The sequence below is a fragment of the Bos javanicus genome, chromosome 8 (assembly GCF_032452875.1).
Source record: "Bos javanicus breed banteng chromosome 8, ARS-OSU_banteng_1.0, whole genome shotgun sequence".
Taxonomy (NCBI): domain Eukaryota; kingdom Metazoa; phylum Chordata; class Mammalia; order Artiodactyla; family Bovidae; genus Bos; species Bos javanicus.
Genome location: NC_083875.1, coordinates 51,145,327 through 51,433,684, shown reverse-complemented (window position 1 = coordinate 51,433,684; position 288,358 = coordinate 51,145,327). Strand labels below are relative to the sequence as shown.

The 288,358-nt window shown below is 38.9% G+C and overlaps 2 protein-coding genes and 1 non-coding gene across 4 annotated transcripts in view; 1 reads left to right on the top strand and 2 right to left on the bottom strand.

The window, feature by feature from the left end:
- The window catches only part of TRPM6 (transient receptor potential cation channel subfamily M member 6), a 166,564-nt gene extending 138,335 nt beyond the window's left edge, over positions 1–28,229 (top strand). For both annotated transcript variants that reach the window (XM_061425553.1, XM_061425552.1), the window contains exons 29-39: positions 1,787–1,878; positions 3,463–3,521; positions 5,055–5,080; positions 6,582–6,632; positions 8,094–8,159; positions 10,230–10,516; positions 10,907–10,989; positions 11,739–11,944; positions 18,864–18,915; positions 23,785–23,891; positions 26,375–28,229. In XM_061425553.1, the coding sequence (XP_061281537.1) occupies positions 1,787–1,878; positions 3,463–3,521; positions 5,055–5,080; positions 6,582–6,632; positions 8,094–8,159; positions 10,230–10,516; positions 10,907–10,989; positions 11,739–11,944; positions 18,864–18,915; positions 23,785–23,891; positions 26,375–26,508 (1,163 nt within the window). In that variant the 3' untranslated portion in view covers positions 26,509–28,229. The remainder of the gene's footprint in view (positions 1–1,786; positions 1,879–3,462; positions 3,522–5,054; positions 5,081–6,581; positions 6,633–8,093; positions 8,160–10,229; positions 10,517–10,906; positions 10,990–11,738; positions 11,945–18,863; positions 18,916–23,784; positions 23,892–26,374) is intronic.
- A 33,465-nt stretch (positions 28,230–61,694) lies between these two features.
- RORB (RAR related orphan receptor B) lies at positions 61,695–272,735 on the bottom strand. The gene is made up of 10 exons (XM_061425551.1): positions 271,455–272,735; positions 117,086–117,171; positions 111,862–112,003; positions 104,374–104,775; positions 87,935–88,056; positions 86,444–86,576; positions 83,755–83,862; positions 81,880–81,990; positions 78,838–78,950; positions 61,695–68,155 (listed from the first exon to the last, which is right to left on the bottom strand). The coding sequence occupies exons 1-10, from the start codon at positions 271,459–271,461 to the stop codon at positions 68,000–68,002; spliced, it is 1,380 nt and encodes a 459-aa protein (XP_061281535.1). The 5' UTR covers positions 271,462–272,735; the 3' UTR covers positions 61,695–67,999.
- On the bottom strand, positions 163,343–163,412 carry LOC133253545 (small nucleolar RNA U2-30). Its single transcript, XR_009738334.1, has one exon. It is a non-coding gene; the product is annotated as a small nucleolar RNA U2-30 (small nucleolar RNA).
- Positions 272,736–288,358: the final 15,623 nt, after the last annotated feature.

Here is a 288,358-nt window from a genome sequence, read left to right as displayed (position 1 = left end):
CCAATGTTATAAATTAATCTTTAAAGTTCAGGCGACGTTGATATGGGCCCTTACACAGAACTCAGCGGATTGAGTTGTAGTTGGTCATTTACAACTGCTCCCATATAGTGTTTATTCCATCGGCAAGATTCCCTTAAACTTAATAGTAATGATGTTTGTAGAGGATAGAAGACAGATGAGTGAGCTAGGAATGAAGACTGTGAGCTAAGCGTAGACTGTGAAATAAGCCTGGACAGATGCGTTGAGGACATATTAGGAAGAGAATAGGTAGCAATGAACTGAACATTGAACCTCTTCCATTTGATACTAAGAGACCCTTACTAATTTTTAAACAGAACGGACTATGTGGTTAGCAAGTCATAAATATTTAAAATTATTTGAAGTACTAAATTTAAGGTACATGTATTAGTTTTAGATATACAACATAATGATTTGATGTATGTCTGTGTTGCAAAATTAGTAGCACAGTAAGTTAATGTCCATCACCACCTATAGTTAACAATTATTTTTTCTTGTGATGAGAACTTTTAAGATCTATTATCTTAGCCACTATATAGTATTGTTAAACTATAACCACCATGCTGTATATTACCTCCCCAGGTATTTATTTATCTTATAGCTGGAGTTTGTACATTTTGACCATCTTCTCTTATTTCAAAAAAATTCAAACTGAGAAAGATGGGAGTGGCAGGAGGGTTCTGGCAAAGAATCTCATTTAAATGTGATGATCAGGAAGAAAGAGAAGACCTAGAGAATTAGGCTAATTCCAGGTGTTTGGCTAATCTGAAGACTTCAGGAGGCCTAGTGTCTTGATCCACATTCTGGGTTGAGAACTTTGTTTTTTTAAAAACTTGTCTGAGTTAAGAATTGAAAAAGAATTAAAAAACATTTTTGAGGGTGCCCTGTCAGGTAGCTCCTTCTAAACACAAAAGGTAAAGTTTTGAGGAAATTAATTATGAAAGGAAAAGCATAGTTTTAGATTTTCATAGAGGTATTTTATTTTAATTGTAGTACTGTACTCTCATTGAGATCATATTTATCATAATTTTATTATGTTATGAGAAGTATCATATATACAATTTTGTGATTTTTTTCAGTAGCTTTTTTTGCATTACCTGTATACTTTTTTCCAGCACCAAATAGTAGGAAAAAATAACAACTACTTTTAGCCAGGGACTTTTAATAAGTATTTTTCTCAGAATTTATCCAACCAAATATTTATTAAACTATTATTGATTACCTACTATATGCCAGTGACTCTGTAAATACCAGGTATAAAAAATATTAACAATAATGATCCTTGTTAAGTTTTTTAAAGAAAAGGCTAAAAATTAAAACTATTTGCTGGCATTCTTTTCTTTCTTTTGTCTCAGTTTGATTTTGTCTTCTTTTTTAAATAGCCTACAGTAATGCTATTAAGGAAGAATTACTAACAATTTGGATCTCAAATTTCATGTATTTTGAATAAAGCATGGATGACAAGGTTCAGGGGAAAGTGAAAATTACTAAAGGTATTTTATAGGAAGATAGGGTATGGATAATTCTTTGATAGAGAAGTATTAATTGTAAACATAAGGGTAACTATGGAAGAATAGAAATGGGGTAAATAGCTTTCAACCGCTTGAGTAAAAAAGACAAAAGAATCTTGGTAAAATTTGCTTAACAGAGAAAAGAAAAGTATATTCCAATTTAGATAAATGCAGTGTTGAGATCTTTTATTTGTAACTGTGATTCACATATAACACATTTTCATGTATTCTCTAATTTTTTCCTTCCTTTTAACAAGGTCTAGAATCTTACATATATCAGAAAATGAAAACGAAAGGAGCTGAACGACATCCTGTACAAGTCAGTGATTATGGAAGGCAGTCTCAAGAGGTGAAAGCATTTTATTTGAAATTTTAAAAGCTCAGTTTTCACCCCCTCTCCTCCCACTTTATTATTTCTTTGTTGTTCTCTTTTTTTGCTATTTATCCATCCAATAACTTATCCTGAGCATTTTAGCATAAATGAGAAAAAGTTTAGGAATTTTTGACACTGTTTTCAAATATATAAAAGTTGCCACATGGAAGAAAAATACCTCTAATATACTTTTCAGAGGTAGAGCTAAAAAACAACATATACAAACTACTGGGAGACAGGTTTCAGCCTGATTTGAGAAGGAATTTTTACCTTTTGCAGCTTTCTGGGGATGGAATGGTTTATCTCACAGTAGTTAATGTCTCACTCAGTGTGGTTAGTTAAACAGGCCAAGCCAACTTCTTTGTAGATGTGTTGGAGGGGATTGGACATTTCAGAGTAAAGGACCTTTAGTGTTTCTTCAATACTGATTTTTCAGTCTGTTTTTCTTTCTGTCTGCAAATATGTGCTTGTTTTATTGCCACCCACCATGGGGGAAGCATGATCTAATTAGACTAGCCACCACCTAATGCCCCCCCCCCAATATAATTTTGACCTTTGTTTGAATATTACCTCTGTGACCTTGGAAAGTGTGTACAAATCACCTATGTGGACATATACTACAACCTCAGATGTTCTTATAGGAAGGTAATCTGTGAAACAGAATACTACTTGAAGGTAGTCAGGGAACCTGTCTGCCCTGTCAAATCCTGGCTCTTCCACTTCCTAGGTTTCAAAGTTATACATATCAATTAACCTTATGAGCTTCATTAGCTTCATCTCTAAAATGGGGTTAATGCCATCCTTACCAGTTTAATAGTGGATAACAAAAATAACAGTAGTGAAAATGCCTGTAATAATGCTTGGAGTGGCTCCCCTGGTGGTTCAGAAGGTAAAGAATCCACCTGCAACGCAGGGTTCGATTCCTAGGCTGGGAAGATTCCCAGGAGAAGGGAATGACTACCCATTCCAGTATTCTTGACTGGAGAATTCCATGGACAGAGGAACCTGGCGGGCTCCAGTCCATGGGGTGGTAAAGAGTCTGACATGACTGAGCAGCTGAGTATGCACGCACACAGTGCTGGGAGTATACTGGATTTTAAGAAATAATTTGAATCTAAAGAGAAATAGAATGAGATATCTCAAAGGTAACATTCTGAATAATAATTAACTGAAATAATGATCTGGTGATTGGGTATAACAGTGTAATGATCAATGTTTCCTGTCAACTTTGACTTCATGCCTTCTTTCACATCCTTAACAGATGTTATATGTTCACTCTCAATTTTGTAAAAACCATTATATATTACAGTTTCTCTTTGATGTTCCCATAAAATTCTTTCTGTTAAAGCTGGTCACTGCATTGAATTACTCATATATTGTGCTAACATTATTCATCTTTCCAGCTTGAGTTTTGATACTTAATAAAAGAAATATTGAGCTAGAGGAAGGGAAAAGAAAACAACCATATCCTCCAAGGAGTGTGTTTTGCAAATGTGTTGTTGGAAGCTTGAGGTGGGAGAAAGTTGGGTGAGCATGTAATGATCTTTCGCTTTTCCTCAGGATCTTAGCAAAAGCTCTTTGTGGGATTCCAGGAACACCACAGTCAACAGGAAGTCTCAGTGAGTATTTCTGAATGTCTGTCTTTAAGCATCTTTGGCTTCTGTTCTTTTTTTAACTGGACTGGGAACCAAGGTTTAATTGGGTCAGAAAAGGAGAAAAAAGAGAAGTATGTCCAACAACAATATTTTTCTTTTGTTAGAAAGAATGATGATTATTTATTCTCCTAGCTTTCCTGTTTTTGGCAACAAGATCTCACCTTAGTGCCTTTTAAGAATATAATGAAACATGTGCTATTGCATCAAATTAACCATTTTGTCTTTTTTAGTGTCAAAAAAGCACACATGAAATAATAAGTATCATATCTTTTCTGATGTGAAATTTGCATTAAAAATTAAGTATAAGTCTGTCTTGACTGAAAAAAAGACTTAGAGTGAAGACTAGATAGTTCTTTCCCTTAGTATTTTTTTCCCCAAATGTTTCTGTTTAGTTTCTAAGATGGATCTTTCTGGTTTCTCCTTAACGTCCTAAGTGTTCATCAAAACAGTAACAATTTGAGAAGGTGTGAGACAGGAGGACAGGGCTAGAGAGAGCAGATAGAGAACTCACATTTTTGTAGACTTGAGACTCCTGGATTTTTATTACTCGGAGAATATTTGAACACCAACCAGGCAGATTATTCTATTTTGTTTGTAGGTTTTATGGACCTTTCCAGTTACATCATCAAATTGACTATTCTTACAGCTAAAGGAGCAGAATTCAAAAGCATGTGTACTCTACAAAGGGGCCATTGATGTCAGGCAGGTGGAATATGATGGTCAGTTGGCAGTCAGCTGTGTTTGAGATGGCCTTTTCTCTGAAGCTCCCATCAAGGTCTCTCTGTGCAAGCCTGCCTCTAGAATTAATGTGCACATGTCTTTCTTCTCCCAAAGGTTCAGTAGTTTGTGCTCATGCAGAGTGGTGGGTTATTGCAGCATGAAATTAAACAATAATTGTAATTGTACTTTCTTCCCCAAGGACCTTACGTTCTGGAGATATTCTTTGAATGCACTTATTTTGACTTGCCCATGGCCACTTGTGCACTTGAGCAGGGCACGTAACCATTTAAAGAGAGCTAATTTCAGCCTTGAACATTTAGGGATCACGTGGGCTAATGAAACTGATTTGTAGGCTTGTCCAGAGACATTCATAGACTCATTTGTAGGCATCTACTTTGCATAGTTCAGGAACCCTTTAGTTTAATTGATCAAGAAGAATACAAATACAGTTAAATCTTATATATGTTGTGTGATCACACAGCTAATTAAAAACAAAAACCAACAACTGCTTTTCAGTTAGCTTAGGGCATACACAGTAAATGACTTACGTGCATATCTGGTGCTCGTTTTTCTATGAAAATAATTGTAGGGCTGTAAACTGTTTCTCTAAAAGTAGGGGTCAGATGTAACTGATACTCTTCCTTTAAAGTAGTATATACACATGTGTATACATATATGCTTATAGACTCTGTATTATTTAGTGTTTCGTGCACTTTTTCTATCTTTGATCATTGAAAAATTTAAGCATTATCTAAACAACTTTAATTTTTCAAACAGGTTGAGAAGTTCAAATGGAGTTAACAGTAAGTTTTTATATTTTTTCATATTATTATTGGTGAGGTTTACACTCCTGCTGAGATTTTTAGTTCTTGAAATCCTGTTTGTGGTTTTGTCTACTATACAGAGTAGCAAATGCAGTAGAAAAGGAGAAAGTTTTTGAATGTCTTTCCCCAGATAAATCAGGACTGATATCTGGTTTAAAATTTTTTGGAGTAACCAATTTTCAACCATGATTTTCCAGTGAGTAAGAGTATACTCACTCAGCTCATTTAGACTGCTTGACAACTCCTACTGTGATGTTTTAACACATTGCCCAGTAAGAACTCATGAGATTGTATGTAGATCTTTCTTTTGTGGCTTCAGTGGGACTCTGTGCCCCAAGTGGCTAAGTAGGACCAAGCCTGCGTTGGTGAGACACCTCCCTCACCGAAACCACTCTCTATAGCCACTTTCAGATTTACCCCTTTTTGTCTTCTTGACCCCTTGAACAGATCAGAAACCTTCCTCTTCTGTGGTCTTGCTCCATCGCAATTTCTTGTATTTTCAGTACATCCTTTGCAGTTGATTCCTTCTCATCAGCTCAAAAAATTTGTCGTGTACAAAAGAAAAAAATAATCCTTTTCTTGATTTTACCTGGCTTTCAGACTGCCACTCCCGTTCCTTACCTCCAAATTAACTGAAACAGTGTTATTCCAGAAAGGAACAGTCTTTTCTGATGATCTTACCTTTTACCCAGCACCCCCAAAGGGAGGGAGTTTTGCTCCTTTGCTTATGCAGCAGCAAAAAGCCAGAGACATCTGTGAAATTGGGCTCATTACGCTGCTTATTCTACAAAGTATAAAGCCGTTACCACCATGAGACCAAAGTTCTCCACTTTAATTCTGACTTTATGAAATGGCAAAACTGTTGGAAAGGATTTCTCTTGAGCCTTGTAATTTAAGACATGAGCAGATAGAAGAGAACCAGTTGAACTTGCAAGAGGTATTCCCAATACGCAGTCCTTCTGTAACCACACAAATCCCTTGCTGTCACCTTCCCTTCCACCTCCTTTGTTTCTGATATATACCTCTTAATATGTTTTCATCATTTTGTTGTCATTTTTAAGTCAGTGAAGTAGTCTGCTAATAACTTGATATTAATAATGTCTTTATGTGGGCACTGCATCTTGGCAGGGAGCTCAGAGAATTGTGCTTCTGGGATGTCGTGAAATGTGATGGGCAGCTGCGTGCCTTCTGCAACCCAGAGGTGTAATTGGTTCAGAGGAAATACATCTTTGAGGCTAATATTACCTGTCTTTCTTCAATTCCCTATATAAATATATTTGGAGATATTGCATTGATGATTGGAAGCTGTCAGGATACCATGCACGATAATGTGGTTAAAGGATATTAGACAATCTTTTTCGAAAACCGAGAAGCCGTTCTGATTAACCTGTTCAATAATAACTTTGAAGGCAATATATTCATAAGTATGTATTTATCTCCAGCCAAGTAATTAAAATGTCAATCTTCTCTGTAATTTCAGAAATCTCAGACTCCTTAAAAAGCCCTCAAGAGCCTCACCATCATTATTCAGGTAGGATGCATGTACACATGGATGTATCAATGGAACTAGATGTGTGTGAGACTGCATTTGGAAACAAAAGCATTAATGAATTTGTGGTGTTGATATGGCTCCAACTTGAAAAGTTGTTTACTCTGATGAGAACATATTCAGGTTTATTGGGAAAGCAAGTTGTTAGGATTTAAGAAGTTTTGAATTAAAAAAAAAATGTTTGTATTGGTAAGTTCCAAATTGTAAAAGGGAAAGATGACCTTGAGATCTGAAAATTCCTTACAAGGTCAAAACCAGAGATCTTTGTGTTTTGGGCTGGAGAGGAGACAGGCCTGGGGCTGGTTCTCTAAGGCAGGGTTTTGTACCCTTACTGGGCCCTCAGTGAACAGAACCACTGAATGAATGCCAGCCCCACAGGGGGTGTTCAACAAAGACACCTTAAGGGATGTTATTAAACAAGACGTCAAGGGTCTTGACTCTCTTAAGCAACATCGTTTCACAGTGATTCAGTAGTCTTTCTTTCAAAGTGGGAATAATTGTACTTGCCCTTCCTGAGGAGCAATCTGCCAAAGGGCTAGTTGAGAATAAAGGAAACCCTTTGAAATGCAAAGTAATGTAACAACCAACTGGACTCATGCCATTTGGTGGTCTTTTGGGTATCATTGCTTTCAGCATTGGATTAGATACTACACGAGTGAACTTTTTATACACTCTTAAAGCTGAGTACAAGAGTACAAGTGTATTGGTGTGATAATTACCATTATTATTATATCAAGGTCATGGGTTCAGGGTTCGGCAATAGGCTACCTTATCCTGAATTTTCCTCTGTAGCGAATAGTGTTTCAGTGGATTTCAGACTCCACATTCCAGGCTCTCATAACTGGGTGTTTCAGCTCAGCAGTAATCTGTTATTTTGACTCCAGCTGTCAGCTGAAGAAAGTCTCTGGTGAGGAACACTGTAACTGACATTGATTCTGATCTGTTAGGATACAACTCTTAACAGGAAAATTCAGATCACTTGCTTCTAATTAAAATTAGTCTTCAGCTCTCTCCGGGAAAAGAAAATGAACTCTGAAAAATCAACAGTAGATGTCCCCACAGCCCACTGTGCACTAGTTTGATCTGGAAAAGAAAAACCAGAGAATGAAGACCACAGATTAAAATGCTCTTTAAAAGCAAGTTCCACATATGTATGGATTAGTGTGGTATTTGCTATTCAGGAGGGTGTAGGTGACAACCCTAGCTCAGGATTTACTAGATAATCTTATATAATCTGTTACTAAAACTGGGATATCCTTCCTGTTTAAGGCATAGTTTATTTTAAATACTGTAGTATAGATACTGTTTTTGATAAAGGAACAACTAAAGGGTCTTCAAAGTAAAATATTGTAGCATTATATGAGTATATTGATGTGGGAAATCCTTCTATAAATTCAGTCTACTGATGCGTACTTAAAATAGTAAATCTGCTTTTGTTTGCAGCCATTGAAAGGAACAATTTAATGAGGCTTTCTCAGACCATACCGTTTACACCAATCCAACTGTTTGGTGAGTGCTGTTTCTACCTTCTTGAGGTTGTGCCAGGGCAAAGGCAGAACATCTGAGTGAATCATAGGAGAAAACATTTTGCATAATTTTAGTTGAAGATATTCTTTTACCCATGGTTGCAGTTTAGCAATATTAATTTCCTAAAATGGAAACTCTTATTAACTGCCTGGCTGGTATCTAGGCTCAAAACCTAATATACTATGGGGACAGGACTATAATGAGCAGCAGTTGGGGGAAAAAGCAATACTGTTGCACCGGGCATTCACTGATTTAAGGCTGGAAAAAGTAGAATAGAAAAGAACCAACCAGTCATACGTAATAAACAGAGGAGAAAGCATTCAATGTCAATACAGAAGAAGCTAACAGACATCTAAAGAGAAATGCTTGGTATATTGCTTTTAATTTGTTTGTTTTGTTTCATGTAAACTAATTGCTCTTAGCTCAGAGAACAAATGTGATTTTTAAAGGCAGGAGTAGTAGAGAAAAACAAACTCATGGTAGCCATGCTGCTGCTGCTGCTAAGTCACTTCAGTCGTGTCTGACTCTGTGCGACCCCAGAGATGGCAGCCCACCCGTCCCTGGGGTTCTCCAGGCAAGAACACTGGAGTGGGTTGCCATTTCCTTCTCCAATGCATGAAAGTGAAAAGTGAAAGTGAAGTCGCTCAGTCGTGTCCGACTCTTATGGACCCCATGGACTGCAGCCTTCCTCCGTCCATGGGATTTTCCAGGCAGGAGTACTGGAGTGGGGTGCCATGTTAGCCATGGCTACCGGCATTTCTCTGTCCTGCCACTTGACAACATAACAAGGGTACCTGCACTGTCCTTGATCTTGATTTTCTCGCATCCTTCACATAAGGACAGATCAGGTGGCTTCTGATTGTTGATGCTTTCTCCTTCCACTTGTCTCCACAACTGGTTGTATAACTCACTAGCTTTGTTCTAAATCCTCTAGGTATTTAGAACTCTAAAGAGATCTCCAGTGCCATTTATCTGGGCACCAAGAATAAATATTCAAAAGCATGTTACTAAGCATTACCTAGACATGTTCTTTGGTAAGCAATTAAATGCAAGAGTGAGCGAATAGATTATTTTCTTTGTAAAGTGTTTTATACAATATTTCATAAGAAAAGCCAGTACAGTGTTTTATAATAAAAGCCATTTGAAACTGAGGTGTAAGGAGAACACAGGCCAGACAGAAGTTTTCTGTAGTATGTTACCTCTGTCAGGAAGCGTTGCACACTATATTAGGTGGAGCCTAGGCCCCATAAGAATGGCTCCCTGTTCAACAGCCTAAAATTGGAAGCTGCAGAGCAGTTAGAGAACACGTGGGTGTAAAATCTTTAAAGTGGGATTGGGTTTGTAACTGCGAGTCTGCTTCACATTAGCCGTGTTACCATATTTAATCTTTATAACCACCTAATGAAGTGGCTCTTTTAATAACACTTCCATTGTACTGATGAGCAAAGTGAGGCTTTACATAACTTGTGCAAAGGCACAAAGAAAGGAGGGAAAGGTTCTGGGGTATGACTTTGCTTCTAACTTTAACCCATCTCAGTGGGGTAATATCACCCCCAAGGGAGCAAAAACATCTTTTTATTTTCGTGTGTAAAGCACAGATACACACACACTCAGAGTTTATAAACAGATATACAGTATATCCTTGGTATTAAAATGTCAGGGAAGGGACAGTTAGGAAAAAAAAAACAGTCTAAAACAACTCCTAAGGGGGATGATAGTAAACACGGGGTTTGAACTGTCTCTTTAAGAGTACTGTCTTTAACAAAAGAAGCATAGCCTTGATACTCTGATTTTATTTTCATCTAGCTATAATCTATAATAAGAACAACTTAATTCTTATGTGACACCTAACACCTGGTTCATTTTTCCTCTCCCTCTTTACTGGACTCTGACACAGCCAGATGTCTGTACCTGACCCTGAACAGATGCAATTCCCATTACCCTCTGATCCTTTGGGAAACTGAATCGATTCTTCTGAGTTGATATTTAGGAGGCCGTTCATGTCACAGACATGAGTCTCATTGAACCCCTCCCCTGCATGTCTCTTTGCAGCAGGAGAAGAAGTAACGGTCTACAGGCTGGAGGAGAGTTCTCCCTTAAATCTGGATAAAAGCATGTCTTCTTGGTCCCAGCGGGGGAGATCTGCTATGATCCAGGTGTTGTCCCAAGAGGAGATGGATGGTGGCCTTCGCAAAGCCATGAGAGTCATTAGCACCTGGTCTGAGGATGACATCCTCAAGCCAGGGCAGGTTTTCATTGTGAAGTCCTTTCTTCCTGAGGTTGTGCAGACATGGCACGAAATCTTCCAGGAGAGTACTGTGCTTCATCTTTGCCTTAGGGTGAGTCAGAGACCCAGAGCCCAGATGGACAGGTCGAAGAAAGGAAATCTGGCTCTGTCCTGGTTGAAGGCCATTACTTCAACCCAAGAGATCTTGAAATTGGGGCTTCCCTGATAGCTCAGTTGGTAAAGAATCTGCCTGCAATGCAGAAAACCCTGGTTCGATTCCTGAGTTGGGAATATCCTCTGGAGAAGGGAAAAAGCTACCCACTCCAATATTTGGAGGTGGTGGTATTTTATTATTTTTAGCTTTTACTTTTGGAGTGGGTAGTGATGGAAGCTGAGTAAGGCTAAAAATCATACCTGGGAGTCTTCTAGTAATTCTGTGATCATTCATTAGTAGGCATGTGGTAGTAAACCAATATTTTTGTCAATGCTCCTTATTTTGCAGGAAATTCAACAACAAAGAGCTGCTCAAAAACTGATCTATACCTTCAACCAAGTAAAACCACAAACCATTCCCTACACTCCAAGGTGAGGAAATACTGGCACGTGGCACTTCATCTTAAGTAGGGATTTCTGTCAATTTCGTTGTTCCACTGTTGGTCACAAGAAATACCAGACTCATGGGGAAGTTCCCCATGACCTTAATTTTGTTTTCTTCTTTAGATCATCCTTGGAGACAGTAAAAAGAGAAGTAGACATCCCAGGGATGTTTGGCTTAAATCACTGAATTTATGTGAGTGGAAAAGAGCAGATCAAGCAGAGGCCATAACTAACCTCTCGATTACGAAAGCAGGCAGATCTTGGGTGTTGTTAACTAATATCCAGAAACATTATGGCAGGAAAACACTTCTATTGTAAGCATAGTTTCCTCTCCTAGTTATCTTATAAAAATTAGGAACTTTAAAGGAATGAACTCTTATACTTTCACCTGAGTGTTTCCATGTTCTTGGATTCATTTAGCAATACAGATCATAGTTCAGTGCTGAGGACTTACAGTAAAGTTTTATTGTTCCATTTACAAGGAACTTCATACAGCAAGGCAAGGAAAGTTGAATCCAGTACTCATGAGAGTTCCTGGAAGAGCAGGGAGGTGGGTGAGCGTGGGGAAAGCTCCAAATCTTTGCATCGCATTTTTTTCAATAGAAAGGCAGGGGCGTGTGCGCTGCGGCTACTCAGTCAGGCTAGGACATCTCCTCTGTTGTTCTCTGTTCGGTAATATATAACTCCTACCTTTGCTGCCTGGTGGGAAAACCGTGACCTCTTTTCCCTCCTCATAGGTTCCTGGAAGTTTTCTTAATTTACTGCCATTCAGCCCAGCAGTGGTTGACCATCGAGAAGTATATGACGGGGGAGTTCCGGAAGTACAACAACAACAACGGTGATGAAATTGCCCCCAGCAACACCTTGGAGGAGCTGATGCTGGCTTTCTCTCACTGGACCTATGAGTATACTCGGGGAGAGCTGCTGGTTTTAGATTTGCAAGGTGATTGATAGCTGAGGATTTGATAGAATAAGCATGAGGCAAAGTTCAGGAAACACAGACCAAGGATTGCTTTCTCCTTGTCATTGTCACCTACATTTGCCCCTAGCTCTTTCTTAAAGTCACAGTTAAGATCTGTCAGTGGGGACATTCCTTGGCAGTACGTACTTTTTTTTTTTTTTTTTAATTTGAAAACAGAAGATGGTATCAGTTTTCTGAATTTATTTACTGTTTGTGGAACTGTCCTAAGTGGGTAGAATCAGGCAGGTATCCTGAGAGATCATGTGAGAACCAGGATAGGTCATGTATGGAGTTGCTCTGTCTAGCTTTGATATGTGGTAGGGCCATTTATGTCAGAGACATTGTACAGTGATGATCAGGAGCAGATGATATAGGCAGATGATTATTGGCCTAGAACATAAAGTTATCAAAAATGTTAATCTAAACAGGAGAATGATTTTTGTACCAGATTTCTAGTTTTCTGGCTTTTCTTTGGACTTAAGTGCACAATAACACTTAGGCATGCATTAATATGTGTAGGAAAGTTGCAATTCTGGTCACTTTTCATGATTTTGAGCTCCGTACTTCAGCAGTTTATAATTTAGCTTGCTCTCTTTGCTGTGTACCTTGATACAGCAAAGTACAGACTCGGTCTGAAAGTACAGACTCGGTCTGGGAGAGGCAACGCAGTGCGCTGTTATTTAATGGAAGGCTTTGATCAGTGCATCTCTCTACTAGCAACACCTCACATGTGACTTATAATCCTGCGGCACGAAACAAAGTATCTCTAGTAGGCTTTCCTTGAGGGACAGAAGGAGATATGTATTAAGGTCAAAGTTTAGTCCCCGGGCTCGCTGACTGGGGCTTTGGTTTCAAATAAGGGATTTAGCCCAGGAACTTTCATAGAAGTTATCTCATTTAATCCCAGAAGCAGCACCTCGAGGTAGATATTACGGGGAATTTATGTCCTGAAAGTTTAAATAACTTGCCCAAGGTTGCACAGTTACCTAAGAGGGAGCCAGGACGCAGGCTTAAGCTGGTTTGATCACCCATGCTCTTTCTTTGTAACTGTTCTTTTATTTCTTTGTAAGTTTCAGATCCATAAGAATATTACCATGTTCTGATTCCTTTTATTTATTAATTAAAAAAAAAAAATCTGGTCTCTTCCTTGTCCTCTCTGACTTTTCCATTTCTCCAGACCTGGGATTCTATGCCGAAACCAGGCTTGAAGGCTGGAGACAGATGAGATGAGCAGGCAATCCTGGGGCATCGTGAGCAATGTCCGCTGAGACTGCAAACCCATTTTGATTGAAATTTGTGCCATGTGCTCAAGGATGTGTCTTTGTGTATATATATATATATATATATATATATATATATATATACACACACATATATATATATACACACACACACACACATATATGTGTCATTTGGACTTATGTGTCATTTGAAAAGTGTATATATATACACATATATACATACATATATACATATATATGTATATATATATATACACTTTTCAAATGACACATAAGTCCTTCTGTCCTTTCATATCTGTGCTGCTCACAAGGTTGAGTTATATTTCTAACCCTCAAACACAATATTTTAAGAAGCAATATAAACAAAGTTAAAACAGTCAAGATGATTCCGTTTTAAGCCAGCAAGTACATGATCCATGTAAACCCAGCACACTGATGCCCTAGGCATCTGCTTTTGTAGCTCATGTTGGGGAAAGGTTGATTGTTTTCATCTGTACTTGAGTGTCTGTGCTTTGAGGTTTGGGTGGAGATGTTTAAAAAGTAAAAAACAAACCAAAAAACAACCAAAGAAAAACTTTAAGGAATTAATGATGACTCTTCAGTGTGTTTTGTATTCCACTTGAATAGGTTTTTGTTTAATGATGTTTATGTTTGGGGATTTTTATGTCTCTTAGTAATCCAAAGTGACATTAAACAGAACAAATACTGCGTTGATAGTCTTGGGGGGAAAAAGGAATTAACTTTATTTTTTCGCTGGGCAATTATGTGAACTGCAGAAATAGGCCACTCCAAATAAACTATGTCAAAACACTGACCTTCAAAGAAGGGAAGAATGGACATCATAGAATGAGCATGAAGAAATTGAGATACTTATTGGAGTGTTTTGCCAATTGTTTAGCCCTGAATTTATGGAAGAATGTGAATCCTATAATAGTAATTATAAGCAGTTATAATACTACTGCTACTAGCTAACATTTCCTAGTTATTTTGTGTCAAGTACTTGGCTAAAGGCTTATGTGCATTAATATATTTAACTCAAACCAGGTTGGAAAGGAAAAATGGGAGAATAGAATGTAGTCTTAAAATATGATAACAAGTTTTCAGTTCAGTTATGTTTTATATTTAATTGCGTAGTATTTCTAGTCTTTGGACAGACAATGTGCGTTGTCTGGGTGGCAGGGAGTGGAGACTGAAAGGCCAGTCAGCTGCAGTTAGGAGAAGTTCTGAAGTCATGGTGCTGGGGGCTCCACCCCCAGCTAATTCATGGTGGAGCCATGAATTAGCTGCGTGACGAGAGGGCGACCACTTTGAGTTCCACTTCCTCATTTGTAATTGGGATAAATCATGTTATGCACTTAACTCACAGGGTTGTTCAGGGGCCGAAATGAGGCAAGTTCCCGACACACTAAATGTAGCTGTTGTTCTCAGGGTTAATCTCTGGGTGGCTTGTTAACATGGCAGTTACTCTGTTGTGGGCAGTCTCCTCTTAGCTGTGTAGTCCTGGTGGTAACTTAAAGGACATCCCAGCTTTGGCCTTTGTAGAATGAAGCCCTGATCAGCTTGCTGTGGCTCCCTCTTGCTTTGAGGGAAAGAAGGAATGAGGAATACTCTGCCCATTTATTCATTCGGTTTCTTCTGTTCTTCTCTTTATTTTATTCCAGAGAGTGCCAGTCATAACTCAGCCTCCACATCAGGCCAGGAAGCTGAATTTAGGGAGAGGCTAGACTAATTTCTTTTTTTTTTTTCTTTTTGTTATAATTAAATTTATTTATTTTTAATTGAAGGATAATTGCTCTACAATATAGTTTTGGTTTCTGCCAAACATCAACATGAAACGGCCATAGGTTCATCTATGGAGGCTTGACTAATTTCTGATCACTTGTAGTGATACTGTACTATTCCAGTCTCATTCTCTTTAAAAACCCTACATGTGAGAGCCTGAATCATCATTATTACATGTGAAATCTAATATTTTATTCCCAGCAATAGGAATGAAAAACAATTATATTTGAAATTACAGTGGTCTGTGGCTTTTTTTTTTTTTTTTTTTTTTTGTTAAGGCTTGACACAAAGAACTTTTGGGGCTATTAATTTTTTATTCAACAAAGCAGTTTTCAGTATAAGTCAGCCTTAGCAGCAGCATCATCATGGTACAATTCTGCTGCTACCAGGGAAGTAACTTCTTTCCGTAGATATGGAAGTTCACTGATGTATTCCAAAGCGCTTGGGATCAGAATGTAAGTCTCTGAGTTTCTCATAAGGCCGTGCTGTGTGTTGCCTGTACATCGGCATATACTCTGTTAATGCCAGTAAAGAGATACCACTGGAATTTTTAGATGTTAAAATGTCTTATTTTCTTTCACATTTTCCAGATATCTAGGTGTGTGGGTGGGCTTCCCTGGTAGCTCAGACAGTAAAGAATCTGCCTGCCATGCAGGAGACCTGGGTTTGATCCCTGGGTTGGGAAGATCCCCTGGAGGAGGGAATGGCAACCCTCTCTAGTATTCTTGACTGGAGAATCCCATGGATATAGGAGCTTGGCAGGCTGCAGTCCATGGGGTCCCACAGAGGTGGACATGACTGATCGACTGACACACACACACAGGTGTGTGGATAGGATAGGCACCTGTGTTAGAGTTTGCCTATTGAGTGACTCCTATGTAGCTGGGAGAGGCCGGGGTGGGCGTGAGGGTACAGCATAGTTGGTTCTCTGAACTGTTTTCTGTTTTTCACTCACTGCAATCCCCCTTCTGCCATTCACGGGTCTTGATAGATGTGTTTAGCAGTTAAGCTTTGAGCTGTCAGATTGGGTTTAGGGATGTAGAGGTTTGTGGATACTCTTCACCCTCAGTCTTAGAGGAGGTTCTGTTCATTAGGAAACATTAGATCATTAGAGCCTGGTTTTATCAGTGGTAAGAAAACAGAACTTTACTTCACAAGAGCTTTTGATAGAATTGTTGTTTAGTTGCTCAGTTGTGTCTGACTCCTTTTGCAACCCCATGGACTGTAGCCCGCCAGGCTCTTCTGTCCATGGGATTCCCCAGGCAAGAATACTGGAGTGGGTAGCCATTTCCTCCTCCACAGGGTCTTCCTGTATCTCCTGCATTGGCCGGCAGATTCTCTACCACTGAGCCACCAGGGAAGTCCCTTGATAGAATAAAGACAATAAAAAGAGCAGTTGACATGTTTCACCTTCTTCTGTTTTGCTAAGCAGTTTATATGCTGGTTCATGTAATCTTCTCAGTAACCTATAGGATAAGGCCCATGATTATTCACACTTTCAGATGATACAACTGAAACACAGAGAGATTAAAGAAGGTGTCCAGATTACATAGCTAGAGACTGATGAGGCTGTGGGTGAGACCTGGACCCTTTGACTTCTTCCTATTTAACAGGCTACAAGACTGAAAAGAAATGGAAGCTGGTATGATTTTGATAGACTTTTTCCCCACTGTATAGTCCCCCTTTCCCCAATTCTTTCAGTACTGTGCGTATCTCCAACTTAAATTTAAAATTTACTCAGACATCAGCCTAAAGCTTTCATCATTGCTGGAAGCTGTAGGCATAAAATCAGGTCTGAGCTTAGATGTGTGAAGGATTTGTGGCCTTCACTCTCTATTGGTCATACATGGGATGTCTTGTTTTTTTACTTACTACATAGTGCTATTTATTTACTAAAATAGTTAAACAAAGTTGTTCTTTTTATTTACTGCATGTTTACTATATAGTTAGTGTCCTGCTACACTGTTTCTTCTTATATCTATAATGAGAAAACTATAAAAGGCCCAGCTTCTTCCTATGACATTTTCTTTAAAAAAGAAAGCACATTTGCATACTTCCACGTGAGTCTATGTTTCAGACTTATTTTCCCTTTCCTATTTAGAATCAGTGCCCAAAGAGATTCTAAGCTAGGGGTTCTTAAAGGGTCCCTGGGTAGAAGTCTGAGGTTCTGTGAACTTTGATGAAAAAACAGTTATACCTTTATACTAACCTATAGCTGAAAGTTATCATTTCCTTCAATTATAATGGAGACAGCAAACCACAGTGGTATTGGCAGTACCCATGACTGTTTGCAATAGCAATTACAGATGTTAACATGGCAAATGTTTTTCTCAAAATACAGATTGTATTTTTATTACTTGAATATTATAGTGTTATTAGACTTGTGCTTGATCCTGTTAGCTAATGTGCTGAAAAAGAAGCACATGTATTACAAAATATTTTAAAAATATTTTAATCACTGTATTTCAATATCGTGGTTTCCTTTGTAATTGTACGTATTCAAATTATACATTTTAAAACATTTATTCTGAGAAGGGGTTCCCTTAACTTCATCAGGCTAACAAAGTGTCATGATACAAAAAAAGTTGGAACCCCTACCTTCCCCCTATCCCCAACTTAAAACAGGTTATTTTCCTAACCTGTTTTAGGAAAGTCAGTTTCTCAGGGGAATGGTCTATAAATTATAAGGATTACATTTTCCTGTGAAAGGTATCAGCATATGGAAAAAGTACAGAACGTGGTAAAAACCTTTCTTTTTTAAAGTAGTTGTTAGAAACATGTTGTTTTGTTTTTTTTTCTTAACCAAATAGAAACACATAATAATGTTTTACATTTTATGTGATTTTAAGTGGATTTCCCATGAGGTTGGTCTCTTCCAAGCCAAGAGAACCAGTGCTGATTAGAGTATGGTCTCAGAAATTGCTGGCTTATGCCCACGTGGTGTACTCAACCCGTCTGACTGGCTCACTTGTGAAAATGCTCCCATTGGAAGTCAGTCTCACCACCACTTGCATTTAATAACAGAGAGTCACTTTGATGTTGATCCCTGTTTTAATAAACGTTCATTTTAAATTACACTTACATTGTCTTTTTATGCTTTGGTGCCATTTTTTAAAGAAGTAAAATTTACTGAAGGATCACATTCATTCAAGAAAGTGAACACAGCATATGTGTACATCTCAAAGAATTTCCACAACTGAACACATGTGTGTAACCAGCACCCAGATCAAGAATGTAGGCTGTTTGTATTCTTCGGTTTGTAAACGTTGTAAAAATAGCATTTGTTGTGTGTCTTTGATGGACCACAGGTGGATATCTGCAGAACCACACAGTACCTTGCACCTTGCTGAGCACTGATGGACTCCATCTGAAGAGACCATGGGCTAGGGGGAGGGACACAGGCTTTGGCTCAGCTTGAATCCTGTTATGACCTCTTGTGGTCTGTGCAACCTCTGACAGATTGCTTAATATCTTTGAACATCAGTGTACTCATTGGTAAAATAAGGCTATCAGCATACTAATAGTTTTCTTTCATGATTGCCAAGAGTTAGAAAAAATAAAACTAGTCTGGTGTATACAAGTGATAAATGAATGATGGATGCCATTATCAGTAACTGTGAACACATCAAAATACACTCATTTGTAGCCTAGAGGTTTATTATAGCGTAATAGACGGGGTTGCAGGAGATAGTGCATTAACTGAAGTTTTCAAACTTGCTTGGACAATTTTTATGGTATAGTAAATTCACATGATGTTGAATTTACCACAGTGTGGATGTAGGTTTAAAGAAAGGAAATAAAACTTGGTTATTATTTTCTTGAATTTCTGAAAAAGTGAAACTCCCCATTTACTAAATGAATTTTCTTTTTCTTTGGAGGTGTTGGAGAAAATTTGACAGATCCATCTGTAATAAAACCTGAAGACAAACAGTAAGTTAATTTATCATCTGGAAAATTGCACTTGACACATTGTACATGATTTCTTAAACATAATTTTTAAGCACTTATATATCTTGCCTAGATCCTAGGAAGATTTTGAGGCAGGTTTTATCAATGTCTGTATCTATATCCCCAAATATTTGTATCCACATATGATAAAATACAGTAAGACTTAAAATACAGTTTTAAAGAATGTATGGCTTAGGAAATAGGGGCCAAAAAATAAGCAGAATATGATTAAATCTGGAGTTGTTAGTACACAGAAATGGAAATTGTATAAAGACCAATGTTGTAGCCAGAACTGTGTTGCAAATTTGACTCTGAGTTTTCTAGTATCCCAGACAAAGGAGAAATATGGGTAAGTTCAGCCTCCATAGGCTTTGACATGAAGGCAGTGTTGTAGGAGAGACAGTTTCCTTTGTTGTCTTCACAATGGAGTCATTGTATTCCTGTCATGGGTAGTATCTTCCATCACATGCCTATAAAATTAAAGCTGGGGGCAGAAAGTGTGCTATTTAGTAACAGCAAATCTGTGAGAGGCCCAAACAGTGGGGGTTAGATATGGAGTCATCAGGTTGTCTATTAATTCAGGACGGTAAATTCTACAGAAAGATGTGTCATCTGCCTGTCCTTTGAATTCCCATGGACATTTTATCCCATGAGCAGGCTTTTGGGAGCTCTTGGAAGTAAAGGATCTGAGGTGGTATTAACGGTGGAGTAAAAAGAAGTGATGATTAAGGAAAAAAGTAGTGATTAAGGATGGATCAATATAGAAAAATGACAGTGGTTTTCAAACATAAACTTGCATCATAATTACCCGGAGAGCTTGTTAAAACATAGTTTGCTGCCCTTTACCTCCAGCTCTTGTCCCTGGTTTCTAATTCAGTGGGTTTGGGATGGGTTCACATAATGTCGCAAGTTCCCAGATGATTCTAATTCTGCTGGCCTAAAGCCCACACTTTTGAGAACTGCTAACATATGACATTTTAATTTCTTAGTTGTCCTAAGTGTCTAAACTTGGTCTGTGGGTTGTGTGTATGAGTGTCTGTATATATACATATATTTATAAAAATGGGTGATTTCTATATGATGAACTCTAAAGCTTTTATTTCCCTCCCATGGACTCATATTGTAGTTATTCACTACTTTAATGCTATATTCTTTTACTGAATGATTAATCTAAATATGGTGCCATCTGTAGGTGTCTCTACAAGGAAGTACGTCTAAAAGTGTATTAGCTGTTTCTTTGCATCAGGTGAGCTAGAGAAGATAAAAGTGAGCTATATTGCTCCTCTGCATCCAAACCCCATGATATTTGACCCTGGAGTTCATGTTGTAACCCTTAGTGTACAGATAAAGACTTTGCTATTTTTTTTAGCTAAAAATATGTAGTATTTCTTCAGTGGTCCTGTATGCCCAAGAGTTTGTAGTAGAAACTTTGTATAATTTTGCAGTGAAAATTTTTGCATATATAATGAATCGAGTTTATGTATACTTTATGTATATCATTTATTAAATTTTGACCTTGGTATGTATATTTAATATGACCTGAATATTTCCAACTTTTCGAATTCTAAGAAGATTATATTATTCCTCTTGACAGCTGAGTATTTAATTGCATTCTATAAGCCAGTGTGTCTCAATTTCTATTAGGGTCACATAGGGAACTTTAAAAAAAAAGCTGCTCAGAATTATCCTCAAGTCAGAATCTCAGGATGGGACCCTGATGTCTGTATTTTTCAAAAGTTTCCCATGTGGTTCTAATGGGCAGTCAGGGTTGGGAGCCTCTGGCTGATAGCAGACGTTTTTTAATGGCTTGAGGCCGGGAACACTGGAAGCTGATAGGTTGGTATCACTATAGCCTGTCTGCTTTTGTGGGGATCACCTAGTTTTGGTGCAGTTGTTCTGCATCTTTATGGTGAAGATAGTAAGTACTATTTTTTCACAATGTGGAGGATTACATCTGATTAGTTCAATGAGGCTCACATTTCTGGATGCCTCTTATATATTACATTTTTGCTACACAAAGCATGGGCCAGGACCAATAGCATCAGCAGCACCGGAAGATGTTAGAAATGCAGCCTCTTGAGACCCTCCCTTTGTTGTTGTTGTTCAGTCATTCAGTCGTGTCTGACTCTTTGTGACTGCATGGACTGCAGCATGCCTGGCTTCCCTGTCCTTCACCATCTCCCGGAGCTTGATCAAATGTATGTCCATTGTGTGGGTGATGCCATCCAACCATCTCATCCTGTCGTTCCCTTCTCCTCCTGCCTTCAATCTTCCCCAGCATCAGGGTCTTTTGTAATGAAAAGACCCTCCCTAGACTTCCCTAATCACAAACCTGAATTTTCAGAAGATCTTCAGGTGATTTGGTGTAAATAAAAGTTTGAGAGGGACTTCCCTGGAGATTCAGTGGTTAAAACTCCATGCTTCCACTACAGGGGGGGGGATGTGGGTTCCATCCCTGGTCAGTGGAACTAAAATCCTGCATGCTTTGCAGTACAGCCTACAGCCCCCCGCCCCACCAAAAAAAAAAAAAAAAAGTTTGAGGAGCAAGTGCTGTCACATGTTGTTTATTTTACTCTTATCGATAACCTTAGAAGGAAATGTCTTCAATCCCTGCTCACAAATGAGAAAACTGAAGCCCAATGGAGATGGTAACTTGCCTATGAGGAGAAGAGGGTCAAATGAAAAGGAATGATCCTCTACAAGAGGGAAGATATTGCGTGGTGCAAATTCTGATATTGTCTCTAATGCCTGTTGTCTCATAACTTTCCCTAACATGTGAACTTTGCCCTTGCATGCGAAGACCAAATCATTACACCTTCTCTCCCAAATTCTCTCTGGCCACTCACCTTGGTTCCTCACTCAGTGGAGGTTGCCTCAAGTGCTTTGGTAGTTTGGGATTGCATCTTTTTTTTTTTTTTCTTACTGCATTGATGGTTTCAGGCATTTGACAAGTATGAAATGATAATGATGAGATGTTCTTTACTAAATCTCTATGTACATGGTACTAATTAGCATTTCCTCGAATGTGAAACCAAGTTACCACCTGCTTTCCTGTGCTGTGAAAAATCTGGAAAACAGTTGTATATTTTTTCAAACATGGTTGTCTGAGACTGCAAGGCTGTAGGCATGGTGTATTAGTTAGTGTCCCTACAACCTTCCTTCACTCTCCACTGCTCAGGGAGTGGTTGAACCCCTGATACATACATATTATAGTAATTTTGATTCTTTTGTCTTAACTTTAATGAAGCTCATAGAGGGAAATGATTTAGTTTACAGCTTTTATCTGAGAATCAGTGTTACATTTCTAAGTTGGAAACTTTCATGCTTTACTGGGGGGAAAGAAATGGCAGTGTGGAATGTAAAAAGTGATATATTTCAATAGGGTCATGCCAGAGAGACTATAAAAGGAATCCTGCAACTTTAATGACTCAAAAACCACCTTTGTTTTTCACATTATCAGCATCATAGAATTCTGGTACTAAATACTATGTGATTCTACTTTGCTACATTTGGTTTCACCTTAAAGAAGTGATTCCTTACCATGTGGACTGAAAGAGGAATAGTTAACAAAAGGCAGCTCTTGCAGCCTGGTAAACACCACGAGAGCCGTATTGTGTAAGGGCGATTGAGTGACCAGGAAAGTTAATCCTGGGTGTCTGCTCATGTCATCTTCCCAAGAGGTTTCCTCCACCTACCCGCCTCAGAGCAAAGAGGCAATCTGAGATCAAACTGACATCAGCCCTCGTTCTGAGCTTGGCACATCTTCAGAGCAGCTACTGTTATTCTGCCAAAAGGAAGTGGAAATTGAGATAAATGTTTCAATACTCAGATGGAAAAAAAAAGTCCATTTTTATACCACGTCCCTTTTGAAAAACCACATTCCTTAGAAGCAAAGTTTATTGTTTCCTTTTGTGATAGTTTGCTTTTCTTTTTTCTTAAGACGTGGTATTTAAGAGCAGTAATTGAGTTCAGATTTTAAAATGTGCTGTTTTCCACTCAGCATGTCATTAAAATAAAATATTAGCTTTCATAAAGTTTCTTTGGAGGTATTTCTGGTGTGCTGTGTTCCATGGTGTGTAGCATGTCAGTCGAAGAATGATAGTTGTATATGATCTAATAATGGGTAAACTTTGACCCTGGAATCTATTATAATTTTATAATGTGAGAATCTATAATAGATCACTTATAGAGTGTCCAAAATGTGCCTAATATATATGATTCTGTTTGTAATTTTGTCACCTAAGTTTACTTCCACAAAATCATTGTCTCCTAGTTGTCATGTCTTTTCACTGAGAGCCCAGAAAACTGCCATAGCAGTTTGCAGAGTAGAAGGAGCTATCAAAGGAGCCATGAATCCTGGGTGCCGGGTTTTGTTGGGCTTTTGTGTTTGAGGACATTGATTATGTTCAGAACAGTATTTGGGTTTGAAACAATGCACATCAGTCTTTTCAGAAGGGGTGTGCCAATAGCAAATTTATTTTATTGCATACTTACCTTTTGGGTTTTCTAGTAGAACAGTTGGTAGTGAATGTCATTCTCTCACCCCATATGCATGAAAAAGGGTCTCACTGTATTTTGTTTTACTGTGGTACATAGGAAATTCACTTTTCTATCAGATTAGTGTGGAAATGAGTTTCACAGTAGGTCTTGGAGTTGGGTACAAAGATTGAAGTGCATTTGAATTGTAAATGTGCAGACCTAACACTGTTGCTTCCCCAAAGTGCTCTGTTCTTTGTTGGCTCCTTCAAGTTTACTGGGTTACTATGGGATACTGTTCGGTATCTGAGAGAATCCTAGTTGAGCTCGTTTTTCTTAGCTGTGATCTAATTGATATTCTGATATTTCCTCTAGATCAAGAGGAATGGTGTTTGGACCAGCCAATTTAGGGGAAGATGCAATTAGAAACTTCATTGCAAAACATCGTTGCAACTCCTGCTGCCGGAAGCTCAAACTCCCGGGTATGCCCCAAACAATTCTATTTTTCTCTAAGTAAATCTCTCATTGAGCAACAGCCATTGTAACCTGGGATGGAGTAGAAAATCTTAATCACTTTTTTATCTCATTCGCAATCGAGGCCTGACTTTCTGACTGCAAATTTTTTAAGTCTCTAAAGGGATTAAAAGGACAGAGATTTACTTCAGGTTCTGCCAAAATGTGATAAAACAACATCAGGCCCAATGCTTGTCACAGTCTCTCTAAGGGAAAAGTTCCACCTACTTAATTGGGGGTAAAATTGGATGGAGGCAGATTCCCCCCGCCGTGCCCCCACCCCTTGGATCTTGTGTGATGCCCACAGTATTTCTATTCTGTTCTTATTTATTCATTGGTCATTTGGGAGGCTGGGGCATGGAGGGAAGCAACAGCTATCAATTAAAGTAGTGCTTTTTATGATAAAAACCTACTCCTGTAAACATATATTACAAGATATGTTTTTAAAATCTGATTTGATAGTGTGACATGCTTTCTCTAAGACTAACAGACTCAGCACAGAAAAATATTCTTAACATAAAAGGCAATAGCCAGAGGTCTGTGGGCCCCAAGTTGGTGGCCCCAGCTCTGTTGCATTCTTTCCTCTTATCTCAGAAGGGACGCTTTATGTCTGTCTCAGTTCACTCCCTGTTTCTCTAAGGTTGTACCACATTTGTCCTTAAAATGGAATTTCACATCTTTTAAGCTGAGTAGCCCTTCCAGCCTTATCATAAGTGATTGAACCCCAAATTGGAAATCAGTATGAGATCAACATCCACTGTAACTTGGGATGGAGTAGGTGAAAATTTACAGCAAAGAAAGGCCATTTCTAATCTTGTTGGAGTTGAAGGTAGGAGTTGCTCCTGTGGACACGATGCCGCAGGAGACTGGGATGGGTAACAGCTTCCAGTTCCAGCAGGGAGTAGCTTGTTGGCCGGGGAGGTTGTGGTGAGGATGTCAGACTCGAGTGGTACCGAGAGTGGGGTCTCGCTGTCATCTGGTGGCTGCCCAGGACTCCTTCTCACAAACCACACAGTGGAAATGGGCAAAGAGAACAGTCCTCGGCACATTGGCTGAGCTGCCTGTTGACCTCCTCTCTGACTACAAGGAGCCCAGGAGGGAGCGGGGCCTGGACTAAGCCACATCCAGGCCTCCAGGTAAGGGTCCTCTGGGAGGCAGGAGCTGATCTCCCAGCCTATGATCGCAGGCCAGAATCCAGCTCATTAACTCAGCGTCCTCAGGTGCTGACCTCTTCCCAGCTCTGATTCATTGTTTCCTGGGCAGGACCACTTCTTGTTCTTGAGGACACAGGGACTATATCTGATCAGCCAGGATTAAGGGAAACTTGAGGCGTAACTCACTGCTTCCGTCCAGTCACTTCTTCTGTAGGATTAAAATTCCTCCATCCCCTTCCTTCTTGCCTTTCCCTACCATGGTGGCTTTTGAGACATTCAAGAATTCCTCCATTTCTAGACCTAATCCTTATTTCCTTTTAAAACCTTAGTTAACAAATTTAAATGGAAATAAGAAATATCCTCATTTACTCGAACATTTGGTAATTTGAATTTAAAAAAGCTTAGCTCAGAAAACAGGAGTAGGGGTGATTTTTCTTTTTGTTTATGTTTTACTGTTTTTTTTTTTTTAAAAAGAGAAGTCATCTCAGAAAGTGTATAAGAGCATGGGGTCCATAGGTTGAGCTCACATCCCAGGAGTACTTTGTACTAATTTTGTGACCTTGGCCTCATTCTCATCCGTTAGCTGGGAATGATAGCACCTACCTCATAAAGGTGGTGTAAGGATTGAAGCAACGTAAAAAGTGTTGGCTATTATCAAACTATAGTATGTATTAGTTTTATGTCCAGATAGTCCCCATTTAATATTAAAAAATTATAAAGGAATGTATGTTTAAGCTTAACAAATTTAATCAACATGGTATACCATGATAATCCAAACATTTAAAGCTCACTGTCCTCCTTAAGTTCTCCCCAAGGGTTGAGCTTGTTAATGATTTCTTTAGGTAATTTCCCTGTTGAACTAAAGAAGGAGGCTTCAGGAAGCAGAGGATTTGATCACTGGACAATGCTTTTAGAGGTTCAGTCAAACCTGAGGTACATTTTTGTTGCAGAAAACTGACCACTGATGTCTCAAGCCCACCATTCTGACGGACAGTCTGACTCTGCCGTCATTCAACAGTGAACACGCCCTGTTCTGTGGCGTCACTTAGGTTCGGCCAGGTCACGTCTCAAGGGTGCTATGTATTGAGCCAAGCAACTGAGTCTTGCCACAGTGAGCACAGCCTTGGGGAGTTAGATACATGTGTGCCTGCTGGGGTATGCCTTGGACAGGGTTGAGGGTCTGAGTTTCACACATCAGAGGGAGCAGTCTTCTCTGAGCACTTGGCCTAAAGTCCAATCTATCTGAACATCATGTTCTTAAGGTTTCCCTATCACTGTCTTAACTGTCTTCCTTGCAGACTTAAAAAGAAATGACTACTCTCCTGGAAGGATAAATTCTGCCTTTGGACTTGAAATCAAAATAGAACCAGCTGAGGAGACTCCAGCGGGGGAAGAGGGTAGTAATTCTCCAGAAGACCTCACACGATTGTAAAAAAAAAACAAAACACCAAAAAACAGAAGTAAGAAGATGACAGCCTTTGCCCTGCCTTCCATGAACTCTATGGTAACATAGACTGGTGATATAACATTGATGATGTCAGAGCCTCTGCCAGAATGGCCTTACCCCAAGGGTCTTCTGGGACGTGCCTTCTGAGTCTCAGGTCTCTCTTGCCCAAGGACTTCCCTGTTGTTTGATGAATGGGTTTTCCTAGATATTGACCCCTGCAGGGTGCTTTGCATGTGCAGGGTTCATCATGCTCAAGTTGCACAGGAAGACATTTGGATGAATCAGCTGGGAAAGCGGCTCCTTCATACCTCATTCCTTGGTGCAGAATGCTGGGCACTTAAAGAACCAGGCAGATTAATTTATTTTCCCACTCTGTGTGCAGACTCTAACCTCCACTGCTATTCATCACCTAACCCCCATATTGTATTGATGTATATAGTTGTACATAAAAAAGTCACGTCACTTCCTCCTCTCTCCTTTCCAGCAGCATAGGGCTTTATATGGTGACAGAAAGGAAAACAATGGAGAGAAGGTGTATTTGCACAGACTGGAGGACACTCCTGCATAAACTAGTCAGCGAAAAGGTAGCATCCTAGTGACATCTGCTGGGTTTGAGTATCATCAGTGGATCATATGATCACTGGGCATTTCAGGTTTCTCTAGAAGAGAGGAAAGGGAAACCTAAGACAAATGCCCTGGCATTTCTTTTTTTAAGGGAACAAGGTTATATAACACTAGCAATTATTAAGAAATGTTTTCCCTTCCCTTAAGCTCAGGGACACTATTGGTTAGAGAGTTGAGTAACCCAACCTCTTAAGAATTACTCCCTTTTTCAAAGCTGGGTATATAATATTACAAGCTGAATTACTCTATGTCAGGTCATATAAGTAAAGATGGGGTTTCTGAATGAAAACATGCTTTGAAAATTTTGATTCATTGCAGTGCAGAGTTCTGATGGCTTCAAGAGTGCTGGAGTGTATAGTTTAAGTATGGCCTGAGCACATGTGATCAGTTTCAGAAGCCTGAAGAAAGGGTCCCTGGGAGCCACACTGTACAACATGTTTGGGGGATCAGTCATCCCTCTTTCACACTTATCAAGGGTCACCCTACCTCAGAACAAGCACAAACTGTTCACCCAAGGAGGACTTGAAGGGCTGGGTACCTTCCCCCCACTCTCCCCTCATCTCCTTTCCTCATTAAAAAGCATTCCAATCTATCAGCAACAAGCCTCCTGGGGCTTGAAATTTTCACCTTATCTTTACCATTAGCCCTTGCATTAGCTGGCTTCCTTCCAAATCAGTGCCCCTGTATTCTTAGGTTATACTCTGGGGATATGTTGCCCAAAGGTAGGGGAATGGAAAGCCAAGGATTTGGTTTGCCAAGGATAGTGCATGATTTTTGTGAGATGCATGATGACTGATTTACAGCCCTTTTACTTTGGTCTTGCGGGTGGTGGGAGGTGGGAAATCTGGGTGATTTCTTGATTGGCAATGAGGATAAATTGTTAATGCTTTTTCAGAGCTTAACTGCCTTATCCTGTTCTGCAAATCGGTAAGAGATCTGTTGGTACTCACTTCAGAGACATGTTCAACTATGGAAAGAGGCAATTTTCCTATCCAAGGCCACACTAGAAAGCATTAATTCATTGGTCAAATATTTGTTACCTGGAATGGAACTTGAAAAAATACATTTTGATTTTTCTTTTCTGTGTTGTGGTTTTGTGTCTCTCTTTTTAAGAAAATATCACCAGAATAACATTTTAAAAAGATGAAACACTGGACAAAGGTCACTGTGGGATAGCTGACAGGAAAATACCAATGTGATAATCATGACTTGATTCATGACCACAAATGAATGAATTCATTCATTTGGTTAATTTTATTCAACAGGTATTTATTAAGTGCCTTCTCTGTAATGTGTAAGAGATGAGGGTGTGGTGCACGTAACATTTCTTTGCCCTTAAAAAGCGGCATGTCTTATATTTCCTTTTTGGTTGTTGTTCCAGGTTTGGATTTCTGGTGAGTGCTGAAAAATTTGACTTTTGGGGGAATGTTGAACACAGAGATGTGTCCCATATTCTGTCTGCCAGTGAGCAGTAGGTTTAGACTGGGATATGAGAATTAGGGCAAATGAAAAGACATAACTGGGATGGTTTTAGGAGCCACTGAGGAAAAATGGACTGCATCATCCTTATAGGAGCCCTAAGCCCATCTCACTGGAGAAGGCAGTGGCATCCCACTCCAGTACTCTTGCCTGGAAAATCCCATGGACGGAGGAGCCTGGAGGGCTGCAGTCCATCGGGTCGCTAAGGGTCAGACACAACTGAGCAACTTCACTTTCACTTTTCACTTTCCTGCATTGGAGAAGGAAATGGCAACCCACTCCAGTGATCTTGCCTGGACAATCCCAGGGACGGGGGAGCCTGGTGGGCTGCCGTCTATGGGGTCGCACAGAGTCGGACACGACTGAAGCAATTTAGCAGCAGCAGCAGCAAGCCCATCTCACAGATGGCATCTGAATCTGGGGACCAGAGAAACAGCTAAGTTCCTGGGAGTCCTTCCTGAAGGCATCCTGAGCATGGGCATTCCTTTTTTGGGGCTGTGTGTTCCTGGGGTAACTTCGCCCCATGACATCTTAAAGCTTCTAGTAACAACTCTGGGGGAATGAGATCAGATATAGTTTTGGGTCTTTCTCACCAGGCTATTTTCTGTGACTCTGCAAAACAAGTTCTGGGTGACTAAAACTTCCCTAACAACCATTTAATGAAAAGTTGAAAAAAAAATTTTGTTGTTGCTGTTGTTTGTTATTGTTTTAGATGAAGATGGGTCGCTCACACTCTAGAAGTCATGTCATAGATGCTCCCGTCATGGCTTGCAGCCTTTCTCCATCAGCCACGGGCATCTACCACAAAGCTTGGCATGTAATAAGTGTTGAACTTTATTTGTTGAAAGAAATAATAAAACCTTCCCATGATAATGGATTTCATTTACTAGTTAACAAATCAGATTTGCATTTTTAATCTAGAAGGGAATGATTACCAATTCTTTAAGTCCCAACACAATTCTTTTGATCTCTCTCTTTTAATTTTCCAGGAAATAGCTTTTAACAACCTACACCTTGTCTATTGAATTCTCAACCAGTTCTTGCCCTTATCGTCATGGCAATAATACCAGAGTACCATCCTTCTTACTGGTGACTATTGAAATGAGATGATAACTTCCCAGAAACTGCCTAGAAATAATCATCACTTTATTACCCTTTGAAAAGAAGATTGATAGAAAAGTCATTTGAAAGATGGTTCATTACCATGCCCTAGTACGATTTCTTTACTCACATCTCTCCAAAGCATGAGAAAGGAAGGATTATTCTCTGAGGTCGGAATTTGAAGGCTGTGTGTTTGCCTCTTTGAAGTCTTGGTATTTAATTTTCTGTAGTCATTTCTTGGGCAATTTTCTAAGAAACTAGTTGAAGCTAATTTATCATAAGTTAAAGTCAAATGACAGAAAAGATTTTTTTTCCCCCTTAACAGCATTTTATTCCACAGAGGTTAGCTTCTGAAGGAAAATGAGACTTAAATAGCATTTCAAATCTCCAGCCACATGGGTGGGTACACAGAATAGAAAGGGTTCTGGAAGCCACACTGATTTTTTTATTTAGCACAGTTATTATTTTGTGAGTTTTCTTCTTAGACCTTGATGTACAGATAAAGTATATTTTAGTGAAATGCCCTCCTGAAAATAATTAGTGAAGTTGCTTAATTTTTCAAAAGGAACTTTAAGTCCTCAAGGGATAACAACCCTTGATCTCTAGCATTGGCAGATTTGGTTTAATTTTATATATTTCTTTTAACCTTTCTTTTAGTCCCTAACTCTGAAATGAGGATGAGATACTTACCTTTTCAAACAAAGGTGAACAATAATGAGAGAGCATTTATAAAGTCCTTTGAGAATCTCATTTAAAAGCCTTCTTGTGAGCATGGGATCCAGTTCAATAAATAATAAGGGGCTTTTATTTTTGATATTATGTGATCATTATTTAATGTTTACAGAGGATGCTCAGTGGACTTGTTCTAGTATAAACACAAAAGTGGTTTCTGCTGTTTCTCTTTCCAAGGGGAAAAAGCTCATTGCTCCCTTTTTATTTTCAAGCTTAATTAAGTGGTTCAAAATTTTGATGTTCACCATTTCACAGTGTCTCCTACTTATTTTCTTTTTTGATGGATTTGGGTTTTACACAGCCAAAGTCTCTGCCCAAAGAAAGCCTTCCAGGATAAGTAAAGCCCAAATCTGGAACCATTGTTGATGATATTTTTAGGAATGAAAAAAAAGCAGGTTTAGAATCTTGGTATTTGTAAGGCCTGATGTTTTATAAACAATTTAATTAATGCTGATTTAGATTTTGTCAGTATAGGGCTGTTTAGTAATAGGAAAATTCTGGCCTATGGCTTGTACATCTTTTAGTAACTAACTCTCTTCAGCATTCTCATCTTCCCCTAGTGGTTTTGTTCATTTGTTTGTTTCACTTTGAACCTTTAAAAATTCCATCTGCTACTAATAGTCAGAAAGTTCATGCAATTGTTATGGTAGAAAACCTTTGGCTAATGACTGTCCAAATGTGAACATAATAATAACTGCATTTCATTGGAGGAATTTGGTGGGAATCATCATTGGTGTCATGTGATTGCACTTTGGCTTGTAATGAATCTCTTTCTCTGTTCCATATTGGTCACCAATAAGAGGTCACAGAACCTCAGGATGCTTTCGTAACCCAAAGAAATCCTTGGTATGTATTCTGGGTTGAATCGTGTCTCCCCAAAGTTCACATGTGGAAATCCTAACCCCAAGTACCTTGGAATATAACTGTATTTGGAAATAAGGTATTTACAGAGGTAATAAAGTTTAAGTGGGATCATTAGGGTGGACTCTGACTCAATATTACTGTTGTCCTTATAAGAAGAGGAGATTAAGACATAGACACACTGAAAGTGAAGACCATGTGAAGACAGAGAGAATGCATCATCTGCAAACCAACCAAGGTGAGAGTCCTCAGAGGAAATCAGTCACACTGACATCTTGGACTCAGAGCTTCCAGAACAGGAGGGAAGAAATTTCTCTTGTTTAAGTCACCCAGTCCTTCTGCTTTGTCCTGGCAGCCCTAGGAAACTGTTACATTGTTGCCATGCTTTGGAATTGCCTATGTGACCCTGGAATTTTGTAGAAAGGGACTTGGGGAGAAGAGATGAGGGCAATAGCAATGGAGAGGAGGAGATGACCACTGACCATCTTCTGCGGCAGAGGATAGAGAGTATCACAGATGGCAGGACTGGTGAGTGATTTTATTGAGAGAGTAGAGACTGATGTGTTCTGGAGATCATCTGAGTGTTACAGATGAAAACAAACATTGGCTGGGCTTCATGAGATGAGATGTTTGTCTACTGCTAAAAGGCTTCTGGAGACATCTTGCTGTTGCTGCTGCAGAGTCACTTCAGTCGTGTCCAACTCTGTGCAACCCCACAGATGGCATCCCACCAGGCTCCCCCGTCCCTGGGATTTTCCAGGCAAGAACACTGGAGTGGGTTGCCATTTGAGAAGGAGACGTCTTAGGGGACTGGAAAAGAAGTGTGGACGACAATGTAGACTTTAGTTTTCTACAACTGGTCAGTACATGTCCTATTTAAGAAATACTTACTGAGCCTTACCATGTGTTATGTCCTGATCCTAACTTTAGACTTGTTAAATAAGATCCATTTCTGTCTTTGAGGGTCTCCAAGACAATTAAGGGGTTTACAGTATACTGATTTGTCATTGCCCACAATAATAATGGTTATAATGATAACTTTTTTAATATCATTATAAGGCAGTGGGTGTTGAACACTCATTATGTTCTAGGCATTGTGCTAAATGCCCATTACAAAGATTTGAAAAAGCTGCTTATAAGTTAGGCAGCTTAGTTAAGTCAGCTACCCAAGGGGGAGCCAGAATTTAAAGCTCCATCCAATCCATGGCATAGATGCTAGGCAGTACTAACCAGCACACTCAGAATTACTAGCACCTGAATCCCTATGATGGTTTGAAACACAGATTTGAAAGTCAGGACTTAACTTAGGCCACTGGATGAGAAGCTCCAAACTGTCACCTGTGGAATGTTACCTTGTGTCCTCTCCATATATGTTGTTGTCAAGGAAATCTTCCACACACAGTTAATGGCCATTTATAATCTGTGAGTCCATGTGAAAGCCATTCCCTCGTGACATCATCACAAGGTAAGTGCAGGCTGGTGAGTGGGTTCTTTTCTGAATCTGGCATTGTGTCTGCCAATGAATTTTTCTGTTTCCACTGCATTTCTGTCCTCTTTTTATGTCTTCCTAGAAAATCAGATATTTGTTTGGTCACAACAAATAACTATTTGTTATTAACAATAATACAACAGCTAACTATTTGATAGCATCTTGTGACCTTCCAGTTTATCAATTTATAGTGAAAAATAGAATCTATGCAAACTACAAAACCTTTATCAGCCTGACCATCACAGTGTGTCCCTGGAGGCCTTGGAAGCTGGATTATAATCAAAGGTTTACATGAAGTGCATGGAATCAGAACAAAGAGAGTTAGAAATCACACATTTAATGGTGTCAGGCTAAGACCTCCTGTTTCATCCCATCTTCTCCAGAGAAATGGGTCTGCTAAGTGGGAGTGGAATACCCAAAGTCTGCAATATTTCAGACTGACTCCAAAGTACTGAAAGTGACTCTTAGATCGGCCTTGGAAAGTATGGATGATAATGAGAATTTTTTTCTCAACCATTCTCTCTGCCCCCTTCCTCTTTCCTCCCCCTTATCCTCCCCTCTTCTCTCCCTCCCTCTACCTTCTTCCTTCATTTTTCTTTCTCTGACTCTGTATTTCTGTTACATGTTTTTATACTAAGCTGGCTGCAGATGTGGATCAAGAAATGTCTTTAATTTTATAAGTGCAGTACCAGTTTTTCCAGAAATACAGAATTAGAAAAAATGAGAACTAAAAGAGTACATAAAAGTAATGTAACTGGAAGAGGCTGTGTTTCACTCAAAGTTAATATAACTGTATTGTCAGAGGAGGGACGAGAACTCAGGTCTTCCAAGTCACTATCATTTGTCTTGATAACGACTGAATTTGGGTTAAGGGAAATAATGCTTGTCTTGTATTAAAATTTTCTCTGTTTTCTTGAAAAATATTCAGATGTTTCTGTGACTAAGTTTTTGGAAATCTTTACATGACTGTCATTCATGTGTGCGTGCTCAGTCATGTCTGACTCTTTGCAACCCCGTGGACTGTGGTCCGCCAGGCTCTTCTGTCCATAGGATTTTTCAGGAAGGAATACTGAGTTGCTATTTCCTCTTAGGGGATCTTCCCAACCCAGGGATCAAAACGGCATCTTCTGCATTGGCAGGCAGATTCTTTACCACTGAGCCACCTGGGAAGCCCCCAAGACTCATTAAGGATAATCAAATAAAATGTACTTGTCTATGCTTTTCAAAGAGGATAATACATTAGATTTCTGATTTCAGAATTCTAGTCACAAAATATTATTGCAAATTAATGATTGATGACTTTAATATTGCACTTTGCTTATTTGTATGTGTGTATGTATAAATAGAAGGTAGTTCTTTGAATACCAGGCTTGGATATCTGCTGAAGATTTCAAGTGAAAAGATTCAGATATTTTATTTTATTTAGGATGATTTATGATTATTTCCTATTGTCATCAAAGGCCACCTAGGCCTGTGGCATGCTTTGAATTTTCCCAGATGGGTCTACATGAAACAGTAGGAAAGTCTCTATACCCTGGGGCCAGATGGACTTAGGTTTGATCTGAAGCTTTGCCACTGAGTGGTTTGTAATGTTTGGGCAGCCGATTAACCTCTCTGAACGCAGTGTATCATCTGACTATGGCAGGTAATCTGTTAATATACTGACTTGTCTTTCTTCTCACTGTTCTCCATCGCAGAAGGTAGGTGGGTGCCTTTTCCTCAGGACATTAATGGCTTACTGCAGAAGTTACAAGGTCCCAGTATGACAGCTTCTCACCACGACATCTGGAAAATTGATGGGGATTGGAACTTGGAGTTGATAAAGCAGAAGAAGCCTAACTTGACAAGAGAAGAGAAACTCATTCCTGGAGGCAGGGAAGATGATGGTGTTTTGGGTAAGAGGCATAGGGCTTGTGAAGGGCCAGTTTGTGTTTATCGAGAAAACTGACTAAGAGCTGTCCTGGGAAGTCACAGGGAGCAATCTGTATCCATGCTAGTCAGGGATCGAATGGGAGCCACCTACCTGTGAACAGATCCTTTGGGCCCAGTGACCAAGTTAAGAAGCCCTTCTCTGTTTTCCAAACACTCAGTGACCTGCTTTTGTTCTTACCTGTTTTAGAATCCCCAAACATGACTGGCGAGACTAACTCTTTTATCATTGTAGAGAGAGCAGACCTCTCTCTAGATTTAGAAAAATAAGGTAATATGCCATTTTTTGCACCTCAGTGTTGTAGAGCAAATTCATCTCTGTAACCTAATGTCTACCAGGAAGGAGTACTCTTGAGAAAGAGAGACTGTACACAGAACACTTAGTACAGTGTGTGGCACACAATAAGTGTGCTGGGAAGTTATTAGTTATTATTTAAGATATGCTTATTTCATCACCAAAACAATTTCCCACCCAGGATTGGTGGAGCCGGAGATGCTTCTCTCTTACTTAAAAATAGACTTTTCTAAATGCCCAATTCTAGGTTCACAACAAAACTGAACAAAATGTACAAAGATTTCCCATATATTCTCTGCCCCCACATATGCTCATGAGCCTCCATCTGCTTCTCTTTTCAAACAAAAGAGTAATAGTGCGTGACATTGATCCTAGAATAGCACTGAGGTGGTTCTGTGTTAGGGGACACTGGACAACAGCAGTAAATAGACACAACCGTGTGATGACTTGACACCGTGGACACTTTTCACTTAACACTGCAGGGCAGACTGTGCTGAGTGGTTGTGCTCTCTTCTCCACATAGCCTTTCTGGGACCCAGGCTGACCAGGTTCTATCATCTTTAACAAATGGGCACCCAAAAGAAAACATGCAAGGAAAGAGAGCACATGGGAGGCTTTATGGGCCAGCCCTAGAAATGGCACACGTCCTCCTGTTCACATACTATTGGCTAGAATTCAGTCACGCTTACCTGCAAAAGAGGCTAAGAACTGTGGTCTAGAAGTGTACCCACATAAAAGAGAAAAAGGAGTCTGATGGACAGCTGACAAAAATCTGTCCAATTAGGGATTATTTAATCTGGTCCAAATACTCGTTTAATTGAAAGTGGTTCTGGAAAGTGGAATGTTCTTTGATATGGCTTTGGAGAATGGGTTTTTTCTTTCCATGGAAATGTTTACTACAAAGTCCTCCTTGTTTAGGACATGGCACAATTTTGACTAACACTGCATATCTTCTTGCACCAGGTGTCCTCAAATATCATCAGATATATTGCTGTTTGTTTCCCCATAATTTACTGGAATGAGAGCTGGCTTTCTTGAGCACTGTTAGTTTGATGACAGCTATAAAATATGTCCATTGTAGACTTTCACTGCTTGACCTCTACCCACTTCCCTCCTTACCATCCCTCTAAGTGACATTTCATGAAATCAAACATTTCTTGCCCTCATTTCTAAATTGCATGCCACCAGCTAGCAGGCATATAAGCAGTGAGGTAAGAGTAGAAATTTACATAAGGAGCCTATTAATATACTATACAAATGAGGGTCCTGTGGAGAATGTTAATTCATTTCCTACACTGAATGGTCATGATCACTGTAAATTTTCACCCAGCAAGAGCTAACATGGAGGTGGAAAACTTGGATATACATAAGAGATGGGAATTAACTAAATTTTCTGAAGAGACTTTATTATCATGTACTTTTCCCACAAAGCAGACTTTAAACTGTGCTCTGACTTTAAAGCTTGGATTCATAAACTTGAAAATAATTTTTAAGAGTCATCTTGGGCCATTTACTGAAGGGCAGTGGGTGGGGAACTGAAACATTTTCATGAAATATATCACTTTATCAAAATTTAAAATTGAAGACATTTTTAGAGTACTATTGTGAAAATTTATGATCTGTTCAAGAACCATCGCTGACAGAGCATAGGCAGACTAGATAGAACATGTGATTTTTTTTTTTTTTTGGTAACTCCTCAGTGGCTGCTCCATTACTTTGTTGGTTCAGTCATTGATTTATTGACTTAACAAGGATTTGTTAAGTGCCTACTGTTTGCCAAGATTAGTAAGGTAGGTACTCACAGGTTTGTGTGAAGGTAGATGTAGAAAGGAGAAGGCAATGGCACCCCACTCTAGTACTCTTGCCTGGAAAATCCCAGGGATGGAGGAGCCTGGTGGGCTGCAGTCCATGGGGTCGCTAGGAGTCGGACACAACTGTATAACTTTCAAGTAGACAACCTGAGCGACTTCACTTTCACTTTTCACTTTCATGCATTGGAGAAGGAAATGGCAAGCCACTCCAGTGTTCTTGCCTGGAGAATCCCAGGGACGGGGGAGCCTGGTGGGCTGCCGTCTCTGGGGTTGCACAGAGTTGGACACGACTGAAGCGACCTAGCAGCAGCAGCAGCAGATGTGGAAAACAACCTCGCTGCAACAGAAGCTGCAATTGAGGCATTTGCAAAATGCCTTTATTTCAAGTGAAAAAGGGACCCTCTAGCTCAGCTGGTAAAGAATCTGCTTGCAATGGAGGAGACCCCAGTTCTATTCCTGGGTCAGGAAGATTCACTGGAGAAGGGATAGGTGACCCACTCCAGTACTCTTGGGCTTCCCTGGTGGCTCAGATGGTAAAGAATCCCCCTGCAATGTGGTAGACCTGGGTTCAATCTCTGGGTTGGAAAGATCCCCTGTAGAAGGGAAAGGCTACCCACTCCAGTATTCTGGCCTAGACAGAGGAGCATGATGGGCTACAGTCTGTGGGAGCTGAAAGAGTATAACACTGCTGAGTGACTTTCACTCACTCCCATCTCAAGAGGGAAGAGAAGGCTTCACAGAGAATGACATAGAGTTTGCCTGGTGGAGGGAACAACAGCTGGGAGAGATGTTTGGAGAATGCTGAATAGTTGTCTAGCTAGTTCTTATATCATGTATTGGAATAAGGTAGCAGGTAGCATGAGATAAAGCTGAGAAGAATGGATAAACTGTTAAAAGCCTTTCATGCAATTTTAAGGAAGAAGTTTTATTATGAAGGCTAAGGAAATTAGAAAATGCTTTAAACATAATCAATTCTAGGTTAATTAATTCAGCAGATACATATCAATCATCCCCTGAGTATGACCTGCTTGGTCTTACAACACTATGACATAGACATTGCCCATAGGAGCTTGGAATTTGGTGAGTGATTACAACTGGTAGAGGTTTTTTTGGAAGGGCTTTTAATTGCTCATACCAGCAGCCCCATCCAAATTCACTTTATCCTATCATTAGCACTATCATTATCTTTGATGTGAGTGATGGAAGTTTCCTCAATCCAAAAGTTAAATCTTCTAACAGAGAAGTGGCATTTTGCTGATCAAATAGAGTTTCTCAGAATGTCATGGACTCTTGGTCCTCCTCTCTTTGGAGTTATCCAACACACGCTCTCTCCAGGAGCAAGAGGCATCTCCTCATGCTTACTGTCTAAGTTTTCTTCACCAAGGCAAGATAAGACCAAGAGTTTCTCTAAAGGAATGAAAAGAGATGCAATGAACTGTTCTTAATTTTAGCATCAACTTTCCTGACTGTGGACATTTCAGAATGTCCTGACACCATCTTCTAGTAGTTTCTCTTTTTCTTGCCAGTATTAACTGATTGACTATATTAAACATCTGTGGGTCATGTGCTCAATCCTTGCATCTCTGACTCCTGCCTCTGCCAGAAGCAATTCCTAAATCATGAGTAAAATGTTATTTGTTTCTGACTGATACACCTTTGACTCCAGCAGAGAAAATGTTTCACTGGGTTTTGGAGAATTAGCCAAAAACTCTGTTGCTATCTGGGCAAGGGAGTGCTCTTTCGGTCAGGGCTCCCCTCACAGCCATTGCTCACCTGGGAAGGCTGCCGTGGTCCTCTGTTCTGCAAGGAAGAAGGCCAAATAAGATCAGGCAGTACATGACACAGAAAGCTTCCATGCCGTCTCATCTTATTTTGGTCCTCACTCAGGTGCAGTAACCTCCCATTGGTCCAGCCAGATCAATACATTCCCTCCAGCCTCCATCCTGAGCCTCTTAGCCTCAGCTAGGCTCTGAACTCCTGGTCCCGAGAGCAGAATGGATTAGTGCTCAGGGCTCCCACGCTGACTCTATCAAAGCTTTCCTCCGCACATCTCCATTATGTGAACAGCTCTGTTAACCAAACCTATTATCTTTCCCCCTTGGTTTTCAAGTTGAGAAAGGGAAAGCAACTTCTTTAATGGCCCACAGATTGATGATTAACATTTTACATGTCCCTGCTGCTAAGTAAAAGAACTGCTTTGTGGACAGTGAAATGCCTAGGAGAAGGAAGCGGGAGTCAACTTGGTTTATTAAGTTGTGCTGCTTCATTAATCACAATCTTTTTTTATGGCAGTGCTTAAAGGCCCATCCATTGTGCTTCTCAGGAATGGGGTAGATAAAAAACAAGTGCTTTTAGTGCACCTTTGACATCTGGCATAGCAGCCGGCTATCTGCGATATTGCTCTCAAGCAGTGTGGGGAGCTGCATTTACTGTGACCATGCTGGCCCTTCTGATTTAAGCTACTGCAGAGGGCCATGAATTACCTTAAAGGAGCTCCAGTGCAGAACTCCAAGTTTTATGCCGGACCCCTGCCAGCTTCCCCACTTTATGAGTATGAACAATCAGACAATTGAACTGATTTGACTTTGCTGCTCCTGGAGTTTCATTGCCTCGAACCTAGGGATGTAATGATGGCAATGCCATGCTAAGTGCTGCTCTGACTAGCAGCAGTACCCGCTGCCCGTTCAAGTAGGGCACCCATTCTTGTTAGCTGAAAACTGCTCTGATTTGCAGCAAGGGGGAAAATAGATCCCATGCAATCAGATTAACTCAACTCTGAATGTTATTTTCATTTAACACCGTGGAACCAGGAAGTGTCCCATTTTTTTTTTTTTTTTACTGGTAAACTCATTAAAAGGCAGGGTTCTTTCACAAGGAGTCTTACAGAACGGGTGCAGAAGGCACCTGCCACATATTAATGTAGATTGCAGACACACACACGCTCATATAAGCTGACACATACACTACTCATATGTTCCCACTCCACAGACAGGCTCAAGCCCAACTAGGATCACCAGTATATAAAAGGGCATCTGGTCTAGTCAAAATGACCTGAAATCAAATTTTTTGTAATGTTTAGAACTTGTGTCCACACATACTCATTTTAGCTCTTTGTGTGAAACAGAAGACAAGTGCTCAGGTTTACTTATTGTATGCTTTCTGTGTCAGAGATCATATTCACTCTAGGAATTTGTTATATGTAAAATGAATTTCTTCTAACATCTATTGAAAATAGTGTTATTGTATTTTGGAAGAACAATCCAGTGCTCACTATAAAAAGTTAAAAAAATGCAGTTAAGAATCCAAAATACGAGCCACCCACTCTCTTACCACCTAGAGACCCCTATTATTAAAACTTTATCTTGTCATCTTTCTTTGTGAATGTACACTGATTGATTGCTTCATTCATTCATTTTATCAGATCAGATCAGATCAGTCGCTCAGTCATGCCTGACTCTGTGCGACCCCATGAATTGCAGCACGCTAGGCCTCCCTGTCCATCACCAACTCCCGGAGTTCACTCAGACTCACGTCCGTCGAGTCAGTGATGCCATCCAGCCATCTCATCCTCTGTCGTCCCCTTCTCCTCCTGCCCCCAATCCCTCCCAGCATCAGGGTCTTTTCCAATGAGTCAACTCTTCGCATGAGGTGGCCAAAGTACTGGAGTTTCAGCTTTAGCATCATTCCTTCCAAAGAAATCCCAGGGCTGATCTCCTTCAAAATGGACTGGTTGGATTTCCTTGCAGTCCAAGGGACTCTCAAGAGTCTTCTCCAACACCACAGTTCAAAAGCATCAATTCTTCAGCGCTCAGCTTTCTTCACAGTCCAACTCTCACATCCATACATGACCACAGGAAAAACAATAGCCTTGACTAGACAAACCTTTGTTGGCAAAGTAATGTCTCTGCTTTTGAATATGCTATCTAGGTTGGTCATAACTTTCCTTCCAAGGAATAAGCGTCTTTTAATTTCATGGCTGCAGTCACAATCTGTAGTGATTTTGGAGCCCAGAAAAATAAAGCCTGACACTGTTTCCACTGTTTCCCCATCTATTTCCCATGAAGTGATGGGACCAGATGCCATGATCTTCGTTTTCTGAATGTTGAGCTTTAAGCCCACTTTTTCACTCTCCACTTTCACTTTCATCAAGAGGCTTTTGGGGTCCTCTTCACTTTTTGCCATAAGGGTGGTGTCATCTGCATATCTGAGGTTATTGATATTTCTCCCGGCAATCTTGACTCCAGCTTGTGCTTCCTCCAGCCCAGCGTTTCTCATGATGTACTCCGCATAGACATTAAATAAGCAGGGTGACAATATACAGCCTTGACGTACTCCTTTTCCTATTGGGAACCAATCTGTTGTTCCATGTCCAGTTCTAACTGTTGCTTCCTGACCTGCATACAAATTTCTCAAGAGGCAGATCAGGTGGTCTGGTATTCCCATCTCTTTCAGAATTTTCCACAGTTTATTATGATCCACACAGTCAAAGGCTTTGGCATAGTCAATAAAGCAGAAATAGATGTTTTTCTGGAACTCTCTTCCTTTTTCGATGATCCAGCGGATGTTGGCAATTTGATCTCTGGTTCCTCTGCCTTTTCTAAAACCAGCTTGAACATCTGGAAGTTCACGGTTCATGTATTGCTGAAGCCTGGCTTGGAGAATTTTGAGCATTACTTTACTAGTGTGTGAGATGAGTGCAATTGTGCGGTAGTTTGAATATTCTTTGGCGTTGCCTTTCTTTGGGATTGGAATGAAAACTGACCTTTTCCAGTCCTGTGGCCACTGCTGAGTTTTCCAAATTTGCTGGCATATTGAGTGCAACACTTTCACAGCATCATCTTTCAGGATTTGGAATAGCTCCACTGGAATTCCATCACCTCCACTAGCTTTGTTCATAGTGATGCTTTCTAAGGCCCACTTGACTTCACATTCCAGGATGTCTGGCTCTAGGTCAGTGATCACACCATCGTGATCATCTGGGTCGTGAAGATCTTTTTTGTACAGTTCTTCTGTGTATTCTTGCCATCTCGTCTTAATATCTTCTGCTTCTGTTAGGTCCATACCATTTCTGTCCTTTATCGAGCCCATCTTTGCATGAAATGTTCCTTTGGTATCTCTGATTTTCTTGAAGAGATCCCTAGTCTTTCCCATTCTGTTGTTTTCCTCTATTTCTTTGCATTGATCGCTGAAGAAGGCTTTTTTATCTCTTCTTGCTATTCTTTGGAACTCTGCATTCAGATGCTTATATCTTTCCTTTTCTCCTTTGCTTTTTGCTTCTCTTCTTTTCACAGCTATTTGTAAGGCCTCCCCAGACAGCCATTTTGCTTTTTTGCATTTCTTTTCTATGGGAATGGTCTTGATCCCTGTCTCCTGTACAATGTCAGGAACCTCAGTCCATAGTTCATCAGGCGCTCTATCAGATCTAGGCCCTTAAATCTATTTCTCACTTCCACTGTATAATCATAAGGGATTTGATTTAGGTCATACCTGAATGGTCTAGTGGTTTTCCCTACTTTCTTCAATTTAAGTCTGAATTTGGCAATAAGGAGTTCATGGTCTGAGCCACAGTCAGCTCCTGGTCTTATTTTTGCTGACTGTATAGAGCTTCTCCATCTTTGGCTGCAAAGAATATAATCAATCTGATTTCGGTGTTGACCATCTGGTGATGTCCATGTATAGAGTCTTCTCTTGTGTTGTTGGAAGATGGTGTTTGTTATGATCAGTGCATTTTCTTGGCAAAACTCTATTAGTCTTTGCCCTGCTTTATTCCGTATTCCAAGGCCAAATTTGCCTGTTACTCCAGGTGTTTCTTGACTTCCTACTTTTGCATTCCAGTCCCCTATAATGAAAAGGACATCTTTTTTGGGTGTTAGTTCTAAAAGGTCTTGTAGGTCTTCATAGAACCGTTCAACTTTAGCTTCTTCAGCATTACTGGTTGGGGCATAGACTTGGATTACTGTGATATTGAATGGTTTGCCTTGGAAACGAACAGAGATCATTCTGTCATTTTTGAGATTGCATCCAAGTACAGCATTTCGGACTCTTTTGTTGACCATGATGGCCACTCCATCTTCTGAGGGATTCCTGCCCGCAGTAATAGATATAATGGTCATCTGAGTTAAATTCACCCATTCCAGTCCATTTCAGTTCGCTGATTCCTAGAATGTCGACATTCACTCTTGCCATCTCTTGTTTGACCACTTCCAATTTGCCTTGATTCATGGACCTGACATTCCAGGTTCCCATGCAGTATTGCTCTTTACTGCATCGGACCTTGCTTCTGTCACCAGTCACATCCACAGCTGGGTATCCTTTTTGCTTTGGCTCCATCCCTTCATTCTTTGTGGAGTTTTTTCTCCACTGATCTCCAGTAGCATATTGGGCACCTACTGACCTGGGGAGTTTCTCTTTCAGTATCCTATCATTTTGCCTTTTCATACTGTTCATGGGGTTCTCAAGGCAAGAATACTGAAGTGGCTTGCCATTCCCTTCTCCAGTGGACCACAATCTTTCAGATCTCTCCAACATGACCCGCCCGTCTTGGGTTGCCCCACGGGCATGGCTTAGTTTCATTGAGTTAGACAAGGGTGTGGTCCTAGTGTAATTAGATTGACTAGTTTTCTGTGAGTATGGTTTCATTGTGTTTGCCCTCTGATGCCCTCTTGCAACACCTACCATCTTACTTGGGTTTCTCTTACCTTGGGCATGGGGTATCTCTTCACGGCTGTTCAGCAAAGCGCAGCCATTGCTTCTTACCTTGGACGAGGGGTATCTCCTCACCGCCGCCCTTCCTGACCTTCAACATGGGATAGCTCCTCTAGGCCCTCCTGTGCCCGCACAGCCATGGCTCCTTGGACGTGGGGTTAGACCTCCCGGCTACTGCCTCTGGCCTCTGGCGTGGGGTAGCTCCTCCAGCCCGCCGCCCCTGGCCTTGGGCTTGGGGCATGGGGTGTCTCCTCTTGGCTGCGGCCCTGACCTCGGACGTGGGGTAACTCCTCTCGTCGCTGCCCCTGACCTCAGATGCTGGGTATCTCCTCTCGGCCGCCCCCTGACCTCGGACACGGGGTAGCTCCTCTCGGCCGTTCCTGCAAGCAAATCTAAATGTTGTTAAAACAATGTAGAAAATATGATCACATTTATGGATAACAAACACACACACATACACACACATTTAAACAAAACATTTTAAAAAGTATCAGTTTCTTATGTCCACACGCTTGCTTGGCATTGACTTGTAGACTTGGAGTCTACCAGACATCTCAGTTGATTTAATACCTAACCACCTGATGTTCCCCCAAATCTACTTCTTCAGTAACCTCTCCCATCTCAGTTAATGGAATGCAGCCTTTTGGTTAATAAGACCCTCAATTGTGGAGTCATCCTTGATTCCTATTGTTTGTTCTAGTTTATTCACACATCCTCTCAGCTCTCAGAGCAGGCTCACATCTCAGCATCTTTAGTACCATCCTTACTTGCCTGGATTATTGCAGTAAGCTTCATATTGGTCCTCCTGACTCCTGCATTCAGTCTGGATGAAACTATGTTTTAGGGTTGTCACATGTTTTTATGTTTTTCAAAAATATGGTGACAGATATTTTGGAAAGAGCAGATGTTTAATCTAGATAGAATTGTGTTTGTGTTGTAGCTGTGATGGTCACTAGCTGTGTGGCCTTAGGAAGTTCAGTCTTATTTTCTGAGTCTCTTAGTTTCTTCATCTGTAAAGTGGGTTAATGATAGCTATGCCCTAGGGCTCTCATGAAGGTGAAGGGAATTCACACTAGGTAACTAGCAACAGTCTGGCACATAGGATGTGCTCTGTAATTGCTTATTTTTGTGTTTCCTCTCGTTCATTCAACTGGGATCACGTCACACTCCTTGAAGTGGCATCGAGGTCTCCACACTTGTGATCCATCTTCTTTGAACTAGACACCTCTACCTCCTCACTCTGTGTCCCCGTGCTTCAGCTACAGTAAATAGCCAGTCTTTCCCAAAACCCATATATCACATATGCAGATCTGACAATGTTATGAGTGTCATTCTTTCACAGGAGGGTTTCCACGGCAAATATCATAGACAGATACCCAAGTGTGACATACAGTGTGGCCTCCATCTGTCCACTTGCAGGTCATGCTCTTCTTTACCTTATTCTTCCTCTTGTCTTTGCTCTGCTGCCACTTGGGCTTGAAGTCTTCTTTCCCCAATTTCTCTTTGATAGCTAAATCTTATTTAGCCTTTAAAAAAAGTGAATTTTTTTTATTGATGTATAATTTATATATAGTCAAATGCAAAATCTTAAGCATAGAGACTGATGAATCTGACAAATATATATATATATATATATATATATATTTGACATATATATAAGCATACAGACTGATGAATTTTGACATATATATGAGTATGACAAATATATATGATATATATGAGTATACATATATACACACTCATATAGATCATGATAGAAAACATTGGCATCACCCCAGAAAGTGTTCTCATGCTTCTTTCCAGGCAGTCTCCAGCCCCTACCATGATACTGATTTCTATAACTGTAGATTATTGTGTATCCAGGGGAGGCAGGGAGAACCATAGCCTCTTATCTCACCATCTTGAACCAGAACTCTAAGAAATTTATTTGTATGAGTCTTTTCTACCTCACAAGAGACCAAGGAAGGGGACAGGCAGGGCAGACTGGTGTTTCAGGCGTGCTGGGCCAAGGGGCTGCTTCTGTTGCCCTGGAGCTCCTGCCCTGCCAGCTTACTAGAATTTTTAGATGCCTTCCATGGAAGCTTGATTTGAATTAAAGCCAGACATTCTTTTAAATATTTTATTAGTGGTTACATTAAAGCTCTTTTAAAAGAACATTCTTAAGCCTTTATTTATCTAATCATCATATCAAAATCAAACAATTAATTTTTTAAAATTAATTCATTTATTTTAATTGGAGGCTAATTATTTTACAATATTGTAGTGGTTTTTGCCATACACTGACATGTATCAGCCATGGGTGTACATGTGTTCCCCATCCTGAACCCCCCTCCCACCTCCACCCCTCCATCCCATCCCTCAGGTTGTCTCAGTGCATTGGCTTTGCATGCCCTGTTTCATGCATTGAACTTGGACTGGTGATCTGTTTCACATATGGTAATATACATAAAGCAATTAATTTTGATTCTGCTTTATAGGAAGTGAATTTAGTATTTTTGTTTTAAAGATGCATTCTCTACTGTTTAATCATCATTGTTTTTTTCTCGGATTCTGCACTGTATCATTTGAAAGATAAACTCTTTTTTAGTGTTTCAGTTCAGTTCAGTTCAGTCGCTCAGTCGTGTCTGACTCTTTGCGACCCCATGAATCGCAGCACGCCAGGCCTCCCTGTCCATCACCAACTCCTGGAGTTCACCCAGACTCACGTGCATCAAGTCGGTGATGCCATCCAGCCGTCTCATCCTCTGTCGTCCCCTTCTCCTCCTGCCCCCAATCCCTCCCAGCATCAGGGTCTTTTCCAATGAGTCAACTCTTCGCATGAGGTGGCCAAAGTACTGGAGTTTCAGCTTTAGCATCATTCCTTCCAAAGAAATCCCAGGGCTGATCTCCTTCACAATGGACTGGTTGGATCTCCTTGCAGTCCAAGGGACTCTCAAGAGTCTTCTCCAACACCACAGTTCAAAAGCATCAATTCTTTGGCGCTCAGCCTTCTTCACAGTCCAACTCTCACATCCATACATGACCACAGGAAAAACCATAGCCTTGAGTAGACGACCTTTGTTGGCAAAGTAATGTTTCTGCTTTTGAATATGCTATCTAGGTTGGTCATAACTTTCCTTCCAAGGAATAAGCATCTTTTAATTTCATGGCTGCAGTCACCATCTGCAGTGATTTTGGAGCCCCCCAAATAAAGCCTGACACTGTTTCCACTGTTTCCCCATCTATTTCCCATGAAGTGATGGGCCAGATTCCATGATCTTCATTTTCTGAATGTTGAGCTTTAAGCCAACTTTTTCACTCTCCTCTTTCACTTTCATCAAGAGGCTTTTTAGTTCCTCTTCACTTTCTGCCATTGAAATAAGTATTTAGCTTCATCAGTTAACTTTTGTAATTATGTTTAAAGGTTTATTAAAGTCAGTATTGTGTAAAGGCTAAGAGTGTGAAATTTGAAGCCAGATGCTAAGGTTCAAGTTCTGGTGCCATCTCTTGTTGGCTGTATGGTTTTGAGCAGGAAAGTGAACTTCTCTGTCTCATCATCCTCACTGGAAATGGGGAATAATAATAGTTGCTACTTCACTGATTTTCAGAAAAACATTTAAGTGAACTACTATAAGCACCCAGGAGAGTGGCTTGTATATAGTAAACTATCAACTATTACTATTTTCTTTGTGTTTGCTTCATCTTTCAGTTTTTGTAAATGTCTTAGAAAGTCCCTTCTTTATCCAGGAAGGGTATATACTTACTATTATTTTGAAAATTTGCATATTTGAATATGATTTTTTTTTTTTTTTTGCATCTTCATATAGGAATGAGAGGAGAAGGCAATGGCATCCCACTCCAGTGCTCTTGCCTGGAAAGTCCCATGGATGGAAGAGCCTGGTAGGCTGCAGTCCATGGGGTCGCTAAGAGTCGGACACGACTGACCGACTTCACTTTCACTTTTCACTTTCATGCATTGGAGAGGGAAATGGCAACCACTCTGGTGTTCTTGCCTGGAGAATCCCAGGGACGGGGGAGCCTGGTGGGCTGCCGTCTATGGGGTCACACAGAGTTGGACATGACTGAAGCGACTTAGCAGCAGCAGCAGCAGGGTTCCTGGGTAATAAATTTTCCCCTGAAAGCTGGTAAAGAACATTATATCATCTTTTAGCATTGATGGTTGCAAAAGACGATGCAATTTGTTTCCCTTGAAGGTGAATTGTTTTATCTTCTTAGATTAATTAGTTCAATAAATATTTATTGTACTGATTCTAGGAGGAGAGCCAAACCTTGTGAAGATGGCAGCCTGATTGGGATAGGGGTGGGGAGAAGACAGTAACCCAATTACCCAGAGTTAGCTAAACTGCAAGGCCTAAGGGAACAGTTCCCACAAGACTACCTTCAGATCTGATACAAATTGCAGGTTTGGGGTAGCTGCAAAACTGTCCTCAGATTTGATAATTTCCTATAACAACTCACAGGGCTTGCTATTCATTATACTTATGAATATGGTTTATTACAGGGACAGGATACAAACTAGAAACAGACAAAAGAAGAGACACATATGGTAGAGTCTTAGAAAAGTCCAAATATGAGGCTTCCAGTTGTCCGCACTCCATGGAGTCATGGTGATATGATCTACTCCTCACCACTATGTGTGCAAATCCATATGGAATATTGCCAACCAGGGATGCTCACCTTGCTTTTAGTGTCTGGCCTTTTTTTCTGGGCTTGATTGCATACTGTCTACCTAGCTGTCTTTAATCTCTTTTTTTTTTGGAGGTTGAGATTAACTCTTTAGCTTCTAGTTCTTCTGAAATTCAGAACTGATATAGTCCAAAGCCCCCATCATAAATCAGATTGTTAGTCTGTCCAGTGATCAAAGCCTCCAGACAAAGGACACTCCCATGAGACAGTACATTCCAAGGGCCTGGAGATCACCTCTCAGCAACCATGAACAAAATCCAGACCTCTTGTTGGGTGAGACCTCTCTTTCTTTTCTACTTACCAATAAATATACAACAAATGCAGTGAAAAATAATAAAGGACGGTAAGGGAGATGGGGCTTCCCTGATGGCTCAGTGGGAAAGAATCTGCTTGCCAATGCAAGGGACGTGGGTTGGATCCCTGAGTTGGGAAGATCCTGTGGAGGAGGAAATGGCCACCCACCCCAGTATTCTTGCCTGGGAAATCCTATGGGCAAAGGACCCTGTTGGGCTACAGTCCATGGGGTTGCAAAAGAGTCAGATATGACTTAATGACTAAATAACCAAAAGGGAGATAGAAAAGTGGAGGTGGTTTTTGTAGATAGGATGGTGAGGCCTCTCTTAGCCTGAAGGAGAAGGGGTCAGCCCTGGGAAAGTCTGGGGAAGAGCAGTGTAGGCAGAGGGAACTGCAAGATCAAAGGGACTGAGGTGGCACATAATTGGGAAGTAACAGAAAGGAGGTCATTTTAGTTAAAGACTAAAACATGGGCACTAAGGGAGGTGGTGAGTGGCAGGAGTGGAGGTCAAAAGAGGTTTGGGACGAGGCAGTCAGATCCTATAGAACCTTGTATGTTTTGTATTTTCTCTCGGGGAGATGATGGGAAACCACTAGAAAGATGTGAGCAGAGGAAAGACATACTATGATTTGAGCTGTAAAAGGCTTGCTTTGGGTCTTGGCTGGAGAGTAGTCTGTAGGGAGCTAGAGCGGAAGCAAAGAGCTCAGTTCCAAGCCTATATAGTTTGTAAACAAACCGATTGTCAGTTGCTCTTAAGCTATTATTTAGGTAGAAAAGAGTTTGAGGTGGTTGTCACTTTTTAAATCACATCTATAACAAGCTCAAAGAATTCTTGAATTCTAAGTTTGATTTAGTAATCACCTGAATCAATTTTCAGTTGAAATTCTGAACTGTATGAGTAAATGTTACTGTTTTTCCCCTCTTTTTTGAATATGTGTTGTATTTAAAGTTGAAATCTTGGGTACTTCATATATGACATGATAAAAATTATGTCACAATCAACATATATAAGTCTGTGTTTCCTAACTGTGTGGTTATGTTTACATGCAGAATATAAAGTAAAAGTCCTTCTAAGAAGGTATTATAAGTAAATTTAACCTTGAAAAATGAAAAAAGAAAGGACTGAAGCAATAGGGAAAGAGGTGAAAGTCTTTGAGCTGGGTTGGTGGTAACAAATAGAGAAAAATGGGTGGATCCTGGATATGTCATATTTTAAGTGAAAAACAATCAGGATTTAGTAACAGGTTGGAGCCTGGATTCTTTACTTTAAAATGTAAACATTTAGTGCATTTATTTAGGCACGGACCATCTCTTAGTAAATTGCCTGGAGCAGAGGGACCTCGCTCAGTCTAAAATATTTGGAGAGGTTTGTCCTTATTTATTCCTTATTCTGTTGTTCTGATTTCTGTCTTCATTGACCAGATCTTTCTGATTTATTTTTTTCTCAAATGATTTTTGAAAATTTCATCACTCCTTTCCTTGCATTTTCTAAACCCTACTCAGGTTTGTCTCTCTCTTTGTTTGCTTTGTTAACCAGGAATTTTCATTTTTTGCAGTCTCAAAAGGTGGCCCTAGGGGGCTAAACATTCAGGTAGGTGGTCAATTCTAAGTCAGGGCTGATCACAGCCTTGGGGTTGGGGACAGACAGGGAAACTGGCAAAAACAACCCTGGGCCCGACTTTTCAGTAGACTGATTTTCAGGCCTTGGGATCAGGGCTGGCCAACAGCTGGAGGTGTTGACCATTACTTGTCAAAGGTGATAATAACGGTCCTATAGGTGCTCCTTCAGAGAAGGCAATGGCACCCCACTCCAGTACTCTTGCCTGGAAAATCCCATGGATGGAGGAGCCTGGAAGGCTGCAGTCCATGGGGTCGCTGAGGGTCAGACACGACTGAGCAACTTCCCTTTCACTTTTTACTTTCATGCATTGGAGAAGGAAATGGCAACCCACTCCAGTGTTCTTGCCTGGAGAATCCCAGGGACGGGGGAGCCTGGTGGGCTGCCATCTATGGGGTTGCACAAAGTCGGACATGACTGAAGCGACTTAGCAGCAGCAGCAGCAGGTGCTCCTTGAGTTGGCAAAAAGGATTCAGACAGCCCTGCTGCTGGAAGCAAGATGTATGGAGATAGAAAAATATATATAAAATTCAGAAATTCTCCTACTAACTGATGATGTCTATTTGTAGCTCTTCCCATCCCACTGCCTCCCAGATTCTGACCTGTTAGAAATTTGTTTTACAGCTTTTTTTCAGAGTCAACTTTTTGACTTATTGAACAAATCTACTTAACTTTGATTAATTTCTGCTTTTGTCTAACATTCTTTCAATTTTATTTGTGTTTATTTCAGTTTCTTGGGCTGGAAGTTTAGTTTTGTTTCCTAGAACATATATATCTGTACATTTATATTATATATATATATATATATATATATATATATATATATATATATATTCCATATAGTTCTGCATGGTTGCAATCCATAAGTATTGGTATTAAGATCTCACATACCTTTTATTTCTAAATCATTTGTAATTTAAATCTTGATTTCTTCTTTAATCCAAGAATTAGACGTTTATTTTTAAGTTTTCATATGCTTTGATTTTTTGTGTATGTGGTGGGAGAGGGTCTTAATAATGTGGTTTTACTTCTAATTTTTCCATTGTGATGAGTATTTTTCTCTTTCTTGGTATTTACTGAGAGTTTTTGTGTGATTCATTACATTGTCAATTTTTATGAATGTTCCATGTGTTTGAAAATAAAGTGACTTCTTTGTTTATTGGTACACAACTAAATTTATCTGAGATCAAACTTGTTAACTGTTATTAAAATCTCTAAATTTTCTGTAAAAAAAATCTATTTAATCTTCTATGATCTGAGATCTCTGTGATTTTTGTCCACTGTGCTTTTTCAATTTCTCTTTGAAATTCAAATAAATTTTGCTTTATATATTTCAAAACCACATTGTTAGGTACATAAAAAAATACATGACTAGGGCTTCCCTGGTGACTCACCTGCTAAAGAATATGACTGCAATTTGGGAGACCTGGGTTCGACCCCTGAGTTGGGAAAATCCCCTGGAGAAAGGAATGGCCACCCACTCCAGTATTCTGGCCTGGAGAATTTCATGGACTGTATAGTCCATGGGGTCGCAAAGAGTCTGACACAACTGAACGACTTTCACTCACTCACTCATTGAATCTTCTAGGTAGATTTGTAACTTAAACGAAATACTTAATAGTCTTTACTATAATATTCTTAAATTCTATTTTGTTACTATTTCTACATCCCTTAAAATCTTTGTTAGTTTTTATCTAGATCACCTCTTTTCATGTCTTTATTTTCAGTTTTCCTGTGTCAATTTGTTTTCAGCTCTTTTAAAAATATTATACATTAAAATTTTTACCAAAAAATGATCTGTGCCTCAACTTTTATAATGGGGAAATAACATATTGGTTATAAATTGTTAATGTATATAAACTTTTTGGGGGGGCTTTTATTATATGTTTTATACATATTATGCTCTCTATTGTTTCTTTTCTCCTTTTTCCTCTACAAATGCAGTGTGTCGGGTCTTTTATATTCTGCCTTATAGTAAAAGTTTATAATTTTGTTCACATAGGTTCTGTACTTTTACTACTAAATTTGTCTACTGGAACTTTGTAGTATTATTATTGTAGTAATATTTTTTTCCCCTTAATTTCTTACTGATACAGTATTTTAAAAATTATATATTTTTATATTTATCATCCATATAGCTATCTAATGAAATTATCCTTTATGAATAGAGTTTTGAAAATAGTCTTTTGGATTTTCTAAATATACAACTATATTGTTTAAATATAAACATAACTTTATTTCTTTTTTCCTAATATTTTCACTGATAATCTACTTCTCTTTGATAGGTATGCATAGTTTCCTTCTATTCAAATATCCCATAGAGTTTTTATTAGAAATGTCTTTTTGGCAGCTATTAGTAAAACTCTAAACTTTTCTCCTTTAATCTAGTTTTATGTAACATTTATTTGAATCCAAACTTATTAGGTGTGAAGCTTAGTTTATAACTTTTAGGAAGCATTTTTCTTGGCAAAGAAAATTTTTACAGGTAAAAAGGTATAATATTACTATAGTAATAATGTAATGTGACATATAATTTACTTTAGTGGTATAATTTAATAACTTGATGAATGGCCTTAATTTTGAATCTCTAGTAATATTAAGATCTGAAAGTCTTTCTTATATTTCTCAGTTATATTTACTTGATTTTATGGTGGAAAAGTATATTCCATAGCTGAATTTTGGAAGTAGTGCTTACAAATATTGATCCATAATGCATGTTTTATCTTTAATGGGCTGTTGTGATGCTCAAATGAAGAATATACATGAGGCATATCGTAAGATGTAAAGAACTCTACAATTGTTAGTCACTATTATTAGAGTAGGTATCCAATTAATATGTTCATTTGATTTGATACTAACTTGGCCACCTTCACCACATATTTCCTTTTCAATTATCTATGTGCTTTTCAAAAGGGATGTGAGATTCTATACCCAGGGACAGTGGATATATGGGAATTATTTATTTAGAAATAAATTACAGCATACAGGTTTATTTGAAAGGCAGACATAGGGGTCTTTTTCATTTTTTGCTGCTGATTCTGACAACACATCTGCAGAATACATGTGTCCCAGTGGTCATTTTGGTCAAACATGAAGCTTGGCAGATGCTTGCCTGAGCCCCAACCACCTGGCAGCCCTTTGTTGTCTTGGCAAGGGTCTCCAGACTGAGAAATCTGAGGGACACATTTAATTTCAGCTGAAGGGAGGATTATGAGTTGATGATTTACTGTGAGACTCAAGCTTTACCATAGGCACCATTCAGAATGAGTAGCTTGGGGATTTGCATTCATCAGACACGAGAACCACAAGCCAGGAAGTGAATTAGAGGCCGAAGCTGTTTCACCAGCTGGTGAGACTTTGCTATTCAGTTCCATTGCAGGTAAAGAGTTGTGCTCACCAACAAAGTGCAAGCAAGCAAGCTGGCACAGACCTCTCTAGGGCCTTTGCCCACAAGGGCACTGTCTCCCCTACGAGGCAAGAGGAAGCTTAGAGGAAACATCCTCTGGTTTCTCCTAGGTTGAGTTCCATGAATCACTTCCCAAGAGCCTCAGAAAATCTCTTGCTTCCTGCTCATCAGATGTGTTTCAGGTGTCAGAGCTCCTGAGAGTCATGTGGCTCCTTACAGAAAATAATACATTATTATCAAATATTAAGATTAGTCATAAAATAAATTAATAAGCAATTTTTGTTTTACATAGTATTTCATCAGTGATTAAGTTCCAGTATAAACTTAATATTGAGTAGGGCTTTCTTGTTTTATGAGATCTAACTTAAGCACACAATTCTACCTTCTAGCTACTCTAACTAAAGAAATCTGAGCATCCTCTAAAGATTTCTGTGAGTTTCCTTGTACTTGAATCCTCATGGTTACATAAACCATTTTGAGATTGACTTTACTGAAAATCAGGAGCCTGGGGATGGTGGCTCTTGGTGGTGGTAGTGGTGCCATTGAGCACCAAACAATCTAAAATCATACATTACCATCCCTGATCTTAAAATCCTGCCTCTGAGAGTTTCTCATCAATTCTTTGGCCTATCTTTACCCAAGTTCCATGATCTCATTCGCTCCTTATTTGTGTCTTCTCCCCTTATTTCCTCATATACTTTCTCCTTCTTGAAGAGCCCTGAAAACTTTGAATTCTTCTCCAATACTATTAAGTCTATGAATAGAACGGAGCATTTTCTACTTAACAGAAACTGCCTTTCGGAGCGAGTAGTTGTGATTATAAATAACAGATTTTTTTCCCCCTAGTACATCAATGTAGATGAGTGGCAACCAGTCCTGATATTTAAAAAAAGACTTAAAAGGAAAGCCCAACTTGTGGATAACCAGTTCTGTGGGGGCATAGTCACAGTAACACTGAGTTAAAGGTCAGTTTTGCAGAAAGCTTTTCAGGCAGGATTCCAGACCCTTCATAATTAGCCTACTTTCACCCTTTCTCTATTGATCTTCCATCATTGTTCATATACCTAGTCATCTAAGGAGCCAGATGCGTATAACATGGGTAAAGAGCAAAACTTGAGAAAACATGTCCTAAAAGGAACAATTTTTCCATGTGAGAATGTGGGAATATTATTGCCAGATCGTCTGTTTTTTTATAAAAGAATCTGGAGAGTCTAATTTCACATGGAATTTCCTAATTAAGTATAAACCAAACAAAACATGTCTGAGGGTAATATTTGGAATGCAGCTGCCAGTTGCTCCATATTCTAGACATCTCTCTCTCTCTCTCTCTTTTTGTATATACTTCTTCCACTACTAGAAATACTCTTTCTCCAGAAAAACATCTCATCATCCTTCAAGGCTCAGTTCAGATGGCATTGTTTTCCATTTTGCTCCCACAGCTATTTCCAAATATTAGTTGATTTCATTTCTCCTCCTTTACAGTCACCAAAATCCTCTCTCTGAACACCTCTTTTGATGTGTGTCACTGCATTTGTTTGCTGGTCTGCCAGTCTTTCTACACTATAAGAACCTCAAGGATAGGGACCATGTTACTCATCTTTCTATACTTTAGATCTGATAAAATACTTAGCATATAATAAGCACTGAATGGGCTTCCCTGGTGGCTCAGATAGTAAGCACTCTGCCTGCACTGTACGAGACCCAGGTTCAATTCCTGGGTTGGAAAGATCCCCTGGAGAAGGGAATGGCAACCCACTCCAGTATTCTTGCCTGGAGAATCCCATGGATAGAGAAGCCTGGTGGGCTACATACAGTCCATGGGATCGCAAAGAGGTGGACATGAGTGAGCGACTAAGCATGATGACAACGACAAAGCACTTGATATTTGTTGAATGGATGAGGGAAAGGGACATGATTCTGGGATGTAGGGCCTGAGCTCACCTTTCCTTCTGCTTTGCCTCTCAGATTTTTCTTTTACATTTTATCGCAATGCCTTGCATTTGGAAATTGTTATCCCTGACTTTTGGGGACAAGCAGAAAAATAGTTAATACAATCTTTGTGAAAAACTATTGTGAAAAAGATTTACTGCTTGTTTTGAGCAAATGTCTGGGCTCTTTCTTTGAAGAGTCTATTTTTAAAGAGTGTTTTACTGCATAGTCCATTGAGGGCAATGAGATGGGCATTTATTCTTGTCAGGGTGAAGGGGAATGGATGTGTGAATGAAGTAAAAGCTGGAAGTTGGGTGAAAGTGTCTAGATAGCATCTGGAATGGGAATTAGCAAGTACAATCCTACTGCTACCTTGAACCTGTCCAGATAAGAGATTTAAATTCTGCTGTGAAGTATCAGAGTATTTTCCACAGAACAGTGCCATTTAGCTATCTGAGAGTTGAATCTCCACAAGTTCATAGAGAGTACTTTTAAGAATTTAATTCCTAATTTCAGGGAGGAACAGTGTATTGGAGAGGGGAATTTAGTGAGAGATCTTAGAGAGACCTCCCCTTTTTTTTATTATGCTGAAATAATTAATTTTAATGGAAAGAATCAGTAAAGATGAAGATATTATTTCATTTGGATGATATAGAATTAAGTAAAAGTGTAAGTGGTAGTCACTCAGTAGTGTTTGACTCTTTGTGATCCCATAGTCTGGACCCTGCCAGGCTCCTCTGTCCATGGAATTCTCCAGGCAAGAATACTGAAGTGCGTTGCCATTCTCTTCTCTAAGGGATCTTCCTGACCCAGGGATTGAACCCGGGTATCCTGCATTGTAGGCAGATGCTTTTATTGCAGGCAGTGGCTTTACTGAGCCACTAGGGAATCCCTATGTAGAATTTAGATATGTGCCAAAAGGTTATTTGAGGGGAGGAATTATTTTAATAGATAATATTATTATGACTTCAAAAACTAGAAACATCTAGGGCTCAATGGCTTTAAGTACAAGACCCCCCTTTCTTGTACTTAAGATCCTCCAAAAAAAAATCAAGTTTCTACACACATCATATTTTCATATAATCTGTCTAGTATGTACACAGGGGATTTCACTGTGTAATAAACAAAAGTTCCCTGACCAATGGTGTAGGTGTGTCATTTCAAATTTCTTTAGATTGAGGGTCATGAGAGTTACTATTTATTTGAGGAAAATCTTTCCTGACTTTGCTTTCCCCTCTAACCTACCCCAACCGTCAGTCAATTCCATCCCACCTTAAAAATGTTTTATCTTCCCAAAGGGAAAGTTCAAATGGCATTTTACCTGAGCATGTTAGAGAACTGCAGGGCTTCAGACTTGTGAAGTGTGGTAAGGATGGAACGTTCAGAGGAGGAAGTTGTTAACAAATACTTGATGATACTACATGATAGCTCAATAGGGAGCACGGCTCCAGGAAAACTTCCCTGCCATTTGGTAAATCCCTTCTGCTGCTACTTGGAGCTCTAAAGTGATGATTAATTCCATTCTCCATCCTCTTGGTTAAATATTTTTAGCTGCTTATGAGACAATGGTACAATTCGCTTCAGTTCAGTTCAGTCGCTCAGTCATGTCTGACTCTTTGCGACCCCATGAATTGCAGCACGCCAGGCCTCCCCGTCCATCACCAACTCCCGGAGTTCACCCAAACTTATGTCCATCGAGTCCGTGATGCCATCCAGCCATCTCATCCTCTGTCATCCCCTTCTCCTCCTGCCCCCAATCCCTCCCAGCATCAGGGTCTTTTCCAATGAGTCAACTCTTTGCATGAGGTGGCCAAAGTACTGGAGTTTCAGCTTTAGCATCAGTCATTCCAAAGAACACCCAGGACTGATCTCCTTTAGAATGGACTGGTTGGATCTCCTTGCAGTCCAAGGGACTCTCAAGAGTCTTCTCCAACACCATAGTTCAAAAGCATCAATTCTTTGGTGTTCAGCTTTCTTCACAGTCCAACTTTCACATCCATACATGACCATTGGAAAAACCATAGCCTTGACTAGATGGACTTTTGTTGGCAAAGTAATGTCTCTGCTTTTGAATATGCTATCTAGGTTGGTCATAACTTTCCTTCTCTTGGTTCATGTTTAATATACAAGTAAGGTATTGGCCCCTGTAGCTAGTATAACAGTTGTAATAAACTTTATCTTTTATAGTTATTTGTGTTATGTTTTTGCCCTCTTATATAAGTACCTTTCTTGGACCTAGAGCATAGATGTCATAGGGCAGAGTCTATATCTATCATACTTCACAATTATATTCCCAGTGCATAGTGCCTGGCATGTATTAGTGGAAATGAATATTTGTTGAATTAATGTTTGTTGCAGTATCTCATAGGAAATCAGGTTAGAGACTTCCGTGGATTCCTTTCACATTTGTGTCAGAACTGCCGAGGGTTTCTCAGTCCAGTTTCCCTTTACCCATGGGCACACAGGTAGACTGCATTTCTCTTAACCTTTACTGTGTGGTGCTGTAGGGTTAATTCTGATTCATGGAATGTGTGTAGGCCTGGCCCATCCAACTTCCTGTGTAAATCCCGCAAGCTCTGTCTTGCTCGCCTCATCTCTGGCCACATGCAAAGTATCCAGTGATTAAGATGACATCTAAGATGACATTTGGCCTATTGTTGTGACTGCTGCAACAGAAACACATGGTTATACAGCTATAATGGGTTCCATCTCTTAAAAAGCAGTATCTTCTCTAAAATTTCCTATTTGTACAGTGTCATAGCTCAAGAACTCATCAGTTCTCCAGATTCTGTTCTTATTGATGAGACTTTGTGATTTGATGAAACCAGACTGGGATTTGAGAGGAATATTCCTAGTCCAGGCTTTTATGTCTCCCTGGTCTCTCTGTTTGCTTCCTGCCTAGCTGAGTCTTCTGTGAAAAGTCTGGAAAATTAAGTCTAACCTCTGATATCCGCTCAGACTTCTTCCCTTATTGCTTTTGGTTAAATCTTTGTAGAAAGGAAGGGAAAGAGCTTTCCACTGCTCTTTGACAGTGGGCTACTGTTTCCCTCTTACTGCTTATGGTAAAAAGCATGTCTGTATCTTGTGCCTCTGCTGGATGATCCAGTGAGATGACAGGAGGATAGACCATTGGGAAGCTAAAATTACAAAAGGAGAATGAACCCCAATGCATAGTTGCCACATTTACTGAATTCTTACACTATGCCATGTTCTACTCCATGAACTCGGGAGACTTAGGATCTATGAGGCACAGCCATCAAGAATTCTGTAGTTTCTTAACTAGTTAAGCTTCAGATCAGATCAGATCAGATCAGTCGCTCAGTCGTGCCCGACTCTTTGCGACCCCAACCCCATGAATTGCAGCACACCAGGCCTCCCTGTCCATCACCAACTCCCGGAGTTCACTGAGACTCACATCCATCGAGTTGGTGATGCCATCCAGCCATCTCATCCTCTGTCGTCCCCTTCTCCTCTTGCCCTCAATCCCTCCCAGCATCAGAGTCTTTTCCAATGAGTCAACTCTTCGCATGAGGTGGCCAAAGTACTGGAGTTTCAGCTTTAGCGTCATTCCTTCCAAAGAAATCCCAGGGCTGATCTCCTTCAGAATGGACTGGTTGGATCTCCTTGCAGTCCAAGGGACTCTCAAGAGTTTTCTCCAACACCACAGTTCAAAAGCATCAATTCTTCAGCGCTCAGCCTTCTTCACAGTCCAACTCTCACATCCATACATGACCACTGGAAAAACCATAGCCTTGACTAGACGAACCTTTGTTGGCAAAGTAATGTCTCTGCTTTTGAATATGCTATCTAGGTTGGTCATAACTTTCCTTCCAAGGAGTAAGCGTCTTTTAATTTCATGGCTGCAGTCACCATCTGTAGTGATTTTGGAGCCCAGAAAAATAAAATCTGACACTGTTTCCTCTGTTTCCCCATCTATTTCCTATGAAGTGGTAGGACCGGATGCCATGATCTTCGGCTAGTTCAAATTTAGAAAACAGATAAAACTTTTATAGCACAGTTTGGTAATTTGAGACACCTCTCTACCAAGATGACAGTAAAGGGTTTGCTTCACTTCTGCCTCATCTTTATTTGGGTCAAGGAGCTGTTGCTACTTGGGAGTATGAGGCCAAACCCTGGCTACATCTTTGATACCTGAAATGCCTCATTCCTGGTGTGATTATGGAAACATGCTGCCAGTTCTTACTTTTAAATAAAAAAGAGGATCTATGAATGAAACAAAGCTTTGAGCACAAAAAGGGCTTAATTCATAATTTTAGTAATGCTATCAAAGGTTAATAATCATCATCTTATATGATCCAACCTCAATTTTAAAAATAGCAAATTTCATCTTGTATTTCAATCCTGCTTAAATCTAGGTTTCTAGCAAAACTCGAGATGATAGTTAAAATTCTATGATCTATTGTTGGTGACAATTGACATGAGCCTGGGATAGGTTGTGTTAATATATTTGATGTCTCTAATTAGTCACTTGAAGACTTGATTAGAAACCAAGGGACAACATCAGTGTATTTCTCTGTTTCAAGAGATCTGGGATGATCTTGAGTTAAGATTCCCACAGGGGATCTGGATGTGTTGAAACATACATATTTCAAGGGTTTCTGCTGATTTCAAAGACTGAAGTTGGGAGAGACTCTATAGAAGAAAGGCTTTCGGATGCTTATCCTATCATATGGGCCAGTGGTTCTAGTTTTAAAATCTATTAAATCTTGCCTTAAACTACATTTCTCAGAACATGCCAGCTCTAGGGATCTCAACCTGCAACAGCTTCCGAGCACCTGAAAAATCGCTGTCATCTCTTAGAACTGCTTTTTAAAAAACATTATTGTGAGTCTGGGATTAGCCTCAATCACTTCTTACTACAGTTTCAAATAAGAATCAGAGCATTCCTATGTTGGTGAGTGTTGATTTTGGTGATGCTTTGTTTAAAAAAAAATCAGATGAGAGGCTTAATTATTAATTATTATCTGGAAACTTCCATCTATTTCAAATGTACTATAACATTTCAACAGCAAAGGAGTTGCTTATGATCAGCTAGCTGGGGCTTTGTTTTATGAAAGTTCTAGAAAAGTAGGGCTATTAGCATTATTTTAGTTGCTATCTTTGAGAGGTGTTGTTCTTATCTTAATTGCAACTTGGTAAGCTGTTTGGCTAGAATGAGGCCTGGGTCTTTTCTCAATGAGCATTTCTAACTCAGATTAGGTCCATGAGGACACAAGCCTTTCCAGGAAAAAAAGTATTTACTGGAAAAAAGGGCAATTTTGTAAGTTGGAACCCATGGAATAATATTTTCAAAGCCAAATCTATCTATCTACTTTACAGCCTCCTTGTTTCCTGTGTGAGAAAAAGAAAATAATGAGGCCAGACTTTTTTCCTTTTTCTTCTTTTAATTTTGTTCAGCATTAAAGGAGGGAACTTCATAAACATTGATTGTCATTTACAGAAAACATTCAGAAATCATGTGTGCATTATCCAGGGAATGCTAACAGTATTCAACTAATAATTTACAGGACATAAAATAAGGACAAAAACCTATTACATTCTAAAGTAATATAAAACTCTTTTTTTTAATTGTTAGGGAATGCTGTTTTATTCTAGTATATTTATAATAAAAAAACTCAATGCTTACTTCCTAAATGACTCAGGCTGCAGTTTTACTCACGTACACAGAAATTAGGGCTTACATATTAAACAAGGAGAGAGAGACCAGAAAAGTGTAGATTTTAAAACTACGTATGTCACTGGGTTTATTTGTAGTTTGCCTTTTGCCCCTATCAGCCAATAATAATGCATGTAATAATGTAAGTTAAGCTCCAGAAAAATCAAAGCCTCTAGGAGGCATGATTTCTTTTAAAAAAGAATATAATTATTACGCTTTTTAGAGTGAATACTTTTATTTTACATAGTCTGGCAATGCAGGCTGTATGCGTTGCTAACAATGACACCCGTGCTGGTAAGAGATGCAGGCTGCACATCGCAGGTGCAGTGGCGGCTGGTAGGTACAGCCAAGCCCCACACCACATGGTTTCAACACTGGAGGACTCAGACCTCTGCTCTCTACTTGACACGTGTGGGCTGGAGCTCAGGTAAAAACATTAAATCTCTGAATGTTGGAAATACATGAAAATTATTTCTCTCAGTCCTAAAAGCAAGGAATTATTGTCAGGGATTTCAAAAATATTGGAAAGTCTCATTTAAATCTAAATATCTTTTTTATTATAAATCAATCATCATAAAATATTAGCCTTTTAAAGTTGTGTTTGGGATGCAGGAAAAGCATCAGACTCCTCAGACTTGCTCCTGCCTGTGTTGTTACAGCTCATGACACCTCCAACTTTCCTCCCTCTCAGTCTCCCCCCACCCTCCCCCAGGTTCTTGACAACATTTATTTGGTAAAGGTCAGTTATGGCTTCAGCGAATGAGTGATCTGACCTTAGGTTATTAATACGAAATAAATGTGTACAAAAATATTTTGTTCATCAGAAAGCAGAGTTTGTTTTCCTTAAGCTATTCCGTGCAGAAAGGATATGGACTAAGCCATTTGCTACAAGGAAAGAGGACTTACTCAGGCAGCATTTTTTTTTCTTTTTTAAAAAACTTTCCTTTTTCATGTCTGGTTCAGATAGAGTTTACAGGTCTTAGGGAAATCTTCAATACAGATTCTTTGGAGCAGATTTAATTGACAGCCCTGTCCCTTTCTCAGCTGTCTTACAAAAGGAAGCGTACACTTAACACCAATGACCCATCAAGATGCTTAAACCATTACAACCAGTTTCTGAGAAGTACGTAACACGCAGAAAGGAAGCAAGTACATATTTGCTCTTTGTTGGTTTTTCCCCCTCTAAAAAAATCATTACAAAGTCTTATGCTTAAACAGAGACATAGAAAAATCAGTGTATTCACTGTCTCCAGTTATTTACAGCAAAAATTACAGAGACAGCATACATCATATTAGACCTTCCACAAGCATATATTAAAAGTAATTACATCTGAAAAAATATTTTTATTTTCCTCTACATTTCTACAATACATACTCAATTTTCTATAGGTGTAGTTTTCATTCCCGTGTGTGTGTGTGTATGTGTGTGTTAATCAGATGAAGCAGACGGTACCGTGCTTGGGGGTGTGGTCCGGAGCTTCTCTGACATACCTAGTGTGTGTCTGTGTTCGGTCATGACCCAGGCAGGCATATGCCCTCCATCAGCCACTGCCTGAAGAGTATGGTTTAACAGAAGGATCACGCTGCCCAGGGGGGGTGCACATCCCCTGCGCTTCCCCCTCCTGGGTTTATTCAATCTCAGTAAACTTGTGCTTTATTTTTGGCCATAAGAACAATCACTGAGCTGCTCTGTCTGCTCCACTGGAGGTCGTGCTTACAGTCATGCAGGAGGCAAAGATTATATGGCCAATTCGCTTCGGAGGAATTTCAACAGCTAAGGAAAAAAGTGCACAAACAGACAACCCCTATCCACTGCAAAGAAATCCATGGGCCCTCACTTCAGAACAATGGAGGACTATGTGATTGTGACTGTGGAATAAACTCTTTAGACACAACCAAGGGAAAAATAAGAACTTGCAGATCACGAAACCGCATATTTAAAGAAACGCACCGAGACTCAAAAGCATAAAAATTGTGCATTGGACTTTTAGAACAAGAAAGTGGCAAGAAATCTAATCACCTGACTCTATGAAGCTGAAAGTTTGGGCAAAACAATGTCTTTTACAAGCCATCATGAAATTATTTTCATTTTCAGATTTGCCATTTTTAAAGCTGACCTCTTACTATATCCTCTAGTCAAATATGGAAACCAAATTAAGTGTCAGAAGAGCAAGACCTCTTGCCCCTGAACCCCTGACTCTAATGTCACCCAGAGTTGTATCTGCTCAGACTTGCTGCAGTCAGATAGGCCCCAACATTGGAGTTTCAGGGGTTGTGACCACCTTCTGCTCCGAGACATGTTTGGTCTGCACTAAGCCTTGAATCAACTGACATTTACGACTCAAGAGATTGCATAAGATTTAGAAACTTTAGCAATATTTCAGCTTTAGCTGACTCTTGGATGCCCCTTTTCATTGGGGCATTTCCTTGCTAGCTTCCCACCAGACTGCTTCACTCATTTGCACCAACTCCCTGGCCCTCTTAGACTGTTGAATTTTTAACCTTAGCTTTAAACAAACATGTTTCTCTGGTCCTGAGATACTCCTCTACCAACAACCCCAAAAGGATGCCAACTCTTGTGTAAAGACGCACGTGGCTGCCCATATCAGATTGCTGTTTGGATGAGCAGTTGGGAACAGAAAATCAAATACCACTTCATCTAAAGCAGATGGTGGGACTTCCGCTCTCGTTAGAGGGGACTCTGTGCAAAGCGTCACTACAGATGCACACTTTCCAGTTACTGCTGTTCTCTTAAACGGTGGTTCTGTCAGGGCACAGATGCCCTTGTCTGAACTTACTGCCAACTGTAGTAGCTTCAAGAGAGAAAGGAATCAGGAAAATGTTATTTCTTCTAATTTCCAATAGCAGTAGAATTTTTCCTTGCTTCTATGATAAATGGAAACAGAATATAGAACAAAACTGACATAATTTGCATCTGATTGATGGCTTTGAAAAAAGCTGTTAAGTTGTGTCCTTGGAACATAAGAATTGCTTTTGCAGTCAAGTCTGGTACACATGGGACTGTAGAGAGTGAGCGTGAATTGACTATCCATGTGCAAGGTTTTCTACAAGCAGTTTAGCTTGACTGCTGGGAAGTTGTGTGTGGAGCAGGCAGCTGTGATAGGACATGAACTAATGCCTCCTGGCACCTACTGTTAATATCCAGAGTCTCTTAGATTCTATCAAAGAAATCTGTTTACCTAAGAGACCTCTGTATTGTCTGTTTTTACCTACTCAGTGGTCCAGATTCCTGAAGACACTTTTAAAGCAAGGGAAATCCAGAAAGGGTTTGTTTGTTAAATACATCTCCACCCTCAGTTTTCAATCTTTGGGGGGTAAAAGAGCTGCAGAAAAAGGAATACAAAGAGGACCAGAGTCGCAGACAGTAGGGCTAGAGATGAGATGCTAGGCCAGATGTGGAATTCGTTATTCTCCTATGTTCCCTCCAAACTTTTCCTTTCTTTTCACAGACCACAAGTCACCTCCCTTGTCAGGTGGTGAATGCCACTGACTTGTATAGGACTTGTATAGGAAGCCAGGGTTCTCTGGGAGATACATATTCCTATAAATGGGGCAACTGGATCATTTGGCTCTTAGGAGATTTTAGAAAATGAAGCTAAGTTGTTCTTACTCATGAGCAATTTTTCAGCAAGTCCAAACAGAAGTAAATCCAGCTTACAGCATGAAGTTACCCCTCACTGGTCCGAAAGCCTTGTCAGAGTGGTTCTCTCACTGGCATATTTAATTTGTGTCATTTACATTTTATTGTCATTTTCCTGTTTTTTGTCCCCCCACTTCTTGGTGTACCTTTTTTAAAAACAAAACAAAACATCCCTGAGTGGATACAGTGCAACATCTGCATCAAGCAGTGATTGTCATTTACGAAGCATGAAGTGAAAAGTACAGATCCTGGGTCCTTTCTTCCAGTGCCCACCTTATTATGAATGTGTTGCAAACACTTGTGAGTCTTCATGGGGAAGGGACAAAGGTTGCATGTGGTCAAGAAAGTTGTTAACCAAAATTTCAAAATACCTCCAGAGGTAGTCACAGGAGACATTCAAAGGGCAGCTTTTAAAGGTACTTGGTTACCACTGAACACATGACTTGGCTGTCTTTCACGGGACAGATTTGGCAACTGTGGCAAAAGTTGGAAATCTCTTTTCTCAACTGCAAGGGGCTGAGTGCCTACTGGTTTCCACTGTTTTGTTCTGGTTCAGTTGTTAGCTGTTTCCTGTCCCCTCGCTTCAAAAGGTTCATGCCGTCCCAAAGAAATGATTGCACCAGTGGAAACAACACAAATTCAAATCCAGGACCTCCTGAGGCAGATGTGGGGAACAATCTTTTTCCTACCTCACCCATGGGACAAGGGAGGGAAAATTCTCAGCCACTTCATCAATTGAGTCAATTTAAATCCTCTAAGGTAAATTGGAGGAAACAAATGGTTCCCTTTGCAACTGAGCAGGAATTACAGGCTGACAATAGGAAACACTAGTCCAACTGAACAATGAAAGCAAAGTTTGACATAAGTTCAAAGCTCAAAGGGAAACGCCAAGTAGACACATTAAGCATTGCCTATCACAAGCCAATCATAAAACATACATTGCATTTGGAAACAGCTTGGTTTAATTGAGTGCCTTCCATTACCCTGTTTTCCTAGCAATCAGTAAAGTAATCTTTCCATTAGAAGGAAATATGACTCTTGGAATTAATTCTTTATACAAAGAGCTAACAGGAGTGACATTTACACCAAAAAGAATTGAGTCCCTGTAGCAGCATAATAAGCAGTCTACAGCTGTCTTCTTAGACACTGAAGGTAATTTGGTTCAGTGTAGTTAAATTAATTGAATATAACAGTAGTTGAGAAAGGGATTCATTATTTTAAAGCCTTTTTTCTCCATTGGTTTGGAATTCATCAATCATGAGGTGGGAAAAGGCTCTGTTTTCTAAAAGACAAGATGAACACTACTGTTTGATCATCAGTGAGCAGTGCTGTGGCATCATGGAGATGGCTGTCAAACCATCCAACTTCAGGAGAGCATAAGATTAAAAACAATGTTTCCACCGATGGAAACTTCACAAAGTAGGTGTGCATTTGTGTGTGTGTATATGCGTGTGTGTGTGAGTGTTAGATGAGATAAGGGCAGGTCTTCATGAGTTGATGGCCAGGCTACACTTACAGATCATAATTTTCCCTGTCTTATACACAAAGCTCCTCTCTAGATCCCTTTTAAAAACTCTTGTTTGGGATCAAATGAGACTAAAGGCACAAGGCCTCCAAAACACAGGCAGAACAAGCTTCTTGGAATTTATGTTTTTCTGGTGATCACTTTGATTGGAGAGCAAGTGGAAAAGTGAGATCTTGTACTAGGAAATCCAAGTTGTCTAATCCTGATCTCAACTCTGGCATTCTGTACTTTTAAAAGTTGCTAAAAGAATAACCCCAGGGTAGATGGATAATGCAATTTCAAACGGCACCAGAAATAGTTTTGGCTTTGGGGTGCATTTGTTCTGTAGAATAACACAGATCTTTTATTCTAATCTATCAAGGTTTTACTAAATTTTTATAATATAACATTTTGTAGTTGAAAAAAATTAGAGGTCCCAGACTAGAAGAACATAGAAAGTCCTGCCTCCCCCTTTATTTATTGCTGCTTTTTTTTTTTTTTAACAAACTTATTAAAGAGAATGAACATAAAGAACTACTTCTTTGCTTTGTATATTCTCTTTCTACTTCTTTGCAAAAGAGATAAAATGTTTACATGAAATGGTATTAGGACCCTGGGTTCTGATTTGCTCTTTTACTCCAATTTTTTTAGAAAAAACTGCTGGTGGTCGTAATCTACTGACTGTATTTCTCTGTTGATACAACAAGCACCAAAATCAAGTTCCTCTCACAACTTGAAATTCAAAGAAAAAAAGATGATTTTTGTGTCCTGGTGAAAAATAGGAACTATCTGTTTTTTGGTCAAAAGGCCCTGGACTCCATAATGTTTTCTGTGGCCTAATTCTTAAAACAGGAAAATGACTCCAAATAGTTAATTTTTTCCCCAATATGTACCATCTTGACAAGGCTTTGATGTCATTGATCAAAACAGAGTTTTTCTACAGAGGTCATGCGTTATATTTATTCCTTTGTCAACTTATTTCTGAATTGGTACCATTCTGCTATTAACTGCAGATGAAAACTCTGGCTGGAAAAACAAAATCCTGATTGTCTAACATAAAGGTAACATATAACACAGAAGGTAAATAACGTAAGAGCGCCTGACTGAACCTCCTTTGCTAGTATATTTGATATTTTAAGCCACAGTGCATGTGTGTGTATAAGTAATAGTCATATATAATATTCTCAGATATTATATACTTATCACATACCTGCACAGTGCTTTCCAAGACAGCTACAAATTTATACATGCATCACCTATCTAAAAACATAGAAATCAGTAAGCCTATTAAGTGGAATTTTCTTAAATTATATTTGAACAATCAACAGGAAAAGTAATCATGTAAAGTACTGCTCTGTTCTTGTATATATCTACAATAAAATTCTATAAACAGTTGTTTCCCCAAACATACCTGAATAAAATTAAAAAAAGATAACACCCAGTGTCCTATATTTGTATATTTATGGTCATTTCAAAAACAAACAAACAAATAAAAGAGCCCCACTCAGGTGCATATTTACATTCTTCAAACTGTAGCGGTGAAAAATAATTCTATTAAGTGCAGGACATTCCTAATGTTGCAGTAGTGACGTTTTCCTTAAGTCTTCATGAACACATTGCTTTTGTCTTAATGGTGATGCATTCCACGACTATGAGACAGTTCGCTCGTCGCCTTCATTTGCAGACGGTGGCACAGTCAGGATTAAAGAGCTCCTTGTATAACGGAGGAAAGAGTGTATTCACTATGTCTGGATGCGATTGCTTAAATACCTGCAGCTTCTCCCCGTGCAAGTTGCAAACTGCTGTGATGGTTGGTATCTTGGCTATTAGCTGCAGAGTGGAGAGACAGGGAAAGAGACAAAGAGGGAAGCTCATTAGTGCTCGGTCTCCTGAATCAGTGTCCTTCCTGGCCCCAGATGAAGGGAACCGACTTTGGAAAAAGATGTTCAAAAAGAAAGAAGGCTCACTTTCAGCTTCTCCTTTAGAACAAAACAAAACAAAACACCTTCCTCCCCCACTCTCTAAAGAGAAAATAAAGAGCAGGAAAGAAAGCAGGACCAAGCTTCCTAGTTCATTGTTCTTATAGAAAGTATGTATGGAAGGGAGTTTAGTCTAATCATTAGGAGGAGGTGTTGGCCGGGCAGGCTGACGAAGTTGGAATCCTGGTTCTAAAATAGCTAAATGGCTATATGTCTGTGACACCCTCTATGTCTCAGTTTTCTCATTTGTAAAATGGACTTATTCATAGCATCTATTTCATTGAGTTGTTGTATAGACCAAGTGATGAAATTAATATGAAAGTGCTAAGAATACTGTGGGCATGAAACACAATTAGCTAATATCCTTATCTACCATTTCCCATAGATTTTTATAACATGAATATCAGATTTTTAGATTTGGAAGATGACAGTGTTAGAAAGGTATAACATAAATCATATGAGGTGTAATTCACAATGATCTGGGCTGCTCTGCTGTCAAGGTCACTAGCCTGCCACTATCTCTCTAATCCTTTCCCACTTTAATGCATAAGATGAAACCTATATTTAATCAAGGGAGAATTTGGGAGGTCACTGGCACTCAGCTTCCTTGGGGAGGTGTTTTAAAAAGTCATGGGAGAACATCCACTTATTATTATTTTTTTTTGAGAACATCCACTTATAACTGTTAGGTTTTGATATGTTAGTATCATGTAAGATATAATTTTGTAAATTTAAATACCCAGAAGACGGTGTTTTAATAATTTAAAATACCCACAGTTTGTTAAACGCTATATATGTCATCAGGTTCTGGACAATTCTAGCTTTTAACACACTTATAATTCTGAAACACTTAGAATCCATCATTTAGTGTCAAAATTGCTTAAAACCATGTATCATTGTGATCAAATTACTGTGGGAATAAGAAATACTCTCATATAGGTAATACTTTTACAAAAGATAAGCTTGATGGTTCATATAGTTGACCAAAGATACACTTGAAAGCAATGATGAAATAAAATAAACCCATCTAATCACCAATTAGGCTCACCGCTCTCCCTACCCTATTCAATAATAAGAAACCATTTCAGCCTTTGAAGTAAAGGAGGAAATAGATAATTAGTTACTTTGTGACTTTTCAAAATCAGAAATTTCCACTCTTTCATTAACTTTCCTTTTAACAACTAATGACTATATAACCACACTATGAGCCATTTAAAAATAGCACCAGGATTAGAGCTGTTGACATATTCATTAAAGGGATCTAGAACACACAAAGAAGTTTGGCGTCCAGAATTTTCAGTTCCCTGCTATTTAATCATAGGGATAGAAATGAAAAGAAAAAAAAAAACAACTGTAGAATCTTTACAGAATGGATGTTAAATTTTAGACTGAGAATCAGGACTTTTCAACATTATGAGGTACTTAAACTGGTAGCAGACACTTCTACTAGACACCAGAGTTCACAAACAGTAGTGTTATTGCTTATAATCTATGTGAGAAGACAGATGAATATGACCACACAGTCAAAAGCAGACTGAAAAACTGTGGCGAGTGCCATGGAGGAACACTGCTAGGAGAAGTGGTAGATAATAGGATGCTCTGACTTCTGTAAGGTAGGCACTTCTGAGAAAGGACCATTTAAGCTGGGCTCTGAAGGGAGAGAGAGAGAGCTAACCAGATGCTGGGGCTGGGGGGTGTATAATATGTTCCAGGACCATATGTGGTATTAGAACTAAAAGAAGTTCAGTGTCCCTGGAGCAGTGGGTGAGCATGTTCAAGGATAAAGCTGGGGAGGCTGCATAGTCAGGTTATGCTAGGTCTCACGGTCTCTGTTAAGGTCTTTGGAAGAATTTTAAGAAAGATAATCAGAATCACATTCTGAAAGATTTGATTTGCATCCTGGTGGAAAGCAGTGTCTTTTCTATATTTTCATAGGTAAAGAGTGTACAAATGTCCACTAACTAGAGTCCCTTGGGAAATTATTCAAGCTTTCTTAACCAGCTGGTTCACACAGAAGGAGACTGTAACAATTTCGGAAAACTTCTTACACATTACAATTCTCCCTGAAATAGCTACTGAATGCATAGAGGCTTTGAAAGCTTTCTATAATCATCTGCAGTTGAACTGATGATGTGCAGAGTTCCTAAAACACCCAGATGCAACTCTGTAATGCTTGTCAATCTTTGGTGTGCACAAGCATCGCTCGGTGCTTCCTAAAAATGCAGATTACTGCAATCCACTTGTAGGGATTCTGTTTCATGAAACCTAGATGGGGAGCTCAGATTTCATGTTTGAAATACATATCCTGAGGATACTGGTGCACTGGGTCCATAGAATAGACTTTGAGAAGCACTGTTAAGAGATTCAAATCTTATAAATTTACAGCTGTTTTTAAAAATTGACAAATTCTTTATCATGTAAGAAATAGTCCTGGTAACTGAGTGTCAAGTTAGCTTCTTTTCTGGAGGCTGTTAAGAAATTATCATATCTAGAGAGGGAAGGTTTCATTTGCTTGGTTCTATTAGTTTGGTGAGAGACAAGTAATGAAATTTCCTGAGTTCCCTATAAAACACAAATACTATATAAAGAGGATTAGTCTAGTGATAAAAATATGGGCTTTCAATGAGCCAGACTGTCTGCATTTGAATCCCTGATTTGCTCTTTACAGTTGTATGATCTTGGACAAGTCACTTAACCTATTAGCTTCTTTATCTGTCAGATGACAATTATGACAATCCCTATCTCAGAGAGTTGTTGTGAGGGTTAAGTGAGTCAATACAAGCCATCTATGACTGTAATGCTTCCCTCAAGGAAAGAAATAGTCAAGGTCATGTTTGTTCAGCCAAGTAACATGGAGGACAAGAAACCAGCTTAGCCCCTAAACAAGCAACCAAAATTGATTCTCTATATATTGTATGTTTGCTTCCTAGATGGCTCAGCAGTAAAGAATCTATCTGCAATACAGGAGATGCAGATTTGATCCCTGGGTCAGGAAGATGCCCTGGAGGAGGAAATGGCAACTCACTCCAGTATTCTTGCCAGGATAATCCCACAGACAGAGGAGCCTGATGGGCTATAGTCCATGGGGTTGCAAAGAGTCATACATGACAAGTGACTGAGAATACACACACATATTGTGTGTTGGGGTTTCCCCAGGAGGCTCAGTAGTTAAGAATCCTCCTACCGACGCAGAAAACACAAGAGAAGTGGGTTCAAACTCTGGGTTGAGAAGATATTATGTACTGCAGCTGGGAAACCCAATGTCAAAAGGAGCTCAGAGAAGCCTCAGCAGTAGTTGAAGGCTCAACAACTTTTTAAATAGCTGGGGTGGTGATCTAAAAGCACTTGGAGATGGAAGGGGTAGTTGATTTCAAATCATCATGAGATTTCATCATGTTTAAATAATCCCCATGGCAGAAGTAGACAGAGGGTCAAGAAAAAGGCATTTTCACACTCATCTACTCATCTCACTCTCTTATGATAAACATTTCTTGTAAGAAGGAAGCTTTAGCTTATACCTACAGGGGTCTATAAGAAGAAAAATAGCTCTTTGAGAAGAGATAATAATCCTATGCTTCTTTCCAAAGGGTGGTTTTATGAGAAAACCCACAATTTTATAATTGGCACATTTGATGTTGAACAAATGGAACATACAAAGGTGAAAACTAGAGATTGTGTTCATGTGGGCTTTCAAGCCATCATGATGCCTTCCAACATGAAGCAGGAAGTCAATAATGGCTTGATTAAAGAAGAAGAAACTGCAGAAGCACTGATAAAGGCAGGAAATACCCAGTGAGGCTACACATCCATTCGTCTTCTCCATTCACTCTTTTTGGAGTTTTTGTTTAGCTAAATCTAGATATTTGGCCTAGACTTTTCCACCATCCTTACTCCACCTGACATCCATGCTGTATGGGATGTTTTCTCTACTCTGGGAATGGCTGACTAAAGTGGAAGCAGACACTTGGTTCAGCTGGGATTGGAATCTGGAATCAGATGGAGAGCCAGCAAATTACTTTCTAAATGTAACAACTTACTTTCTAAATGTACTTTCTAAATTACTTTGTAGTGACCTAAGGAGCTAAGAGCTAGCCATATTTCACCAAGACCAAGGAAGCAGAGAAAACTGGTATTCAGAGAGGGAGAAGAAGAAAGCAGGTACCTAAAGAGAGAGAAACTTGTGAGATGAAGAATTCTGAAGGCTTCCCAATTTCTTGTCCCAGCATTTCCTGAAAGGGGGCTGGATTTCTGACCATATGTTCCATCAGATTTCTCTCCATTAGTTTTATTATTTTCTTCTTGCTTTTCCTAGTGGGAGTTGGTTCTTGTTCCTTGTAACTCAAGAGTCCTAACCAATACATCAACTTGCAACTTCATGAGTGAGGAGTAACATCAAAACCTCTCTTCTGGAACTTCCCGGGTGGTCCAGTGGTTTAAGGCTCAGAGCTTCTGTGGCAGGGGGCACAGGTTCCATCCTTGGTCAGGGAACTAAGATACTGAATGTCTTGTGGAATAGCCAAAAAACAAACAAAGACCACCTCTCTCCTTCTTATAGACTATTAGTCTGACAGACAATCCCTAAAATTTCTGGGTGTGGGACCTATGGTGTATGCCAGTGAACTATAAATGACTAACATGAGTTGAAATAATCTGATCTCTCTCAGGGACTCCTCAAGGAAAGCACTCATGGGCCAAGACTGTGTATTATTTTTTGCTCCCTCCCCTGCATCTGGCACACAATACACACTCATTATACATGTAGGTTGAAGTAGAAAACTATTCCCTAAGAAAGCTGTTTCTTGAGAATTGATTTGGAATTAGAAATCTTGGATGATCTGTTGAACTGTTTTCTGTAATCTTGCCTCTTCTTACATTATTTTACAGGGTATATCCCACTTGGGGAAAGCTGAGCAGGGCTTCTGGGGTGCCTGGTCTTAACCTGGGCAGCGGTTACACTGGTATGTTAACTGCGTGATGATTCATTGAGCTAAACACTGATGAGTTAAGAACTTTCCACACGTATGTTGTAGTTTGATAAAGTACAAAAAGTTAAATATAAAACAAATTCCTAACTAAATATGCAGAGAAGGCAATGGCACCCCACTCCAGTATTCTTGCCTGGAAAATCTCATGGACGAAGGAGCCTAGTCACTTTCATGCATTGGAGAAGGAAATGGCAACCCACTCCAGTGTTCTTGCCTGGAGAATCCCAGGGACAGGGGAGCCTGGTGGGCTGCCGTCTAGGGGGTTGCACAGAGTCGGACATGACGGAAGCTACTTAGCAGCAGCAGTAACTAAATATGAAGGAGAACGGGGAGGCTCAGACCATGAGGCCACATCATCTGAGCAGGGACTCAAGCGGTGACTGGACAGACTGTGCTGTTCAAGATTAAACTGATGAATCCCAGGCCCACCTGCTAGGAATTCTAATGTGACATCTAGTGTTCTCCACAAAGAATAAGCAGGCTTCAGGAGTAAACATCCCATTATTAATCATGACATAGTCTCTCTTGATCTTACTGAGACAGCAATGAAACTCATTGTAAATGACCCTTGGCAGTTTTCAATGATCTCTCCATCAGTGTCTGCTTGCTCCGTAGACCCTATCTATGAGTCAGCACAGCTGTTTTTTTTTTTTCCTAAATCTGTATCCTAATAGTGCTTACTAAAGTGAGAGTGACTAGGAGTGATTTCTTTCAGATAAAAATCTCAATTATTAACACTGTAAAGTAGGGCTGTGTAAACCTTCCCTCATATAAGCTTTTCTTTAGAAACTTGCTACTGCTACATTAGAAAAATTCCGCTCTCTGTTGATGGCAGTTTTGTTGTTCTGCCAGAAACAGAAAGCCTGATAGGAATGCTGACCCCTGGATGTGGGGTTTATAAACAGTGTATGCTTTGGGACTAGAATATCACCTTAAATTCAGTACTGTAGTGCACAGAGTACTCATTTGAATCTGCAAGACCTGGAGAAATCTATTTATTCACTTATTGTAGTGGCAGAACATCTAAAGAGTCCTTAAAACTACTGCACAGGACTGAATACTGGGAGGCAAAAGATGTTAGAAGCAACCTTTGTTTTTCTCTTCTAGAGTCAAAGAATGTTATACTGAAGGGACCTTAACGACCATCCAGTCCAACCTCCTTATTTAGGAGACAAAAAAAAAGTGAAGCCCAGAGAACAGATGGGCTGCCTCCCCTAGTCATATGGGGCTTAAAAATATATGTGTATATATGCATATACATATATACATACATATACATATATATACATAGTAAGTGATAGTCACTCAGTCATGTCCAACTCTTTGTGACCCATGGACTGTGGCCCTCCAGGCTTCTCTGTCCATAGAATTCTCCAAGCAAGAATACTGGAGTGGGTAGCTATTCCTCTCTCTAGGGGATCTTCCTGAACCAGCAGTCAGATTCTTTACTATCTGAGCCACCAGAGAAGCCCATATATGTATATACATGTTTAGTTGCTCAGTGGTATCTGACTCTTTGTGACCCCATGGACTGTAGCCTGCCAGGCTCCTCTGTTTATGGGATTTTCCAGACAAGAATACTGGAGTGGGTTGACATGTCCTTCTCCAATATATATGTATTTCTTTTGTGAGCTTTAGTGAGAATGACTAGTGTTATCTCATTTCCTCATTTCTCCAATCCAGGATCCAGCCAAATCTAACTATTATTCAGGGTCTTCATACAGTGTATATTTTCTTATACATATAGCATTGCCCCCATCACTTGGAATGCCATACTTTACCTCCCTAAACCTCTAACTTCCATCCTTTGAAACAGCATTCATCAGCTATTAGTTCAAATATACCCATTTCTTGGATAAAACATTTCCCTACAGAAACAAAGTTTCTTCTGTCCACAGCAGCTACAACAACAGCACTTACATGTTGGTTATGAATCATGTACCATGCTTGTATTTGATCTCATTCAGTCCTCAAAATAACCATATGACATCAATACTATCTTTAATCACATTTTACAAATAAGAAAACCGAGACACAGAGGTCAAGTCACTTGTGCAGAATAACTAAGCTAGTCTGATGGTTCATTATATATATGGTACATATTATCATTATGATCATGAAAAGAAGAAACTAGATTATTTATTTTTACCCCAAACAAACCAAAAAATAAATAAACTGATTAATACACAGGGGTTGAGAACTTTTAGTTAATGGATTAAAATTCCTGATTTTAAAATCCTCTCCAGGTCCAAGTTTGGTCAAAAGTATAAGGCATTGCTACTTGAACTTTAATTTCAGGAACTGGGCATGCAGAAAGTGTTTTGGAGACAGTTTTTTCAAGATGAAATCTAATGATTATGTCTGAACCCTGCACCTCACTTGAAGCCAGCTACACCTGTTCAGAGTCAAACTGGCTGGCTATTAACAGTCTTTGTCATTTGCACAGAGGCAGATCCACCCCACTTACTGAGACTATAACCCAAACCCCTGGACTTGAATATAGCAGTTGCATATGTGCACATTTTTCTGGAGATAAGCTTCATACTGTGTACCTGATTGCCCAGAGGGGTCACTCTTTTAGGGGTGTCATGGAGGCAGAAGAGCTCCATGGCTATGAAGGTGAAAGAATAAATTTCTGAAAATAGGAAAAGTATCTGTGGTATGGCGGAATAGTTTTCCTTGGATTTAAATAAAGCTGTTTATTTCTTTTGGAGAGCATGGGTTTGATGAGTGGGTGTCCCTATATGTCAATGGCGCCATTGTCCTTAGAGTATGAAGGCAGTCAGGAACTCAAGAGACTTGCCTGTCCCTTCCCTTTCCCCAACACACTTGAACCTGAGACTTAGACAAATGGAGTGACTTATGCAAAACCACACGGTCCAGAGCAGGGAGAAATGAGAACCCAATTCTCATTCCATTTCATGGTCCCTCCACATTAGTTCACATAGTGTGAGTCGCTCAGTCATGTTCGACTCTTTGCGACCCCAGGGACTGTAGCCCAGCAGGCTTCCCTGTCCATGGAATTCTCCAGGCAGGAATACTGGAGTGGGTAGCCATTCCCTTCTCCAGGGAATCTTCCTGATCCAGGGAACAAACCTGGGTTTCCTGCATTGCAGGCAGACTCTTTACCCTCTGAGCCACCAGGGAAGCCCCTAGTTCACATAACTTCCTATCAAATGATGACCATTACAGTGAAAGGGCCACACAGAAACTCAATATCCACACATGACTAGTGGAAGCAATGCTTTGTCATTTGACTCCAGTGAATTTTATATAAGAAATTATCCTTTCTAACACTTTTTCTGATTCCCAGATTTACAACATTCTCTTTCCATAAGCAAAGAACTGAATGGATTTAACTAGACTTACTGTGGTGTTCGCTTCACAACATATCAGTTCAGTTCAGTTGCTCAGTCATGTCCGAGTCTTTGTAAGTTGGACGTGACCCTTCACAGCATATACAAATATTGAATCATTATGTTATATACCTAAGCCTAATATAATGTTATATGTTAATTATTCTTAAGAAATAAAATAATTGTATACTTTTCCCACTAAAGATGGGAAAAGGAGAGTTAAGCTGACTTTACTTGGTGTTTTAATTTTTTTTTTTTGCTATTACATATTTTTCATCTTCAATTTCTGTCTTCTTCCTACCCGCAAATACCTCAGATCACCATCAGGATACCAACCAAGTAGTAGCAAATGGTATAAGCACAAGGGTTACTGTCTTGGGGAAGTAATAATCACCATGTCGCAGTGTGTTAGAATTTATGCAGTGTATGTATCTCATTTGAACCTATACTTCTGTATAGGAGTAAGAAATTATAATCTTCACTTTACAGACGAAAGAACCATGGTTTTCTGATAAGAAGATGATCCCCTGAAGTGGAATAGTTTTTGTCTAACTCTGGATTTTAGGGTGGTAAATATGGGGAATAAAGTCTTTGGGGGATCCAAATGCAAGAAACATTCTTCCTGCCAACATTAACTAACCAGATGCATTTATGCATACATGCTGCACAGCAACAGAAAGGCAGATGCATATACCCACAGTATCACCATTTCTGCCTAGTATATCTGAAAGCATGTTGAAGTTTTGCTCTTATCTGGGAGAAAATTGAGGTATGAAGAGCATAGGATTTGTCCTTGCGCACGTGATAAGTGACAAGTTACATCAAAGAGACTATCACTCTACGGTGTAGAAATGTTCCTCCTAGTGATGTGTTAATTTTAGCAAAATGTTACTATAATGAAGCAGCATACTTAACTCATGGAGGTTTTTTATTGTAGTACTCTGTATGTGCAAAGTAAAATCTGATAGTATTCCTAGCAGAGTCCCCCTTCCCTCTCCACCCTTTAAAATAAAGAACTTCAAGAGCAGAGTGGGAGAGTTTTAATGATAAAAATATAGAGTCGGATAACTGTCATCTGTAACTGAGGATAAGCTCCACTTCTTCGTTGCTTAACCTCTAAAAAAAACTCCAATTCTTAAGAAATTTAAGATACTTTAGGATCTAAAATAATGCTAGGTATCATTAGAAAACTCCTTATTCCTCTTATGATCATTTTATGTTGGTACATAACTTTTTCCAGAATTCTTCTAAAGGATCACTATTTTTAATTAAGTTGAATTGTGAATGAAATGCAAAGCGCTGTGCATGCAGTCTGCCCTTGAGATACTTCATTTTGAAAGAATCCCAGATTAGAGGTGAGGAGATTAGAGTTGAAGGAAAATTTACAAGGCATCAGTCTAATCTTCTACTCTGGGTAGGACTGCCATTAACAACATATCTGAAAGGAAACAAGGCAGAATCTCTAAGAATCTGACCACAGACAGGGACCTCACTCCACTCAGTGGTCTACTCTCTGTTCAGCAGTTCTCATCCTTTTATAGTTCTTCCTTATTTTGAATAAAAATCTAACCATTCTTTTGTCCAGACCAGACTCCCAAGTGGCGCAAAGTCTCCTCTTTCTTCACATGTGATTTTTGAAGACTTGTTTCCTTGCTTTTGTTCTTCAGATAAGCACCCTCAGTTCCTATAATGTGTCTTCCTCTATCTGGAGTTCAGACCCATCAGTATCATCCTTGACTAAGAAGTTATTGTGTTCTCAGCTTATTATAGTTTCCTAGTGTCCCTTTTCTCTGGTACTATTGCCTGGAAAATCCCATGGACTGAGGAGCCTGGTAGGCTGCAGTCCATGGGGTCGCTAAGAGTTGGACACGACTGAGCAACTTCACTTTCACTTTTCACTTTCATGCATTGGAGAAGGAAATGGCAACCCACTCCAGTGTTCTTGCCTGGAGAATCCTGGGGACAGGGGAGCCTGGTGGGCTGCCGTCTCTGGGGTCGCACAGAGTCAGACACAACTTAAGTGACTTAGCAGCAGCAGTGTCCCTTTTAAAATGCACACTTGAAGTTTATGCCACCTTTGGTAACCTTCAGACCTTGTTGCTGATGAGAAATGTCCCTTGCCTTATGTGACTAGCCCTCCCCTGCTCACTGGGCTCTGTCAGTGACAGGGGGTCTGTGCTTCGAGAACCTACCTTTGCCAAGGTCTCATCATCCAGGTGATTCTTCTGAATCACATGTTGAAGTGCAAAATAAATTTTTTCCTGAAGCTTCTGGACCTTCCTTGGTTCTATCAGCCAGGCTCGGTCTAAGAAAGGAAAAGGTGGGTAGGAAGGGGACAGAAGGTAAGCTTCGTTGTATTTCACCTACCTATGTAAGTGCTGAGATTTAGACCTAATTCAAATTAGTCTAAATTGCTTCTGAAGACGTGTAATTATTTTTCTAAAACAAATAGTTTATAAGCAACGCCATGAGGACAGTAATGTACACAAAACACTGCCAGAAAGTCGGGGTGGAGGTAAGGACACAGTGATTCAAAGACGCTGCATGTGTCTTACTGTCTGTGACAGTTTACATCTCTAACTCATTCTCTGGACATATGCTTAGATTTTCTTTCGAAGTGTAAGTCAATGATTTGTGAAGAAATGAATTATAGAAGTGAAGAAAATCTATTGTAAAGGAGCATTTTTGGTATTCAGGATCTCTCTTCTTTTATATAAGCTGTTATAATTTATACACTATCAAAATGAATCAACATAACAATTAATCCCGTGTCCTCTTTTTCTATATTGAATATTTAAATAATGGCTGGGATAATCCCTCCTTTCCTTTAGCCTTTCCTACTTTCTTTTTTCTTTCCTCCCTCCCTCTCTTTGTTGTTTCATTTCGTTCTTCTTTCTTCCTAGATGCTTTATACCGTGGTGACAAAATTCTGTCCGGCATCAATGCCTTAGGTTGAAACTTCAGTGAAGAGACACCCGGAGTGTCCAAATGCTGAACAAATACTCATGGAAAAGAACTTCACATGATCCTTCTGAACACAGTTCAGGTCAGGTGAGAAACTCAATTCTGTAATCCTAGACAGGGCCAGGACAAGTCTAGCCAACAGTTAAGCAAACCCTTACGTAAGTGAGCACAAAAACCTTTAGTGACCATTGTCAATCAGAATACATTAAGTTTCCCTGCTTCTCCCTTCCCTAAACCATCCGGAGCTGAATAGACAGTAACTATTATGGCAAGAACCTGGGCGGAAGGGTGGGTCTGGCATGAGATGGAGCCTCCGCAGGCTGGAATACTGTCTTTCCCCTCTGAATATGACACTATGCCAAGGTGGCAAACATGGTATCTTGGAGTTGCTTCTAAAAGCCTCTGAGTGTGGGTCTGTGACCAGGGCTGGAACATTCCCCACCAGGTAGAATAAGCTAAACCTCATGCGTCACTTCCATACTCTGGAATTTGATGGCTTTAGCATGTTCTTCCTAGAAAAAGGCTCATAGTTCAGCTGATTTTTCACTCATAAGAAGCATGTTTGCCTTTCAAATGGGGCAATTATCTTCATGGATTGTTTAAATTTGATATATTGTGTCTTAAATATTTGCTGTTAGGAATTTACTGATTTGCCACACACATTCCTAAGAGGACAGTGAATTTTGTATTGCTTCCTTTGAGGAAGCAGGAATCAGAGTGAAACCACCTGCCTCATCACAGACTTGCAGGCTTAGTCTTCTACTGAACTATAATCGATAGGAAGAAGCAAATGCAATGAGAAAATGGCAGGAGGAAAATTATTTGGCATTTGGTTGCTACCAGAAATAAATCTTTCTTGTCACTTCTTCCATTTGTCTTTGTGCTGCCAATTCTGGAAAACCTTCTAGGGTTAAAAAAAAAAAAAAGGGAAAAGCTTGGAGGAACAACTTTATTTTAGAGCCACAAGAGAAACTGTTAGTAATAAGATACCAATTGATAACTAACTTCCATTTTTGATAAAGTAATAAAAAAACAGAATCAAATTTTTTAAATCATTAAAAAATTAAAAAATAAGTAAATAAAGTCTACCAGATACAAAGTGTAAAGGCTGTATTATGGGTACACATAGCTAGAGTGGTATGTCAACAAGTCTCATCACCAGGAAGATTAATTTCTTCCAGCCTTACTGAAAAATGTGCTAAGTGTAAGAAAAGAGAAAAGAGCAAGTCTGTAGAGATAAATGGTTTATAGAAGGAATGAGTCTCTTGACCATAAAAATGACCAGGAATGTGTCTTTCTTTCTATAGAGAAATGTTAATGACACTGCTATTCCTTGACCTCAAATCTAACCCAACAGATGACTGAATGAGCAGCTCTGACTTTTCATTCTGGTTGAGGAAGGAACCATGCATTTATGAGGATTCTATACAGTTTCAAACTGGCACATACTTTTAAAAAGAATTTCAATGACTATAGTGCCATTTGATCTACAAATGTCACACCTTAACCTGCTTTGAAAACTTTCTGCTGTTTATTGCATTTCAGAGCTAGACTGTGTCTTTATTATTATGAAACTCAACCCTCTTTGCAGGTGAGGAAACTGAGATTCTGAGGGGTGAAGTGTTTAAGGTCACCCAGATACCTGATGATAGAACCTGTTCTAGAGTGTCTACCACCACATCAGAGGTTCTTCCTTTTCCAGTCTTTAGTATGAGCCATTTTTTCTTCTGCTGTCCTTACCTCCTTTTAAAGCTTCTAATATTGCTTTAAACAACAACAAAACGGTGCCAGCATTTGCCTGAAGTAAGAACGCTAACAATAATTTGGATAGAGAGGCAAGTGAAACAGATATTTAAAGAAAAGAAAGTATGTGTTTTACTTTTTTTAATCCCTATGTTGGCTTGTTCATTCAAGTATATTTCTAAGTCTCACCTTATTGGACATTTTTTCTGTGTCCTTTATTCTTAAAATCAAAATAGATCTTAGTTATAACTCAGGCCACTATTTGTCTTCATTTATCCTTTAAGAAATGATGATGCTTTTCTGAATCTGGAGTCAACCTTACCACACACCCTATTCTTGCATTTGAGACAAAATGGATCATTCAAATTAACATGAGGGTACTTTTCTTTGAATTGTCCAAAAATACCACAAGCTTGCTAAAGAAAATATAGTTCTTTGAAAGTTTCACCAGCGAACCTTGGCTTGGGTAGGTGCAATTCATGTTAAAGATAGCAAAACAGGTTTTTTTTTTTTTTTTTTTTTTTTACCTGGAGATATCAGAACAGCAGAGGAGAACAAAGCAATCTCTTCCTCAGTCAGCTGCAAGGAACACAAATTCTTTGCAAAGTCAAATGCTTCATTCACTAAGTCATCAGAACCTAGAAAAGAAGGCAAATCAAGTAAAAATATTTGAATAGAATGGTATAACAGTAAGAAAAAGTCCCATAATTAAGAAATTGTTTAAGGTTTTGTGTACTAAGCACAAAGGAAAAATATTTCCAAGTTGCTGACCAGGAGAAATGATTTGTACTCTGCTGTGTGCTTAGTCATTCAGTTGTGTCTGACTCTTTGGGACCCTATGACCAGGCTCCTCTGTCCATGGGATTCTCCAGGCAAAAATACTGAAGTGGGTAGCCATTCCCTTCTCCAGGGAATCTTCCCAACCCAGGGATCAAACCCACATCTCCTGTGTCTCCTGCATTGCTGGTGGATTCTTCACCTGCTGAACCATCAGGAAAACCTGAGAAGTGATTTAGTGATCATTGTGAGTGAGAAAAGTGGGCACTGTCTTGACCAGGTAATGAAAGTAAAAATTACCAATGAAGGGCAGATAGAAACAGTATACACCCATTGTAATATCCAACTGGAACTATATAATCCCACTTTAATCTTGTAAATTTGAAATTAGTTCCAACTGAAAAATTTTAAATTAGTGATTTGAGGATCCTTTAGTACGGAGATAGCATTCACAGAAAACCTACAATATTATGTATAACGGGCCAAGGGCTGTCATTTTTAGTGGCACTTATAGGATGTCACTGGCGATGTAGGATGTCCATGGGCCTCAAACTAAGAGAATGGAGATAAAGTGCCTGTCAATAAAGTGCCTGTAATTTCCTGCAAATTTGATTGAGGAGCAAACATTCATTCCTTTTTACCTTCTAATGAATGACTCGCAGGTCAGGTGCTTAGCCGTTGTGGATCCTCACAAAACAATGCTTCATCCCTACACTGATCCTTGGTAAATGTTTATTTTATGAAGCTGGAAATATACCCAAGTTGCTTGCCAATGTTTTTCCTCCTTTCTTGAAAATCTAGCTTTGGAGATGACATGGATGTGTATCGGCTACAGGAGGGAAACACTGCCGGCCCTGGTGGACTTGCTGTTGGCTACCGTATCAGCTAACAGCACAAAAGGTGAAAGGAAGTGGCCTTCTTTGATGTCTGTGGGCAGGATATGGAACAAATGACACTGCCAATAGTTAAAACCTTTCCTGGCATCCGTCCATCTTTGCTAACATTCTTATCCACCCCATACACTGATGGCTGGAAGTGAATGACACACTTCCAGAGACTGACTCTATCCTGCCCTCCCACTAGAATGGTCTGGGGATCATTTAGGGCTAGTTGGTACCCATGCTGTTTGTGCTTTCAGAACTTCATGAATTAACAGGGAGAACCCGTGACTCTGGGCGCAAAACAAGTGAAAGACTTCCTCCTTTAAACACCTTAGTTCATGATTATAAACTTGCGTAAGAAACTAAGAGGTCACCCATGGACCACCACTGGTCTATATGTTATACTTTGTGAAGCAGTAAGCTAGAAAGGAAAAGAAAGCCTGATCCTATAGAGTGCTTAGAATGCATCCCAGTTCTTTAGAGTCAGTTTTCATTGACTTCTGAATGAAGCATGGCTGGTATCAAGAGAGTCCATGTTCCCTTCCTTCTTTTGATATTTGGAGGCACAGTTGTAAAATCAGAGGAGTTAGATGAAACATTGGAGGCTCACCTAGTACAACCCTTATCAAACAATGAGATACTAGTTCTCATTAGAGGATCAGGACATTTCTTTTACCAGTTATTATCTAAGTGGAGAAACTGATGGTAGTAATAAAACTGTGTCATCACCAAAGGTGAACTCACCTAAGGCCTTGAACATCTGCATTCCTCCATATTTTCCTTCAAACAGAACAGTGTTGTTTAATGGGTTGAAGGCACGACACATTCTCACTAAAACCACTTCCAAGCAACCTATGAGAAAAAAAGTTATGTATATATACACAATAATAAAGACCTTACTACTGCATGTAGCTCAAGAGACATCAAAAAACTTTAAAATACACACAGACTCATAGACATACACGTTCAGAAACATCTCAAGATTCCTTCCCAAGTAAAAAAGAACCATGTTACAAATAAAGCTCTTGATGCCTATGTGAGGAATGAAAGATAAAACATACTTTAAAGGTGACTAAAATGGAGGGCAACAATGTTTTCTTTGGAAGCATGCATTCTGCCCTCCCCCACCATTTTTGACTAATATTAAAGTTAGCTTCAAATTCACAGGTGATGATAAGTGGCCCAGAAAGAAGCTTTGTGGCAGGCAACTGCCGTCTGTTAACTTTTCGTAGAAGTTTGGTATTGGGAAAACTTGCACACTACTTCAGTTTTTAACACGGTCTGTTTATATTTCTGCATATGATGACCTAAGGACACCTTCAGGATGTTTCCTGAGGGTGCCGTTTATGTATTCATGTCTTTGACACAAGGGTTTCTTAAAGAGGTCAAACAAGTTTTGGCAAAATACTGAGCACTATCCACTCCAGGGAGTTATAATCAACATTCAAAGATCAAAGGTTTATTGAAAGCCCATCAAGAAGTAGTTTGTTCAGCCTTGATGGGCCTAACATTTCTGAATTTGCTGTTAGTTCAATAGTGGCAAGGGCCCTTGTCTGTAGCCACAGGCAATTGTGGCCTATTTTATTCATTGTTATATCTCCAGGACCTAGAAAAGTCCCTGGCACATAGTACATGCTTAATAAATCTTTATTAAATGAATTAGTTCACTACTTCCGCTTGTCCCTCTGAATACTTACTGACATCCTGAGGAACGACTGCATGGGGCTTTTGCCCCACAATGGGGAGGAAAGTGACATCCACAGTCAGAAGTCACACATTTGCATGAGAACGTCACACAGATGATTTGCTTACACATGTGGGGTACCCCGAGGTATCCCTGGTGTCTTTCTTAGTCTGGTGTAGTATTTCTTTGTTCTGCTGATTTCTCTGCTTTCCCTCATCTGTCACCTTAGCATAGGGGCTTACATATTGGGAATTCACAAATATTAATGGACACAATGCTTTTCTGACTAAAATAATAATAGGAACCACTTATTCAGTATCTACAATATGGAAGGCACTTTACCTGACCCCTTACATTCTGTGTCTCCTACCCTTAAACCAAGGTGGATTTCATCACTGCCTTGACTTATTAGTCAGTTGGAAATAACACTCTGAGACTTTGGAAGCTACATCAGAAAAACGCTATGCACTTCTGTCTTGTTCTCTTGAAATGCTAACTTTTGAAAGCCAGCAACCATGCTGTGAGAAAGTCCAAGCAGTCTGTGGAGGGGCTCACATGGATAGGAACTGAGGCCCTTCAGCCCAAAGCCTTGACTGAACTCTGAGCTGTCAACTGGCACAAACTGCTAGTCCTGTGCATGAGCCAACGTGAAAGGGGGTCCTCCTGCCCTCAGTCACGTTGCCTTGGTGAACACCACAGGACACAGAGACAAGCCATCCCTCACTGAGACCTGCTCAAATTAGCTTTGGGAGCAAAATGAATTATTATTGTCGTTTGAACTAAGTTTTAGGGTGATTTTTAACCCAGCAACAAATACATCAAGTTCACCTTTGAGTCAAGATTTGCACCTCCTTTTTAATCATTTGGTAAAGAAGCAGCAATAACTTAGAATAATCATTTTATCTGACTCAAGTTCAAAAGCCAGCTTTGCCAGGTACTGGCTAGGTGGTATCAAACACAGCCCTTCAGTTCTTCGAATCTTTGCTTCCTCATTTATAAGATGGAAACCATATTGAGCACATGAGATTAAAAAAAGATGTCATAGGTAAACTTAAACATGTATATGTGCACTATTACATATATAAAATTATATTATTATTATTTGCTGTCGCCCTTTATGTAAACACCAGAGTGGTTCTTATTTTTTATTTTCAAAGGGGGCCAAGAAAGACAAGTAAATAGTTTTCCTGCTTGGGTAATGGCAGCTGCAAAGTGAACCACGTGCAGTTTCTTGAGGTACTTCCTAAGTGACTGTGCATGTATCAGGGAGTATGTGTGAGAGAAGGGGGAGGAAAGATTAGAGCAGAGTGAGTTTTTCCCAGTGTATTCTTGCTGCAGGCTATCCTCATTAAAATGATTGGAAATGACCACAGAGGCAGAGCTCAGCTAGCCTGGATTCCAGCCCCCCAACAGCAGACAAGTAGTACATTTTAGAGCCAGCTCAGCAATTCAGCCACCTTGACACGCTAATTACTTGCACTGCCTGTCAAGCTGGGTATCTCAACCTCCGCAATTAATAGCTCCACTTTCAATAAGCAAAATTGTATTTGACTTCAAAGGCGAGCTGAATGAGTATCAGGGCATTTTTATTACTGAGTGTTTCCTTTGGGAGTTGGCTGACAGTGTGGGTGGTAAAAATGAGCTACATAGCAGATGGAGGATTTTCTAGAACCAACCTCAGCTAAGGGTGGACCACATCCTGGTCTAAAATAGACCCTCTTCCGCCCAGCAATGAATCTTCTTGCTTACCTGACTTAAGAAGTAGGATTTGATCATTTTGACAGAGTTCCATGAAGCCTGTTATTCGCTTTGCAAACTCTACCACATACTGGATGGCGTGGGTTATCTGGATGGCACATTGCTGCCACAGTGCTTCCCTGGACTTCAAGAGAGAAAACACAGAATGGACATGGAGCCAAGAACAACTTGGAGACTCAGTGAAATACTCAAGGTTGCTCTAACTGGCGCTTACCTGTCACTTGGGGGTTAATGGTGGGCTTTCACCCCCCTTTAGAAGAGAGGTGATATTTTCTAAGATGTTGTTTTGATTTATTTGGACCTCGATACACCACAATTATCAAAGTACTAAAGCTAAAATAATGGAAATATTGCAATAGTACATAAAGATCCATATTTACAGATTTTTTTTATCGTTTTTTTCTCCTCCTCTCCTCACCTAAGCAAACTCAAGCTCTTAGTCTGTTTTGTAAGATCAAACTCTTACACTCAGTAATAGCAATTTCATTCACAGACTTCCACAAAATTATTTTCAGTGTGTATCCGACTGTCACTAAGTTTTTTCTATGTTGTGTTCTTTTCCCAGAACTTATGGAGACTGCTTTTGGGTACAAAAAGAATTTCAATGGAAAAGACATCAGATCAAATCACTGTCTTAAGTAAAACAGAATCCAGAAATGTATTTTGATCCTTGGGTTATTTTCTTTGGAAATCCAAGTATGTTAATTCTGTTTTTTTATTGACCATAATAATACCTATGCTTTTGTCTCCTTATTCATGTAAAAGTGGTAACATTTAATTGTTCCACTGGAGAAAAATCAGTATGTTATAGTCATATATTTAGATATAGACACATTTATAAATTTTACTAAAAGTTAATTTACTGGTAGATTTTGTGATTGTGGATCTCAGTCTTGTAAATAATGTGAGTCAAAACAACAAAAACAAATTCCTTCTCTTAAAACCTTCTCTAATGTACACTAAATAATCAAAATCATAATAATTATAATAAAAACAACATCCCAATTATAATAACGTGGGATGAGTTCTCCCTTTTTCCTCTGGTCATTTTTTACCTTTTGGGGCAAGAAGAAAACATTCAGAATGTGTTGTTTAATATTTTTCTAGAGTAAGTTTGCAAATATTACTGCTATGATTTTCAACTGCTCTCGTTCCTTGCCTGGACCAAGGAAGCCACCAAGAGATGTCCTAACATATACAATGTGGGCCCAGTCTCCTCTGTCACTCGAGTAGGGCACTGGTTTTCAGTCAGAGCAGTTTTGCCTCCAGATTTGGCAATATCTGGACACATTCTGGCTGTCGCAGCTACGTGGGAGGGCATGCTCCTGGCATCTAGTAGGTACAGACCAAAGATGATGTTTGACATCCTACAATGTGCAGGCCAGTCCTTACAGCAAGGGATTGTCCAGTCTGAAATGTCAATAGGGCTGAGGCTGAGAAAGTCAGAGAAGTCACAGAAAACCCTTTCGTTTCCCAGAATACCTTGCTTTGATACGCTTTGATTTCCTCGTAGGTGTGGGTCTGCCATGCCAGCTGGTGCAGCTCCTCCATGGTATACTGACACGTCTCCAAATGGGACTTAATGATGTTCTGTGCAATTCGATCTGTGAGAAAGAAGACCACTTTGAGGGTTTGTGAATAAAATCCCACTCTGCTAAAGGACGGGGAAGGCCATGGCACCCCACTCCAGTACTCTTGCCTGGAAAATCCCATGGACGGAGGAGCCTGGGAGGCTGCAGTCCACGGGGTTGGGAAGAGTTGGACGCGACTGAAGTAGCAGCAACAGCAGGAGCTGCTGAAGGAAACCTGCTGTTAATGTGTTTCCTGAAGGAATGCATTTTGAAGATACTCCACTTGTATGAACGTATCTTTAACACTACTATCTATTTACACATCTCCAGACAAACTCTTTATTGCTTTTCCCCCCAAATATCATGCTTTTAATAAAAATTAACTGCCTTCTCCTCCTCTTTTTGGTCACAAAATTGGGGTCTTAAAGTTATAGTGTTCAAATAAATATTTATTTTTGAAATAGATACAAATTACCATGTTTCTTGCTTTTTGGCCTGAAAGTCTGCTAGCAGTCTTGTAACATTTGCTATACTGTAACAGTCGGCCTAAGCTCCAAATACTTTAAAATATTTTGAAAATCACTAGATCACCAGTGTTTATCTCAGAAAGGAGAAGTTGAAATATAAATGTTTTGCTTATGTTTTAATAAGGGAGGATTTAACAATAATCTAAAAACATAGTTTTCTATAGAGCAAAGAGAAGAAAATGGGGAGTGGGCAGGGATAGAAGTCAGACTTCTCCAATAGTATTAATTTTGTAGATTTGACTTTGGAACCATGTAGATATCTTCTATAAATAACAGGAGAGGGAGATGAAATAATATTGACTCATGAGGTGATAATTTTGAAGTTAGGTCATTAGTGTCTTTATATTCTTTCAAATTTTTCATAAGATAAAGTTTTTCTCTGAAAAAGTTAAAAAAAAGAAAATAGTTTTATTCATAGAAAAGTAGAAATAAACACAATCTTGGTGGGGCATTTAGTCCAAATGAGTTATATATGGCATTGTATCTTAAATATTGATCATTTTGAGTTTCAAGGTATGAAAGTTGAGTCATAGCACCAGACACAAGAATTCTATTTAACAAGCTGCTATGAGTTCCCGAAGTTGGATGGAGCTGGAGGAAGGTCCCCTCATAATCCCTTCTGCTATTTGAACACATGAAGGTGACATCTTGAGAAACCAAAGTATGTCAGTCACTCAGTTCTGTCTGACTCTTTGTGACCCCATGGATTGTAGCCCACTAGGCTCCTCTGTCCACAGAATTCTCCAGGCGAGAATACAGGAATGGATAGCCATTTCCTTCTCCAGGAGGTCTTCCTGACCCAGGAATCAAATCCAGTCTCTTACCTTGCAGGTGGATTCTGTATCATCTGAGCCACCAGGGAAGCCCTCGGGAAACCAAAGTACTTAGGAATTCTGTAAGTGGGATGTGAGTAAAACGAAGATGACCAACTTTTTTTCCTAGTAACTGTTCTTGGCTCATAGAGAAGTGGAGTTTCTCTTATGTTGCAGGTTGTGCCATTTTAAACGCAATTTCTGTCATTCTAAGTAGCTATATTTTATTTCTTCTGCAGGAGAAATCTCAAAGCAGTACTTAGGTACCTTTTTTTTTTTTTTCCTTGCTAAGCTTCTGATTTATATGTCATGAAATAAATTGAGTTTTAGTAATGTAGGGAATTAAAAAGGTAAGCTTAAGTTTCTAATGAACCTTCCAAATAAAAAATCTCATATAGCCATTGCCTGGCACATTATATACACTGAATAAATGGTAGCCACAATTGTCATTATTGGGACATTCTATATAGTTTTTCATCAGGGAAGCAATCTGACCACACAATGGAGACAAAACAGAGATATTTAATTTTGGAATCAGTGCTACTGAAGGAAGATATTTCAATATTTATTAGAGTTGTTCAATCAGAACCATAAGCTGATGGATATAGAAGAGGCTACAAAATTCTAACTTATGATTATTGTTATGCTCTATTGGATTCAGCATTGAGCATTTCTAGATTTTCATTGCTTATCATATTATAAAGATCCTTTCTTTAAAAAAATCCTATATTCAAAATTTTATTGAACATCCTCCTATGTTGTAAAACAGGGCAGGAAATATTCTATACATCATATTAAAATAGATTGGTATGTCATGGTTCATCATTTTTCAATTTCACTTGGGCAGTCTAATTACTAAGACTCTTAAAAAAACATATCTATTCCTCAGTAGGTATATAATGAAAACATAAGATTTTTATGGCTCTATAGTTTTCAAACCTTTATCTTCTCGGTGTAGTCTGTTTTCATTTTCAAAGATATACGATTTGTCAGTAATTTACAGGCTTCAGGGTTTATAAGCAAAATTACAATTGCACTCAAAATTGCACTATGAAAAACTTTTTATCTGTTCTTTTACAACATTTCCTGAGAATTGCTGGCCAAAGTTTAAGAATTCTCTAGCTCTCTGCCACCAAAATTTAGGGTTCTATGGGATATGAGAGAAGTGAACATAATAAACACATGGGCAGATTAAGCACAATGGAAAGGTAACTCCACGTGGATGCTTTAGGACTCAGCTCAAATAAGAATGGCTTGTGTCCTCAGGTAGAATAGCCAACTGCCTTTACATTTACTTCTCACTCAACCAGGCCTTACTTCCAGTCAGGCTCACATTATGCTTATTTGAGTGGATGTTTTTACACACTTCAAGATTGTGAATTTTTCAAGAACTGGACTGCAGAACCCAACATAATGCTTTCATATATTCATTCACATGCTCACACGTGTTTTTTGAGGCAGTATTACATGCCTAGCTAAGATACAGAGTTTTAAAAAAGACCCTTTTTTTTGTAAAGGATCTTATAATAATATCTTGTCATATCTTGATATAACAAATACCATGAGTTATTGTGGGAGCCCAAAGAAGAAAATGTCTAACTCAGTCTGGGGAAGGCAGAAAAACATCCATAGAGAAGATGCCTGTTGACCTGAGTCTGAACAGGAGTTTGTCACATAAAGAGGGAGACAGACCTCAGGTAGAGGGGATGATGGAAAGGCACAGAGAGAAAACTAGCTCTGAGCTGGATAACTGCTGACATTATACTTTACATCTTCACAATCTTTACCTTTTACAAACAACTTCTCTTTGACTGAGGAAAAAAGTGAGGTTCAGAAAGAGTGAGTGACTTTAGACCCATTTTCACAAAGGTAACAAATGCTGTTTTGAAATCAGCTCTCTTTCCCAGCAAAACGTCTATATTGTTGGCAATGTAGAGTGCATGGAAGAGATGAAAAGAGGGAAAAAAGAGACTAGAGATGGACGCTGTGACTGGAGATGGAGCAGCTGAGTAAGCCAGGCCAAAGAGTTAGAATTTTATCTTGTAGCAATTCAGAGTTAGCGGAAGCTGTGAGGCAGGAGAGTGAAGTGACATGGTTGGTCTTCTGTTTTTAAAGGGTTATCCTGGCCACGGCAAAGAAGATGAGATGGCACTAAGGAGTAAGTGAGATTAACCAGGCTGTTGTGAAAAATACAGGCAATGTGAGGGATTTCTGAACAAGGTGAGAATGACAGAGACAGAGTGGAGGGGCTAGATTTAAGACAGTTCTGAAGAAGGATGCACAGGATCAGCAAGTGGAGTATGAGTGTGTGTGTGTGTGCATGCACATGAGAGAGAGAACATTACAGTAGGTACTCAGCCAATGTTTAGTTAGTAAAGATAATGTTGAAAATATCCATCTATCCATTGATCCCCTCGTTTTCTGCTTTATTTGACAAAGGATTTTAGTAAGCTAACAATGACCCTTTGTTTGATGATCTTAAAGCATTAGCGCTCACGACAGCTTTGAAGACAAACAGTAAACATGAGCGTTTATTTCCCACACCCTCATGGTGAGAAATACAAGGCAGATCTCCTTCTGACATAAGACCTGTATCAATAAAGGCCAAGACACAGCAGCAGCAGGAGCAGTCCTTTTCCACTTCCTTCCTTGGGTCTGCAGATCAAAGGTGCTGCTGCTGCTGCTAAGTCGCTTCAGTTGTGTCCGACTCTGTGTGACCCCAGAAACGGCAGCCCACAAGCTCCCCCCACCCACTCCCTCCTCCCCGCCCTTTCCTGGGATTCTCCAGGCAAGGACACTGGAGTGGGTTGCCATTTCCTCCTCCAATGCATGAAAGTGAAAAGTGAAAGTGAAGTCGCTCAGTCGAAGGTGAGCCCTGTGCAAAAGCCAAATTGACCCGCTCAAGGCTCAGCAGGGGGTGGGTGCCGTCTGTATAAACCACACAGTAAAGCTAGAGTTGGTGCCTAGGGAGCAAGGCCAGAAGACTCATTCTGTCCATTAGAAAGATGCATGACCATCAGAGGAGATGGTTTGTTTGAACTGAGAGTCTGCAGTTGTGAAACGGGGAGAAGGATTTAAAAAGAGGGGACAAAGGGAGAGACAATGAATACAGTATGCGAAGTTCCTGCTGGGCGCCAAAGGAACTTTCAAGAGTCCTTGCCTGGAAAAACAGAAAAGGTAAGAGTAAACGGTATGATCTCAAGGGACCAACCACATGAGAAAGTCCAGACAAAGAGATTGAGGTAAAAGAGCAGGGGATGTGGAATCTTTCTGGGCAATCACACATCCTTCATCCATTTCCCTGACTTGGATTGCAGTTGCTTCTCAAAGCCCAGGTTTGGTCGGATCCTTTAACCAGCTTGGGTTGCAGACTGCACATGCTGAGGAAGGAGTCGGCTCACACTATGCTGGGATATTGGGTCCACAGATGTATGGCCCCGATGACTGAATAATAGGAAATTCTACCACCTTCAGAGATGATGCCCATGGACTATACTCTCCTATCCCTGAGACCAGGGATGAGGCTAGAGATTTCTTAAGTGGATCTGAAAATGCAACTCCATCTTCTCAGTAGTTAAGATTTGGTTTATGTCAGTGAGACACAGGTTTGTCCATTTCACTAAGAGTACGTGGGCTGCTTTGATAGTTAATAAAATGATATCAAGGAATGAGAAAAACAATTTCATATGCTCAGCCCAGGTCATTCCTTTTCAATCATGATGAGGAGAAAAGTAAATATTGATACTGGCAAGGGAAAACCGGGTATATAATTACAAATTAATAAGTAAGTCCACCCTTCTCATTTTTTATGTGCTAATTAAAAAAAAATCTTGCTCTCACTTTCTCTCTCATGTCTTTTTTTTTCCCCATAAAATTCCTGTTTTATTTTTAGACTTTTACTGTTACAGTTTCCTTGAAGGAAAGCTTATTAGAACCCAAGACTTAAAACCAATTAATAGAATTTGTAACTTCATGTGTTAAGTATCTTTACAAGATACAAAAGACAATATTTCAAATGAAAGAATAATCCTATAAATCTTTAAAATAATAGATATAGAGATATGTTTATGGCATAGATTGTGTTGATAGTTTCATGGGTGTATATTTACCTCCAAACTCATTAAATTGTATGCATTAAATATGAACAGATTTTTGTATGTCAATTATTACCTCAATAAAGAGATTTAAGAAATAACTGATGCAGGCAAATGTACTTTATAGTTTTTTGATGAAAAATACTGTTAAAATTGCTGCTACTGTTAAGTCACTTCAGTCGTGTCCGATGCTGTGCGACCCCACAGACGGCAGCCCATCAGGCTCCCCCGTCCCTGGGAGTCTCCAGGCAAGAGTACTGGAGTGGGGTGCCATTTCCTTCTGCAATGCATGAAAGTGAAAAGTGAAAGTGAAGTTGCTCAGTCGTGTCCAACCCTCAGCGACCCCATGGACTGCAGCCCACCAGGCTCCTCCATCCAGGGGATTTTCCAGGCAAGAGTACTGGAGTGGGGTGCCATTGCCTTCTCCGTTAAAATTGTTACACTTCCCTAGAAGCTTTAGAAGTGATCTTAGATCCACTTATGAGCAAAGAGAAGAGAGAAAGTAAATTTTTGAAAGGAAAACTGGAATAAAATTGATGGTAATTTCAATAGGGTGTGCAAAAATTGTAGAACACTGGGACTGGAACTAACTTCCTTCCTCTATTTCCAAAAGGACTGTATCTAAATAATTCCAGAGGTTAGTTGGGTCACCTGTTTCTCTCTCTCTGAAACTGTAAAGTTTCCCTCCCCTACCCCAACCCCAGTCAATCTTCATTGTGATCTGTGGAATAAATCAAAGAAGTATGAAAAAAGTCCCTCCTTAAGGTATTTACAAATGGTTGGGATGGACATGAGACACACAGGTCAATGGATTTAAAAGGTTAATCATATCAGACAGTATAAAAACAATATTTTGAAGTAATATTTAAAGAAATACATGAAAAATAACTTTTATTATGTATTAATCCATATAGTAAAGCAAAGTTTGGAAAGAAGTCATTTAAATTACCTAGTACTATGTAGAAAAAAGGCTACATCTGCTTATTTTGATGAGAAGTAAGTATACTGACAAGTAGGGTGACGATTTCTTGTTTATAACCGCAATATTATAAAATGAGGACCAGCTTGCAGCTACTAAAATAGCAAGTGACCTTCTGCATCTCTGATTTCAACCACTCAGCGGGTTTTTTCCACCAAAGGGGCTTATTTTAGCTCTCACTAGACATTTCAGCAAATGGCTGCTCCAAAGGCTACAGTGTCTCAGACACGGATTGCACGGGTGGTTTCATTAGAATCCCACATCCTGGGAGCAGGGAAAGTTGAGTATATCTTTAAAAACTGCTGCTTTCAGTGTTATTACCAAGAGCACCCGTGGCCCAACTGTATCAAGGCGAGAAAGCTGAGGCTCAAAGCTATATATAGTACTAGAGGGAGTTGCATCTGAACTTCCTAATTCTTTCTCTTCCTCCTTTTTTTCTCATGAGAAAGGATGGTTTCTTCTTTGTGAACTATAGCCCCTATTCATTTTTCTCCATAAGGAATTAAACAAACAAAAAAAACTTGGAAGTATTCTTCTTAAAATACTATATATCAGCCTCAATCGAAATGATTAATGAATTTTTAATTTATAACTTGCCTTAAGGATCTAGAGAACCGCTCAATTCCCTGTTTAGTTTATACTACTAGTGTGGAAGTGGAATTCTTAGGGGATTCGCTTTGAATTAATGCCAGGATATCTCTACGGACTTGCTCAAGGCAAGTTTTAAGTGCCTGCATTAGATTTTCAGAATATCAAGACTCCTCTGAACCCACACACTGAGGCAGTAACTCTAATACATTAGAACAATTGGTTTAAAGGTGGAACATTTAACCAAGTGTGCATTTTGTCATTTTGACAATAGACTCACGGTTTTATAAGCTTTCTGTCATTAAATAGAACAAGTCTACTGGTTAGGGTGTAACAGACGACAGTGTCAGAGAGGACAATGTTACTTTTAAGGCCTTTCTGATTTTTCTAATCTCTATTTAGAGATGAGTATTTTGGGGGCATAAGTAGAAATGTGCTACCAGCATAGAAACATCAATATTAAAGCTTAAAACAGCCATCTAGTAGTGATCCATAACCTCAATAGGAGGAAGGAAAGATTTTCAGCACATATTTCAAGTTCTTTAAATTTTTTAAAGAAGAATTTGGGGCCATAAATAACCCATAACTCATTTGTTTGTTCGGTTTCAAGGTCCAATCACTCATTACTCTCTTACCAGTGAATTAGGAAAGCTTCAGGTCTCCTTTTCAAACAAATTCTACAGCCAATTATTATATCAGAGAATGGCATAACTGATTTTTACTTCATGTAGGTCTTAAGCAAAATGCTTTTAAGGTTCTTTAGAAAGATATATTAAGAAAATATAAGATTATGTTATTACCTATAAAAATGATAAAAATGTTTTATCACATTTTTAAAACACAATTCAATAAAACATTAACACAGAGAAAAACAGTGAAAAAATTGGATTAATGCTACAAGTAATAATACCTGGGCAAAGACTGCATAAACAGATTAATAAATAAAATGGTTAAAATTTTATCAACTTTCAGAAAGTTCAGGTGAGAGCATTTTAAAATTAAGAAAACAGAAACTAAACCAGAAAGAAAAACTGAAAGAATCCATATGGCATTTATATTTGGAGTATATCCAAAGGGAAAAAAGACCATAAGCAGCAAAACAAATTAACTGTCTAAAAGGGTGAATTCTTAATAATTTAACAATGGAAAGCTGTTTTGGAACACAAGTGTTTTGTTTCATTGCAATAGTGCATGTCTAGTTTTAGAGAAATTACAGTTCCCTTTCTTCAAACTAGCTAAAAAAATTAAGAAAGAACTTATTATAAAATCATTATCATTCAAAATTAAGTTTCATAGTAAAAGACCTCATTCACAGAACAATCAGAAAAGATTGATTCAATGCCCTAGAAATGGGGAGTTCTAAGGAAGTGTCTTGTTAAGATGGAGGAAGCCAACATGAACCCCTTTAGGCTTGAAGTCACTTAACATCCTAAAGTCTTAGTTTCTTTGGGCTTGATTTTCCATCCACAGAAAGTTTTGGCAGCAGTGGTATTTTCTAAGGGCTGTGTAAAAGCATAGACTTGAGTCTGAGGGGCTAAATAGGAATTTCTCTTTGATTTGACTGGTGAAGGAGAAGTTTTGCAGAGTTATGGAAGATAGGAGTACAGCTCACAGTCTTAAAAGTAAAGAGACTTAGAACAAGCAAAAACAACATAATCTTGAGCCCATGAAAATCTTAACCACTCTCTTTTAGAAAGTGCACCTCCCTCTCTACATCACCCAAAGGACACTCAGCAGGTCACAGATGATGGAAGCCTAATTATGAAAATTGCCCAGGGCCATCATTAGGATTGACTTTTACTATTTGGATTTTGCTGACATATGGATTGACCGTTAATTTAGACAGAAGCAATCCCTCCCCAACTTTATCCCCCATTTAGAAATGTAGCCAATATAATTCTGACCTTTAGGAATAACTAAATCAGAAGACATCTTTGGAGGCAATTATTACACTTTCAAACATTTAATCTAAATATTTAAAAGTCACTTGATTGCTTAAATAATACATTTCCTTCATTGACTAATGTTTTAAAGTAAGTATTTTCTAAATAGTCTGGCACCAAATGTTCCTAGAACAAACATGTCTGAAAACCAAATAGCAGTTCCACAATAGTCTGCATAAACAGGGCTCAGATTTAAAAAGTAAATTTCTTTTTCTCAGTAGCGAGGGTATATTGTCACATATCCTTATCTATAGCTTACGTCTAAAATAAAAGTCTTTCCAGCTAGAAACATTTTCAACAGGCTTCCCCACATTTGTAAACATCACAGAAATAAATTCTGTACTGGTTGGGAGAGAGCCTGTTAAGTTGGTTGTGTACTATGGTAATGAAAATTGGAGAAGGAAATGGCAACCCACTCCAGTGTTCTTGCCTGGAGAATCCCAGGGGCAGGAGAGCCTGGTGGGCTGACGTCTATGGGGTCACACAGAGTTGGACACGACTGAAATGACTTAGCAGTAGCAGCAGTATGGTAATGAAAACCAAAATGTATCAAGCTCCAACAACTCCTACCCATCATTTGACTTTTGTTATGGAACAACATTTCTGTGTTCCATAGCTTATGTGGTATTTTAACTCTTGCCAGTTCTTCCCAAAATAGATATTTGAAAATGTGGCCAATGAAGGACCTATTCACCCCAATCAGTGGAAGAGCTATTCAGAGCTATTTCTGAGAGTCAGTGTCAAGCTTGCAATGCTGGGAAGTACTAGTGAACAGAGGGGCTGTTTCAGAGGCTGTCTGATAAGCATAAACACTCTATCCTTCAATAAGTCAGAAGCAGAACCTCATGAAATCTCCTTTCCTCTTCCTTATTGCAGAATATTTTATGTCTATTATGGCTTTTGAAACTGAGTGTAGAAAATGGAATTGGTTTTCCCATAGCTTCCCAATAGCACTTTTTTTTTGATTGGTGGATTTTAAAGTCTTCTTAGGATGTCCTGAGTCAAAAATTAATTCCAAACTGGTATCTCCAGGAGAAATCTACTGAGGAAGGTCAGTTTCACACAATTTCAACTCAAAACAGAAAAGGTGATTTACCTAAGGTAGTGAATGCTAGCATGCAAGGAAAGCTGTACTGACAGAGGTGTGAGGATGTCATGGCTAATGTGCATACATATGCTATGAGTAGATACACAGGTTTATAAGTACTTCAATTAAGCATAGAGGTATGTATTTCTTATGATGTAGATCATTTATATATATATATACACATATATAAATATACATATATATATATATATATATGAATCATTGCACTGAGCATGATAGGTGAGTGACTACAACACATTACTAGGTGACCTTGGAGATTTTTTACGTATTATTTAAGGATATCTAGAAAGATATGGATTTGAATAAAAACCTAGGAAAGAACTATGGGCTTCCCAAGTGGTTCAGTGGTAAAAACAATCCACCTGCCAAAGAAGGAGGAGGAAATGGCAACCCATTCCAGTGTTCTTGCTGGGATAATCCCGTGGGCAGAGGAACCATGTGGGTTATAGTCCATGAGGTCACAGAGTCGGACATGACTGAAGCGACAGAGCATGCACACAGGAAAGAATTATAGTGTCCTTTGTCCTGGGATGGTCTAAAATAATTCATGACCATTGACTAGTTAATATAGTTATGACCATGGTAGAGATCCCAGAAATGTGACAAATTGAGTTGCATAGCCCAGCCCCCACACTCATGCAATTTCTTTTTTTTTCTTTTTGAGATAGAAGATGGGATTCTGGAAATAAGCAGCCTCTTGGGATGTAGTGCATGGATAGTTCGCTACTCAGAGGTGTCAAGTAAATCCCTCTCAAGTAACCAAGGTCACCTGGGTAGGCCTGGGGCTCAACTAAGAACATATCTTAGTCTTTTGTCCATTTTTTTCTTTCAAGAGGGAGTCAGGGAGGTGATCAGAAGTGGGCCAGGGAGGACAGGTGGATTGACCCTGAAGCTGTATCCATACAAAAGCTTACTCTTTACTTTGATTGTACATAAACTTGGGATGGTTTGGGATTGGTCACCACCCTCTCCTTGGGTAGCTCCTGGTTGTCCTTGATTTTGATTTTTTTTTTTTTTTTCCCAAGAGCATGGGTGAAGAGAAGAGGCTGGTGCACACTTCTGATGTGACTGTGGTTATTAACTGTATAGTTGACAGGACCATTTCACCATGGAAACTTCCTATGGAAACTCCCACCACAGACAGTTATTTCAGCATCATTCAGGATTGCTTAGTTGCCTATAAGTCCTTTTCTCTCCACCACTGTACCCTTCTCCTTGGGAAGCGGCTGTAAAAAAGGGGATATTTGTGCATAGGCCCAGAGTGTCCACCAGGAGGTGGGAGAACCATAATCCTTCAAAATCATTTAGTCCAGCGGCCTTATTTTTCAAATGAAGAGACTGAGCCCCAGAGAGCTGAATAATTTTGAACAAGTTCACATGGCTAGCATGTGGACTAAGGATTTCCTAAACTGTGTTTGGGTGAGGGTGACAGGAATGTCCGATAACAATGGAAGTTCACAAGATGTCTTCCATCAAGGCAAAAAAGGAAGAACTAAAGACACTGGATTTTCATTTCCCTAACCTGCCTGGAAAATCCCATGGATGGAGGCGCCTGGAAGGCTGCAGTCCATGGGGTCGCTAAGAGTCGGACACGACTGAGCGACTTCACTTTCACTTTTCACTTTCATGCATTGGAGAAGGCAATGGCAACCCACTCCAGTGTTCTTGCCTGGAGAATCCCAGGGACGGGGGAGCCTGGTGGGCTGCCGTCTATGGGGCTGCACAGAGTCAGACACGACTGAAGAGACTTAGCAGCAGCAGCAACCTGCTTGAATGGTTTTCCTCACTGATTTAGTCTACTTTCATTCATTTTTAAAGACTTATTAGGCACTTGCTCCTAAATTGAATGCCTATGTGTGTTTGATACAGGTGCCACCAGAAGACATAGAAAATACATAGCTGGAGTTAAACTCTATTCTCTGTACCATTTCTGAATGAGCAGTTGAATATGCATAATAGATTTAAACAGTTATAAAATATTTACCTCAAAAAGCCTATGCCATTGAAAATGCTGCCTTATGACTATAGCACTTTCATGGTGTTCTTAGTAAAGAACAACTGAAACACGATCAAGTTTTATAGAATTTTCCCCAATAAAACAGCACTAGAAATATCTTCCATGTGTCTATTTAGCTTTGATTAAAAAAAAGTAGTACATCACAGGGATTAGAGCACCGTTAGGCCAATCCCTTTTTGTAAACTTCTGTATTAATACACAGCTTCTGAATAGAAGAATTTGCTAAAAAGAGGTTTATTTCTATTTTTTGATGTTTAAAATTCCAGGTTTCATAAATAGAACACAAAAGGAATAGGAAAGTAAATCTATAGTTAAGATTATATAGGAGGGATCAATGAATTCACATTTCATTGTCCATCTGGAGAGAAAATTACTGAACAGCAAACTCAGACGATATATGTAAAAGGCAGTCTATACCATTAGCATTGAAGCTAATTTGATGGATTCCCCTCCCCCCATTCTTAAAAGCACATTGATTGGCTGGGTGAATTGTCTTGTTGTCTGGTACCTCACAGATACACTGTCAATCATCTGTGAGCTTAAATGAGCTTTCATTAAGAGTATTAGTCCTGCAGAATCTTTCACCTCATCTGAAGGCTGTGGTGAGGGAGCTAATGCACAACTTTCCACTTTCTTCCTCAGCTTGTTTGCCAGTCTGCCTCTAGAAAGCTTCCTCTCCCTGCCACCAAGCGCTGCAAAATCTTATTTGTAAAGATAAACACATGCACCATGCCAGCTTGAGATGAAATTCTTGCTAAAATCAGGTAAACCTGATGCCTAATTATTAATTTGCAGCTTCCTTTTGCCTTTTTCTTAGCTAGTGAGGGGCTCCCTTTGATGGAAAGAAACATAGTTAAGAGAGGGTTTTGCTGTTATTCTGACCTGGGTTCACTGGCTTACTCTGCTTTTAATAAGTTTTGTAACTTTTGAGACTCAATGTTTTCACCTGCAAAATGGATATACAAATACTTATATAACAAGCATAAGAGGGTTGTTATAAGCATTAAATATTGCTTGGCACCATATAAGTGCTCAATAAAAGGTAATTACATAACCTGTAACGACTAGGAATGTTATTAGGTAATAAGGAGATGAATACCTATATGATATAAATTATATTGATAATAACAATGATGATGATAAGGCTCATGCAGGACAGATACTCTTCTAAGGATTGTCAAATATTAACTAATTTAATCCACATACACAGGTTGGGGTTATTCTTGTCTCAGGTTTAGGACTGAGACTCAGCTTAGGTAAACTGACTGAAGGGAAAGCCGCAGCCAGGTTTTGAACTCAGGCAGTCCGACTGTAGAATCAAAGTTCTTAACTACTGTGCATCACTGGTGCCCTCCTGCCCACAGAGACAGTTATGGTGCTTTAGTGAAATGAATGGCAGTCTTTTAGGTGGTGCAGGGAAGCACTGCGCATTGCCTTGGGCTTCCCTGGTGGCTCAGACGGGAAAGCGTCTGCCCGCAATGCGGAAGACCTGGGTTCGATTCCTGGCTCGGGAAGAGTCCCTGGAGAAGGAAATGGCAATCCACTCCAGCACTCTTTCCTGGAAAATTCCATAGACGGAGGAACCGGATAGGCTACAGTCCATGGGGTCGCAAAGAGTCAGACACATTGTCGTGGCTCCGGTTGGTATCTCCCTCCGACGCGCGGAGGAGTTTGTGTCCACTAGATGGCGTTGCCGTTTTAACGAAATGGGAACCAAGGCAATGCTTAGGCTTAGGAGCCAGCTAAATTTGAGAGCTCTCGGAGGACAATCTAATCACATCCGTAAAAGTCGGATGGAAGAAACCTCCAAAATTTACAGCAGATCTAGGGATCTCGAAAGACTAATAGTATCTTGAAATGAGAAAAATAAATGCTAGTTTATTTTGGGGTTAATGTCTGTGTAGAAAATCTATCTGGATAGATTTCGAGATTCTCTAGTTCAGGCCAGAAGGAAAATGACCAGGGTAGAGTTACCTGAACTTCATGTTTTTGGCTGCAGTTTTCTTCCTGTAATACCTCCTACTGATTCTAAATCGCAAAGAAACTGTGATTTAGAAATTAAATCATGAAGATTTTTGAATTCTTAGAAATCTTTCCTTTTTCTGTATGGAACAGAAGACTGCCCAACAATTGTCTCTGCTTCCGTATGTTTTAAACATGTGTTCCAGATCAGTAGCAAACTCAGGCACTCAGATATTAAGTAGGATAAAAGCCAAAAATGGTGCCTAGTTCTTTTCCTTTTAACATGTCCTCTTGGAAAGACTGAGTGACTCTACTTAAACAGATTGTCCTCTATTGACTGACAGTGCAGTTTGTGAACATTAAGCCCAGAGCAAATAGTAGGGTAATGGATAAGCACAAGAACTCCAGAATCAGATAGCCTGGGATGGAAGTTGGCTCTATCCTTTAGTAATCAAAGGATATGGGCAGGTCATAAGACATCTATGAGCCTATGTTTCCTCATCAGTAAAATGGGAATAACAGTTTTACTTATGTTTGTGAAAATTAAGTGTGTGAAGTGCCTGTGACATGGTCCCTGCTGAAGTAGAGAAATCTAATGAATATTTTTGTTATCAACGCTGATGGGCAGTTTTCTACGTCCCTCAGCTGTGGATGTTGTTATAAGGGCTTTGTCAACCACTTCTTTGCTCCCTGCCATAGGCTGAATTGCTGAGAGAGAGAAATAACGTTTCAGGTTTTGTAACTGTGTCACATCACGTCTTCCTCAGCCAGATGGGAGAAGTAGCCAAGATACATATGGCATGTCCTTCGTTATGTGTTCACATCAACTTTATTTAAAACACTCGTAGGCTTTGGGCTCCTACTCACTGTTTAGACAGAGAAGGTGACTGAACACGTGGTGGATAAGTGGAAACAGCTCAGAGCTACTGAGCGCTTACTGAGTGCCAAACGTGGCTCTGTTTTACATGTATGAACTCGTTGAATTCTTACAACAATGGTGAGATCTATGAGCTAGTACTTTTTGAGAAACAAATAGAATAAGCAAACTGGGATTGAGAAACTTGCTTTCCAGCTCAGATAATAGGCCACAGATCCAGGATTTGAATTCAAGTGGCCTAGTACCTTTTTTTTTTTTTTTGGCCATGCCAGGGGCGACCTTAGTTCCCCGACCAGGGATTGAACCTGCAGTGGAAGTTCCCCTGCAGTGGAAGAGCAGAGTCTTAATGACTAGATCACCAGGAAGTCCGCAAGTGGCCTGGTTCTTAACCACTCTTTTCTGCTACCTCTTAGGGAGAGATCTGAGGAGGCCTCAGACTTCTGAGCTCTACACCGCTTTCCCTGCACTGAATACTGCAAAGAAGCCTGCTAGAGCCACTGCCTGTGAGCTCCTCCAGGACACTGTTCACAGGCAGCTCTGTTACCCAGGAGGTAATGTGTTAAACTTACATCCATATTTTTATGGCAATTACTGAATAAAATCAACCAACTAGACATTTAACAGACTCTTAAGCTTAATAGGGTAAAAGAGTTGTGAGGAGAGAAGACAGAGCACATAGGCAGATGCACTCTTGAACACCACTCCTTTGCAAGGATGCTGCCAAAGCAAGAGGGTAGTGTTGCTCAGGCAGCTGTGCCTGGGACTTGCCCTGCTCAGTGGGGCTTATTTGTTGCTCTTCTGTAACTACAGTCTTTTTTTTTTTTTCACTGAACTCTAGATTTTATTTGGATTCCACCAAGTTTTTCAAGTCCTGTTTACATTCCAGATCCAAGGTGGACTATACTCTTTTTATTGCCAGTAATTCGGACTTTATTCCAAAGTAAAATTCTTGAATTGAGATTTACAAGAGCCTTAGAGGTCTTCTGGTCTATCCTTCTGCCTCTCTACAGAAGGAAACTGACATTTGTCCCCAGTTATCTTAGAGAGTTGGAGCCCTATTCATTCACTTTCTTCTACATACTGCTTCTATATCCCTTAGCTATTTCACTTTTAATAGCATCACTTTGAACACTTGCTGAAATTTTGTTTATACCAATAACATTTTTCCTTCAGTGATGAACCCAAATCCAACAGATAGCATCTGTTCTTTACACATAGCATCTATTTATAATTTCTTCTTTCTTCCTTTGCTTGAAATTAACTTTTATGGGCCTTGGGAACAATGACAGTTATCAGACTATATTTTAAAATCAATTAGTTTTCTCATTAGAAGTCATGAAAGCAAGTAATTCACCTTAGACCTAAGAAAATGATCTTATGAAATAGGACCAAGGCCACTTCAAAGTAGAATTTCCAAAAATGTTCTGGAAGATTTCTACTTACCGATTTCGCTCATTGTTATCCCTGGTGCTAACTGCCCGTTGTTGAAAGAGCTATAGGTAAACAGGTTGGGTACGGATGTGAGGTCATAGATAGGTTCTTGCTTTATCTGCTTGATTCCAGTCATGTCAAGTCCTGACTGATCGGGGGACGGCTGGCCGGAATCCACGTTGTAATAACCCTCGGACTTGGGCAGGTCTATGACGTGTCCATTGGCATATGTGCCACTGGCCTCATTGTTCAGGTTGCTGAGGCCATTGCTGATGCTGCTGCCATACACCCTGGCGAGGGCTTCTGCCTCCCCACTCTGCTGCTGCCGCTGCTCCTGCAGCCGCTGCTGGTGCTTCTGCACCTCAGCATACAGGCTGTCTCTTTGCTTCTTGGACATCCTCCCAAACTTCACAGCTGGCGGGAGACAAAAGTAGAAAACGGCACTTGTGGTTATCTCTCTCATTAACCACTGGGAGTTCAAGAGCTCACGATGACTGTCTCCTCAATATAAAATGCACAAAGTCCAAGTCCCAGAGCCCCTGAGTCCATTGGTTTGCACTCCACGTTTGCTAAAAGGTTATATTCAGGAGTGTCTGCCTTCTAACCTCATGGCAATGAGAAATACATCTATGAGTATTTAAATGTCTTCCTAGCTTAGACTTAGTTCTCACTATGCACATAAACCATTACACATTTCCTTGTTCTTTCTTACTTGTGGGGAAAATAAAATTCACAAAAATCTCAAACTACCACATAGTATCTATTCAAATGTCAACCAACACTCATCATTAACTTTCCTCCTAAGTGTTAGGATTTCTGGATTGTCAGCTAAGACCCTATTATTTCACTATTTTCTAAATAGCAGGTTGGGTAAGACCAAGGATGTAGAACAGGGTGAGAAACACAATTTTAAGTAAACCACATCATTTGCCTTCACTTCTCTACGTCTGAGTCTCTATTTCTGCTTTGCAAATAAGTACATCTGTATCATTTTTCTACATAGGAGCATTATTACACAATATTTGCTTTTTTTCTTTCTGACGACTTCACTCTGTATGACAGTCCCTAGGTCCATCCCTGTCTCTACAAATAGCACAATTTAGTTCCTTTTAATGGCTGAGTAATATTCCATCGTATATATATACCACATCATCTTTATCTATTCCTTTGTTGATGGAAATTTAGGTTGCTTCCATGTCCTGGCTATTGTAAATACTGCTGTAATTGTAGTATCTTTCAAATCTCTTTCCAAACCTCCTTGCTTTAGATTTCTATACACTCTAGGTGAAACGGGCTTCCCTGGTAGCTCAGCTGGTAAAGAATCTGCCTGCAATGCAGGAGACCCCAGTTTGATTCCTGGGTTGGGAAGATCCCTGGAGAAGGGATGCCTGCTCCAGTATTCTTGGGCTTCCCTGGTGGCTCAGATGGTAAAGAATCTGCCTGAAGTGCGGGAGACCTGGGTCTGATCCCTGAGTTGGGCAGATCTCCTTGAGGAGGGCATGGTAAACTACTCCAGTATTCTTGCCTGGAGAATCCCCAAGAACAGAGGAGCCTGAGCATCTAAGCACACTAGGTGAAACAGGTACTGTAATGGATTGCCTGCTTTAATGACCCTGATGCTTTTTGCCTATATGCCTTCTCTTTCTCATATAAATTTGCAATGCCCTTTCACTCTGTGCAGGCATCCTGCTCCACCCCTTTGACTCAGGGTCATGCTCTGGGCCCATGGGATATTGATGTATGTAAGGTTCCCTGGTGGCTCAGGTGGTAAAGAATCTGTCTGCAATGTGGGAAACCTGGGTTTGATCCCTGGGTTGGGAAGATCCCCTGGAGGAGGACCTGGCAACCCACTCCAGTATTCTTGCCTGGAGAATCCCCATGGACAAAGGAACCTGGCAGGCTACAGTCCATGGGGTCACAAAGAGTTGGACACAACTGAACAACTAAGCATACACACGCACAAACAGAGGGCTTCCCTGGTGGCTCAGTGGTAAAGAATCTGCCTACAATGCAGGAGTCACAGGGGACACAGGTTTGATCCCCGGGTCACGAAGATCCTGTGGAGGAGGGCATGGCAACCCACTCCACTATTCTTGCTGGGAGAATCCCCATAGACAGAGGAGCCTGGCAGGCTACAGTCCATGGGTCGCAGAGTCGAACACGACTGAAATGACTTAGCACGCACACAATGCAAGCAGAGACTTACACAGTGCCTGTGTGAGCGCCTGAACTAGACTGCTGGAGGATAAGAGATGTGAAACACAGCAGAGCCATCTCAGTCAAAGCCAGCTACAATTAGGAGGGTTGTAGAACTAACCTGCAGCTGATAAAAGATGTGGGAATGAACCCAGACAAGACCCTACATTTGTCAATTTTAGGTTCAGAATTCTGCTGTTAACCACGGACCTCACAATCAAAGCTAGCAGTGTCAAATAAGTATGCTGCCGAGTTCTTTGCCCTGGTAAATATCTGAAAACTCACTCAATGGTGACTAGTTATTCCTCTTCCAAAAAACTGACTTATCAAGCCACTGAACAACTTAAATATTTTCAAAGAAAAAACTTAAAGTTCCACTACATTTTGAAATTATCAGGCTTCATCCTAAATCAAGGATTTTGCTGACAATGACTTCAGTATCAGTTTAGAATAAATTTTCCATTCATTTCAGAAACACAGATGAGCCAAATTTTCAGTTTTATGTCCCTTTCTATAGTAAGTGGTGACATATTTGGGAAAAAAAAAATTACAGCACTTGGCAAAATAAACTTACTGAACTTTCCTGATAAATAAAAAATTCCTTCTCACTATTTGTAAATACATTTATTGTATTCATAGGCTTATTTTAGCAAAGGCTATATTACTATTATATTTTCAAGCAGCAGCATTCTTCTTTCCACTACCCATTAATCAGTACAACACGTGTTTTAAATGTTTGCCCCTCTCAAATTTGAATTATTCTATTAATGAGATTCACTTGAGTATGGAGGCAGCCTCTTGTTAAACTGCTAGCTCTCAAAGAAACTAGCACAGTTCTGTGTACATTGCAAGTGCTTCATAAATATTCAACAATGATAGTATTTGCTTGTGATGTGCTCTTAAGCCTGATTTTGATCCCACACTAGCAAAGAACAACTTTATGCAAATGTATCGGAAACTTTTTCAGGTCTACCTGAAATGGTAGGAGTCCAAATGAAATGTCAGTTTTTTGGAGTAATTATAAAACAAAGTTGCAAACTCTGGGAGATGGTGAAGGACAGGGAAGACTGGTGTGCTGCAGCCCATGGGGTTGCAAAGAGTCAGACAGGACTCAGCAACTGAACAACAATGATAAAACAAAGATGGTACTTCTTCAAAGATTGCTGCTTCCTACCACACAACTAGACACAAGCTTTTTTGTTTCAAGAGGAATTCAGTTGTTGAACTTATCATCTATGACTTTCCATAGTCATTTTTAAAATTATTTTATCTTTGGCTGTAAAGTTCTTTATGTTTATATCACACTACTTATCAAGGAAACCGGTCTTAATTTAACATTTAAATGTCAAGGATATGCCTTTTTTGTAGTGCTTTAAGATTTGTAGAAATAATCTGATTCTGTCTACCTAAAGCTAGTTATAATTTTGAAATATTCTTTCTCATCCTCCTCAGGTTCTACTTCGATAGAGCGTCCTGTGATGATGGAATGTTCCCTGTGCTTTTGAGTGTGGTAGTCACAAGCCGAATGTGGCTTTTGAGCACTTGAAATATAGCTAGTATGACTAAAGAACTAAATTGTGAATTTTATTTAATTTAAAAAAAATTCATTTGAAAAACTTTTAATTGGAGGATAATTGCTTTACAATGAATGTCGTGTTGGTTTCTGCCATATAACAATGTGAATCAGCCATGATTATGTACATGTTCCCTCTTTCTTGAACGTCACTCCCACCCCTCACCCCATTCCACCCCCTAGGTTGTCACAGAGCACTGAGTTGAGCTCCCTGTGTTATATGACAACCTCCCAGTAGCTCTCTGTTTTACATATGGTAATATATATGTTTCCATGCTACTCTCTCAGTTCGTCCCACTGCTCCTTCCCCTGCTGTGTCCACAAGTCTAAATTTTATTTAATTTTAACAAATCTAAAGTTAAATAGTGACATGCGGATACCATATTGGACAATGCCATGCTGGATAAGAAGAAGCCAAACCTGTGACACCTGCCCCTGTAGGCAGCTTTCATGTTTTCATGCCATTTGGAGGACACATACTTAATTATTGCAAGGTAATTACCATGTTTTCCCTTTGGGGTGCAGTTTCTTCCTACTGATACAAAAACTTTTTCTGTTTATTTTTTTTTTAAGTAGTACTAATACAACTGGAAATAGTTTACACTGAAGATTCCTACAGCTAACATTTGTGAAGGGTCCACTTTAAAAAAGAAATAAATACAATGGTGGAGAAGATTCAGTGGGTATACACATGCCGTCACTTCACACACACATGTACATGCAATACCTTCCCCCTTTAATACACATAAACACATCTGTGTTTGCCAAGTGGATTTGACTTTTGATTCTTTGCCAATGCTAAATTTGAGCAAATTTGTTACTGCTGAGTTTGTCTTCTACTCATAAACCTGCTGTGGCTAATCCACCACTATAAAAGCTGAAATTCAGGAGAGAGTGAAAGTCCAGTGGAGTCAACAGTTATATCCAGCTGTATACTAGTAGTCATGTTGCTTCAGTGACCAGCTATAGTGAAGTAAATATTCTTAGAGACAGGCATAACTTATAGAGAGTAAATGAAAAAACATAAAAATGAAGATGCCACTTTATGTCTGAGGGAAGCTGAATGGGGTGTTATGTAGAAAGAAGTTTGATGTGAGACAACTTACTGTGGCTGCTGGTACTACTTCTAAAGCACTTTGAAAATGCTTGCTTCATCTGCAGAAGGTAGCTATAATAAATTAGTGGCAGACGACATGCCACCTCTCATTCTTGAGCCCTTATAGACATGGCTAATCAACCATAACCTCAGGACTTTGTAATCCTTTGATACCACATACTAGGCATTATCAATCAATAGGAGATAAACCCTATTTAGCTTCCCAGGTACTGAACTTGACAGACGTGTGTGTGCTAAGTCATGTCTGACTCTTTGCGATCCCCTGAACTGTAGCCTTCCAGGCTCCTCTATCCATAGGCTTTTCCAGGCAAGAAATACTGAAATTTTTGCCATCTCCTACTCCAGGGGACCTTCCTGACCCAGGGATCAAACCCATGTCTCCTGTGTCTGCTGCACTGGCAGGCTGATTCTTTAACACTGTACCACCTGGGAAGTCCATTTCCAAGTATTAGTGTGACTTACTTAGTTTATAAAGTACCCTTTATATTCAAGGCTTATAACAAACTCCCTCTACACAAATGATAAAGAAGAATTTGTTTTCCCTTAGAGAGAATCATTTTTTCCTTCTGTTGTACTTCCTTCTCCTCATTCCCAACCACTTCATCACCCCTTAGTATTTCTTCTCATCATCAGTTTGACATAAGACATGTTTAGGAGGCAATTTGGATGATGTTCCTGGAAGCCTCAGGGTTGTTTCTAGACTTAAAATCAAGAAGAATCATTATTCTTAAACCTTAGCATCCTTAGGTACTGTATTGCTTTTACTTGCATAGAAGTTTATGCTGCAGTAAATTTCTTCCCCCTTGAGAAGGAATTGTGGCTCTATCCATAAGCAGTCCTTCCCCTACCAATATATTTCTTTTATGTTGTGAGATTCAGATAATCTCTTAGATTTTGTAGGCTGATGTCACTAAATCTGCCTTGGACCAAATACCCAATCCCTTGTGCATGATTCTGCTCACCAGCCCACACCAACGTGATCTCTCATTCCAAATACATACTTCCTTATATTGTGGGAAGAAGCACTGTTTCTCAGTGGGTTAGTCTCTCTGTATAATTGTTAATGGAGCTTTTCAGATGCTGTCAATTATTATGCCACTTTCAAATTATAAAAATGAAGTACAAAATCATCAACTCAAATTCCCACAGAATTTCACTAAATAAATTCTAAAAATCATTTAACCCCTACCTTATACTTTCTTCACTTTAGTAATGTATAAGTACACAGGGCTACAAATTTACCCTACAGAGTAAATGTATGTGATTAGCAAATTTAGAAAAACAGACAAAAAGATCGGCTAATGGAAAATTTTTGCAAACAATCTCTGTAGCTCTAGAATCTACCTATAAACTGAAGGACTCAATATCAGATTATTTTAATTTTTTGAGTCAAATATATCTTATTGGTGTACTTTTGTGCAAGGCAAATTTAGGTGAGCTAGAAATTAGAGAAATGGTAAGAAAAAATCAAGATGCAACTATCTGGAGAAGGCAAGCTAAGAAGTAAACAGTGTATATGTTTAGATATCTTGTAAGCAGAGCTAAATGTATCCAAATGACTAAAAGCCCTGAATTTATTTAATAGCTTATAAAATCCCATTATACTAAGAGACAGTGAAGGCAATTAGCTAAATTTCTTTAAAATCTAGAAATATTGCTTTTTCCTTTTTTGGTCCATACCACCTTGAACTTCATTAGAGGGAGTGTGACCAGAGACACAGAAATCACAATGATTCACATAAAGAGAATAAGTATCAGGGACTTTGTCTGGTCTCAGGCTCTACATAAAAAATAGTTTCATGATTCATTCAGCAAACACTTAGGTGCCTGCTTTTACCCAGATCCTGAGGATTCAGTGGGAACTAAACAGAAATGACCCCAGGACTCAGGGCTGTTCATAATCCAGTATAGGAGTGCTATGGCCAGTGTCAGTGAAAAGAATTTGTTTAGCTGAATACTTAAAAATGGAGGCAAAGCTAGATGAAATTCTTTGTGTGAGCTTATTTGTCCTCTTCATTAATCTAAGAAGGTGCCAAGCCACCCATTTGGGTTGGGTGTGATGGTAAAGTGCACACTTGAGTCTATTCTGAGAAGGACACCATCTACACAACCCTTCTAAGACATGGAGTTCTGCTACAGCCTCTGCTATCTTCATCTGAGTAGGCCACATTCATAATGGAGCTTTTGGGTTTCCTATAGAAGCAAGTTTTGTTCCTTAGCATCTCCACATAATAAGCAACTTGTGCACTAGTCAGATTTACCCAAGTGGGCCAGGTCTGCCTGGAACTTTCCAGTTTTAGCTCAGAAACTCTCACATCCCAGGAAATCCCTCATTCACAGAGAAACCTGGACAAGTGGTCACCTTTCACCTAATCTAGTTAGCACAGGTTGTTCGGTGAGATACAGGAAAGTCTTTCCTTTCTGCCTATCTCATAGGCAAAATTATATATTCATATGCTCTTACTTTTCCTCGTAATACACTGCCAGCATGTAGCTTTCTTTACTTTGGATCCCCAATTCTCTTTGTCTAGAATTCTTCCAACCCTTTAAACAGATTCCAGCAAAGCACCCATTTGAAAGCCTTTAAGTAAGAAACAGGAAGGCAACGCCTTACCATCTCTTGACATTCCTAGAGCAAGACACTTCTGCAGTCGGCAGTGTTGGCAACGGTTTCTGTTGGTTCTGTCAATTAAACAGTTTCTCTGCCTCGGGCAGGAGTAAGAGGCATTGTTCTGCTGGCTTCTCCTAAAGAATCCCTAGAGGGAGAGAGAGAATGGGAGGGAGGTAGATTTATGAGAAGGGACCATTAACATATACTACAGTGAAAGTAACTGACTTCAATTTTTAAAACTCTTTGGCTACCTCTCCTTGGACAGCTTCCAGACATTTCTGTTGGAGAAAACTTGGACTCTGCCAAGATATGAAGGTATCATTCATTCATTCATTCATTAATATTTACTAAAGACATCTTTGCTGTTCTGTGTGAAGTAAAACAGAACCGAGTTCCTGCTTCCAGAGAGCGGTGGGAAAAGAGTGGCAGAGGAGAGTGTCACATACAGCAAAACTTGTTGGGGATAATGCGTGCGTGCTCAGTTGTGTCTGACTCTATGATTCTACGGAACATAGCCCACCAGGCTCCTCTGTTCATGGGATTCTTCAAGGCAAGAATACTGGAGTGGGTTGCCATGCCCTCCTTCGGGGGATCTTCCTGACTCAGGAATTGAACACATGTCTCTTAGGCTCCTGCACTGGCAGGCAGGTTCTTTCCCACTAGCACCACCTGGGACAATAACACAGGCTTATGTCAAGGCTGTGTGAGTGAGGAACTTGGGGTACTGAGAGTGTGGGTTCAACAGATACCACTATCTTCTTAGTTTTTCAGATGCTTTTTCATTCATTTGGAAATGTTTGTGTTTGGCCAGAATGTATCTGGAAGGTTGTATTTCTAACCAATGATGTACCTTAGAGTCAACCACATCTTTTGAATAAAGGAAATACGGTTTATAAACTGCCAATTAAAAAAAATAAACAATAAGTAAAAGCTGAATGAATGCCCTCTGCTTGATCTAGTTACTGAGTCCAAGCTCTCTCTGCTTGCAGCAAGATAGGCCAATAAACCCAGGAGACGAGGTGTTGAGGCAAGGAATACAACTTTATTTGGAAAGCCAGCTAACAGAGAAGACGGTAGAGTAGCATCTTGAAATAACCATCCTGTTGGGCCTGGATGCCAGATTCTTTTATGGATCAGAGATGGGGGGAGGTGAGGAAACAAAGTAAGAAGGCAATTTAATTCTTGCAGCTCTTAGACTGGCAAGCCTCAGACAGGCAGATGTGTTAGTTTCACTTCCTTTCAGTCATTTCTTGGGTGGTGTAAAATGGAATATCTCCTGTCATACCAATAAACAAACATGCCACAGTTCTCTGTGATTCTGGTCCCCCAAATGTGAATTTCGGAGCCAAGCCATGTTGGTGGCCATTTCCCAAGCAAAGAACTCAAGACTGTCCCAGTCCTTCACAGGCAGGCAGGGTCAGGCTATCTTCCTGTGAGTCAAACAAAGGCACCCTGGCCCAAGGGTGGGGGGTGTTGGTGAGGAAGGTGTGTCTCCCTGAGGCAGGCCATTATGTATGCCTCTAATAACAAAGGGGCAAAATAAATACTAAAGCCACAGAAGTAGATCCAGTATGGAGTCAAAATTAACCCATTCCGGTTACTGTCTGAGACTATAGTGAAATAGGAGGTCCTCAAGCAAGTAAGTTTAGGTCTTTCTGGTACAAAATGAACTGCCTTGGACCATACATCACCCTTATAAATAAATCCACAGCCAGCTGAGTTTATTTATTTATTTATTTTGTCTAATTCTTTGGCTACAATCCACGTTAGTTATCTTAGCAAAAATCCTAAATAAACATTTTCTCCAGAGATATGAAAGTTTCCTTCACCCTTTCATTTACCTATTTAATGTTTTCCCCATCACTCCTTGCTCTTGAATTGCAAAACAGCAAAGGTGCAAAGTGCTACAAACAAATAGATTAACCAAGAGAAATGTCAGGAAAAGATAACCTATAGTATTGTCTCTTGGAAGCAGGAAGCCTAGAAAAGGTTCAGGAGGGCTGACCAATGCCCACGATGCCCATCTTGCTGAGAGGTCTGGAAGTGGACACCTGACTTCTTCTGTCAAACAGCTTCCATGTTTCCTCAACTATCAACGGGAGGATAGAGCAGGGCTGGGACTAGGGTGAGGGTGGTGAGGCAACCATCCTGATCACATATTTAAGGGTTGCCCAAAGATGTGGCACTCAGAATAAATATTTTAACACTGATTTTAAATGTTAAGAATCAACATTAATGCACACCCCTCAAAAATTTAAATAAAAGCAGAATTAAAATTATCGATTTTCCTTTTGTCTTGGGCTTCCATATGGCTTGGCAAAGCACTGCAACAGAGAGCTTGGCCAATCTTGTGAAAAACTCAGAAAATGAAGCATGGCCAAGTATCTCCTCTCTAAGGTTTTGTATTTATAAGCCCCAAGCCATTCAACAACAAGGACTAATTTTGCCCCCATAGTTCCAAGTGTATTATTTATTTAATGGACCAGTGGTGGCAAAATAAGATATCCAACTGTCCAGTTTGAAAGAATTCATGGAGCCCTTAAACAAGAGATCACATCCAAGCCCCCAGGGATTGAAATGATGTACTTCATCTACCGTGAAAGCTGTCAGAAAGCATAACCTCAGTCCATTGGTCCTGATTAAAGATGACTTGGAATTTACATTTTACAAAAAAAAGTGTGCGGTTTTTATCTGTGGATACTCTAAGTGCCACTTAGCAAAGGAGTTGACAGAAAAGACTTTTTTTTGAAGTCACAGCTACAGCCCTAATTTAAGGCCAATTTGACATTAATTGTAAGGCATTTCTTGCTTATCTGTTGCTCATTATTGCAAATGAGGTTTTTGGCATGAAAAGGAGATTTCGTTTTAAATTTTTATTGAATGAAAAGGAATCTGAACAAGTGCACATGCTGAAATGATGTTTTTTAATGTGGGTTGCTTATGTTGACCTGAAAACAGGATTATGAAAATTCAGAGACTGATACTAAATGTGCTGACATTGATATCTTATTCTGAGCAGAATTTCTTGAGTTTGCTATTTGGAGAAAAATGTAGCATATTTACAAATGTGGGTTTTTCCATGAAATAAAAAACTTTGTGTGATGTACAATGTCATTTTGACTAAAACCTCAGAATATGCTTCAAAATAACAATCTTTGAATCTGGGTTCCTTCTTTAAATAGAAAGGATGACAGGAACCTAAACACTCATTCTTGGCTATTAACCTGTTGGAATATATTTGTTAAGTAGTTCAATAGTTTAAAAATTACTGCCTAAAACTGTTTAGCTCCTTAGCATGACCACAGATTCATATTTTGAAATCAGACATTTTCTAAATCCAGCTGTAAACAATGAAACAAAACATTTCCACTTTGACAGTGGTCTAAAATCACCATCTCCATGATGATGGTGTTAGTCACTCAGTTCTGTCTGACTCTTTGTGACCCCATAGACTGGGTCCTGTCAGGCTCCTCTGTTTATGGAATTCTCCATGCAATAATACTGGAGTGGGTTGCCATTCTCTTCTCTAGGGCATCTTCCCAACCCAGGGATTGAACCTGGGTCTCTGGTATTGCAGGCAGATTCTTTACCATCTGAGTCACCAGGGAAGTCCTTTATTTTTTTTTCCATGGATAGTGTGTAAACTAGACCAGAGCTCTTAAAATTGTATAATAAACCAACACAGTGGGGTTGATTTCACTGGAGAGGGGTCTGATTCCCAAATTATTCCTTTCTATGAAGAAAATTGTCTATCTGCTTGCAGGAAGTAATAACTTATTCTAAGAGAGTAAAAAAATTGCTGATCTGTAATTTTGCTTTATTATTTCATGAGATAAGTTGAGGCACATTAAGGTGGATAGCATGCAATTCTGAATTATAGGCCTGCAGAAGAACAGAATAAAAGGCACATCTCATGATGTTCAAATATGGATTATTGTTTATCACCTCTAAAGCAGGTTGGTATGTTGCTGCGTTAGTACATTTGTGTTATTCTTCCCCCTCTGCATTCCCTCTCCTGACTTTATTTTCATTTATTCCTTTTTTCCCCTTTCCTCCCAGTTTCAATTCCAGAAATTATACTTCTTCGAGACTGTTATGAAGATACTGCCAATTTTTCACATAGCATGACTATCTGAGTTTCAGTACATTTTGTTTCATTTATATCTGAACGTCTTATAAGATTAAGGGTGGTTCTTAGAATCTGTGATTGTGCCACATCTCCTTCATTCTACTGACCTTAAATTAATGATTCATTCAGCTTGCATCTTTGATTGAAAATATAATTGCTTTTGCCAATAACTTTGCCAGTCTATCAATTTCCCTTCCTGGACTATAGCTTCATTTCATTTGTTCTGGTTACACAGTGCCCTTTTAAATTAGTTGTAGAACTGTTTTCATTTCCCCTTGATATTTAGTCTCTCATCTTTCCTACCTTCTAAGGATTGAATTTAAACATTTACTCTTAAATTTCAAATTTCTCTTATTTCGGATTAGTCTATATTAACTGCTATTCCTCCAGTTTTAAGATTTTAAAAATCACCTTGCTTATAGGAATTGGAAGAATTAGTTGGATTTGTCATGGAGGGGAACACTGGACTGAGAATGAAAAAGAAAAAGTTTGTTCATGTTCTCTCATGAACTAGATCAGTGATATTGGCCATATGACAGAATCTTGTTAATAACTCAGGACCTCTTTGATGAAATTGAGGCAGATTATTTTTAACTGACAAGAGGTTATCTGCTCCACTTTTAAGATTTCATACTTCTAGTTTTTTTTTTCTGAAATATGAGAATAAAGGATAGTCACAAGCATATTGCAAATGTTACTTTGACTGCTTTCTCAAGCAGATAAATAAATACAGGCCCATTAACTTATAATCTTTATTTTAAATTTTAATGTTGATATAAACGTGCTGGAGTTTACTGGACACAAAATGTTAATACAGCACATCAGTATTTATATTTTGGTACATGTGAATAACTGAGGCTTTTAAAGAGCAATCCGTTTCTAAGCAGCTCCTGATGAGTTAGACAATGACAAAAAGGTGAAAGGCCAAATAACAGAAAATCAACCCACCCACCACCAAGCAAGAATTCCTGAGTGTCAGCAGCAGGATAAGAATCCTTTAGCAGGCCTTTCAAGAGCTGTCACCTCTTGCATCGTGAAGCACACAGACGCCTGAGGCCAGCACAGACGCTGTCAGCTGTGCCTTGTTAGTGCCCGTACCTTGCAGCCTTCACACGTGATGACTCCGTAGTGGATCCCAGAGGACTTATCGCCACAAATTTTGCATGGTATCACTTCAATTTGTGCTGAAAGGGGAAAACAGACAGTTTTGAGCTTACAGAGTTGTCTTTCTTTCACCCTCCCATCTCCCTCCTCACTTCTCCCATGACTCAGTGTGGAAGACTCCGTGTTCGGGGTGGGCGGGCTGTAGGGTCATCTATTCTACCTGAATGGCTTCCCTAAGCTTCTTCTAAGTAACCTGGTGGTTGTCAGTCCCCCAGTCATGTCTGAGTCTGTGACCTCATAGACTGTAGCCTGCCAGGCTCTTCTGCCATGGGATTTTCCAGGTAAGAATACTTACGTGGGTTGCTATTTCCTCCTCCAGGGGATCTTCCCGACTCATGGATCTAACCTGTGTCTACTGCGTCTCCTATATTTGGCAGAGGGATTCTCTATCACTGAGGCACCTGGGAATCCCTTTCTAAATAAAGGGCATCGATTTACATTGTTTGTTTTGTTTTCCTTAACCTAGAAAATGTAACCGGGGACTAGAAGTTTTCTAAACTTTTGGTTTCATTGTTTTTTCCTTTTCAAACTTCATATAGTGTGACTTAAAAATCTCTTGAACCTGTGGTTTTGGTTTTCTTTTTGTATTTCAAACTTTAAGTCACTGAGAATGATCACATTACCTTTTTCAATGATATTTTAAATGAGCAAATAAAGCAAAACTGGAAGGGGTAGAGGTGATTTCATACACTAAATGGCTGGAGGTTTACTTGTGAAAATACCAATGAAGAATCTGTCCAATATTTATTGAGTATCTATCCACTAAAATAATAAAGGCTGTTGACATAAGATATACTAATGACACCAATTATCTAATCAATAAACCAAAATTAATACATGGAGATATCAAGGAAAAAATGATAAAGCATATGCGTACATGCTAAGTCACTTCAGTTGTCTCCATCTCTTTGTGACCACCAGGCTCCTTTGTCCATGGGATTCTCCAGGCAAGAATACTGGAGCAAGAATACAAGAATACTGCCATGCCCTCCTGCAGGGGATCTTCCTGACTCAGTGATCAAACCAGAGTCTCTCAGTCTCCTGCACTGGCAGGCAGGTTCTTTACCACTAGCGCCACCTGGGAAGCCCAAAGCCTGTGGGTACTATCACTTCAATAGGACTGAAACAATTTCACTGGAGATAAAGATATTTTGCTTTTGAAAACTGTGTAGGAAGTGTGAGGCAAAAGGTATTTCTGCAAGCAGGATGGAACTGAGATGGCCCCGAATGATTGTGGCTTATGATCACTGAGACAAGCAACTTGGCTTTAATGGAAACTTGGATCATAAAATCGGATAGAGGGAGTGATATCAGATTATGAAGTTCCTGGGGATCAGGCAGAAGAATTTTCACCTGACATCACTGGCTATAAGGAATCAAAGACATGAATGAAGAAATGGCAAAAGTGGTGGTTTGGTTACTTTAGAAGGGTAAGTTTGGCAGGCTGACCAGAAACAAATGGAAGACAATTAAAATTCCCAACCTGGGTGTCAGGAGCTGAAAGCGTGAATTACCTTACTAGCAGGATAAATGCAGAAGCAGCAGCAAATAGAAAGATAGACCAATGGAAGAAGTGAGAAGATAAATGAAAGAGGTGGAAACTGATGAAGAATCAAAGGTGACTTATAGCTTCCTAGCCTTCAGTGTAGGATTAAATAGAAGACTTGACATAAATGGGTGGTTGGTAGGGCAATTCCTTTGTGGAATATGGTAGGGCATAGGATTTACATTTTGCATGTGTGCAATTTAGTGTCATGTCTTACAGAACACGTATAGAACCTCTTAGAAAGATGATTTTAAGTCATCATCTTTGAGGTTATGGATGAATCCATGATATAAACTTTATTTAGAATGTAGTAGTTCCCATGTCTCTGATAGTATTCTCAGTGTTGTTAAAATTATACACACTAGGAAGATCTGCTATTCCCACTCCCAATTTAAAATAATTATGCAAAGTATGCTTCAAAATGCTTTATACATCAATCTGCCACTTGGATGCTTTCATGCAGTTTCTCACCCTTGAATATGCAAAACAAATATGCAATGACATAACCCTCTTTTTCTTACCATTCTACTTTAAAAAATAATGTAGCTTTAAGTATTAAAAAATACTTAGCTTTAGGGAAGTACAGTAAATTTTTTAAATTAAATATTTCAGAATAAGTTCAAATCATCTTTATAAGCAAAAAATTCAGTGTTATGTCTCTATTTTTCAGATGAGAATACTGAGGATTTAGGTCATTAATGATGCTCTTAAGGTGACTTGGGAAAAAAACATGGAAATTAGCTGCTTGTCCTGATAGTTCATTCAGTAACCCTTTCACTGCCTCCCACAAAGATAAAATACAAACACAATTTTGAATTCCTATATTATTCAAATATAGCAGTTAAAGAGATAAAAATAAAAATATCAGAAGAGGAGACAAATGCAAAGAAAAAAAACTTACTAGACTAAGTATTTCTATTTCCTTCTCTTCTTATATATGAACTAGTATTTGTTCTCAAAATTTTGTGACGTGAAAAAAATGTGAGATTTTATATCATTCTGTTCTGTTCTGTTCCCCTGGATTCCAGTCCCTAATCTGTTAATGATTGGACCAAGGGAAAAAAAAAAAAACAACTCTGATCTCGTTTTTTGGTTTAGAAAAGTTTAGCTGACAAACTTCATAGATTTGTGAGGATTAAATGAGTTATTTTCACCTTGTAAATAATAAAGAGCTACAAAATGTCAGTCTTCATCACAATCAAAAACATCATCCTTAGCTGGTATTTCTGATGCTTTTGAACAAAAAATATAAGACACATTCCTTTATTAAAAATCTTACCATTAAAAAGCCCAAATGAATGACACTATAAGTTATTTGTACTTTTTTTTTTTTTTTTGAGTAACATTTCCAACTGTGGATTTTTTTCAGTGATTGAAAAACTGACTAAAAATGCCAGGTATCCACTGTACAGTTGTTAGGCTTATATGATATTAAGTCAGAGGCACTCTTTGCATAAATTACTCCCCAGGGAGTAACTTACACGTGGGGAGAATCTGCTTCAATAAGTTCTTAATTATAAAATGATCTAACTCTAAAGGAAATGAAAATAGAGGTAATTTGCCCCCTGGGGTGAGAGAAGATGTTTTGGAAAGCCACAAAGGTTATCTTACACAACTTCGGAAATACAAATGGGATAAGGAATGATTCGATAGAGCATCTGCATATTTATACATATTTATAATTCTAGCTCAACATGTAATCCTGAAGAACCATAAACATTTCAACGGTATTTTTAAAGAGAAAGAAGTCCCTGCAAAGTGTATTTGTGTAAAGCTGTATGTGGGAAGGGAGTTACCAGTTTGGAAAACCTACGACCATTTTTATCTACTATGGTAGAATAGATCGTCTGAGGTTTTTATAGGTGAAGGTGAATTTCAATAATTTAAAGCATGAATCCTTCTCCTTTTCTCTCGTTTAAAATGCACTGCTTTGGAGCTACAGCTTCATAGTTCACACTATGTGTTTTATAAAGCACAGCTCCATGGCAGGGTATTTCAGACACTAGGACAACACATCAGATCATTGCTTCAGTGTTTGCCATTTCTAAGCATCTTGCTGCTATACTTGCCATCATTTCCTGTGTGACTCTCTTGCAGTGGCTGCAGATCTAATGACAAACTATTTATCATGGTTTCAAAGTGGATATCTAGGGAGGATTTGGTGGCCTGGACCTCACCAGCTGTGACAATGATGGTGATAGAGACTGAGGAGGAAGTTCACTTCCATACTTTTGCTGGATTTGTGGATTAATTCAACAGCAGCTTCTGAGAGACAAATTTAGAGGGGTTGAAATGCCCTGAGAGATGGCTTGAGACATGCACATTTATCAGGTTTTCAGTTTCTTATATTGTCCTTTCACTTACATTTTTCTATGGTAAAGCTTTGCGGAGATTAGAGTTAATTTTTATTTACCAATTAAACTTTTTTCTTTATAAAAGTGATCCTATATCTTTTCTTTGGAAATAATATTCTTATAGTGCAAAAGAATGCCAGGGGAGATGTTATATAATTTTATGTTTTACTTCATATTAGAATAATTTATGATGTACAACTAACTTAATATCCCCTGAGTTGGCAGGCAAACCCTATTCAACAATCGAGTAGTAATCCAGATTTGTCTCCCTTTTTGAAGACGGCAGTTCTCACCCTGGCATACTCCTGAGGGTCCTTCCTAGGGAGCCTTACCGCAACATCACTCAAAGTCACCATGCTTTTCATTCTTCCTGCTTCTCAAAATGTACATATCTTTAGTTCTTCTCCTTCAGAAGCCCCTGCTGTAATACCAGGTATTAAGGTTAAATAAACTAATCCAGGCTAATGAATTAACTAGAAAAATGAATCACTTTAATACATCAAAATACCTTACTGTTAAAAGCATCCATCAGGAATCATAGTGATAATGGGCCTTTTAGGTACTCTCTGTTTGGAGGCAACATTTTTTACTGTGTGTACTCCTGTGGCATTCCTTTCTACCATGCCAACTCTTATACCTCAACCCAGCCATTTTTATATTCTGGGCATTTAAAATCCATTGAGGACAGACTCCAGGTCATACTTCTTTTTAAATATTTTCTATGGACCCTGAAAGAGAATTTTTCTTACTCTTTAAAGCAGTTAGTCCTAATTTTTTTCTTTCAATACAACCAACAGATTTAACATGCCCTTTTATGAAAGAGGCTTTAAGTAATACTGATTTTCTGTATTTGGGATGAGGAGAAGAAATAAAAATCTCTCAAGATTGGAGTGGGTATGTATTTTGAAAAAGGCCCCCAGGTGATTCTGATATGATAAAAGACTCCCACTGAGAATTAAATGAATCAAATTATTAACAAGGTATTCTTTGTAGCACATAAACCATCGGCAAAGGAAGTAAAATCTTGGGATAAGGCCAGAAACTGAGAATACTAAGGAGTGACCCGTAATTCTCTCTGTATTTTCTGGCTTTCATTTGGGGGCTATACTTGCAGCATCTTTTGTTTTCTTAAGGGAAATAAGAATCATCTACCCAGGCTATGATAACTTGCAGTCCTGGACACTAGGTTTGCCTGTCAGATCCTGGTTCCCAGAATTTTACAGTTATGTTAAAATTGGACAGTGCAGGAAGAACTCTTAATGCCTGAGTGAAGCCCAATTTGCATATGTAAAAATTTCCAATAAAGATGACCATTTTGGTTAAAAATCTTTTTGCAGATGGTCTCAGTAGCCCAAGTTGTATCTCCTACTCAAATTATATCTCATCTATCATATGTGGCCAATCTGAATTAAAATCCCTGTTTGTACTTTTCTTCTCTCTCACTGGCAGATTAAGTATTTACCTCTAATAGGTACAAAACTTTCTGCTATCAGATAGCAACAATCCCCAAAGATGAAGCTGGTATTCCTGAAATCTGGTTCCACTGTAACTTTGATTTATCAGAAAACAGCCTGAAGATTGGGGTGGGATGAAAGTGTAGACAAATGACACCCTCAGGAAAAGAGTAAAAGCCTTTGAGCTTTTGTCTTTGCATCATGCTATGTGGTGATTTGAAGAGATTCCTGATAGTAGATCAGGTTTGTGTTCTCATTTATCTCATCAGGGCACACAGCATCTTAATCCCAGCATCCTGCTAAAATACCAAATATAGTGCGTGAAATTCAGTGTACTTTAGTTCCTACTGGAATGCCCTCACATCTATCAGCATCGGGGTTCCTCTTTCTTCTCAAGCTCTTCTCTGTATATTCTGCGTGGTGGTCTCTGTGAGCCCTCAGTTCCATTCAGTTGACAGACAGCTTTTGAATGATCTAAAGATGACATTTACTTTTATATCACTGTATTTCTCTAAACTGTGTATCACTGAAGCTAGAGTTACAAAAACCTTACTATCATATGATAATGGCAAAAAGTGATTTTTTTCAAAGGCATAATTTATAGGATTATCATGAAGGAAGTTGATTTATCTTTTGCATTTGAGCACTTATCCTTGAAGAGCTACTTGCCCTCAGACTCCCCAGAAGAGTGAAACAAGAGAGAACGAGACCAACAAAGAACGAAGAGAGAAATTAGTATTATTATTAGTAGCGTTATTGATAAAAAGTTAAATATCGCCTTGGAAGCAAAGCAAATCACTTTTATAAGTCATAGTGGTTTCAATTAATTTCCATTAAGTACATCTTGTCCTGTCAAAGTTTTAATTATAATGAGCTAATGTGTGTGTAGGACCTGACATCATTCAGATTGAAAGCAGCTAATTGTGTCCAGCTGTAAATATACAGCTAAAGTGTCCCATGCCCACTCACAGTGGGGTCTGTAGACCAGTGGAAGGACCTGGAGCATGTTAGAAATGCAGACTATCAAGACTTGCCCGGGCCAATTGCAACAGAATTTGCTTTGTAACAAGCTTCCAGAACAGCATTCAAGTTTGAGAACAAATGTTCTATGATGTCCAGGTAACTACAGTTGTAGGTACTATGAGAACTGATAGAATTTTTAATTTCCCTGACATTATGGGAAATTAAAAACTACACAGGATTCTGGGAAAGCAGATTCTGCTATTGTCTTTTAGGCATTTCTCTTTTGTTCAAAAGGCAGTAGGACAATTGAAGGATCAGTTACAAAAAACACTGGTCATTAATTGACAAGGCAGAAGAAAGAAAAGCCAGTGTATGTGTATTGCCAGAAACATCCCGCATTACTGTAATGCATACCCAGTGTTCATTTCTCAGGTTCTTTTGCAGATTTAACGACTGTCGGCTGTGCCTGCATCTTTTGCGTGTTGTAACACTGCGTGGTGGTGTGTTCTCCCTCTACTGTGGACTTGCTCTTAGTTGCTCTGGCTGCTAGTTTTACTCTCCCAATACTCAGTTCAAAAATGTCTCGCCTGAGAAGATGAAACAACAGTTTTTCTGTTTTAAAAATTGAATCACACCAAGTTTGCTTCTTTTGTGAAAGGTAAGACGGTCAAGTGACATTTGAAACAGAAACGAACTCATTTTAGCTACCCATGGTAATTCTGGGAATAAAACATTTGAAAAGCTGCCCCATCTCATGGAGGCAGATTAGTTAACACAGAATTCAACAGTCATGATGGATACTCATCACATTCCTCTCCTCTATCATAACGCTGTCTTGAGACCTGCTACTCAGAGTGCAGTCCCTGACGAACAGCGATGTGGCGTTGCCTGAGTGCTTGATAGAAATGTGGGCACTTAGGTCCTACTCTAGACCAATGTAATCAGAATCTGCACTGTTAAAGAATTACTGTGATGCATATGCACAGCACACTTTGAGAAATTCTGAAAGAGAGAAAGGAAAGATATTCTACAATTTAACTCTCATGGTGTCTGTCTCCTAAGCTCCAATTCTCTGTGAAGAGAACTTGATATAAGACAAAAAGGGCATGTTATCTGTTTTGATAGCTGTTCTCCATTTATAAAAAGAAGAAAACAGCATTTTGCTTCAGTGAAAAAACTTGTCTCTCTTCAGTTCCTTAATTTTTTTCTGAGCCCTTTTCTCTAGTTTTTGTTTAACTGAAAACTTCAATAGCAAGTTCAGGTTTATGTAGAACCAGCTTCACTGATGGCTGGCAAGACGGAGAAATTCCACACACCAGGTCACATGGATGATTCAGAGTGACCAGGCAGAGTTCACTCCCTGGAGAAAAATTCAAAAAATTCTCCATTCAGAAGATGAAAAAATATAACTTTTCTATGTTAAAAATCTAATTGCATTCAGAGAATGAAGAGAAGTCACAGACTGAGACAAAATACTGTAAAATACGTATGTGATAAAAGACTCGTACGCAAAATATTCAAAGAGCTCTTAAACCTCAAAAACTGGGCAAAAGGTCAAAACTGACATCTCACCAAAGAAAGATGCTCAATATTATATGTTGTGTATTAGTCACTCAGCTGTGTCCTACTTTTTACAACCTCATGGACTCTAGCCTGCTAGGCTTCTCTATCTATGAAATTCTCCAGGCAAGAAGACTGGGGTGGGTTTTCACTTTCCTACTCCTAGGGATCTTCCTGACCCAGGGATTGAACCTGGGTCTCAGGCAGATTCTTTACCATCTGAGCCACCAGGGAAGCCCATCATATATTATTAGGGAATTACAAATTAATATTTTAATATTAATTAGTTAATATTAACAGTGAGATGCCACTACACAGTTGTTAGAATGACTGAAATCTAAAAAAAAAAAAAGACAATACCAAATGCCGGTAAGGATGCAGAATAAAGGGAACTTGTTGCTGATGGGAAAGCAAAATGGTACAGCCACTTTGGAAGACAGGTTGGCAGTTTCTTACACAGCCACATGATGTTACCATATGACTCGGCAATTCCTCTGTTAGGTATTTACAAGTGAGTTGAAAACTTATATCTACATAAAAACCTGCAAATGGATGTTTATGGCAACTTTATTCATAATTACCCCAAACTGGAAACAAACAAGATATCCTTCAATAAGTGAGTGGATAAACCCACTATGGTACATCCAGACAATGAGCTATTATTCAGTGGCTAAAAAGAAATGGGCTATCAAGCCATGAAAAGATAAGGAGAAACCTTATATGCATATTGCTCAGTGAAAGAAAGTCTGAATAGGCTACTTACTGTATAACAGCCTGGAAAAGGCAGAACTCTAGAGACAGTAAAAAACAAACAAACAAAAACAACAGCAGTTATCCCAGCTTTGGAAGATAAATAGGTGAAACACAGAGAATTGTTAGGGTGGTGAAACTGTTCTATGGGATACTATAATGATGGATACATGTCTATGCATCTGTTGAAACTCATAGAAACCCACAGAACAGTACAATACTAAGAATGGACGTTAATCTAAACTACGGACATAGTTAATAACAAGTCAGTATTGGTTGACTAATTAATTGGTTCTTTATTATATCACACTAATGCAAGCTATTAATAATGGAGGAAATTGTATATGAGAGGGTGGGTAGACTTCCACTCAATTATTCTGTAAATCTAAAACTGCACTAAAAATTCTAGTAAATATTAAAAATAATTGAATTACTGAAAAGTGCTTCTTTTAATGGAGGTGGTGAGAATTGTCTGAGACAGCCCAGCAAAGGCAATTCAGCAAACATTTGTTTTAGGTCACAGATATATGCAAACCAACTTTCTATCTTCAAAGTGAGTACAATGATTGTACAGCCGCACACAGGTCTACATGACCTTAACACAGGGCAGACAGAAGAATGCTTAAATAAACCTGGAAGAAGAAATACATTGGTTTCAACCAGAGAAAACTGGCAAGACTTGGCGGATGAGGTGGCTTTTGAGCCAGGTCTTAGAGAGAGAGCAGGGTAGTTAATGGAGTTAAATGAAAAATAAATAGTAGCAGAATTCTTTTAGGATTATCAAATAATTACGCTTTTGTCTGTAGGCACATATGTCAGGTTGAGTCATAAATTTGCCACCCTTTTGTGCAAGGAGACAGGCAACACTGCCAGTTCCTTGTGATTCAACCCAGTTTTACTGTTCAGTATGCTCTAAGATGTGGTTCCTATATCATGTTCTTTTCAAGAATATTTGAAAAGGCCAATTAAAAGGGATATATATCAGAGAAATATAAAAATAAAGCCACTAAATTATATATCTGAAGGTAGGATTTTCCTGTCAGTCCAGTGGTTACGACTCTGAACTTCCCATGTAGGGGATGCAGGATCGACCCCTAGTCGGGGAACTAAAATCCCACATGCTGTATGACACAGCCAAAAATAAAATCAATAAGTAAAAATTAAAAAAATACACATATATATTTGAAGGTAAGGGATTCAAATTTTGAAAAAACAACACTAATTAAATACACACACACACATATACAGACACTCACACACACCCAAAAAACCCCAAGCAACTGAAAGTACACAGTGGGGTGGAAAGAACATGATATTAGTTTCTCACTCTTTCCATTGATAGAAACACTGAAGACTATTCCTGAAGTTCTCAGAACTTTTTCAGAGAATTCAAAAATAAGAAAAACATGTTTCTTTCTGCATAATGGTAAAGACTAAATCCCTTAAAGTGTTTTAAAAAAAAAGACAAGGCAGGACTACAGAGGAAAAGATGAAGACAAAGTCTAAAATACAGTGACCAAAATCCAATTCAATGCCTTTGTTCTTGAAAAGAGAAAACTTCGAAATAAATGTGGCATCTCATCTTGTCTCTCATGAGATACCTGGGGATTATTGTCCTACATGAGGACGATGTCCACGTAAGAGCAGAATGTTGGCATCATAGTAACATTCTCCTTACTAATGTAATAAAAGCTTGATTTAATTGGCACATAATGTCCTACAAGTTGCTTGGATAGTCAAAAACTGAACAGTAGTATAATTTATCCCTCTTTCATATTTACAAACATTTCTGTTTTTTTTAGATGGCTCAGTGGGTAAAGAATTTGCCTGCAATGCAGGAGACTAGAGAGCTTGATCTTTGGATCGGGAAGATCCTCTGGAGGAAGAAATGGCAACCCATTCCAGTATTCTTGCTTGAGAAATCCTGTGAACAGAGGAGTCTGGTGGGCTACAATCCATAGGGTCACAAAGATTCAGGCACACCCGAGCAACTAAACACACACACACAATGTGTTTTTCAAACATACCTTTAGCCATAGATACAGCAAATAATTACATAAAGTTTAGACCATAGTGTAAATGAGATATTTATACCAGTTTTGTGTGTGTTGGTGTGGAGGAGAAGAGGATGAAATGGATGAAGAACAATTACTATCAGTGGCCCCAAAGACTTCCTTTGTCATCACAGGATTGATGTAGGGGAAAATTTGTATGAATAGGCAGTCCAACATGTCATGAGGGATCTTTCACTTAAGGGAGGACACTTGGACATCAGTGATCATTAATCCTATAAGAGCTAAGATTTTAGGAACTCATTTTTTGGATTAACTTCAAGAGATTTGATTTTGTTTTTAACATAGTGCTACAAAAGTAAAATACATTATAAGTTTCTGCATTGAGATTACATAAACATCATTTATGTCCTAGCAAACTTGCAATTAAGCCTGTATTGTTTCTGAATTGAATCTTAAAAAACATTATAGAATTGAAAAGACAACCTTAATTTTTATTTCTAGAGATGAGAACAAGTTTGGAGGTTTTTGGAGAAAGAAATCTTTGGGTTTAGTTCATCTTTACATAGGCAGCCTGTTTCAAAAAGGGAGACACTTAGAATGTAAAGGAATGTATTCTCATTTGCATGTAGCACCAGGAATTATTTTAGAGGTAAAATGATAATTTAAGATGTTACTCCAGAAGCTCTCCCTTATGATTTCATCCTATTATAAATGTCATAAAGCCCCTACATCAAGGTAGGCAAAGGTTTAGCTACCCAACAAATGTAGAATTATTAGTACCCATTCCCTCGAAGACTGAAGTGCATTTCTGCTGATACCGCACACTTTCCCTAAAGAGATTACCAGCATAATCCTAAATATTATAGGACCCAAGCTATCTTATTTTTGAGCTCATCAGATCCAGCATGCTGCACGTAATCCCTAACAGCTTTATTCAGTGTTTACGTAAGCTGGTGAAGGAGTTCCATGAACAACGATGACCAAGTACTAAGAACAGACACGGTGATTTTCACATTCCATTTTCACAAGTTTCTTTTGAACTGTTTTTCTATAAGCAGCAAATTCATAATCATTGCTTGATAGCTTCTAACAGTATTTTCATGGAGATGTTTATGGTTGCTCCATTTGTTAGCTGTATTTCTTATACATTAATTTCTACCAAAGGCATTTTGATGCTACCAGGTGGTCTAAATTGGTAGGAAAAAGTGTTTTTTCTTTAGAGGCTTGAATTATTCAAGGCAGAAATATGTATTTTGGGGGGAAATAATAGAGGAAAAATACTGGTGAAAACCAGTTGCTAAGCACAGCACCAAAATTTTCTACTGTAGTAACCGGAAAAAAACCAAAACACCCTGCAGGTTTAATCTGGAATATTCCTTTTAATTCCACTAAAATTTAAGACAAAATTAAAATATCTGGTTCTCTTTGCAAAATGTAAGGCACATTTTTTTCATATAGTTCATTTAAAAAATGAAGTGTGTGTGTATATGTGTGTGTGTGTAAGTACCCATACACATATAAGCTCCAAAAATTAAATTCTGTGTTTGATGTAATTTTACAATAGAGGACAAGTTCATGTTGTTTTAAACACCAAATCAAGGGAGAAAGGGACACTTATGTTTACCTGTTAGCTTCTTCTAATTGTAATTCAGACCCAAAGAGGATTAAGTACATAGATGTTAATATGTCCAGTGTTATTAATTTCTAAACAACAATAGCAACAATATCCTGAGTAAATCTGTCAGTAGGAAGGATAAATATTTGTCTAAAGACTCCAATGATGTCAGAACTACAATCTGCTTGTAATGGCTTATGTCATGAATAAAGTCCTTAAATATATATTTTGACATCAGTGAATAACTGCCTTGAAACAATATCTATTCTTTTCTAAAAATACAGGCACTAAAAAGCTCTAGTATTTTGAAAAAATGTACTTCTGAGTTAATATAATATTTTAGGAGTTTTAATTTGCTTAGTAACTTTTTTGGAACAGTTGTTAGGTTATATTATTTGAAACAAATGATTATATCAACTTACATTTTTATATTTCCAACTGTAGTTCTAGTACTAGCAAAAAAAAAATGGCAACAAATTATGCATCATATTGCCCTGAAATATTTTTAAAATAAATGCACATAATCTATGTTATGAGATGATATGTGCTTAGGGAACTATGTATTAACTTATGAAAAACTTAGAAGAAAAACTCAAACATAATTCACCTGACTGCTAATAATCATTCAACCAAATAGAATTGTTTTGAAAACAGATTTCTTACATCTGAGAAAGTGCCTGCTATTATATATTGATAAACTGATTTTTTTTTTTTAATTAGAAAAGTAAAATGAACTTAACAACACGAATGGCAAAGGGACAAAATTCTGACATGGATGTTCACACTGTTAACCTCATGTTAGTGTAATGGGCCACACGAATTCAATCTCAAAACTTATGCATTTGGTTATTTGCTCTAGGATATGATAATATTTATATACAAAGATGTTCTCCAGTGTAAAATAAAGCTTGAGTCACTTGTTTATCATATGCATGCTCAAGTCAAAATATTTCACTGTTCCCACACTTAGCCATCACTTTATTTTGCCGAGAGCTTATACATGCTTACTGTCTTGGCTGAAGGATAGTTCGTACAGCTAAGCATCAGAAGAAAGAAGAAAATGCAAAACTCACCAGTGGCGTCAGCTTTGGTTTTGAGCTCGTTCTCACACATTTTGATGTTGCAGTTAAAAGTCTAACAGGAAAATATTGCACTTTTCACTAGAGGTCTAACGACTGTCCCTATGTTACCCCACAACGAGAATCCCAACAGACTGCATTAATGAGATTAAATGAAAGAGGAGTTAGAGGCATCAACTGTTCCGTTTCATTAAGAGAGGGTGAAGGGCTACCCAGGCCAGGAAGGCAGGAGGGGGAACACTGGTTTTTCTTTTTTGAGACAAAAGAATGCAGCACTTGCTAGATCACAATCAGAAGTTTAAGAACATCATTTTCTCCCGCCAGAAGTATATAGCTGCTTACAATTTCTGCATTTCAAAATTCTCCTTTGCTTTCCTCCCTTTGGAAACAGATCCAATAGGCAGATGCCACGTCACAGAAGTTATTTCTGATTATCAAAGTAGAATATAAGTTTCTGTCCGATTAATTTGCTCCAATTATTTTGGATCCTCTACTGAGTGAAGTCCGGGGAGGGAAGACTGCATAAAGGTAGTCAATATTCCTGTTTTCCCAAATATTGGGTTGTAATTGTCTATGCCGTGAGTATTGCACAGGCAGAGAAAAAATGCACACCATGCAGCAGAGGTAGCAACAAAGCCTGGGAACCAGTCGGGGACTTCATTTGCCAAGCATGTCTCAGGACTCCCACTTGCAAAATAAGAACAATAAAGATACAGAATTTCTGATCCTCAAGCCTTGTCATGAGGAAGGATAAATATATGAGAATGTAAAACTTGCTCTGACTCCCATAGAAAAGAGCATGATCTTTATTTGAGAGCAATATGCTCACATGAGTGCCAGCTTTATTTAACTTTTGCTTAGAGTTACTAAATTGTTTCCATGATGAGTCTCAAACGTTTCCCTTCACCCCTCACTTCCCCCGACCACCTTCAACAGTTCTCATTTTCTTTTCCCTAATCACTTGTCACAAATGATCTCTTGATCTCCTTCCTTTCTGTTCCTGTCTTCATGAAAATATTTCTGCTTTTTTTCCTGGCCCACATTGTATGGGAAGAAAGGCAAGGGGTGGAGAAGTGCTTAGAGGAGGCTGGGTAAACCCATTAAATATTATTGTCAGCACAGTAGAGCTGAGCCCAGTGGTTCTCAGCTTTGGATGCCCACTGGAATAATCTGAAGAGTTAAAAAATACTGATACCCTGGGATTTCTTTCTTATTTACCATTGATAAACAAATTGCTTCATTGAGGTGGGGCCAAGGCATCTGGAGTTTTAAACACTTCCACAGTGATTCTAATGGGCAGCCAGGACTAGAGATCCCTGAAATGTCTCTCAGAATTAAAAGAGCCATATGTTAACTGTATAGATTCCTGACCTTCACCAACTACTGAGTCAGAGTCTTCTGAGGAAGAGCCTGGAAGCTAGAATAATAAGCCCCTGGGATTGGGGCTTATTATTATTGGGGCTTCCCTGGTGGCTCAGCAGTAAAGAAACTGCCAGCAATGCAGGAGAGTTCTGTGGGGCAGGAACATACCCTGGAGAAGGAAATGACAACCCACTCCAGTACTCTTGCCTGGAAAATTTCATGGTGGGCTACAGTCCATGGGGTCACAAAGAGTCAGACACAACTTAGTGATTGAACAACAACAACAACAACAATTTACTATAATTAGATAAATTGGGGGAAAATTTGAGGAAAGAATCTTGGATTTTGAATCAGAATATCTGGTCTTGAATTCTTGGGTAAGTTATTAAACTTTTAGTAAGTTACTAAAACATTTTTGAATCAGAATATCTGGTTTTAAGTTTTTGGGTAAGTTAATAACTTTTTCCGTATATCAGATTACACATGTCCAACATAGGATCAGAACACCTGCCCATCTGAATTGTATGAGGAGGAAAAGCGAAAGGCTTAGCACAGTTGGACATTAACTATACTTGAAAATGAATCGGCTTGCCTTTGCTTATCTCCAAGACATGCATTTTGACCATTGACTCTAGTTATTATTTGTTCAGTCAATACATATTAATTCATTATTAATATTATTTGTACAAGGTTCTGGGAAATAAATATGATGGAATTCACACTCTCATGTGTATTTAAAACCTATGGATTTAGGGACTTCTCTGGCAGTCCAGTGATTAAGACTCCACTCTTTCAATGCAGGGGGCACAAGTTCAATGCCTTGTGAGGAGCTAAGATCCCGCATGCCACATAGTGTGGCCAAAAGTCAAACAAACAAAATAACCTATGGATTTAATCCTATTTAAATTCTTCCATTGTAATTATCTATATAGTAGTAGAAATAATATTTTAGAAGACTTGTTGGTAATAAGGATAGGTAAGAAAGCTATTTAAAACCACTTTTTAAGTCAGAAAGCAAACAGATTTGGGGGATACCAAATGTTTTGTGTGTTACCATTTAAATGCAGAGGCTGAATTCTCTGTGAACTACTCAAACATTAGTCAATACTACCTCGTGTGGAACAAAGAATATAGGCACCGTTCACAGGATGCTGGGAGCCAAATCTTGGGTTAGAAGCTGATACTCCTCATGCCTCCTGAGCCTTGAAAATAAATCCAGCTCCTGCTCTGGTGAGCCAGGAAATTGGTACCAAAGACCATTGAAACAGACTCAATGGCACCTTGATGCACAGAGCATGCATGTTCCCCACAAACAAAGGGCAGGATTGGAGATAAAAGCACATGCATGAAGAGTAAATTCAGCCCGAATAAGGGGCAAATGATCAGAAAAGAAAGAACGAAATGGTTGGGATTTCTCTAGAGTTATAGCGTTAACACACCACTTTCCTGATCAAAACTTTCCAGCCCTCTGCAAGACAAACCAAATTTCCTGTTTGGTTTGGATTTTTACAGCTTGGGCCAGCCCTGCCTTCAGGTACTTACTCTGTGATCACGGCCAGAGTCATCCATCTAACCTCAATGTCTGCCCCAAATTCGTCACTTTTCTGCCTTTTCCATGACACTTCTCTTTCTTCCTCAATCCTGCTGAGGGCCTCTCTCTACTGTGCTCTAGCTACGCATATGTGTCCTATTCTTGGAGACCCAGCTCAACTCCCATTATCTCTGCAAAGCATCCCCTGACCGCTCCATCCACAGTGATTACCCTGGGCTCCTATGTCTCTGCCACTTATTTGGTCCTGGTGTTCTACATTAATCCTGTTTATATGCTTACCTTTCACCTTGACTGTAAGCTCCTTAGGGATAAAACCTTCTCTTTGTGTGTCCCTCAACATCTAGCATAGAGATTCAATAAAACATATAGAGTCCATCAGTGGGTGGTGTATTCCTGCTGACTGACTGTAGTACGAGGGGGCCATGTATGTCTCACCACCTACTCCCACCATTTCCTGTAACCTGTGTTTCACTTTGAGCTCTCATCTTTGGTGTTTATTGGCTTATTTACTTGTTGCTACTCAGTGGAGATGAGAGAAGATTAAGGAAAAAAAATCTCTTCCCTCTTTTTGCTTTTTATTGAATCATAATTGGTTCTTAGGAACAAGGAAGTTGGACCAAAAAAACTTCTCTTGATTTCCTGTTTTCCTCTAATCTACTACCTTCCCCCTCATCCTCTTTGTCAGGCATTTAATTGCCACTTTGGAGATGTCCTATTGCGTTAGGTCTTTGCTTTGTCTTGTTTGGATTTCTTTTTCTCTTGGTTAGAAGTAATAACATTGGAGGGAAGAAGGAGTTGATCTTCCCCCTCTCCCCCTTGATGGCTCTCCCTTGACCCCACTCCACCATTGGTTCAGTTTAGTTCAGTCACTCAGTCATGTCTGACTCTTTGCGACCCCATGAACTGCAGCATGCCAGGCCTCCCTGTCCATCACCAGCTCCCGGAGTCTACCCAAACCCATGTTCATTGAGTTGGTGATGCCATCCAACCATCTCATCCTCTGTCATCCCCTTCTCCTCCTGCCCTCAATCTTTCCCAGCATCAGGGTCTTTTCAAATGAGTCAGCTCTTCGCATCAGGTGGCCAAAGTACTGGAGTTTCAGCTTTAACATCAGTCCTTCCAATGAACACCCAGGACTGATCTTTAGGATGGACTGATTGGATATCCTTGCAGTTCAAGGGACTCTCAAGAGTCTTCTCCAACACCACAATTCAAAAGCATCAATTCTTCGGCCCTCTGCTTTCTTTATAGTCCAACTCTCACATCCATTCATGACCACTGGAAAAACCATAGCCTTGAGTAGATGGACTTTTGTTGACAAAATAATGTCTCTGCTTTTTAATATGCTGTCTAGGTTGGTCATAACTTTCCTTCCAAGGAGTAAGCGTCTTTTAATTTCATGGCTTCAATCACCATCTGCAGTGATTCTGGAGCCCTAAAAAATAAAGTCAGCCACTGTTTCCCCATCTATTTGCCGTGAAGTGATGGGACCAGGTGCCATGATCTTAGTTTTCTGAATATTAAGCTTTAAGCCAACCTTTTCACTCTCCTCCTTCACTTTCATCAAGAGGCTCTTAGTTCCTCTTCACTTTCTGCCATAAGGGTGGTGTCATCTGCATATCTGAGGTTATTGATATTTCTCCCGGCAATCTTGATTCCAGCTTGTGCTTCCTTCAGCCCAGCATTTCTCATGATGTACCCTGCATAGAAGTTACATAAGCAGGGTGACAATATACAGCCTTGACGTACTCCTTTTCCTATTTGGAACCAGTCGGTTGTTCCCAGTTCTAACTGTTGCTTCCTGACCTGCATACAGGTTTCTCAAGAGGCAGGTCTGGTTGTCTGGTATTCCTATCTCTTTCAGAATTTTCCACAGTTTATTGTGATCCACACAGTCAAAGGTTTTGGCATAGTCAATAAAGCAGAAGCAGATGTTTTTCTGGAACTCTCTTGCTTTTTTGATGATCCAGTGGATGTTGACAATTTGATCTCTGGTTCCTCTGCCTTTTCTAAAACCAGATTGAACATCTGGAAGTTCATGGTTCATGTACTGCTGAAGCCTGGCTTGGAGAATTTTGAGCATTACTTTACTAGCATGTGAGATAAGTGCAATTTTGCGGTAGTTTGAGCATTCTTTGACATTGCCTGGAAGTAGCTATTATACACTTGTCATACCAATGTGGTATTTAGATCGTCCCTGGTGTTACAAGACATTTAGCTAGTGGGATTAAAAAGTTCCTTTAAAAATGTCTAATATTCAGGGATTAAATAGGAGCTGAAGCTTTTTAAATGAAAAACGTGTCATAAAAGAGAGGGAACTTGATTTTATTAAAAAAATAATAAAGGAAAACTGTTCCTTTTTGGGACTTCCCTGGTGGTCCATTGACTAAGACTCTGCACTTCCAATGCAGGGGCCCCAGGTTCAATCTTGGTTAGGGAACTAGATCCCATATGCTATAACTAAGAGTTTGCACACTGCAACTAAAGATTCCATATGCCACATACTAAAGATCATGCATGCTGCAAAGAAGACCCAAAGCAGCCAAATAAATAAATATAAACAAAAAAATGTCCCTCTTTATTACTGTGGTTCTCAAATTATAGTTACCCAGGGCAGCAGGATCAGTGGCATAACCTGGGAACTTGTGAGGAATTGTTTGAATTTCTCATTTCAATTCATGTAAATTCTCAGGCCCCTTCCAAGACCTATTGACTTAGAACCTCTGATGCGGGTGTGTGGGAGTGGGGGCAACCATCTGGGTCCTCATGACCTTCCAGATGGCCCTGGTTATGCTCCTTTCTCAGAGTCATTGGTTTACAGCATGGATTTTCCAAGAAGAAGGATCCAGAGTTAACTGGCAGCTCTGTCACATCCTGGTTGTGTGCTCTGAATAAGTTATTTAATCTTCTGATGCTTCAGTTTCATTACCTGTAAAAATGGCCGTAAGACCAGGTACCTGATATAAGTGTTGAGGAATTTTTTTGTTGTTTTTCAGTTGCTAAGTTGTGATTGACTCTTTGTGACCCAATGGACCGTGGCATGCCAGGCTCTCCTGTCCTCCATTATGACATCCCCCAGATGTCTTCCATCCCTCAGAGTTTGCTCACATTCATGTCCATTGAGTTGGTGATGCTATCTAACCATCTCATCCTGTGATGCCCCCTTCTCCTTTTGCCTTCAATCTTTCAGGGTCTTCTCCTGTGAGTCAAAATATGGTAATTCCTGTAAAGTATTCCCCTCTGTCATAGGAACAAGATAAGCACTCAATGACTGTGGGCCATCATTATCTTACTTTATGGAGAATAGAAAACATTTCATACTTTAAAAATCTCCACTCTTTTTAAGTTTCCCAAAACTTGGCTGCATGTTAAAAATCACATGAGATTGCTGGATCATAAGGCAGTTCTATTTCCAGTTTTGTAAGGAATCTCCACACTGTTCTCCATAGTGGCTGTACTAGTTTGCATTCCCACCAACAGTGTAAGAGGGTTCCCTTTTCTCCACACCCTCTCCAGCATTTATTACTTGTAGACTTTAGGATCGCAGCCATTCTAACTGGTGTGAAATGGTACCTCATAGTGATTTTGATTTGCATTTCTCTGATAATGAGTGATGTTGAGCATCTTTTCATGTGTTTGTTAGCCATCTGTATGTCTTCTTTGGAGAAATGTCTATTTAGTTCTTTGGCCCATTTTTTGATTGGGTCATTTATTTTTCTGGAGTTGAGCTGTAGGAGTTGCTTGTATATTTTTGATATTAGTTCCCACTGCTGGGCATACACACTGAGGAAACCAGAAGGGAAAGAGACACGTGTACCCCAATGTTCATCGCAGCACTGTTTATAATAGCCAGGACATGGAAGCAACCTAGATGTCCATCAGCAGATGAATGGATAAGAAAGCTATGGTACATATACACAATGGAGTATTACTCAGCCATTAAAAAGAATACATTTGAAGCAGTTCTAATGAGGTGGATGAAACTGGAGCCTATTATACAGAGTGAAGTAAGCCAGAAAGTAAAACACCAATACAGTATACTAACGCATATATATGGAATTTAGAAAGATGGTAACAATAAACCTGTGTACAAGACAGCAAAAGAGACACTGATGTATAGAACAATCTTATGGACTCTGTGGGAGAGGGAGAGGGTGGGAAGATTTGGGAGAATGGCATTGAAACATGTAAAATATCATGTATGAAATGAGTTGCCAGTCCAGGTCCGATGCACGATACTGGATGCTTGGGGACAACCCAGAGGGATGGTGTGGGGAGGGAGGAGGGAGGAGGGTTCAGGATGGGGAACACATGTATACCTGTGGCGGATTCATTTTGATATTTGGCAAAACTAATACAATTTTGTAAAGTTAAAAAAAAAAAAAGAATGTAAAAAAAAAAAAGAAATAGAAACTCCAAATAAACTGGTATGAACAAATGAATATTAAAAAAAAAGTATACAGAAAAAAAAATCACATGAGAAACTTAAAAAAACAAACAAACAAACAAACAAACATGTGATTTACAGGAGACTTAAGTGAAGTCGCTCAGTTGTGTCTGACTCTTTATGACGCCATGGACTGTAGCCTACCAGGCTCCTCCCTCCATGGGATTCTACTGGAGTGGGTTGCCATTTCCTTCTCCAGGGGATCTTCCCGACCCAGGGATCGAACCCGGGTCTCCTGAATTCCAGGCAGATGCTTTAACTTCTGAGCCACCAGGGAAGCCCTATAGGAGACTTACTGCAGACCAATTCAGTAAGAATTTTCAGATGTGAGACCAGACATTTTTATTTTACACAAGATGCCGAGATAATTTTGATGTATGGTATAATATACTGCTGTTATATATTAAAATCAACATTGCCTTGAGAAGTGGTGTAAGATTAAATATAGGTGAGAATTAATCATCAGTGATGTCAGATATCACATTCATTATTTCCATGATTTTGCCCCAACTCAACGGCAGAAAAGCACAGAGAAATGCTGAAATTGTAGGTTCTAGAGCAGAGTTCCCAACTTGCCATGACTGACATTTGGGCTGGATAATCCTTTTCTCTGGGAGCCATTCTGTGCACTGTAAACATCCTTGGCCTCTCCACTAGAAGCCAGGATCATCCTATGGTTGTGACAACCCAGAAAGATTTCCAAACATTGCCAAATATCTCCTGGGGAAAATAGCCCCCAGCTAACAACTGTGGTTGCTTTAGAGTTTCAATATCTGGATACATATCTAGGCTTTACTGTTTAACAGCTATATTAGAGCAAGGTCCTTAACCCCTCTGTGCCTTTGTCTGCACTCCTGTGGAGGTAATAGTAGTACTCAACTGTGAGTGAGTTGTGTTATGTGATTTGACAGATAAAAGAGGAAGTGCCTAGAAAGCACTGAGAACAGAATTTTAAGCACAGCAAATGCCAGGACTGAATGTTCATGTCTTCCCAAATTCATATGTTGAGATTCTAACTCCCAATAAGATGGTATTAATAGGTGGGGCCTTTGGGGTTGATTAAGTTATAAAGGTAGAAAGTGAAAGTGAAGTCGCTCAGTCCTGTTTGACTCTTTGCAACCCCGTGGACTGTAGCCTACCAGGCTCCTCCGTCCATGGGGTTCTCCAGGAAAGAATACTGGAGTGGGTGTCATTGCCTTCTCCAGGGGATCTTCCAGACCCAGGGATTGAACCTGGGTCTCCTGCATTGCAGGCAGATGCTCTAACCTCTGACCCGCCAGGGAAGCCCCATAAAAAGGTGGAGCCCCCATCAAAGGGATTAATGCCCTTATAAAAAAAAAAAAAATTCCCCATAGCTCAGCAGTAAAGAATCTGCCTGCAATGCAGGAGACACAGGTTTGATCCCTGAGTCAGGAAGATCCCTGGAGAAGGAAATGGCAACTCAGCTCAGTATTGAGAAATCTCATGGAGAGAGGAGCCTAGCGGGCTGCAGTCTGTGGGGTTGCCAAAGAGTCGGACACATCAACAATAAAAATCCCAGAGAGCTCTCTCCCTCTGTTTTCACTACAGAAGGATACTGTGAGAAGTTGGCAGTCTGAAACATGGAGGGTTCTCACCAGAACCCAACCATGCCAGCACCCCGATCTTGGGCTTCCAGCCTTCAGAACCGTGAGAAACAAATTTCTGTTGTTTATCATCCACCTGTTCTATCAGTCTGAGGTACTTTGGTATAGCAGCCTGAGTAGAGATCATGTCAGCTATCATGAATTTACATAGTCTTATCTTGGTTCCAAACCACTGAGAAAACTCCTTAAGTCTTTACACAAAATTTGTGTATCTGTTCAACAGTTTATCTTCTGAATAATGAATCAGAAAGACTAAATTCTCCTATATACCTTTTAGAGTCTACATCTGGTGTGGAGACAGAAGAGCAAGAGGGTGTCAGAATCATTGGAACAAGGTTCTATTTCCACCCTTTTTTAGTGATGCACTTTTAGGGAGTGGCTTAATCCTTCAGAACCATTGTTTCCTCAATTATAAAGTAGCAAAATTCATTTCTATTTCATGCATTTGTTATAAAACTTAGATAACATATGGGAAAGCATATAAGCCAGTATCTTTGTATACAGAAGGCACTTAATAAACATGTAATTTCCTTAAAATCATAGTCAATGAGAGCATAGTAGGAAGCAAGGTAGGCATAATCCCTATCACCATGGACGTGAATGACATCATTTGATCTACATTGACGAGTGGTGAAAAGGGTTTCTCCTGTCATGTTAACATTTTGTTCTGTCAAAAGTGCATTTGCTTCAGCTTTCTGAAGGGTATTTAGTTAAATCAAATATATATTTTAATTTAGTCAAAACTATACATTCTTCAGAAGGCTGCAGGAATGGGTTAATCTACTGATGATTTTGTAAATGCATCATGTATGCTATTACTCAACAGCAAAAATTGTAAACCTCCTTGGTCCCTATCCACTAGATGCCACCATCACCCCCCAGTTACGACAAGCAAAAAGGTTTTCAGATTTTCAAATATTTCCTGGGAGATACTTATCTTGTATAATCCATTTAAGAACATTTAGCCATTTAATTTTGGTACAGAGTAGAGTAGTGATTAGTGTCTTGACCAGTAGCTAAATTATTCTGGCAACTGAGCTTGCAAATGTTTTAACTTTGGTTCAAACCCATATTATAAATATTTCCAAGCATCTCCCCCCCAGTGCTCTTACTTACTTTCCATTCAAAGGAAGGTTATACAGACAATATCACCTTCAGATTTTCAATACTCTCACTGATGACATTAGTATTAATAGTAGAATCCAAAATTCAAGTGGCAGAAGTCTTGAACCCTGGTTGCTCATTCACTGACACATTCCTAAGCTTCCTTCCAACATATAAAGTTTCAAGCTTTAAGAAAGTTAACAACAAAAACTTCCCAATATCAAGTAAAATTAGATTCCTTTCATTATAAGTGTTATTAGATTGGTAAAATATATAAGGTAGATTTGGGGGAACAAGTAATTATTTTCATTTAAAAATGCTGAATTTTTAAAAAAAGACTTTATATTTTTAGAGAAGTTTAAAGTTTATAACAAAATAGAGAGGAAGATAGACATTTTCCCTATATCTCCTGCTCACACATATGCGTAGCCTCCTCCATTATCAACATTACTCACCAGAATGGTACATTTTTTTAAGACAAAGATAAACCTACATTGACACATCACAATCACCCAAAGTTTGTAGTTTACTTTAGACTTTACTCTTGGTGTTGCACATTCTATAGGTTTGGACAAGTGTATAGTGACATTTATGCAATCATTGTAATCTCATACAGAATATTTTCACAGCCTTAAAAATCCTCTGTGCTCTATTCATCTCCCCTGCTCCCACTTCAACCAGCAACAACTAATCTTTTTGTTATCTCCATTATCTCGCCTTCAATATTTTTTACATTGAGCAAACAATACCTAATTCAGTAGAAATCGAAGCTATTTAAGAGTTGAGGTCTGAACATTAGGAAAGACTGAAATCCAATTCCTTCTTGAATCTTGACATTCATTTATTCAGCAAAAAAAAACCCCAAAACAAACCAAATCATGTTTGTTGAGTGCATAAAATATTCTAGTAACTGAGTTAAATGCCTTCCCTTATGGAACTTACAGTATGTAAGCCTACTATGCAGGAAGAGTAAGAGATTTCCCTGGTTTTCATTTAGCATCTGTTTGGTTACATTCAATGATGGGAGGTTCAGCACTTTGCAAGACAATTGATTTCACTATTGCATTCTCCTCCTGAACAATCAATTATGATTTTCTCCTATCTATAGTATGCCCACAGCCTTGCTGAAATAAAAATATGATGTCTGCATTGTTCCACTGGAGTTTTCAGTGTATTAAACACTATCAAAAAGAGCTATGAGGTTAGTTTGTCATTGTTTATTACCTTGTGTATATAAGATGGACTGCCAGTAACACCACCTTACCTCCCTAGTCTTATGACTCTAGTCTATAATTTGTTCTAAGGTCTTGCTGTTGAATATCAATAGAGCATATATGTGTATATGCATATATATTTATACATATATATATAGATGTATATGTGTATTTATGTATCTGTTATAAATACTTGTCTATATACAGTTTATATTTCTCTGCTTGCTTTTCAATGTGGGATATTTTACTTATTTCTAATCTTCTGGAAGCTTTTCAGCTCACTAGAAATCTCAAATATAGCCATCATAGGAGAAACACATCTGTAATCCCTAACAGCATTCATCTAGAGATTTCAGCACTTCTTTAAAGTGGCAAACTTCACCTCGTACCCCCCATTCAGTGGTGAACTTCGGTTCTGCCTTGATGACTCTTTTTCTACCTTCTAATCTGAAAGTCATTCTCCTGAGTGGTGGAGACACCGGTCTTAAAAATATGCAAAGAAATCGATACCATAAGAATGTTTCCCAAGGTATCTTAACTTGGACGTTGACTTCCAATAAGTTCCTTTATAAGTCTGTATATGATGAAGACTACTATTACCTGGTGCCAAGGGAGACAGCAGTAATTTTGCACTGTAGTGCTGAATATGCAGCACCACATGATGAGCTTTGATTGTTTTAATCCAGGACACAAGGCTATAAGTTGCTGCACCAGAGACCCATATTATTCTATACTCTTGGATGAGCTTCCATCCATACTAGCTCAGAATCTTCTAGCAAAACCATTTCCACCACTCAAGAGTCTTGTTTTCCCCCATTATGTTCATCAAGTAAAAAGAATAACTTCTTCTTTCATAACCATCAGTGATTTTTAACCCTCAATCTCTAGGTTTTGTCATTCATTGCTATTGCTTACATTCTACTCTTTTTTTTTTTTTCCTTTCTGTACACAGGCATCAACAACATACCTTTATTTACATAAGAACCAGGTAATTCTGTCAGAAAGAATTCACAGACAGTCATTAATGCTATCCAACTCAGTTTTGTTTCCAAGTCAGCAAAGGAGTTGAGTTTCTCATCTTGTCTAAGGAACATCTTTACCAAGAGACAACTTAACTACCAGAGACAGTAAATTACTTAAAAATGTGAAAGTCCAGAAATGGTAGCATTATCTCTGCCTGCAGTCCAAGTGTGCATTAGTAGAAGGAAATTTGTCCCTGATGTATCTTACAAGTTAGAACCATGCACAGTTCTTTTCCCTCACTTATCCTGGGACATTTTATGGTATCTCACAGCCAACTGAAATCATGAATATTTTACTGAACAGAGTGAGAAACAAATGAAGAATGTAAAACCACATAAACAAATCACGTTGCCAAACTGAATGTGAATTTAGCATCCTTGAAGAACAAAATCTTTCATTTCTAACTCAAAATTGAAAACAGGAGTTTACTCTGATCTAAAGTTAAAAGCAGAAAATCCAGAAAATCAAAGCAATTATAACTAACCATTCATTGTTTTCATTTTTGGAATCCTCCAGGGTCCATAGAATTAAACAGTTATAACAGCTCACACAGATTGAGAATTTCATATGTGCCAGGCACTTCATTAAGAGGGTTCAACACATTACTTGATTTGGTTATCACAACTCGGGGAGGTGGGTGTTAATATTCTCAAGTAGCTGGTGAAGAAACTGAGGCACAGCAGGGATGAGGGATGGAAACTTAAAGCCGTGTTGTCAGTATGTGGTCCACGGATGAGCAGTAGCAACATCACTTCCCACTCCCCTGTCCTTCTTAGATATCCAAATTCTCTGGCCCACCTCAGATCTACTGAGATGTGGTCCAGAAACTCTATGAGTGAACACTATATCAGTCTGTGTCTTAAGCAGCCCTCTAGCTGATTCTGGACTTCCCAAGTGGCTTAGTGATAAAGAATCTGCCTGCCAGTGCAGGAGACATGGGTTTGATCCCTGGGTCAGGAAGATTCCCTGGAGAAGGAAATGGCAACCCACTCCAGTATTCTTGCCTGGAAAATCCCATGGACAGAGGAACCTGGCAGGATACACAGTCCATTAGGGTGCAAAGAGTTGGACATAGCAACTGAGCATGCACGCACGCTCTAGCTGATTCTAATGAATAATAAAGTCTGAGAACAATGGTTTAGATCACTCAATTAATGATGGATCCATGTCTGTTTTGGCCTTTAAGCCCAACCTCTAAATGACATACTTAGTATGTAGCTTGTTCACAAGATAAGTGTTATCTGGGAGCACTTCAAGAAAGCCATACTTTTTAACTCTTTATTAAATATTACATGTTTCATCTATTTGAAGAAGTCCCAAAAGCCCATGTTTCTGGACCTGGTAATTTCAGCACATGATCCCTGCAAACCAAGAAGAACTGCATGTTATGCAAGCGTTTCCCTCTCTAGTTCTAAGGAACAGACAGACAATGGGTTATCTCTTTGCTGGGGGCAATCTGGTGGACTGACTGTTTGTACTATAGAAAATACAGCATGTCACAGTTGTTGGGGTTAAATTGCCATAGAATGTGTTTTTTTTTCCAGGGACACTGCTGGTCCATGGGACATACTACCATGATTTTTTTGGTTCTAAAATCTATCTACAATCCTCTTAACCCCCATGAGATTTGATCACCTGTCATAAATCTGTGTGTCTGATTGAGAAAAGAATTGTCGCTTATTTTCTCTTTCTGCCTTTTCATCATGACATTAGTCTGGGTTGGCATTTCATCATTACTATTTTAACTCAGTATCATTAGTACCTTTGCTGTGCTTCGTGCTGACTGTTACTTCAGGACTGAATGAAAGATTTAAACTCCAGTCTCTCTGAAGAAAGAAAAAAGGAACAACAACCAAAAAAAACATGTTTATGATGATCGCTCCCTTTGCTTCCCAAGATTAAAGGGTTACTGTATAAAACTTGGAGGCTTACCCTATTTTGTCAGAACAAAGGGTAAAATATTGAATGTGGATACAATTTAGTGAATACATTCCCATCTGCCCTTCCTTTTTATTTATATTCTGCTTTTTTATCCTTGATACTTATTAGGTGTTCAATTCGCAATCTTAAGCACTATTAAGTGATAAAGTTATTTTCAAACTGTTTAAAAAGCAGTATCAAAATACTGTGGCTTTGGAGGTCAACAAAGCCTGGGGAATTTTCAGTGATAAATGTCATGTCAAAGACTTAAAAGACTTCTTTTCTTACCCTATTTGAAAAAGTTTTTTTTTTTTTTCTTGGGCTGAGATAAAATCGCCAAGTAGAAATAAAGCTATTTAGCACCACCACACTTACTAACAAATAATAATTGGATGATCTGGAGGAAAAGACATTGAATTATTATCTTATGGTTGAAAAGTAAGAACTATATCCCAGGGGCTAAGGAAGTTTTCAGATGAGTAGGGCATGAATACTTAGGGAACATTTCAATAAATAAAGGACAATAATATACATCTTTGACTCTGTGACAGAAATGCTCAGAGACTGAATAACCCAATTTACCCACGCCCTTGTAGCTAATGGGCCCAAGAAAAGTTAATGCTCAGAATCTAAAAATTATCTTTTGTTTGCTAAAGGCAGTTGACGGGTGATGTGTTGGAATAGCAGCTCCCTTAGGTAGGTTTCAGAAAAGTGCTTATTCTGATTTTCTGAAGAGAGACTAAATGACCTCACTAAGAAGCTGATATTGCTTATGGTATGAAAAAGACAAAATCATTGGGACACATTAAAACAGGAAAGGATACAAATAATATTTACTCAAAAATGAATCAATGTGAAAATGAAAACAGAGCTAAGCATCAGCATTGGATGTGTCCTGTCTTATTTGAGATTCTAGATCGTTAATTCAAAAAATAACAATAGGGCATTTAGGAGGGAGGAGGGTTCAGGATGGGGAACACATGTATACTAATTAAATAATTTTCTATTAAAAAAAAGTAAAAAAAAAAAAAAGAAAAAAGGGCATTTAAAAAGGGATCTTATGTAAATTATAGGAATATGAGAAAAACAAAATAACATTTTGTTCTTAAGATTTCTCTTCACGTATAGGAAAATAACACCAGCATGCTCTGTTCAGTTCACAGGTAGAGGAATAAACTTTGCATGGACTCACTGTTCGGGTCTCCCCAGAATTCATTTGTTGAAATTCTAGCCCCTGATGTGATAGTATTAGGAGGTGGGGACTTCAGGAGGTAATTAGGTGTAGATAGTGGAGTCCTCTTGAGTGTGATTAGTACCCTTTCAAGAGGAGACCAGAGGGCTGGCTAGCTCTTTTTTTTCCTACCCTGTGAAGATACAGTGAGAAGCTGGCAGTCTGCAGCTCTGAAGAGCACCCTGACCCAACTATGCTGGTGCCTTGATCTCAAACTCCCAGCTTCTAGAAATGTGAGAAATAAACTCCAGTTGGTTATAGACCACTCAGGGTATGGTATTTTGTTGTAGTAGAGTGAATGGACGAAGACAAACCCTTCTCCCCTTACAGTTTAGCATAATAGTTGGGACAGTGGTGCTGTTCTTAGTTGCTCAGTCATGTCTGACCCTTTGCGACCGCATGGACTGTAGCCCGCCAGGCTCCTCTGTCCATGGGGATTCTCCAGACAAGAATACTGCAGTGGGTTGCTGTGTCCTCCTCCAGGGGGTCTTCCCTACCCAGGGATCAAACCCAGGCCTCCTGCACTGCGGCCAGATTCTTAACCATCTGAGCCACCAAGGAAGCCCTGGGACAGTGGTACTCAATGGTTTTTATTGTAACACACTAGAGCAAGGCAAAGACCTCGCACTATTCTCCCACTTGACCTGTTTCCACCTTCTAGTGGATTTCCAATTATCTGTATGATTATGTATTGTGATGGTTGATTTTTATGTGTCACCTTGAATGGGCTAAGAGATGCCCAGACAGCTGGTAAAACATTGTGTCTGAGTGTGTTTTTGAGGTGTTTCTGGAAGATTAGCATTCAATTTAGTAGACTAAGTAAATAAGATCTGCCCTCACCGATGTGAGCAGGAATTAGTCAACCCATTGGGAACCTGAGTAGAGAGCAAAAGGCAAAAAAGGGCAAATTCCCTTTCTCTTCTTTCATCTTCTCCTGCTCTCTGACACCTGAGCTCTTGGTTCTTAGGCTTTGGATTCCAGGCTTACATCACTGGCCCTCCAGATCTTAGGCCTTCAGCCTCAGAATGGGAGTTATACCATTGGTTGCCCTGCTTTTCAGGCCTTTGGCCTTGGACTGAATGATACCATAAACTTGCCTGATTCTCCAGCTTGCAGATGATACGCTGTGGGACTTCTTGGTCTTTATGACAGTGTGGACCAATTTCTATAATAAATCTGCTCTCGATATATCGAGCTGGTCCTGTTTCTCTGGAGAACCCTGACTGAGTTACCAGGGAAGCCTCACTAATATACATAAAGTATCAAATTTACAATGTGAGGGACTTCCCTGGTGGCTCAGAGGTTAAAGCGTCTGCCTGAAATTCAGGAGACCTGGGTTCGATCCCTGGGTCGGGAAGATCCCCTGGAGAAGGAAATGGCAACCCACTCCAGTACTCTTGCCTGGAGAATTCCATGGAGGGAGGAGCCTGGTAGGCTACAGTCCATGGGGTCGCAAAGAGTCAGACACGACTGAGAGACTTCACTTTCACTTTACAATGTGATCTTAGTCTGAAATCTTATCATATAGAATAATAAGTTAGAGTTATTTATAAACTATATATAATACCATGACAATTTTGGTTTTTGAGTATCGACACTTTAATAACTCCCTGTATCCCACCAATTAAGTTACTAGTGGATTTGTCCTTGTGTGCCTGCCTGCTATGTTGCTTCAGTCATGCCCGACTCTTTGTGACCCTATAGACTTGTAGCCCACCAGCTCCTCTGTCCATGGGATTCTCCACGCAAGAATACTGGAGTGGATTGCCATGCCCTCCTCCAGGGGATCTTCCTGACTCAGGGATTGAACCTGTGTCTCCTGTGGCTCCTGCATTGCAGGCAAATTCTTTACCACTGAGCCAAAGGGGAAGACCGCAGTTGTCCTTAGTCTTATGTAAAAATGAAACTCTGTGGGATTGCCATTTGCTTATAATAAGAACTATAAAGAAGGGCTTGTCATATTTACCTCAAAACTGGTCTGGAGGAATTCAAGGCCCTCCCGGTGGACTGAGGATCACACTTTGAGCCGCCCCTGGTCTGTGGCATGGGCTTCAGACCTGTACTCCTGCTCTAGTCCACTTAAGAGATGCATACTTGGTCAAGGCGATCCACCTGTCTGCATCGAAATTTCCCCATCTATTAAATTAGTGTGATGGTTCCTCACAGGGCTGCTGAAAAGACTAAAATGGAAATTTTGTTGTAAGGTAATTGGCCCGTGGTTGGCAGATAGAAAGTAGTCAGCAAATGGTGATCATTATTAAACATGAAAACTGCCTACCCCATAGCTAAGGCTGCCTCCCCCAGGCCAGAAAAGAGCCACAAACCCAAGCATGCTGGGTATGTGTATTGTCCTCATTTCTAGAGGTTGAGAGTCCTCCCAGAGACCCACATCTATGTTTTGGGGCTCAGTATTGAAACTCTTATGACTTGTCACATCATATGTCAAGAAAGCTGTCCCACAGAGCATGCCTTCGCACATGGGACCTCATCTCGCATGCTGGTTCTTACTCCATGTAATTCTGTGACAGGTAAAATTACACCTACCAATTAATTCAGTAATAAATTTTTACCAAATGCACACTAACTGCCTGGGCCAGTGCTTCTTTATACTCACAGTTATCTAGCTCACAAGTTGCCTGTTATTTCGGGAGAGCATTATAAATGTTGTCATTTTTATACTAATTATAATAGCAATAATAGTTATCATAAATAACAGCACTTTGTATGGCACATTTTAATGTACATTACCATGCACAGTTAAAAATTTGAAAATGTTCACCATTTATAAATGAAACCAATTTACATAATGAAGAATTTCTTAATAAAACAGAAGGAAAGGTATTAAATAACCAGATACAAGGAAAGGAATTGCTGGCCAAACACTGGGGCTCTTCAGGGGAAAAAAAGGTACTATATAATTCAAGTGTCATTATTATTATTATTTGTTTTTCACTCTGCATGTCTGGTTCAGTTTAGACAAAACAGCTTAGGGACATAACAGTCTGTTAGTAAGGTCAGCCGCAATGGATAGACCACCACTTGGCAAGCCATGTATCCTGTCATCATTAGTGCTTTGAGAACCAAATGCTGCATCAAACCTTTCTCAAGCACCACTCCACAACTTCTCTTCTTGCCACAAGAACTTCCACCTGTGCTGCTTTTATTTAATATAACATGCAGTGCCAAAAGGCATCATGCATACATCTTTAAAAAAACAGTCTTTGAAACAATGCAAAATTCATTCATTAAGGCAGCTCTTTGAAAAATTATTGAGTGCTTATTATATGCTGGATCCAGAAATTCAATGAATAGTTTATATAATAAGATTCACATTTTAGGATTTTTATCTGAAGAAAAAAGTACAAAATCTCAACAAAAAAGCCACAGTGGAAGACATTTTATTCTGTTGGGGCAGACAGTGGGGCAGGGTTGCTATCCCGGGTTTGTGAAGCTTCCCCTAAGAACCAAGAGGTGGTGGTGCTGAAGGAGGGCCAGAATGGGAGTGAAGTGCACTGCGATGGGCTAGCTGGACCCCTGCCTCAGCATGATGGAAGTGGGAATAGTTGGTGCTGGAGTGGGCAGCAGACTGTTCTGCTGACCATGAACTAAGCTAAGCATAAGATCTAGTCTTGCTTTTAAGGTGAGAATGTGGTTCTTCTTTGTTATCGTGCCAAGACTGGGGGGTTCTTTGCTTGTGCACATTTATGCCAGAAGTGTAGTCTTCTAGGAGCCGTAGGCTAGGCTAAGAGAGGGGAAAACTCTTCATTCCCATTCACCCATTAAACTACTAGGAGTTTGGAGGGAAACTGCCTGCATAACTATAATTCCTTATCTCTTTTGCTCTTAATTTGAATGTTTCTATATACAGGTGGGTAAATAGGACTTCTAGCAATGTTACAAGTTCTTCTCAATGAAAATTTTGGAAATCTCATAGGAAACTTTATTCTAAGAACTGAGATTCTTGGAATTGAGTACTGCTCTCTTTTAAAAGCTACAAATTCAATATGAGTGCCCTCAAGGGAAAACAAATATTTTACTCACATAATTAGAACTTGAATATGTATAAAATATCTCTGGCATGATAAATAAGAAATTGGCAATACTTTTTATCGCTAAGGGAATGATTAGAGGTAAGGACATTTCATTGAATACTTTCTGAACCATTAAATATTATATGTGTTATTAAAATATTCTCTATGCAAAATTAAATTTAAAATAAAAATTGTAAAATACTCTCAAAGAAACATTACTTTTAGTGGATATGTAATATTTCCTCATGTGGCTTGCCTTAATTTATTCAGTTTCATCATAAGTGGATATTTTAAGTAGTTTCTAAGACTCTTTTCTCTACTATGAAATGCACAACTCTGTTTACTCCTCTTAGATTCTGACAAAAGATATAGCTAAAAAAAGAAAAGTCTAGTTATTTTAAAGGTTCTTGGAAACATTGAGCAGGCTATGAGAATGCTTATCTCTTTCTGACACTGACTGTTATTTTTTTCAAAATAGCAAAAACTAAGTAAAAAATGGCCTTGTGATCCCTCAATGTTATAATACGAAAACAGACTTACTCCACATTGGCTTCTACCTGCTACTTAACATGAATTTTTAGCCCTTATTTGTTTTGTATCTGCAAAATGAAAATTACCAAATACACTGTGCTGTGCTTTGCTACCCCATGGACTACAGCCTGGAGTGGGTGGCTGTGCCTCCTCACCAAAAGCGTTACTCTGAGCAAATTATAGTTTTGAAGAGACGTCTGATCAACCCTAGGTACAAGTAGTCTTTAGGGCTTCCATGATTTTGGTAAAATCTGTACAATTTTAGTTTTATACTAGATGGAAGATAGAGTTATGGTCAATACAAAAGATACTGTAAGATTTCAGTTTATTAATGTTTCTAGTTTGTAATTCATCTTTGAAATCTTTTACTCTCTTGATACATGAGTCTATTTCAGTAAGCAAACTGTACCAAGCCATCATGAGACCCTCAATGTGGTTCCATTCACAGAGAACCAAGTGACAGATCTGCAACAAGCAGGATGACCGAAATGGTGACTACAGATGATAGCCATGTGGCCCTTGATGACTCTGTGAAGATTTCTACATCCTAACTTTCAGGACTGTGGCCAAAGCTCCTCAGTGGTGAATTAAGATTTCCCTTTATTCACTTTGAATAGGACCTTCACCTATAAATGAACAGACAGTTGTTCTCATAATTTGACTAAAGACATCAAGTCTGAAATGACCTCATTTCTGATCTGCCCTGTGTCTGAAATTTCCCCTTTGATTGTTTATTCCTTTAAGACACTGCTATCTCTAAGGAGGGCTTCCTAGGTGGTACTAGTGGTAAAGAACCTGCCTGCCAATGCAGGAGATGTAAGAGACATGGGTTCAGTCCCTGGGTTGGGAAGATACTCTAGAGGAGGACATGGCAATCCACTCCAGTGTTCTTGTCTGGAGAATCCCCATGGACAGAGCCTGGTAAGCTACAGTCCATAGGGTCGCAAAAAGTCAGACATGACTGAAGCATCTTAGCACACATGTACATCTCTAAGGAATTACTTTCAAGAATAAAACCACTGCTAGAGGGGCACCACTAGGGTTGCAAAGTGTCAGACACAACTGAGCGACTGAGCATGGCGGGGCACTGCTCTTCTGAATGTGACTTAATTGTTCATCAGTCAAGAGTTTAGCAAAGCAGTAACAGAGACATGGGTTGGGTAAGTTTTAGTGGAGAAGGGGACAGGGGTATGTCTAGAGCTGTCCTGAGTGCCATTACTGGAAAGTAGTCTTTTTGAAGCAGTGGCAAAGTGTTGGCTGTCTTAGGAGGTGACGTAAGACCAGGCAAGAGATGGAAGGATAAGAAGGGAATTTAGAAATTTGCCAAAGAAAATTTTCAACCCTACCACAATTTGTCTGGGACTGGTCTTTTTCCTTAATTGGTTCAAGATAGTTCTATAGCTAGCTGTTTCTAAAACAGCTTGGGTTTCTGGAATGTTTGAAGTTTACCCCATGGTCTGGCTCAGAACCCAAAATAAAGATCTGCTATGATGCAGAGTCAGAGCACGCAGACATAATCTTGGCCCTGCTACAACTCAGCCTTAATGACCTTGGGCATATCATTGAATCTTAATCCTCAGTCTAGTTAGTTACAGGTTTCTATAACACAATTGGCAGTGAACTGTTACTTCAAGTGAAATCATATTTTAAGTGTATTATAAATGTTAAAATGCTCTAAAAATATAGAATGACTATTACTGTTAGTTGCATTATTAACAATTCTCTAGGATTTTGCAAGCTTCAGGGATAGTAGAGTGAAAGAGACAGAAGATAGGTTCATAATGTTAGATAATAGATTGTTTTCATTTTTTGTTAACTGTGGTGACTTATACAGAACATACAATTTTTAAATATAAAATTCTTTGGCATTAACTACATTTACCTTGTTCTGGAACCATCACCACCACTGATCTCTAGAACTTTTTCATTTTCTCACATTGAAACTCTGTACCCATTAAACACAAACTCCCTATTCCTCTTCCCTCTAGTCTCTCAAAACCACCATTCTCTCTGTGTCCATAAATTCAACAATCTTATACAAGTAAAATCATACACCATTTGTTGGTTTGTGACTGGCTTATTCCACATAGCATAACGTTTTCAAAATTCATCCATGTTTCAGCATGTGTCAGAATTTCCTTCTCTTTTTTTTTAAAGTTAAGTAATATTCCACTGTATGTATACATCATATTTATCCATTCATCCATTGATGAACACTCGCATTGCTTCCACATTTTGGTGACTGTGAATAACGCTGCTATGAACATGGGAATGTTGTTTTAATTTTTAAAAACTTCATTTGTACTTGGCAAAAGCAAATTTCATCTTTTTGACCTTGGAGGCCATTTAATAAACAGTTGGCATTTCAATTCATGACATTTTTTTTGTCTGATAGGAAGGATGCTTAAAGTTGGAAGGGAGGCCAGAATTTTGCTATATACAACAAAAACAAGCCTGTTCTCACTTGGTTTTATAGAGATATGTGGAAGAAGTGCAGCCCAGTTAGAAAATGTATGGTATTGGTATGTGAGCCTAAGATGTAGTCCTCTGTGGCTTAAGGAGATTCAATCATCATCTTTTTCTCTGAACTGCAGATGGAGAGTGGGCTGTCATGGGATTCAAAGGGAGATATTTGGCAGGTTTGCCTAATGCTGGAGGAAAGCAGAAAGGAAAGATTATCTTCTGGCACTCTGACTTGCAGGAATCACAGATTTCAGAGCCTACAGGGCTTTTAGAGATCACTAATCTACTACTCCTCCCCTCTACTCCAGGATTCCAACTGATTGATGGGCAATTAATAGTCTAACAGACTGAAGTTAGATTCCTGATCAGCACAGTCCAATAAAAATATAATGCAAACCATGTGATTTAATGGTTTTTTTTAGCAGTCATATTGAAAATGTAACAATTAACAGGTGAAAACGACTTCAATACATGTTTTATTTAACCTAGATAGGTCCCAATATTATCATATGTAATCAACATAATGAGATATTTAACTTTTTTTTACCCATACTAAATCTTTGAAATAGGATGTGCATTTTCCCTTATATACCAATTTGGATGTCAAATTTTCAACAGTTCAAATAAAATATAGTCCTATCAAAACTATATAGCTATGATTAATGGACAAATATTATATACCACTTTAGTATTTCAACTTAAGTTATAATGAATAAACATTAAATATTCTGTTTCTTAGGTGCCTTATTCTAGTGCTCAGCAGCCACATGCAGAGGCTATTGACCCAGACAGTGCAGTTCTAGGTAATTCTCCTTTTCAGTTATAGAATCAAGGCCTGATACTTGTAGCCCTATAATTAACCTGGTGCCTGGCATATAGGAGGTACTCAGTAAATGCGTACTGACTGAACTGAGACAGATTTGAGTATTCTCATTTATTAGTCGAGTGCATTTTGCATGCCAGTTACACTCCAGGTATTATTCCTACTTCTCACAGAGCAGTGGTTCTCAAAATGTGGACCCCATGACTGGAGCATCTGTCATCACCTGGGAACTGTTAGAAATGCAAACCTTAGGGCCTCTTCGTAGATCTGCTCAGTCAGAGACCCTAGGGGTGAGGCCCAGATCTGTGTTTTAACAAGCTCTCCAAATGATTCTGAGGCACGCTGAAGTTTGAGACTAATGCTATAGGGTCTCAGTTCAGTTCAGTTCAGTTCAGTCGCTCAGTCGTATCTGACTCTGCAACCCCATGGACTGCAGCACGCCAGGTCTCCCTGTCCAACACCAACTCCTGGAGTTTACCCAAACTCATGTCCATTGAGTTGGTGATGCCATACAACCATCTCATCCTCTGTTGTCCCCTCTCCTCCTGCCTTCAATCTTTACCAGCATCAGGGTTTTTTCAAATGAGTCAGCTCTCTCCATCAGGTGGCCAAAGTATTGGAGCCTCAGATTCAACATCAGTCCTTCCAATGAACACTCAGGACTGATCTCCTTTAGGACGGACTGGTTGGATCTCCTTGCAGTCCAAGGGACTCTCAAGAGTCTTCAACACCACAGTTCAAAAACATCAATTCTTCGGTGCTCAGCCTTCTTTATAGTCCAACTCTCACATCCATGCATGACTGTTGAAAAGGCATGACATAGCCTTGACTAGATGGACTTTTGTTGGCAAAGTAATGTCTCTATTTTTTAATATGCTGTCTAGGTTGGTCATAACTTTCCTTCCAAGGGGTAAGCATCTTTTAATTTCATGGTTGCAGTCACCATCTGCAGTGATTTTGGAGCTCAAAAAAATAAAGTCTGACACTGTTTCCACTGTTTCCCCATCTATTTGCCATGAAGTGATGGGACCAGATGCCATGATCTTAGTTTTCTGAATGTTGAGTTTTAAGCCAACTTTTTCACTCTCCTCCTTCACTTTAATCAAGAGGCTCTTAGTTCTTCTTCACTTTCTGCCATAAGAGTGGTGTCATCTGCATATCTGAGGTTATTAATATTTCTCCTGCCAGTCTTGATTCCAGCTTGTGCTCCATTCAGCCCAGCATTTCTTATGACGTATTCTGCATGTAAGTTTAATAATCAGGGTGACAATATACAGCCTTGACGTACTCCTTTTACTATTTGAAATCAGTTTGTTGTTTCATGTCCAGTTCTAAGTGTTGCTTCCTGACCTGCACACAGATTTATCAAGAGGAAGGTAAGATGGTCTGGTGTTCCCATCTCTTTCAGAATTTTCCACAGTTTATTGTGATCCACACAGTCAAAGGTTTTGGCATAGTCAATAAAGCAGAAATAAATGTTTTTCTGGATCTTTCTTGCTTTTTTGATGACCCAGTGGTGGTTGGCAATTTGATCTCTGGTTCCTCTGCCTTTTCTAAAACCAGCTTGAACATCTGGAGTTCACAGTTCATGTATTGCTGAAGCCTGGGTTGGAGAACTTTGAGCATTACTTTACTAGCATGTGAGATGAGTGCAATTGTGTGGTAGCTTGAGCCTTCTTTGGCATTGCCTTTCTTTGGGATTGGAATGAAAACTGACCTTTTCCAGTCCTGTGGCCACTGCTGAGTTTTCCAAATTTGCTGGCATATTGAGTGCAGCACTTCCACAGCATCATCTTTTTGGATTTGAAATAGCTCACTGGAATTCCATCACCTCCACTAGCTTTGTTTTTAGTGATGCTTCCGAAGGCCCACTGACTTCACATTCCAGGATATCTGGCTCTAGGTGAGTGATCACACTGTCGTGATTATCTGGTTCGTGATCTTTTTTGTACAGTTCTGTGTATTCTTGCTACCTCTTCTTAATATCTTCTGCTTCTGGTGGTAGAAGCAAGGTCCGATGCTGTAAAGAGCAATATTGCAAAGGGAACTTGGAATGTTAGGTCCATGAATCAAGGCAAATTGGAAGTGGTCAAATAGGAGATGGCAAGAGTGGATATCGACATTTTAGGAATCAGCAAAATAAAATGGACTGGAATGGGTGAATTTAACTCAGATGACCATTATATCTACTACTGTGGGCAAGAATCCCTTAGAAAAAATGGAGTAGCCATCCTAGTCAACAAAAGAGTCCAAAATACAGTACTTGGATGCAATCTCAAAAACGACAGAATGATCTCTGTTCGTTTCCAAGGCAAACCATTCAATATCATAATAATCCAAGTCTATGCCCCAACCACTAATGCTGAAGAATCTGAAGTTTAATGGTTCTATGAAGACCTACAAGACTTTTTAGAACTAACACCAAAAAAAGATGTCCTTTTCATTATACGGGACTGGAATGCAAAAGTAGGAAGTCAAGAAACACCTGAGAAATTTGGCCTTGGAGTACAGAATCAAGCAGGGCAAAGGCTAATAGAGTTTTGCCAAGAGAACGCACTGGTCATAGCAAACACCCTCTTCCAACAACACAAGAGAAGACTCTACACATGGGCATCACCAGATGGCCAACACTGAAATCAGTTTGATTATATTCTTTGCAGCCAAAGATGGAGAAGCTCTATATAGTCAGCAAAAACAAGACCAGGAGCTGACTGTGGCTCAGATCATGAACTCCTTATTGCCAAATTCAGACTTAAGTTGAAGAAAGTAGGGAAAACCAGTAGACAATTCAGGTATGATCGAAATCAAATCCATTATGATTATACAGTGGAAGTGTAAATAGATTTAAGGGACTAGATTTGACAGAGTGCCTGATGAACTATGCAGGAAGGTTTGTGACATTGTACATGAGACAGGGATCAAGACCACCCAAGAAAAAGAAATGCAAAAAAGCAAAATGGCTGTCTGAGGAGGCATTACAAATAGCTGTGAAAAGCAAAGGAGAAAAGGAAAGATATACCTATTTGAATGAAGAGTTCCAAAGAATAGCAAGGAGAGATAAGAAAGCCTTCCTCTGTGATAAGTGCAAAGAAATAGAGGAAAATAATAAAATAGGAAAGATTAGATATCTCTTCAAGAAAATTAGAGATACCACGGAAACATTTCATGCAAAGATGAGCTATAGAGTCTAAAGGAGTCCTATTTTCCTCAGCTCTTCCTTAAGGTGGGGAGATGCTAAGAGAACAAGCATTTCTAATTTTACAGCACTCTCCAACAGAATGTTCTGTGATGATAGAAATATTCTATATCTGTACTGAACAATGGGCTTCTATGATGGCTTTACTGGTAAAGAATCCACCTGTAATGCAGCAGCAGCAGCAGCAGAAGATGCAGCTTTGATCCCTGGGTTAGGAAGATGCCCTGAAGGAGGAAGTGGAAACCCACTCCAGTATTCTTGCCTGGAAAATCCTTTGGACAGAGGCGCTTGGCAGGCTACAGTCCGTGGAGTCGCAGAGAGTCGGATACAACTGAGTGACTGAAAACCCACGCTCGTACTGAACAATATAGACTTGAAATGTGACTAATGCAAATAAGAAAATAAGTTTTAAATTCTATTCAATTTTAATTACCTTGCATTTAAATTCATACAGCCTCATGTGGTTCTCTCACACACCTCTCTTACAAATAAGCATGGAGCTCAGTGACTGCAGGGACTGTTGACCTGAATCCAGAATGAGCTCAGGGTTAAGGTGGAGGTAGAATCTGATGGGTGACAATCTTGTCTTCTCCATGCCTGCTCTCTCAGGACAGAGAGGAGATGGATTCACTGAACTGCTGTGTGCTCTAAGCCCAGGATTAGGGTAACTCAAACAGCCTATAGCCTACTGTCAACTCATGACCCAGGACTTACTCTTCCAGGTCATAAGTAGAACCATGAATTCTGACAAGGAGGCCATGACACACAATAATCATATTTTGCAATTAATAATTGCAAGGCCTTTGCCTCCTGAGTTATTACCTACAGTCAATTAAAATTTTTTTAATGGTGGAGGTTATCTGGCTGTACTTATGGTGACCTTTTTGGTTTGCTAATTCTTTTTCTTTGGAAAATCCTTTCTGGAACTGACAAATGTTTGTACTTTTGTCCTGGACCCTTTCTCTCGCCACAGTTCTTGAGCAAATTACTATGATTTCCTTGACTTTGAAAATACAGATGTTTTCCATAATGACACAGAGAAAAAGGAAATGACTGGGTTTCAAGATACAAGGTGAAAAAAACCTTAGTGTCACGACTCTTATTACATAAAATGAGAGTGGATAAGAAGAAGAGTGACTTGTATTTTTTGTTTGCGTCACTACATCTTACACCTTACACCTTACTTAAACCAACTCAAACCCAATGTTTCCTGGGATGTGAAGCATCTTTGACCATGTGACTGAAGAGCAATCTGTGGAGCTGGGATGTGGCTCCTGCTGGAATTTACCTGGCAAAGCAGAGGGACAGCATAGCTCCATGAGACCACTGGGTGTTATGAAAACACGCTTTGTAATTTTGGTGCCCCAGAGGAGTAAGTGTGACCTTAAAACAACTCCATGTGCTAAATGTGATCCCCAGCTGCTTACTTTTCCCACAGAAAGGGAGACTTGGTATGTAGCTTCAAATGTTAGAAGGTATATGATGACCATGCCATTTTCATTTGTAAGTGGAACCAAAAAACAACATATTATGCACAGAGGGTATCACATAAACTGGCAAACTGGCCAAAAAAAAAGTCTGACTTTAATGAAAGGAAAATGGTATAAAGCTGTTGTTTTCAATATGTCTACCTGAAACCTTCCTTAACAATATTCTCTTTCTACCTCATCCATCTAACCCTTTAATTGGCAGACAGTAAAGTCTGATGGGAAAATAATGGTCTCTTAAATACCTGAAAATGAAAAGTAAATTAAGTTAGCACAGTGTAAAAGGCAAGTAATTACATAATGTCAATCCTGTTTTATACTGTTTAGCCTTAAACAGCATATACAGAAAGGGCATGTTTAGAAGAGAGAAAATAAAACTACCTATTTAGATGATGAATGCCCTGCTTATTTTGAGCAATGAATGAGCTGCAGGACAGCTTTTTCAAATGAGCTGCCTGCACCCATGTCTTCTCTTTCTCCAGCCTGTCCTAATTTGCCCCAACTCATGACGGGATGATCTTCAGTATGAGCTCAGGATTGGTTTTTGGTTCACAGGTGTGTTTCCAAATTGGAAAACAACCTGACCACATATGGAACAGAAGAGAGTCACAGAGAACCTTGAGTTGCTAGGACAGTGATCCACCTGGTGGGTGTCCCCAGCCTCTGGCTGTACCACAGCTAGCTTTGTGGCTTTGCATGTTTTTATTCTTATGCTTTGATTTTATCAGCTACCAAAAAGGGACAGTCTCAGGGACTGGGTGTGTGGAATAATCAATGACAGCGACAGGGAAGTGTCATTAATAAAAAGGGGCAGGGTACTCCTATTGAGAAGGATGAGGGAACTTGCAAGGCTAAGTGGCACTTCAGGGATCAGTGGGCCAGTTTTCCTCACCAGATCCTCCATCTCTCCCTCCCATTCTTCCTTTCTTCTTTCCTTCCTCTCTCTCTCCCTCTTCTCGTCTTTTCTTCCTTTCCTTCCGAACAGAAGTACTGGTATTGTGTGTGTGTGTTTGTGTGTGCACACACATGCTTGTGTTTTTTGCAAAAACTTCATAGAATGCAGAGATGTAAAGAAGAAAGTAAATATGCAAGTAATTCTATTTCCCAGAGAAGAAAAAACACTGTTGAATATTTAGTGTATTTTTAAAGAATTTTTCCTGACATAGTTCTGTTTCTCTCCCTTTCTCTCTCTAGTTTATGGGTGCAATAACACGATATAATACACATATTTGTACTAAATACACCAAATCAATATACTACTATATGTTGATTGTGTTTATAATTTCCATGATACTTTACAAACAGATATTCCAATTTTTCGGTGAGAATTAATTGTTGCATATTTTGTTTAACTAAAGCAGCTTCCCCCGCCCCCCGCCCAGATACCCCTATTTCTGAATATTCTTAAGGAGCAGACAAATAAGGGCCATGATTCTTCTGTTTGCAGCTTATTGGAGGCTTAATTGAAATAATGCTCAAGAACCTAGAAACAGGGGTTGAAATATGAGGAGTGTGCTGACAGCTCTGTGTCCTCAGATGTGATGGGAAATGCTGTGTATATTCACAAATGTACAAGCTTGTACAAACATCTCATTCACGTAAAAGGCAGATAGTGGAAATTAGAGTCCATCAGAGGCAGTGTTCCTTATTTAAATATATTAATATTATCCCAGGTAAGTTTGATCCTTTTGAAAACATATTAAAGCCGCCCATATCCCGAATTTTATAGCTTGAGCCTTTGCAAATTCCTCTAAAATGCTGGGCTGCCCTTTCAAGCACCCTGATTTTTCTTCCAGAGCCTCTCTGCATGGAGAGCTTCCTACAATATGTTACATAATTTTCATTCTTCTTTTTCTGGCTATGCCAGGTGGCTTGCAGTATCTTAGTTTCCTGACTAGAGATTGAACCCTGGACTCCCAGTAATGAAAGTGTGAAGTCTGAGTCCTAACCACTGGACAGCCAGGGAATGTCTTTCATTTTTTTTTTTTTTTCAAATTGTGTTGGGAATATGATGTAACTTTCTGTGAAGACTGACTCCCTTTTAAGAATCAATTGCACTGGTATAACATTTCAAGGCCCAGGTCCTGTGAGGTGCATGGAAATGTAATAGCTACAAAAAAAAAAAAAAAGACTCCAGACAGCGGAGCTTTTTGAGCTCTTGTGTCTTCTATTTATACATCTCTGGTCCTCTGTTTATGGACAATCTATTGCTCTTCTGGCTGGATCAGTGCAATTTCCTGTAGCAATAGCATTGACTGCCCTGTCCCTTTACGCCTTCCATGGAGGACTTGGAAACCAGATAACCAAGCTTGCTAGAATTGTGTGTTGTTGTTGTTCACAAACTCGTATCCAACTCTTTGCGACCCCATGGACTGCAGCGTATCATGCTCTTCTGTCCTCCACTATCTTCCAGAGTTTGCTCAAATTCATGTGTGTATAGAATTGTATGTACAGTGGAATAAAATAGATAAATAAACATAGGTTCAGAATTAGGCCTACCCTGATTCTACATGGGAGAATTATGAGCTTTACTGATGAACTTGGTCACCGATTTTGACTATTTGGAAGTTCTTTTTTTGAATTAAAAAACTGAGTCATAGTTATGGTGCCTAATATATTCAATCAATAAATACATATTGAATTGAATTAAGCAAAGTTTCTGATGCATATCAGGAGAAATAACATTGCCAGATAGTTGACTTATGGATGAATGAAGGGCTATACTTGGTCACTGTAAGAAGCTGGCCAGACCTCTGAAGGGGTAGAAAACTGGTGTGACTATTGTCAGTTCAAGAATCAGTCTGTGCACACACACAAAACTTTCCTAAGGTTTGGCAAGCTCCTCACAGACTTGCCACTATAGCATCCCCCAGCTTCCTCTCTCTCTTCACCCCTCAACTGTGGATTTTGAACAGGCTCACCAGTACCTCCTGTCATCATTTATAGGTTTTGAGACTTGGTCCTAACTATCGCTATACACCTGTGGTCTGGTTTCTCCAATTACAAACAGGTAGTATCTGCATTCCTCCTTGAAATCCTCCACTTTCACAGCCCTTAAGTCACCTATTCCTAGAGAATTTGTCCAATGAGTAGTGAGCTATGAATGTTTTCTTGACACCCTTGGCTGTTTCTTACTCTCCAGTTCTACAAATTCTACTGTAATGTCACAGGGATTCTCCAAAGACCCTGGGGTTGGAGGTGGCCAGTGTGAGCGACCTCCTAGGGCACTACTTCTTAAGCTTTAATGTTCACACAAATCACTTTTTAAAATACAGATTCTGGTTCAGTTGGTCTGGGGTGGGGCTTGAGAATCTTGAATAAATTTTTCTACTCTAGGTACTATGCTCTCTCTAGCAATAAAAGGAACCCTTGTCTTACTATTCTTAAAGTTTTGTGTTTTTTTTTTTTTTCCAGGAATGTAGGAACACTGAAGCAGGAGATGGAAGGCTCCAGAGAAAGTGAGTGGAGATGGTTATGGTCACTTCCTGAACTATCAAAATCTGGGCCACTGTAGATAGTCAGCCTCTTCCTACTTTGCAAAACCAAACAGAAAGCAAACCTAAAAAATGATACACTGTCAAATGAAAAAAAACCGACCATCATCTCTTTCTCTCTTCTCTCTCTCTCACACACCCCTCTCTAAGCATTAGAAATGATGAGAAACATATTTGGTTAAATACAGGAGTTAGGGTCTCTTCTACATTAATGAATGAAATGTATTTTATCTACTGGAATCTTGTGATGTAGACAATTTAATGTGAATACATTTGACTTCCAGCTGTCAGTGAATTTAGGTAAATCCGGCTTTGAGAAAAACATGCTTTATATGAAAAACAATTTAAAATTCCATAAGAACATCTCTCTCTATCCTTTTTTTCTTTTATCTCAACCACAACACTTTTGGAAAGTAAGATGAATAATCAGACTAGTCATCAGGACTTTATGATCTAAGTCCACTTAGTATAGTATCCGCTATCCACATTAAATTTAGAATGCTTACAGCTTGATTTTATGTTTTCATCATAAATCTAAATTTTCCCTTTTTTTTGTACCTAGAGTGTGCACAAGGTTTGTGTCCTCCCAAAACATCTTTTAAAGCAAAGGGACTTATTTTAAAAAGAGAATTAATGAGAAGAGCATGATGTTTTCCCCATTCAATAGACATTGACACACAATGGAAAGCCATTCATTCACATGCCTAGAGTATCATGGTCCCAACTGAAGATTTGAATATTTTTTTAAAGGCCTTATTGGGATAGTTGAATTTTAGAAGTCCAGCCTACATTAAAGTTCATTTTACAAGAGCTGAATACAGCTAGAAATTTCAGTGCTTTCTAGTGCTTGGTGGAAGGTGCCTTCATTGTTCCCTTCTTTCACTGCCATTCAGTTGGTGCTGGGATTTCTTTTAAAATACCCAAATCATGCAGAATAGGAAGCTTTCTAAAGTGAAATTACAATTAACTCCTGAAGGGCAATACTGTACTCTCCAAAATACCCTTTGGTGTCTGGTGAGGGACAGAATACAGAGATGGATGGGCCAGAGGTCTCACTCATATGACAGCAAACCGTGGACTGAGCTTACTGTGTGCAAATCTGTATGACTAGCATTTACAGGTGAGATTATGGAGGCTAAGAAAATTTCCCAGAGTCACATAACATGTAAGTGGTAGAATCAGGAATTGAGCTAAGATCGAGCTGAGGTTCAAGTGTCACAGTTATTGGACTAGAAGCAAATACTGTTATACATAACTGATAAAATATTTTATATTCCAGTTTAGGACTGGTGATTGATCCAAAAGTAATCAGTCTATCAACAGCATATTTATTTTTTTAAAAATTTAAATTCTGAGCTCAGATCAAGTATAGAAAGCTTCATAGCTATAAAGGTCAGTAGTAAAACATTTTCATCATTGCTCAGAACTGATCAGCCTTTCTTACACCCCCACCCACAGCCCACTGAGGTAGGTAATATTCATGTTACAGATGAGGAAACTGAGGCACAGAAAGAGTAAGTAACTTGCCTAAGGTCACATAGATAATAAGTGGAGGAGGTGGAATTTGAATCTAGGCAGTCTGACACAGAAGTCTATGTTCTTAGCAGTAACAGAAAGTCAATCATTGTAATGAATGAGTAGCAAGTGTGCAAAGTGCAGAGAAGAACAGGGAGTGCATAGTAGGAGACCCACCCCGGCTTCTGGTTAGAAAATACTTCTCTGAGGAAGATGTGATGCTTGTAGAGATCCCCACCACCCCACCTGCAGCATATCCTTGAGAGAGGAGAGAGTGGGATAGATAGGAAGGCACGTGAGAAGACCCCGTGATGCCCCTGTCCTATGGTTTCTTTCTTTCCTTTAAACTTTGGTTTAATGGACATGGAGATACAGAAGGAAAGCATGGAAAAGAAAACTAATATTTACTGAGTACTAGGCATTTTGCCGGAGAAGGCAATGGCACCCCACTCCAGTACTCTTGCCTGGAAAATCCCATGGACGGAGGAGCCTCGTAGGCTCCAGGCCAGGGGGTCGCTAAGAGTCGGGCACGACTGAGCGACTTCACTTTCACTTTTCACTTTCATGCATTGGAGAAGGAAATGGCAACCCACTCCAGTATTCTTGCCTGGAGAATCCCAGGGACAGAGGAGCCTAGTGGGCTGCCGTCTATGGGATCGCAGAGTTGGACACGATTGAAGCAACTTAGCAGCAGCAGCAGCAGCAGGCATTTTGCTAGATGCAGTCCATACAACAAATGATTTTTGATTCTAACTAATGTCCTGTGTGATAGATCTTGACAGCATTTAAAGAATGAAGAAGTCTGAAGCTCTCAAAGTGACTTGTCCAAAGTCCTAGAATATGTAGTTAACAAAATGAGGCTTTGAATCCAGTCCTTGTCTGGGCTTTATTACTGAGCTGAAGGGGACTCTGTTTTGAAAAAAAATGTAAGTCATGTTGAAAAAGGGGACCTCTGCAGTTATGTTCCAGTAATGGAAGAAACAGTAAAGAGACACACAAGAAAAAACCAGTTAAAATTAGGATTGCCAATTCATTCATCTACTACTGAAGTCCCCCACTTTCTTAATTTCACTTTTTGCCCTTCCTGTCTATTTTACAAAATTCAGTTCAGTTCAGTTGCTCAGTCATGTCTGACTCTTTGCGACCCCATGAATTGCAGCCCTCAGGTCTCCCTGGCCATCACTAACTCCTGGAGTCCACTCAAACTCACGTCCATCGAGTTGGTGATGCCATCCAGCCATCTCATCCTCTGTCGTCCCCTTCTCCTTCTGCCCGCAAACCCTCCCAAGCATCAGAGTCTTTTCCAATGAGTCAACTCTTCGCATGAGGTGGCCAAAGTATTGGAGTTTCAGCTTTAGCATCAGTCCTTCCAATGAATACCCAGGACTGGTCTCCTTCAGAATGGACTGGTTGGATCTCCTTGCAGTCCAAGGGACTCTCAAGAGTCTTCTCCAACACCACAGTTCAAAAGCATCAATTCTTCGGCACTCAGCCTTCTTCACAGTCCAACTCTCACATCCATACCTGACCACTGGAAAAATCATAGCCTTGACTAGACGAACCTTTGTTGGCAAAGTAATGTCTCTGCTTTTGAATATGCTATCTAGGTTGGTCATAACTTTCCTTCCAAGGAGTAAGCATCTTTTAATTTCATGGCTGCAGTCACCATCTGCAGTGATTTTGGAGCCCCCCAAAATAAAGTGATACTGTTTCCCCATCTATTTCCCATGAAGCGATGGGACCAGATGCCATGATCTTCGTTTTCTGAATGTTGAGCTTTAAGCCAGCTTTCACTCTCCTCTTTCACTTTCATCAAGAGGCTTTTTAGTTCCTCTTCACTTTCTGCCATAAGGGTGGTGTTATCTGCATATCTGAGTTATTGATATTTCTCCTGGCAATCTTGATTCCAGCTTGTGCTTCTTCCAGCCCAGCGTTTCTCATGATGTACTCTGCATATAAGTTTAATAAGCAGGGTGACAATATACAGCCTTGACATACTCCTTTTTTTTTTTACAACATTTTTTTAATTTTAGAAAATTACTAATTCCTTATACTGAGTCTGAGGACAAATGATTCCAAGGAATATTCTGACCTCAAATATTAGCAATTTTTTAAAGGGATGTTTTTAAGAGCTCTATAGTGGAATGGTCAATGGGTTCTACCTGTGCTACTCTGTGAATGTTAATATTGTGTTTCATTTTGGAGAAAAATTATAGTCAGAATAATTTTTTGCTAAGCAGGTACATAGAGCCTTCATTTCTTTCTGAGTTCCTTGTTTAGAAAAAAAAAAAAAACCTCATCTAATGGTCAGTGCCAGATCCAAAGGAAAACAAGAAGAAATAGGAAACGTTAACAGTGAAAGCAGGCCAGAGAAATATGCAACTGTTTTCCTCAGAGGATTAAAAGGTATCTTGCTTTGAATCACTTTGTACCCATACAACAAGGTAATACATGTACTTTAGCTGACTAAACAAGATTCCATTGATAGCTTAAAAGCTCTGAGTGTTCTTATGTAATGAATATACTATTTCATGTACTAATGGTCCCAAAAGAATGAGAAATGTTTTTTTAATCTTTCCTTCAGAAGAAAAGTTAACTGAATGATGAATTAAGAGTATAATACCCTTGTTCTAAATCAAAGAATGTCCAGCCATAATGAATGATGATCTGTAATAATATTACATTATATATAATGCATTTATTAGGATTAGAGGCAAATTCATTTCCATCACTAGCTTTGGCTCATAAAAGTATTACTTTATGTGAAGATAAAAAGTGGGTATTGATTTATTTTGAGGCAAATATCAAAATTTATTAACCTGAGTTTGCCAAGGTCAATATTTTCCTTATAGAGAAATATATCCATATGTTTATTGAGGCCCTGAATCAATTTTGTATTGTTGCACATATCAGGCCCTTTTAGAGTTGTAGAATAGCAAAGTCAGGTGGAGGCTTTACCCCAGTCCCTGATTTTCCAGGTGAACAAATTGATTCTCACTGAAAGGGAGGGACTTGTCCTAATTACCTCACTCACCCCACATCATGCTGGTGAGAAAGCATGCTTGCTTAGGCCTAGTGCCATATTTTTGCCACTGTATCCTCCTGCTTTCATTAGATATTTTGAAAGTGGTCTTCTAAATTCAAAGAAACCTTATTATAAATAAAATTCTGCAACATAGACTCCTGTAGCTCAGGAGCCCTGGTGAAAAGGGAGAAATGATCAGAATCTTCTGACAGTTTATACAGAATTATATTAGAATGGCTTTTCAAAAAAGAAGACCCAGTGACTGAACAGGTTTATAATTCTAGCAGGAATGGCAACCAAAGTTTCATATCTCTATATACACACACATTTGGGGAGTGTCTTCCACACTAACTCTAGCCTTGGTCATGTGACGTGCTTTGGCTAATGGGTTAAGAGCAAATTTGACAGAAGCAGAGGCTTGACATGTGCTGGGACTTGCCCTCTGTTGCTGATTAGTAGGCTAGCCTACTGGAGGATGTCAGGCCAGCTGAGGTCCCCTTGACCACCAAACACCAGACAGGGAAGGCCATCCAGGACCATCCTTTCTCAGCTGAATTGTCAGTTGACTTTGAAGATCAGCTAAACTGGCTCAACAAAAGAACTGCCCAGCTGATCCACAGAATTACAATTAATAACACATATTTGTTTTTGAAAGCCCCTAAGTTTTGGGGCTTTCCTGGTGGCTCAGGGGTAAAGAACCCACCTGCCAATGCAAGAGACAAGGGTTTGATCCCTGGGTTAGGAAGATCCCCCAGGAAAGGAAATGGCCACCGACTCCAGTATTCTTCCCTGGGAAATCCCATGGCCAGAGGCTCCTGGAAGGCTACTGTCCATGGGGTTGCAAAAGATTCAGACATGACTGAGTGACTAGACAATAACAAAGTTGTTGGGCTAGTTTGTTAGGCAGTAAGGCTAACTGAGATACTTGGAGATCCATTATGGAGTTAAACCAGATACGATTGAAAAACACAGAAAGCAACATAACATAAAATAGATAAGTGGTTCATTTCAAGTTCATCCAGGTAGTCTGGCAATACTTGAATCATTCAAAAAATAAAAACCAATCAAATTATTTCATTTTCAGAAGTGACAGATGTTCTCATATAATAGTAACTTTTAATATAGAATTTCATTTCTTCCACTGGGAAGTGGTCAGGAGAGCTGATATGAATTTTATCTGACTTGGGCATTAAAGTTCTGACCAGTGCAAACCCAAATCCTGAAACTGTCCATTCAGAGTACTGTGAGTCAACCGAGGCAAAAACCGCCTTCAATAATTTTACCTTTATTAATTTATAAGTATTCCTATCTTTCATTACACCACTGATAGCTTAGATGATGCTGTTGTTAATTTTATTGATGGGGAAAGTAAAACCCAAAGTTAAACAATCTGCTCTTCAAGGTATTACCAGCTAATGTTGGTATTAAGACAACGGACACATCGGTTAGGAGTCGATGTCAGACAAGACTTTTGATACGGAGCAGAGGATAAAGAAACAGGACAATGCATCTTCTCTGACATAGGTAAGAGAGGGGTATGTTGTTAATTTTATGATTAAACCAAAGTTAAAAATTGTGTTTAATTTGACCAATCTCCTGAGTGATGTTAGTACATATTATCAGGGTTTCTGTCACAATCTCTACTTCAATCTTAAAGTACATGGCAAAACATAAATAAAAAACATTTGCCAGATGCAGATAGATTTCAATTTTGCCCATGTGGAGTGGCATAACACAGAAGCAGAAATAAGTATTCCTAAAATAAAATATTATGAAAATGCACATGTAAATCATGCACACACACATACACATACAATTCTATTTTTCCAGAGTCAATAGTACAAATAAAAATAAGTTAAATGCGTTTCTTTACAATATAAGTTACTTTATTAGTTCTAGAGTTTCATATGCCATTGGGATCTGTGGATCATTGACACTTTGATACATTATGGATATCTTCAGTGCTAATATCCTCTGTGAAAAAAGAGTGCTGTGTCTGTAAGGAGAGAGGAGGGATGAGAATTTTGGAGGCAGTGAAAATACTCTATATGATATTATAGTGATGGATTCATGTCATTATACATTTATTCAAGCCAACACCGAGTGTGAACCCTACGGTAAACTATGCACTTTGGGTGATGTGTCACTGTGGGTTCATCCTTGGTAAAGTATGTACCATTCTGGTGAGTGATGCTGGTAATGAGGGAGGCTATGCATGCATGCAGGCAAGAGGGCATTGGGGAAATCTCTGTACCTTCCCTTCAATTTTACTATAAACTGAAAATTGTTCTAAAAATATTTTTTTTAAAAAGAGTAAGGTGTAGATACTTTACAAGAGTCAAATGCTCACACACTTACATAGAGTGATAATATGCACAAACCTAAAAGAATTAGTTGAAAGCCAAATGTGAATAACTTCTAATGGGATTGGGGCAGAAGCAGTGACCGACAGGATAGTACCCACGAGGAGATTCTTCATAGTCTAGTGGCTAGGACAAACGAAGAGTTGTCTCTAGCTGTCAGCTGCACTCCGTCTAAGACAAAATTCAGAGAAAGGAAGAGGCTTACCAAGATTACTGAATAGCAAGAGATATTCAATTTCATAACCTCCCAATAATTTATAATTTTGCTTAAGAAAAATCCAAGAGCAGATACTTGCTTCTATTCTTTATGTTGTTGTCATTCAGTCACTCAGGTATGTCTAACTTTTTGCAACCCCAGGGACTGCATCACGCCAGCCTTCTCTGTCCTTTACCATTTCCCAGAGCTTGCTCAAACTCATGTTCATTGAGTCGACGATGCCATGCAACCATCTCATCCTCTGTAATCCCCTTTTCCTCCTGCCTTCAAGCTCTCTATAAAATGTGGTTATTCAACCTTTGAAGAATGCCATACACTGTTGTTTTTCATATATTACTCTTTTGTTCTCCTATATTTTTTGAAATTAGCCTAAGGAGAGTGGTTTCCAAAATTTGGACTAAAAAGACATTGGAGTAGGAAATAGCAACCCATTCCAGAAATCTTGCCTGGAAAATTCCATGGACAGAGGAACCTCATAGGCTACAGGTTCACCTGAGTCGGATACGACTGAACACACACACATACACACACGCACAAGTCAGGCAGGTTTTCAGATCATCTTAAGCTGTACTTTCAGAATCTGTTGATTGGGAGTAATCCCAGTTACAATACCCTAAATAAAGTATCTAAATGTATTGGGTTGGCCACAAAGTCTGCTCGAGTTTTCCATAAGACCTTATGGAAAAACCTGAATGAATTTTTTTGGCTAACCCAGTATCTGTATGAGGTAATATTTATTCAGTCTTCAAGCAACACTTTGTGCATAAATAGATTGTATGACTCTTCCATTATTACCCCAAGGGTCTCTGGTTGGACCACCACATTAATGCTGAGATTGAAAGGGGCATGAGACCTAGTTCACCAGGGCCCTGGGAGTATTGTCATTTTCAGCATGAAGCACTTTTTTAAAAACCTTTTTATTCTTATTGGGGTATAGCTGAGTAACAATGTTGTGGTAGTTTCGGGTGAACAGTGAAGGGACTGAGCCACATAGATACATGTATTCAACACGAAACACTTTATGTATGGTTGTTTCGTATGCAACAACCCAGCTTCACATCTACTGATAGCCAGTTCCAGTGCCAGAAGCTTTCGCCATTTACCCAGCGATCTCACTTTGAAGGCAGCCCCCAGGCTCATTCCACTTCTGCTTCCCTTTTGTTTAAAGCTCCATTAGTTTGAAGGTCTGTGACAATAGTCACTGAAGAGTAAATTGAAACTGTTGCAGAGCATGTGTCTCCATTATCAATAAACAATGACTTTAAATGGAATAAAGTAATGTCTAGCCGAGTGTGTTCTTAATGCTATCCTCTGTGATACTGAGCTGACATGAAGAACAGTAGACACTTGAATCAATAGAAAACCTTTTCAATGCATTGAATGGCACCATGAAACTCCCAGACAGCTCTCTTTAGAGCCTAGCACACTGTGCTTCCTGGAGAAATAATAAGAAATCAACATTTAAGTGAGTGTTTACTTACATGCCAGTCATTATACTGAGTTAGTCACTGTTTCATTATCATCTCATTTATCCTCACAGCAACCTTATAAGTTGTTATATTTTCCTAATACCCATTTTGCATGAGGAAACTGAGGCATAGAGAAGAGAAATATCTTGCCTTGCCTAAGATCATGCAGCCAATACAACCCCAGACAGACTGGCTCCAAAGAAACTCTCCACCACTCCATCATACTGTCTACAGGGCTGCTGAAATGACACAGAAGTAATTTAAAAAAAAATAAGGCAAGGCTCATATAAATAGTAAGACTACACAGAAGATGGGAATAGACTTCTATATGATTCACTATGCTGAATCTACCAGTAATAGCTCATTTAGTGATATCAGTGGCTTTTAACTCTCAGCCTGTCCAGCTATAGTCTCAAGGTTACAGAGAAAGTTTATGATCATCAAGACAGGCACACACAGTGAGAATTTGCTGTATGATTCAGGGAACTCAAACTGGGGCTCTGTGACAGCCTAGAGAGATGGGATGAGGTGTAAGGTGGGAGGGAGGTTTTAAAGGGAGGGGACATGTTTGTACTCATGGCTGATTCATGTTGATGTATGGCAGAAACCAACACAATACTGTAAAGCAATCATCTTTCAATTGAAAATAAATAAATAAAGACTGGCACACAGAGGGACAGCACAAGCTAAGTCCTCTGCAAGGTTTCCTCACCATCATAAGATTCCTGACAGGTAAGCTTCAATATGTACCTGCTCTACACAGAGACAACATTTGCATAAACTTAAGCAATGCCATCAAAGTTCTCAACCTATTTCTTAATAAGTTTTTTTTTTCCAGCTGAGCAAATGCTGAATTCTGCCTTACAGAGGAAAGAGACATCTTTAACTTGTAGACTTGCCCACCAGAACTGACACATAGCATATTGCAACCCAGCCAACATTGGCTCAAAAAGCGGAGAGGTTTAGAGCTAAACAGTATTTGCTCCTTAGATGCTATGCCTCAGGAAGGATAAAGCTGGTTTGTGGTCTGAATTGCTTGTCTTCTGTAACTGACAGATCATCAACCTAAGGGTACATTTTAGAAGTCTACTTGACTAGACAAAACAATTTTTTTGGCAGATAAATGATTATCTGCAGAATTAGTAAATCAAATAAAATAATGAGCACTTGGAAATATAAACAATTCCAGGATTAGGTACAGAAAACAGATCAATAGGTCCACAGAGACTGTCAGGATGTTTGGGGAAGATTGTTGGGACATGTGCAGCTTTGGAAATTGTCTGTGTGGTGCAAGCTGGACCTTTAGTCCATAAACTGCTTTATTAGCCATCTACTGAGGCCACAGCAAATTTCTTTACAGAAACACTGGCCTGAGCCCTAGAGGAACATCTACGGGTTGGAAAGAAGGTTTGTGTCTGATCTGGAAGTGTATAAGCCTTGTAGATTTTTATGGAAAGAGGATGGGTAGGGGGAGCTAGAGATACATTCTCCACCATTCATTTGCACATAACAGGGCCCAGTCTGTGTGACACACAGCTGCTAATGCAAGCATAGAGACCTTCGGACAAACAATCCCAGGCAGAGATATGAGCAAGACAGCCACAGTAGTTCAAGTTCTTGAGTCTTTCCTTGAAGATACAGCAGCACTCACTTTTCTATAATTTCAAATCAAATATTGATATCAACTAAATGAGTGGATCTTTTTCCCCTCAAAAATAAGCTACTCAGATCCTGTGCTTTGTCGCTCAGTCTTGTCCAACTCTGCAACCCCAAGGACTCTAGCCTGCCAGGTTCCTCTGTCCATAGGGATTCTCTAGACAAGAATACCAGAGTGAGTTGCCATGCTATCCTCCAGATTCAGATCCTACAACTGTTCATATTGTGTATATAAGAACCTCAGGGGATCATGGGCTTCTCAGGTGGTGCTATTGGTAAAGAACCTGTCTGCCAATGCAGGAGACATAAGAGACATAAGAGAGAAGGTTTGAGCCCTGGGTCAGGAAGATCCCTTGGAGGAAGACATGGCAACCCACTCCAGTATTCTTGCCTGGAGAATCCCATGGACAAGGAGCCTGGTGGGCTGCAGTCCATAGGGTCTCACAGAATTGGACACAACTGAAGCAACTTAGCACACATGCATGCAGGAGACACGCAGGAGATCATAAGCTCAAGTACCAGTACTGTCTGAGGCTTGGGGAGGTAACATATATAGTAGAAGGGAGATAAGCACAAGAGTGGCGTGTGGTGGGGACTGTAGTGAACTAGAAAGCACACACTCTATCCAAAGGAGCAGGTGCTGCTCAGATCCAGCTGAAGTTACTGAGTAGGACTGTAGACATAGAAGCAACCCAGGATTTTGTGTGATATCTTCCAATTTTTGAACTTTGGTAACTGACTCAAGTGTTTTAAAAACACTATAGGGGCAAAACAAAATAATATTGTTGGGAGTATTTGGCAGGCAGTCTGCCAATTTGTAACCTTTGTAGGGTTCTCTTCAATTTAATAATGTGCTCACATTTTTAAGTGGCACTGGAATTTGTTACCTGCCATTAGTAGGGCATGGGGTCTGAGCCATTTTTCTCATATCAGTGACAATTTCCACTGGTCCATTTACCCTCTTGGTCGAGTTCTTTTTTGTACACATAACAAAAGCCATCTGGAAGCTGATTTTAGAGAATAAGTAGGAGGCAAATTAACCCAGATAGCTAACAGGTTCATACTTTGAACCTGAAATCCTGGTCGTATTAATATCATAGCCTAACAACTTAAGCAAACTAGTCATAAACTTTTCCCATTCTACTTAAAAGGTAATCTTATTTTGGGTGTTACTTCTTCTGACAGAATGAAATATTTCATCCATGCTGGGAAGTTCAAGAGGAGATATAAATAGACACTGAATAGACGATAGAATATTTATATTGTCACTACAAATCCAAGGAATCTGATTTTTTTCAACTGATTGATATGGCTGAGAATTTTTTATTTCGCTTCATGAGTACAGGCTTTAAGAAATAAAATAACGGTGCTATTTTTAAGATGTAAAATAACAATCTACACATGCATAAAGTGTATTGCAGGTGTCTTTGAGTTTCTAAAGCTCTAGAGAAAGAGTGGCATAAAATATACAATCAAATAATCCATTAGAGGGATGCCCTGTGTTCTAATGCCTAACGGTAGTCATGAATTCAATATCAAATAATGCTTGGCTCTCAGGGGCATCACTTCATTAAGAGAGAATTTCACCGAGAGTTACACAGACTGGAGCCTTTGAATAGACTGATACAGATACAGTTGTAGGGAGAGTGGAATATTTGAAGAGGTGCATGTGGGCTCATGTTTTATTGTTAATGCCTCTTGCTCCTTTGCATTTTGGGCTGAGGTCTGCAAACTTTTCCCTCTCAAGCCCATGGAGCTATTTCTTGTCATTCTGGTGAGGTTGTAAAGGCAATCAATTTATTGCTGGCAAACCTCACTTGTTAATAGCTTTCCTTTGATCTTAAGTTCCTGGGATAAGAGATAAAAAAACAAAACAAATCTGGTTTCCTTAGTAAATGATCTCTTTCCATCTCTATTCTGAAACTGGTCTTAGTTTTATTAATCAGCTGATGTGGGAGTGGAGCACATAGAAAATGCTTGTTTACAGCTCAAGAAAGAGTAGGCCTTCTGGATCCTATTTCACTGCCCCCACCTTTGACAACGATTTTTTTTTTTTTTTCAATTGAAGTATAGTTGATTTATATGGTGTGGTAACATTTTAAATGCCTGAGACTGCATGAAACTTTACTGTATAGATCCTTTGGAAGGAATGAGCTGACATTCTTAAGATGCTGGTTAATTTTCATAAGGCAAGACAGAAGCTAGTATACATCCTTACTTCCACTTAGGAACCCAGAGGAGATGTGCAGGTTCTTTGGAATTCTGTGTTACCAAGGTCAGAGACTTGAGTCTCTAGGGTAGAGGGAAGGAGTCAAGCTGTTTGCCCACCAGAACATCTGGCTCCTTTTCCACAGCTTGACAGAACAAAACTTCATTCACTTCTAGAGATTCAATGGAATATTTGATTCTAAAAAGCCCATGACGTTCCCTTACTTATTTCCAGACTTACTATAGAAATTTTCCTCTCTTCTACTATTGCTGTTATAAAAATTCACTTTGCACAAAGTAACTGAGGCATGATTTATTTCAGGGACTTTCCCAAGGGAGTGTAATATCCTTATAAATCACTGGTACATTGAGTGTTCTTGCCACTTTCCTGAGCTGATTCTGAAAAATGTTTAGGACCAGGAGTTTCTTTCAGTCTCCAGAAGAGGATACAAACAGCTGCTTGATTTACCATCCCTGATGAATAAACTTTGGTGGTCTTAATTCCTTTCTTGGAAGAATAGTATATTCCTTAAAAATTATTATAGAATTCTTTTGGAGGATTAGCAGTAACAGGAAGACAGTAACATTCTCTTTTTAATTTTCCCATAGTGAAAGTAATGGAAGTTGCTCAGGTGTGTCCAACTCATTGCCATCCTGTGGACTGTAACCTATCAGGCTCCTCTGGCCATGACATTCTCCAGGCAAGAATACTCGAGTGGGTAGCCATTCCCTTCTCCAGGGGATCTACCTGACCCAGGGATAGAATCCTCTATTCTTCTGCATTGCAGGCAGATTCTTTACTGTCTGAGCCACTAGGGAAGCCCATAGCCACAAGGAATTAGTATACTAAAAGGACTTCAGTGTTGGTTTTACACTGTTTTCTAGGTAATAATTTTGGAAAGATGATTCTGGGTACCAATCAAGGGGCAAGATCTGTGAAAGAAGTCAGAGAAAGACAAATACTGAATGATCTCACTTATATATGGAATCTAAAAAAGCCAAGCTCATAGAAGCAGACTGAAATGGTAGCTGCAGGAGATGGGGAGTTACAGACATGCAGGAGATGTTGCTCAAAGGCTATAGACTTCCAGTTATAAGATGAATAAGTTCTGGGGATCTAATGCCTAGCCTGATGGATATAGTTAATAACACTGTATTGTATAATTGAAAGTTGCTAACAGAGTAGATCTGAAACATTCTCACCATAACAACAAAATAATAATTATATAATTTATTATGTAAATAATAATTATTATGTAATAATAATAATGTGATATGTTAAATAGCTTTATTGTAGTAATAATTTTGCAATACATATGTGTATGAAATCATCACACTGTATACTCTTAAAGAGATGGGAATACCAGACCACCTGACCTGCCTCCTGAGAAATCTGTATGCAGATCAAGAAGCAACAGTTAGAACTGGACATAGAAAAACAGACTGGTTCCAAATCGGGAAAGGAGTATGTCAAGGCTTTATATTGCCACCCTGCTTTTTTAACTTATATGCAGAGTACATAATGAGAAATCCTGGACTGGATGAAGCACAAGCTGAAATCAGGATTGTCGGGAGAAATATCAATAACCTCAGATATGCAGATGACACCACACTTACTGCAGAAAGTGAAGAACTGAAGAGCCTCTTGATGAAAGTGAAAGAGGAGAGTGAAAAAGTTGGCTTAAAACTCAACATTCAGAAAATTAAGATCATGGCATCTGGTCCCAACACTTCATGGCAAATAGACAGGGAAACAGTGAAAGACTTTATTTTTTGGGCTTCAAAATCACTGTAGGTGGTGACTGCCACCATGAAATTAAAAGATGCTTGCTCCTTGGAAGAAAAGCTATGAACAACCTAGACAGTTCATTAAAAAGCAGAGACATTACTTTGCTAACAGAGGTCTGTCTAGTCAAAGCTGTGGTTTTTCCGGTAGTCATGTATGGATGTGAGTTGGACCATAAAGAAAGCTGATCACCAAAGAATTGATGCTTTTGAACTGTGGTGTTGGAGAAGACTCTTGAGAGTCCCTTGGACAGCAAGGAGATTCAATCAGTCCATCCTAAAGGAAATCAGTCCTGAATATTAATTGGAAGGACTGATGCTGCCCCTGAAACTCCAATACTTTGGCCACCTGCTGCAAAGAGCTGACTCATTTGAAAAGACCCTGATGCTGGGAAAGGTTGAGGGCAGGAGGAGAAGGGGACAACAGAGGATGAGATGGTTGGATGGCATCACTGACTCTATGAACATGAGTTTGAGCAAGCTCCAGGAGTTGGTGATGGACAGGGAAGCCTGACACGCTGCAGTCCATGGGGTCTCAAAGAGTCGGACATGACTGAGTGACTGAGCTGAACACTAAACTTGCACAATTGACATGTGTCACTTATATCTCAAAACTAGGAGAACAAAGGGGCAAGATACCAGAATAATTTCATTTTTTTTTGAATACTCATGCAAATCTTGGCAACAGGTAACACTGGCTTAGCGAATTAGCATAGAAAAATTCATGTGTATTTCATGCATTTTTTTGAGACTCTTTGGTGTAACAGGAAAGTTTATCTCAAACTGATGATTTCCTTATCCCTTTGGTTACACTCTTATTGAGGCTTACTACAATTGTGCCATTTCCAAGTTTCGCTTTCTAAACAAAAGCCATATTAGGTGATTCTGAAATGCCTTCCAATGTTTCTTGGACAAATAAGTCTACCCAGATGGAACACAGACTCCACTGAGAGAAGTGAGCAAAGGCTGATAGACACAAGTTGAAATCAAAATCTAGTATTTTCAAAAGAGTCAGTGTTTTATAAAATACTCTCTTCTACTGCAGTGAATGTGACATGATAGGAAAAATGCTTCTCAAGTTCATGACGCAATTTACATTCTCAAGCAAACAGAATTACTTTTCCATCTCCCATGGAAAAGTATTTACCATCAACATTTTAATTGGTGCCTCAATTAAACTCTTGTGCTTGGTCACCTTATAGCTTTTTATAAGAAGAGAAAGGCCCAACCAGCAGAGTTCAGTTAACAATGCTATGATTTAGAGAGGAAAGCCTTTGGGAATTCAGCCCTTTAACAATGCTAAAAGATGCTGCCAGCAATCTAAAGCAGACAAATGCAAAAAAGAAAGAAACTTAAAAAGGGAAAAGTAAAGTATGCTTTGCAATGTGTAAATCATCATTAATGTATCAGTAAATAACCAGTAGTTTTGCTATTGCTCAGCAATTTCCATCTATCTAGTTTTAAGTTCCATGCCAGATTTGCTACAAGTCAAAATTGAAAGTATTATGTACTAAATGTAAATTTTTATTTGTTAGTCTAGGTGAGGAAACAGTGGAGTAAGTTTTAGAAAAACCACAAAACATAACTTGATCAGCTAAAAATATTTATATTCTATATATGTGTATATTTATATATATTAATAGAAAATGAATATAGTTTATAAACTGGCTTGTTGGCAAGAGGTTTTCATCTACTCATATATATAAAATTAAGGTCAAGGAGTGCTCTGTTTTCTCCTGCAGATGATCGCTGACTACTGAGCTGAAGTGAGGCAGCACAGGCAGAAGGAAACGGAGAAGGACATGCTAAAACACACCATCAAGTGGTAGAGGATTTATCTGGTGATGGGGACTTACGCAAACAAGTTAGGTGGACTTCAGAAGAAAGGTAGAACCCTAGTGGTGATTTTAACCACAACAGACTTCGTGCATGCATGCATGCCAAGTGCCTTCAGTCATGTCCCACTCTGTGTGAGCCTATGGACTGCAGACAGCCAGGCTCCTCTGTCCATGGGATTCTCCAGGCAAGAATACGGGAGTGGGTTGCCATTCCCTGCTCCAAGGGATCTTCCCGACCCAGGGATATAACTTGCATCTTCTTATGTATCCTGCGCAGGCAGGCAGGTCTTCACCACTAGTGCCAACTGGGAAGCCCTGTAACAGACTTCACATGGAAATCAAGTAGAAAGACCAAGGGCTTGTCCCATTTCATCTAAGTCAATGATGTATATGGCTGTAATAAGGTATCAGAGTGCCTGAAGAACTATGGATGGAGGTTCATGACATTGTACAGGAGGCAGTGATCAAGACCATCCCCAAGAAAAAGAAATGCAAAAAGGCAAAATGGTTGTCTGAGGAGGCCTTACAAATAGCTATGAAAAGAAGAGAAGCAAAAAGCAAAGGAGATAGGGAAAGATATACCCACTTGAATGCAGAGTTCCAAAGAATAGCAAGGAAACATAAGAAAGCCTTCCTCAGTGATCAATGCAAAGAAATAGAGGAAAACAATAGAGTGGGAAAGATCATAAATCTCTTCAAGAAAATTAGAGATACCAAGGGAACGTTTTGTGCAAAGATGGGCACAACAAAGGACAGAAATGGTATGGACCTAACAGAAGCAGAAGATATTAAGAAGAGATGGCAAGAATACACAGAGGAACTGTACAAAATAGATCTTCATGACCCAGATAACCATGATGGTGTGATCACTGACCTAGAGCCAGACATCCTGGAATGTGAAGTCAAGTGGGCCTTAGGAAGCATCACTATGAACAAAGCTAGTGGAGGTGATGGAATTCCAGTGAGCTATTTCAAATCCTAAAAGATGATGCTGTGAAAGTGCTGCACTCAATATGCCAGCAACTTTGGAAAACTCAGCAGTGGCCACAGGATTGGAAAAGGTCAGTTTTCATTCCAATTCCAAAGAAAGGCAATGCCAAAGAATCCTCAAACTACCACACAATTGCACTCATCTCACACGCTAGTAAAGTAAAGTTCAAAATTCTCCAAGCCAGGCTTCAGCAATACATGAACCGTGAACTTCCAGATGTTCAAGGTGGTTTTAGAAAAGGCAGAGGAACCAGAGATCAAATTGCCAACCTCCACTGAATCATCGAAAAAGCAAAAGAGATCCAGAAAAATATATACTTCTTCTTTATTGACTATGCCAAAGCCTTTGACTGTCTGGGTCACAACAAACTGTAGAAAATTCTTCAGGAGATGGGAATACCAGACCACCTGACCTGCCTCCTGAGAAATCTGTATTCAGGTCAGGAAGCAACAGTCAGAACTGGATATGAAACAACAGACTGGTTCCAAATCAGGAAAGGGGTATGTCAGGGCTGTATATTGCCACCCTGCTTTTTTTAACTTATATGCAGAGTATATCATGAGAAATCCTAGACTGGATGAAGCATGAGCTGAAATCAAGATTGCCAGGAGAAATATCAATAACCTCAGATATGCAGGTGACATATAGCAGAAAGTGAAGAAGGACTGAAGAGCCCCTTGATGAAACTGAAAGAAGAGAGTGAAAAATTTGGCTTAAGGCTCAACATTCAGAAAACTAAGATCATGGCATCTGGTCCCATCACTTCATAGTAAAAAGATGGGGAAACGGTGGAAACAGTGGCTGACTTTATTTTTTTGGGCTCCAAAATCACTGCAGATGGTGACTGCCACCATGAAATTAAAAGACACTTGCTCCTTGGAAGAAAAGCTATGAACAACCTAGACAGTTCATTAAAAAGCAGAGACATTACTTTGCCAACAAAGGTTTGTCTAGTCAAAGCTGAGGTTTTTTCCAGTAGTCATGTATGGATGTGAGAGTTGGACTATAAAGAAAGCTGGGCACCAAAGAATTGATGTTTTTGAACTGTGGTGTTGGAGAAGACTCTTGAGAGTCCCTTGGACAGCAAAGAAATCCAACCAGTCCATCTTCAAGGAAATCAGTCCTGAATATTAATTGGAAGGACTGATGCTGCAGCTGAAACTCCAATACTTTGGCCACCTGCTGCGAAGAGCTGACTCATTTGTAAAGACTCTGATGCTGGGAAAGATTGAAGGAGGGAGGCGAAGGGGACAACAGAGGATGACATGGTTGGATGGCATCACTGACTCAGTGGACATGAGTTTGAGTAAGCTCTGGAAGTTGGTGATGGACAGAGAAGCTTGATGTGCTGCAGTCCATGGGGTTGCAGAGTCAGACACGACTGAGCGACTGAACTGAACTGAATTGAACTGAAAGTATCTTTAAAAGAGTCTATTACTTCAAGTAAAATTTTAGTATTCAAAATAAAATCTTTTTACTGCACTTTATGGCACAATTTTAAGAATTGATTCATGAGACCCTTGTATCAACTGGGTCTCATAACCTACTTACTTCCTAGATTCTTTCATGCCCTGGACCTGAACACATTTTGCGTATGCTTGCTCAGTCATGTCTGACTCTGCAACCCCATGGACCGTAGACCATTAGGCTCCTCTGACTATGGGATTATCCTAGCAAGAATACTAGAGTGAGTTGCCATTTCTTTTTCCAGGGGATCTTCCTGATGCAGGGATAGAACCCATGTCTTCTGTGGCACCTGCACTGGCAGGCAGATTCTTTATCACTGAGCCACCTGGGAAGCCTAACCACATAATATGCTGAAAGGACTGTTCCCAAAGAATACATTCAGCTTGGGTCTTAATCACACTCTCTGTAAACTGTTACCATTCACTTTCTTATGTGAACATTTGATGGCCTAATATAATCTAAACTTTTCCTGTTCTTCCTCATCTCTTGAGTGCTCAGTTGTATCCAGCTCTTGCAACTGTGTGGATTGGAGCCCATTAGGCTCTTCTGTCCATGGAATTTTCCAGGCAAGATTACTGGAGTCAGTTGTCATTTCCTCTCCCAGGGGATCTTCCCTACTTAGGGACTAAACCCGTGTCTCCTGAATCTCCTGCTTGGCAGGTGGATTCCTTACAACTGAGCCACCTGGGAAGCCTCTGTTCTTCCTAGAACCCTATGTTTATCTTATGATCTTAGTGGTCCCTGGAATCAAGGCTAAACATTTAGAAAGAGAATTGCTCTTGGCTGACCCCTACTGGCCTAAGACTTTCAGTACGGAGAAAGGCAACAACTGTAATTTAAAAAATGCCCCTAAAGGAGGCAAAATATTTGGTTCCAATTTTGTATTTATCACTTGCTAGCTGTATGATCTTGCACAAAGCCATGTACCCTCCCAGGTCCTTAATTTCCTTATTTGTATAATGGGAGAGTGGGTATGGATTAATAGCTTCTCTAGCCAGGCCAGATAATATTTTAGGATTTCTAAGATTCGTTGACTTTGAAGCCTGCCATTACTCCCTAAGGCAAATGCAGGATGAGGTGGAAAAAAGGAGGATTCCTAAAAGTAGATTGATGGTCACCCTGCATTTAAGCTCTCAATTCTAATTTAAGATAGAAATAATTTTGAAGGCAAAAGAAAAGATACCAAGTACTTTTTTTGGACAGAGGTGCCGGAGAATCTTGAGAATCTCTTGTACTGCAAGGAGATCAAACCAGTCAATCCTAAAGGAAATCAATCCTGAATATTCATTGGAAGGACTGATGTTGAAGCTGAAGCTCCATTACTTTGGCCAGCTGATTCAAAGAACTGACTCATTGGAAAAGACCCAGATGCTGGGAAAGATTAAAGGCAGGAGGAGAAGGGGATAACAGAGGATGAGGTGGTTGGATGGCATCAGTGACTTAATGGACATGAGTTTGAGCAAGCTCCAGGAGTTGATGATGGACAGGGAAGCCGGGCGTGCTGCAGTGCATGGGGTTGCAAAGAGTCGGACATGACTAAACAACTGAACCAACTGAACATTCTTAAAAAGGAGATGGGACTCTTCTACAGACCATTTTGATGTTAGAGAAGAAACTAAATCCAGTTGTACAGGATGAAACTGATGAACATAGAAACAAGCCAGCACAATTCAGTTGTGTCAGCGCATAAGATACACAGATCATATAGACATAGGTGTCTTATAACCTGTATATATTGGAAGCATCTATGGCAGTAACCTGGGAGGTGATGAGTGTCATTGATAAGAGCACAGACTCTGTATCCAGACCACCTAGTCACAGAAACTGACTCCTCTCATTATAGGCTGTGTGACCAGAGACAATCACATTAGTGAGACTAATCACACAGATTTAGTGTGTCTCAGTTTCTCCAGGGGTTCACCATGAGTACCGAATGCACACACACACACACACAAACATATACTTGCAAGTACAAGGCATGTAGTAAGCACTGCTTAAATGTTAGTTATCACTACCACATAAGAATGTTCTTAATAAAAGGTTTTTGGAAAACTACCACTCTGAAACCAAAAAAAAAAAAAAAAAAGACTTTCAAAATAGCATTTCCTTAGCCCATCAATTGCTTCCATAGGCAAGGTAAAAAAAACAGGCACTGATTAAAATTTTCAATTTAAAATGAAGGTGTAAAAACTAATGGATAGTTTTCTAAGCTGATATTCAGAGGTTTCCTTGTTAGTCTTATATATATATATTTGTATTATAATCATGGTGACATGTACAAGGACAATTCCGTTTTCTCCCTCCTACTGAGTTTTCTTTTGTCCACTATGAAATCTTGAATTCCCTTTAAGTCCCTTTCTCCTTAATCCTAGCTAATGTTCTGGTCTGCCACTGTTGCCCTTATCCCCACTCTGTGATGTTTCCATACTTCAAGGTGGGCCACAGAATGGCTGGCACACAACTGGGAATTCCTGCAAGGCTTGCCAAGTTAATGGTGATTAGCTGCTGCAGACAGGGGGCCCAGACCGGTGTAGGTAGTCCCAAACAATGGAGTCTAACATCCATCCACAAAAGCTTTCATCTTCAGAACATAACCTCTTGTGAGATATAACCAGAAGTTTCAAGGTAATTGCATTTTACTGGAATCAAACTTAACAAGTATTTTATAATTAAAGATCATGCTGGTTTCCTTTACCATCACCTGCAACTTAATCATGTACTTGAAGCTTCCCACAAATAGTGAGGCTCTTTAATATTTATCGAACATCCACAATTACCTTTACATTTTGTTTCTCTGGAAACATACTCGTTGGATTGGCTTCTAAGGACGTTGAAGGAGACCATTATTTCATTAAGAATGGAGGCAGAGAAATCATAATGCTATTACTAACACAAGCTTACATTTCTCAGTGCCTTTTCATTTACAAAATGTGTTCACACACATTATCTCATGTGATTCTCATAGAAGTCTGTGTCCAATTTGTCTGTCCTACTCTGTGGAATATAATATTCCCTATACCACTCCATAGGGAGACTGCTCTTTATCCCTCCCCCTTCTGACTTTTAATGTGTGCAAAACTTGAGGCGGCAAATCCCTAATTTGTAGAGAGGAAACTGTGTAACTTTTTTTCTGTGTTAACTGCTCTGTCAGCTGGAGCAGTCAAATCTTTTAAAAATTGGGCCTTTCGGAACAGTTAGCCTATTCCTGGATGTATGTCCAGACACGTACATAGTTTTGGAAGCCTGCAACAGTGAATAAAGTTACTATGGGTGGCGCATTTTGTAAGCCTTCTATTAGAGCAGACTTTGATGTCAGGCAGATAGATTCAAATCACCCTTGTTCTACTTCCGATATTACCTGGTGGATTTTGAAAAAGTTTCTCACCTTCTCTGGTCAGCGGAGCAGCAGTGCTAAGCCAGTGCCATGTGAATAAATAATCTGTTTAAGGTAAAGGAATGTGCCTATTAAGGAAACATCGCCCGACATGTCCTTCAGCTGCCTCTTCCAGGGGGATGTGTCCACTGAGAAATCCTAGAACTGCCACTGAGCCTCAGCATCCTTGTTTGTAAAATGAGAGGAATAATTTCTATTTTACAAAGTAATTTTAAAGGGTTAACAAGATGATTGCTTTCAAGTAGAGGCATAATGAAGGTCATCTTGCAATTGTCATTAAGACAGAGGCCTTCTGTTCCAGTCCAGGTATTTGAAGTTTCCAGACCATTTTCCACAGGGCTCAAATCAACTTTTCCAAGGATCACGACACACTTAGAGGAATTTGAATTTGTTTTCATTCTGTACTTTGTATTCCTCTTGTACAAATACTCTTTTGCCCCCAACTTACGCCAGGCTTCAGTCCCTGATGAGTTTAGTACTAAGCATGACTGGCACTGGAAAACTCCTTTCTGGAACATTGCTTCCTATCTTTTCTCTTTGTTCATAATCTCAAAAGTCACTAGAATTGGGAGATTCCTTCTTTTCTTCATAATATCAAAATCACCTCACTATAGGCTTTGTTTCTCAACTGTATGGCTACTTCGGGGCTTTTTGTGTGTGGTGTTTCCAAGTTCTAATTTCACATGATAAAGTAATCTATCAGGACATGTAACCCAGGACGGCTGATGCTTTTGCCCAATTCTGACTTTGGAAGGCTTTGTTTTTTTTTTTTAAATAATAATCCAGTTGCACTATAATGTGGGCAATGTTTTATGCCTAAAGACTAAACAAATACGGATGCTTTCACCAGAAACTATGCTTTATTTCCTTTTCAGAGCTCTTTAATGCTACTTTATGCAACTGTTATTAACAGTATATTTAAATGAATAGAAAAAAGATAGTTGGGGAAAATGTCTATGAGATGAAAGGGAGAAGATAATTTGAGGATAAACATTCAAGCTTGAAGTATTAAAGTGAGATAACAATATGCCAGGATATTGGCTTTTTCTCTCACAAACTCATTCTCTAAATTAAGATCATATTTTATTTATTCAATATTGTGTTTACAGAGGATTCCTGAAACTGGCTCAGGCTGGGACTGTTTGCTGATAGCAAAACGGGAGGTGTATGTTGTCTGCCCCCTTCTGGGGGAGGGGGGTCCATATGAAATGAGCTCGCCAGACAATCGGGGAACTAACAATGGGGAGGCAGTCAATCAAAGCCATGGCTATCTAGAATGGACATCATCTTCGTCTTGCTGGGGTGGTGCAGGTATCATAATGGAGCCTCTGTTCCTTTAAAATGCTGCTCAGATAATGGCCTGGCCTCCCACACATTCCGGGAGGGTGCCTCTAGCTTTACTGAAACCCTATCCTGACCACAGACCTTATTTCCCCTTGCAGCTTTGATACCCTGTCCAGCCAAGTTATCCTCGAGGGACACAATTGCTGTTTCTTTCGACGCATTCCACAGTGGTATTCGAAATTGCATCGAGAGCACCTGAGGACAGAAGTCCCCCTGCCTTCCTCACCCCTTCTCTCTCATCACACACAGATAGTGTCAGGGGTTTCATTAGTGAAGTTCTCTGATGTTCATCTATGGAGACAAGCTGGCAGTTTGCTGTGGCGCTAGAAAGCCACAAAAGGAGGTGGAAACCAGACAGTAACCAGGAAATTTTTTGCCAAGTGCTTTGTCCTTGCTACTGTCTGAGGCAGTGTGAGTCATTAGCAAGCCCATGCTAATTGAATTTGATTTAATGTCAACACTGTCACCTTCACATGACATTGAAACATGTAAAATATCATGTAAGAAATGAGTTGCCAGTCCACATTCGATGCACGATACTGGATGCTTGAGGCTAGTGCACTGGGACGACCCAGAGGGATGGTATGGGGAGGAAGGAGGGAGGAGGGTTCAGGATGGGGAACACATGTATACCTGTGGCGGATTCATTTTGATATTTGGCAAAACTAATACAATTATGTAAAATTTAAAAATAAAATAAAATTAAAAAAAAAAATAAAGTACACCAATAAAATCCCAACCCTGCTTGCTGTAATCATTAGATCCCGTTTTTCTCACAACAAAAACTCAGCCTTTGAAGGTTGTTGCATGAAGCTCTGGGAATACAGTGCTTTCCTGGCCTTCCATGGACGGAATACATTCAAGCACCCAAGTCATCATTTAGAGTGGAACCAAAATTGAATGGGAAAGCCCACTTGTACCAATGACACTCACAAGTGGCTGATTGGTCCATCGGTGTGGGATGTGCAGTCCCCTTTAAAACAGTTACACAGATCACGCTTGAATTCTTTACAAGATGTACCAGCTAATTAAATGTCCAAAATGGCACCTCAAACTCTCTTCACAAAAAGGCCAATAGAGTTAAGATGTGAAAAAGTGCATTTAAAAACTTGCCAATCTTTATAGTAATCAAAATACAGGAGAAACTTTCATTGCTTTTATCTCAATTTACATATTTTAGAGATTGGGAAAAGCGGTGCTCCTAAATTCTTACCAAAAGAATTTAATACGAAAGAGGTGAGATCTTGGTAATCTACAATCAAAAAGTTCTGAAGGGTGAAAATTACTCCTTCAAATTCAGCTACAATTTGCTAATTTTTAAATAGTTATTCTATAAGCCATTTCCTCATGTTCTAGAAGTTCTTGTCCTGTATATCACATTTATGAGGGGAAAATTGGGAATGTACTTTAGAAAGTGGCACTGGAACTTGCTTGAATTTAACCTTGTTATGTTACACCTGGATGAGAAAACATATGAGGTAATTAAGTGAAACCTACTGAGAAAAAAAGAGGATTTCAGCTGAATTTAGCTAATTAGTCCTAAGACTGGCCCCAAGTGTAGAAGGAAAAATATTCCAAGAGGTTTTTCCTTACTGGTTTTAATTTAGCTCTGGGTAATAGCAGTGTGATTCCTCTGGTTTTGTATCTCGTTGCCCTCAAGATCACCCTTTTTTCCTCCTGTGACCTGCACTTAGAGGATGATACCATCTCCTCATCAATTGCCAATGCCACCAGTGCAATAACCAGCTATCACTGTGGGGCATCTTTCTCAATGCACAGCAACAAGAGGTCTCAGCTCTCTCCAAAAATAGCCTGCACTACAGTCCCTAGCACATCCCAGATTTCCCCAATCATCCAGGCTCAGGAAAATGACTCTCTATCCCTCTGCTTACTTCAAGACACTTTCTCAGTCAACTAAAGATTGCGTTTCCCAGGACTCTGGTCTTTTCTTTAATACCATTCCCATCACTCCTATTTTTCTTTTAAACCAGTGACAATCACCTTTGTAAATGTTTTCTGTGCTTCCCCATCCCGTTGAAGTTAGCAGCTTGAATTTTAAAGAAAGAGAGATTTTTCACTTACAATCCTATGGCACAATGAGAGTTCCTCCGGGTAACTCTCTTTCACTGAACCCTAGCAAAAGTCGCAAATTGATATCTCTGGTGGAGATACAGTAGAACTTTGAGATCCTTCCCCAAGTAGGGCGAGAAGGATCCTGAGAGAGATCTGTGTTGTTCATAATAATGGGAGGTGGGAACTGGGTAAGAGCCACTGGAGGGAGGGAGAGGTAGAGATGGGGATGGCTGAGAATAGCACCCAAAGGAATCATCGCCTCTGAGCTCTGCTGGAGGAGGCTGGTTCAGTGAGTACTTACCATACCTGTGCTATAGGGGGCTGGGGTTCAGCCCTGCCTTTCCTCCAAAAAACCGAGGGCCATCTTCCAGGCTGCAACCTTCCACTGCAGAACTGCAGGAGCAGGACACCGAAAGCTGGTAACCAGCACTCTCATTTAAGGACTTTTCAATTTCAAGGTTTAAACAAAAATCACGTTACATTATGAACTGAAAAGGGAATTATGGCAAAACATTTCTCAACCTTAGGTGACGTTATATGCTCTGTGTAGTCTAGCTGTGAACTGTGCTCAGTCACGTCCAACTCTTTTGCGACACCATGAACTGTAGCCTACCAGGCTCCTCTGTCTATGGAATTTTCTAGGCAGAAACTGGAGCAGTTTGCCATTTCCTACTCCAGGGGATCTTCCCTACAGAAATAATATTTGATTAAAATATCATAGGTAATTTTAGCAAAAAAGAGAGAAAATTTGGTTTTCTGTTTTTAATAGCAGTGGCATTTTTCAAGTAAAAATTTGAGATAGTGAATGGAGAATTCTACCCTTCTTTTTGAGGAGAACAACTATTTCTCAACCCCATTAATTAAAAATTCAGGTTTATTTTTAATAATGGAAAGGAGCAAATGCTGTAGCAAAAATACGGTCTCAATGTACTCTGCACATGGTAGTCACAATTCTCACAATTCTTACAAGTATTTGCACATCACATTACTCTAAAGGAAGTGTATAATCTGAGGGACAAATTATTTGTCATGATCCAGGGATCAAACCTAGATCTCCTGCATTGCAGACAGATTCTTTACTAACAGAGCCACCAGGGAAGCCCCTAATTTATAGTAAGAGTCTTTTATTTTGTTGAAAAGTGTTTATTTTCCAGATCTATTGAAGTTTAACTGATGAATACAATTATAAGATTAAAGTGTAGAACATGATGATTTGATATACTTATACAATGTGAAAAGATTCCCTTCATTTAATCCATCACCTCACATATTTATCTTTTTTTTTTTTTTTGGTGACCATAGTTAAAGCACAGAACCAGAGTAGAAAAGTGTTTGCCAGAGATCGAGGGTGGGAGAAATAAGGAAATGTTGGTAAAAGATGAATTTAATAGGATGAATAAGATATGATTATCCAATGTATAACATGAGGACTATAGTTGATAACACTATTGCATAACTGAAATTTGCTAAGAGAGTAATTTAACTGTTTTTAGGAAACTCTGACTTTGCTGTCGATACCAACATCAACCACACGATGTCACCAATAACTACAGCACGGACTTACAGCCTTGGGGAAGAACTTTAATGCATGCATTTCCCTATAGGTTAAATTATTTTCTATTTTCTTTCTGTTTTCTTAGAATTTTCTTCCTATCCATCAATCTAAAAAGTTAATATTAATTTATTATTAAATTATTATTATTATTTTGTACCTATAGTATGATTCCTAGCATGTATATATTTCTAAATTTACTTTTTAAATATTGTAAAATATTTAAAATATCCTTTCAAAAGATCCATTTACTTATTAACCTTCACATATATTATGGTGATATAATTAAAAGAGAATTTGGGAGAATTAGTCAAAGAGTTAATAAAAAGAGTTAGTCAGAGACTGTGTACTGAATACTATTTATTTATAAACAATTTGTTGAGTTACAAAAATAGGCATGTTTATAACACAGCCATACACACATATAGAATACATGGGCTATGTATAATATACTACAGACCTAATTAATATTGCCTTCTATAAATCTGTTCTTACACAATTAGAAAGGAAAGACTGCTCTTACCCCTCAAAATTGTACCAGTCATGCTTAATGTTTATTACATAAATCCTCTTTTTAGCATAACACCAGGTTAAATTAAAATAAAGTTCACCTCTCTTCATGAAGACATAGCCAGTCTTTTCTACCTTCATTTCTTTTTCCCAAATGTATTCTGAATATACAAGTTAAAAAAATAAACATATTGTGATGGTAAGACCAATTTTTCCCTTAAATGGCTTATCATAATATTATGATTAATTATGCAAATATGCTGGAGGCTTTTTTATGGGCCCATCAGCCAAATTCAAATACATTAAAGATGACAAATACATATTCATTTCCGCATTCAGCACATATATGCCTGTATGCAGAATTCTATCAATTTAACAAATAATGGCATGTAATGACACATTAGAAAGCGAGAAAGATTGGAACAAAGCTATTTGACAAAAGCTTAGGTAGAAATTCTTGTTATTAGAAACAACTCTAATTCTAAGGAATTATATTTATGTTGTTGGTTATTCACTATGTCATTACCAAAATATATTCTGAGGAAGAAAGGATTTTAGTGTATAAGATTGATAGAGTTTTATTAGCTAAAAAAAAATCAACTGAAGTCTGATATTATTGGAATGTTTATGTTGTTCCCTTTTAAGTTGTGTGGGAGTTGGAGGGAGAATAAAAAAAGATAATCAAATACTTTAATGAGATCTGAGAAAGGAATACAAATTTCAAATGTTTCCAAATATTTGGCAGAAAGGACATATAATTGAATTTTTGATTGAATATATTGGATGTTTGGCTTTATTTATATATAGCAAAAAAAAAAAAAAAAGTTTGCATTTGTATTCTGGTTGTCAAAGAGCCATACTCATGAAAAATGTTGTACATAGTTTTCTTTTTCATATGTTCCCTGAGGTATTTAAAATTTATTTATAACCAGAAAGTCTTAATTTTGTACATTATTTTTGAGATCTTCAGGTTGTTTCAAGAATGAGTGGGGGCTCTCAAAAACAGCACACATTTTACCACTGAGGTCAAGTATCTGTGGTGACTGGTCTTTCCACGCTATCTCAATGCAACACATCAAATGTGTGAAATAATCTTATCCCCAGACATCACAAAGTATAATATAAATAGTTATTACCTTTTTTCCTATGCAATAAACACTCTTGAATTGGCTTCACTTTTAAGCTATCATAATAAACTTTAGCAAAAACAGCTCGAAGTTTCTAATAAATCTTGGCTATGACTACTCTATACACATTCTTCATAATACCTTTGAATACAGTCTTTATAACAACAAAATTAAAAATATTTTTATATTTATTAAAATATAAATTATTATATATTTATAAAAACTAAGAAAAATAAAGATGAACCTTAAAAGCTAATGCTTGAAATAATGGTGACTATGTCATTATATTCATTAATCTAACCAAGACAAATTGGAGCCTCTTGATGAAAGTGGAAGAGCAGAGTGAAAAGCTGGCTTAAAACTCAACATTTAAAAAATGAAGATCATGGGATCCGGTCCCATCACTTTATGGCAAATAGATGGGGAAACAATGGAAACAGTAACAGGCTTTATTTTCTTGGGCTCCAAAATCACTGCAGATGGTGACTGCAGCCATGAAATTAAAAGACGCTTGTTCCTTGGAAGAAAAGCTATGACCAACCTAGACAGCATATTAAAAATCAGAGACATTACTTTACCGACATAGGTCTGTCTAGTCAAAGCTATGGTTTTTCCAGTAGTCACATATGGATGTGAGAGTTGAACCATAAAGAAAGCTGAGCACTAAAGAATTGATGCTTTTGAACTGTGGTGTTGGAGAAGACTCTTGAGAGTCCATTGGACTGCAAGGAGATCCAACCAGTCCATCCTAAAGGAAATCAGTCCTGAATATTCATTGGAAGGACTGATGCTGAAGCTCCAATACTTTGGCTACCTGATATGAAGAACTGACTCATTGGAAAAGACCCTGATGCTGGGAAAGATTGAAGGCAGGAGGAGAAGGGGATGACAGAGAATGAGAAGGTTGGATGGCATCACCGACTCGATGGACATGAGTTTGACTAAGCTCTGGGAGTTGGTGATGGACAGGGAAGCATTGCATGCTGCAGTCCATGGGGTTGCAAAGAGTTGGACGCAAGTGAGCTTTTGAGCTGAACTGAATAATAACAGTTTCATTTTATTGTGGCCCATTAAATTTTTTCCGCTTGTCTATTGTGACTGAAGTAGGTTTATGTGTGCTCTATTTATACAATAATATTTCAATAGTTTATATATATTTTAAGATTGTCTTCAACTAACAATATCTTTAACACTGATACATTCAATATAACATCTCTAGCTGGAGGTATATCTCTTATGTGTTCTTTGAAAAGTATTTCTTGTGATAGGGACTTTTTTGAAATTTTAAGATTTTCAATATCATAAATTTGGTAAAAAAAAGAAGGATTTTCATAGCTGGAGAATGGCTGCACTATAACTATCCAGAGGTAACTGCAAAATTATTTAAATATATATTTTGACTTATAAATATCAGTTTAGATATCAATTTTAAATGTCCATGCACTCTAGGTGAAAATGCTAATTTAAAATCACTCTAAAATTTTAAAGACAACATGCTAGTTTTTTTTTTTTTTAAGTGATTGCTACTCTTGTAAGTCATATTTATTTTGGTAATTTTTATCATTATTAGGTGATATCTCTCTAGCCCCAATGTAAAGACCTGAAAAAAAAAAAAATCACATAATTTTGTCAAGTCCTTATTTTCAGAAAATTTACATAAATACATGCTACAGGCCAATATGGAAACAGAATACATTTCACCTGATTCAAGCAGCTTTGGGGAGTGCTGTCCAGTGCTGAATTTTATTTTATTTTGTTTTATTCAGCAAAACTGCAAACTTTTTAATATGTGAAAAGTGCTATAAGAGTTTGGAATAGTTTGACTCTATTTGGACTATTGACAGCAGGAAGAACTTGAAAATACTTAATGGAAATTATGTCTTAGATTATTAAACAGGAGAATTTGTACCTTTAAGTTATAGCTTTATGGCTAATGAATACACAGAAAGCTTCTGAGTTGTTAAAACCCTGAGTTGTAAAAAGAAAGTGACACTAAGCTTAAGAACTTTATGACAAGTCATCTGACAGTTCTTAATATTTGCCCTGTAATTGGCCAACATGTGTTTTCTTTCATGACACTCCATTCCAAAGGAAGCACAGATATTTGCAACACATTTGAAAAGAAGCACCTATTCACTCAAATAAAGGAATATGCTGTTTCAGAGTATTGAAAATAGGACTGCTGAGTCTTTATATTTTATGAGAGGTGTCGTTTTCCTTAAGACTGGCAGCAAAGTTTCAAAAGAGGGAAAGTATGGTGCTAAATTAAGTTTCATATGTGTCACTACTTTGGAAAAGATGGCGCACATCAAAACTATTTTCTGTGGAGACCCTCATCATTTTCCCCCACGTTTATCTGTTCTTGAGGACCAGCATATTAGAGAAAACTACTTTGCATTCCTTGCTATTCCCTGCTCTAACTTCTTCCCCTTTTCCCTCTTTTGATTGTGAGAGCCCAGTTACTAAGAAGAAAACAAGAAGGTCCAGTTCAATTTGGTTTCAGACTAACCTCTGCTTCACCTTCTTTGGAACCCATCCAGCTTTCCCAGGACTTTAGGGTCTCCTCAAATAGAGGATACCTATTTGACAATTCCTTGTCCCAAATGAGGCAGGTAATTAACAGCTTTTGTAAAACCAAAAGTAACTCACAGACCCATCCCTTCATGCAGAATCTTCTAGATTATTTTAGGTTCCCACATAGAAAGATAATTTGTATCAAGTGACAACATCAATATGGATGAATTACTGAAATACTAATAACTTCTTTGATTTCACTGGGGCTATTAACCTTATATCTTATCCCACTTTCTTCAGTAAGCTTAGGAAGCCTTTAAGACCTACAGAAGGTGAAGATATGAGGGGAGGTAGCTAGCAATGGCACCCCACTCCAGTACTGGAAAATCCCATGGATGGAGGAGCCTGGTAGGCTGCAGTCCATGGGCTTGCTAAGAGTCGGACATGACTGAGCGACTTCACTTTCACTTTTCACTTTCATTCATTGGAGAAGGAAATGGCAGCCCACTCCAGGGTTCTTGCCTGGAGAATCCCAGGGACGGGGAGCCTGGTGGGCTGCCGTCTATGGGGTCGCACAGAGTCGGACACGACTGAAGCGACTTAGCAGCAGCAGCAGCAGCTACAAGGAACCATGGTAGAAACAGAAAACTGTGGATAATAGTATAGTAAAGATAACAAAACTAATACTGATAACAAAATAATGGAAAATAACATAAAATATTCTTAAAACATGACAAGAAATGCACATGCAATGATTGTGTGAAATACGATTATTTTGAGATTTTAACCTTAAAAGTTTAGATTTCATAAAGCTAGGAAAAGTTGAAAAGCCGTAAAAGCTTTCAAATAAAAACATTAATGAAGAGGATGTTTTGGCTAATGCATTCCCCTGATCTTGAATTTTACCATTTTCTCACTCTTTTTTCCATGTTTGAAAAGAACATTGTGATAAGGGTTGGGGAAGGACAGATGAGAACAGATGCAGACTCACCCCTGGTTAAGGTACTATTCCACCTTCCTTGATAGATAAATACATAAATGGCTGTGGTCTTTCTCATTCATTAATGCTTTTCAGTGGCTGAGAGTAAGATTATGATACATGAAGTACTTTTACAGAACTTTTTTAACAGGGAATTTTAGGGCTGGAGATCATCAGAACATTTCATTTAAAGAGCACTTGTTTAGTAATCAGGGAAGTTTCATCCAGATTAAGCAATTCTGGGATTCATGTAAGAAAATGTCATCAAGGGGACTCTGTGTTCTTAAGTGTCTGACTCTGCGACCCTATGGACTGTAGCCCGCCAGGCTCCTCTATTCATGGGATTATCCCGACAAGAATACTGGAGTGGGTTGCCATTTCCTCCTCCAGGGGTTCCTGACCTGTGACTTAGGCCTAAATATAAAGGATAAACCTATGAGATTATGCAGACAGAATAGGTCAGTCCTATATAACCCAAAAGAGACTAATTTGGCAACATATAAGCAGAAACACTTAAATAAAAATGTATGAAAAAGATGATGCTTTTTAGGGAAAGTCATGTTTAAAGATATTAAGATGTTTTTACATTCCATTTATTGAAGAAATGTAAAGATACTCTCTATCTTACTTGACTTCACATTCTCTAAATTTAACTGTTTAGATGCCATGTGAATGCCCATAAAGTGCAGTGTCTTTAAAAACAAGCAAAATCGGGGACTTTCCTAGTGGTCCAGTGTAAAGAATCTGCCTTGGAATACAGGGGATGTGGGTTTAATCCCTGACCAGAAAACTAAGATCTCACATGCCCCAGGGCAACTAAGCCTGTGTGCCACAACTAGAGAGTCTAAGCACTGCAAAGAAAGATCCCACATGATGTAGCAAAGATCCTAAATGCTATAACTAAGACCCAATGCAGCCAAATAAATAAATATTAAAAAGTAATAAAAGCACACTGATTGCTAAGATAAAGAGAGCTTATGATGTAGTCTGATGCTGATATGAGCCTGCTAAAGTGAAAACTGAACAGTGACCACATTCATCATTTATGTGGTTTTAATCAATATTTTATTTTGACGTGGATATGCCTCAGAAATTCATTCTTATTCCACCCAAAAATGTTAGGCCAAAGATGGAATAGTTAAGAGGAAGCTTTTGGTTTTCTCAAGAACTTTTCAGACAGTAATTTTATTTGTACAACTTCTCGAATCAATGGATTTTTACAGAGAAGCTCCCTTCTGAGTCCATATCTTGTGGTTTGTCTTTGCAAATGGTGGGTGCTTTCAGCTGAGAGTTATCCTGATATATGGTATTTATGTCATTAGGTCCTGAATACCAGACTCAAATAACACAAAATAGGAACCACTATGAAAAGAGATTTATCAGTAACATAGGAAATTTTAAAGAGACACCTTGTTTTCTTTCCATGTATCTGACAAATGCCCATGACATTAAAGATACATGAGAGTCATCACTGTTGAAGATGATAGTGAACCAAGATTAACTCAACCCACATTGAGAAAATGAAGTAGAAAGATGTTCTGAATGTTAGCTGCCAACCAAAAAGCAGCCTAAGCCTAAGCTCCTTGTATCTTTCAGTTCAGTTCAGTCGCTCAGTCGTGTCCGACTCTTTGTGACCCCATGAATCGCAGCATGCCAGGCCTCCCTGTCCATCACCATCTCCCTGAGTTCACTCAGACTCACGTCCATCGAGTCAGTGATGCCATCCATCCATCTCACCCTCTGTCATCCCCTTCTCCTCCTGCCCCCAATCCTTCCCAGCATCAGAGTCTTTTCCAATGAGTCAACTCTTTGCATGAGGTGGCCAAAGTACTGGAGTTTCAGCTTTAGCATCATTCCTTCCAAAGAAATCCCAGAGCTGATCTCCTTCAGAAGTGACACTCTTTAAAAAAAAGAAAAAAGCACTAGAACTGAGATTGAGGTCCTTTTAATTGTTGCCTAGCAGTGCTTTTTCTCATCCAATTTTTAAAAATCTTCCTCCATTTTTACATTCTCCTTTTAAGTCCTGGTGGATTCTATCTTCTTTAAAATGACACACAAAAGTCATATATGCATTCATTGTATCTACCTTTCACCAACCAAATATTTACTGACTATTGAAAGAATTGTAGTCAACTACAAAGTAATACCACAGAAATGCAAAAGAGCAAGAAAAAACAGAGAAGACAAGAGAAAAGCAGTTTAAACAAGTTCAATTCTTTTCTGTAGTATCTCTGAATGAGAGAAAACGGTGGGCTTGCAAGTTACAGCTGTTAATATTTATGACTTAGGAAACTCAGAAGTAGTAATATGGTAGATGCAAGAAAGGCACTCTAGGGACTTCCCTGGTGGTATGGTGGATAAGAATCTGCTGTCAATGCAGTCGACATAGGTTTGATCTCTGGTCCAGAAAGGTTCTCTTAATACATGCCATGGGGCAATTAGCCCATGGGCCACAACTACTGAGCCCACATGTTCTAGAGCCCGTGCTTTGCAACAAGAAAATCCACCTCAGTGAGAAGCCCACACATCTCAACTAGAGTGGCCCACACATAGAAATGAACACCCAGCCCAGTCAAAATAAACAAAAAAAGAAAGAAAGGCACACTAAACAAGAAAATGATTTTCTTGGAAAACAATTCTACGATAATAAAGAAAACAAATCCATAATATTAAAGAGGCACTGGCATTGTCATTGAACATGAGACATAAACAGAGATTATTATGCTTCATTTACTTTTGCTCTAAGTGAAACATTTGTGGCTAACTTCATAGCCATACACCTATCATACAGCATGATAATTATATCTGCAACTGTTACAACTACACCAGGGAGGAGAGGGGCAGAGGTTAGGATGCTGACTTTACAGACATTCAGAGGAGCTAAGCATTTGGCCCAAGGTGACTTGGCCAGAGGAGGTGATGGTAGTAATTGAGTTCAGGTTTTCCTTGTGTCTCAATCTGTCTGCTCTGCAGGAGGCCTGGGTTCGATCCCTGGGTTAGGAAGATCCCCTGGAGAAGGGAAAGGCTACCCACTTCATTATTCTGGCCTGGAGAATTCCACGGACTACAGTCCATGGGGTCGCAAAGAGTCGGACACAACTGAGTGATTTTTCACTTTCACTTTCTGATTCATAGATTAGGATTCTTTCTATTTTATTGTATAGAACATTATGCATCGAAGCTCAATGCTCTGTATTGATTAAAAGAGGAGAAAGGAGAAATAGGAGTTTTAAATTCTGGAGTGGCTAGTCTGTTTGCCTACCGGATCTATTTTCTGCTTGTCTTTGCCTTGTTTGGGTCACAGAGTGGCTGGCATTTACGAACTATGTATCACCAGTCTTTCTCATCTGGCTTCTCCTTGTGTTCACCCATTGGGAGGCACCTACTTCTGTTCCCACTGTGCTTTGTCACAGTTTTGGCAGTGCTTCCCTTCCTCTACGATCACAGCTTTTCTCAAGTGCCCCCAACGCCAACGCCCAGTGTTCTAGCTCTAGCTTATAAAAGACTCCCCCAGGGGCATAGCTACTTTCACTTTTGCTGGTTTTAAATGCCTCTGCATCCCTTGCTGATTTCTTTAGCTCTGCCCTTACCTGTGTACATTGTCTCTTCATCATGACTCTCGTCAAGATACATCACTGTCAAAAATGCACAACTTCAATCTAATCATGAGAAAACATCAGACAAAACCAAATGGAGAGACATCCTATGAGATAACAGGCCTTTACAGTTCAAAATGTCAAGACCACGAAAGAAAAAAAATGCAGACTGGGCAAATATTAGAGATTAAAGGAGACTAAGAGACTTAACTAACGAAGTGTGTGATCCTGGATGGGAGTCCAAGTGAGATTTTTATATTTTGTCATAAAGAATATTCTTGATAAAATAAGTGAAATATAATTAAGGTCTGTGTATTAGGTAATGGCAGTATATCACTGGTAATTTCTTGATGTTGATGATTCTACTGTGGTTATTAAGATAATGTACTTACTGTTAGTAAATGCACTTAGAAATATTTAGGGAAGTAAAGGAACTCATGTCTTCACCTGACTTTCAAATAGAACAGGAAAAATTAGTAATGTGTACGCTGCTGCTGCTAAGTCACTTTAGTTGTGTCCGACTCTGTGTGACCCCAGAGACGGCAGCCCACCAGGCTCCGCCGTCCCTGGGATTCTCCAGGCAAGAACACTGGAATGGGTTGTCATTTCCTCCGCCAATGGATGAAAGTGAAAAGTGAAAGGGAAGTCGCTCAGTCGTGTCCGACTCTTAGCGACTCCATGGACTGCAGCCAACCAGGCTCCTCCGTCCATGGGATTTGCCAGGCAAGAGTGCTGGAGTGGGGTGCCATTGACTTCTCCAAGTAATGTGTGTGTGTATATATATATATATATATATACACACACTGAGAGAGAGACAGAATAGGAAAGCAATCATTATGAAGTGGTCATTGGGAAATTTGGATGAAGTGTACATTAGGAGTATTTTGTACTATTCTTGAAACTTTGCTGTAAATTAGGTTTTCTTCAAACAAACAAAAAACTTTTAAAATGAGTTTTCAAGAATTCTAGCTGAGTGTACAGTCTCATTCCTGCCAGGATCCTCACTGATTAGGATTCTAATTTCCATGTTAAACTGTATCTACTAAGAAATGATTATCCCACCATTCAACGCTTTCATTACTTCAGGGCCACATGGGCATCATGGTCAAGGGATGAGAAGAAAACATGCCACATCGCTCATCAGGTCTAAGTTGGGAGTAAACCCGCAGGAGAGTGGTCGAGGTACTTCCTAAAGCATTCAGAGACCTATTTTTGCTCTCAGATAGGATTCATAAACAAATGGAAGTTTATAAATTTCTTGATATCATGGCACAAAGTGTATCACATAATGTCATGTATTACATAGCTAAAATTTTATTCAAAAAAGCAAATATCATGTTAAATAAAAAATGCATTTAACACCCTACTAAATATCATGGCTTAGCCTAACCTACCTTAAACATGCTAGGAATACTTACATTAGCCGACAGTCATGCAAAACTATCTAACATAAAGCCTGTTTTATAATAAACTGTTAAAAAAAATAAAGTGCTGACCATCTCAAAAAAAATTTATTCACACACACATAACAGATTGCAGTGGTCACAGTACATGATGAAGTTTCACTTAAGTTCCTGTTCCATTGAATCTGAGTTTGAGATACCAAGAGTAATATTTTAGCAGACCCTTATAGGTAAAATATGGAGTCACATCTAACATATAATTGGGTATATAGCAGGATAGCAGATTAGAATATGAAGCACATTTGGGTGCAGTAGGTTTCATTGGGTCATGGATATGGAGTCAAGATTACTAGTGATTTGGAAGACACCATCTTAAAAGATCTAGATGAAAACCATTAGCAATATTATATATTGACATCATGCACCAGCCTCTGATACGATGCATTGACAAAGACACAGTATCACTTTTGTGATATTCTGGCCAAAAACACATATCACTTATCTATTCATGAAGAAGCATTGGTAAACCCATATCGAGTTGAGTGACATTCTACCTAATACCTGACTAGCAATCATCAAAACTGTCAAGGTCACAAAAGACTAGGAAGACTGAGAGACTCTCACTGAGAGGCATATCAACAAAATAAAATGTGGAATCCTGGATAGGATCCTGGAAAGGAAAATGGATAACAGAGGAAAAGCCTGTGAGATTTGAATATGGTCTGTAATTTAGTTAATAGTATTGTATGCATGTTAATTTCCTGGTTTTGATCACACTACTATGCTATGCTATCCTAAGTCGCTTCAGTCGTGTCCGACTCTGTGTGACCCCATAGACGGCAGCCCACCAGGCTCCCCCGTCCCTGGGATTCTCCAGGCAAGAACATTGGAGTGGGCTGCCATTTCCTTCTCCAATGCGTGAAAGTGAAAAGTGAAAGTGAAGTCGCTCAGTCGTGTCTGACTCTTAGCGACCCCATGGACTGCAGCCTACCAGGCTCCTCCATCCATGGGATTTTCCAGGCAAGAGTATTGGAGTGGGGTGCCATTGCCTTCTCCGATCACACTACTGTAACTATATAAATTGTCAACATTAGAAGAAGTTAAGTAAAGGGTGTACGCAAACTTTCTATACTATTTTTGTCCTTTTATGTAAGTCTAAAATTATTTCAAAATAGAAAATAAAATCCCACTAGGAATTCATTCTTCCTAATAAAACTATCACAATTCTGTCTTGAATGTTTCCAGTTCTGTGCATAAACATGGCACATTAAATCCTAAAATATTATTTTATACCAGACATAAAAGGTTTCAGATTTTAAACTTGTACTCATTTAGTTGGTATTTACAGACCAAAGTCAAAGCACGATTCTTTAGGCTTATAGTATTTATGTGAGAATAAGATATTTAGTTTGAGTACCTCTCAAGGAAATGTGGTACTTTATTCTCTATTTCACCTGATATTTCATTCCTCTTTTTGATTGTCATTTAGAACAGGAGATAGAAAAACATACAATGCTGAGGGGGGTAACTAGCAAAAATACTCTGTTTCTTATATTTCTAGTCATTGAAGGTATCCCAGGGAGCTGGAGATTTCCACTGCTGTTGTGTGAGTCTTTTGGTTCCATCCTTTGGAAATATGTTGAAGAGCATGGTTTATTCTCTTTCACAAGAATGGAAAGGAAACTGTATCTATCGTAGGCAACATCATCTTTAATTTGACTCAGAGGCTGAGGAATAATAGCTTCATATATCTGCTTCACAGATTGAAAGCTAAGACCATTGTCTCATACTGGATTTCAGGCCTAATCCTGATAACAGATGTATTTTCAGACAGCATCATGGCAAACAGTATACATTTCTATGATTCTGAGAGGATCATGGAAGAGAAAATGAAGACAGCATGTAGAAATGAACCATTTACATGTCTTACTTCTGATTTGTAGTGGGGCAAGTAATTTAAAAATTGTAGGTGAATTTGAAGGTGAGTCAGGCATAGCATTTATTAATACGTGGTGCTACAAAGCTCTTTGAGATACTCTGTATAAGATAACATTCTTGCGTTGCTAGAAAATTTAAGGGATTTTGGCACAGTGCTCTTAGACATGGTTTTTACACTCTACCTTGGATTCTGAGTATTTTCATTACCATACTCCAAGTACACAATAGGTTAACAATATCTTGCTTTTGAAGTTGTAAACTGCAATTTGAACTTGGTAGACTAATTTGTAAGGGAAATAGCCAAAGGAGACTTCTAGAAATAGATTCTTATTCTTAAATGAGATGATCTATGAGAACCATGAGATTCCCATATGTCAGTGAAGAACAGTGAATAGAAATGGTTAAATGAGTGCTTCCCTGGTGGCTCAGCGGTAAAAAAAAAATCTGCCTGCCAATGCAGGAGACAGGTTCGATCCCTCATGTGGGAGGATCCCATGTGTCACAGAGCAACGGAGCCCGTGCACCACAACTATTGAGCCTGTGCTCTAGAGCCTGGGAGCTGCAACTACCGAAGTCCATGAGCACTGCAGCCCATGCTCAGCGACAAGAAAAACCACCGCAGTGATAAGCCCCTGCACCTCAGCCGGAGAGCAGCTCCTGATCACAACTAGAGGAAAGTCCCTGAGGCAACGAAGACCCAAGCACAGCCAAAAATAAATATGTAAATAAATCAATAATAAGAAAAAAGAAATGGTTGAACTAGACGAAACAAAGGCTCCAGTTCTCTTAACTTTTTTTCAAATACCTTTGCTGTAATTTTGTAAGACATGAATTTCAAGCATATGACGATCCAATATGAATACATTCAAATAAGATTTTGTGAATAGTTTGCAATGTGGTTGTGTTCATTTACACAGAATTCTTTAATCTTTCCTTAGTTCCTGTTTAAAGACCCTGAAAGTCCCAACTTAGTCACTTTGTTTGTTCTTGAACAGTGCCTTTAAAAGAAGCAAGTCTCGGTTTCCCCATAAATAAGGTACGATAACAGTATTATATCCACTTTATGGAAATGTTATAAATACTTCAATATTGCTATCAGGATGTATTCATCTAGCCTGAGTAAACTTTAAAGTCCAAAGTTCCTGTCTTTCTATATATAACTCCAGCCTGAAAGATTTAGATTTGTTTTTAAATTTTATCAACTTTCTACTCTATCAATAATGTGCAAAGTCAAAGGTGAAACTGTGGCTATATTAAAAATAAAAAATAACTCCCAGAGAGAAAAAGAGCCAAGGAAAAATGGTGGTGAAGATACTGGGAATGGGTTTCATGAGCCAGAGCTAGGGGGACTGGTATCCAATAACGTCATACAATTCCAGCCTTATTTTCACATTCTGGAAGGAGCAGCTCTAAAGTTTCTGCCTACCATTAATTTCTGCACCTTGCAGTTTGGGAATCCATGTCTGGGAACTTTTTCTATCTCTTTGGGGGTTTTAAAAGCCACTACTTGGCATTCTGGTATAGAAGGTAAGTAAAACGGCTTGTTCAAAATGAATATGGTTCCTAGAGATTCTGTGCCTTGGATTTTTTGACATAGTAGTAATTTCATTTATTCTGATCACTAGCCCATAGTGATTAGCAAATCCCATGCCCTGAGTTTGGAAAATATGACTACCAAATATTATGTTTTAAAGTTGACAATCATGCTCCAAGTTAAGAGACTGACGTCTTAATTAAATGGGCCAGTCATGCTCTCCCCCAAATTTTCTTTTAATAATTATTACTAACAGTGACCACTTATATGTGTCTGATTATTTACCCTCTCCAAGGGGAGTTTTTATTACAGCAGACAAGTGCTCAAATCCTTTTTAGATCTAAAGTTGGAATAACTGGCGAGCAACCAGTCTTTGTTTTCTATTGAGGTATAGTTGACATAAAACATTAGTTTTGGGTGTATAACATAATGGTATGATATTTGCATACATATGGCAGAATGATCACTGCAATAAAGTAACACCCATTACCACACATAACCACAAGAAATTCTTCCTATGATGAGGAATTTAAGATCAACTCTATTAGCAACTTTCAAATATGCAATATAGTATTACTAAGCATAGAGTCACCTTGCTGTACAGGACATTCCTCATGACACATTTATTTTAAAACTAGAATTTTATATCTTTTGACCCATTTTCCCCATTTTCCCCACCCTTACCCCACCCTACTTCAGGCAACCACCAGTTTGTTCTCTGGGTCTATGAGCTGAGTTTTTGCCTGTTTTGTTTCTGTCTTTAGATTCCACATATAAGTGAGATCGTATGGTATTTGTCTTTCTCTGTCTCTATCTTTCTAGAGCTCAACTTCAAGGATAATTGTCAGGTAACCAATCTTAAGCCTTACATAAAACTATATTACAACACAAACTTGCACAGCTCCTAAAGAGAAGAACGGCTTGCAGATCCTAGCTGTTTCCTCTTCTACTTCTTTTCATCACTGGGTTCTTACCTACCTTGCACTGTGTTGCCATGGTGTTCGCATAGTCTATCTCCCTCAGTGGACTGGGAACTCTGGAGGTTAGGTACTCCTATCCATTCACTCCATACAAGGGTGTGCTGAGTGAGGGAATGAATGCAGCTGAAGATAAAAAGTGAATCTTCATTTTTCATTAGTGTTCTAAAACCACCCTATGTATCTGTTTGAATATAGTCTTAAAGTGGGAATGAGAGTAAGATAAAGATGAATAGAAAAAAGGAAAACTGACAGAGGTGATGCGCATATCTCCAAGGGGTGCCAGTCCTAGGCCAGCAGATTCTCAGTGGTGAATAATAGCACTTCCCAGCTATGATAGTCACCCACTCCTGCTTAGGCTCAACAAGATATCCTTTGAATCTGTAGGCACACAAACTGGATGCAGTTACTTGAGCAGTTTTGTAGGAGGTTATAATTCGATGGGAATATAACATTAATCAAGATGCCCATCATATATGGGAGATAAAATAGCTAAAATAGCATTTATATAAATATTAAGGAAAATATGTACCCCTTGATAAAAGAGTAGAAGCACATGTGATCATATGCCAACAATGGTTTGCTCTGGAGGGTGAAACTATGATAAGTCATTTTTATTTTCTTTGTATTTTAATATTTTTTAAAATTGTGTGCAATGGTTGGGCATGTGTGCAGTCACTTCAGTTGTGTCCAACTCTTTGTGACTCTATGGACTGTAGCCCACCAGGCTCCTCTGTCCATGGGATTCTCCAAGCACTGCAGGCAGATTCTTTAATGCTAAACCACTGGGGATGCCCAATAGTTGGTTATCATATCTTAAGTTCTAGAAACTTGAAGTTTATAGGAAAATATAATATAGGCCAATAAATGTTCCTAATGTGAGTAATCTGAAAAACATCAAACATAGTGTTTTCTCCTTCTTATATAAATTAACACCAAAACTAAAAATAAGGAAGAAGAGAGAATTCTGGTCTCTATGTTTCTGTGTGTTGCAATTTGTGCATCAAGGCTACCTGAGTTGTGAGAGATGTCACGAAGAGTTCTCTGCCATTACCATGAAAAGTGAAAGTTGCTGCCATATCCATCTCTTTGTGACTCCATGGACTGTAGTCAGCCAGGCTCCTCTGTCCATGGAATTCTCCAGGAAAGAATACCAGAGTGAGTTGCCATTACCTTCTCCAGGGGATCTTCCTAACCTGGGGATCGAACCTGGATCTCCTGCACTGCAGACAGATTCTTTACCATCTGAGTCACCAGGGAAGCCCATTACCATAATTAAGGACAAAGTTCTAGAAGGCTGTCTTAACAATGATGGTGGGATTTTCTCAAAAAGGCGCAATCCTTTCCTTAGTATAAATGACGTATATTGAGTGCATTCATATATCTGAACACATTAGTGTATATTAGATGGGATGTTTTCAATTGCAAGTTATAGAAACCATGTCTTAACTTGGATGAAACAATAAAAAACTTTACTGTCACTTAAAATATTCCAAAGCAGAACAAATTCAAAGTACAATACCATTAGGATTGAGGCTGTTCTCTTGGCACTGCCCTCCTTTGTGTGGAAGGCTTGTTTCTCAAGTTGGTGCTCCTGATAGTTTTAAGACGGCTGCCAGCAGCAACTGGGGCCACTTGCCTCCTTACTCATGTCTGTGGAAGGACAAGAGAATGTCTCCCTCATATATGAGACAAAAGTCCTTTCTATCAATTTGTTTGGGCCAATAATGATGTTAGAGAGTGACCTGTGATGACTGGCTTAAGACTAGTTTCTGAGGCCAAACTCAGGCAAAGAGGAGGGCTTTGCGTGATTGATTTAGACTCTGGATGACAATAGGGCTTCCAAGGTGGCTCAGTGGTAAAGAATATCCATTTGCCAATGCAGAAAACACAAAAGATGTGGATTTGATCCCTGGGTCAGAAAGATCCCCTGGAGAACAAAATGGCAACCCACTCCAGTATTCTTGCTTGGAAAATTCCATGGACAGAGGAGCCTGGTGGGCAACAGTCCATGGGGTCACAAAGAGTTGAACACGACTGAGCAACTAAGCAAACACACACACACACACACACAATGAGAATAAAATCAATTGTGCCTGAGTCTTCTGTACTACATGGGATGATTGCTTCTAGGAAAAAATATAGGGTGGGGTGGGGTTCTAGCAGGCAGAATAAAAGGGGGGCAATAAATACTGGGTAGGCAAGGAACAGTATCTACTACATGATTGTATAATCATGAAAAAAAAAAAAAAAAAGAATCAGAACCCCGTGGAATTCATTCCAGGGTTTTAACATTAACAAACCATTTGATTGGAAAAGAGTCACAAAATTTCTGGGTTTCAGCTATTGTAGCAATAGCAGTCTGGTACAAAAATATTTCCACGGCCCCACTCAGCTCTATTATCAGATTGTTACTCAGTCTGATTCCTTCCCTTCCCCCATCCTGGCTGCCTGCTCTCCAGCACACAAAGCACCCACTACAGCATATAGGTAAATACTTTTAAAGAAATGACTTTCCTGGTGATTTTTCCTCCATTTATCTCATGGCAAATCAGCCAATTGCTATGACCCAGCAAAGCAAAACAGTGTGTGGTGCAATTATCTGGGAAATATAAGACCATCTATGCTATCAGATAAAGCAGGGAAGGTGGGCTTTGTTTCCTGAACAACCTGCCTGGTCACTGTGATGGCCCCCAAATCCTCAGATAAATGGACAGGCCTCCACTTTTCTTTGGCTGCATAACTCCAGCTCTTTGTGAATCAGGATCAAACTCCTTGCTGTGGAGATAAGATCATTTATACCACATTTTAAAAGCAAGAGTTCTTTTTGAAAGGCTCATTTTACTCTTTTAGAGTCATATGACACTCTTTCACTAACCCAGAGGGTCCTAAGACCTACAGCAGAGGCCCTTGTGTTTCTATAATAGCATATATCAGTAATAAGTATAAGATATGAATGAACTGAATTCACATAATACTTCTGTCTTCCCACAAATAGTTTTAGGAACTTACAAAAATCATTTCAACAAATGCCTTCACATTGATTGACTATACATATATGCTTAAATTTCTAAGAATAATGATTTGTATATCTGTATAAAAATTACAATGGCAGAAAACAGCAAGACCACCAATTTGTAATGGAAAACTTGATCTCAATGAAAGTGAATCAAAAACTGCAAATACATGCAAATAAAGAGCCACTGATATTTTATGTCTCAACTAATTTAAAGAAATCACCAAATCACATTAAAAAAAATGCAAACACTACCTAAATTGTGGAATCAGCTGTAAGAGCTTGTGTGGTGACTTCTCTTGAGAAATTTCTGCTGGGCTTACAGATGCTAATACTGTCTTATTTTCCCACGCTGACATCATATGCAAACTACCATGTTAAGAACACATTTGCAGAATACATAAGTAGTGGAATGAAACATTATTAGTTCTTATTTGCAGCTGCTGCCAACCTCTGAGCCCAAGCTCTAATTGGAATTACAGTGAATTTAAAAGCAGCGTCCACTCCAGGATCTGAATAACATATACAGAGCTGCCGTCCAAGATCCACTTTCTTTTAAAATGCATACTTCTGAAAACTCAAAGTTAAATAAATGCAGCCGCCCCCCACCACCACTTCATGACTTGATGGATGTAGAATTCTAAGATACTTTAACAGTTGTGAGTTCAAGTCTTTGCTAAATCATGTGTGTACTGGTTTGAGCAATAACAGATTTAAAATGGAAATGTACCATATATTTATTTATTAAAGTTTTATTTCTCTTTGATCAAAAGTAATTTTTAAAAAGCCGTTGGTTTCTGGATTTCTCACCATGAGCCAGCTCCCACTTTAAATGTTTCCTGATTACTGGCTGCTTCTCAGGCTAATAAAAGCTGCTAAATCACAGCTAGGACAAAGGTCCCCACTGTGGTGCATAAAAAAGAAGATTTACAGTCATATGCTATGCTGAACAGCCTTGTCAGGGCAACACAGTGCCCTGCGTCTGTGACAGGCTAAAACAAACTGCACGCCAGATCTGATTTCAGACTTACATAAGAGGCCAGTGGGGCTGGAGCCTCAGTGCTTAGGAGAATAAACTGGATTGGGAAGGGGCCGTGAGGAGGATGAGTGGAGGCCAGGCCTGGACGATTAACATGTGCTTAGTTTTAATGACTGATTTCCTCAGATAGACAATTCCCAATGTTGATTTGCACCTTTGCCCAGTTTTCTGTCTCACTCCTTTGCTACACTCGCAATCACACCTACCAGAAACATCACCCGACCATTGGGGTAACTGTATCGTATTTGGCTATATTAACGACTATAGAAAGGAGATGCCAGGTAAAGTTCTAGGATGACCAGATCTCTTTTTAGTGGGAACTGAATTCGTAATACCATCTTACTAGCAAAGAAAGCAGAGGGTACACTGCTATGGCCTGTTTCTACCAAATAGTCACTGGTCATCTGGATTTTCAGGCTAGTATTTCAACTATCTTTCCACTTTAGTGGGACTTTTGTATTAATTCATTCCTCAAAAAACAAACAAACAGAAAGCTTGTATTGAAGCTATGATCAGATAAATGCTTGTGAAAACAGATAGGTGGACTACTATTCTGTTTTTTTAAGTTATTCAAATTGCATCTGGAAGAGGCTGGACTTCGGGTAGCTCAACACCCCCTTCTAAGGTTTAGCTGAGGCTTAACAGGACTGGCTGTGCCTGCTCATTATTTATGCAGCTTCCAAACAACAAATGCCTGCAACTGTCCAAAAAGAAACGAAAGAGGCCAGATGCTTCAGTGAAACATACCTTTCCCTGATGTAGGATAGAAGGACACAGACAAAAAGCAATGACGATTGGGCCCAACCTGAGCTTCTCAGGTTGCAGCTGCAGAGAAAGGAAGGAAGTTCAGTTCAAGATGCAAATGTATTGCACCAGGCGGCAGGAGGTCCAGATTCTAAGCCGGTTTAGATGCTGACGAGCTGGGTCATCTCAAGCAAATCACTTTACTTCTCTGGTTCTCAGCTGTCTCACTTTTGCAATAAAGAATTTGAACAGATCAGTAGTTCTCAAACTTAAGTGTAGTTCAAGATGGATAACCTATGGGTCTTGCATTAAGTACAAAGGTCTGGGTCTGATCTCCAAGGTTTCTGATTCAGCAAGTCTGGCTGTGATGTGGGAAGGGGGTGCCTGGGAATTTGCACTTATGACAATTTCCGAGGTGATGCCAAGGCTGTGGGACAGGGAACCACTCCTAAGAACTATTGAATTGGATGATTCTAAAGGATCTGCAAGTTCTGAAGGGCTCCTCATAGCTCTAAGCTGTTGTATGTTGTTTATGCCTGGGTCAAGAGAACAGAGGAGTGGTCATAACTCATCCTCCTGGGCTTTTAGTAGAAAATCACAAGATTTCAGTTTTCATGAAGTCATTTGCTTAATAATTAAAACAGAAGGTGATGACAAGTGTTCTCTGAAAGTGCAAGATCAATTTTTTAAGAAAATGGGCAGTGTCTATAGCTGTACAAATTGACTTGTAAAAACATAGTTGGAAATTCATTTGTTGAGAAATTCATGTTGATAGAATCTGTGTTAAATCTTTGCATTTATTTCTTGCATTTAAAATCATGTCTGCCAGATGCATTTCAGCATAGTGATTATAGCTTAAAATATTGTATTATATCCTTGAAAGTTGCTAAGAGTAGATCTTAAATACCCTCACCATTAAAAAATAGCACATAAGTGGTGTGCTAATGCTATAGTGGCAATCATTTTGTGATATAGAAGTGTATCAAATCAACATATTGGTTTGCAAAAGGTTGCACAATTGTGCACAAACTTGTACAATGTTGTGTCAATTACATCTCAATAAAGCTGGAAAAGATAAAGATAATAAAATAATGAAATAAAACATGTTTGTTTACATAAATTTGATAATCACTGTTTGAATGTGACACTAGTTCTTCGTAAATAAGTGCTGGTCTCCATAATCACTGGTAAATCATGTGAGGTTAATTCTGGTTCTAGTTCTGTCATTGACAAAATGTGACCATAAAGTCATATCACTACTCTGGGTCTCAAAATTCTTATCTGTCAAATAAGAGCATTCTTAAATGAACGATATCTGTTTATGATTCTAGATTTCCACATATGTAAGTCCATGAAATATAAATCTGTTTTAGAACCAAAATATAAATGAAAAAAGAGACAGACTATGAAAGCTCCATCTGGTAATGGTAGATTTAAGGATTAAAAGTGATTGTTTAAACCATTTCTCTTACCAGGACTGCTCAAAATTGGTTTTCCTGCTTTTGCTTCTGTTCCTTATCCCTCTGTAATATCCTCCACCAGCTTCCTGCTGCTCTCAGAAACAAGTTCAAATTCTCTATTCAGGTTCCTACCCTTCACCAGCCCCATCTTCTTTAGATCATCTTTCCAGGGCTGTCTAAACTCTACAGAGACCTTCTTTCTGATCGTTGAACTTGCCAAGTTAGTTTCCTCCTCAGGGCCTTTGTACTAATAGCACTCTCTCCCTAATTTTTTAGACATGCTAAGTTGAGTCCTTCCATTGATTTAGATCTTTGAAGACCATCCATGACTACTCAGTCACTTCATCTCATGTCAACTGTATAGCACTTGTTATTGGCTACTTTTTTTGTTAGATATTTATATCTCCATTAGCTGTGTGTGCATCCATCTCCTCTTGACAATGTAAGTTCTCTTATGGTGGGAATCCTCTCTGTGGATCACCCTGTCCTTAGAGCCTGGCAGAGTGTATGGCGCATGATAGATGCTCAACATATTCAAGGATAAATGATATTATAAACATGATACAGGGGAAATTCATTTACTTTGTATAGAAACATGAGCCTACATTAACCTAGCTAAACATGTATGTTGAACATACTACATCCTAGACATTTTTCTAAGTGCTTAATTTATTAATATATTATCATAGCTTACATTTTACAAATGAGAAGATTGACTAAGAGAGAAGTTAATTGACTTTCTTAAAGTCAGGAATCCATTAAGCACGTGATCAGGATTCAAACCTGGGTTGTTTTCAGAATAAGTGCTTTTAATCATTATGTTATGGGTGGTAAGATGAGGCTCCTAAGATAAGTTCATCCCTCACCTCCCCCAAAAAATTCATGGCAAAAGACCACTGGTTTATGCTTAATCACTTCTGCTGATGAGATTCTCACTACCTCAGGATCAGCACATAGTTAGAGCTCTGATTTCTCTTATTCTGTGACTCCAAATTTCTCCTAACATTTCCCATACTCCCTGGTCCCAGTTCTACTCTTTGAGGCCAATAGAACAAGGTTAATCTCTCTTCCACATGGCAATCCTCCAGTTTTGGAAGCTACTTATCATTGCTTCCCTAAATCTTTTCTTTGCTTATCTGACCATCCCTTTATTGTTTCAGTGGCTTCCTATATAGAAACACTTTAGCCCTCTTACTATTCTGGTTGCTGTTCTATTCTATATCCTCTAAAAATTTGGTCCCAGTATTGAATACAATATTTTTCTTATGGTCTGACTGACATAAAAGAGTGAGCAAATTTTCTCCATCATTATTAATAATATAATTCCACTACTGAATGTTAACAGAATTTATGAATGGAGATTAATAGAAGAAGTAATAACTTCACTGATAGCCAAAACAGTATTCCAACTTCTACTGGGACTTTTGTATTAATTCATTCCTCAACAAACAAACAGAAAGTTTGTATGGAAGCTTTGAAAAATTTAATTCACTTGAAATTTCTATTTTGCAATACTGCAAATTCTCTCTTTATTGTGTAACTTTGTGTTAGTACTATACTTTAGCTTTTAAATAAAATTAATTTCTCAAGCAAGTTAGTCATTGAAAAGTGGCACCTTGACAAGATTTTAGCTTTTAAAATAACGTTACCTCAAACTGTGAGTTACTATCAAAACAGTGGGTTGTAAAATCTTCTTAGTGGATCATAGTGTTTTGTCTCCTTAAGTTAAAAACTTATTATGGGAAATGTAAAAAATATAGAAAAAGGGACAAAAATAAAATAATGAACCAACATGTGTACACCACCTAGATTCAGCAATTATCATTTTATAGCCAATCTCATCTCAGCTTATACCACACCTAATCCATCTCTTCCTGAATTATTGTGAAACAAGTTTCACGCATCATATCATTTCACCTAAAATTAAGAAAATATTAATATAAGCATTCTACATATACCTATAAAATTATTGTCAAATCTAAAAATAAATTCCTCAGTGTCATCATATGGTCAGTCATTATTCGAATTTTCAAGATTCTCACAAATATATTGTCTGTATAACTAACATGTAAAAAATTGAAAATAAAATATCGGAATACAGCACACACAGTAAAGGTAAACACAATTTTATGACACTTTAGTTTCATTTGTGTGCATAGTTTGTGTGTGTGTATACACTGGCTCATGTGGAAAACCTTAAACAATGCGTCCTAGTCAAAAAAAGTTTAAAAAAGAAACTAATAAGTAGCAACATTAGTTAGCAATATTTAAATCTCTTACTGAGCATAGTTCTGACACCTGCTTGTCTTTCTCCTGGTGAAGCTGACAGGGGCCTTGGACTCTGCCAGTTCACCTGTTTATTAATTGTGAACAAATTGCTACACACTTCTGGGCCTCAGTTACCTCATCTGGAAAATAAGTGGGTAGAACTAGCTCAGCTTGTCCAAATGGTGATGTTCAGAACAATGTTCACTGAGTGTGGTATAAAGCTTTGGAAAATGTCATTTACCATACCCTCAACCTGAAGATTCATACTGCATAGTATTATCTCTAAGATCCACAAAAAACAGAATTCTCTTAATATTCAAACCTGTCTTTTTTTCCTCAGCACTTTTTTTTCTCCATAACACTAAGCAATACCCCTGGGTGATCTAGTAAAGCCCTTTCCAGTTCTAATGTTCTATATAATCCTGTAATTCAACATTGATACTGAAGAGTTAATGTTCTTATATATTGTATTGGAAAGGTATTGCTTTCATTGAAGAAAAGATACCTGTGAAGAAAACAAACTACATAGCCCTGAATTGGTGAGATTTATACCTCAAAGAGACAATTGTTTCCTTCCAGAGTTGCACCATGGATTATCCTTTGGATTGACACAGTAGTCAGGGCTTGGGAACACCAATTGATGGTGACTGTTGCTGTGTGCCCAGGAGCGTCCAACAGACAGCCTGCCACACTGCCATGCTGTCACTGCTTGCAGAGTCTGCCACTAGCCCCAGTTGTCAGGATTGAGTTTCATCCAAAGTTTGTTTTGTCACAACCATGTCAGGTTTACTGCATCCGGGCTGGCTTGTTTGCCTGCTCTGGCTTCCCAGAGATTCCATCCTGGAAACAGCACTTTAATATGCCTTTAACAGTATTCTATCTTCCTGGGCTACGACAGGGCCACCCTGTGGCCACTTTGCATTACAAGAAACAGAAAAAGAAAAAAAAGTTTTATTTTAAATGCACTTTGAATAACAATTAAGTTCTGTGCACGAAAAAAATCTTGGCTAGTTCTATCAAGTCAATTAGAAAATATTTATGTTGTGAAAAAAGCTCCACAATAAACTTGAAAATCAAACAACGAGTAACCAGTAACACTTTTTTTCAGGACAAACACTTTGTGTTGTTATTCCTCTGAGAGATTTTTATACATACCATAAATACTGCTAAGGTTAAACCAAACTAAATTATCTACTCTTAAGTCTCTAACTACATTGTATACTTTTAGATGCCAATATTTTCAATAACGTGAAAATAAATTTAATTTGCCTCAGCGGCTTGTTTTATCTCTAGATGGCATTGTACAACAGAATTGTATACAAGCCTCACATATAATTCAACATTTTCTAGCAGTCTCATTTTAAAAAGGGGTAGAAGGAAACAGGTGAAATTTAAAGATAATATTTCACCCAACATAACCAAAAATCATCATTTTAACATGCAAGTAACCAGCTGGCTTACTGGTAAAGAACCAGCCTGCCAATGCAGGAGACACAGGGAGACGCGAGTTTGATCCCTGGGTTGGGAAGATCCCCTGGAGGAGGAAATGGTGACCCACTCAAGTACTCTTGCCTGGAAAATCCCCTAAGAGAGGAGTCCAGTGGGCTACAGTTATTAGGGTTGCAAAGAGTTGGATACAACTAAGCTACTGAGCATGCAGCATGAAATTTATTAATGAATTTATTAATGAGCTAATTTACATTATTTGATAGTCTTTAAAATCCGTTGTGCATTTTACATTTGTGGAACATTGTCAGTTTGCACTTGCTACACTTAAGTGCTCAACAGCCCACATGTGGTAGTGGCTGCCATATTGGACAATGCAGCTCTAAATGTTCATACAAGAGATAATGTCCAACAGATATTTATTCTTCAGGTTACCCTTTAGATTTTGCTGTTTATGACCAGCATATGGGATTGATCTAGCAGTTGCTTTCTTCCAGAGTAGCTATATAATAAGAGGAGAGAAAATGATTTGAAGTGACATCCCTTTCTGTCAAATGTACTGTCAAGTGGTAATTGAAAGGTGGAAGGGACCAAAGTTAGCATTATCCAATTAAGAGGAAATTGCAGAGAGCTAGAAATAAAGGTTTCTCCTCCGTTAGAAACTAACAGAAAAGTAGTTCTCAACTCTGGCTGGGTGAAAGGATCACGGTTAGAGCTTTCAAAGCTTACAGTTACCCAAACTCTACCCTTGACCTGGAGTGGTTAGGGTTAAAAGGTATATTTCTCAGAAGTGAGTTCTTTTTTTGCCATCTTTTATTTTGTTGTATTTTAAAAACATAATTTTTTTTTCTACTTGGAAAAATTTGTTGCTGTTTAGTTTCCAAGCTGTGTCTGACTCTGTGACTGCATGCACTGTAGCCTGCCAGGCTCCTCTGCCCAGGCAAGAATACTGGAGTGGGTTGCCTTTTCCTTGGAAAAATACTTGAGATTAAAAACAAATCCTGCCTTTAAAACTTCAAGTGAATTAACAGTGGGAAGGTATAAAATATTTCAAAATATTAAAGAAAATATTGATAACTATGATTTTTGAATTGGTGGCTATATAATAAATTGGTGACATTAGTGTGACCTGAAGAAAGGGAATTAGAAATAGCACATGATCTTAAATTGGAGAGTGAGACAAGCAGTCTCAAAGGATGTGGATGAGAAGGTGAACATGCACAACTTCCATAGAAAACAATCTAATGGTAGATTTCAAAAGTCTTTAAATACTAATGCTATTTAGTCTAGCATTTCCATTTTGGGGTGGACAAAGAGGTAAATAGAGGATTTGAAGTTTAAATAAAGGATGAAAACAGACTATAGTACATTTTATTTGAAAAAATATATTTAATGGGCTTCACAGGTGGCGCTAGTGGTAAAGAACCTGCCTGCCATTGCAAGGAAACACAGGAGACCTGAGTTCAATCCTTGGGTCAGGAAGATCCCCTAGAGGAGGGCGTGGCAACCTACTCCAGTAGTCTTGCCTAGAAAATCCCATGGACAGAGGAGCCTGGCAAGCTACAGTTCATCGGGTTGCAAAGAGTCAGACACAACTGAGGCAACTTAGCATGCATATATGCAAATATTTAATAAGTGTAATTATTTAACAAATATGATGTCTTCATTAGTATGGACCACAATGCAAACTAAGACCATAGAAAAAGATCCTTAGAGTATTTTAGATGTAAAAGTGGGCTAGTAAATAGTATATTGTTTGTTTACAGTATAATCTCAAATTAAAAAAAAAAAGTATATATAGCATGCAAAAAAAAGATGGGTGGAAGAAAATTCACCAATATATTTCAAGGTGTTCATAAATTTTTTCTTTATACGTTTTGCATTGTCCACATTCTCTGCAATCAGTTATTACTTTTGCAGCCGACATTATTTTCAAGGTAGCTGCCTGGTGCCACTTCAGGGAGTAGAAGGCCCTGCTCCCTGTGTCAATAGAGGCCCCGGAGTGGAGCAGTGCACTGTTTGTGTAGCTGTAAGCAGCAGTTCAGATTATGTTGTAAATCCACTTATTATAAAAAAAAATAAATTGCAAAATAAGAAATACTAAAAACAATGAATCTGGACAAAAAATACTGAATTCCATGGGATAAAGAAAATCTTTTCTAACTGAAAGCTCATTTCCAGTATACGGTCTGTCCCTGTGTTATCTTGGAATTACATATTTTTTACACTTCTCAGCCAATGGAAATTGCTGTTTCAGTGAAGTTGAAGTTGTAAAAATATTTCCTAAATATATAAAAAACCTAACATATTTTGTCCATAAAGGTAATACTTCTCATTTTTCAGTCATTCTCATGTTAGACTCTTTGTGACCTCATGGACTGCAGCACACCAGGCTTCCCTATCCTTCACAATCTCCCAGAGCTGGCTGAAACTCATGTTCATTGAGTCAGTGATGCCATCCAACCATCTCGCCCTCTGTTAGCCCCTTCTCCTGCCTGCAATCTTTCCCAGCATCAGGGTCTTTTCTAATAAGTCAGTTCTTCGCATCAGGTGGTCAAAGTATTGGAGCTTCAGCTTCAGCATCAGTCCTTCCAGTGAATATTCAGGACTGCTTTCCTTTAGGATGGATTGGTTTGATCTCCTTGCTGTCCAAGGGACTCTCAAGAATCATCTCCAACACCACAGTTCAAAAACATCAATTCTTCAGCACTCAACCTTCTTTATGGTCCAACTCTCACATCCCTACATGATTAATGGACTTTCGTTGGCAAAGTAATGTCTCTGCTTTTTAATATGCTGTCTAGGTTAGTCATAGCTTTTCTTCCAAGGAGCAAGCATCTTTTACTTTCATGGCTGCAGTCACATTCACCATCTGCAGTGATTTTGGAGCCCAAGAAGATAAAGTCTGTCACTGTTTCCATTATTTCCCCATCTATTTGCATGAAGTGATGGGATCGGATACCATGATCTTTGTTTTTTGAATGTTGAGTTTTAAGCCAGCTTTTTCACTCTCCTCTTTCACTTTCATCAAGAGGCTCTTTAGTTCCTCTTCACTTTCTGCCATAAGGGAATACTATTTTGGGAATACATAAAAGTAATACTATTTGGTGCAAAAATTAATGTCTGGGAGTAGACAACGTGACGGTAAGAAAATTCACAATAACAGCACCTACCTCATACATGTAAGCTGATCCCACCCCACCCACCATGGTCATTCTATTATTGGTAATGCTATTGCCCTGTGTGCTCATGCTAAGAAAATGACGAGTCTTCCTTGTCTGATCTCTCACACCCTACATTCACTCTATCAGCAATTCTCTTGGCTCTTTCTTTTAAAAGTGTATTGAAAAATGAACATTAAAAAAATCAAGCCATTCTCAAAGGTACACTTTTGGTCCAAGTCACTCTGCTTTGTAACCTGGATAATTGCAGTAGTCTGCTAGCTGGTAGCCCCTGCTTCCTTCCTTCCCTTCTTTCAGCCTATTCTCAGCATAGAGAGGGATGTTGTTAAAATGTAGGTCAGATCATATCACCTAACTGCTCCACCCTGGAATGGATTCCCACTTTGCACAAGATAAAACTAAATTCCTCACAATGGTGTACAAGGTCCTATGTAATCCTGGATTATAGGAATCACTACTTCTCCTCCCCCTGTTAAATCTTTGACATTATCTCCTTGCTCACTGCTGTTCACTTAACACATCAGGTGTTCTGTCACTGATGCACTTTGCTTTTGCACTTGCTCTTTCCCCCACTGGAATGTTTTCTAGCAGATATCCACATCCCTCACTCCCTCACCAACTGGAGATCTTGGCACAAATGTCACCATTTCAGTGAGGTCTCCCTGACCATCCTATTTAAAATCATAAGCCTTTAGGGTCTACTATTAGAATTCCCCACATCAGCTGTGACACACCTGCTCTAATCTTGATTCTTCCATCATAATCTTATCTCCCTCACTGTCAGCAGAGGATCTTTTGTTCTCTGTTAACTGGCAGGTTTGTGTTTTCAAAAAATGATTAAAGAAAACAGGTTAGGTGATACAAACAAACTTTACTCAATACTTCATGAAGTGGATGGTCTCCATTTGGAGAACTGTGAGACAGGGCAGAAGGCAGGAGACTTTTATAGGATAAAGAATAAAGAACAAGGAAGAGAAAAATAGAAAATATCAGACTGACAGAGGCCTCAGAGTCAATCTTGTTTGGGGTGAGAAGGAAATAAGAATAGAGCCCAGAGTTGGCTTGGTGTTTGGAAATTAGCTTACTGGATATACCTAGTCCCTAGTTAAGGAGGATTTATAGGGTCATAAAAGTTATCATGGTTTTGGTTTGCTGACCTTGTACCCCTGGCATGAGTGACTCCATCTTGAGTCTAGAAATTTATTTCAACATTTGTAATTATTAAAGCTTAGCTAACGTTATCTTCTTGCTTCTCTTACCTCTAAATCTTAATATGTCTCACCTACTTTTTCTATTCTTTCTTCCAAGGGAGATTAAAAACTTCTTATTTAAACTCATGCTCTATGCCCATGCTCAAATTCCGTCTCTTCCTCCCTTCCTCTGGGCCATGTTTCACCAGGGATCTCCTCTTATATGTATTTGCTTAAAGTTTGCATTTTTTCTACCCATTTACACACATACTTAGATCTCTCCTTTTAAAATTTCATTACTACCATCCTTCTGGACTAAATACAACAATCTGCAAATACTTTGTATTGTTCTTCTCTTTTTGTTTTTATGTCTTTACTTTCTGTTAGATGAATATGTCTGAAATAAAATATTGAATTTTTCATCTCTCTGATTGAAAAACTCTGTCAATAATCTATTTATCATTGGTTCATGCTGATGATAATAGGCATATATCCCCTGAGAAAAAATGACTTTGAGGTACAATACAACTAAATCCTAATTTTCATATTGTAGGCTATTGTTCTCAAGTTCATTGTAAGTCTCCAAAAAGGATGTATGAAGTGTTTCAAAACATTTAAACTGGGAAGTTTTTTCTCTTTAGAGGAACTTCTCAACTTAATAAGAGTATTTTTCTCCAACTTACACACTTTTTCATCTCTCTGCTTTTACCCTGACTTGTTCCTCTTCTTAAGGGTACTTCACCTTTTTCTCTGATTTTCAAAGGCTTTTCTCAGACATTATCTGTTTTACAAAACTTCTCCTGATCACCTAAATTGGAGAATTGGATTTGTGTATCTACAAGAACAGAGAATGAGATAGTTATGATCATGTTAGATATATTGATAATAAACATTGCCTTGGGTTATTTCAAAGAATCCACTGGGTTAGATTTCTGTTTTTGTATCAAATAATACAGATTTCATGGATACAAAAGTCACTACATATCATTCCTAGTAGATGGAGAAGAGGAGAAGAATTCACATTTGCATAGTACATCACAATTTCCAAAGAACTTTTGGTGTGTTTCCACACTTAAACATCACAATTTCCTGTATTTGCATGTGAAGTCACTTCAGTCGTGTCCAACTCTGTGTGACCCCATGGACTCTAGCCTGCCAGGTGCCTCTGTCCATGGGATTCTGCAGGCAAGAATACTGGAGTAGGTTGCTATGCCATCCTCCAGGGGATCTTCCTGACCCAGGTATTGAACCAGCATCTCTTAGATCTATCTGTATTGGCAGGTGGGTTCTTTACCATTAGTGCCCCCTGGGAAGCCCAATTTCCTGTACGGCTAATCCCAATTTCAAGATGAAGTGAGTGAGTTTCTGAGAAGTTAAATGCTGCCCCCCTGTCCCCCTACTGCATACAATTAGTTAGTGGTCCTGCTGAGTGCAGCTTGTGAAGATCTGTCTTCAAAGTTTATGTTTATTCCTCTGAATGATGGGGAGCCAGTTGTGACACCTGCCACTCTGCAGGCTGGGTGGACTCAGTTGGTCGAGTTGGCTGGGTGAGGGGAGACTTCCTCCCTTAGGACATTCAACGTGCACAGGACAGGTATCTCAGCATCTGTTCCTGCCAAGATATGCCTGGTAAAGAACCTAGGGGACAGCTGATGGTGATGGGGCCCCGACTAAAGGATTCCTATGAGCTACTGCCTCACATGAAGGTCTGCTGATGCAGAGGCTGGAGAAAGCAAAGTAAGCACGGAGGCAGGTGGGAGAAGAGATTCTAGCTCTCTAGACAAGGGTAATTTAGCACAAACCTAGGCCTCAAGGCGGAGAAGGTGATGGCACCCGACTCTAGTACTCTTGCCTGGAAAATCCCATGGACAGAGGGGCCTGGTGGGCTGCAGTCCATGGGGTCGCTAGGAGTCGGACACGACTGAGCGACTTCACTTTCACTTTTCACTTTCATGCATTGGAGAAGGAAATGGCAACCCACTCCAGTGTTCTTGCCTGGAGAATCCCAGGGATGGGGGAGCCTGGTGGGCTGCTATCTATGGGGTCGCACAGAGTCGGACACGACTGAAGCGACTTAGCAGCAGCAGGCCTCAAGGGGTCTTCCCAGGTGGTGCTGGTGGTAGAGAACCTGCCTGCCAATGCAGTAGACCTAAAAATGCGAGTTTGATCCTGGGGTGGGAAAGGTGTCCTGAGGAGGGCATGGCAACCAGATACCCTGGAGGAGGGCATGGCAATCCTTTCCAGTATTCTTGCCTGGAGAATCCCATGGACAGAGGATTCTGGTGGGATACAGTCAAAGGAGTCACAAACAGTCAGACATGACTGAAGCAACTTAGCACACACGCACACAGGCCTCAAAGTCAGGATCACTCCCATAGTGTCTGTATTTATTTACTTATTACCCACTATATGCAAATTAGAAAATTATAATGCAATAAGGGAGCACATCTCTTCTCCCATCTTTGGTTTTAATAATTTACAGGATGGAATTTTGCATAGACATCCTGTGGTCACAGGAAACTGAAGAATAGTCTTTGTGTGCTTGAATGTGTGTGCATGTGTGTGAAGTAAAAGGGCTTGCTGTACCGGTGTGGGCCTTTTCCGCCTCCCTCACATGGCCAGACAGAAATCAACATCAACAGCTGTGTCCTCAAATCAGAACAATTATGATAGAGAATAGAGCAAACAGAGGCACCCAAGTAAATGGCAAGCCTGAGAGTGTTTGGAGGAGGTAAGAGCAGAGGCTGAGTAATGAAGAGAAAATAAGAAGGTGAAAAGATATCGTGTCCGTTGACAGTACGTTTCACTGGCTCGTCTCCACCAAAGAGAGCCACTAGCACAATATTCTGAAAGATTCCATCCAGTTTAAGCCCTAGGTCAAGGAATTGGAAACAAAATCCTCTAGCAGTTTGAGTTTAGCTTCAAGGTATTCTATTCAATTGCAAGCCCACTGCACACCCTAGTATATACACATAGATGAAATGAGGCTTCATATCATATGTATTTAGCTGAGACTTTTCTCAATGATTTCTTTTCATGCTCTGATGAAGTGATACTCATTTTATTTACATTACTACAAACAGAAAGATTTCCCAACTCTCTTTTAAAATTCACTGATAAAAGATTATATCTTAGTTTTGTGATACAAGTGATTAGGGACATATCACTTTCAGACTCAATTTGTTTTTATTTGAACATACATGCATCATTTCACCAGTTCCAACTCCTGGGCCTCCTCTTCTATCAGTGTAAGATTTTTATTTTTGTTTATTTATTTTTATAAATACAACACTGTATCTTTATTCAATATGTTTTCATGTTATAAGTGGGTGATAAGACAATAGATGGTACTCTTCACTGTATTCTGTGCCACCTACTTTTTTATTACCTAATAAAATACTTCAAGGTGAAATTTAATCATAATCAGTCTTATTTTGTATGTGTATATGTGTAAAATAATTTAAATGCAAAGTATGCATTGTGTTGTGGCAATATAGGTACAGTTCAGTTCAGTCACTCAGTTGTGTCCGACTCTTTCTGACCCCATGAATCACAGGATGCCAGGCCTCCCTGTCCATCACCAACTCCCAGAGTTCACTCAAACTCATGTTCATCGAGTCGCTGATGCCATCCAGCCATCTTATCCTCTGTCATCCCCTTTTCCTTCTGCCCCCAATCCTTCCGAACATCAGGGTCTTTTCCAACGAGTCAACTCTTCACATGAGGTGGCCAAAGTATTGGAGTTTCAGCCTCAGCATCAGTCCTTCCAATGAACACCCAGGGCTGATTTTTAGGATGGACTGGTTGGATCTCCTTGCAGTCCAAGGAACTCTCAAGAGTCTTCTCCAACACCACAGTTCAAAAGCATCAATTCTTCAGCGCTCAGCTTTCTTCACAGTCCAACTCTCACATCCATACATGACCACTGGAAAAACCATAGCCTTGACTAGACAGACCTTTGTTGGCAAAGTAGTATCTCAGCTTTTCAATATGCTATCTAGGTTGGTCATAACTTTCCTTCCAAGGAGTAAGCGTCTTTTAATTTCATGGCTGCAGTCACCATCTGCAGTGATTTTGGAGCCCAGGAAAATAAAGTCTGCCACTGTTTCCACTGTTTCCCCATCTATTTGCCATGAAGTGATGGGACCAGATGCCATGATCTTCGTTTTCTGAATGTTGAGCTTTAAGCCAACTTTTTCACTCTCCTCTTTCACTTTCATCAAGAGGCTTTTTAGTTCGTCTTCACTTTTTGTCATAAGGGTGGTATCATCCCAGGGATGGGGGAGCCTGGTGGGCTGCTGTCTATGGGGTTGCACAGAGTTGGACACGACTGAAGCGACTTAGCAGCAGCATCTGCATATCTGAGGTTATTGAACTTTCTCCCAGCAATCTTGATTCTAGTTTGTGCTTCTTCCAGCCCAGCATTTCTCATGATGTACTCTGCATATAAGTTAAATAAGCTGGGTGACAATACACAGCCTTGACGTACTCCTTTTCCTATTTGGAACCAGTCTGTTGTTCCACGTCCAGTTCTTACTGTTGTTTCCTGACCTGCATATAGATTTCTCAAGAGGCCAGTCAGGTGGTCTGGTATTCCCATCTCTTTAAGAATTTTCCACAGTTTATTGTGATCCACACAATCAAAGGCTTTGGCATAGTCAATAAAGCAGAAATAGATGTTTTTCTGGAACTCTCTTGCTTTTTCTGTGATCCAGTGGATGTTGGCAATTTGATCTCTGGTTCCTCTGCCTTTTCTAAAACCAGCTTGAACATCTGGAAGTTCATAGTTCACGTACTGCTGAAGCCTGGCTTGGAGAATTTTTAGCATTACTTTACTAGCATGTGAGATGAGTGCAATTGTGTGGTAGTTTGAGCATTGTTTGGCATTGCCTTTCTTTGGGATTGGAATGAAAACTGACCTTTTCCAGTCCTGTATGGTCAACACTGAAATCAGATTGATTATATTCTTTGCAGCCAAAGATGGAGAAGCTTTATACAGTCAGCAAAAACAAGACTGGGAGCTGACTGTGGCTCAAATCATGAACTCCTTATTGCCAAATTCAGATTAAATTGAAGAAAGTGGGGAAAACCACTAGACCATTCAGGGGTGACCTAAATCAAACCCCTTATGATTATACAGTGGAAGAGAGAAATAGATTTAAGGGACTAGATCTGATAGATAGAATGCCTGATGAACTATGGACGGAAGTTCGTGACATTGCACAGGAGACAGGAATCAAGACCATCCCCATGGAAAAGAAATGCAAAAAGCAAAATGGCTGTCTGGGGAGGCCTTACAAATAGCTGTGAAAAGAAGAGAAGCCAAAAGCAAAGGAGAAAAGGAAAGATATAATCATCTGCATGCAGAGTTCCAAAGAATAGAAAGGAGAGATGAGTAAGCCTTCATCAGTGATCAATGCAAAGAAATAGAGGAAAACAACAGAATGGGAAAGACTAGAGATCTCTTCAAGAAAATTAGAGATACCAACGGAGCATTTCATGCAAGGATGGGCTCGATAAAGGACAGAAATGGTATGGACCTAACAGAAGCAGAAGATATTAAGAAGAGGTGGCAAGAATACACAGAAGAACTGTGCAAAAAAGAGCTTCACGACCCAGATAATCACAATGGTGTGATCACTGATCTAGAGCCAGACATTCTGAAATGTGAAGTCAAGTGGGCCTTAGAAAACATCACTACGAACAAAGCTAGTGGAGGTGATGGAATTCCAGTTGAGCTATTTCAATATAGGTACATTTATATGTAAACATCATTGGCTATAATCGTCATCTTTTGGATTGATTCAATATATCGCTAATATGAATGATGAATTCATAATTCTATAATCCTTTCATTTCTATTGCTCCCCACATTTTTTTTCTTTTTTTTTAAGAGAATGGCACTTTAATAAAACCATAAAATCAGTGAGTAGATTGGATTATATAATCTTGATCATAAGGTTTTTATTTTTAAATTAAAATTCCTTGGACCTCTGAATCAATATTTTTTTCATGTCTACAGGTTTTATGTTTTTTTCAAATAGGCTCAAATGGCAACACACTCCAGTATTCTTGCCTGGAGAATCCCAGAGATGGGGGAGCCTGGTGGGCTGCCATTTATGGGGTCACACAGAGTCGGACACGACTGAAGCAACTTAGCAGCAGCAGCAGCAGCAGGAGTCTCATTTATTGTCACTCACTTATTACTCACATATTGTGAATCACTTTTTATTTCTTGAATCATAGTTAACACACTAATTTTATATTTTGGACATTATTATTGCAATATCCAAAGTCTCTGTGAATAGTTTTTCTGCATAATGTTTCTGTCAAGAGTATCTTATTTCCTTCAGTAGTTTAATTATTTATTTTAAACTTATATTCCCTAGAACTTCATTTGTGTGAATTCTTTGAGGTCTGAAATGAAGTCTCATTTACCAGAGAGGATTTCATTTGCTTTTGTTAGGTACCTGAGGGTACTCCTGATTATTTAAAATACACTTTTAGGTTAGATTGGGCTTCCCTGTCACACCCTTGTAAGCATTATAAATCTGGGCTGCAAATCTACCAGAGGATTACTTTGTGGTTGGTTGTTAATCCTTAAGAACGATATTTTTGCCACTAATGTGAAGGCTGAGGTATTACTGGCCCTTCCCAATTTTCTGCGGGCGTCTCTCATTAGACTCCCTATTTTGGGCAAGTCCTAAATATTGTTTCTTGAACTCTCTCCCATCCTCACACAGCCATCAAATTCAAAGCTCATGAAGGGTGGCTGATGACTTGGGATGAAAGACAACTTAAATGCTTCCCTCCCTCTCTCTCTTGTTCTGGATTAGGTATGATTATAAACTTACTGAAGAGAAAGCATATTTTTCCACACAAAACTTTATATATAACTTTGAAAATCTCTCTCACAATTTAAACACATTTCACAATTATAAATATCCTTTTCTCAGAAAACCTACAAATGTGTGAGGTTGTTCACTGAGCATTGTTTGTAAAAGCAAAAGACTGGAAGCATCTCAAATGATCAGCAATGAAGGAGTAATTGAACCAATTATTCCATCTATTCAATGGAATACTATGCAGCTATAAAAAGGAACAGATAGGTGATCTGGTAATAGAAAGTTCTCTGTACTAATCACAAAATACTTTAAGATATATTACCTGAAAAAAAGTGAAGTACAAAATAGAATATATTACATTCTACTTTTTGTACAGCAAAGAGAAAATTGCTAATATATTTTCTTATTTGCTGTATGTGTTGATTTATTTACTTAACAAATATGCACCTAGCACTTGCAATTGCCAGGAACTCTTCTAAGTATTTTAATGAATATCAAACCAATTTGTCCTCATGTAAGGCCCTTTAGGCAGATACTATTAAACCCACTTTTGCAGATGAAGAAAATGAAGCATAGAAAGGTTAAGTAACAGGCCCAAGGTCATGTAGCTAAGAAATGGAAGGATACACAAGAAACAGATACAAATGATAAGCTGAAGGATAAAGGATGGAGCACACTGGGAGTAGATGAAGCAGGCAGAGGTAAGATAAAGGTCGCTATGTGTACCCTCTTACATTTTTTGTTTTCAAACTGTGTGGATGAATTATATATTTGGACAAGCAAAATATATAATTTTTAAAACCATCTAGCATTTTGTGTTGTTTTCAGTGGAAGATATTTAGCTTGCCATAGCACTGGAAGAGGAAATTCTGAGGCTAGTTTGTAAATCCTTTTTATTTCAGCCTTTCTTTTCTAACACAGAGATGAAAAGGATCTTCTCATTTTAATAAAATACTTTTTCCTATACCATTTTAAGTTAGAAAATGGTGATAGCTTTTGTGTCTGGGAGATGATTTAAGGGCTCCAACAAGTAAAATTGCTTTGTTTTCTTTAAAAACTTTTTTTTTTTTGAGGGGTTGAGATGGATAGGTGTTCTGATTAACCAGAAAAGTCAAGATTTTCCTGGAATTGTGCTCGAAAAATGGTATTTTATTTTAATCCACACATGGAATTCATGGTAAAATCTGGCTCCATCTCACTGCCCCTGGTTTCCTGCCATGCTTTCTTCCTTTACCCTGCTTTATTTTAGTGCACGGCACTTATCAATAATTGCCATTTGCGTCATTTTTGTTGCTATGTTTATTTGTTCATGGTCTGTCTCCCTTACTGAATTAATGAATAAAATGCTTTGTGAAGACGAGGACTTTGACTTGCTTTTTGATGCTCTAACTCAACACACTTAGAAACAGTGGCCCCCTTTCAGCAGATATTTCTTGATGTTATCATAGAAAGTCCCAGTTTAATCTCTCTATATAAATATATACATTCAGAGGGAGAAGGTTGTTTTTTTTTTTCACATTGTTTTCTATTTCTTTTATTCTCATCCAAATTGGAACCAATCTTGGAATGCAGTGCATTCATTTCCATGGTATTATGGAATTAGTTTCTCTAAGGACATTGCCTTTCGAGGGGTGTTACAAACAGAAACCAGTAACCTCTATATGAAATTTAATGCAAAACTAGAATAAATGTATGTGGTTATCTCTGACATTTACTTAAATTTTTCTGCTGAGCTCTTAATCAATTGTTTACTTTCATAAATATTGATAACATATGGAATGTATTCCTGGATACCATTCTACAGAATTTGTTCTACAATATGACTGGATCTTTCTAATCTCACAGGAAAAATAACTTTAGTTCAGTATTTATTTTTATGTTTCTATATAATCCTGAGTAAGGGAGGAGAGTGTAGCTCAGAACTTTCTTTTTGTGTTTAATTGCAATAGAGTCTATTAGTAAAGACATTTCAGGAATAAAAACAATAGCAGTCACCATTATGTTTGCTGAAATGGTCATTATTATCTCTGTTTTACAGATGAAGGAGTTGGGAATCAGGGTTGAATAGATTGTCCAAGGGTGTCAGTCAAGCTGGGATTCAAGCACTGTTTTATCTGACTCCAAAGTCCATATTCTTAATCACAACTGGATTACTTCCCTTTCACTGTTTAACTTTTCCTTTTAACTTTATTTATATATTGTTTGCATCTTTATCTTTTATTGTAAACTAATCAAAATTATTTTATTAAGTATATTACACATAAAAAATACATGTATACATCTATAAATGCCCCCCAAAGTCTTATTTTATTTGTATACTAATTGAATAATTAATAATTATTAATAAATAACTGAAATAGCAATTGAAGTACACAGTATTTATAATAGTATTGCTGAAGCACCCACTAACAGAGGAAGCACTTTCACAATAACTTGTACAAATAGATGGTCTCTTGAAATTGTTTTCCCTGCTTTGTTTTCTTTTGTTCATCTTTAATTTTTTAATTGAGAGGGTGAACAGTGGACAAATGCAGATAAATTTCTCTAGTGTTAATATTGCTTTTCACTACTTAAAATTATCCAAGTGTGCTTGAGACTAAGACTATTGCGTGTTTCACCAGTTAACAAAAATCTTTTTATTCTGTGTCTATGCTGCTAAAATTTATCAAATGACATTTAAGACTTCAAATGGCATGAAACTAGTCAGCAATGAAGGTCTTTGAAAATGTTTCATTTTGAACTAATGAACAAAATGCTTACTTTTGAAGAAGAATGAATAAAGTTAAAATGTCATTCTTGTTTTTAAGAAAATAAACACCTGCTTGAAGATTTCATATACTTAACCAGAGTGGAGGGTTTTATGTGGAGGAAACAAATTAGCCTTTTCAAGTTTCAGGAGACTCTATGGGGACTTTCTTTTGAGTAGATGAAAGCTAAGGGGAAAAAAATCCTTTAAAAACTAGAAAGTCACTTGCAGAAAAATATCTTTGCTTTCAGAGGCTTAACACATTAATGCTTCATTCACCTCTGTTTATTAAACAAGTAAGAGCATGTACAGTCTCTATTCTTCATATCCTCTAAGCAAAAACAGAATTTTGGGTCAGGAAGCATGGGGAAGAGGTAACGATGAAGGAGTTATGGTGGTGTTCTAGAAGACAATAGATTAGGAGAATTCTTTCATTTCTGCTCTTAATTGGGTCTATAACTTGTCATTTAACCTCCTGGAGCTCAGTTTCCTTATTTGTAAAATGGGTCTTTCACCTGCCTTATATGTATTTCCAAATGCTTCTGGGAATCAATTCAAATAAGTGAACCGCATGTGCAAAGGAAAGAAGTTCAATATCAATATAACAGAGAATTCTTCCTTATGTGGGTCACAGAGATGTTCACACATTTTAGGAAAGCTTAAAAATTCCTCCTTTTTCTACGCAAGTTAAAAGCTTTTTGAATGGCAGATATTAAACTGCTGTCTTTATCACTGTCTCACCAGGTGACCTTGGGCTAGTTAGTCAGCTGATATTTCCCCTTTGTAGTTTTTACATCTTAAGAATTTCAGGGTTTTTTTTTTTTTTCCTTTTTCATCTTATGGGAACAAGTTAATAAATGACTCCAGCTACACAATCCATTTTTGGAATCTTGAAGTTACTGAAATGGTCTTATTACTACTGCAGGACAATCAGAGTGAGCAATTGGATCAAAATACTATAGTCAATTGGATTTGCTACTGAAAGGGACAGCAAAGGAGATTTTGAGTTGTTTATAATCTTAATTGACCAAATATTTGAACAAACTGTATTTTAAAGTCCCTGAAAGAGGTGAAGGATTTCAGTTTATGTATTACCAAGAACTTAGGGGAACTCAAAAAACTGGTATGCTAGCGTAGCGTTCTCTCTGTATATTATCCTACAGAAATACACCAGAGTTAATATAATTTCCCTTATTTCCTCTTATTTTCCTTCTTCTCCTTCATCATCATCATTATCAAATACTGAATTTCTACTTAATTTCAATGTAGTATCTTAGTTTCCTTAAAGCACAATAACTATGACTCCCCGTTTTTCTAAACCTAAAAACAAAGCAGTTAACAAGGGGCTAACCATGTAAACCAGAACAAACCTGAATAAAGTCTTGTCTTCTCTTAGTGAAAGTAAATTTAGTACTTATGTAACAAGATAAATTTGTTATATTTTATGAAACTTTGCAATAAATTTATTTCTAAGGTATCAGATTTTTTGCTTCCTTTTGAGATAATCAGCAACAATCCTAAAATCCTACAGTATTTATTTTTCAAGTCATTTGTTTCTAGATTTAGTGGCTTCTAAATGATTAATGATAAAATACATTTAATTCATATACCTCTAACCTATAAATTCCAACATATGCACATTACTAATAGATTTCTTTCATTAGCAAGTTACTGCCTTCCGAATTTGGATAGCTCATGAAAATGATTTCCACCTCATCCCTTGAAACATTCCCGAAGCAGCCAGGCATTTTATTTTGTGAACTATGTTTACTATGAAACAACAAAGGGAGTTTCTCTAAAATCCATGTAAATATCAAAATCACTTTTCAAAGTTTGTTAGTGGAGAGCTAAAAGTAGGAGATTTTGATTTCATGAGGGTAAACAGAATGCGCTCCGGAGAGCGCATTTCACTGGAAATAGGAGGGTGAAGACTGGAAATTTTATCCCTGGACTTTTTCATCTCTCATCCTAACCACAGCACTGGAATCTCAGAGACATGAACACAGGTCCTCATTAGCCAGAGGTTCCCTTGATTTAGTCTCTCTGAGTAACTTAGAAGCAGGTGGGAAAAGAAATCTGGGTAGTCATCAGCCAATGGACAATGTAAATCCTGCTCCTGCGGCACAAAGATGATTGGTTTTTTTTTCATCTCCTCTCTCTCTCTATTTTAACAAAGTGAATAGAACAATGTGTCTCTTTTTGTAAGATGCACACACCCGCGCACACACTCCTATGTTGCTCTGGGAAAGACGGCAGTTTTCATGTAAAATAACTGCATGTTTCACCTTGTTCTCCAGGGCTCCGAATTGCCAATCTTGTGACGCGCTGTCACAACTTATGCGTGACTGACTGGTTACAGAGTCTGCTGATCTATATGGAGAGGTGAGAATTTGTCACTGTGCATAAGCAGAAAGATCAGTCAGATACAGTGATAGATCTGTTCTTTGCCTGGATTCGTCTGCTGCTATATTAGGGTAGCTCGGCAGCTGCCAAAGCCAATTGTGAGCCCGGTTTTGTGGTTGAGGAAACAGAAAAAGACGAAATGATGTCCTGACATAGCCACTTGGGGTACAGTAACTGCAGAGCAAAAACATTATTGTCATCATTACATCAAAATCACTGACTCTGTATCCGCCCTGCTGGGCGCAGGAGCTATGTCAGCATCTTTTCTCAGGCACCCTGGGGAGAGTTCAGATATTGTGGCTTTGGGGTTCAAGTTAGCATCTGGGGTAGAAGTGGGTGGACAGGGTCACACAGAACTCATTCTGACTTCTTCCAGGCCTGCTAATTAGAATTAGCATTTGTAATTAAAAATTAAGCCAGCACTCTGGTGCCAGGGGCAAAATATGGTCAAATGACCCTTAAACAAGCTGCAATAGTGTTCTATGAAAATATTACAGATTTTGCAAAACTCATTAAGGATGTTAAAGACAATGTGCTCATTAGATTGGAGCATATAAAATGCGCGCTGTAGCTTATCTGCCTTTGTGTTCATTCACTCAGCTGTGTTCATTACTATTCATGTGGATTAAAGGGAGGAAAAAGAAATAAGATCAAAGAAATAATATCAAGCCATTCTCAATCATATTTAACTGGTGCCCTTTGACAATCAACCTCTATTCAGCATTCCAAATCTGAAGGAAACTTCTTTCTCAGAATGCTCTTCACTCCCTAAAGAGAGTACTCAAAGGCATATTGCTTATTCTTTATCCCTTTAGGAACATGGCCATTTTAATAACAGGAGGAAAACAGAGAACACAGGAAAGGAATACTTAGGAAATAGAAGGAGGAACTTCATCAGGACAGTCCCATTGACATTCAGTCTGTTGGAGAACACCCAGAGAAAAAACGAATAATTTTGTCAACAGATCAGTAATCTGGGTGCCACAGAGGCCACCCACTTTTTGGGTGGATTGTTCTTGCCACTACCAGACAAATCAATGAGTCAATGTGTAAAAGGGTCCATCTTTAATGGGCCCTCGGCCAAATGCACTGGGCAACACTTTTATCAAATTCCCATTTTTTTCAGTAAGAAAACAAAAATCAGAATTCTTAAAAGTCTGAAATTTTGGCAGCAACACCCACATTAAAGATTTTTAAACCATTTTTCCAAGTTTCTCCTAATTAAAGAATCATAACCATTGTAGCTCATGAATATAATAACATAGCCAAACTTGTCAGGGCTGATGCCATTACCTTCCCAAAGGACATTCAACCTTGCAACCATTTAAAATAAGCTTGATAGGCCCATCCAGATTAAATGAATCTTTTTAAAGTTAGGGGGTAGATTTTAAAAAATAAATACAACAAAATACTAAGCATCAGTGTTTGTTAACCCTTGGAGAACGGCCTTGTGATGAAAACAGAGGTGATGAGAACAGAGATGCTGAAAGTACGCTGCTACCATCTGGAAGCGTACCATTAGCGCTCTTCCAGGGAGAGATGTTGTTGTCACTGCCACTGTTAGTAATTTTTCAGGACATTTTGCAGAACATTTCAAAAGTGCAGATCTCATCATTTTCCCAGAGTGTGAGCAGCTGAATGAGGACTCCTGTAGAACTGTAAAGAAAAGTCCCACAAAATTTTGCATAAATGTGAGGAAAACCACAGGAACATTTTGATACCAACTGGATCCTATCAGTGGAAAGCATCTATCATTTTGCGCCTCATGGAGAAATTGCACTTGTGAGATAATTCTATAAAGTGAATTAGAAAGACTTTGAACAATGTTTGTGCAGAGCAGAAGTAGCAAACTCAAATGGCTAGGTAACTAGTGTAGTAAGTGAAGAAACATAGTGACCCCCCTGAGACTACAGAGTGCAAATCCATCTAGGGAGGGAAGTCACTCCTTGGTTCCAGTGGTCACCCTGTGAGAATGGAGGCCCCAAGTGCCTGCCTTTTTAGTTACTATTTTTTTTTTTTTAAGATTTTTTGATTGTGGATGAATTTTAAAACCTTTATTGAATTTGTTACAAAATTGCTTCTGTTTTATGGGCCATGAGGCATGTAGGATGTTAGCTCCCCAACTAGGGATTGAATTCGCACCCTGTGCACTGGAAGGCCAGGTCTTAACCACTGGACCACCAGGGAAGTCCCGCTCCTGATTTTTAAAACAGGGACTGGACACCTGGATTTTTGCAGTTTTCTGCTTTTAAAATTAGGACGATTTATTAAAAAGTGGGCCCAAACCGTAAACTAACAACAACAAAATCTTGGTAAGATTCACCACACCAGGTGCCATTTGTATTTATGGAGTTTGTTATCATGCTATCTATGTTTCTGGAGGGTTTCCTGAACATACATAAAGTTCATTGTTGATGCTCTGAAGGACACTGTATATCTTGAAATCAAGAATTTTACTCTCAAAGAGTACGACGTGTACCTGGGAAACCAAGTCATGCAAACAGCCCTCCAACAGTCCTAGAAAAGTGTAGTATAGCATTGCACTCTTCCTTTTAATTAATAGTAGTGAGTTAATTAGACTTTTCGAGGAGTAAAGACCAAGAGGAGTGAATGAGGCTGGGGAGAGAAAATAAAACCTAAGTTCAGAGTGATGCTTTGGAGTAAATATCAGACCTGATCACTGGGGAAATAAAAGGGAAAAAAAGGTTAGGGTGAAAAATCAGATTTTGAGTGATCTTCCCAGATATACATTTCTAGCTAAAGCGACTGTAGTTGGAATAGGACTGCATTTACATTTGGTCATTTCCCTTATGTGCAAAAAAGCACAGGAAAGAATTACAGAAATATTCAGGTTTCAATTTTTAGAAACTAATATTGACTATAGACATCATGGATAGCTGATCAAGAATAGGAAGTTTGAAAGAAAATTTCTGATTGCAAACAATTCTGCAGCATTATTTATGTTGTTTTATTTTTATTCAGCGTGACAGTGTGTCAGCTTAGATGAAAAGGCACGCTGAAGGTTTCTCATGGGTTTCAGACACCATATAACATTAATTCCAATGAAAAACTTTCAAGACATGACTTTAAATGGCAATGATTTTAACACTGTGAATTTCAAAACTAGGAGTTCATCACCCCCTCCACAGAAACCTGCACACCATCTGCAAGAAGACTTAGCAATCTTTATAAAAAGTTCCTGTGCAAGGTTTAAAATGTTTACACTCGAATTTTAGTGAGGAAGAGTGTAGACAGAAAAGTATCTCTGAGTTGACCTATCTGTTTTCTCTTTCAAAAGAAGATGTAGGGCCTGTTTTTTCTTTTGTGTATTAAAGAAGCCAAATAACAATAAAATGTAATTATCATTCTATTTAGAGGCAATTATGCACTGGTTGTACATATCTGAAACTCAGATGTCTCACCCTAAAATGTCTGAGCCCTCTAAACTGATCTCATGACAGAACTGCATTTTATAGGGGGGATAAAATGGCCTAAGTTCAAGCTTGGTATTTCTGAAATAGAACGCCATTCACTCAGGGGGAGAAGTTCAGCTTCCCCAGGACTTTCAGATCTTTTTGTTTGGATGTAATACATAGACAACTGAGAGCTTTGGGGGCACTTTTGATCTGGCTGTGTCTATGGCCTAGTCTGAAGGTAGAATCTAGCAGGTATTGGAGCTGGCAGCTTTGGGGTTATGGCTGTGTGGGAAAAAGCAGAAAGCTTGAAACTAGCATTTAACCTTGATCAGTCATTGTCACTTTGATACAGTAATCAGTGAAATCCCCGTGTTTAGGTTGTCAGTTTACACCTACAACAAAGTGTGAGCTCACTCACAATGACTGACAAATCTGTTTCAAAGTAAACTTCCTGCCCAGCAAAATGTTCCTTTGTGTACACTTTGAGATCCCAGTGTACTGGGATTCTCTTCATGAGATGAATAGTGTCTTTAGGGGAGCACTATTTTACGCTGCAGGACAAATGTTGAGATTAATAATATAATAGTTCTAGTAATTTATGAAACAACAAAGACAGGAAGAGTTATAAATAGATTTCTGGGATAAGAACCACATTAAATGGGGATGATGAGAAGGAAGATGTCATTTAAAAATGTCTCAAGTATTCATTGAGAAATAAACAATTAGTCCATATTAGAAATCGAGTCACCTTAAGGCCAGGTAGAAGGACTGATGACCTTAATTTCTTACTACCAGGAAGAGTGAGATAAAGGAAAATGAATGATTTCAGGCCACAAGCCATCAGGTGTTTCCTGATGGTTTTCTGACTGGTCGATGAGTGCCCTTTGATTACTAGCATAAATAGCATGGTTTGACATCATCTATCTGTGTGATCCAAATGTCCCTGGATCTACATGACAAGAAAGAACAAATTTCCCCTTCAGGAGGCCATGTGGCCAATTTTACTTGCCGAACACCATGAGATTTCACCACAGCATCCACAACTTGGTTGGTATTACGTTTAATGATATGGGGTTCACTTTAATTGTTGGGGTTTTATTTGGCTTCAAATTGAGGGTGTTTCAGGCATGACAATTTTGATCTTGCTAAACCCAAAGAAAACATGGAGTCAACTGTAAATACACTCCAATTCTCAGAAGGAGCAAATAGAATCATATTTTCTTCTCTAACCATCAAAATAGAATAGGCAATAAGATTTTACTTATATTTGGAAGATGTATTTGACCTTCAACACACTCGGGTTGGAATCTGGATTTGTCTCAGTGATTTGCAGAAACAGAAAGGGAAGCTCAGTTTTCAGTAGAAATATTGAGTGCCTATAAGTTTGGGGTGAGAGAATATTTACACTAAACTGTGGGCTAGGCTTGCCAGGAGTCTCATACACTTTCATTTGATACAGCTCTTAAGTGTTACTAAATTAATATTATACCAGTTTGATAAGAAATCCTCATATTTAAAATAGAAACTAGGGAGTTAGCTTTCATTTCTTTAGGTATCATACTGTGTTACATACTGAAATGCAATAATAAAACTTACAGGATCCAATACTGAGTGCTTACTATGTGCTAGGCACAACTCAAACCACTTAAAAATACTTTGTATTAGATCTTTTAAATGCACTTACAATTTTAATTTTCACAGTAGGCTTGAGCCAGCTACTATTATTATACCCATTTTAAAGATGAGAAGTTGAGGTAAAGGATGGCTCAACTTTCAAGTATTTAAATCTTGGAGAAATACGCCATAATTCTACAAGGAGCAGAGACAAGGGAGAGGTTTTCATTTCTTTATGGTTAACCACTAAATTGTTAAATGGGACCTTAGTGTTATATTTTTCCAGCTTTGCATTAGCCATTCTCAGCTTGGTTCCTTATCTTATCTATCTTCTTTATTCTTCTATTCAGTCTTCTTGCCACTACAAACTACCCTTTTTTCCTTTTCCCGTCATTTTTCAAATAAGAAAAAAATCAATCTCCGGAAATCCTTGTTACAGTATTTCTTCCTATTATGAAGAAAAGAAATATTATCTAAAAGTACATGCATACAAATTCTCTGACAGCATAAATAAATCTTTGTTAATTATGAAATACTTGATACTTGCGAAAATGTTTCCTCCATTCCTTAACCATCTCTATGGGTAGAAAACATGGCAATTCCCCTGGAAAAAGTGGTCACCTAAAGAGAGTTCAGTCAACATTTTGATGGAAGAAGCTTCATGAATTTGAATCCTGCTGGTCTCGTCTGAAATTCCAGCTCCAACACTCACTAAATAGGTAACCTTGGGAATGTCATTTAACCTCTCTTAATCTCACAGACTCACCTAAAACATGGCAGCAATAACAGTATCCACATTATCTGACAGTTGGGAGGATGAAATGAGATAACAAATGTAAATCTCTTAGCCTAGTGCTTGGATTAGAGCAGGCACACAATAAATGTTACTATTCTCACCAGTGCAACAAAACCTAAAACAAAGCAAACAGAACCAGTACCTGGTAGCTCTTAGATCAGTGCTAGTATGACATTACCTATGAAGAAGAAAATAATTTTAGAAATACTGCATAAGAAGAACATACTACATTCTCAAGAAATCATCTTCAGCTTGTCCCTAAAAGGTATTGAAAGCCCAGTTGTACCTGTAGAGTGTAAAACTGATTTCGGTATATCCACAGCCTATCACTGTCTTGCTGTCGTTTGTTCATGATTTAGAGGTAGAAAGAGTAACAAGACATGGGCCAGGCACATTAAATCCTGGGTTAAACATCTAGGGCTGCACCCACCCCACCGCCAGACACACTTCTGTGTGAGGTGAGATTAGGAGACGCTTGATACATTGATGCCTGGGGCCTGCATTACTAACCATAATAAACATTTCTCTTTTTTCAGTAAAGCAAATACGAAGGGAGCAGCTGCACTAGGAGAAGAGTATTTTCACAGTCACTTCTATAATAACTGCACTTTAAAAGTGTTTTCAACACTTGGACGATAAGGGACAGAGCCCACTCTATGTAGATTACGGTTTTACTCAAAGCAGGGTAATTTCCTGCTTACCCTTTCCTTCGAGGTCTCTTGGGTCCTTGCCTCCACCGAAAAATGGTCTCTTGTTTTATGTCACTGAAGTTTAGGGAAAAGGAAGTGACAGATTTGGAGTGTCTTTTAAAAGCAGATAGATAGTTTAAAAATATATGATAGCAAAGTATATTTATGGTCATCTGTTGATAGTCTACATAGATCTCAGTCTTGGAAGAGTAGCTCTGAAACTCCATTTGGAAATCATGTGAAATTACGTCATCACTTGCAACATGGTGTTAGCAGCCATCTATCTTCAAGTGCATGAAGTCGACTGGCTACCCTATAAACATGCTGCTGGGGAGATATACACACAGAGAAATATTTTGGAAGAGTGAAAATATTCTTAGTCAAAGTCTGGCCTCATTTGCAGTGACAAAATGGATTTGAAGGACAATTTCTAAACTTGTAAAAAATGCATAGGATACATTGTGCATTAGTAGGAATAGACTTGAACTCAGGCCTTGGAAATCTTAGACAAAACTGGAACATCTGTGGGCTCTGTTTTCTCTTCTGCAGAGTCAGGGGGGTTGAAATAAATGACCAAACTTGTGAATTCCAAAATCATTCTTAGCAATAATAAATGTGGCTATGTCTCTTAGTCTCCTGCAGTGGCAGGTGGGGTCTTTACCACTAGAGCCACCTGGGAAGCCCATACTTCCGTTATATAAACAGAAAAATAGTGATTATCTGCAATTTCTTATGTTAATACCTCTGTCTCTCTTCCTTGCTTTGTAGAAATTACTACTATCACAAATACTATAGATTTTACTTTTTAAAAAATTGTCTTGTCTCTGTCTCCTAGAATGTAGATTTTATTAGTGCAGGGATTTTTGGTCTCTTTTGTTCACTGCTGTATTGCCAGATCTTGGAACAATGACTAGCACATAATAGGGCACCAAGTACATACTTTTATGGAATAAATGAGTTTTATAACTGTTCATAATTTAGTAACTTGTTTTTCGTAGCAGCGTAATGTAATTGAAGTTTCTCCTTGCCTTCTATCTGAAAAATGTTTAAGAATAAATTTCTAATTTAAAATTTGAATAATATTCATAGTATTTCACTTTGCATTACTAGTAACAAATAATGGTTGGCAGCTTATGATTTCTAGGTCCAAATTCTCCTGAGTTTTTATGGACAGCTTTAATTAATTACAACGTCTTTTCCAAATTTTCTTTTGTGAACAGCTGTAAATATGTCAACATAGAATATAAGCTGGCTTCCCTTGTGGCTCAGATGGTAAAGAATCTCCCTGCCATGCAGGAGACCAGGGTTCGATCCTTAGGTTGGAAAGATCCCCTGGAGAAGGAAATGGCAAACCCACTCCAGTATTCTTGCCTGGAGAATTCCATGGACAGAGGAGCCTGGATGCAGTCCATGGGGTTGCAAAAAGTTGGACTGAGCCACGGACACTTTCTTTTCTTTCAAGAATATAAGCACTGAAATGGACTTTAGATTTTCAATCTCAGTTTTCCACTCAGTGAGGCTTATGTTTGTAAACGGCCTGGAAAGTCAGCCATTCCAAGCTCTGCTTGAGCACGATATCGCCCAACACAACTCTCTTAGACCATTATTCCTTACTATGAGTGGAAATTTGCTTTCTAAGAACTTCAACCCAGCAGTCCTGTTTCTACCAGAGTGTCACAGAATGTCTTCTGTCTAACATTTAATCTTTACTGTCTTGTTTTTCACTTGGTGTGGGAATTGGTTGGTATATGTTGCTGTTCTTTACTGTCCTGATTGATTTTGGGGTTTTAAAGCATAAATTTATGAAATATATGAAATATTTAATATATTTATATAAATGTATATTTATATATACTTATATATTTCATGTAAAATATATATTCTGAAATATATATATTTGTCTGCATTTTTTTCTGATCAGCCATGAATCTCTCACCTTTGCCCTAAGTGTCTCTTTTTTTTATAATAGCTGATGTATATTCTGAAACTGATCATAATTACATAATTTTAAAGAAACAGAAATCACGGCAGTAGGACCACAGATCATGGCTGCCAACTCACTGCACATCTAAGGTAATATACCTTCTCCAAATTTCTGGCACAAACTTTACTTTTTGATAGTAGACAAGACACGTGTATTGGATGTCTAAAATGTGAACTCTCAGTTGTATGAAAAAGTCATGAGAAATTCAGAGAAAGGAATATTGGAAGAAAATGGACCCATGGAAAGGTGGCACTTTTGGTCTGCAGAGGTGAGAAAGCAGATGCCCCACGCATAAGAAACTGGAGCTCCCTGCAAGGATTACCATGACAGACTGTCCAACTGAGTCTGAAAACATCTTTAGGCTTCTTCTCTTTTGTTGCTTGAACTGAAAAATTAAATGCAGTAAGTTTTTATTTTCCTAAGGGGAAAGTGTGTGACTTAACAAAAGTAATGAATCACAAGTCATAGTGTAGAAAGATTTGGGGTCATTGTGAACAGCGGATAGTTAATTTATTGAGCCCCTCAGTTAGATTCTGATTTAGTAATCTGCACTTTGAATAAATTCCCTGATAGTTCTGATGCAAGCCAGGAGCTGCCCACAACTGGACTGAGTCCAAATCAGGCAAGTCTTTGATGGTCCATTTTTATTTTCTTATTGTGAAAATGAGTAGGTGTGATTTGTAAATTAGATAGGAGTAAACTCTACATTTTCTCAATGTCACTGTACCACATCTTATATTTTCTCACTTTTGCAAATTTTTTTTCCTTTATGTTGAAAATTTATGGATCAACTAGAACAGGTTTGCAGTTATTTTCTCAATGTCTCTCAGCCCTGGGTCTGTGTTGGTATCACCTGGGATACTATTAATAGAGATTTTAATTTAGTTGCAAGATTTCAAGAAGCAAAGGGGAACACTCATCAGGGTGCTGCCAGAATGGGGATGGAAAATAAAACCAGTAGAATTTTATGTTTATTATAAAAATTGAAAACAAGTGTTCTTCGATTTGTTTATCTTCCCATGGAAACATGTGAACTGAAATAAGAGTTCCCACGTACCGGCTCACTTGCTGTGTTGAGAGTGAACATTCTAATGTGTGGGTGTGGTGACTTCTTTCCCTTTTAAGAGGGACCTAGAAAGAAATTCCTGGCTGGTTTAATAATACGTGAAATGCAAGACGGAAAACTAAAGATTATTTGACAAATTATAAAAATAAATTGCTTTTTCTAAGAAAATCAATTTTTCTAGCTTTCTCTAAGAAAGAGTAAAAACAAAATTCCATCATCCTATTGCCTGGATTTATTAACTAGGCTATACAACTGTTTGGTTTCCTACTGATTTCTAAAAAGAATCTCAGAAACACAACTTCTCCCTGCCTTGATGTTAGAATTTCTTTCATATGGCATGCAAGCCTTTAGCTAGTAATGAAAAATCAATATACCCTTCAACTCTTGATAACTTCTACATTTTACTTACAAAGGATTTAATCAGTCACAGCAGGGATTATGGCACATAGTACACTCTTCTTTCTCCACTCAGTGGACAAAACTGAAACAATGCTTGTTTTCTGAAAATCAGGAGTTTATCGTTTGTATTTATTTACCAATATTTGGAATGTAGATCACGAAGTACACTCAGCTTCGAGTAAAATTAAATATAACTTGAAAGTGAAAGTGAAGTCGCTCAGTCGTGTCCAACTCTTTGTGACCCCGTGGACTGTAGCCCCCCAGGTTCCTCCATCCATGGGATTCTCCAGGCAAGAATACTGGAGTGAGTTGCCATTTCCTTCTCCAGGGGAGCTTCCCGACCCAGAGATCTAACCCAGGTCCCCTGCATTGCAGGCAGACGCTTTAACCTCTGAGCCACCAGGGAAGCCTCCTTAAATATAACTTAGTTGAGTAGTTTTTGAATACCCTGTATACCCTTAGTTTTGCACTATAGCAAATCCAAGGTAAAAGGTAATCATTTCCATTTCTAAAAGTCTCCCTTATTATACGTAATTAGAACCAAAGATATATTTTCTGAAAAAAAAATTTTTGAGAGATCATTAGGTTCTGAATGTGATTTTTTACAGTCTGATATATAAGACTATTTTTTTCTTTTTTATTGTTTGAATATAAGATCAAGGCAAATATTATAGTTTTTTGAATTCGGCCTTACATATTTGAGCTATGATGGTTGATCTAAGTTTTGATTACCAGACAAGGGAAGAATCAATAGTAGTTTAAAAGATGTTTATACATTATGCAAATAGAGATGAGACCACAGAAGTTGTTTGAGCAAACAATAGAATAAATATTTAAACATTATCTTCTCCTATAAATTAGTCGAACCTTTTCATGCATGTATTTAAATCACCAGCTCATCTTATGGGAAGGAAATGAAAAGGTCAGCAAAAAACAAAATTAATTAGTTTTTCAGCAGAAATCAAGACATTTAAATTTCCTTCAAGATCTCTTGAGATTTGGTATCAAGAGATAATAATGATATAGCTATGGTATCAATTATTTATAGCAAGTATTTCCCCAGTTTTGTTCTCCATCACATCTAGTTAATCTGAGTCCCTTTTTGGACATCACTTTTGCTTCGGTTGATTCTTAATTCTTTCTCTCTCAGAATGAATCCCACCTTTCTTCAGGCTTTTCCAGACCCAAGATAGATTAAGTCTCTTTTCCTATGACCTCCTGCTAAGATGCTAAGTCACGTCAGTCATGTCTGACTCTGTGCGACCCCATTGATGGCAGCCCACCAGGCTCCCCTGTCCCTGGGATTCTCCAGGCAAGAATACCAGAGTGGGTTGCCATTTCCTTCTCCAATGCATGAAAGTGAAAAGTGAAAGTGAAGGCTCTCAGTCGTGTCCGACTCTTAGGGACCCCATGGACTGTAGCCCACCAGGCTCCTCCGTCCATGGGATTTCCCAGGCAAGAGTACTGGAGTGGGGTGTCATTGCCTTGCCCTTTGTATAAAACCTCACTGTGGCATGCACACTGCACTGTAATTACTGATTGGCTGTATCTCTGACTCTCTGCATATAATATGACCTTTACTTTATTCCTTTTTCTCCCTCAGAATCTAACACAGGTCTTGGTATGTAATATTTGCCAAAAAATATGGGGTTGACACAATGAATGAGGTCATGACAATAATTTCCATGCTGTCAATTTAAAACCTTGGTGTGCAGTACCACTGAGTTATTCTCAAGAGTTTTTCTTAGCTCAAGAATTAAAGATAGAGGATAAAACCAAAAACTGGAAAAGGTCCATTTTCATTCCAATCCCCAAGAAAGGCAATGCCAAAGAATGCTCAAACTACTGCACAATTGCAAAGCAACAGTTAGAACTGGACATGAAACAACAGACTGGTTCCAAATAGGGCAAGGAGTACGTCAAGGCTGTATATTGCCACCCTGCTTATTTAACTTATGTGCTGAGTACATCATGAGAAATGCTTGTCTGGATGAAGCACAAGCTGGAATCAAGATTGCCAGGAGAAATACCAATAACCTCAGATATGCAGATGACACCACCCTTATGGCAGAAAGTGAAGAACTGAAGAGCCTCTTGATGAGAGTGAAAGAGGAGAGTGAAAAAGTTGGCTTAAAGCTCAACATTCAGAAAACTAAGATCATGGCACGTTGGTCCCATCACTTCATGGCAAATAGATGGGGAAACAATGGAAACAATGAGAGACTTTATTTTTGGGGGCTCCAAAATCACTGCAGATGGTGACTTCAGCCACAAAATTAAAAGACACTTGTTCCTTGGAAGAAAAATTAGGACCAACCTGACAGCATATTAAAAAGCAGAGACATTACTTTGCTAACAAAAGTTTGTCTAGTCAAAGCTATGGTTTTTCCAGTAGTCATGTATGGATATCAGAGCTGGACTATAAAGAAAGATGAATGCTGAAGAATTGATGCTTTTGAAGTGTGGTGTTGAAGAAGACTCTTGAGAGTCCCTTGGACTGCAAGGAGATCCAACCAGTCCATCCTAAAGGAAATCAGTACTGAATATTCATTGGAAGGACTGATGTTGAAGCTGAAACTCTAATACTTTGGCCACCTGATGTGAAGAACTAACTCATTTGAAAAGACCCTGATGCTGGGAAAGATTGATAGCAGGAGGAGAAGAGGACGACAGAGGATGAGATGGTTGGATGGCATCACCGACTCAATGGACATGAGTTTGAGTAGACTCTGGGAGTTGGGGATGGACAGGGAGGCCTGGCGTGCTGCCGTCCATGGGGTTACAAAGAGTCAGACATGACTGAGTGACTGAATTGAACTGATAAACCCAAATAGCTTCAGCTGTATAATCAACACATCTAAATTATCTGGCCACACTAATTGGACTGTAATTGGAAGATTCAACAGGAAACAAAAGGTTACTTATTGTTTTAAAAGAATTAAGTTTAAAATGTGTTTGGTTTAACAGTCTCCTAGAATGAGTTGAAAAACACCTTGGAAAACATCACAGGTGATTTTTCGTTTTAACTTTTCATAACAGGGCACTAACAATACGGCTGAAGATTTTTTTTTGAATGCTCTGGCTAGAGTTTTCTATTTGTGAAATGTTTATATATATAAAGCAACACAGATATGCGACATTCTCTTAAACAAGATCTATGGCCTCTAAATACCTATTTATGCTTTGCATCTGACCCTGTTTCCCAGAGTACAAGATGGAGATATTGAAATTGTTTCTCCCTTAGTGCAATAGTACTGATAAACTTTTGCCAAAGGCAGATGTAGAAAAGACAGAAAGGACCATGACAAAAGAGAGAAAAGTATTAACCTCAAGTGGAAAGCTGTGAGATGAAAAAACTAAGAAATGACAGAAAGCAAACAGATATACATTTGGAAGAGAATGTAAAGAGAAAATATAAGAGTTCAGCAAATCAGAATGTGATTATAGAGAAGAAAATTTGAGAGAATCAAAGCTAACAACTTGAGTCAAACCTCAAGAAAAAGCTGTCAAATGCTTACTGCTTGTTAAACACCTTAACTCCATGGCATTGACTCTACCCTGTAAGTCAGCATGGTGTGTTAGGTTAATAAGGATTACAGATAGAGCTGAAAGCTAGAAAAGAGGCACTCACATGAATTTTCATCCCCCTCCTTTTTAGGTTAATAGTGATTTTCTGTGAAGCCCCTATTCATCAAAACATTTTCCTTCCATTCTTTCATTTATTATCTGAGTACAGTGAAAAGCCAAACAATGACTTCAGCTTACAGGTTGTTCCTTGTGAAGAATAACCCACACAGATTCTGATTGATGCTGTTTCTCTTTTTGGCAACCAGTTTAAAGACCTGAATATCAGCACCATCCTCTAGGGAAGCAAGTCACAGACAATGCATTGCATTAAATGATTTATCTTAGCAAAATCAAAGAATTAGGTTTTATCCTTATTGAAGCAAACATCCACCCACTGCTGTATTACCAGCTTGTGATCAGCACTTGGGTTAATAATGTAAACTAAATTTCTTGGCCTTTATTTGACCTATGTACAGATAAATCAGAAAATAGTGCAATAAAATACTGCACAGAATTATTTTGGTCAGTATTTCCTAGAGTGAATCTGAATTCTAAGTTCTGTTTTTTAATGCTTGTAAAATTTTGATATCACTTACTTTGGATCTAAAAATACTTGATCTCAATTATTATATTAATGATGTATCAAGTAACAGGCTCAATTGAAATCAGCATGCTCAGTGGAAGTCAATAAGTTCAGCACAACACAATTCTTGAAAGATGATCCATTTCTTTAGAGAGCTAAAAATGTAAAATTGAAGACTAGCTGCTAAAATTCAGGAACTATAAGTGTTCTCTAAAAAGAAAGTTATCTGTCTATCCATCCATCCATCCATCCACTCATCCATCCACCCATCTTCTGCTTTGTTGCAACATGGTCTGAAGTGACTGCTCAATGGTTTTATATTAAATGTATCAGTGGTGTGACAAAAGAAAACAGAAGCCAGACTGGAACACAACCAAGGTCTCCTGCAGCCAGGAGCATGAATTGGGAGACATAAGGGGTAATACATAAGGAGCATATTTATGAAAAATCGTAGTATTGCAGCTATGTCACTTTACCATCTTTGTAATTTCATAGTAAACCATCCACAGGAGGTTAGCTGTACTTTAAAACGATTACAGATAGGGAAACGATGGATGGTTCCATTTCCTAGCTCATTTATTCAACATTTGTGTCGGGTACTATATTTTTCAACAGGGCTAAAATGGTGAAAAATCAGCCTTGGAACAATCCAAGATTAGGGATAAACTGTAGAAACCTGGCTCTCTTGGCTTACCCATGTTACTGACTCAGTAACTGGATGACAAGATTATGAGGTTTCAGGAGATTCCTATGAAAAAGTTCTAAAGTAGACTACTGATACCTGTGCTATTTAGTATATAGCTATTGTCCACTAGTGAAACTGTTATTTGCTGTGAAGATTTCTTTTAAAAAAAGGCTCACGGTTGTGTATGTTTGGCAATTCTTTGGATTAGATTTTAAAATCTGAATTTAATTTTGCACAACAGAGTAAACTACAACCCCCTGATTTATCCAACAAAAGGCCATGGACTAATCCTTTTGGATTATGGTAAAGGAAAAGGAACACTTTAGTTAATTATAGAATGAGTTTGCATGATTTATCATCCCTAGATCTGTTATGGAAAACTTTCAAGGGATTCAATATACATGTGGTTAGTTTTCTGGATAATGCTGTTGTTGTTACAGCTGGACTTCACCATCTGAATCATCTTAAGTTTATGATTAGACCCCTAAATGAAACATTATTTTGAATAAATCATCTTCCAAGAATAAAAAACAGGAGTTGCAGCTCAAGCTCAGTGATTAATGCAGTGTATAATTAAGTTTTTGTTAATGGCAGAGTTTAGAAGTTGGGAAGTTGCTATGTTGATGTATTTTTTTAGCTGATAGGAAATGCAACTTAACATCCAGTTGTCCAATACACTAAATATACATTAGTCACATAAAGATATTGCTTCCATTTAACACCTTGCCTGATTAATTAAGCTGTTAAATCACGGAATTTTACCATGTATTTTGTATTCATGTACAACTAGCCTAAATGATGTGGAGCTATAGATAGTAAATAGGCCAAAGAACATGATAGACTCTAGGGTTAATGATCACTCTTTAGCTCGTCATCAAACAAGATGCAAGATCAACAGAACAGAGAGGTTCTTGTCCAAGTCTTTGTAACCTCATGGACTAATACAGTCCATGGAATTCTCCAGCCAGAATACAGAGTGGGTAGCCTTTCCCTTCTCCAAGGTATCTTCCCAACCCAGGGATTGAAGCCAGGTCTCCCCTATTGCAGGCAGATTCTTTACCAGCTGAGCCACAAGCGAAGCCCAAGAATACTGGAGTGAGGAGCCTATTCCTTCTCCAGCAGATCTTCCCAACCCAGGAATTAAACCAGTGTCTCCTGCATTGCAGGTGGATTCTTTACCAAATGAGCTATCAGGGAAGCCCAGAGAGGTTCTAGTAGGCATAAAAGCAAGGTGGCCCTAGAAATATTTGTGACACGTTATATGAAAAGTATCTACTTGGAAGGAATGATGCTAAAGCTGAAACTCCAGTACTTTGGCCACCTCATGTGAAGAGTTGACTCGTTGGAAAAGACTCTGATGCTGGGAGGGATTGGGGGCAAGAGGAGAAGGGGATGACAGAGGATGAGATGGCTGGATGGCATCACTGACTCGATGGACGTGAGTTTGGGTGAACTCGGGGAGTTGGTGATGGACAGAGAGGCCTGGCGTGTTGCGATTCATGGCATCGTGAAGAGTCAGACATGACTGAGCAACTGATCTGATCTGATCTGATCTGATCTACTTAAGGCCAACTTTTTGAAGTGTAAATACTGCATATGATTGCTATCTGTCAGATAATCCTACTAATTATGTACCTGCTAGATTTGATATTTATTGTCTCAATTTATTCCTGTTTCTAATCCAGTGAAGTAGGTCTCAGTCTCCCATCAAACAGGTGAGAAAACTTGAGACTCAGAGAGGAAGGAGAAAAATCCCAGTAGACTCAGGAAATGAGTAGGGCAGAAAGACTTTTAGTTTCAAAGCTCAATGTTTATCTTTTTTTTTTTTTTCTTTTTAAAATCTCTCTGCCTTCCGCTACTACATTGCTACATCCATCCACAAAGTAATTTGGGCTCTTTGCACTAACAACTTATGTTTGTGTGGCAAAATTGCCTGTGAATGACAATTTATTAGACTCTGTGGCTGCAAAGGATGAGGAGGAATAACAATGTCTAGGTTCTGGTCTGATCCTCCCAATGATTGCCTGGTTAAACAGCTGAGTTTTTTTTTTTTTTCCTACAGCATTGGAAAAAATATCTTTCTTCATCTTTTGTGAAATCCTTAAGGGCAGGCTTTTTTTCCTCTCTCCCTCTTTCTAACTCTCCAAGTGCTATGTGTAGCAGTTAATAAAAAGTAGGCCTCTTGCTGTTGAAAAAGGATAATAAATAAGGTGTTATTGTACCTGTATCTCAGAGTCATTTTAATTGATATGTAGTTAACAAAGATGTGGCTATGATTTTGGGAATTGCTGGGAAACATGAATAAAAAAAAAAAGATCAACGGGACCAACAGGCACAGCTTGTCAGGCATGTTTTTAATTTGCATTTATGTAACTTTCCTATTTCTGGGCATCCTTGTGAGGACACATTTACAAAATTAAAAGGGAAAATTTATTTTTCCGAAATGTTTGCTGACCTTCACAGCATTGAAACCAATGAACCCGAGCTTCCGAGACAACAGACTGTCGGGAATTGTAAAGACGATTCGGGCTGCACATTGTTTCATGGGAGGCGCTCAGGCCTTCTGCTAACAGAAAAGCCTAAGTCAGCATTTACTTAGAAAATTTCTTTTAAAAGAGTTACAGAGGCAGTCCAGAAGTATCAATATTCCCTGTACAAACTCATATCTTTGTTCTGTTCTCTTGCTCTTGTGCTGTCTCTTTTTGAATTTCCTATAAAAGCTAAATTAGGTCTCAAGGGTTCTGCACGACTAAGCAAGGATCTCTTCTAGTCCATTGTGATGGAAGTAAATGTACTCAGAAGGGAGATGTACTTGAAGGGAAGGTTGAAGTATCTCCCTTCATTGAATTCCCCTGTCTCCCACACAAGTTACCCACCCAGACTTCTCTAAATACTTCCCGAGTGCATACACACACACACACACACACACACACACACACACACACACTCCAACTAGCCTTCGGCAAAACTGTGCAGTAGGTAGGATATTTATCTTAAATCAGCACAACTGTTCTGTGCTCATCCCATCTCAGCTCCTTCTAGAGGGGATGGAGGGATCTTTCAAGTTTTCAGGCCCCTGAGGTCTTTCCTTAAATCCCTATGAACACCTACTCCTAGGAAAGGATTTCGGTTCAGTTCAGTTCAGGTACTTAGTCATGTCTGACTCTTTGCGACCCCATGGACTGCAGCATTCTAGGCTTCCCTGTCCATCACCAACACCCAGAGTTTGCTCAAACTCATGTCCATAGAGTCGGTGATGTCATTCAATCATCTCATCCTCTGTCATCTCCTTCTACTCCTGCCTTCAATCTTTCCCAGCATCAGGGTCTTTTCTAATGAGTCAGTTCTTCACATTAGGTGGCCAAAGTATTGGAGTTTCAGCTTCAGCATCAGTCCTCCCAGTGAAAATTCCAGACTGATTTCCTTTAGGTCAACTCATTTACCAGGATATCAATGTTATTGGGGCTTCCCAAGTGGTGCGGTGGTAAAGAATCTACCTGACAATGCAGGAGATGCAGGAGATGTGGGTTTGATCCTAGGAAGATCCCCTGGAGTAGGAAATGGCAACCCACTCTAGTATTCTTGCCTGGGAAATCCCGTGACCAGAGGAGTCTGGCAAGCTTCAGTCCCTGGGTCACAGAATCAGACATGACTGAATGCATGACGCATGCATGCAATGTTACTGAAGCTAAATTTTTCTGTGATATTAATAATGCCTTATAATAGACTTCAAGAACAATCAAACTATTGTTTTGAGATTTGTGACTCTTACTATAGTTCTAATGAATATTGTATTTTTGGTATAGTGTAAGATACAGGACTATGTAAAAATTCACTCTAACTCTAATTAGATGGAGCCCAGGCCTGTGATAGGAGATAGATTTATTGGATTTTAGAATCACAAAGAAAATCTCAGTTCAGGATTTTGAACCATCCTGAAGTGGAATCCCTGTATGTATACCTCATAATTCTTTGGTTTGGGGAAGGTTAGGTGGCTCAGAGGTTAAAGTGTCTGCCTGCAATGCAGGAGACCTAGGTTCGATCCTTGGGTTGGGAAGATGCCCTGGAGAAGGAAATGGCAACCCACTCCAGTATTCTTGCTTGGAGAATCCCATGGACGGGGGAGCCTGGTGGGATACAGTCCACGGGGTCACAGAGAGTTGGACAGGACTGAGCGACTTCACTTCACTTCACTTCACTTAATCTATAAAAGCCCCTGATCCCTCCATGAATAAAACAACTGAGAACCAACAGTGGTAACAATGTAGCAAAGTATTATCCTTAAAGGCATGTGCCCATGGACTTTGAAAGCTAGAAGGGCTCTGAAAGCAACCTTATTTAGAGATAAGAGATGACTCTCAAAGGTGCAGAGTCAGGAGCACCAAAATGCCTCCTGGGTAAGTTCTAGAACTCTTTACACTGAACCCCCAGAAGATGGACTGTCTTCGGTGAGACAGCAAATTGTCACTGTGTTGGATACTGCTTGCACAAGGCTGTGACCCACACGTTCTCAAATAAAGAGGAGTTGTTTCATGACCAGGTGCAGTATATGGTGATTGGTGGCCACTTTTAAGATGTATGTTTATAGGAGAAAGAAGTTTTCAAGTGATTTTGAATGATCATCCTCTCATTCCTGATGTTCTGTGAATGGTGCTGAGGAAGATGTAAAAGGAAGATGACCCAGATCATTTCTCCAGACCAGTCACCTAGCTTTGAGTTGGCTAGGGTCAGGCGGCCTGTGAGGGTCATGCTCCCTAGGGAGGGTCTCTGAGACAGACACAACAGACCAAGAGAAGGAAATCAGCTTGCAGTATCCTGCGGCCATAAGTGAGTGAGGGGAGAGGAAGAACATATCTGTTAAAACCTGGATTCAAATCCCACTCTTCCAGGTGCTAATTGGTTGACTTTGTTACTTAATCTGTCCATCCTCCATTTTCTTCATCTGTGAAATGAAGATTAAAAAATATTGGGTTGGCCAAAAAGTTCATTCAGTTTTTTGGCCAACCTAATACTACTAATTTCAAGGATTTACTCTGATGAGTAACTGAGATAGTTAGTATAAAGTGCTTATGAAAGTGCTTGGCACATAGAAAACGATCAAAAGTATTAGCTATGATGATGATGAAAAAATATAGATAAATGCCAGGGGAACATGGTCCTTATAACACACTTTAAACAATCACTTATCTTAAAATAATGCTTTGGAAACTGCTCATTGTTTTTATGAGTACTAGGCTAGCTTTTTATTTTTTGCAATTAAAAATGTCCAGAAAGAAAATATATTTTTTTTTTTTGGATTCAAATATAAGCTCATTAAATGCCTTTCAAACATTACAGCATGTATATAGATATATAAAGGTGTATATATATATATATATGTATATATATGCCTTTGTATTTAGAAATAAGTTCTGCCCGAGAAAGCAGGTTTTGGACTGCTAACAAGGTGCTAATATCTGTACCATAACACTGTACTTTTCTGCCAACTGACTCACTTTGTATTTAATTAGACCTTAAGATGTTGGGACAAGTAGAGTCCAAGTTACATAAGTTTCAGTTTAGATCTCTTGATGTCAGTACCTTTCATTATGGCAGAAATGCCACTGAAATGATGACTTCCCTGTTGGGAATCTCAAAAACAAAATGATGAGTACAAGCATTCATTTGTTTTAAGAGGAAATAATGGAGAATTTGAGGGTTGTTTTTCTTTAATTGTATATGCATTTTGTAGGTTTATATTTAAAAACAGATTCAGATGTATTTTTGAGAAGTTTTTTTCCTAACAAAAAGCATAATTTTTACTGGGAAGAAGAAAAAAGAGCCAACCTTTTTAGATACTTGGTGAGATCTTAAAGGTTGTGTGCTAAATGGAAGAGAATATTGTACTGCTGCCGTTTAAAAAGTGGTGAGCTCCTTCATAATCCACTCCCCAAGAACAGATCAACCGTGCATGACTATGAAAAAAACACCATAGGTATAATAATATTTAGTGAGATGGAATGCGGGGAAACATTGCAATTTATGTCTGGTAATTGTTGTGTCTGTAAGTTTTCCAATGAGATCGTGCTAAACAAATATAAATAAATATAAGGAGAAATAATCAAAATATAATAACAATCTTTGTGTTTCTTCTCTGAGATTGGATGCAATGCTGTGCTTAGCCAATGTGTTGAAATCACATTCACTGGGTATATTAGGACCTGTTAGGTGAGAGTGAGGACACTTATTATGAGGTAGATTTTAGGGAGATAACAGAGACATTACCTAGGCCTGCTAACACTGGCATATGCCAGACCAAGTCTCCACACATCTTTGTTTTTTATCCAGTGACCTCTAAATCATCAAAAGATACGTTTGAAACAAAAACTAGTTGTAGATTTTGATTTTTCAAATGTTAAAACACTGGATCCTCAACACTGTCAACTCAGTACAGCAAAACTTCATTTGATATCTTAACATCTCTCAATTCTTTCCTATCTAACCAAATCTCTACTTCCTAATGAAAACTCTCTGGGAACCCTGCTATACTTGGAAATTATATACCTACTATAGCTGTTGATCTGAGATTCTCTGAGCCTCAGCTTTCTCATTTGCAAAATAGAGATAACAGCATGTCACTATTTTTGTGACAATAAAATAAAATCAAGAATAACAATAAACCACTCAATGAGGACTAAATACCAAGTCACTACACTAAGTACTTTATAATGTTAACTTATGTAATTCAACCCTTACAATAAACCCATGCAGGTATTTATGTTCATTTTACAAAAATTTGAGGCTCAGAGAAGTTAAGTAACTTGCCCAAGGCCACACAGTAATTAGTAGAGGCTGGATTGGAGCCTGATTGTCCACTTTAATGCCTGGGAATGTAAATTGTTCCCTATGAGGTCAAAGACCTAAGGCAGTATCTGATACATAGTAAGAGTGGAGTAAATGTTAGTTTCTTCTCTTACACAGTTTCATTTGGGGTGGTATACACACAAAATTTGTGCCTTACTATTCTGCTATTGTTTATTCTGTCTTTCCACCAGAAAAGCTTCTTGTGATTCCTTGATGATAAAATTTTGCAGAATTTGAAGGTTTTGTTCAAGTGACTTCTCATAAAGTTCATCTTAATCACTGTAACATTGACCTTATCACTTTTGACTCATCTAGTTTTCACCTGTGATGGGGGTCCTTTGGCAATGCCATACTGCACTGTATTCTTCGCTAATGATTCACATTTATCCTTTTTAAATCTCAGGGGTTCACTTCTCAAGAAAAGAGCATTTTGGAATGGTTAAGAACATAGGCTCCAGAGGCAGCCCACTTGGGTCTGAATCCCAATTTTGCTGTTTTTTCAGATGTGTGACTTGGGTGAGTTCTTATCTCTTCTGTACTTCAGTTTCCTCACCAATCAAAAGAACCAAATAATAAACACTATTTTATTATAAGGTTACCGTGAGGATTAACTGAATCATATTTGTTAGAAATTAGACATGAACATAACACATGATAAATGCCATATGGTACTTATTTTTTTAATAAATACATTTTCTTCATTGGATTGCCTCCCACAATGACAAAATGCTCAGAGTATACTAAATGTGCAAAATATTTGTTTGTGGGTTAATTGGTCATTTCTTGAGTTACCTTTCCTTATCCATAACTAATTTGAAGTTTCAATTACTTGCATGGATAAGGTATTGAGTCTGGAGATGGGGATTCAAAGATTTTTTACTCCAAGGAGATAAAATACAGAGAAAATAAATATATAAGGAGTTACACTTAACTATTAATTGATGATTCAATATGGGGATATGTGTAAATAATGTACTACAGGCTAATTCTATTAAAATGTGGGCCAAGTTGCCTGGTACTACACTGAATTTCATCATATTCTTAATATACTATCATTCCCTTAAGGCTTGAATACTTTCACTCATTTAGTCAACATTTACTAGATGTCAGATTTTGTGCTAGGTGATGGGAACACTAAGTTCAAGACATGAATCCTGTTGTCAAGGACTTGACAGTTCAGAGCTAGGGTTAGCAAACAACTGTGCACCAAACTCTAGCCCACCACCTGTTCTTATAAATAAAGTTTTATTGGAAGACAGCCATGATAATCTAGTTATATATTAACTATGGCTGCTTCTGTGCGTCAACATCAAAGCTAAATAGTTGCAACAGAGACTGTATGGGCCATACAGTCTAAGATATATACTAAAGTTTTTGGACCCCTGGTCCAGTAGAATGTACTGAGGTACCTCTTTCTTGAGTAGGATATTGTTTCTATCTCACGACTGCTGATTTTGAGGTCAGTGGTCATCCAGAACTTCTACAGAAAATTGGCACTTTAGAAACTTGGGTGAAATTAAAAAATAGCTGGTTATTGTCCAAAGCCTCTCACATATGGTTGTGTCTAATTATCTAAGAAAAGTTAATGGAGAACAGATGATTTTTCTTGGTTCTTCTTAGAGTTTGAAACAGTTGTCACTTAGGTACTCCATCTAATGAAGTTCCTAAGCAGTTATCAAGTTACTTTATTTTTTTGGGGGGGGGCCTCCAAAATCACTGCAGATAGTGACTGCAGACATGAAATTAAAAGACGCTTGCTCCTTCGAGGAAAAGCTATGACCAACCTAGACAGCATATTAAAAAGCAGAGACTACTTTGTTGACAAAGGTCCGGCGGCAGCAAGAACACTTGTGAGCACATCTACGACTTCCCGACTCTCTCTGAGGAGCTGATCAACTAGATGATCCCTCACTTGTATGAGACACAGACACAGTCTGACGGCTTCTACTTTGTGTATGACCAGCTGGTGATGCACAACAAAGCTGACTATTCCTACAGCTGGACGCCCTGACCCCCCAAGCCATCCCTTACCCCAGGAGGGTGCTGGGCTCACAGCCGTGACCACCCCAACACTCACCTCTCAACCCCAGGTCTTCTGTCCGAGAAGTGTTGCTGAAGCTCTGAGCCCTGAGTCAGTGTTGGGAGGGAGGGTGCCTGAGGTGCCCCAGTCCAAGCCTATGCAGTCTACTCAAAGCTGTGGTTTTTCTAGTAGTCATGTATGGATATGAGAGTTGGACTATAAAGAAAGCTGAGCGCCAAAGAATTGCTGCTTTTGAACTGTGGTGTTGGAGAAGACTCTTGAGAGTCCCTTGGGCTGCAGGGAGATCCAACCAGTCCATCCTAAAGGAAATCAGTCCTGAATATTCATTGGAAGGACTGATGCTGAAGCTGAAGCTCCAATACTTTGGCCACCCAATATGAAGAACTGACTCTTGGAAAAGACCCTGATGCTAGGAAAGATTGAAGGCAGGAGGAAAAGGGGATGACAGAGAATGAAATGGTTGGATGATATCACCGACTGGATGGACATGAGTTTGAGCAAGCTTTGGGAGTTGGTGATGGACAGGGAAGCTTGATGTGCTGCAGTCCATGGGGTTGCAAAGAGGTGGATATGACTTAGCCAGTGAACTGAACTAAAGCAGTTATGATACCAAGTTACTATGAACCTGTAAAAAGCAAAGAGACACCATAGACTAGGAATCTTGGGACCTGGAGCATTCCCCTTTATCCTAGAACTATTCTAAAAGCAGACTATATAGTACATACTATATTTCTGCCAGGGATGTAATTTCTGAGGCATCTTGAAAAGTGATAGTGAAAGTGAAAGTCACTTGGTTGTGTCCAGCTCTTTGTGACCCAATGGACTATAGTCCATAGAATTCTCCAGGCCAGAATACTGGAGTGGTATCCTTTCCCTTCTCCATGGGATCTTCCTAACCCAGGAATCAAACCGGGGTCTCTTGCATTGCAAGCAGATTCTTTACCAACTGAGCTGTGAGGGAAGCCCTGAGGCATCTTAGATTTTATATTTTAAAATAAAACTGATAATTTCTCTTTAAATATATTAATGGAATCTAAATCTGAAAATGTTTTGATATCTATATCACACATTTAAAAAGAAAATCATAAACAAGCTCTTAACAAAAAATTTTCAGTATATATTATTTCTCCTTAAATTCACACTTCCATTTCACTACCCCTATAGAATTTTATTATGTCAAAATCTTTATATTTGAAAGTCTTTTATTAATTACCTGGTAATATTTCTCTGGAACAACAAATATATTATATATTTAAATTAAAAAATTTTCCCCTATGAGTACAAGTTTTGAGTTTTAACTTTCCTTCTGGATTGAATTATTATTATCACTATTGCCAAGTCACAATCAACAAAAATTTTATAATTTTATTACTAATTTTGTATTTGCTAAACATGTGATTAAATATTTAAGGGAAATTCATCTCTTAATAAGCCAGATGGGGCTTTTTTCCCTTCCAATGAATTCCGGTACCTATGCTTGTCTACTATTTACTACTAGAATGTAACGGGGTTTAGCATCACTTCTATTCCTATTTTTGTTTTTAGGAATGTAAAAATGTTAAAAATATATTCAAATAAATATGTAGGTGGAAGTGGAACTAATGTTGCTAAAACAGTTTAATCATTTTTTAAACTCCTTCTGAAATATATGCCTCAAAATAGCATTCTATCATCAAAAACTACCTTCATGATCTATAACTGACAATTTGGTTGTCTTCCTTCAATTTTGTTGAAAGCAAAGAAATAGAAACTACCTGACTTGTAAAAGCACATTTTGCCCTTTCATTAGAATTATTCACTTTCTCAGCATCTAAATCAAACTTTCAAATTGTCCTTTTGTTGCAGTGATATGCAAGTTTTTCCATCTTGGGAATCATGCACATAATAAAATTTGTCTTTTGTGGAACGGAAGTGAGATTACTCGGAAAAGGCAATGGCATCCCACTCCAGTACTCTTGCCTGGAAAATCCCATGGACGGAGGAGCCTGGTGGGCTGGAGTCCATGGGGTCGCTAACAGTCGGACACGACTGAGCGACTTCACTTTCACTTTTCACTTTCATGCATTGGAGAAGGAAACGGTAACCCACTCCAGTATTCTTGCCTGGAGAATCCCAGGGGTGGGGGAGCCTGGTGGGCTGCCATCTATGGGGTCGCACAGAGTCGGACACGACTGAAGCAACTTAGCAGCAGCAGCAGTGAGATTACTGTGAAAGTGGAGGAGCAAAGGAGGAGCCAACTTTCTCAGAGAATACGTTGGAAAACTGAGGGTGTGTAAAGTGATTCCATTTAGAAAACCTTTATATATTTTTCAATCTTAGGGATACGGATATTTTGGGGAGAATAATTCTTTGTTTGGGGGGACTGTCCAGTACACTGTAGAATGCTTAGCTGCATTTCTGACATTCACATACTGGATTCCAGCAGCACCTCTTCAATTGTGATAACCAAAAATGGCTCCTGACATTGCTAAGTATCTCCTGGGGGCAAAATTCTCACCTGTTTTGAACCACTGCCCCAGGGGATTAAGTACACAGGAAAGAAGACTCCTTAGCAGGGAACATCATACTTGAATTCTGTCCTACTAAGTACCAATGAGTTCACAACAGTCCTAAGGGCAAATGGAGATTCATCTATCTCAGAGCATAGGAATATTTAAAAATCTTCCCACAGCCCCACCAGAAGGTATCATTTCATCCTCTAGTTCTTATATTTTGAGACTTGAATATATGTGTCAGTGCTCTTTAACATCCCTATGAATTACAAAGTCCCCCCAAGTGTTGTCAGGAGATAAATAATGGGCTAGTTTAATGAAGGAAAAATGAAGGCAAGTTGATTAATTTTTCAATATGAGTATCCTGATCTTTCCCTCAACATTTGAAGTAATGTATTTCTTACATTGGGCTTCCTTAGTGGCTCATGGAGAAGGCAATGGCACCCCACTCCAGTACTCTTGCCTGGAAAATCCCATGGATGGAGGAGCCTGGTGGGCTACAGTCCGTGGGGTCACTGAAAGTCGGACACGACTGAGCGACTTCACTTTCACTTTTCACTTTCGTGCATTGGAGAAGGAAATGGCAACCCACTCCAGTATTCTTGCCTGGAGAATCCCAGAGGCGGCGGAGCCTGGTGGGCTGCTGTCTATGGGGTCACACAGAGTCGGACACGACTGAAGTGACTTAGTAGGAGCAGCAGCAGCACTAGCTCATACAATACAGAATCTGCCTGCAATGTGGGAGACCTGGGTTTGATCCCTGGGTTGGGAAGATCCCCTATAGGAGGACATGGCAACCTGCTCCAGTATTCTTGCCTGGACAATCCCATGGACAGAAGAGCCTGGGGGGCTCCTCTCACATTAGTAATAGACATATTATTAATTTCTCACATTAATAATAGCCTTCAGAGACAAAAAACAACGTTAACCAACTCTTTATAAGCATTTAATAAGGCAAGACTCTTCATTTCCAGTGATGGAGAAAGTTTTTTAGCTGTATATTATTATTATTATTTCTAGTACTTATTGTAAATTATGGCAGGTGACTTTCAAAAAGACTAGACTCTAAGGATCTTCAGAGGATGGGACTGAATTCTAGTCACTCGTGTATTTTTGACACTTAAGAGAGTGCTTGATGCATAATAGGTCCTTAATAAATGCTTGGTGATGAATGAGTGAACAGTTGTGAAAATATTAAATAAGTTAATTTTTGTAGTGAGCTATTAAACTTTCAACCTTAACCCTATTATCATACGAGCTGACCTCAGGCAAATGGCTGAGCTAAAATACAGTGAAGCATAGACAAATGGTAGCCTTATTACTATGCCAGAGTAATTGCACAGTCACTGTGACACTTATCTACAGACTAACCTACAGAGAATGTGTGGAAATTTTTGAAAGTACAGAAAAAAAAAAGAAAATAATTACCTGATACCTTAATATCACAAAGTAACTTTTAATATTTTTATATGTTTGCTTCAGTGTCTTTTTTGTGCATTTTATATAGTTTGGATCATGTAATATATACAGTTTTGCATTTTCACTTTTTATTTGTTTTCAGGTTTAGTGAAGTCAGGGATGATGTCTTCCTTGCTCACTATTTTCTCTCTAGAACCTAAAACACATTGTCCAATACATATAAACATTTAATACTAGTGAAGGGTATTAGCTACATGGCGGCTGTACTCAATCGCTGAGTTGTGTCTGACTCTTTGTTACCCCATGGCTCCTCTGCCCATGAGATTTTCCAGGCAAGAATACTAGAGTGGGTTGCCATTTCTTTCTCCAGGCTAATCACAGTGGCTACATATTAGTATTATAGTAAGTACATACTAAATGAAAGTGTGCTCTAAAGAGCATTATAGCAAAGCTTCCCTATATGGTTGAAAATATCGTAATGAGGCTATAACAAATCTTTAGGTATAAGACTTGAGGAACGAATTCTTTTGACACTTTACTTCCTTTGGAGAGATTCCCAGATGATGAATTACTGGGCCCAAGAGTATGCTCTTTTTTAAGTGTTTAGGCTCAAAGATTGTACTGAGCCAATATGAATATAAACACCAACTACAGAGTATGTAGTAGGCATTTATATCCAATTCATCACACCCTCCACAATTTGACAGGTGAAGATGCTACTAATATTGTTTTAATTATTTAATAAGTGAAGTTGAGCTTTTTCTTTCTAATTGTTTATTAAGCCATTTTTATTTCTTCTTTTAATAAAAGTTGTTTACATTTGGGGGACTTTTTTAAGGTGTTAAAACTGCATTTTTAAACTGTTAAAAAAGGTACTTCATTTATCACTTTGGGTTTCCTTTGGCTTAGCTACCCAGGGCACATTCCTATTTAGTCCTGTCCTGCATATCTCACAGGATGCTGTGTGCAGCATGCAGACGGTGCCTACAGACTCTTGCTGAGAACTATAGAGCATTAAACACAGGCAAGATAGTAGTATACATTTTACCTGCAATTACATTTGTAAAGCAATGAGACTGCATCTGTCAGCTTCTTCAGGTTTATGAAATCCCTTTTTTAAATGTTTTCAGAATTTTCCTTAAGTTCAGCTACAGTGCCAGGACTGACAGAATTAATGAGTATGAAGAAATATTCCACTGTTTCTAAAAGACAGAGTAAGCACAGAAGGTATTTTTATATGAGGTAAAAAAAAGAGAATCATCAGATAAACCTACATTTTTCCCAATGTGATATTATTAAACATACTAGACACTAAATGTAAGATGAAGACCACATAGCATGGATTCATATGCAGTCCATCTTCTTTCTAATAGTATCTGTGGTCAAATGTAGTCGAATTGTGGGAGTCAGGACCATTATATAATAAGATCAATTCAAGTCCTGGAGAATAAATGACAGGGTAGGGTTGGTGTTTCAAGCTATGTTTGCACAGCACAGTTCACACGAAAGAGGCCTGAAAAATCAATAACAGTGCACTAATAAATGTGCTTTTAAAAAATGTGAATGAACTTAATGTGAAAGCATAAAAAATCAATCATATAAATGATAGCTTGATGTAAGGAATATTATGCTTCAGCCAAAATGCAAAACACAGCCAAAATGCAAAACACATTAAATTGCCTTATTGTTAAAGATGAGCAGAGCTTTGCATTTATTCAGAATTAATGTCAAATTTAATTGGTTTTTTCTTTATATTGCTGGGCACAATTAGACATGGCAACCTCTTAATGTTGTCAAGATTTTTTTCCTTAAGAAAATATTTTATGCTTGTGCAAAATAGAGAGTTGGATAGGATGATAACAGGCCCTTGATATAAATGGTATATTGATGAGACTTTCAATCCCAGTCAATCAATCAATCAAAATTAATTAAACTCAGGTAAATGGTGGTATGCTCAACACTTCAACCCATTCCTTTACTTGAAATGCTTACGGCCAAAGACAGATAACCCTCCTCTTAAGAAACATAAAAACCAGAGGAGAGAATTGACAAGCTGAGGGACAAATTAATGAATTAGCATTATAAACTATTAGGCAAACGCATGTTGATTACTGAAGAGGAATTTCATATTTTGACATCAACAGGATTTATAGCTACTTCCCATAAAATTGTTTTTCTTAAAGTAGATGCAGCTAGGTTAGGATCTTAGTGGAGGAAAATCTATAAACATGTGATTTCACTAAAAATTAGAAATCTCTGACAAATAAGACATATTTAAATGAATGAAATTAAATTTTAGAATCTGTGAGGGAATAGTTATATTCACAAAATCTTACTGTATGTAATTTGACTTTGTTATTATTTTTACTGGACAGTTTCTATTTAGAATCTGTAGATGTTTCCGTAATTATTATTGTTGTTGTTGTTTAGTCACTAAGTCCTGTCTGATTCTTTTGTGATCCCATGGACTTTAGCCCGTCAGACTCCTCTGTCCGTGGGATTTCCTAGGCAGGAATGCTGGAGTGGGTGGCCATTCCTTCTTCAGGGGATTTTCCGCACCCGAGGATCAAACCTGCATCTCCTATGTTGGTAGGTGGATTCTTTACCATGGAGACACCAGAAAAGCCTGTTTCCATAATACTTAATTTAATTTTTCCTGAGATTGGTAAATGCCATGATCATTATTTTAGGAGTGAAACCTGTGGAGACCTATGGTTTACCCAAGAGGATCTTGTGATTGGATGAAATATAAAGTTTTACTACACTATTATGTATTACTTATATGGCCAAAATACTCATGAGAGATCTGGTACAAGTTTTATTTTGAGGGCCAATACTGGTCAAATGGTGGTACAGGTTGCATCTGGACTTAGCAAGTATTAATGCTGTAATTGATTAGTGATGTCTGCTGTGGATGCAGGGATGGTAGAAAATAACACAGCACAGCCTAAAACAGAAAGCGTAGAGTAATGAAAACAGAACCGGACTCAGAGTCGAAAGCCCTTGATTGAAGTCAAATTCTGGTCTCAACTTCTCTTAACAAATAATTATGGACAAATCATATATTTTCATATTTACAAAAAAGAGGTATAGTCAACACTGGACATTTGAGAAATTCAAAAGACTATTGAAGGAATTCTTTAGGAATTTTAAAAGAAAACCACTTTTGTTGGGTCTGAGACTGTTATCTTCGAAGGAATGGGTTGTTATACATTGTAAGTACTCAATAATTGGGATTTGTTGAATCACATTTAAATTTGACCTGCTATAGACAGTGTCAACTACAACTTTGTCACATACTTTCTTTTACTTTTTGGTCATTGTATATGATATGATATGTATATATATATGATAAGATAAAAGAAAGTCCTTTTTTGACTCTAGATTACCATTCATGTCAACCTTGTTAGATAATTTTTCGGAAATCATTAATGAAATTTCAGTGGAAAAAAATCAGAATTAATTTATTTAAATGCAAAAGAACATCTTCTAAAACTGATAAAATAAATTTTAATTTATTCTGACATGAGTGGCAGCCAGACTGACTTTTAGTAATATTAGTAAATAAAACAAAATAAAATCAAAACACAATTGAAAAGGTATTAATGTTACCTCATTAGCATTCTTTATTATTGGTATTTCTGAACTGTCTTCAGAAAGATACTCCAAAAGCCCCGTTCCTTTAGTACTTAGCTTTTTTGTTTGTTTTTAATGACAGGAATGAAAATATACATGCAACGGTGAAAGTGCTTAGAATTGCCTTTTAAAAGTAGCCAGCATTTAAAATAAAAAAAAAAACAGAACATTGGTGGGCTGTTTGTTTTAAATTTAAGTTTAGAGCAAACTGAATAGGTTAGGATCCTAAAAATTTCTATATAAATTTATCCAAAATATTTATTTAAATTATTGTCAAGAAGCACTGCACCTTAATGTGTTTTCCTGAACAAATGTTCCTCTCTTCAACCAGACTGTGTGGCATTTGCTCATATTCAACAACTGTGGAAATTTGGAACAAGGTTTCTTCTTAAAAAAAAAAAAATGTAATTCCTTTGCTAGGTGCCAGGCACAATTCATGTACAAGTTAATAGGAAATACCGTGTGTAATAATTATATTATTTGACCTGACAATGATAATGGTAGGCAACTATTCATTAGAAACTGAACATGCCTAAGTTCTTTAAACTGATGTGTTATTGTTTGATTCTGAAATCTAGCAGCCAGCAGCCACTGGGTGGTAAACTGTGATTCGAGTGTTCATTCTGGCTCAAGCTCTGTAATGAAACTTTTACTGGGCAACTTGGAACGTGGGCTTTTATGCTAATCCAGTGTTATGGAATCTGTATGAAGCACTTTTGCCAGCCATTCCTTGTACAGGTGAAATTAAACATATTCTAAACGTGCTTTGATAAATAACTAGTTTTTATTATTTTGATTACACTATTCAGGCAAATAAAAATACTACTACTGTTGGAATTTCATATCCTCAGAATCAATTACAAACAAGAACATATTCTGATTCTATATAACAAGATTGTCTTTAAAGAGTCTTTTTAAGGGCAAGATCAAAATAGTGATTTAATGTTTACTTGTACTACGCATATTTCCATTAAAACCAGAGTAAAAAAAAATCTAGATTCAGATTTCATATAACATTTATATAAACCATTCTTTGCCAAAGGTTTGATCAACATTTACCACCCAGAAAAGCACATTGGCACAGGCATAATATGAAGTGGCATATATGTCCATTGTCACATAACATGTGACACCATAGATAAGCACCAGAGAAAGTACAATAAATGAGGGAAGGAGTGTCCAGAAAACAAGTTGCCTTATTTAATAACTGATTAATCAAAACTCCTTAAAGTTAGAGGGGCCATTCTGTGCCCTCTCTTCCAACCTTTCACCTTTTCAGAAAATCCTCAAAAAAATGGGGAGTCACTTCCTGAATTTTTCCAGTTCCATGACATAAAGCACAATAGCCATTATATTATCAGAGTACGCTGCAACAACAAAAAAGCATCCCTTAATCTAATACATTCCGATTAATAATCAGCACTTAAAATGTGTCTATTTTTCAAGAATGAAAATGTATGACTTGTAGAAATTTGAAGATGAAGTTTATGCTAATGTGGAGGTTTATGACCAAGAGTGGTGATTTGGCTGCCTGAAAGTCTCAAATGGTGACATTTACTTTTCTGCACTCTCTCCAGCCCAGAGTCAGGTTTTCAGTTTTGTAGGCTCAGAAACTTGATCTCACTAGTGTCTCAGAGTAGATTAGACCTTAGTACAAGGATTCAAGTTAACTAAGCTCACAAGAGCTAATGTATAATACGGGAATGCCAAATTATCATTTCAAAATGAAGAGCCTAATTGTGAATTGCAGTGGATACTTTTTTTTCAGCTCCAGCAGCAATTTACCTGTAGACAGACAGTGCTAGGATGGACAAGGCCAATAGTTGTGTCTCATACTCACATTTCTGTTGCTACCTAGGAGTCCAGGAATTCTTCTTGAAATATGCTTAAGGGATAGAATAACTCAAAAGTCAGCAAGACTATTATGTTGATTTTACAGTTTGATTTTCAGAGTTCAATCTTACATCCAAGTTTCTGGAATGGAAGTTTGAAGATTATCACTATGGCCCTCACACACTGCTAACATACCCTATTATTTCAGTGGATTTTATTCTTTCTGATATCTAGTAATCTAAGATACTCTCTGGAGCAGATATCACTATTTTCAGGTAATGCCAGGTATTTAAGTGAAGTTGCTTAGTCATGTCCGACTCTTTGTGACCTCATGGACTGTAGCCTGCCAGGCTCCTCCGTCCATGGAATTTTCCAAGTAAGAGTACTGGAGTGGGTTGCCATCTCCTTCTCCAGGGATCTTCCCAACCCAGGGATCAAACCTGGGTCTCCCGCATTGCAGGCAGACGCTTTACCCTCTGAGCCACCAGGTATTTAAGGTAATGCCTTAAACGGTAAAGAAAATGAAACTCAGTATCTACCAGGCATTTCTTTATTTTACAAAGGCAAGAAATTTTCTTATAAAAACAAATGTATAAGAGCACTGTAATTTTTTTATTTTGCAAGTTACATTCTTCTTCACTGTGATATTGTCTAATTCTGTACATTTTCTTTTTGTAATTTAAGAATTACTTTAGAGCTTTCTTTTTTAAATCATCACTTGTAAATTCTTTTAGTAATAAAAGTTTTACTTGGAAACAATACTACTACTTATTTTATATTAGGATATGTTCTTTTTGGATCAGTTCTACTTCCATAAACTAAATTTCACATAACACTAACAATACAAGAAACAACCTCATTTATGATGAACAAATTAACCGAAGGACAGACTTCTATTCATCCTCAGAGGCCCATCTCAAATATCACTTCCCCTGTGAGAGCTACTTGGGTGTTTTAATAGCATCCCAACTGTATTCTGTTCTCCTCTCACTTTATCATAGATTTAACCTCACCAGTTGTCTATGTTTTATCCACGTAGGCATCCTCAGGCTCAATTTTGTGCTTCTGTTTGAGTTGATGCTCAATAAATCACGGATAAATGAATGTGAGTCACATGCATTTCTATTAGTATATATATGCTTGTAGAAGATGAAATCTTTAAGTCTGTCCCTTTCAAAATTAAAACTGAAAACTGAAACATTTAGGAAGATGGTCTTAATACTGAAGTGGATGTCTTAATTTGCACTCTTAAAAATGAGCTGATCAATGAGTTTGACAAAGTTTTCACAACAGGGGTGAATTAAGATTAATTCGTTCCAATTAAGGAAATTTGTATTTAAAAATTATATTAAAAAACTAGCCAGAAGATTAAAAGAAAATAATATTCTTCATTTTTTGCAGCCAGCAATACTGATTTATTTCATGCTAAGTAATGATTATATTCCAAGGCCTTTTAAAAAAGCTTTTGTTGTTTCTTTTTTAAAGGATAATTTTGTGCCCAAATTCAGAGTGTACCTTTTATACTTCTAATTCAATATTAAAGTATTTTATATCTACTTTTGTCACATGATTATAACATAAACCTAATAAAATGCAGGTAGTGGTGTAACTCTCTTTAAAGAAGGATGCTTCTTCAGGCAGTCATATGGAAAATTTTAAAAATATAATTAAAAGTCAACTTGTTGCAATATTCACTGGAAGAAAAGCTTTACTATGAGATAAAATCTATGTAACAATTTTCTTTAAGCATTCCATATCTTTCATATTCCAGATCTTTCGTATATGTACCAGGATATTGGGTTCACATGAATACAAAGTAATAAGCAGGATAGTAACAAAAAAACACAAGTCAGTAATCAACCAGATTATTTGCCCGTCTTTTTCTGTCTGTAAATCCACGGAATTTGAGAAATATAACCCAGGACCACAAGATGTGACAACTAATCACACACACAAAAAAATGACACCAATAAATACCCTTTTTAGTTAGGTAATTTACAAAGTCAGCATATCCAGCTAGTTAATAAAATATTTACTATGCAAAGGGAAACACGCTTAAGTTGAAGCCAATTACATATGTTCTTTCATAAGAACATGTTTTTGAACAAGTTTTTAGTCGCATGTTTTGGCAAAAGGTAACATTTATATTGACCTTTGTAAGAATATGCCTAAACCAAGAACATCCCAATGTAACTTTAAAACAAAATTGAGATACTATTGTAATGATTATCATAAAGTGAATTCTATTTCTAGTAGTTACAAAATAAGCCCTAACCAAGAAAAATGCATGTTACTTTTAATATAAAATACTGTACTTGCTAAAAGTTATTTTTAAAGGTTTTAAATGCTTACTTCTGCAAGGTATTATACACCGTAGGTAAAATATACACTGAATATTATTTTTAACTCCCCAATAACCATTAATGAAATTGCACCTATTATGCAGACAACAAATCTAGGACTTGAAATATTGATGGCCACATAGATGTATTATTTTAAAGGTGGATAGAACAGGCCAAAATTCTAAGTGGCTTGCAATTCAACATAATAATTTTGTGACTCTGTGATCACAATATTTTCTCTCATAAGAACCCATTCCCCAATGCCATTAGTTAACCACATGATTATTATATTTAGCTTGATTCTCTATAAATGCCATTATAACACCTGTGGTTTCCCTCATTAAAAATTGAAATGGATGGGGTCAGAGGTTGAAAGGGCAGCATATGCGCTATGAAAGAACTAGTTAACATAGCTATTATATTGGTGCACTGGTAAATCTCTTTTCTATTCATCAGATGATTAGTTCAATCAATATTTATTCCTCTATGCTCCCTTTGTCTTGTGCTACAAAGGAGACATCCTTCAAATTCATGGCATAAGCCTTGTTATCTATGAATTTGTTGCTTAATTTGAGAGGGAAAATTTTATTTATTTGGCAGTCCTAAATTCTTTGATTCCTTTTCTCTCTAATTGTCATTAGGTAGTATAATGGAGTTTTGTGTAGATTATTTATAAATAAACGCTATTAACAGTTTCTTTTCTATGCGACTGAAGTACTACATGTATCCATTTCTCCTTTTCAAATGCTCTGAAAAGTTGTTTCTGTTTCTCTAAATATGTTTGAATTTGGAAGTCTGGATTGTGAAAGCAAAGATAAGAATGATTTTCTCTCTCAAATATTCATTCTTCTTGTCTGAGTGGGTGGTTATAGGCACATACATATACATATTGTGTATCAGTGTGTATCAACAGACGCCTCCAAAGACTGCTATTATCTGCTAGGGATTCTGTTAAGTCAGAGATTCTATTCAAAGTAAGATAAATATTTGCAAGAAGCTGTAATTGGAAGATGATTACAAAATTATAGGAATAATACTTTATGTGTAGAGTGCTCATTTTATCAAAGGTCATTATTCATTACATTAAAAAAGATTTATTTCATTGGTCTACTTAATTTCTGTCCCTTATTATCTAAGAATGGGAGGAATAGTGAAACTACAGCTAAGATTGAAAAAGCCTCATATTAATTATTAAGTAAAATGTCCATTCCTAATATTAACTTTTCTGTGTATTTTAACATTACAATAAAATGTTTTGTTAATGTCAATTACATAAAATTAATGGCAATATAATTTAAAGCCTTTTTTGTCTTTATGGAATAGACACAGAAATGATTTAGTCTTCAGAAATTCTCATCATAATACTAGAATGATAAATATATATATAATTTAAGTCATCTCAGTCTCTAATAACTTTTGCACTAATAATATATGTATTCATAACTTCAATTTGTTTTAATCAGGCCAAAATTTGATGGCCTTAACTTTGATATTAATTCTCGAATTTCTTCATGTAATTATTTGCAAGGCTTATATTTCTCCAAGGGACAGTGGCATTGATGTTATTGTTCACAATTTAAAACCTTGCTTCATTTATAAATTTTTAGAACACCAGCATATATAGAATTTTAAAACTTGATAATTTACTAGAGTAATTTTTAACTCTTTATTAATTGGATGCTATAGCATGTACTTTAAATAAGAGGTATATTATGCATCACAATGAAAAAAATTTAGTAAATGCATTGTGATTCACACTTTTACTTTTTAAGACTATAATGAAAAGTATAAAAACCACACATAAAGCTGAAAAAAAGTTTTACTCGTCTTTTATGTAGGAAAATTTCCTGTATTGAACCATTTAAAAATCCTGGTGCTAATTCTGTAAATGCTACTTTTAGAAAAAGAAGTAGATATTATTATACAGTTGGAATGCCATATTCATGAAGACCAACCCTGAAGCTTAATATTTTCTTGGTGTTGAAAAATTTTTGTTGCTGTAAAATTAAGTTTCATGAGTATGAAGCATTTAAATTTAAAATACAATGTATTTGCATTACATATACACAAGGATAGTTGCTTTTAAGGTTGTAAATAGTTTAGTGTCTAACAAATTGTTACCAAAATAAGTAAATGTGGACATTTCTTTTGAGTATAAAATAAATGTGTTTTTATGTTAAAGTAAAATGGCACATAAACCACTTTAATAATAAAGTGAGAAATCCTTCAAGGGTTTTATAAACAGTATAGCAAATTATACTGCTGTCGATGGAAAATCCAGGACTTGTGAGTTTTAAATGACGGCTACAAAGGAGTTTTAATCTTGTATTCCCCATGTTTATAAAGCCCGCTGCTCAAAGTTCTTCCTTTCTATTTCCATCCTGGTTTCCAATTTCTGATTATCTGAAAATATAGAAAAGTTAAAAGCCTTAAAGGTACTAATATGTACTCCAGAAGTCCAGGATGTTAAGCACCTCTATGTCAAAATACTTGCTATAAATTCACTCAGGATGTTGGGGGTAGGGGAAGGAGAGAGTCCCAAGATGTAACCACCTAAGAAAAAAAAATTTTTTTTTCTGGTGAAATATGTTTTCAACAATACTTGAAATATAGCTTTAGGATTTTTCTTTGAACTGTTTGAATGTTTGCTTTTCTTGGATTATAAAGGCAGTTTAGTAATAATTACTTAATGAACAATTGCTAATGGCTACTGACAGAGATGTCCTTCCAGCAATGTTTTTTATTTGTAGGAAGTGGAATGTTGGTTAGAAATATTTAATTGGAATTTCTGGAAGAAATTAAGATCTAGAACAAGTCTAGGAAATTTAAAGGCCTGGCCGCCAGGACATTCAGAGCTCCAGACTTCCCAAGGATTGCCATACTTCTGAGAGCAAGCTGCTTTTTTCTAAAGTTAGCAGTTTATAAAAATTAACTACCTGAAAATAATAGCTGAAAGCCAGACTTTAGAAATGCCAAGCCCTATCCTTGCTTACAACAAGCCTAAAACCAGATTTCTAATCCCAGGGAGCCACAATCACCTATTGATTGCCACGACATCTGTGCCCCTGTTTTTGGAAGCAGGGTTTTCTGCGGAGGCAGGGCTGAAAAATCCGACCATTTCAGTGCCCCTGTGTAATAAACAGCTGGCAGGCTTCCCAGCAAGGAGTCTTGAAATCCACACCTCGGCTCACTTGTTTCTCACCTATGGTCCGACCCAATTAAAAGTCCTCCCTTCCACATTCAGAAGTTACCCTTTTCAGTAATGCAATCTAGGACGCAGCATCTCTAGACCTCATGTAGTAGGTACCCTCTAGCAGACAAAGGGTGAAAGGCTTTGTGCGCCACCAAATACAATCTTCTCCGCTCCAGGCCAGCCCAGAGTAAGCCGCAGCGCTGGGGACCGGACTCTGTTCATCTGTGGGGTAGGACAATGACCTAAAGATCAGCGTCTCTTAACCCCTTTCTTACTCCAGAGCTACCCTCAGGATAAAGTCTCTTAACTCTCCTAGACTGGCGGGGGCGGGGGCGGGGGCGGGGTGGAGGCTGGGGGTCAGAGTGTGTTTGCCGGGTAGGTCCCTAAGGCGATCACTCGATCATGGACCAAGTTTGCATCGCGCCAAATGCCCTGACTCAGTAGAGTTGCCAAATGCAAATCGTGGAGAGGAGGCTGAGGCACAGACAGGGACCACTGCGGACAGAAGACGAGTGTGTGCGCGCGCGCGTGTCTGAGCGTGCGCTCGTGTGGTGTGTTTGGGGAAAGGGAGTGGGCACACTGTAAAGCTGAGTTCGAAAACCGCCCCCTCCCCCAAGTAGCCCAGGCACAAAAGAAAGTTGATTCGTTTCCGCTCTCACTTGTCAAGTTCACACTCAGGTTCAGCCTGTGACTCCCACAAGACTTCTGAGTAGCCTGGCCCCTTCTCAGTCCTTAAAGCAATCAACCCTGATGACGTGGGAGGGTACAGTCTGTAGGAAGTGCGCAGAGATGACAGAGGAGAGACAGTAAAGTGTAACCGAAGGAGTGTCCAGGAGGTAGAGAGGACTTCGCCACATTTTAAGGTTGATTTTTCTCCAGCACATACCCTAAGGCCCCTTGAGAGCCATCTTAAGTTAGAGCCCTCTGGGACTAGGGGTGGGAAGGTGGGCTTCCACTGCTTTCTCAAGGTGACCAGGAGGCAGCACCTTCAAACTTCCTGAGTCCCCCAAGTGGGCACCTTGGCGGATCTGGACTGTCACTGGCAAATGCTCCTTCAGGAGCAGGGTGATCAAGCTGCAGCCTACTCTTGTCCCACACTTTTCTCTACAATTTACGGGAGAGTGAGTGGCTTTTGCACCCCAGGTCCCAGTGCCCTGTTGGAGTTGAGGGGGTGTGTAGTTTCAGGCCTTCATTCAGAATGTAAGAACCTAGCCATGGGAGCAGTATTGATTGGAAGCAGAGAAGTAAGAGTTGGACAAACTCACTGCCCCAGAGAGGAGTAGGGGAAACTGAAAGGAGAGAGGTTGGTGGTGAGACAAGACAGAAAAAGGAAAACGAAGACTAGGATGTCTCTTACTTAAAGGTTCTGCACTCTCCAATTACCTAAGTATAGGTTCTTGAAAGAATCTGGTTAGTGAAGCCCCCAACCAGGACACTGAACAGGAACCAGCTCATGCTCAACGGCCCCACCACTTGTGTGTGGGTCAATCAAGACCGTGTCACCAGGATGTCCCTGCCCCTTAGCTTCAGCTACCTCCCTCCCACCCAGCTCCTTGGACGGCCTCTCTGTTCCTCTTCTTCCTTCCTTCTCCTGCCACGTCCCAGCGCCTAGCTGGCTAAACCCAGTTTCTGCCTTAGCGTCCAGGTTCGGGGTTCACATCCAGCGGAGCAGGGGGGAACATGCCCGCTGCCCTCTCCCTACGCTCCTAAAGAGGTGCTGGAAGTGTGGGTGAGAGGTGAACACAGCCGAGTGGAAGGTGATGAGTGTTGGTAGCCCAACTCTCCCAAGTTCGTCTTGGCTAGCCCACCTGTCGCGTGGGATCAGGGAGGTAGGAAGGTCTGGAATCGGCCGTTTCCAACTTTCCGTTGCCGGGGCCCAGAGAGACTGGCGAAGCAGAGAGGAAAGCAGAGAGGAGAGCTTCCCCACCCCCGCCGCCACCGCCCCGTCGCAAAGAAGGCAGAATGGCTAGGAGGAAAACCCGGGGTGGGGGTGTGGGGCGGGTGCTCAGAGACTTGCACTTATCCTCATGGCACGCGGGCATCCGGCCCACTCTCCGAGAAAAGAGTGAAGTGGCCAAGCAGAAAGTGGAGCAAAGTGGGTCTGGCCACAGCGGGCAGGAAACCTGAACGTCCCGGCACCGAAGGGGAGAAGACAAAGTGATTCCCTAAAGCAGGTCAGGCCATCCGTCCCGGTAGCCCAAAGTGCAGCCGGAGCAGGTGTTCTGCCCCTGTCCCAGGCGCGTCACCCCACAGCCGCCATCTCGTCCAGGGGACCTGCCACAGCAGTCGCTGCCGTGGGTCCTTGCCCAAGGTTCACCCAGCACCGCCTCCCGCAGCGGCCCTTTGACAAAGGAGCCTTCCCCGCTGCGGGCAGCGCGGGCTTTTATCCTGTGGAACTTTCTGCGCAAAACTTTTTCAGAATGGTGCTCGTCCTTGGGCGGCGCAGGCTCGGGCACGCGGACCTGGCCAGGGCGCAGCTCCCGCGCGAGGGACGCGCGCAGGGGACGATCCCGGAATCTGTATCTAGCCCGACACTGCTCCCTCTGCCTACCACTCCTACGAAGGGACACGTCGGCTGACCTGGACGCTGGGGGCCTCGTAACCTGAAGAATGTGTGTATCCGTCCCGACGCCTGCCCCTGCGCCCAGTTAGCCCAACCCGGCCGGCGACCGCCGCGCACCCGGCGCGGTTAGCGGCTTCTGCCCAGAGGCATCTTTCTCCCGGCTCTCCCTCCAACCCGCGCTGGCATCCGCACCCTAGAGTGACACCCCAAAACGGTACAGTACAAGTCAAGGACCGGGAGGAAGCAACTAGAGTCGTCCCACTCTCCAAAAAGCGCCTTTCCGCGTCCCTCCGGAACTCCCGGGAGGCATCAACACCTTCCCACAACTTTCTATGCCCAGGCCGTTTGCAGCCCACCTGCGAACGCGAACTCAGGAACTGCGCCCCGCCAACCTCTTTCCTCTTCGGCTGGGTGCGCCCCCCCCACCCCCCTCCGTTTACCATCTGGCTTGAGTTGGCCGGACCGGGGAGACACGGCGGGCTCGCTTACCTCGCATGGTGTAGCCGCTCTCCCGCTCCGCGTAGTCATGAAGGTGCTCCCAGCCCGAACCCGGAGAGCCCAAAAATCCCGCTCAGCACGAGTGAAGAAGGTAGTCGGTGAAGAGCTGCTCTGCCGAGAAAACCATCCCTTTAGGTGGATGCCGTGGCCGGAGGGTGACGTTTGCCGCCGCCGCTGCTGTGTTAACAGTTTTGATGATGATGGTGGTGGTGACTGTTTTGATGGTTGTTTGGTTGTTTGTTTTCAGGAAGGGTGAAAAAAAAATGTGCGTGCTGGCTGGCTGGCTGGTGCCTGGGTTTTGTTTTGCTATTTTCTTTTTTCTTTCTCTTCAATGCGCTTGGTTTTTAAAAACCGCCACCGCCTCCGGCTCAGAAGATTTCTTTTGTGATCACTTGGACTGAGGAGGAGGAAGAAGGGCAGCAGCAGGAGCAGGAGTTGGTGGTGGTTTTGTTAGTTACAAAGAAGAGGGAGAAGGAGCAAGGGGAAAAAAAGGAAACAGAAAAGGAAGAAAGGCGGTGTGGATGGCAGAGCATGTGCGTTTTCACATGACATCTGTGCCTGTTAGCGGATCCACAATGTGAATTTTCACTGTTCAGTTACAGGGAGGAAGGGAGCGAGAGAGAAAGAGAGAGGAGAGAGATGGAGAGAGAGAGTCGAGAAGGGGCTTATACGCGAGGGCGGGTTTGGCTGGGACTTCCAGGCCCCGCCTCCTGTCAGAGCCGCCGCCAATCAGCGCCCGGCATCTCTTGGAAGGGCTGGGACCACGGGAGACCGGCTTGAAGGCGAGGTGAGAGGAGGGGGTTAGGACACTGGAGCCTAAGGCGGCCGGGGCTGGAACTGGACAGTAGAGACTGTCCGAACTGGGTGGAGGGGGAGGAGAAGGGCCGATAGATGGGGGCAGATCTGCAGGTGACATTCACTTCCCACTCCAGGAGGAGGGAGCGGGTACTGACTATCATAGTCCTTGGAGGGGAGAGACTCGGGGCTCTCTGGGTCCCAGATTGCTTCCCTCTCTTGTGAACCCCGGATTGTTAGTTTTGAATTTATGGCTGCCCTTCGCAGAGTCCATTTTCGGTAAACTCCGTGTGCCTGGCGGTGGTTTCCTAGGGCGGGACGCTTCAGTTTTAGTGCAAGAGTCAACTTTCATCACTTAGAGCACAACTAAAATGCAATCCCATGCAAGTAGCCCTCCTCTTCCTTTAAAACCATCTTTTACATGCTTCCTGCCTCAGTCCTAAAAAAAATAAATAAATAAACAAAACAATGAGATCTCTTTTGCCTTTTAAAATAATTTTACAAAATGTTCGTGCTTTCTTTTATCGAAGAAATTGATTTTATTAGCATTTGTAGTTGCTATTTAACTAGCGTTGGGCCACAGGACTCAAGGATAAGAGCCCCAGGTAGCAGTGTGGCTACCTTAAGTGATGTAAGGTAAAAGGTTGATGCTACAAGGTTTGATTGTGTGGTGCTACTAGTGATGGCACAGGGCTTTAGGTGGGAGGAACTAATTATTCTAGTTGATACTAGAAGACATTTGTCTAGAGAGGTCTGACACTTAAACGTAGGTAGGTGTTGTATTCCTTCGGTAAAAATTGTCCTCTATGACCACTTATTTGTATTGTGGTAAAAATCTAATATATATATATCAAAACTGTTCCTTTTCTTTCTTTTTTTTTTTTTGTTGGAGTATGTTGGAGTAGTTTCAGGTGAAGAACTGTTCCTTTTCAAGTTTTCTCCTCTCTTTGGGCATATTAAACAGATGATCACATCTACTTCCCATAGTGAAACTGAAAGTCACTCAGTCCTCTTGGACTCTTTGCGACCCCATGGACTGTACCATGGAATTCTCCAGGCCAGAATACTGGGAGGATAGCCATTCCCTTCTCCAGGCCATCTTCCTAACCCAGGGATGGAACCCAGGTTCTCCCGCATTGCAGGCAGATTCTTTATCAGCTGAGCCACCAGGGAATTTCTTAAATACTTTGATTAATTAATCACTCCAAAAGACACAGAGGTGAAAAAAAAACTGCCTTATCTACTCAATTTTAAGGCATTAAGGCTTCTACTCTATAGCATACCTGTTGGTAAGAGCAGGCCACATCATTGTTTAGATATCTGAATAATTTGATTTTTACTAGTATTTATTTATGTCATGTAACACAAAGTGAAACATAGAATTTGGCAATTATTTAGTTAACTAAATCACCCTAGTCTGCCAAGTAGTCCCCCCTACTCCTTTACATAAAAATGGATTACTTTCTGAATCTTCACTAGTGTTAAATTAACTCAGCCCTGCTATATGCCCTTCCATTTGCAAGCCAATGTGTAATTTAGGAAAATTTTAGTATTAAGAGTGAAAGTTGATTGAGTCTTTAATTAAATGAAATGAACAAAAGGATGTTACTGTTCAGAATAGTTATTCCCTTATAGATACCTTTCCCCTAGATTTGTAATTGACACAGTAGTTAATCTTTTAAGATAATATTTAAGGCTCCCTAGTTTTATCATTTTTAATCAAGTAAAATATATTCATCATAACTACATTAAAGCAGAACTAAGTTATGCCTAATTTAGTTGCTTCATTAAAAATTACTGAATATAAAATAGTCAAGAAACAAATTGTGACTACATCATTCTAATTTTATGTGCTTTAAGCAGAGACACAGGAATATTGAAAATTCCAAAGCCTTTGTAAATATTATAATTATTATTGTTGTCATTGTTTTAGATTCTATTTCTCATTAAGGAGGAATTTCAAAATTCAAGAATTTTAACTCTTTCATCTAGTCCTAAATTTCTAAACATTTATTGAAACTGAAATTTCTTTTGACTGCTATAGCATCTGTAATTATTTACAAAGATAGTCAAAACATATATTAAAAATATTTTTTTTCTCATCCTACATATTTTTTTATACATCCTTTGCTTTGTGGGTTAACAAGGCATTCTTTTGCTTAGAACTATATTGCATATTTATTAGTCCTTCCTGAACACTTTTGAAAAATTGTTAATTAGAAATAAAAACAATTATGTTAAATCATTTTTTCAAAACTATATGCATATTATATATGTGGTAGTGCAAAAGTAGCTTATTTTCTCTTTTAGAGTGGAGTATTATGATTGGTTATAATGTGGTGATCTGGGATATTCTGTATCTTCCTAAAAATTTAAAAACCTAGTTCTTGAGTGGTACTAGTAACTTTCAAATTGTTTCAAGTGAATGGAACCTATTTATGTAAAATAAATATTCAGGATTTAAAAGAAAGAAATCACATTTTCCCAAGAAGTAACAAAATACTTATGTATAATCTGTTTTTGTAACCTATCTGCCAGCAAATATCCATATTTCAAGTGGCATGGTAATATAGTAATATAATATCCTTGATCACATGAAGTTCTGTGTCCATAATTTTACTTGAATGATTATGGAACTGCCTAGATTTCTATAAGCTTTAAACTTTACTTTTGGCTCTGGGACTGAAGGATGTTCCTAGTTGATAGCTACATTTTGATGAATTTAAATGATAATGACTAAGTCACATACACCGTATTCCATCTCAAGAAGTGATATAATTTCATTCAGGCTGCCTGCTTACCTGCTTTGTCCACATATCACCACCCCATAAGATTTAGGTGTAGGCCCATGGAGAAATAAAGATGTGAAATATCCTTATAGACATGAAAGTTTAATATGAGCCAGCCAGTTAGGGTGACCATGGCATTCAGTGTTATAGTATTTCAATCCTCAAGTGCTCAAACCCAAATTGAAAGGAATGGTTTACTATATTCTGAGCAGGTTAGTCTATATATATCAGTTTAGTTCAGTTCAGTCGCTCAGTCATGTCTGACTCTTTGTGACCCCATGAATTGCAGCACACCAGGCCTCCCTGTCCATCACCAACTCCCGGAGTTCACTCACACTCACGTCCATCGAGCCAGTGATGCCATCCAGCCATCTCATCCTCTGTCGTTCCCTTCTCCTCCTGCCCCCAATCCCTCCCAGCATCAGAGTCTTTTCCAATGAGTCAACTCTTCGCATAAGGTGGCTAAAGTCCTGGAGTTTCAGCTGTAGCATCATTCCTTCCAAAGAAATCCCAGGGCTGATCTCCTTCAGAATGGACTGGTTGGATCTTCTTGCAGCCCAAGGGACTCTCAAGAGTCTTCTCCAACACCACAGTTCAAAAGCATCAATTCTTTGGCACTCAGCTTTCTTCACAGTCCAACTCTCACATCCATACACGACTACTGGAAAAACCATAGCCTTGACTAGACAGACCTTTGTTGGCAAAGTAACATCTCTGCTTTTCAGTATGCTATCTAGGTTGGTCGTAACTGTCCTTCCAAGGAGTAAGCATCCTTTAATTTCATGGCTGCAGTCACCATCTGCAGTGATTTTGGAGCCCCCCAAAATAAAGTCTGCCACTGTTTCCACTGTTTCCCCATCTAGTTCCCATGAAGTGATGGGACCGGATGCCATGATCTTTGTTTTCTGAATGTTGAGCTTTAAGCCAACTTTTTCACTCTCCTCTTTCACTTTCATCAAGAGGCTTTTTTGTTCCTCTTCACTTTCTGCCATAAAGGTGGTATCATCTGCATATCTGAGGTTATTGATATTTCTCCTGGCAATCTTGATTCCAGCTTGTACTTCTTCCAGCCCAACGTTTCTCATGATGTACTCTGCATAGAAATTAAATAAGCAGGGTGACAATATACAGCCTTGACGTACTCCTTTTCCTATTTGGAACCAGTCTGTTATTCTATGTCCAGTTCTAATTGTTGCTTCTTGACTTGCATACAGGTTTCTCAAGAGGCAGGTCAGGTGGTCTGTATTCCCATCTCTCAGAATTTTCCACAGTTTATTGTGATCCACACAGTCGAAGGCTTTGGCATAGTCAATAAAGCAGAAATAGATGTTTTTCTGGAACTCTCTTGCTTTTTCGATGATCCAGTGAATATTGGCAATTTGATCTCTGGTTCCTCTGCCTTTTCTAAAACCAGCTTAAACATCTGGAAGTTCACGGTTCATGTATTGCTGAAGCCTGGCTTGGAGAATTTTGAGCATTACTTTACTAGTGTGTGAGATGAGTGCAATTGTGCAGTAGGTGAGCATTCTTTGGCATTGCCTTTCTTTGGGATTGGAATGAAAACTGACCTTTTCTAGCCCTGTGGCCACTGCTGAGTTTTCCCAGTTTGCTGGCATATTGAGTGCAGCACTTTCACAGCATCATCTTTCAGGATTTGGAATAGCTCAACTGGAATTCCATCCCCTCCACTAGCTTTGTTCGTAGTGATGCTTTCTAAGGCCCACTTAACTTCACATTCCAGGATGTCTGGCTCTAGGTGAGTGATCACACCATCATGATTATCTTGGTCATGAAGATCTTTTTTGTACAGTTCTTCTGTGTATTCTTGCCACCTCTTCTTAATATCTTCTGCTTCGGTTGGTCCATACCATTTCTGTCCTTTATCAAGCCCATCTTTGCATGAAATGTTCCCTTGGTATCTCTAATTTTCTTGAAGAGATCTCTAGTTTTTCCCATTCTGTTGTTTTCCTCTATTTCTTTGCATTGATCATTGAGGAAGGCTTTCTTATCTCTCCTTGCTATTCTTTGGAACTCTGCATTCAGATGCTTATATCTTTCCTTTTCTCCTTTGCTTTTCGCTTCTCTTCTTTTCACAGCTATTTGTAAAGCCTCCCCAGACAGCCATTTAGCTTTTTTGCATTTCTTTTCCATGGGGATGGTCTTGATCCCTGTCTCCTGTACAATGTCAGGAACCTCAGTCCATAGTTCATCAGGCACTCTATCTATCAGATCTAGTCCCTTAAATCTATTTCTCACTTCCACTGTATAATCATAAAGGATTTGATTTATGTCATACCTGAATGACCTAGTGGTTTTCCCTACTTTCTCCAATTTAAGTCTGAATTTGGCAATAAGGGGATCATGATCTGAGCCACAGTCAGCTCCTGGTCTTGTATTTGCTAACTATATAGAGCTTCTCCATCTTTGGCTGCAAAGAATGTAATCAATCTGATTTTTGTGTTGACCACCTGGTAATGTCCATGTGCAGAGTCTTCTTTTGTGTTGTTGGAAGAGGGTGTTTGCTATGACCAGTGCATTTTCTTGGCAAAACTCTATTAGTCTTTGCCCTGCTTCATTCCATATTCTAAGGCCAAATTTGCCTGTTACTCCAGGTGTTTCTTGACTTCCTACTTTTGCATTCCAGTCCCCTATAATGAAAAGGACATCTTTTTTGGGTGTTAGTTCTAAAAGGTCTTGAAGGTCTTCATAGAACCGTTCAACTTCAGCTTCTTCAGCATTACTGGTTGGGGCATAGACTTGGATTACTGTGATATTGAATGGTTTGCCTTGGAAATGAACAAAGATCATTCTGTCATTTTTGAGATTGCATCCAAGTACTGCATTTCAGACTCTTTTGTTGACCATGGTGGCTACTCCATCTTCTAAGGGATTCCTACCCACAGTAGTAGATATAATGGTCATCTGAGTTAAATTCACCCATTCCAGTCCATTTTAGTTCGCTGATTCCTAGAATGTCGACATTCACTCTTGCCATCTCCTGTTTGACCACTTCCAATTTGCCTTGATTCATGGACCTGACATTCCAGGTTCCTGTGCAATATTGCTCTTTACAGCATCAGACCTTGCTTCTATCACCAGTCACATCCACAGCTGGTTATTGTTTTTGCTTTGGCTCCATCCCTTCATTCTTTCTGGAGTTATTTCTCCACTCATCTCCAGTAGCATTTTGCGCACCTACTGACCTGGGGGGTTCCTCTTTCATTATCCTATCATTTTGCCTTTTCATACTGTTCATGAGGTTCTCAAGGCAAGAATACTGAAGTGGTTTGCCATTCCCTTCTCCAGTGGACCACATTCTGTATATATATAGAGAGAGAGACTATTTTAAATCACTGTGAATCTTGGGGGGATATTGGCAATAATGATAATGATATTACACTTAGAATGACTGAAAGACTGGATGTTTTTAGCCTGGTTTAGGGAAGCTGTGTGGCTGTGAGTTGAAAGAGAGGTATAAAGCTTCCTTTAAATATTGGAAAAACCAGAAAAAAATTTAAGAATTCTTAATATTTGAACCTATTAAAAATGGAAAAGGTGAAGTATTGAGTTCCTTATTGCTGAAGGAATTTGAGAAAAGACTGAATGAAAGACTGGTTAAAAATGCTCAACTGTACAGATGTCTGTACTAGGCTAAAAATTGTCCCCATTATCTCCAGAATAAACTGTAACTCTTAAGTACATTCACAGGAAGGCAGCAACCTCCACCCCAGTAGCTGCAGCAGAGTTGTGCTTCCTACTGAGAATGTAGGCTCCTTGAGAGCAGGGGCCAGAATTTCCCTGGGGTTTGGAAGAGCTCCTGGTACTTCATTTATATGTATATATGTGTGTGTGTGCGTGTGTGCGTGTTTATGTTTATATATATATATATGTGTGTTTGATTTTTATATTTGGCTGTGCCGGAGTCTTTGTTGTGGCACAGGCTTTTCGCTAGTTGCAGTGAGCAGGGGCTGCTGTCTAGTTGCAGCACCTGGGCTTCCATTGCGATGGGTTCTCTTACTGTGGTGCAAGGGCTCTAGTTGTTCTGCAGCATGTGGGATCTTCTTGGACCAGGGATCGAACCTGTGTCTCCTGCATTGGCAGGCAGGCTCTTAACCACTGGACATCCAGGAAAATCCTCCTGGTGCTTTATAGGGGAATTTTTTTCCCCTGCTGTGCTGTGCTCAGTCGTGTCTGACTCTTTGTGAGTCCATGGTCTGTAGCCCATTGGGTTCCTCTGTTCATGAAATTTTCCAGGCAAGAATACTGGAGCAGGTTGCCATTTCCTACTCCAGGGGGTCTTCCTGACCCAGGGATCGAAGCCCCATGTCCTGCATTGGCAGGTGGATTCTTTACCACTGCACCATCTGGGAAACCCTTTATAGGTACTTGGTAATTATTGGTTGAATGAAAACTTTTTACTCTTTTTCCACTGAATGTGGACCAGAAATGCAGCAAAGACCTCAATAAGATTTCTTCTTTCTTCAGTTCAGTTCAGTTCAGTTCAGTCACTCAGTCGTGTCTGACTCTTTGCAACCCCATGAATTGCAGCATGCCAGGCCTCCCTGTCCATCACCAACTCCCGGAGTTTCCCCAAACTCATGTCCATTGAGTTGGTGATGCCATCCAACCATCTCACTCTCTGTCATCCCCTTCTCCTCCTGCCCCCAATCCTTCCCAGCATCAGGGTCTTTTCCAACAAGTTAACTATTCGAATGAGGTGGCCAAAGTATTGGAGTTTCAGCCTCAGCATCAGTCCTTCCAATGAACACCCAGGACTGATTCCCTTTAGAATGGACTGGTTGGATCTCCTTGCAGTCCAAGGGACTTTCAAGAGTCTTCTCCAACACCACAGTTCAATAGCATCAATTCTTCAGCGCTCAGCTTTCTTCACAGTCCAACTCTCACATCCATACATGACCACTGGAAAAACCATAGCCTTGACTACATAGAACATTGTTGGCAAAGTAATGTCTCTGCTTTTTAATATGCTGTCTAGGTTGGTCATAACTTTCCTTCCAAGGAGTAAGCGTCTTTAGGAGAGAGAGAAGAGAAAGGGGGAAGGGGAGAAATTTTTTTTTTTCCAGTTTAAATTCTACTAATATGGGGAAGAAAAACAGGATGTTGGAGTTTGGTTACATAATTATAAAAGAGAGCAAAATCTAGTTATTTTCATATTTATTACTATTTTCAATTTTATTCCCAGATGAAGAGTCTTCATAATTTTTTAGTACTTCAATTTCTGCTTCATTTTTAAGTATGGATACAAATTCAACAAGTTTTCAAAATGGAAAAAAAAATACAAAAACAAATGTTAAAAATGTTTAGCTTGTTCCCTGAGGAATACATTGGAAAAAGTGTTAAGGACCAAAACAAAATGAACTCTAATATGTGGGGTAATAAGTAAGTTAAAAAAGAGGACAGGTCAATATAGGTCAATAAAAAAGCTAATACTGAATGAGTCTCATGAGCTATCAGGCTTTCAAATATCTGTTTCTTCAAACGCCTACATGATACGTGTTATATCACCTGCCTCCTGTCCCCCATGTTTTTCTTCTTCTTGTTGTTGTTGTTTTAAATTAGATAAGCGAATGAGCTTCTCTGGTGGCTCAGTGGTAAAGAATTTGCCTGCAATGCAGGAGACACAGGTTTGATCCCTGGGTCAGGAAAATCCCTTGGAGAAGGAAGTGACAACCCACTCCAGTATTCTTGCCTGGAAAATCCTATGCACAGAGGAGCCTGGTGGGCTACAGTCCATGGGGTTGCAGAAAGTCAGACATGACTTAGCAAATTAACAACACCACCACAGGAATAGAGGCTTAGAAAAGTTAAGCAACTTGTGTAAGATGACAAATCTAAACATGCTGGATTCAGGATTCAAGCCCAGATACAGTCACTAAAGTGTAAGTTCCTTGAGTGCAGGGACTTTCTTGATTTTATTTTTTCTCAGTGCCAAACTGATAGAATCTAGAATCTTACCTCGCAAATAGTGCTACTTAAAAGTACGCCTGTAAATGACAAAATCAGCATTTGAACTCTTGTCCACTGTTCAGTACCACATGCTCACACACTCCAGGACTGAAGCTAGTTATTTCAGTTATTTGCTAGAGGTCATTGAGAAAAAAAAAAAAAAACAAAAAAAACCAACCCATTGAATTTTGACTGAAAAAAAAGACACTGTGAAAATTTTTATGATAATTACCTAATGCTTGATTCAGTTCCATTATTGAGTCTATGACATGACTTTGTAATAAATATTTTAGGTCATAGATAATGTAGGCCTGAATTAAACTGTTATCAGTAAAAAAAAAAAAAAGATTAGTCTAGAATGTATTTAGATGTACAAAAATGCTTAGCCAAAAAACTGGAAGGAGATGCACTGACATACTAATAGTGGTTAACTGGAGGAATTAGAGGATGGGGATTATAACAATTTGTGTCATGCATTTTGAAGTGTGTTTTATTTAAAAGAAGTAGCTATTGCTCTGTGTGTGTGTGCGTGTGTCTGTGAGTGTGTGTAATGAAAAAGCTTTTTCAAGAGAAATGGGTGGGAGAAGGATGAGTACAGGGAACTTCCTTTACCAAACTTACTCTAAAGTCATTCCAATAAAAGTAAAATATATTGGGACAGAAATAGACACATAATGGAGCATATCAGAGCATACAGAAATTGATTTAAGACAATGAGGACTTTATATAAAAACAAAGGTGGAATTTCAGTTCAGATTGGAAAATATGATGCATTTTAATGTGATAGATAATGCTAGATTTTTCAGATCATATACAAAAATACATTTCAAATGGATTAGAGATTTAAATGACATATATAAGTAAATATATAAAATAATAGATTACATTTTTGTATACATTTATACAATATTTTGGATGGGGCAGACTTTTCTAAATTAGGAAACAGTATTTATAAATTTATATACAATATTTATAAATTTATATTTAATTTATATACAAATTAAAAAATTAGTATTTTAAATGACAGAAGATCCCCCAAAATAACCCAAAGTGAAAATACATACAATAGCCTGGGAAAATATTGCTGTATAAGAGATTAATAGTCTTTATAAACAGATGTATAGAAACTTACAAGTGGCTATGAATTAGATAAAAAACTCAAAAACAGAGTTGGTAGGGAAGAAGGGGAAACTGCCTAGTGGATAATTTTTTTAACTTGATGGTTTTTCGCTACAAGTGAACAATTTTTATTTCATGTTTATATCTCTGTTAATACTGTTAGGAACCCTGTTTCCAGATCACTTGACAGTATTTAAAATAATGTGTGTTTATTAAAATATTAATTAAAATGCAAATGTAATATTTTATACAACTTCACCTTAGCTGTTGATGCACTGTAAAATTCATTTTCAGTTTGCTACTACTCTCTATATTTATGCTTCATCAATCCAAGCTACTAATACTCTCCTATCTAGATGGGTGCCATGTTCTCAGAATTTGTCTCTTTTCCTCCATTTTGCCCCTTACTTCATCAACTTTCCTTCTGGCATCTAGAGAGGACTTCTAAAAATGTAACTCAGACAATCAGTATTCCCAATAAAACCTTTCAGTGTCTTGCAATTGCACTTAGGACATAACCCACTCCTTTCTTTGGTTTACAGAGGATGAATACATATTCTGACTTGCCATGGCACCCTGCATATATATATCAGAATTGCTCCCTTTTCATTCTCGATAATGTTCCAGACTGAGCAATACAAGATTGTGCATGCTTAGTCACTTTATCTTGTCCAACTCTTTGTGACTCCATGTACTGTAGCCCACCAGGCTCCTATATCCATGGGATTCTCCAGGCAAGAATACTGGAGGGGATTGCCATTCCCTTCTCCAGAGGATCTTCCTGAACTTGGGTCCCCTGCATTGCAAGCAGATTCTTTACTGTCTGAGCCACCAGGGAACCCCTAATATAAAATAGTTACCCTAATTATAAAGATCTGCTGGCTTAAGGGTCATGTTCTCAGAGAAATTTTCCTTCATCATAGCACTTAAAAGAGCCCTCACAAATAATTATTTATCAGAGCATCTCTTTGAGGTCTTTATAAAACAAGCAAATGTATGATTATATGTTTGTCTTCTCTTAGTATTATCTAATGAAGGAAATATATTAATTTATATTTACTATTATTATTAGCCCCATGCAGCAGGGACCAAATCTCTGCCATTTTGCATTAATAAATATTATATCATCAGGGCTTAGGATGAAGCCTGACACTTAACACATACTTAATGGAAGTTTGTTCAATGAATCAACACTTGGACTAATTATTGGGATTTAAGCAATGTAAATAATACTTTTTTTGTTCTCTTTGAAAATTTGTTTCACACATTTGTTGTGATTACTCCATGTCACATTATGACTGCATTTTAAAAATGCATGGAATATTAAGTTTTTCTTTCTCAGAAAATTGACATATATGGTGATTACTGGGGGTATCAATTATGGAGTATAATCAAACAAAACAATAAAAATAACAAAAACTGTTTTCTGTTCCCAGATCTGCTGTTTCAGTGTGAGCTGGTATTTAACTTGTCTGAAACTCACTTTAAAGAAATATATATTTGTCTATAAAACAAAAGGATAAAATGGGATATATTAACATAATGCTTCTCACATTATAATTAATTATGCAAAATTCAGCTATTGATACTCTTTAAAATTTCCTTATAGAAAAACTGTTTCATGAATTAGCAACAGCAAATTTTTCAGTTGAGGTCAATTAGATTTTGTTTGGGCTTTCCCTGTGGTTCAGTAGTAAAGAATCTGCCTGCCAAGTAGGAGACGCAAGAGACATGAGTTCGATCCTTGGGTCAGAAAGATCCTCTGCAGTAGGAAACGGCAACCTGTTCCAGTATTCCTGCCTGGAAAATTCCATGAACAGAGGAGCCTGGCAGGCTACAGCCCATGTGGTCACAAAGAGTCGGACACGACTAAGCGCACAGTACAGATTTTGTTCGCTCATCACACTTCCCAGCTACTTCTAAATAATCAATAAATGCACAAATACAAACTAATTTAGTATTTATCACATTATTTGTTATTTTCAACTTGATGCTTCCCAATTGTTTTATGATACCTTTTCCCCCTTCTTCCTTAGTTTGAACTAATACATTTTGGAACACTCCATTTATTTTTCTTTTTTTTTTTCATTTATTTTTCTTCTATTTCCATGTTTGTTGCACATCCTTTCACTCCTCTTTTAGTAATTGACCTCAAAAATAAACATGTGTTCTTGGATTATTGGGATGAACATAAATTAGTTCCCTTACCATAATCCAGCAAATGCTGACTTTATGACACTGAACTCTATGAACCTTCCTCAACCATCCAGGTGCCATTAATGTTATTACTGTCATTAATTCTACATATATTTTAATGCCCTTAAAATATTATTATTACTTTGTATAGTCAGTATTCTTTTAGCTGTGCCCAAAATTTAGCCTAGATAATTTCCCCTATATTGCTGTGTTTCCCTTTGGAATACTTTTCCTTCTGCCTGAAGGACTACTTTTAGCATGCTTTTTCATGTAGGCTGCTTGATTAATGTGTTTAGTCTTTGATGATCCAGAAATCTCTATGTTGCTTTACTTTTGAAAAATATTTTCACTGGTTGCCAGATTTTTTTTCACATCATCATATTTATATCATTCCATTATCTCCTGTCTTGTGTCTTTTCTGTTGAGGGTTCATTTTTCAGCTTCATGGTTGTTCCTTTGAAAATAAAGTACCCTTCTTTTAGGGTCCTTTTGTAATTTACTTTTTGGTTTTCAGCTTTTTTACTGTAATGTATGCTGGTGTGGTTTTCTTTTCATTACCCTGTCTGCAGTTTGGGACATCTCTTGAATCTATGGCTTGATATCTTTCATCAACTGGGAAATTTTTGACGTTTACTCTTAAATATTGCTCTTGCCTCCTTCTGAAGGGAGATGATGCTATACACATGTTAGAGATTTTTGTTGTGTCTCATATGTCCTTTTCACTCTTACATGAATTTTCTATTCTTTCGGCCCTTCAGGCTTCCATTATGGTATTTTATACTTAGCTTCTAGTTAACTAGTTCTTTGCTGTATCTGGTCTTCATGCTTGTTGTTAAACCTATCTACTTAGTCCTTTGTTTCAGTCATTGTATTTTTTTCAATCTTTGAGTTTCTATTTGGTCATTATTATAGGTTCCTGTTATCTGGTTGAGTCCTCCAACTTGTCATGTGTTTTCTTGAAAATATGAAAATATGGTTAAAGTCCATGTTAGATAGTTCTAGCATCTGGGTCATCTGTTAGTTTTATATATTGTTTATTTACTCTCTAGAATTTTAAAATTGAAATTTTGGACACAGTCTGTAATTATAGTCTCTGGGTGGTATAAATGCTACTTTTTATGGTGGTATTTATTTTTCTCTGTTTCAGAAAAGGTTAGAATGGACAAAGAAAACAGATGTGAAGATAACTTTGAAGACTTGAGTTTGAAAAAAAAATTGTCAAAAGGCATGCACACAGACCAAATGATTCAGGGCATTTTCCATTAAGATTAAAGAACTTTCTATGTGTTTCCACTTTCCAAATATAAAAATTGTTACTGGTACATTGCTGCATGTTTATAACACTACTCTGTTTTCAACTCAGTCATCAAAGTCACACTGTTATCAATACAAAATGCTGTTTTATCTCTTCTGTAGCTTAAAAGAGTAGATGGGAATCTGCATTTTGCTTTTTAAGATGTGAGACCTCATCCTTGGTCCTTACTACCACATTTCTTTCCTTAAAGAATACACAGCTAACTGTAGCTACTTTAGGGACCAAGATTGCAATCACAATACCCATCCCTTAAAATGAATCCACATATATGTCATGGGATCTCCCTGTTTGAATGTCTGGCAGACCTGAAGCCTGACAGCATTTTGATAAATGATGCACATACATAATTTGAAAATCTAAACTGCACTGGCAGAGATCAGGAGATGTTTGTGTTAATGAAAGCATGATATTTTGGATCAAAGCAGACAAGGGAGTCTAATTTTCTCTGATGAGGAGGGCTGCAGAATCTGTTTAGTGAATGAAAAGAGAGGTTGATGCAACACGAGCTCTTTAAATAAGGGCAAAGTGTTTTATCAATTCAAACCAGTTTCGAAAAGTCCATCCTCCTCTCTGGAGGGACGCTGGGAGTAAAGGCAAGAAATCAACAGGCTTTTAAAAAACTCAAAGCAGGTATATTTTAATTCCCTAGTGGTACGCTTACAATCTCAGTCAACTGGTAGAAAAATCTGAAGAAAGAAAAAGCTTTATGTTTTATTTGAATGTAAATTTTGTTCACATCAACAGCCAGGACTTAGGAGAGAAAAGAATATATGAGAGTAAGGCAATGGCACCCCACTCCAGTACTCTTGCCTGGAAAATCCCATGGACGGAGGAGCCTGGTGGGCTGCAGTCCATGGGGTCGCTGAGAGTTGGACACGACTGAGTGACTTCACTTTCACTTTTCACTTTCATGCATTGGAGAAGGAAATGGCAACCCACTCCAGTGTTCTTGCCTGGAGAATCCCAGGGATGGGGGAGCCTGGTGGGCTGTTGTCTATGGGGTTGCACAGAGTCAGACACCACTGAAGCGACTTAGCAGCAGCAGAAGGTTAGAATAAACTGTGAGAAAAGAAATGAGAATGAGGGATTAAAAATTTTTGAGAGAACTGGGAGAGGTAAACACATGTCTTTAATAGAGTGATAACTACCAGTTGTTCAGTATTTAGTGGGACATATTTCAAATTATTCAGTCTGTAATAGAGGAAAAGTTGGGCTAGAGAATAAAGATGGAGAGTAGAAAATGGAAGAATAAGGGAGAAAAAAAGGAAGAGGACAACGGCTGTGGAAACTTTCATTCTTTACTTGGCTTTGCTTATTGACTTCTGTGAAGAGCAATTGATTACTTTGGACTGGATTAATTCCCTGGTTTTCTGAGGAGTAGTACCTAGGTTTTTGTTTGTTTGTTTGTATTGTGACAATTCAGTCTGAAGAGTGTCCTCGAAATGGCACCTAAGTTACCAGTCCCTGTCCTTGACCAGTTTGATCTACCATGGGAAAAGGAAGTGATGGGCTTTTCTGCGTAAGCTTATGTACAACATTTAAATACGAAACCAATATTACAGGGCAATGTTCATGATCCCCAAATAAAAGTTTCACAAAAGACTTTGTTTTCCTTTACTACAAAGTAAACACATAATCACTTATCAAGTTGTTTTATGAGTTTTTTTTTTTTTTAGAGATATTGGTAAAATTAATATTGTTCATTTGGGAATTATTTAAACAATAATGAAATCAGTATTATTAAAAAGGGCTTCCCAGGTGGCTCAGTGGTAAAAGATCCACCTGCAATGCAGGAGACACAGGTTTGATCCTTGGGTTGGGAAGATCCCCTGAAGAAGGAAATGGTAACTCACTCCAGTATTCTTGCCTGACGAATTCCATAGGCAGAGGAGCCTGGCGGGCTACAGTCCAAAGAGTCAAACACAACAGTGAGTAAACAGTGGCAGCACTATCTTAAAAAGGGATGAAAAATTTCAAACAGTGGTGAATTTACAAAAAGTATGATACATTCAAGTGATTTTTTTTTTTCGTTTGACGAGTTTGTTACCATTCAAAGTGTAGTGGAAATAGGAATAAAAATTGTTTTTTAGAAGAATACATTTTTTTCAGGTCACAAGTCTCAAAGGACTATGTCATCAAAGGTAGAGCAACAAAGTATGGCATTGAAGATAATCAGTTATGTTATTATCTTAACAACATGTGCAGGGGTATCCCCAGAGAAGGCTAGAGACATTTCATGTATTTAAACTCAAGATAAGTTGAGAAACAGTTGGTAGGGATTTACTTAGATCTCTTGTATCTGGTATCTTTTCTTCTGGAAGTATTGGTGGGATATAAATGAAATGGGTAAGTGGAGGAGTTCAGGGCAACAAGGCAAGAGTTCTTTGCCCCTCTCCAAGGTGTGAGTCGCATTCATTTCCTGTTCCCACAGATTTGGAAATGGGAGAACAATGTCCAGCAGAGGGCGCAGTGCTGGAGTCAGGCGTGCTGGACCTGGTGTAGCAGCCACCTTAAATCTATTGGTTAGAAGGAGCCAGAGAACCTGATCACACTAAGGTGGTGTTGAAAGGGGCCAACACCTTCCCTTACCTAGGTCGCTAATTGCAGACCACCAAATAAATTAACGTCAAGCCCATTGAGCTCAAAATTAAGTATATAGATCCAACATACTCATCTGCCTTAACAGCTGCTATTTAATTAATTTTTAAAATTAA

Bases quoted from the DNA above. Each gene is read 5' to 3' on its own strand.
- RORB (XM_061425551.1), bottom strand. The intron at 88,057-104,373 runs GTAAGTAGAAAT...TCTTTCTCACAG, and splicing joins GATAACAATGAGCGAAATCG to ATCGAATTGCACAGAACATC. The intron at 86,577-87,934 runs GTATTCTGGGAA...TCTCTCTTGAAG, and splicing joins TCAAAGCGTATCAAAGCAAG to TCCAGGGAAGCACTGTGGCA.